General features: G+C 40.4%; 1 protein-coding gene across 5 annotated transcripts; it reads left to right on the top strand.

The window, feature by feature from the left end:
- The first annotated feature begins 8,573 nt into the window (after positions 1 to 8,573).
- Positions 8,574 to 216,841, top strand: LOC119702185 (amyloid beta precursor protein). 5 transcript variants are annotated; one of them, XM_038139775.1, is made up of 17 exons: positions 8,574 to 8,826; positions 61,866 to 62,033; positions 92,524 to 92,653; positions 123,899 to 124,011; positions 125,465 to 125,658; positions 133,855 to 134,054; positions 144,784 to 144,951; positions 150,493 to 150,626; positions 157,759 to 157,833; positions 158,007 to 158,165; positions 169,034 to 169,162; positions 171,231 to 171,330; positions 189,193 to 189,414; positions 197,247 to 197,300; positions 208,536 to 208,636; positions 211,731 to 211,877; positions 215,603 to 216,841. In XM_038139775.1, exons 1-17 carry the CDS (start codon positions 8,770 to 8,772, stop codon positions 215,702 to 215,704), a joined length of 2,253 nt encoding a protein of 750 aa, XP_037995703.1. In that variant the 5' UTR covers positions 8,574 to 8,769; the 3' UTR covers positions 215,705 to 216,841. The 5 variants fall into 5 exon arrangements, with proteins under 5 accessions (XP_037995703.1, XP_037995733.1, XP_037995725.1 ...); XM_038139805.1 differs by lacking the exon at positions 144,784 to 144,951; XM_038139797.1 differs by lacking the exon at positions 157,759 to 157,833.
- Positions 216,842 to 236,691: the final 19,850 nt, after the last annotated feature.

The raw sequence follows: 236,691 nt of genomic DNA, 5'->3' as shown, positions 1-236,691 counted from the left end.
GACATACCATTGCTGTGGAAGGTGATGGCAATTTTCAGAGTGAAAGCCTCAGTTGTGTACAGAGCATATGGGGCTGTGGCAGCATCACCATTTATAGCTGCCACCATATACTCCACTGGAACCAGAGACTTTTGGGCAATGCCTGTAGTCTTTCAAGCAGCTGTATTGGGAGTGAAGAGGCAGAAAGTTGTGGCACCTACATACCTCACTGCTGCTGAAATAATTGAACCCATGCAACAATTTATTGAGTTGGTGGCTTTTGTCGACATTTGAAGTGCAAGCTTATGGCTGAGGAGACCTTCTTGTCACCTGATGAATTTTGATGGAGTTGTGTTCCAGATGAATTTGTCATTTCATAATGTAAAGATCTCAGACTTCACCTCCTCTGAAGAGTCTCTGTTGACCACTTCAGATTTTCAAAAAAACTACTGTTTTTTCTTCACAGACTTTTGAGGAAAGGCTAAATCATGTGATGACTTAAGTCTGCTGTAGGGGGGTTGAAGAATGGGAATGCCTTTCTTTAAGTTTCTTGACAAACAGATTCTCTGTATTATGTAGGGTCTGCTACTGTTTTTGAATTGATGGGATTTGATGACACTGTTGCAATCTAGCTGGGTCTTTCAAAATTGAGTCAAGCATTGTATTCCTAGGAACAGGTGGGAGGATTTGTCTTTGAGCATCCCAAGCTACTGTGTTAGCAATTAAGCAGGTGTTTTATGGTCTGAGACACGATGCTGAAAGAATCAAAATAGCAGTGTATTTTCTCCTTCTCTAAAAATGTCTTCAGTAAACTGAACTCAGAATCTAACATAACCATCTGATAAATTTCCTTATTTTTATTTCTGTTCCAAGATAGTATGGAAATCAAGTACGATGTCTGACTTTGTACAGACAGCTTCCTTTGGCCAGACAGAGACCTCTTTTTTATCTTGAGGTCCATTCAGGCATCCATGGAAGGCTTGTGTGGCCTGGAAGAGGTGGAAGCTGATTCAAAAGTAACAAGATTTTCCTTTAATAACTTTACAGCTTCCAAATAGAGCTGGTTAATTTATTGGCAGCACTCTTGTACAAAGTCTATAAGAAAAATTAGGTGTGTATTAACAGGTTCTATCTCAGACTATGAAAGTGTCTAAAGACAAGAGTCTAAAAGCTGAGAGGAATGTTTGTGGATTCCTGGTTTGGGGGGCTGGGCAAGACAGATGGCAGCAGAAGAGCTCTGAGCAAAGCTACATGAGAGCTAGATCTCCTGGAGGGAACCTGGACAAATCTTGAGAGCTGTGTCTGTAGAGAGTTGGGTAAAGTATTGCGGTGTGAGAAACAACACTCACTTTAAAAAATTTAAAAGGTTTATTAAGACCTTATCAAAATACAACAGAAGACTGAACAAGGAAAAACACAGTGCCAGCAGCAAAGGATTCAACCACTTTATGCTCATCTACAAAATGGATGCTCCACCTTTTATACCTCTAGCCCCTCCCAAAGTCTTGTAATTGACTCCTTCTTCACTGTATAGTGGTGGAGATCACTTTCTTACATTTTGATTGGAGGTCAGGTGTTGCCATAGTAACAAGCCAACCCTCCCAAATGCCCTGAGTACTAAAGCCATCCTGTGATATCAATGCAAGGGGAGGGGAAACATAACTGTACATCTACAAAACTTCTCTTTATAAATATGTAATAGTCACCCTTAATTGTGAGAGTCAACCGTGGCATTATTCATCTATAACACCGGGAATCACAGGAAGGGATAAAACAACAAAGTAACTCTCTGATAGTAAAAAAAAAAAAAAAATTACTTAATGACTTCTAAATAGTATTAAAAAGCTTACTAGTGCACTCAAATATTGAGAGAAATCAAAGACATGGTAGGTTGCCCTTATTTTTGTTAAGCGTTACCAATTTGGGATAATTAGACCACAAACTGCAATATTATTTTATCTGGGAAGACAAATCACAGTAGAACAGGCTGCTGAGAAGATGCCGAGAGAACTATAACCATCTCATCTGGTGGCTTCCATAATTGCAAATGCAAAAAGCGCATCATAACTTTCAGTTAGAGGGTGGCATGGTGGGCAGTAGTCTTTGGGGGTGCTGCAACCTTCCTCAAGAGAAGTGTCCTGAAAAGAACATGCTCTCGGGTGCAGATGAGTGCAGATCCACTCTCGGGCGATGCGTAGGCAAGAGACGAGAGCCTTGTATGGTGATCCACAGAGAACAAGCCTTTATTGTGACCAGGGGTACTCTGTGAAGGGTGCCAGGGACAAGAGCTCCAGAGAGTCAGAGGGAAAGCGGGGGTTTATATAGGAATAGCGAGGGGCAGGGCAAAACGCTGGAAGGAATAGGGTGAGGGCACCGGGGCAGAGCAAAGGGGAAGGACCAATGCAGTACAAAGAATCAACATAGGGAAGCAAAGCATTCTGGGGAAAATATTTTAGCTCACCACAACCACAGAGGTTATCGTTTAGTATTGGTTCTCCAAGGGAGTGCAGCAAGCCTTTCCTTGGCTGGTTTTCCAGCTTCCACAAGAGGGGAACAAATGGCTAAGTGTCATTTGCTCTGGAATTCCCTTGGAGTTAAATGCTCTCAAGGATTTGCTTTAATCATTCAGAAATGCTCATTATTCTGTAAGCAATGCCAAACATGACTTGCTTGAAAAGAAATTGGCTTGGTTTACTGTAGGGTGGCTTTTTTATTTTTTGGGAGAAGCATGTTAGTATTGAGTGGCTTGTATATAGGATGATGAGTTAAAACAGCTGCAGAAAGACTGCACCTGCAGTACTTTACTAGTAAATAAACTACACAAGCATGAGGCCAAAAATATATAAGAAGATTCAGTGCATGCAGTGTGGAAAAAAAATAGCAATAGATATTAAACTTGGATTCTGCTAGGAATATTTGCATTATGTAGTAATAATAAACAAAATCAGAATCAAATGAAGAAGCAGATACCCTAAAGATTTCCCCTTTATTGACATGATCAGCAAACACAATATCTTATGTCAAAAGGAGAAGCCAGAATAACACCATATTTGTTTGATATGGGGTGATGTCCATGTATATTCACATCCTAATCACTGGAGCAATTACTGTTGTTCTCATGTCCATTTCATTTCCTTGGCTGAACAAGCCTGGGATTTTGGACTGTGATTTCATAATTCACTTTGCTCTACTATTTGTATTGTGTACCTGCTCCAGCAGATATCATCAATGCCTAATATTACTGTGCTATACAGAACAAATCATATGCATTTGAGAAGGTCTCTCTGGCTACTGGCTACTTAAATGTGTACTGCATCTGTAAAAGCCAAAGTTAAGGATGCTTTGCAGAATTCAGACAATGACCAACTATTTTAAATCACATCTGCACCTATTGCTGTGGCTATCAGCACAGGTACTTGTGTAGGGCTGATTATGTACAATATCTCTTTTCCTATTTTGGATAAATATTTAGACAGTCTTTGTCTAAGGGATGTGGGCTTACTCCAAAGAAAAAAAAAGTGTCTCTAGAGGACACTTCCATGATAGTGAACAGATTAGTTTTACCTGCAGTGGTTCAAGTTGTAACATAAATCCAAAAGATTTTCCATTAAAATTTATGTTGTGCATTTGAAAACACAAATTCCTCCTGGAGTGGAGCTGTCTGAAATTAATTTGGTCATTGTCCTGCATTACAGAAGAAGACTGTCAATGTGGGGTGTAATCAAACTCTGTATTACTACACCATTTCTGACAAACTGTTAATAATGGCTGGTTTGTAGTACCTGCCCAGTGCATATCCAACCCCTCAAACTACAAGCTGGGTGTTAAATAAGAGGCAAACCCTTTTAGGCAGGGATGTGTTTCTTTGTCTTGACAAGTGACTCAACCATGATAACTCCCTCCAGGGAAGCACTAGCACGGGTTACATCCATCCTGAGGGGGTCATCTCTGCTAATGAGCCATAATGGTTCAACGGCACCATCATAATGGGCAGCACTCTAAAGACTTAGACCATCAAGAACTCACAAAAATATCCTATGACTCACATGATTATATCATTCCATTGTAAAGTTTCTCACCCTGGGGGAGGTACTGAACATTCCCACCTGAGCCTGATCATATATAACTGGGGACTTGGGATACTATCAGCACCACCACTGGGTCCAGAGAAAGACCAGGACTTCCATGGGACTGCTGCTTTCAACTGCAACAATCACTTCAACAGGACTGCATCCACTACTTCATAGACTGTGACCACCACCCTGACCAACAGGGTGCCAGATTTACTCTGACTTTGTGGGTTTAAGCCAGTTTCTGTGTATCATTACATTTATTATAATCTATTAAATTGTAACTTGAACCTGAAATCTCTCTCAAGGTAATTGTGTGGGTATTGCCGGCCAGGGGCTATGTACAAATCACGAACAGGACAGGACTGCTAGGAATGCGTCTTGAGCGCTTTTATTTTCCAACATCAGTCTCATTACATGGTTATGACAATGGGAAGATGCCATCAGCTCACATCCCAGGCAGCAGACCAAGAACTTAATGTTACAACTTACTTTAAAAGTTTTTTGACCAATCATACAAAGCAAAAACATATTGACAGTAGTTCTATCCAATCACTATAAGCACACGTATCTTTGGTTAAAACAATGCTTGCTTTTTCCAATACAATACCTGCTTGTAAGCCTTAAAACACAATGCACACAGCTCCGTTATTAAGCTTAGAAGTTCCTGATATCTCGCTAGATTTACTTTTTACTTTTCTGCAGCTTAGGGAGTTATTCTAAACAAGCGTTAATACACAGACCATTGTTCTATTTCTCCTTACTTTTCTACTTACATAATTTTTCTGCTGACCAACCTTATGGCTACTGCTTAGGTCTAATCACAGTTCTGCTGTTTCTGAGGCCTGCCTTTTGCAGCTTTCCCAAAACCCTCTGATTTTATGGATACTCACATGTGGGACTCATTTCTCCTTCTGGTTTACTTTCAAACCAGCACAGTAATTTATGCTGTACTAGTTTTCAGAGTACAGAAAAACTCCTTAACTGGGACTAATACAGAAGGTGTCAGCTCAGTAGGATCTGAGTCCTTAGCTTCCATAGGTTCATTCAGAAATACTAACCCTAGTGCTTTCATCTGTTCCATGTGTGAATTAAAAAAACAGGCAAACAGTATTATCCCCTGCAAATAAAATGGAGAGTGCTGAGTGAAGCAACTTCAGGAGACAGCTTTGAAGTCTGGACCAAAAAATCAAGTTTGCCAACTCGGAGCCCTCTTCTCAGAGATGAGAACAAACGGAGAAATTCTCTCCATGAAAGCACTAGCTGCAGCATTGTTCTGAAAGAATCTGAGGAAGTATCTCTTATACAAATAAAATATAGCTGACAAATGTAGTAATAACTTCTATTTTGTTGGTGTGAATAAAACAAGTCTCCAGCATGAGAAATTCAATGAACATGGGTAAATGGCAGGCATTATGTAGAACTATTTGTTCATATTCAGAGATATCTGGCAATGTTGTAATTGTGTCCCAGCCACAGAGTGCCTGTCCCTCTTCAGAAATCACAGACAAGTTCTGTTCTCTAATTCATTAGGTTATGAAGCAGGCTGAGGTGGGTTATTACTTATTGTAGAGTATAATCAGCATCTGTGGTTAAGGTCCACTTGCTTCATGAGTATTTAATGAGAAAATAAATGGCTGCACAATGTTTGCATATACATAATATATTAAAATGAGAAAGCTGCAAAATAATATTGGACATGATTTGTGAAAAAAAATACACAGGCGGAGCAAAGAAGTGGCAAAAAAAAAAAAACCCAAAACACCAAAACCATGACATGCATGTTTACTCATCACTGGAAATTTAGCACATTAAGACTGAATGAAAATCTCAGGAGTTAAAGGCAAAATCACATCTGGGTATAGTTTGGAATTGTTTGCATTGTATTAAATTTAAATATAAGCCCTACCATTTTGTGATCCAACCAGTGCTGCCTTCTTCTCCAGGAAGATGATTTCCATTGTTGGCTCTGCTGTGAGGCAGTAGTGGGCTTTGCTGTACTCCAGCTATGACAGCTTCTGAAGTCTGGTAAGAATATATTTCTATACTAAAATGATAAGTAGAGAAAGAATGGAAAAAATGTATTAGACCTTCTGTACAGATCCTGAAAATGATAAAGAGTGGAAAATAGGACACAGTCTTTGTTCTTTTTTCTATCAGCAGGTCATCTCCACATTTTGTAGACCTTATGAACAGATTTCAAAAGTGTCTTTACCTCTGACCTTTCAGTGGGTAGCTTCATGAAATATTAAGCAAATATTGCCAGTGTATTCTGGATATTTCCACTGGTGTTTAGTTGCTGTAAATGGAAATACCTATTTCATAGAGTTCTCCTGGTCCCTTTGACTTTTCCCCATCTTTTCAGTGGAGTCTTTCCCGCTTTCCTTGAAGGTGTGCAATCCCATGGGTCTGCCCCACTCCTAGCCATAGGCAAAAGGAACCTCCAGCCTTCCAGCACTTCCATTGTGACAAAAAAAAAAAAGCAGGCTTGGCTGATCCAGAGAAGCAGCAGTCGAATTGTCTTTGATTTTAGAACTAGGAAGAAGTGATTAAGTGATTACAGAGAGGTACCAAGGCAAACTATAATAGAGCTACATGAATCTATTTTAGTTTTCTTTTTTTTTTTTTTCTTCAGAAACTTGCAAAAGATCTTCCTTCTGGCTGCCTCCATTGTTTCAGGGAAGAATTGTTTTTGAATAATCTCTATAAGCTTTAACAGGATGTTGCTTATTTGCAGCCAAGGAGTTGCTTTTCCAGTGTCTGAGTTTAGAAGCCAACTGGTTAGAAAATTTGCGCAGCAAATCCTTTGTAACCCCTCAAAGCCATGTGATCATTATCCTAAAAAGCAGAAAATGGTGTTAAATTATTACAGCTAAGCCTGCCATTGATACTGTTTAACTGATTTCAATGTGCAGATGTGTCACTGGTGTGTTTCAGAAGCTCAGCTGTTATCTGCCTGTCAGAGATCTGTAAAATTCATCAAATGTGACTCAAGAAATTCCCCCAAAGCCTCCATACATTGCCAGTTCATAAGCTTTTATGAGAAGATCCATGTTTGTATGAGAACAGTCTTCTAACTCTAAAGCCTGGCTGTAGGGGTGAAATGTGCTACGGTCCCTCACTGCATGTTGCAGCCCACCTGGCAGGCAACCTGGGTTCCTCTCACCTGCAAAGCATCCTTCCACATCTGGACATAACTTTGTCTGAGAGTCTCAATGGATTGCAATTCTGACTTCAAGGGAAGATGAGTGTGCGTGGCAGTGAGCACAACACTGGGCTTCTGTAGTGAGCCATACACCAAGAGCGTGTAATAGAATTAGATCACAGAATCAGTTAGGTTGGAAAAGAACCCTAAGAACATCAAATCCAACCAGTAATCCAGCACTACCAAGTCCATCACTGAACCATGTCCCTAAAGTGCCACAAAGTGCCATACACTTTTTAAAAACCTCCAGGGTTCATGAGTCAATCAGCTCCCTGGGCAGCTTGATCCAGCCTAAATCTCCCCTGTTGCAATTTGAGGCCATTTCCACTTATCCTATCCCTTATGATGGGGGGAAGGGAGTGACCCCTACCTCTCTGCAATCTCCTGTTAGGTAGTTATAGAAAGTGAGAAAATCTCTTCTGAGACTCCTTTTTTTTCCAGGCTGAACACCTCAGGTTCCTTAGCTACTCCTCATCAGACTCATGCTCCATATTTCCATCACCTGCCCCTCACATGGCCTGGCTGCAGGTCCCCATTACAGGGTAGTTCTATCAGCTGCTGTCTTGGGAGCCTTAGCAGGAGCAGAAATCCTGCCATGGAGTTTGTACAGCAGTGGCAGAATGGGTCAGGCTCTGTCACACTGAATTTCGGCTACAATAGCAGCTGTTTCAACACTAAGCTCCTAATATTCACTTTCAAGTTCTTCTTACAGGTTTACTATACCAATTATAACACTGCTGTTCAGAGGGTGAGACGGTGAGATTTTGTTGGCCTCCTGATTTGATGGTATTTGACGAAATCCTAAATTTTAATTTGATTTTTTCCTTGTTCATCTGCCATAAGTCTCAGCTCTTCTGATGTTCCTTCATATCTTTGTTATCAATGGTGCGTGTGGTGTATCATGTGTGAAACGGCTGTGCTGACTCATCACCTCCACCTGTACAGGAATGGGAGATCCCGGGTTGGTGTGCAACCTTGCTAGGAAAGGCAGAATGTGCTAAATAGCCTTTAAACCACACAACACGTTTAGATTTGTGTGGTTTTGTGAGCACCTTGCAAAGATGGGGCTTGCGTTTCTGAACGCAGTGCCTCAGCGAGGGGGGACCGCGCATGGAGGCGTCCCGGTCCCTTGCAGACGCGGGCGGCGGACAGGCAGTACGGTGCCTTCGAGGGAGGTGATAGGTGGTACCCGAGCGGCTGGGAGGAGGCAGGGAACGGGAGCTGCTTCCGAGAACCACCGAGGGCAGGTAGAGTCGGTCCGCCCACCCCGAGCCGCGGCCGCACCGCCCAGGCGCCGCCGCCAGGGGTCCCCGCAGGCCGGGCGGCCGCACCGCCCGCTCGGGGGCGGGCCGGGCCATCAGCTGACCGGCCCCGCCGCGCCGCTGCCGGAGCCGCCGCACATCAGTCGTTTTCCTCGGCAGCGGCACGGCCTCGAGGATTTATAGTTGGACCCCGTCGCGTCCCGCCGGACGGCATCCCTCTTCCCCTCCTTCTTCCCCGCTCCTAGCCGCCGCGATGCTGCCCCATTTAGCCGTCCTGCTGTTGGCCGCCGGCGCCGCCCGGGCTCTAGAGGTAAGTGGGGCAGGAAGCAGCGGGCGGGGGCTTCCCCGCCACCCTCCACCGCTTCTCCGAAGCTTTGTCTGTCCGCAGCCGCCCCCGCGGCGTGGGCTTGGCCGCGGCGGGGCCGGCGTGGGTTGCTTTCCTGGGGGGTTCCATCCCTAGCTGCCGCCGAACAATAGGAGCGGCGAGCCGGGGGATGGCGGAGGCGTCGGGGAGGGAACGGGGCTCGGAGCTCCCGGGGCTGGCGCCCCCAGCCCCGCTGCGTGTGTCCGGCTGCCCGGGCGCTGCCCCGTACAGCAGGGGCGCCGGTTCTGCCTTGGGCTTGGCTCCGCCGGGGGCTCGGGAAGGGAAACTTTCCCCACGAGCAGGCACGACGCAGGTGGATGGCCCCGTGGCGTACCCCGATGGGGCGGCGGCTAGGGGCGAGCAGCCAGGCTGCGAGCGGGGAACGCGAGGGCGTCTCCCCGAGAGGGAAGCGAAGCCGGGCTGCAGAGCCGGTGGTACTCCCCCATGGGGGGGACCGGGCCGTGGGCGGCGCCGGTGTGCGGGACGGCGGCCAGAGCTCCCCGCCGGCTGGTGCAGTAGCCCCGCGGGAAGGCGGTGCCCGGGGGGGGCGGTGGTCGGGGCCGGCCCGAGCCCCCCCGCGGGCCGGAGGCGCGGGAAGATGGCGCCTCTGCAGTGCAGCAGAGAGGAGGCGCCGACAGCCCGCGCCCCTCCGCCCCTGCCCGCCCTCTTTCCTTCCTTCCCCGGGGTGGCTCCGCCCGCCCCGGCCGGGCGGCACCTCCGTGGGTCACTCCCTCTGTGTCGGGCGGGGGCTGGGGGTCCCCCGTGCCCGTCCGTCCGGGGGTGTGCGCGCACCGCAGTCGCTGCGGGGTGGGCTGGCAGAAAGCTTGGATCCCAGAGGAGGAGTTAGCACGGCTGGGTGTCGGTTCTTCCCCGCCCCCCCCTCCCCACCCCCTCCCCACCAGATCTCAAAAAAGAAGGTGTGGGAGGGGTGAGTCACCTCGAGGTCTCCTTCGCTCCCTGCTTGCCATACTTCGGCCTGAAGACTTCGGCTTCTGTCCTCCTCCTGTGTCAATTCTCCTGGGGGGTGGGTGATCAAGGACTGGGTGGGAGTGAGGTGGTTGACAGTATTTAGCCTGATAGCAGAGACGGATGCTCGCGGTCCCTGCCCCCCTTCCCCAGGGCATGAGGATGGAGGTCTGTGGCTCAGGTGCTCTTCCTGGGAGGGACCCCACTACGCCATGAATAAGAGGAGACAAAAAACTGCTTCATACCAGCTCTCTGTCCCTGCATCCAAGGCTGCCAGCCACAGGCTCTTGCTTTGAAGCATGATCTTGCCAACACTGAGCAGAATGTATCAATTTGAGCAGTTCTACAGATGCTGCGATGTTTAAAGCTTCCAGTTATAGCACTCGTTGGAGTTTAGTAGCTTCTTTCAGCCGTTTCTTGTCTGAGTGTGACAGAAGGAAATGTCTGCCTTGGGTGTGTAGCTTAAGTAAAAAATGAGATTTTATGATTGACACCCTGTGTCAAGATAGACCATTGAAGGATGGACTTTTCTGTTGGCTCTTTGTAGCCCTGGCCTTAATGATAGCTGTGTAGGTGTTGCCAGTGCGAAGGTGCTGGGAGAAAGGATACTTGAATTCTGTACCAGAACTGTTCAAGAGGACTGAACATGTATGCTCAGAGACTTCTGCAATGGTGTCTGCCTTAGTGATGGCCAGAATTTTGAGAGACATCCTCTGTCTGAAAACATTTACTGAAATGGTCACTGACGTTTCTGCAGAAGCTTTCAGTCTTCTGTCGTTCCATGTGAATGTTTGAGGCTTGATATTTATTCCTTTTCTTTATGTTTGATGGTGAAGTAGGTTTTAACATCTGGTGATCTTATGATAAGGTGTTTGTCAGTCTTGATTCTATAAGATTGATGTTTTGAGCAAGCCACTTGTTTTTATAACACAAAATATTTCATAATAGAAATGATGTGTGTGCATGTTCTGCTCTTGAACTATCTTTTTATGCTAAAGGGTGAAGTTTTTATGTTTGAATTAGATTTTCTGTAGATCTCTTTTTTGAAATGAAATGTTTTTCCTGCTATTTTAACAAATACTTTCTGGAAAGCAGTAAAGAATCTGTACTTAGCTTTGTAGTGGACTTTTGCTTTGGGAAATGGTATGAGGAAGAGAAAAAGCAGGACCAAAACAAATTCTCTCTATTTTTGCACATGAAGAATTCCTTTCTAAAATTACAGGTAGATTAATAATGATTTAGTATCTTAAAAGGAAATATTCTGTAGTGATGTCCTGGTGATGCCGTGGTTGCTTAGCATGTTACTTTCTAACCCTCATGTGAATCATACTCATTGGCTGAGAGTTGTCATGGTTTGTGAAACTGCCATATTCTGCAGTAGTTGTTTTTGCATTTAATCTTTTTCAGTAATTGTCTGGTTTTAGTAGATAAATGCAAGACAGTAACTATCCTCATGAATTTGTGTGAATGATCCCAGTTTATAAATAATTTCCTCTCGTTAGCGCACTGAGGTTTCTGCTATGCCTATTTTACTCCCTGCTCTAGCTGCCTGTTTCTAAGCAAGACTCCTTTACCAGCTGACTGAAGTGAAATTGTTAAGATATCAGTATCTCATTAGCTGGCCCTCAGCAAAAAAGACGAAAAGGATGTTTCTTGACAGTGTTTTTCTTTAAAGTGGGTAATGTATATAGGTTCCTATTTTTGTTATTTTTGCATTTTTTGTTTGTTTTTTAGGAGAAGACCCCAAATATTTGTTTCTTCATTGTTTAGTTTCCTAGTAGATCTTTCAATAAATGACATTTAAATGTGGGAGGAGGAGCAATGCCTTTACTTTGCTTCTACTACAGACTTTCAGTTCCTCTTTCTGTTGATTCTGTTCCCAAATTTCCCTGGCAAAGGTTTGCATTTTTTGCAGGAACCCTTTTGCACTTTTATTTAAGATGCTGACATGGGGTGGATGGCTGAGTGGGTACATAAGGTAGGCTCTCTGGGATCATCAGGATCCTTGGCAGTCAGGTGAACAAATGAGTGAGTAAAGAAAGGAAGCTTCTCCCTTTCTTTCTCATTTGTCTTCTGTTTGATTAATGATTAACAGACAATTTTGTGACTTGCATGATCTTCAGATGCCCTTTCTGTGGAAAAGACATGATAAGCTGCTGTGCTTCTTCACGAAACATTTATGAAAACCTGAGGAAGCTGACAAGATCTTCATGCTTTTAAATTTTAATTTTTCTCCCCATGAGCTGTTTGTGTGACAGATGTAAGCCATCTCCCTTATTCATTTTTAATTGATCAGTGCTGAATTATAGGGCAAACCCACAAGAAGCATAGATCTCCTTTGGTTCTTCATGACTGGCGCTTTGCATGTGTTTAGTAAACTGTGAAGGATAATAAGCAGTTTGATTTATAAGTTTTGTGAAGAAAAAGTATGACAATTTCTTTTAATTAGTAGTTCTTTTCCAAAAACAAAGCTTAGCAAAATAGCTGAAGAGTATAGTAACTTCTCTAATTGCTTGACAAATTGACAGCTGTTTCTCTGAGTAGAATAATTATATTTAGTGACTCAGTAAAATAATTAACACAAGCAGTTGGGTGTGGAGGCTTGGCCAAGAAATTGGTAGATAGCATCACCTGAAAGAGGTCTCTGGTCTGACCTTGTGCCCAAAGCAGACCAGGCTGCATGGGGCTTTCTGCAGCTGAGTCTTGAAAATGGAGCTCTAAGGACAGAGCCTGTGCCACGTCTCTGGGTAGCCTGCCCCATCCACTGTTTGGTTGGTTCACCTGTGTTGGAATTCTCTAGGCTTAATTGACATCCTTAGTTCTGAATACTCTGAATGATGTAATTTTGACATCTTCCAAAAAAGGTATGCAATAACCAGAAGTTGAAAAATTTGTGGTTTGGTTTAATAAATAAAAATTATATTTGACAAATGTCCATGTGTATGTATATACATGTACCCATATGTTGGGATATTAGGGGACACTAGACAGACGATGGACTTTAGACCTGGTTAACCTAAGAGATTTGGTAACAGGATGCCTTGGCAAAAGCAAATGGAACTTTAAAAATTGGACCTAGATTGCAAGAAGATTCAGACAGGTTTACCAGAAAAAGAAAATCCCATTAAACTCTGCAAGCAAGAGATGTTATTATATGCATAAGTTTGTGTATGTGATTTTAACCTTTTACACATTACTGGTCTCCCTGAAATAGTGTATGTGTTTGTATCCCACAATAAAATTGGATTCTGATCACCGAGTCAGTCTTCCCTGTCTCTCCATTGCCAACAATTGGTACCTCCGTGTGAGGAAGTGAGCTGGCCTGACTAGTGGCAGTCGGCGAGCCCCTAGAACTGATAGTGACTGTGAGAGAACTGGATCTGGGCCCACAATCGCCTGTCTGCTGTGACTGACAGGTGAGCCAGGGGAATTAAAAAAGGAACTGAAAATGGGAAAGGAAATGTCCAAAGAGAGAGATGTCTATGAAATTGTTGTTGATGAGTAAGAAACGGCACAGACTCATTGGAAGGCTGGTTTGCACAGCAGAAGCTTTACTACAAAAATTCTCTCTTTTTATAGACTCTTCCGATACAGACAGACCAGCTTGGTCAATCAATCAATACATTTCACCTGACTGGCTAGTTAACAAAAACACCTTTCTTATTAAGAAATCTTTGAGAAAAAACAGGAAAACAGAGATTAGGAAAACACCACCTGCGGGTTGTTTATAATAACAAGCTATCATTGTTTCTCTGCAACTCCCTGAAGTCTCACAAGTTGGCCATGAGAAAACTTACCTGGTTTTCTTGCTCTCTGACCAGGCTGTCACATCAAACCATGCTCGCCTTTCTGGGCAAGCATGACTCCACCATCCTAAAGCAGGACCTCCCATCCTGGAGAATACGTTTTAAGATGTTGAAAAAGTGAGAGTGGCCAGATGCTGCTGGCCCCCTACCCCGCTCTGTCTCTCCTCACTCTTGACTCTCCCTGTCGCTTGAAGCTGTCACCTCTTGTACTGATGAGCGGCCACAGTCATCAACCTCGCCCCTGCCCAGACAGAGGAGGGGAAGGCATCCTTTCTCATGGTCCTTAGCAGTTTATATCTTACATCCCTGACTGTGGCTCTAGCAGTGAGGAGGGGGAGGCTTTCGATCCAGGACCGATAGATTCAGATTATGAGACTGATCCATTCCCTCCTGACCCTCATGAAAAATGGATGCAACTAAAGCAAAGGACTCTTAAGGAGGCAGACCCCCAAACTTGGCATTTGAAAAAGGACTGTTTAAAAAAGGGGGAGGCCAAATCCAAAACTCCTGGTATTTGCTCTCTGTACCGTTATCAGTGTCGGTCCAGGTATGATTTTGAAGCATGGAGCAGCACCACGCAAAGACACAGGTGCCCCAGCCGATACTTCAGAGGGACCACCGCAAGCCTCAGCCCAGTCTCCCCAAGCAGCCTTCACCGGATCACAGGCAGCCCTGGCCAGACCGTCACCGACCAGCCACCCCAGCGCAGGAATGGACCTGGCAACCTCCAACACTGTAACATTGCTTGATTCATCTGTTCATTTGATTCCCACAGGAGTTTTCGGACCACCTGGACAGCATATGCATACTTTGTTTGTTTGTTCTCCCTGGAGCTATTGACTCTGGCTCATGGCATGGACTCCCCAGCCGCCCTGTATAGTCCCGGCCAGGAGCAATATAGCTCAACTTATACCCTTTCCTGCTGCAGCCCTGTCTGCACCCCTGATAGCTGAACAGAGGGATGGGGGTTTTGTTTTCTCAGGAGTCCTGCAGATTTTATGGACATAACTGTATTACATCTGAGCTTCAAACATGCCAATGCAAAGTGACTCTGAAGCTCCTAACAGGACTCTTGATACAAGCGCGGATGTGACTGTTACTTCAAGAAGCCAATAGCCCAGTGATTGGCCATTGATGACTAGGGACTCTCCGCGGCGTGGGTGGAAGGAGCGAAAGCCTGCAAAGCCAACATTTGGTGCAAATAACAGGGCCTGATGGGCGTATTGCCACAGCTAAACTTTTTGTGCTCTCTGTCCCCCTGGTTTTGTGGGGGAGGGATGTGTTAACACAGTGGGGAATTTTTATGCATTCAGATTTTGTACAGGAATCATTTGGGACACTCCCACAATGGTCTCCGGCTGAAGTGCCCCAGGTGCTTTCAAGCATTGGAGGAGCAGCAGCTACCAAAGGGTCACTTGATACAGATCTAAAGCCCTGAGGGACACCTAGCTCTGGTCAAATGGGTTATACTTTCCAGTTAGTCGCCTTTTATTAACAATGTATTTTGTTGTGAATTTTTCTATACAGCTATTTAGTACTAAAAAACTAAATCTTTTTCTTGTTTTAGCCTTCAATGTTTGTATCCCATTACTCTTACTAAGCCAAACTTAAATCTGTCCTACAAGCAATATTTAAAGCTGCCACAGGGGGTGTAGCCCACCTGCCTGGCATCAGCCAGTGTTAAAATTTACCTCCTGATTTTAGTAACTTGTGATTTGTGATTTTTAACAGGATTGTTACTAGAAAAATTCAAAGGTGTTGGTATAGAGGTGGTGTCTTTTTACATATTTGTAGCATAGCAAAACTACATAGTTCACTAAGAGGAATTAGATAAGTTCTAAATTCAAGATTCTTTAGCTCACAGTCAAGACAAACCTTGAACTTTATCTGTAGTGTTTTTTTGAGACTTAAATCCACTGTCAGCTTTATTAAGTGCTTGCTTTTTACTCCATAGTTCTAACAAGGTAATTTTATTGTAAAGATTTCAGTACAGTTGTTTATTTGCATGTTGTTTATGTTTAACTGTTATATGACAAATTTTCAGTAAGCTTTTTGCAATAATAGAGTTTAAATAAGTTAATTCTTGTTAAAATTGATTTTTTGCTTAGTTTCAGTGATGTTAACTTTAAGTTCTTCAAGAGATACTTTATTAAGGTTAAGTTTTAGTGAAGTTGATTTTAAGTTTTGTTGAAGTATACCTGTTTGAATTATAAGGTATAATTCCTTTGCTATACAAGTGAGTGACATAAAATCTGAATGAATTTTTGTCAAAATTTGCTCATTTAAATTACAAGATACAGCTTTTTTGCTATAGAAGTAAGAACAATATTTGCTATTTTATTTTTGATAAGTAATACTGAAGAATGAGAAACAATTTCATATTATGACCATTATTAGTTATGAGTTATTTAATGCTTTCTTTTTTTACTTTTTTACTTTAATGTCATATATGCATAAATGTCTAGGAAAATATAACCTCAATTTCATAAGACAGTTTCTACTGATATATTAGTAACCCTGATTATGTTGTTAATCTTATGATGTGGATTCACTGGATTTTTTTAACAAGCATTACTTTATTCACTTGCTATTTGTCTGTGGTACCATTGACTAACTAACAATAAATGAGAAAGCCAGCTATTTTACAAACCTTCGCTTATTGTTGTATAGCTATTTATAAGACATATATTAGTTTTCTAACTACTGTTACTAAGAGGTTTCTAAAATATATTAATAAGACTTTTCCAGTTAAAAGCCTGGACCCTGGCCAAGTCATGGCCTTAACTAGTAGAGAAAATTTTCTGCACCAAAATTATATTCAAGTCATTTTGACTTACCAAATTTGGACCTGTAATATCTAAACCTCCTTTTAAGGTGAACTTGGAAATATTACCTGGGAATGATTTTCCATGCCCTCACTTTAAAAAATAAAGCTTGCCAATAACTACAAACTTTAAGTAATAGTACAATATTTAAGAAATTAATTTAAGTTGTTTTAAATCACCATTTTATTTTTCACATGCTACTAATTGTATCTATTATCTGATTATTTTTTTTACTTAGTATAAGTTTATTGTTTTATTACATATTGTTATGCTTTTATGTTACCTTCATGTTCATAATTAGAAACACACATTATTAAAAAAAAATAGGGGGGGAATGTAGCTCCTCCAGGACTTTACACTAATATTTACACAAAAAAATTGGGGGGCAATATAGCTCCTCCAGAATTTTACACTAATATTTACACTAAAATTTTTTGAAAGCAAACCAAATCATATCAAACTGGATCTCTTACTCTCCTGAAACACCCTTGATGGAACCCCAAGAATTAGAATTCCTGGGTTCTATGAAATTGGATTTTTGTGTTAATTTTAAATACATGGGAAGGAATCAGTCTGAAAATGTTTCTCCCTATCAACCTGTGTATGAGAATCAAACATTTTGGTACAATTACACTTCTGGCAGCCTTTCTAAGTCCAGTAATGAGGCTGCCATCAGGAATGTTTTTAGTTTATAAAGATCAAGCCTTAGCCTTTTAGTGGCTGGAGTTTTTAACTAAAAGATTCTTTTTAGGATAGGTATGTATGTGGTAATTTTTGATAATAATTGTATTAATCATGATACCTTTCAATGTGTGCAGAGATTAATTAATAAGGGCATTAAAAGAGTATTTTTTGTTGAAAGGAAAGGGGGAGATGTTGGGATACTAGGGGACCCAAGACAGACGATGGACTTTGGACCTGGTTAATGTAAGAGATTTGATAACAGGATGCCTTGGCAAAAGCAAATGGAACTTTAAAAATTAGACCTAGCTTGCAAGAAGATTCAGACGGGTTTACTGGAAAAAGAAAATCCCATTAAACTCTGCAAGCAAGAGATTGTTGTTATATGCATAAGTTTGTGTATGTGATTTTAATTGTAGTATACATTACTAGTTTCCCTGAAATAGTATATGTGTTTGTATCCCACAATAAAATCAGATTCTGATCACCGAATCAGTCTTCCATTGTCATCTCTCCGTCGTCTCTCTCCATCGCCAGCACATCGACATAATGCATTAAAGCACCTTATGTATCAAGATAATGTATGCAAATATATTTAACCCCTGAACATATATATATAAAATATGTTCAGGGGTTAAATAATAAGCATATATATAAGCATATATAATGTGTTACATTTAACATTACTATATGTATACATCTGTGTCTTATTAGTGCATAGAGTGTATTAAACCAGCAGGCGTTTATATACCTCTTTACATCATGGCAATGAAGAGATTAATACTGCTGCTGATAAAAATGTAATTGGGTTTATATATCATAATAGGTTCATTGAAGTTGTTAGGTGAGATGTCTGGTGTGGTTTTAACAAGTGAGTCTAGAGCTATGTTTTATTGGATTTAAATTATTGGATTTAAATTCTGGACTTTAAAAAGAAAAAAATTCCTGTGGTATAAGAAGATTAAAAGTGAAGCAAATTGAAAAAATACCGAACAAGGACTTTATGTAAGCTTGGCTAGCTCTTAGAATGTGCTCTTGTGATGAGAGTTTACAGCAGTTGCTGCCAGGCTGAGGAATGCCAGGAGCAATGTTGATAGCAGGCTTGAACCTGGAATAATCTTGAGTCAAAGGACTCTTAAGAGAAGTTAAACTTTCACTCAGACCTGTTTTTTGTTTAAAGCTGAATGCATTCTGATGAGTCCTCATTCTCACAACCTGATCTGGCGTCTGCCTGCCTTTCTTTAACTGTCTTTCAACCTGTAGCAGAGGTTTTGAAAACACATTTTCTGCCCTCTTAGGAGGTATGAGCTAGCTGAGAATATCAGCTAGAAATGGCTTTGTGTCTTTGAGTCTTAAGCCCTAAATAAGTCACTTTTCTGCCCTTAATTTTAATGTGGTATTGTTTCTGAAATCTAGGGTTTTTTCTTCATTTGGACCAAAAAACTGTTAGAGAGCTACCTGATTATTAAATCTTGATGTAGATTCCAAAGCTCTCCAGTTGCCTCCAGTCACCAAAAATATTTATCTTTCCATGTGAGAATTTACTCATAGAACAAAAGAGAAACAAAAATAGATGTGGATAACGGCCTCTCTTAAATGAGATAAATTTGAATTATAGCAAATTAGTATGTTTGCATATATCTGTATCTATATATATATATATGAATGCCACACCTGAAGCTCCTTGCTGTTTGGAGGATACAGGATTGTTTTGATTCTGCCCTTTCTAGCAAAACAATGATTCAAGTAATTACAAACCAAAAACTTCATGTAATGGAAATTAGGGTAAGGGCCAGTACACTCTAAGGTTGTAATCAGTGCAGTAGCTTGCAGAACATGCTTTCCAGGTGACAAGCACTTGTGTGAAGTTCAAGAGTGTGAATGTAAAGATGTTCAAATAAGCCATGTTTTTTAGAAGGGTGGAAAACCTTACACCAGCTACTGACAGTAAGGACACCACTGTTATGTGGTTGTGTGCTGCAGGTTTCTTGCCCTGCATTGATTAACAGAAACAGGGAGCAGTAGGTGTGGATGTTGCTGGTTTCTTTCCTGGACCTCCCACTGTAACAACTTTCCGAGTGCTCTGATTTGTACATCTGGGGAGCTGGACTTTGGCTTTGTTTTCTTGATGGTCCTCCCAGCAAGTTCAGGAGAACTTCTTCTTCTCTTGGGGATTGAATATTAAATGCTAAGTAAGTATAGATTGAGGCTTTCCAAAAGAAGTAAAGCTTCTGGCCAAGTGATGGCACTCCATGCATTAAAACACCTTATGTATCAAGATAATGTATGCAAATATATTTAACCCCTGAACATATTTGTGTATATAATATGTTACATTTAACATTACTATATGTATACATCTGTATATCCTTCAAATATAACTACCATGGGACAGCCAAGCTTTAAACAGAGGAGCACATGAGCCAGGGTGCTTTGTGGTTTTGCAGTCCAGGTGTTCTTTCCAGATAGTACTTTACCACTGGTTGGCAATTGAGCTCACTCAGGACCTGGCTGCAAAGAGCTGCTTCTCCAGTGGCCACCACTCTGTAAGTGCTCTGTGACCCCTCTCTAGGCTGGTTTTACGATTTGTGCTGTGCTGAAAGGAATGAGCTGGACATTTTTTGGTAGGTGGTAATCTTCTGGCAAACATTTCAGAGACCTGAGTTGGAAACTGGCCACAAGCAGTTGGGCTGGTTCATCTAAAAGAGCAGGCAGCTTCTTTGGGAAAGAGAGCAACCTCCAAAACCACATTTATGGAAGTGCAATAACATTTAATTAAGGTGTTGGTTCCTTTGCCTCCCTCTGGTGACTTGCAGCAGGGCATGAAAGTTTTTTCATATATCACCCCTCTTGAGTGTCTGGTTGTTAAAGCTTAGTGTCAAGTCACTGCAAAAAGGCAAAAAGGCAAAAAGGCAGAAATCTCCAAGGAAGTTCATTCAGGGGTGGATGACTCCACTCAGTTCCCACTGACCCATTTGGAGCTAATCTAGATAGGAGTTCTTTGTTCTTCATCTGGTCTGGTAATTCCCCAGAGCAGAGTTTACCTATTCAAGCACAGCAAGTAACATATGACAGGAATGGGGCAAAACTGGTTTTGCCTGTTAGTAAAAACATTTAAAAGTGGTTCCTTTGCATAGTGATCCAGTATGACAATTTGTGTGATTTACAAAATCTGTTTGGATTACAATTAATCAAAGAAAGCACATGTTTAATAGTGTTCAAGATGGGGGGAGGTTGGGAAATTTCCTATATTTTTGTGGAACTGTATTAATACTGGACTTGAAGGTTTCTGAAACTATGAAACAGGAATACAGCTTAAATTTAGGTAATACAGTTAATTGATTCCAGTAGAGTTGAAGTATACTGTTAACTTGTGGTGAAAGTGAAAATGGTCACCTCATCCACCTCCAGTAGTTAGAATTAGTGTCCAATGGACACACACATTGAAAATCATAGAGATGGGGCAGGATTCTGGAGTTGTTACTAATCTCCATGTCGGTACTATTGCATTGTCTTTGTGCCTGCAGCAAGCCTTCTCTTACCTTATCAGGACAACTTTAAAGTACAGATTGCTCTAGAGATTGCTTGTTCTGAAGCTTTAACCCTGTAAAATTGACTTTTCTCTAAGTTACAGTCTCTGTAAAGGGGAAAATTTTTCCCCTGGCCAGATGCCATAATACAGTTTTGTGACAAATGACTAATGGCTAAGTCGTTCTCTTGTCTATGCTTAGTTATGTAGATTTATTTGTTATGTAAATTTTATTTGTAATTTTTCTGCAGTTTTAGATCTGAAATACTGAATCCTGAACTGATAGAATTAGTGCATTCTACTTTCTCATCATTCAAATGTGACTACAAGCTATTTGATCCCTATGCCTTATCCGAAAAAGGAGAGGTAGATTTTTTTGAAGTATTGTTGTTAAAGGTTTGCTTTCATAGTAGTTATTTTTTAAAGCTCCTCGTGAACTCAGTCTTGGCTTCTAGTTGTTTTGTTTTTTTCCCTTGGAAAAACCTCTCTTTAGTATACATCCCATATAATGTGTACATATTTGTTTATATAAACAATGGAAAATACAACATTATTAGGGGAGCATAAACTGAGGAAGGAAAGAAAATGCAATAAAAAGGTTGTGGCTTTAAAAAAGCATTCATTATTTTGGGTGTTTTCTTCTGTTTTCCTTTAAAGGTGTTGTAAACTTATATGTACTAAAAGTTGATTGGTTGTTTAATTGTTGAATGCTTCCAGTATGGAAATGTGTGGGGTTTGTGCGTGTATAGTATTAGTGAGCATATAGACCTGTCACATGCATTAAGCTGTTGGGTTGTTTTGAAGTTTGTTTGATACTTTTTTGCAGCTCTGCTATGTGTGCCTTGTCTGTCCTCTGCCCAGTTCTCTTAATTATGAAGTGGAATAAAATTGCTTTGGATGACTCATCTTGCAGCATCATGATTTTATTGTTTTCTTTTGCCCATTCTGCCCTGAGTTCCATTACGTCTTAAAAGGATGATGATGCTGAAGTTGTTTAAAAACAAGCTTTTTAAACTGAGAATTTTGGAACTCCAAATTATTTTTCTTTCAGTGTTACTTTTCTCCTAGTGCTTGATTGCCAGCAATTTGCAGAGGACAATTTGTCTGTAATCCCAGCATGCAGATTTATCATGATGATGTCAGCTTTACTTCATTTTAAAAAAAGACAAAACAAAATGAAACAACAAAAAAAACCCCAAATTAAAATTTAATATTTAAATTTTATGCAGAAGGATTAGAAGGAGAATTACAAAGCCTAAAAGACCAAATAAGAGGCCCACAAACACAAACATGAGTGAGAGCATTGAGAAGTCTTCTGAGGGGACCTAAACACTGGCAGTTCCTTTCACTTTTGTTCAGATTAGTTTCTACTTTGGCATAGTCATCTTTTATTCTCATAGTGGTGATATAAGTTGTCAGGATTTTTTTCCTTTTTCCTGGCAGCCATAGCATCAGAAAAGCCAGTTTCTCCTTTTCCATATGCAGTGTGTTCTTCTTAGTCGTGGTCACATCTCTGAGCAGAGGAGGTGGAGTGACTCACCTTTCCCTGCCAGCCTCCTTGGAATCCAGGCTGAAGCAATATTTCTGACAAAAGTCAGCGCTTGCCTGCATAGGTTTTATTTGGTGGGTCGCCAGGATTAGATGGGTGAGTGGGAGAGGGGCAGATGCCGTTCCTGTTGTGCCATGAGGGAAGGAGGATTGCTGGCTTGCCCTGGCTGTCTTCATAACATCCCTGATCCAGTTCAGGAGGTGTTCATTTGGTCAGAGGAACTGATGCTTTTCTGAAAGTGTTTGCAAGAAAATCCAGTGGACAGCTGAGCCTGAAGAGAAAAGTGTAATTGCTGATGATTGGCAGAGTAAAATTAAATCAGAGCATTTTACTTTGAAATCAGTTTAAACTATTTCTAAAAACATAGTTAAATGAGACTTGGGCTTTGTCAATGTGGTGATTTTGCATGGGAGGCCCTCACAGAAGTGATGCAAAGAGAAGCTGCTAGCAGTTTTCTCCATATCTGACAAAAATCCAATCAGTAATTAGCTTTGAGAATTGACAATCTGTTAAACCACTGAGAAAGCTGATACACCTCTGTGAACTCCCATGTTAAAAATGAAAAATCCCGGGAATTCAGCCTTGCCTTTTCCAGCCTGAGAGCAGCTAACTCAGCCGGCCTGGCCCCCGTGTCTCGGCTGGGCCCGGGCGGGCTCTGCCGCGGGGCCGGGCCCCATCGGCTGGAGGGCAGGGGAGGAGAGGCCACGGGGCCGAGGCCGGGCTGTGCCACGGCTGCTGACACCGGACTGCTGGCACCTGGCTGCTGGCACCTGGCTCCTAACACCTGGCTGCTGACACCTGGCTGCTGACACTGGGCTGCTACGAAGCAAGATACTGACTCTTTCAGTGCTTCAATCCTCCCTCGAGCGAGAGGAAAGGACAAAGTGCAGACATGTAGAGAAGCAACTTAAAGACACCAAAGTTAGTGAAGAAGAAGTCAAGTCCCAGATGGGAGGGATTAGGACTCCTCTCCCATAAGTGAACTGCAGAAAGACTATTCTAGGAGTGATAAATTGACTGAATTGTTTCTGTGCGTTGTAAGTGGGAAAGAAAAGGTTTTGGGGGGAGGAGAAGTGTTCTTAAAATTCTATTCTGATTCTTATTATTGTTTTTTAGTAACTGTTAATAAAGCTTTCTTTATAGCCTTTTAAGTTTTGACCCTGCTTTTCCTTCCTCCTGCTTTTCCTTTCTCCTTCCTATCTCACCCCAGGCAATGAGTAAGTATATGATAGTGGGTGCACTGGCATTTGGCCAGCACCACATTAATTGGTGCATTGGCCAGGAAACCTCAAATTGGCAAACCAAAACCACTACACAAAATTACCCGGTTTCTGCCCGGTTTCAAACTGACACCGCCACAGTCAAACACCTTTAGATTAATTCAGAACTTTCTTGGGGTGATTTTATGATGGTGCTTCATTACCTAATCATCTGCTTTGTGCCCAGAAATGGCTGCTATATCTAAGATGAACTGGGGACGGGGCTAGAGCCTGGGAATGCAGGGCGCAGGTTCTGTTCAATCTCTCTGGTGTTCTCCAGACAGCCTGGAGGCTGTACCAGGAAGTTCCTTCAGTGTGGTTTTGGTTTGGTTTGGTTTTTGTTTTTGTTTTTTTGTTAGTTTGTTTTGTTTGTTTAGATTTTTGTTTTGGTTTTTTTTCTCCATGGAATTGGTTTTGGCTTGGCTTTTTTTCCTGCCCCTCTGGGGAGCCAGTGGGGGGGACTGCACTAAACTCAAGATCTCTGAGGAGCTGAACCAACACAATAAAGTACATTAAACTCCACCAACTTCATCTGCTGTGAGGAGAAGACCCACACCAGAAATCTGACAGGTTCCCAGCTGCTATGTGAACTCTTTTTTCTCCTCCCTTCCCAGAGATGAAGAAGGGCAGCTGTCGTCTTTGCCTTCTGGACATGCAGTGAGGTGTGGGTGGAGTGTAAGGTTCAATTTTTTTTCTCCCTGTGCTTGGCAGGTATCTTGTTTTGTTAAAAAACAGTTCTACTTTTTTTTCCACTTTTTTTTTTTCCCCCTCTGATATCCATTTCTCTCATTGTCAGAATAAAAGGAAGTTATTGATGCCCTTTCTCCTTAGAGGAAGTGCTCATTCCAGGGTGTGTTCTCCTGAAATTTGTCCCCAGAACTGAGGCAGTAGCTACAATACAAATGCTCAACTGTGTACAGAACAGCTGTGGGCAGTGGCAAAAATGCTGCAGGTCAAGGCTCAGGTTGTAAGAATTGGGACTGATGTAAGTTGCTTGTCTCATCTGAAGCATCCACTTTTATTTGAGTGAGGCTGGACATGCTTGAATATCAGTGTATGCATAAATGTTTGTAATGTGTATTAAGGAAATTGTATCTCTTAACTGATAAGACAAAGAAAGTTTTAGTTAATCTGTCACTTGAAAGAAAACTTTGAAGTAACAAAAACCTGTTACATACTCTTTTTATGAGCAGAGCGAGCAAATGTGACTTATAAAGTGCTGTTGACTTGTGTGGCTCAACAGTAGTGGATGGAAGCCTTGAGTTTTCTGTTGTTGCTGTAAAACTGGTGTTTGAGTCTGATAATCAGTCAAGTGACTGTCTCCTTTTTAAGAAGGGATGTTGGGGCCTGGAGCCTATGTTGAGAGTAAGCCATCCTCTCTGAGAAGGGCATAGGGAAGCGAGAGCTGGGGCAGCAATTGGTGTCTCTGATGGGTAGAAGTCATTTAAAACCAGAAAAATTAATTCCAGCTCTCTAGGTTAAACCAGGTGAGGACAACAATCTAATTTATCAAAATGAAGACTCTGAAAAGTGCCTTATTTGCCTCCTCAATGTGAGGGGATAGAATGTAAGAAAATAAAGATAGTGCAGAAGGTAATCTCACCCCTGAGGAGTTGCAGCTGTACCAATTACCAAAGATTAGGAACAGGCCTGCCCTTAATAGGCCACAGCTGTGTCCAATGAGGATGAGTGCTAAAAAAGAGTGGGTTAGCTGGTTGAGAGGGGAGTTGGAGTCTGTGGGCTGTGCCGTGAAGAAGAAGGAGTCAGTGCTGTGAGGAGCTGCCCATGAGAAATCACCAAGAGGGTATGGAACTTTTGCAATAAAATGACAACACCTCAAAGAAGAAATACCAGGCAAGGAGAGACATGCTAAGTATCCTATCAGAAAGGCTTTGGAGATGGAAACTGGGGATATTTTTTTGGCAGTAGAGGCTTGGGACTAGCTTTAAAGATAAATAGATTGTTTTGCCTTCAGATGTGAAGACTGCAGAACTAGTTTTCCAAGGAGGTAAACACAAGATGGCTTCATCATTGTCAACAGGAGGAATGTAATAATAACCTGTAATGTGGAAGAGGTTAGATCAGATTTATCTGTTCTAATTATGGAATTTGAATTCTCTTTGCACTGGCTATTCCAAATACTCCCAATACTGCCTTAGCTACACACCCTGAGGGGAATACACTAGTATTTGGTCATACCATATTTTATAGACAATAAGACTGGTTGCAAATATAATATAAATTATTTTGTAACTGATTTCAGGATGTGAGATTTGCTGCTATCAAAGCATAATTAAGACTTAAACTTGATGTTTTTATTTTTTAAGCCTGTTGTGAGCAAGTGTTTTCTTTGAAAATCTGGTTGTTGTAGTTTGGGATTTCACAGATAAAAATGCATTAACATTTGCAGAACTAATAAAGGAGATAGTTCTTCTTGGTCTTGAATTGTGATAAAAAGTGAGTGGTAACTTTTTTGAACCCTTTGAAGGATTTTGTTTCAGTAGGACTGGTAAAAAAACTAAAGATCCTGGCTGCTGTTGGGTAGTGCTGAGCAAGTTTGCACTGTAGCTGCTTATGGTTGTCTTTGCTCCATGCATTCAGCCCTGCTCCTTGGCTCTTCAAAACAGAAATTTTCAAGAAGGAAAGAAACAGTTTTAAGAAATTGGTTCACATTGACAGATGAGGAGCATTTAATGCATTTTCACATCTTCTCATTTTTAGACGACTGAGTCTGCAGAGGAAAAAAACCCTTGTGAGGAAGATCACTAAATAATGTGGTTAGGAGCAATAGCTCCTGTGTTTCTGTGACAGCTGAGGCTGGTGTACAAGGCCACAGGAGCCTTTGGGGAATACTGTATTTAAGCTAGAACACAGGTTTTGTTTATCCATTACTTACTGCTTTTAATTCCAGAGACTAGTTCCAGAGAAATCTGCAAGCTAAATTTCGGTGTGATACCATTGCCTTGGCTGCTATCAGAAGCCCCTACTCTTGCCCTGGAATTAGGCTTCTGGCAAGGTAGAGGCTTGTCCAGGGGGCTGAAAGAAAACTGAAGTAATTGGGTGTCAGCACCACCCCATCAGAGTATCATGTGTTTTGTTTGTATTGTGCTTGTCCAGAGTCTTAAGATTTGCTTTGAATTCTTGCCTTTATTTTGCCCTTTGCAGAAGTGTGGGTGGGGAGACCTCCCAGGATCTCTGTCCCCTTGCCAAGCTCTGTGGTTATGGTGCTGCTCTGAGATTCTCCTCCCTGTCTGGGCTGATGGGTTGCCAGGATCCATCACACCAGGTCCAGAGGGGCTTGTGTCTTCTACACTAATGAAAAATCCTGTTCTCACCTACTGTGCAGTCAGTAAACTCATAAGTCTTGTGATATTTGTTTTCATTTCAGTGTTGTCTTTTTTGGTGTTGCGCTTCTTTTATCTTGCTCTAACAGTGTTAATTCTTATTTCAGGAGCAACACTGCAATAAAAGTCTCATTTAGAAAAAAAAAAACCAACAGAAAACCACAACACCCATCAACGCTCCAAAGAAGCACCACTCCCACTCCCACTTCTCATTCTAGCCATCTTTGAGAAATATAGTGTCACTGGTTTTTGTGACTTTTGACTCTTGACTCTGTTTTCCGTCACTCAAAGACTGCTTTTGGTCATGTCAGGAGTCAAGTTGCTGGTCTGTCTGAAGGTGGTCTTCAAGGGTAGGAAAATGGAAGATTTTACTTGCTGCTGTGTGGCAGGTGTTTTAAGTTTTCCCAAGTTGATGGGAAGAGGCAATAAGCAGCTTACTGAGTGTCTTTGGAAAGCTAATGATTCTTTTGTAAGAATCAAGGGGAAGAATAGAGAGAAAGCCTTATAATTACAAATAAATCTTTGTGGTTTAGCATTTCCTAATTAAAAACCTATAGATTTTAGGCATGTGTACCTTGCAGATTCATCCTTTGGCTTTATTTTGATGAACAGTATGTGTCATAGGATACCAAGTTTTCTTCCTAAGTCTGGCGGTACAGAAATCTAGAACTGATGTGTTTTGTTTTGTTTTTTGAGTCAAAGTACTCAGAAAAGAAAGGGGAAGTATGTTGAGTCAGCTGTTCCCATGACTTCAATTACTTATTGTTAGTGGATATCAAATACCGAGGCCTGAGGATTGACTGGCAGGGCTTCTCCCAATCAGATCTCTAAGTTGCAAGCATTTCACTGGCCAGATCCTGAGGGGGTGTGGAGATCAGACCAATGAGAATATCCAGACTGGGTCTTTCAAAATGCCCTTTATGGGGGGGGGGGGGGGGCATGGAAAAGAAGTCTCTCTGTTGCCCCATGAACATCTGGGGGTGAGTTGTGTCTTTGTCTCCTTCTCCCTCACCCCGCCACCTACAACCTAGCAACATATCATAAAAAGCATGTAAAAATTCCAATGGAAAGTGTCTCAATATTTTCAGACCTATGCAGCCAAATCACCTAACGACATCTAAATTGGTATGGTGTCAAAGACATAGAAGGCTTTGAATTTAGTGGGCCACATCCCCCTTGTTGTTCTGCTTGTGCTTTGAAAGGAGAAGGTGCACCTAGGGTCAGAAGAGCATGCAGGTAGTAATGCCCTCTCTGCCTTTTTGGGATGTGGCTCTTGAAGTCTATAGGAGATGCTATGCTGTGTATGAGTTTTATCTTTTTTTTATCTTTTTCTTTATGGAAGTGAGGAGGTCACAGCTTTCTGGAGATAGTCCTTTAAAATAATGTTTATTGTTTCTGTGTTACTTTGGAGACTTTATTTAAATTGTAGGTAGGGACGAGGTGAGTGTCACTAACTGCATATGGGGAGTTCTGACTACACAGGTATGTCTTTCAGAGAAGATTTCATTTTACTCATTAAGGGAGTATCAAGGCCAGAAGATTAAAAGAATGTAGAAGTAAAATAGGAGTTAAACTAAAATTATACTACATGTCTTTTTAAATATTATTGTTCAGATTTGTGCTGGTGGTTTGCTTTAGTCTGCTTAGAAGCTTTCTCTTTCCTCTGTTATTTATTGTCTCAGACTTCAAATGATACTTAGTTTCTTGATTAAAAAAAACACCAACTGTGAAATTTTTTTTTTGGGTGGGTGTGGATTTTTGAGTGGTTTTATGTGTGTTTATGTTTCTGTCTTTACTTTTACAGAACCCTTGGTAGCTTCCTCTTCAATATACTTTAAAAGTATTCTTGAAACTTTGCATGCTGTGTCTCCCATTTTTTGGTGCCCAGAATAGTAACTGTTGGTCTTTTTGCTTTTGGTATTAGCAGGTTTATGTACAATATGGTTATGAATTTGTACTTGAAGTCAATAATGCAGATCTGCAGCTTGTGTTGTTTTGATTAGCTACTCAGAAATGCTTATCGTAATTGCTGGATCACTGGCACTCACAACACACAGCTGCGATTTTTAGGAAAGTGCTCACTTAAAATGTAATACAGGAGTGTTTGAAATGTTTTTGGTTTTTTTTGACATAGCTAAAAATGCAGCGTTAACAAAAGAGATTGTCATTTAGAATAAGAATGCTTCATCTCAGTGCCCCCTCAATTTTCAGTAAACCTTTTAGTTTTGTGTTTAGTTTCCTTGATAATGCAAGGCATTTTATGACTTGTGTGAAGAAACATTTGGTATACATACAGGTTTATTTCTTTCTAATAATAATATATGCTTTTGTGTAATGGTGGTAGTTACTGTTTTTTTTTTTTTTATTTCTTTGTTTTTCTGCATGTATGTTGTTAGATCCATATACTACATAAATCCCTAATACCTTCCTCCCACTGACACATTTAGTAGTTGGAGTTATCTGCAGAACTAATTGTGAGTTAGGAAATGGGTTTGGTTGCCTGAAACTGTTTGAAATATGTAGCCCAGTTGTACTTGAAGGTACACATACAGCAAATACTTTATTAATGCTGGATTAGCAGACACACCCGTGTCTCTGTGTGGATTTCTCTCTCTTCCCAGTTAATGATGGGAGGTGATAAGAAAGGTGACTTAATTACATGCTTTGCTTGCAATGATTATCCCTAGGTAAGGTGATGTTTCTTAAGTGCCCCTGTTAGTTTTGATGGTAGAAAGTCTAACAGACTCATATTTGGTCTTGTTCTTAGTGTGTCCCCTACACTATCACTGCTGTGCCCCCCCCCCCTCTTGTTGGTCACTGCTACCCTCCTTCACTCATCCTTGAAGCTGCAGTGCCAGACATGGGGTTCGGCCGCATATGATGGTTCTCTTCCAGAAGCACCTCTTCTGAGTCCTCTGCTTGGGTGGTGTTTGCCATCCTGCTTTAAGTTTTGGTTTACGATAGCATGTGGGTGTGTTTGACACAGGTTGTTTTCCCGTCTCTGTGTGCAAGCACATACAGTTCCTACACAGGTGATTTTTCTGAGATATCAGAAGGTAACAATTTTCTCTAAATGAAATTTAGCTCTTGAGAGGATCTTTTGGAATGGTGGGAGCAAGTGTGTGCTGATGCCCTTGTTTCCTGGGGAATGGCAGGAGACATGGCAGACCACAGAGCATAGGCTCTGGTAAGTTGTGGCAGCGGCTCTGGCCAGAGAGAGAAACGGATGACTTTCCCAGACATTTTCCTGGGGAAGGCTGTGAGAAGATCAGAGAAAAGAATGAGAAACAATTCTTATCTCCACTTGCTGCACTTGTTATTGTGCACATGTGGAATGTGTTATGGAGATTTGTTTACCAAAGGGTGATTTCTTAATTGGACACTGGATGGTGTTTGGATGGACTGACCAATTAGGTCAAAGCTGTATCGGACTGTCTGTGAGGGTTACAAGTCTCTTAATAAGTATAGTATAATATAATAGAATAAAGCAATTGATCAGCCTTCTGCAATAATGGAGTCAATGCTATTTATTACCTGGCTGGGGGCCTGTGCTGACAGAAAGTCACTGCTACAGTTCTCCTATTAGCCACATCTTTTTGTCAGCTTTGCCCGTACCTTTATGAAATAAGGCACTTGTTTTGAACAGTTATGGCTTTGAGAGACATACTCCCCCCCTCTGTCCTGGAACTGATACCTGTTCTGAATGAGTTTATGCTTCATGTCAGTGATGGCCGGTCTGCCAGTAGGTTCAATAGGTCAGTGGACTCTTTTCTAGTAACTGCCAAAGTCAGTGAGGAAAAAAGACTAGCTTAAAAATGCCTAGCCTTTCTGGGCTATGATGTACATTTTGTACACCTGCTTTTAGAACCTCTTGGAATGTGAACTGGAAGCAGTCATGTTGAGCCTTTTTTGGCTGTGTGGCATGTGCTCAGTTGATAAATCTCAGTGAAAAAGCCTGTTAAGCTTTGAAGGGGAAAATACCACAATGAAACTTTGAAGGGGAAGACAGCACAATGAGCATAGAGGATAGAATAGGTTGATGTTGTGGTATGGGGAGGATTGGTACAGCGCATTGGTTTCAAGAAACTGTTGCAGCCTTACCTTGAGTCCTGTGTTCAGCTTTGGGCATCCCAATATAAGAAAGATCTAAAGCTGTTTGAGGGAATCCAAAGGAGGGCTGTGAAGATGGTAAAGGGCCTGGAGAGGAAATCATACAAGAAACAGCTGAGGGCACTTACCTGTTCAGCCTGGAGAAGAAGAGACTGATCAAAGGCCTCACTGCAGTCAACAGAAAGTGGTCATTGCCCCAAGGCTGCCAGAGTTCAAGAAGCATTTGCACAATGCTCTTGGGCACATGGTGGGCTTATTTGGGCTGTTCTGTGCAGGGACAGTAGTTGGACTTTGATTCTATGATTTGGTGTTTCCTTTTGATTAAAGTTGGTTGCTTTGTGCTGTGCCTATACTGGCATTTATATTCAATGTGTGAGGAGAAGGTGCTGTTGTGCTGGTGCACTGGGCTTTAGCTGTACTGCAGAGTGCTTGGAATGGCTTTTTTCACAGCAGAACTGAACTAGATGATGTTCTCTAGGAACGCATCTGAGACATGCTGGCCTCTCACAGGTGCTGATGGCACATAACTGGACTAATCCTGATTGGAAATGAAGCTCACTGAGGACTGGTGGAAATAGTTCTGCTTTGCATGTCCTCTCCATTTTTAATGCAGTTGTAGCTGCAGAGGTGGTGGGAGGGCCAATGCCTAACAGCTCTGACAGCTTGTGGGGATACTGTTTGTCTAAGGTAGTGTACCTGCAACACTGTAGTCAGAAATGTAACAATGAATGCTAAAAGAAAAATGTGAGTATCAAACTCCTCTGGAAGTTTCTTTGTTGTGGGTTGGTTATTGTAAGGAGGTGCTGGCTCTCCTGTTTGTCAGTGTTACCTGTCCAATAAAGGCACTGGGTATGCTGTCACCATGGTCAGAACCTGTGGTTAGACACCCCTGGCCTTGTGCTAAGGCCCCAGATAAAGGGATGAGGATATAAATAGTGTTTGCAAAGAGAGAAGTCCAGCTTGAAGAGAGTGTTGGTTTTTGTTTTTGTTTTTCATCGCTCCCCTTTTTATAGGGGGGAATGATATGCAGCCATTTGGGGAAGACTGACTAAAGCAATCCATATCCCTTACAAAGCACTTAGTGACTCCTTTGTGTAATTTGGGCATGGTCACATCTGCTGTTATGAACGAAAATGTGCTAAGCTGGGCAGTGTGTCTGTCCGGGACCCAGGCTCCCCAGGCATCCCTTCTGAGCCTCAGGGCCTTTGGGACTGTTTGTTTTTTAAAGGAGCAGTGCAAGAGCAAAGAAAGTTCCCTGTTTTGGGGTAGTTATTGCATTCTCATCTGGCTGAGAAGTGGGTGTTTTAAGGATATGGTTTGTGTATAATGGTTGAGTGTAGACTATAGCTGGCAAAGATTGACACCTAACCTGAGCCTGTGTGTGTGATTTTGGCTGGGTTTTTGTTTCTGGGTTTGTTTTTGTTTTTGTTTTTTTTTTTTTTTTTTTTATTCCTAGGTGCTGAGTACTTAGAATCTAATGAAATTCAGAGAAATTATTACTTCAGACATGGACAGTAGGTCAATTTTTCTTGTGTGATTTGTTTTTGGTGAAGATACTGAACAGCTTTATAAATGTCAAAATAAAATGACCCTTGCTATAAAGGATAGTAATGATAGAGTGTAAATATTAAATAAGTGAAATACAAGTCAGAAATGGCACTGCAGGCTGTTGAGGTAGCAGACTGTGTGCTTGTGAGTTATATATGCATGTTAAAGATAACTAATGCTACTTAAAATTAGCTGTATAGTGCCTGTCTGAGGAGAGAGTCAGATGGACAGGCTTCATTAGTACCTCTGAATTTGTATTTCCTTGAGTAGAAAATGGAAGCTTGGGATTGTCTTAGACTGCCTTCCCTTTTGATAAATAGTATATTAAATTTATCTCAGTAATATTAATGCTAAAGTTTACCTTTGGAGTAACAGAATGAAAGATGGAGTGTAGCAGGTTGGGTGATACTGAAATCTGACTTTATTTCCTTTGTTTGTGTCTGCACAAGCAAATGTGATGTCAGCTCCCTGGCATCAGGCAAAATCACAAGAGTGACTGTGCATGGGTAGGGTTGAACACTCCAGCTCCTGGTGATAAACCAAACAAACAGAACCATCTCTAGAAAATGACAATGTTACCCAAATAGAAAAATAAATAGAGCCCACTCTGACACTTTTATATAGGTCAGTAAAGATTTCGAAGAACGTATGTGTATTTTCATGCTCTTTTGCTGAAAGTTGTGGTCCTGATAAATTACTTCATTATCCAGTACTATGCTGTTCATTCTTCCTATCAGAGCACCTGAATTATTTTTCAGCTTTCATCTTTTATTTCTTCCTAAGAATAATACAGTTAGGTTTAGCAGCAGAGTTCAGCCCTTATGCTTGAGTTGAAGTAGTTCTTAAATTTTTTTTATAAGAAACACCTATTTGTAATTAGTTTGTGGTCAAACACTCAGGTGACTTGCAGAAAGGCTAATGATCTAGCATCATGTGTTTTTCAGAATTTTTATCAGACTAATTTAAATGCTACTTATCTGTTCTTATGTTTTTCTTAAGCTAACAATCTGTTAAAAGTTCCTAGCTTTTATTTTTTTCTTAGATTTGTTTATTTAAAATAAGAATTAAGAAGAAATATAAGTGTCATAGTTTCAGTAATTGCAAAAACTTTCAGTGAGCAGCTCACTTATGGCCCTGTATAAGAAGTGTTCTTTAGCATTACATAAAAAATTTTGCAATCTTGGAAAGAGAGGTTTGGACAGAACTGCAATGTCTTCTTTCAGCTACTGCTGTAGGTATTTCCCAATGTGATTCTTGGAAGTGCAAAAATAATCAAGGTATGCAGTGCATAAAGAGAAAACCGTGGTCACTTATTGTCATATAGGTGACAGTCCTGGTTTGATGTTTCATTTTTTTCTTCGTGACCTGGAGAGCTTCACTTTTTAGTCTGCTGGGAATAAGGAATAAATGTGCATCATGTGGGATACTGCTCTCTCAGTGCAGAGTGTTTCTCTGCTGATTATTTATTGAGTAACCAATGGTGTATCTTTTAAAACAGTGAAATTAAATGAGTGCCAATTACAAATCTAGTCCTGCAGATGAAATCAATAACAATGTATAATAGAAGCAAATATTATGTGGACTGTGCATTTTGCATATCTTGAAGCTGAATATACTTAGAGAAGCAGTGACTGTGTACAGTACATGTACTTCTCTAGCCACTGCCAGCATGTCTTCCTCAGTCATTTTTATAGCTGGAAGAGATACTCTGTCTTACCTGTAATTGCAAATAAGTCAGGCTGACAGAGATGTCACAAGACAGGGCTCTGCTGTGTTTCATGGCCTTAGAAGCAAGAAAAGGTTTCAGCAGTAAGGATATGAAGAGGAACAGCTGGATATGGCAGCTCACATGTGAACAGCAGGTTTTACTTTTGCAGAGAGCAAGCTATGTTTTCAGAAGTATAATAAACCTTAATGGATAATGGACCTTCAGCAGAGAGAATGTATGAAGATGGCTGAAAAATCCCCAAATTTTGAGTTGCTGCTCTCAAATGAGGATGAGAGGATAAGTAAAATGTTCAACCTGTCTTGGAGGGAGATGTCTTAACTCTTTGACACTGAAAACTAGACTACTGGCCTTGGTTTGAGGTTGATTCTCTAGAGGGTTCTTTGATCTCCACAATTTCATACAAGCAGAAAATGTGTAAACCCAAGTTAATGTAGTTGCTGCTGTATGAATAGTGTGAAGTTATTAAGGTTTGATGTAGACAGGCAGTGATGCATTATTGCAGAGATGAAGAGGCTGAGGCATGGACTTTATGCAGTAGTTGTAACAGGTTTATGTTGGAATCCTGGTTACTGAGAACTTTGGACTTTCTGTGCTGACGGGCACTGATCCCCAAGAGAACACTGCATTTGACCTGAGGCTGTGGAGAAGGCTTCCAAAATTGAATGATAGAACTGGGATTATGGGTGTGTAGTTTGAATAGAAGTGTGTAATATCACATGGTGGGAAGCTTAGAGTTTAAGGTTTTAGAATATAGTAATATATATATAAAGCAAGATGGAGGTTCTGGGGCAGAGACTAGTCCTTCTTCACCTTCATGGATTTGAGTGGTATTGTGTAATTGGATAAAAAAAGTCTGCATTATGGGGCATGGGTGGTTGGTTCTTGGGTTAAAAGTAAAAATAATTTAGGTGTCATTTCTTAATTGGACAGTTTATCCTTAAAAGGCCTTGCAGAGAGAGAGCTAAGGCTCCATTTTTAGTTTGTTAGAGTGAAGTGCTGTAGAACTCACAATTTGTGAGACTGTACTATAGATAGGAACTAAAACATCTGAGTCTGAACAAGAAATAATAAATATTAAATGTGTCTCACCCATTTAATCCCGACCTTGGCAAAAAAGAAGCAAAGAATCCACAGGTTTATACATGTGTCCCTCTGCCATCTGGCACAATTAGGTATCAATAGCCTTGTGAAACCTGGGCTGAGGTTGTGTGTGATTCAGGATACAGAAAAACCAGATATGAAATTTTGTATGAATTTTGAAGAATATGAAGATATGAAAGTTGATGACAGAGGAAATGTTTGACTGTGATAGCAGGACTGCTAAACCTACATATATTGTAATCTCAGCATTCTGACCTAGAAACACTTCCTATTTGTATTACATTTTAGGCTTTGCTGTGTCACTTGAGGCTATGTGTTTGCAGCTTCAGGACTTGTGATTTATTGAGGATATCATTCCATATTTTAAAGTGATGTCAAGTGGCATTACTCAATCACATGCTCTGATGGTCACAGGCCTGGAGGCAGGGCAGGGTTTGTGGTCCCAGCCTAGCCTGTGTAGTGCAACTTCAGAGCTCTGCTGTTTGAGGAATGAAGACTATCATGCGCAGGCCATCTGAGGTCCTAGAGACTACAGGTGGCTAGTTTTGGGGTATGGGATAAATAAGCATGGCAGCTTTACAATCAAGGGAGAATCCTGCCAGACTGGAAGTCATTCTTTTTTCCTGCACTTCTACTGCACTGAGTTAACCCTGAAATGGAAGAAAACTGTCCTGAAAATAGATACAGCATTGTTATGTGTAAAATAATATGCTGTGCTTAAGCTTGGGAATTTTAGGGTCTCTGAGATGCAGTAGTTGTGCAAGAAGAATTCAAGCTGGTTTAAGTTTTGAGGTTTTAACTAGCTAACACTTGCACAGTGGTCACTACTAATAATTTTATTCTTCTGCCCTAACTGAAGTTAAAATGAGTGTAAATGAGAAGCTGTAGGAGCCATTTGAAATTTTTTACCTAGCACACACTCAATTTTTTGAGGTGGATGGTGCTTTATGTGGCTGCTGGGACTTTATAGATTATCCTTGTCAGAAAGAACATCTATTATTGTTACTGTATCCTTACAATTTCTGTTGAGTTAGGATAAAGTGCTGGAGTAATGTTTATAGTCAGGAGTAGTAATAAAGGGACCAGCCAAAATCAGGCTTTTTTTGTCATTGACTTCACTTCCAGTGCTGTAGCCATTAAAAACCCACAATGTTCTTGTTTTCAGTTATTTTTAGTCAGCATTGCATCTGGACAAGAAGGGAAAGAGGTTTCTTGTTTATTATGCCATGCATTTCCATGTATGCTTGCTAACGGTTCCCACAGAAATGCCTCACTTCCAAGGTGCCCTCGCATGTCAGGGATGAGGCTCTGTGAGGGCAGTGAAATAATGAGGATGATAGCTCATCTAGTGTCGAGGTGCTGCTGAGGTGGGGTTGGCCTATGCTCTGTGTTAAAGTTGGTTTCATAGAGGAAAAGAGATGGGACAATTCTTGAAGTGGAGGAACAGGCTGTCCTAATGTGCTGAAAGAGTAGCAGGTGGGGAAGATCAGGTTGAACAGAAAAGCTCTAACTTGAGGAAGAGAATTTATGACCTTTGGAAGAAGGAAAAGGCGACTCAGGAGGACTGCAAGGATGTCATGATGTTATGTAGGGAGAAAATTAGAAGGGTCTCAGCCTGACTAGCATCCAATCTGGTTACTACCATAAAGACAATAAAAAAATGTTTTTATAAATACACTTGCAAGAAAAGGAGGGCTACTGAGAATCTCCATCCTTAATGGATGCACAGGGAAACATGGTGTCAAAGGATGAGAAAAGACTGAGGTACTTAATGCTTTCTTTACCCCAGCCTTTAATAGCAAGAGTCATTGTTCCTTAAGTACTCCAGGAGCTCTAAGACCAGGATGGGGAGCAGAATGAAACCCTCTAATCCAAGGGGAAATGATCAGTGCTTTGCTACACTCCTTAGACATATAGAACTGTGGCACCAGATGGGGGATCCAAGAGAGGCTTAAGGGAGACTCTGCCTGACAGGAGGTTGTAGCCAGGTGGGGGTTGAGCTCATCTCCCAGGTAACAAGCACAAGACAAGAGGAAATGGCCTCAAGTTGCACCAGGGGATGTTTAGATTGGTTATAGTGAAGAAATTTTTCTTCACTGAAGGGACTGCCAAGCACTGGAACAGACTGTCCAGGGCAGTGGTGGAGATGCCATCCCTGGAGGGATTTAAAAGATCTTTTGTTGTGCTTTAGGAATGATATTCCCCAATTTAGAGCTCCCATCAAGACTCTCCCAAACCAGACACAACTCACTGGCAGCCTGCCTCCACCTTCCCCCACCCCTTCCTCCCTCCCTCCCCCTCCCCCGCCTTCATGTTCTGAGGTGGAGTTGAGAGTTGGAGGCACAAAAAAGTGAAAATCACTGCTTGAGTTAAGAACAACTTAGTGGAAAGAACAATAAGATAAGAAAAATAAACAGTAACAGCAACAATATTAATAACAAAAGGTATAAGGTAAATGGTTTATATGGAAAGTAAAACAGTACCTGAGTATTCCAGGATGTCAGATGATAGCAAATAATGGTAGTCTGGCCATCCCCTCTTCCTGGCTACTGTAAAAAATAAACCCTGTCCTGACTGAAACAAGAACATATGTAAGTAGATGCAGCACTTAGGGGCATCATTCAGTGGTAAACTTGGCAGTCCTGGGGGCATGGTCGGTCTTCATGCTTTTGAGGGGCTTTTGCAACCTACATGATTTTGAGATTCTATAAGCACTTCCATCTTACGCCAGCATGTTGAGAGATGATGCCACAGCCAGTTATTTCTGTTACTGTCTGGAAGCCTGTCCTTTGATTAATTGGGTGGATTTAATTGATTTTCCACACATCCCCTCTTCTGTAGCAAAATAAGCTTAGAGTGTGCATATTAATCAGGGCATTTTTTTTCCTGTGTATTGTCCTCATTGCCAGTTGGTGATAATTAGACCATGGCTGTATGTCATTGTTGCTGACAAACAGGTTTTGCACAGACTCCTGCAGCGTGTTGCTGTGCTGGGGCTGTTCAACATCATGTGCTGCCAGCTTGGGTGCTTATGAATTCGTCTTAATCCATTTGGCCTCGATGTGGCCCAGATCAAATGCTACACTCTGAGATCTTGTTACATTCACGCCCTGTAGCTTACACTAAGTGTTTTGATGTTTGCCTGACCATACACAAGTTTATTATCCGATTTTTGTAATTTGTTTGTGACAAACTGAATGGCAAACTAGAAACAGGGTTGACATTTCTGTTAAAAAATTAAACCCTATGTGATCCATATGCATGTGCACCTCAGTTATGTTTCATTTAGGTTTATGTGGTAGTTCAGAATTAGTTATCTTGGCCCTTCACTGTGCTGGTGGAAGGAAGGCCAGGCTCTGAGCCTGGGTTGGTGGCCCAGTTCTTCACTGTATTGACTTTTAGAAGCTGGCAGTCCCTGGGATTCTCTAGTAATCTACGTTGTTTTTCAAAACAAGAAATCAACAAAACATCCTCTTGGCGTTGGTCTGTCTTATGAGTATTTTGGTTTATAAATAGTATCTGTAGCTTCAGTGGTAAAGGGTTTTGCAGGGAAGCATCATTCTACTTGGGGGAAGTGAGGGATGTTCCTCACCAGTGCATTGATCTAACTGGGTGTGGAGCATTTTACATTTCACCTGTGGGCCTTTGTAGGACACTATCCTGAATTTACTGTTTGTTTTGTTTGTGAGAAAATAAATCTCTATTTTACTATTTAAATTGTGTCCACGGCAAACTGGCTTAGAGGTTTGTATTCCCCAGAGGATTTAATTGGTATATAAGATGGAGTTGTCATTGCTGTACCAGTGTATACCAAATGTACAGTATTGCAATTTTCTTTTTGCAGGAAAAATAAAAGGTTCCATTTGTTTACTTCTCATTTGCTCAGAATTCAGAGATTTTGTAGACAGCTTATCTACTGATTTTCATTGGAGTAGTACTGCTTTGCATTATTTCATTTGTTATTGTGTTCCTTGAAACTTGGTAGGCATTTACATTGAAGCTATCTTTGCAAATGGTTTCCAAAACTGAATGTAGTATTTTGCACTGACAAGAAGTAAATGTTTTCTGTGATGCTTTAATCTTATATTTCTACCTGTTAAGTGTCAGCAGAACTGTCTGGGTAAGGTTTGCAGGTGGTGTAAGCTAATATAGGTGAAAGAAGTGGGAGTCCTTCCCCTCCTTTGGCATCCCCTTATTCTTGTTGCCTTTTTCCTTACTGCATTTGTTCCCCAAGAAGAGCTACAATTAGTTTCTTCTGAAGGGACTTATTGTTGTAGGGTGTATTTCAGTTACAGCTTGTCTCATTTTACTAATGTCAAGGAAAGAGATGTCCTGTTGTGTTAGAAGGTTGGCATGGTTTCCATCCCTCGTGAGCTGTCCTGGGCAAAGGAAGAGGAAGAATTTGTTACCTTGCCTTTGCACATGTCCATTTTTTAACATTATAATGTAGTAAACAAATTGCCTGTGCAGGCTCAGAATGAAAACATCATGCATGTAACACTGATCCCTTCCAAGAATAAATGCTTGAGTGTTTTTGTATTGTGCTGGAGATCTGCGATTCATAGAAGACTGAATGGCAGCTGGGAGGGACAGTGTGGGTTTTGTAGCCATGTGCTGTTTTCAGTAGAATAAAGAATGAGAGAAGGAGCGGTCAAAGGGTGGTCTGAAGAAGGTATATGGTAAACAGAGTTGATTTATAGTGTTAGCTTTTCTAATAATTTGCTGTTAACTCTCAAGTGAGTTTCTCATCAAATTTTAGCTATAGTAAATTGCACCATAACTTTGTTTTTTTGTTTTTTGTTTTTTTTTTTTTTCCTGACAGACTTTGTAAGCAGCTTAACATACAGATAGCACAATAGTAATACCTCCATATCCCCAAATACAGATTTACAGAAGTTTGGGGTTTTTCAGATTTTTCTGTCCTTAAAGTTCGTGGCTTCCTCAGTGGTGTGTTTGGAGTGAAGTGAAGCAAATGTTGGGTAAAGGCTCTGATTATTTTTAACAAGCTTGCTACCTGACTGTAGAAAGCAAAATAATGTACTTTCTCACACATTATTTCACAGTACGGTGTTAATGCAGGGTGACTGCAGTGCTGCATCTCCCAGGGATGCTCCTCCTGGGAGAGAGGGTGGAGAGAGCCCTTCTTTGCAATGTTCCCAGCCTCTGCAGTGACCCTGACACTTCATGCTATTAGGACTTCTATAAATGGCCACTTATTTTTTCTAGTAAAAGATAATATTGTTTTAAGGGAGCGGGAAAAACATCCCTGTGGGAAATCTCACTGTAGGAGCATTTTTAGGTCTGTTCACCTTACATCTCTGACCCAGATTTTCTGAATACTTTGGTAATACTCAAACTCAGAAAGTATGATTTAAACTCTTGCATGTCTTTAATTCAATCTCTTTTTTTAGTGGGAGTGATGGCTTTTCAGTGGTGTTATTTGGACATCTCTTAAAGTCTCTTATGTTTCCTCCAATGCAAAAGTACTTGCCAGTGACCTGAATGGTCTTGAACTTAGAAAAGAAACTTCATGGTGGTTTTGACCTTCCCTTGTAGCTGTGTGTGAAGCCATCGTTGTATTGTTGTCTGGTAGCTTGTTATTTCATGCAAGCCCTAGTGCAGGAGATAAATCAGTTTTTAGTGCTTTAGGTGTTGCTGGTTGTATAATCATATGTCTGTTGTGTGTCACTGCAATGGATTTATTGGCTTGTTTATTTATTGGATTTAACGGCTTGTTTATTCAGGTGTCTTGGTTTGAAAGACAGGTAGGTGTGTCTGCTAGGGAAGGCAGGAGCCTCCCTTGGAATGGAGAATGTAAACCCCCTCCCTCCAAATTACTAGAATTTTGAAATTAAGGGGCTCTCAGGCAAAGATAGGAGGATAGGAATAACAGTTATTTCCTAGTATGTATAACAAGGCAAACAAACGACAATAACTGTGGCATTAACAACAAACAGCACCAGGGATCCAGTAACAGCCTTCTTGGCCGCCGGCACTTTCCCCTTTGGTGCAGTTACCATCACAGCTGGCAGGAATGAGCAAAAATCCTGTGGTAGTGGGCGAGATGTATCAGAAGTTCCGCGGCGGTAGCTGGAATTGCGGGATGGTGCTGGCCACAGTGCGGAGAACCCCAGAGCGGTCCCGAAGAAACAGTGGGGGCAGGGCAGTGGCAGCCCGACTCTGGGCAGGGCAGCGAGAGGCGAAGTTCAGGATTCCCGGGACACACGAGCAGATGGTGATGGGTCCCTCAGGGCTGAGCTCCAGCGGTGCCGGTGAATTCTCCCCGCAGTGAACGACAGCCTGGCCATCCTCCTCCGATGTCAGAGCGAGCCAGAGCCGCTGCCCCCCAACCCGCCCCCCAACCCGCCCCCAACCTGTCCCCAAAAAACTCACACTATCTTCCCCCTTGGCCCCGAGAAAAAATAAAGTGAAGCCCGATGCTACTTTCCTCTCCCGAGGAAAGTGACCTTCAGTCACTTTCTTTTCTCTTTCTTAAGTATCCATAAGTACCCAGTAGTTAGTTTCCTAGCAACTTATGAGAAAAATTTCTATAAGTCTGAAGAAAGAAAAAAAACAAACAAACAACCCCTAACATCAGGCTAATTGCATTTGACGGATTCTAATAAAATGTTTTGAATCACAGTGGGTAGATAGCTAATATCTCAGAAGGTTCTCTGAGACAGAATGTAGTATCTCTGTGAGGAAGAGAGCTTTGCAAGTCCTGTGAGAACAGGCTGAAATGTCTGGTAACAGGTCTGATGACATAACAATCTTGAAAACTTGCAAGCTCTAGAAAAAACACTTTCACTTCCTCACTTGTTTGAAAAGGCTATAAACTGATGGCTTGATATTTAAAACAAATCTGCATTTAATTTATTCTTCACTATAATGTTGTTAGAGATGTATGTTGTAGACTCTAAACTTGTCAGGCAAGCATATCCTGAAGATTTACCGGCATGGTGAAAAGCATGGATATGGATCTAATTCACTGTGAATGTGGAAGAAAAACAGTAACTGTGTTTACCCTGTTAAAAGCTGAGGAATTCTTGCAGAAGTACTAAAATTGTCTCAGTAGTTTGCATTTGTAAATCAATAAGGTGAACGGATGTTTGCCAAAGTAAGGGATGGTTAGAGGAAGAAAAATGCATTTTTGATAATTTACTCTTTGGGAGCCTGAGATGTGCTCATTGTTAGTATAGATTTGATACTTATTTTCTACTTTAATGTAGCAACAGAAAATTGAGGAAACTAAGTATGTGTGCTTCTGATGATACTCTTTGTTACCTTGAAACAACTTCAGCCGTCCTCATGGCTCTAGGATGCTAGTAAAAACAGTGCTGGTGTTAATGGATGATATTCGCTATTATGTTAACAAAAGAAAGAGAAGAACCACGTAATATATGTACACTGGCCGACTGCAGAGGGTGAGGGTGAAAGACCATGTGGCCCTGTCATCAAAACGAAGAACTCTGTTACCAGTTGGAAAGAGTTGAGAAACTCTTAATAATACTTAGTTTTCAAAATATTGCAGTTGTGGGTGATTTCCTGGTATAGAAATATACCATTAATAAAGTCCCCATGGTATGTGCATACATACTGTGCATGTAATACTAAGAATTGCTTTATTTTGAATAAATCTCAGTTTGGGGTTCTGCATTGTGTGGAAGTGCCTCACCACTGCAGACTGAGTGTGATGAAGAACACTTATCTGGGCTAAGCCTAGGCTGGGCACTAGTAAGGGAATTGCTCTGTCTTCTCTTGAGGGTTTCCAGAGCTTCTGGAGCCCAACACTGTGTTGCTGCTGCTGTGCTGTTTTAAGCTGAACCCTCTTGACATCTTGGCAAATGCTGGGAACTGTGACCACATTCATGAGCTTGTGGACAGGAAGGGAGGAGCTGGGGGGAAGGCTGCCTGCTTATAGCTCACTGAGAAGTCTGTCTCTTGCTGGAAGATAGGTTGTTGCCAGCTCGAAGGAGAAGGACTATAAGCTCCAGTGTAGATCTCTGGCATTTTCACCTGTCTTGGGTTGAAAGCACTAAGTAATTTCTGGCGTCTTTCTCTTTTGAAGGTAGTGCTTGAGATGGTCTTGAGGCTCCTATGGAGTCATCCCTACTTGGACTTTTCAGTTCTGTGGTATATTTTCAGGCCATCTTTTTTACTATTTTCTTACTTTTGCTGTGCCTCAAGGAATCCTGTCAAAGTTATTATGGCTGCTGAACAGGGTTGTAAATGGAAGTAGAACATGAAGGGAGTCTTGTGAAGGTGGGAATAGAAGGCAGGTGTTGGTTGCCTTGAATTCCGTTAAGCTAGTATTTGGAATAAGAGCAGATATTAAGGTAATTACTGATGTCACCTGTATTTGGTACTATGTTTTCAGTGGTACCGTTTCTTTCAATCTCTCAGCGCAACAGGTGAAATGAAGCCTAGCTGTGTAAGACATCTTGGGTTTAAAGGTTTCTTGCCCGAGTGTGAAAATGAAAGTGTGCAACTTTCAGAGAGCGTATTCTTTCAGAAGAGGAAGAAACATCCATAGAAGAGGCTTTGTTGCAGCTTGCGACAACTTTTGCCAATGTGGTTTGTAAGTACTTCTTAATATGTATAGATTTATCTGTGTGGAGAATGGGAGGAGAAATAAATTGTTGTCTTGCTGCTCTGTGGTGTTTGGATTGTGGGCAGCCTGTGTAGAGTTTGTGCTCTACATTTAGTACTCTGATCAAATTCCCTGTCAGGGATCAGCATCTCTGCTTATAGTCCTTGGATGTTGCATCAAGTGAAATAAAATACATGTTATTTCTGCTTTCACTGCATGCTGTTACCTAGTTAACCTTAAATAAAAGTTGACCGCCGTTGTTCCTCTATTAGTGTATGGAAATAGGGCTTCCTTGTACTTCCTGCACAAGGCATTGCTAGTGTTCAGTTGGATTTTCTGTAGTAGAGCACCAGGCTCAGTAGCCAAATATTTTTCCTTCTGTTGTTGCGGCGTGTGTGAAATCTTTCATGGTATAGTTCATTCTTATTACAGCTCAATAAAGCCCAAAGTGGGAGATGGCAAAGCATAGTACTGTTTTCTCTTTTGTGATGATGGTTTATCAGGATACTCTAGCTGACAACTGTCAAAAGCAAGATGATTTAATCTTCCAGATTATTCATTTAAAAGACAAATGAAAAAAAATCCCCAAAAGTAACTCACTGTTTGAAGGATTTATGTGTTCTAAATAGCACAAATACAATGGAGCTATTTAGGACAAAAAGTGCTCACTTTTCAAGTATGTGGTTCCAATATGATTAAAAAACCTGGAGGGTTTCTTACTCTCCTTAGCAGAGAGCTAATGCATCGGGGTTTTTTAATGCTTAGTGATCTATGTGTACTTACTGGTAAGGAAACAGCACTTTATTATGTCATCTTCTTTGGATCTGGCTGTAATAGTTAACAATGGGTAATCTAATTTATCTTCATTTGAAGATCTGAAAGTTGCCTCCAAGCTTATCTTAGCCTCTTTCATGGAAATCTGTTAAATTCAATTAATATGAACTTGAAATGTAGTCTTTAAGGATGCTGCATTTAAATGCAGTAGTTCTCGTGAGCCTTTAAATCAAATGTATGTGAACATGTCTGTTCTGCTATCACTGTTGTGAAGACAGAGAGCAGCTGCTCTTAGTGGGTAGACCTGGAAGAGAAATCTGAGGCCTTAGTATAGTTGAAAAAGCCAGAAACTCATACTCTGAATTTTTGGCTTCTGGTTCGTCTCTTCACTCAATTGCTTTCTCTGTCCTTGTCTGAATGAGAGATGCTTGTGTAAGGTTCTGGTGACCATAATAACAGCATGTCTTTCCATACGCGAGCAAGAGTTTTCAAGCACAGTTTTTCTTGTGTTTCAATGTTTTGTGTAACTAAACTTGTATGTGGTATCTATTTCTGTATTATTAGAAAATTACAGTAAGACTACCACAGTGGAAGAAAGTTCTTGGATTGACAGATTCTCGTTTCCTTGGTTCCCAGACCTAACCAACAGTTGGAGTATTCCATAGCATTCAATAAGATCAGAAATCCAGAACTCATGGTGAGAGTATACCTTCTAAATAGGAAAGAGTGAGAACATATACAGGGTACTCTACTGTCTATTTGGTTAACATTCCAAATACTGAAATCAGTAAAGCTTTTGCTAAAGATTGTCTGCAGAAGAAATCCAATGAGGGCTCTGTCTTTAAAGAGAGCAGTTGCTGAAGATACCAGAGGTAGGGTTTGAAAATACAAATACATGTATTGGAAAAACTAGTGTACTTCTGTAGAGTGGCCTTCATGTATTGGCAAGAGTGGTTTGAACACTTTTTTGTCTCGTCCCATACTGCTTCCTGCATATTAGTTGCTTTTTTTCCCTGTTGTTTTCTTGAATCTCTTGAATAATGGATTTTGAAAAGTCATAGGCTTAACATAACTGTCTTTCTGATTGTTGTGTCATTAGAGGTTTATTTTATTTGAGGCTGACTGAATTTCTTCATGTCCAATTTTGAGTGGTTTTGCTTTGCTTTTTAAGCTGAAGAGTTGCATTCTAAAGAATAACTGGTTTGTGTGGTCAAGCCTGTACCTCTTTGGTTTGTTATTTCCAGTAAAGTTGAAACTCCTAGCTTATATAATGTTTTTGTTTGTTGATCATGATTGTGCAGAGGGCTGTGTATGTAATCTACTTGGTGTGTGATCCCTACCAAAGGGAGAATTGGTGCTGGGGCTCATCATGTGTTACTGTCGCCCAGTCTGCTGAAGGAAGCTGCTGGGTTGTTTCTGAGGGCTTCACTGTGTCTCATTTGCTTGGTTTTTTTCCTTATTCTTGTTTCTTGTTTATAGGTATTGAAAAGGAAAAGGTTCTTGGTTTTGAGCATTAGCACAATTGTGTGAAGGTTGTGTACAGTAGCATTTAATCAGTAAAAGAACACGCAGAATTCAAACTGTAGAGTTGAAACCTGAAATATGCCCGATTGAAAGACTGAAGGAATATTTTTATTCTTCCCCAAACTGAGGAATCTTTGGCCTTTCTCTGCTAAGCACTTCTGAAGGTATTTTTCTTTATTAATTAAATTTTTAATAATATTTTATGTATGCAAAAATGATGGTCTTGTCTTTGGTTTGGTGGATGAAATAAATGAGCTGCCTAAGAAAGCAGAGAGATGGAGAAATAGCTCTATGTTGGAGACCATGGGAGTGGGGTCCATGATGGAGTGTATAGCATCAGAGGTTGAAGGCCAGGCTTTCTTTTGAATGTGCTACATGATTATTATTAAAAACCTCATGGACATGGAGTAGCTGCTGAAAAACTGGCAACTGGGTGTACAGTGATATGAAAATAGCTTGCATCTAGTGGGACAGTGAAGTTTGGGTGGGGTATTTTTTGGGTTTTTTTTTTAGTAACAGGTAATTTAAGTACCCTAGAAACAGATACATCGCAGGATCTGTTTCAGCATGGGGTGTCTGGTAATGCTGTAATAATTCCCTCATCACAGTTCTGTTGTGGAGAGATAAAATTCATAGATTTTTATAGAGGAAGGATTGAAGAACTGTACCTTCAACTCAAAATGAATGAAGTCTGTCAACCATCTATTAGACTCTCTCCAGCTTTTGTATATGCCTTGAAAGTAATCCAGGTACTGTGTTATGTTATTTAATCCTGCTGTTGACAGATTAGTTCCTTCTGGCTTATTTATAGTGGTGTTTTTGTATGCCAAAAAAAGGTTTGTCTAATTAGAGACATCTTGGCATCTTGAGTAGTGTAAATATTTCAGGAAGGATCTTCTGGGCATGTTCTTCCTTCTAGCAGTCAGGAAGTCCTCATCATGCCAAACACTTGGTGGTTAAAGTCAGCAAATGCCAGAAATGTTTTGTTAATTCATCTTCACATTGTTTGTGGAATGAAATTGGGAAATTATTAATTTTTAAAATATAATAATTCTAGTAATCCAACTAGTCAGACAACTTGCAGAGCAGACTGAGTCACAGACTTGCCACTTAAGCAAAGAATAGTTCTACATCAAAAGGAAGATGAGAGGGACCTTTGGCATACACGTGGAGTGCAGTCATAGTGCAAAACAGCTGAAACACCTCATGTTAAAACTGGTGAATTACGTCAGACTTCTCACATGGCTTTGTTCAGATGTTTGTGGCTCAGACCAATGGCAGCAGAGAATGATTCTATTCTGCGTCATTTGGAGAATAACATAAGTGATGCAGTCTGTGGAAGAGTTGCTTTAGCAGGGTAGATGGTGCCTCTGTATCGAGGGCAGATGAAGAACTGCATGCAAGTTATACTGAGAATAAAATAACCATCTAAGAGGTTCCTTTCAAATCCAGTTGATGCAGGGTAGAGGTTCTGTTTCACAAGGAAAATTACAGCTCTTTTGGCTGTGGTGAATTTTGCTCAGGTAGAGAGAGTTTTTTTCAGATTGGAACACAGGGAAAAAATCCTCCAAGCAGGTTGGTTTCAGCTTCCATTCTTTCTTGGAGAAGCTTACAAATGCACTGTATAGTTGCTGCACTGCAGTAATAATCCTGTAGATTTAATTAATTCAGTCATCTAGTGTTGTCTTTCTACGGTAGGAAAATGATGTAAGCCCACAGAATTTTCCAAATCTGAGAAATCTGGTATCTCTTTTTAAAGGAAGCTTGTTTCAGGAAAACTCATGTGCCTTGTATAATTTAACTCACTTTGTCTAGTTACTGTCTTGTCAAAAATATAGGATGTTAGTGCTGTGTAACAAATCAGTCACACAAGAGTCATCCTTATAAGTGTAACTCCTGTGTTGTGATTTTTGCACTGTTTTTTTAAGTTGTTATTATTAGTACTTACTTATTTAGAAAGTTTCAAGTCCACAATTACTTGAACAGAGGCCTTTGAAATCGTGTTGTCATCTGTACTGTAAGCAAATTTTGCTGATTTGTCCATAGGAATCTAAAAAGATAGAGTGCCAAAGAGGTAATTTAAATATTTTATTTACTTTCTTCCTTTTTTTCTTTCTTCAAAATGCTTCTAAACATCCTTCTAGAACCTGTGCTAAGGCACATGAAAGACAGGGAGATGATTCAAGATAGCAGCATGGCTTCAGCAAGTGGAAATCCTGCCTGACCAACCCAGTGGCCTTCTGTGATGTAATGACTACATCAGTGGACAAGGGAAGGGTCACAGATGTCATTTATCTGGACTTCTGTAAAGCCTTTGACTCAGTCCCCCACAACATCCTTCTCTCTAAATAGGAGACCTATTTAATCAGTGGACTGGTAGATGGATAAGGAGATAGGATAGTCACATACAGAGGGTGGTGGTCAATGGCTGAGAGTCCTGATGGACGTCAGTGGCCAGTGGTGTCCCTCAGGGGTCAGTACTGGGATGGGTGATATTTAATATCTTCATTAATGACATAGAGTGATTGATTGCACCCTCAGCACATTTACTGATAATACTAAGTTGAGTGGTGCTGTTGCCTCACCTGAAGGGTGGAATGTCATCTACAGGGTCCTGGATGAGCTTGAGAAGTGACCCATGGGAATCTCATGAGGTTTAACCAGCTAGAAAGTGCTGCCTCTGAGTCAGGGAAACCCCTCATATCAATTTGGGCTGGGGGATGAACAGATCCAGAGAAGCCCTACAAGAAGAATTTTGAGAGGCTGGTCATGCCCCGGCTGTGTGCTCTGGGAGCCCAGAAACATCCTGTGTGCTGGGCTGCATCCAAAGCCCTCTGGGCAGCAGGGGAGGGAGGGGATTCTGCCCCTCTGCTCTGCTGTGGTGAGACCCCACCTGCAGTGTGGCATCCAGCTCTGGGGTGCCAGCACAGGAAGGACATGGACCTGCTAGAGCCAGTCCAGAAGAGGGGCACAAAAATGATCACAGGCGTGGGACACTTCTCCTATGAAAATAGTCTGAGATAATTGTCCAGCCTGGAGAAGAGAAGGCTTCAGGCAGAAACTGCTGTGCCCTTTCTATACCTGAAGGGTGCCAACAAAAAAAAGGTGGAGGGAAGGTTTTTACAAGGACCTGGAGTCACAGGGCAAAGGGGAATTGCTTGGCACTGACAGAGAATGGGTTTAGATTAGATATTAGGAAGAAATCCTTCCCTGTGAAAGTGGAGAAGCAGTGGCACAGGTGGAGAAGCAGTGGCACAGGTTGCCCAGAGAAGCCGTGGCTGCCTCATCCTTAGAAGTGTTCAAGGCCAAGTTGCATGGGGCTCTAAGCAACCTGGTCTAGTGGAAGGTGTCGCTCTTCATGGCAGGTGGTTGGAATTGAGATGATCTTAAAGGTCTATTTCAACACAAGCCTTTCTAAGATAAATTTGATATGACTTTGTGAGAGGCTGAGTAACAACAATTCTTTGGGATGGAGGCAAAATATAAGCATCCCTGAAATGGACTGCTCTCCTCTTACAAACTATCCTTTTGCATCCAGTTTTAGCAGGAAAAGTTGAAAAGCAAATAGCATAAAGAAGGAATGAGGATACTATGCAGAAGAATTCTTCTTGAGTGGGATGCTTAAGCATGGTAGTTGTAGTGGTTTTGGTTTGCCAGTTTTAGATTTCCCAGCAAATGCATCAATGAGTGTGATGGGTTTGGTGTTGGCTAAATGTCCACTCATTTTCTTCCTGTGAGATAGAGTTAGGAGGAAGGCAAAGCAGGCTCAAAACTTAAGGGTATAAAGAAAAGTTTATTAAGAGTAACTGAAAGAAAGAATAATAAAAATCAGAATAAAACTTTTAGAACTCTTCTCCTCCCCTACAACTTTTTTTTCCACAGTAACAACGTACAGAAACCTTTCAGCTTATCACCTCTAGAATAGTATTTCTTCAGTTCACTTAGGGAGAGGAGTCTCTCTTGTCAATTTATGGAGACTTCTCGACAAGAAAACAATTCTCTCATGGCTTTTAATTTCCATGAACAGCAGCTGCCCTGGAACTTGCAATCATGAAGTCCCTCCCATCTTTCACAGCTTTCCCACAGCTGCTTTTATGGACCATGTCAACTTATGGGGTACTATTTTAAGGATGAGCTGTTCAAGAGCAAAGGTTCTCTTTATTGATCTCTGAGATCATCTTGATCTCTAGGATCAGAGGTCTTCTTTCTCTGGGGGCAAAGGGTCTTCATCGCTCTCCTCTCTCTTTTCAAACTTCTCATGAGATCACAGCTACTTCAACATCTGCTTGCTTTAACACAGATGCCTTTGATCATATCTGCAATTTGAACATTCCATCCCCCATACTTTTCAATGAGTTACAGGGGAAAAGAGTCTGATGTATCAATTATATTATTCTCCATAGCTTTACAAGAGGATTTCAGCCCAAAACAAAAGGCATCTCCTCATTCCTCCCATCTGGGACTTGCCTCTTTCTTCTCTGACTCTGGTGTCTTTGTATTGTTTCTCTACATGTCTTCACTCTGTCCTTTTCTCTCACCTGAGGGAGGATTGAAGGTCTACAAGTCTCATCTGTGGACTGAAAGAATTAGTATCTCACCCAGGCCCTGCAGATGGCCATATGACCCTGGCCGGGCTCAGTAGCTTGAGGCTGGAACTGTTTTACAATGGAGGTTTCTTCAGCAGCTGTGCTGGGGGGGCGGCTGGGATCTCAGCAGCCAGGCTAGGGCTCAGCTGCAGCACGCTGGGGGCCCATGACCTCCCCTGCCCCTGCCTGGCAGCTGATGGGGTCCGGCCCCATGGCAGAGCCCGCCCAGCCCGGGCTGGCCATGTTACCTGCTTCCAGGCCAGAAGGAAAAGATACCCTCCTGGGTTTTTTTTGTCTTTAACGTGTATATGCATGGAGCTGTGTTCAGCTTTCTCAGTGATTTAACAGATTGTCAATTCTCAAAGCTAATTATGGATAGGTCTTTTTGTCATACACAGGAAACTGCTGCAACTTCTCTTAGAACATCACTTCTGTGAATGGCTTCAATGCAAAACCAGTACAGTAGTGGAAATGTGATGAATGAGATGTGAAGCTATCTTACAGTTAGTTATGAGCTACTTCAAAAGAAAAACAAGTCAATAAATTACTGAGCATTGACATTTGAGGAATAAAGTTCATTTGAGAAGCTGATATTGCTCAAATGTTAAACTCTTTATCAAGTTAATTGAACTAGGATTGTTCTTCAATTTTTTACTGAACAGACAGAATTTCAATTTGTTCTAAATTATCAAGTTTGGTTCTGCATTGTGGGAGATAAGAAAAGCCCAACAGAATATGAGTGATGCTGTTGAGTCAGGGACGGAGGAAATGACTCCATGGTTCAGAAGGCGAAGAAGAGAGATCCTTTATTAAGAGGTAGCGTCCTTTTATAACCAGGATTGCTAAGGTGAAATCTGATTGGTCTCAAAGTAAAAACCTTTCCACACTATTGGTGAACTGTGAATAGCACACTCTGAAGGTACATATCTGTAAACAACATGAACAGAAAGAGAGATAATAATTATTTTCATTCTTCCTCTCTAAGTTTCCCAGGCCTGAAGCCTGGGAGAATTCTCTTTGAGTGAGCTGAGAATCTCCACATACATGCCCTTTTCACCATTTTTAAATCCTGTTCACTTCTGTTCACTCTTGCTTGGCAGAAAGCACTTCTGGGAAAGGTTCAACTAACAGCAGGGTAAAAAACAGGTTATATAACTAGAGAACAAATTGTATGACTAGTGTGTAGTCACCTCATGCATGGGGCATGGATTTGTTGGGGAAATGCATGGACACTGGGTGGTGAAAAAGGTGGTTGGGTAAAAGGTCATGTGAACAGCGACACCTATAGTGGCAGACAGCCAATGCATGCTTGTTTTGCTGAAGTTTAGAGCATTAAAAGGCCTGTTTTTTTGCAATAAACAATTTCTCTTTATGACTGCTAAAAGGGACTCTGTGTGTCTTTATTCCTCATTGCTACATTGCTTATAGCAATTTTCACATCCTTCCCAGGTATGCATGCAATGAAATAGGCTTAAAATATAATTTACACCACCAAAAAAAAAGTGCTTTAATGTAAATGCAAACTAGAAGTTAGGTCTTCTTTTAGTATTTATTCTCACCTTGTAGTTTTAGTTTGGTTTTAGCAGTGAGTTTCATGGATATTATAGGACCCCAGAAGTTATTGAGCTTGGAGTACTTCTGTGGTCTATTGCATTGCTGTGAAATGCACTCCTATTTTTCTTCTATTTCCTCTATTTATTTAAGATAAGTGATAGTGGCTTTGAGTGTTGAAATAGAAAATACAATGCTGGAATTAGATGGTTTACAGGGATTTATTTAATTGCAAAACTTTTGATTTGCTCTGTAAAACAGACTCTTATGTTTGTTTTGGAGTAGTGATAGCCCTGCAGCTGATGAAATTAAAATGCAGTATCATTAGCATTCCTGTACGTATAGACATACCAAAAGAAACCATAACCCTTGTCATATTTATTGGCATCATTAAACACTTCTTTTGTCAAAGTTGCACACTTGCTGAATTTATTCTTTATCTCCTATTTTTCTAGATGAATACAAGATCATTCATTCTGATGGGATTTGTCTTTTTCTTATTTACCCTACTGCTATTAGTCAGCACATACAGCCATGTAAATGACCAAAGACTTTCAAAATATAATTGAATAGCTTGGGAGCAAGATTAGGTTGTTTGGTTGTTGGTTTTGTTTTTGTTTTTTTTTGACTTTCTTCTTAATGCACTTTTTATTCAGCTTGTAAAATCTTGATGTTATTCCACTCCCTCTACCTCCTCATCCCCTATGTTAATATTTAGTTGGTGTGGCACTAGATTAATGCTTCGTGAAATTCATTCCAGTCTTGGGTAATTTTGTTCATTTTGCTTGTTAATGAAGGTGGAGGTACGACTGACACCAAAAAAGGCTTCAAGCGTCAGCACTTTTTCTTCAGTATAACCTTTTATACCCTTCATCTTAGATGCCTTACACCTGTGTGCCCTCTGTACCCTTTGGTGATTGGTCAGTGCACCTCGGCACTCCATGTCTCATGACCTTCAATACTGTTCAGCTGTCCTACACAGTTGTAGCCCATTAGGGATGAGGCTTGGCTGCAGCCCCGCTCCCAATTTCCACAAACTGTGTGCCTACATGTTATAATTTTTCTTCCTGCCAAAATAGCATTTTTTATGAAAGATTGTGACTAAACTGTGTGGAGGTACCTGCAGGCTGAGGATACCTGTTAGCTGTGAGGATTTTCAGTTACTGTTATATCAATGGCTGACTTCAAGGTCTGTAAATTTTGGTATGGGCTCCTAAGGTAACTCCAGAGAAGACCTGCTTGGGTGAAGGTTGTCCCTGTTTCTCCCATTATCCTTCTGCCCATGGTGGTGCACATCATCACCCATAGCAAACTGCTGGCACTCCTGGTCTGGTTGTGACCATGGTGATATAGAGGCTAGAATGGAATACTGTATTCCAGTTGGAAGGGAGCTACAGTGGTCAGCTAGTCCAGCTGCCTGATCAAGTTACAGCCTGTTACTAAGGGCATTGCCCAGTTGCTACTGACAGTCTTGTGACAAGTCCGGTGTTTGACTGTCTTGGTTAAAAAGTGCTTCCTAATGTCCAGTCTCAGCCTGGCACAGGGTTGAACCATTCTCATGCGTGCCATCACTGGATCCCACAGAGAAAAGCTCAACACTTCCCTCCTTAGGAAGCTGTGGAGAGCAAGGAGGTTACCCCCCAGCCTCCTTCTATCTGGCTAGATAAGCCCAGAGTCCTCAGGTTTTCCTTGTGGGATGTCATTCCTTTAAAACCTTTTCATCAGCTTTGTTGCTCTCCTCTGGATGCATTCAAGCACCTTTGCATCTTCTTAAATTAAGATACTCAAATTGGAGGTTGTGTGAGTGTGGCTTTTAGAGGGTTTTTTTTGGAAGCAGACATGTTGCTGGGAGTGGTTGTGGTAGGTAAGAAGCTGTTGACACTGCACTTACAGAGCAATGTGTTTTTGTTATGTTCATGTAGCTGATGCAAAGATCTGCCTTCTCTGACTTGATGGGATGCTCCCCTGTGATAATGCCTCACATTTACGATTACATTCAGAGATGTTGATTTTTGTAGCTAAATTTTAATTTTTATTCACTCTCACAGGAGCATGGAAATGTGTGCAGGATGATGCTAGACAGATTTCACACAGGTGCTAGACTTCTGCTGCTCTTTGGATTTACCTCTTTGCTTCCTCGTGGGGAAGAGACTCCCAGGGACTCCAGGGAGGGAAATCCCTTTGCTCTTGTGTGTGTTCACACATGCACATACAGGTCAGCTGTTTATAAAGACACTTCTGCTCAAGTCTTATGAATATCTCTTGTATGCACTTGGGAATATCTCTTGTATGCACTTGGTTGCTGGTTCATTCAGGTCTTTGGGGAGGGGAGCACTCACTTCCGTATTGCTCCACACGATAGCCTTGTGAACTCAGTGCTTAGTCCTGGCATATTTTTTGGTTTGATTTTAATACTTGATTTCAGGGTAAACAAATACTTGGGACTGGGTTGGGATGTTGTTCTGCAAGTACTTGGAACGTGACCTGAGGGAAGCACTAAAACTGAGATGAATGGAATGCATGGAACAAATACAACCTATTTCTCAGGACCTTGTGAAGGGTGTGGGTGAGGAGAGTGGTTGGCTGCCAGAAGATAGTTTTAAGAATATTATATTTTCCTCTGCAGTCTCGAGGGCAAACTTGCTTTTAATTTACTTGTGGAGCAGTTAGTTGATCCTTGAGCTACTGTGGTGATGTGGGTATTGCACTGTTGTGATGCATTTTGGCGTCATTTTTTTATGAAGCAGGCCAGGAAGACAGTGCACAGATATTTGCAGTTGGGTTACATAGGTTATAGTCAGGCCAAATAGACTTCTCTAGTTTTCCAGCTGCTTTTTGATGGAGTCTTTCTCAACCAAATTTTGGATGATGGCTTTTTGTACATTAGATATGGATATTCACGGGGTTTTTGCAGGTTAGGAAGGTGGTTCCTTCTGTGACTGTTTGTGCTAAATGTTTGTCTTCCAGGAGGAGCAACTACACTGAGCAATTTAACTGTGTAATCAGTAGAATGTTTTTCTGACCTATTTCTGTACGCTGTTGACAACAGTAATTGCTGCTGCTGTTTCTATGTGAACATTATACAATAAAACATTGTTTCTAAGTCATTCATGTTGATTTTGACAACCTCTTAGTCTTCTTTAAAGAAAAGTAGGGAGATGGAAAATTTTCCTTGGTTTTGACAAACAGACATCCTAAAATTGTGGCAAGACAATAATTTGATATTTTCTCCTTTTCTAATTTAGGTGGCTTGTTTTTAAAATTTTTTTTTGTCCTGGTTGCATTTTTAAGAAAGGAGATTTTTTCATTGTGAATCTACATGTGCAGGTTTTTAAATACAAATACTGTTCAAATTATTTGTGTTCTGAGAAGATCCTTAACAAAGCTAGGAGGAGAAATACTTTATGGCTTAAATAAGATGTCTAGAGCAGAGTGTAACAAATTACAGTCTGCCAAAGTTGATGGCTAACTGATGGGCAAGAAACAATGGATTTGTGTCTGGTGATATAAGCCTGTATTTGCATGGCATTTGCCTGGTTTGAACCACAGACTTCCAGAACTGAGTAGCAATCTTCACTTGTAGGGTACAGCAGACCAGACAGTTCAGTGAAAAAAAAAAACCAAACTGGTCTTTCCACTGGGAATAACAAGTCTCTGTATTATGTTTTGCTCACTGGAAGTGTAAGGCAAGCAGAGAATCCTTTAATATATTTTTATAATTTCATTATATTTTACCTCTATTTTTAATAGGAAAAAGAGTTATGAGTGGCCCCACTTCAAATACAAAGTTTATTTTCTTTTGTTAATTGTCATAGAGGAAGTAAACTGCAATGTATGCAAATTGATGATGCTTTAGTTAATGAGAAACCTCAGGTTTCAACCTGAATATGGTATAAAAGTTTGGAGGAAGCACAGCCATGGGTTGGAAATCTGATGTTTTTGACTGGATATGCTTAATTGTTCACATTATTTGAACCAGTTTTACTGTTGTTAAAGTTTAAAACTCTAGTTGCTGACTTCTTGGTTGGAGGTTTGAACTAGTGTTAGCATTACAAATTAAAATCAGGGAGGGATTATATTAGTCATCTCCTAAACTAAGGAGGACAGTTATTGTTCTTGAGCCGGTTGTAGTTATGGAGGTTGCTACTGAACATCCTTTCCTTGAAAATAATTGCAAATTAAGTAATTATTGCAAATTAAGTACACTTTGAATGTTTATAAAAGTGGCTTCAGGTTAGTATTTGCAGAATAAAGCAGTATAAATCACAGAAGCTGTCTGAGGGACTTCGGGGAATGGCTTTAGATGTTTCAATGGGTAATAGCAGCGCATAGAAGGTCTGATGCTTATTTCCATGTTATGTTGTTGTTCTTAATTATAAGTTAATAGCAGAGCTATCTGAAGTGGTGTTACTTTGGTTCCTTTGGAAAACCTCTTGAGGGTAAAACCTTGCAGCCTGTGTTTTCTGAATATTACCTGAATTGTGAAAAAAAGCCGACTCTTGTTGGTTAAATAGGGATTATGAAGCACAATTAGCAAATACAATAATTGTCTTTGTAACTGCAGAAAGCAATGACAGAGAGTGGAGGCAGGGAGCGGGCTATGCTTTCTGTCTTAAATAATGGTCGTGTTTGACAGGAAGAGGCTTTTTGATATTATGATGGAATGGCAGTGAGCTAAAAAACTCCACACACTTGTATTAATGTAAGGTATTCCTTATAGTTTTGCAGTTGGATAAATTTAATTCAGTCCTCTGTATTCTGCTATCAAAATCCTTTTTGAGTGTCTCAGAAATAGTATAAATGGCATCCAGTATGCCGTGTGGATGTGCATCTCTCCTCAAATAAATGTGTTAAATTGCCAGACCTGAAAGACAGGAAAGCAAAGGCATCTCTACTACCTCTTAGCATGAAAAGGAAACAGATTCCCTACATCTTAGTCTCCTAATCCTTATGTGATTTCTTATTTTTTTCTGTATTGTATGTAATTCAACATATTGACATGAAATAAATACTTGTAATTGCTATTTTCTCTAAAAACAAACAGAAAAATACTATGAGACACCTACTTTATAAAGACAGGCTCCAGTAATTAAATGATGTAATTCAGGTGGCCTTGCTAAGACTGACCTTGTTTTGTCCTAAGTTGACCAATCTGAGGAGAAAACAGTTGAATTATGTCCCTCTTCTTTCCATATCCAAAGCAGTTACATACCCAGTGGGCTTCATTTTACAGAGTTGTCTTCTGACTTCAGTCTTTAGTGTTGGTTAGATTTTCTTTTCTCTAATATCCACACCTGTGAGAATATGCAAAATACTGAAAGTCCTTGAAAAGTATTTTGAATTTTTTTCTTTAAAGCAATGTTTTAAGCACTTCATCATTTATCTGCTTGTAAGAAGGAAATGTATCAGAGGATGGTGCAGGAAGATGCATTGTCCTAGGGTGATGTTATGATGTTTGTATCCCCAGTCGGGTGTTCTGTTTATGCTGGATATTACATTCTGTGCCTTCAAGACTGGCTCTGAGAGTGAAGGTGGGGAGAAGAAGAAGCACAGAGCTTGTTATCAGCCTGCTCTCACTCCTCCACTGTGGTGTCTGGGCACAGATGGGGCAGAACATGGTGCTCGGTTGTTTTTTAGTTAGTTTAGCTAGCTGAGGCAGAGAAGCTCCCTGAACTGTTTTTCTTTCCCTTTTCTTGGAACCATTCAAACCTGCGCCGGCCTGGGGCCTGGGGAGCACCGAGAGCTCGCACTCTGTGGCCACCGGTGTCTACTCTGGGCAGCGCCTTTCCCAGTGCCGGAGGGATTGATAACGGTGACCACCCGCAGAAGAGACTTTCTGAATGTGTCATCTCTTCAGAGCTGGGAATGAGTTTTGTCATCTGGTATTGTTCATTTTATTGTGCTGGGGAGTGCTTTGCCTGTTAAATAAACAGGTTCTTTCCACTTCTCTCTGAGGAAGTTTTTCCCAGACCAGATGGGGGGAGGGACCATGTGGGATTGCTTTCTATGGGGAGGTTTGCTTTCTCTGGGAGGTTTTCTCCCAGATTTGCCCTAAACCAGGATATGGACTCAGTTGTAGGTAAAATGAGTCTTGAAACTCTAATATGCTGGAAATCTTTAAGGGAGAACCTGTTGTGAGCATTGAGCTTTACCACCGCCATGGAACCTTTCTTTCAGAACTTGTACTCTTACACTTCTAAAAACCAGTAATTTTATTTTTTATATGAAAAGATATCAGGCTGGTGCTTGAATGTCTTGTGACATAGTAGACTAATGTAGAGATCTAAATAGTGTACTATCAATTGAGATAATTTTTTCAGAGTCCTGTACATGCCATTTTTCAAATTTATGTGGTTCACATTACAGAAATCATATTACAGAAGTCTTGTGGAAGTGATGAGTAGTGTTCTTTCTTGGTCTTTGAAAACTGGATATACTGACAAAACCTGAGCGTAACATTTGAAGTTACCTTGAAACACTGTGCTAATTGGTCTATTATTTAATGATTTGCCAAGAAGCAGGAAAAAAAGCCATGCTTCTAGCTCACAGTCATATGCAAACAAGAAAAAAATATGGTGTGATTACAGTTCCATTAATATGCTTTGAGTTTTTGCAGAATATTAATAAAGTAAATGGTTGCTGTTAATGTAATTTGTGTCCCATGGGTTATTCTTTGGGAGACTAGTCTGCCTAAGAGCTTTAGGATTAGCCAAGGAGCGATTTGCCGCTACAGGCATTGTAACAAACTGGACTGTGGCTTTATGTTAGTGAGCATTCCTTCTATAGAAGCTGCTTATCAATGTAGATTGCTGCTCTAGATTATTTAATTGCATTGTAATGATGATATTTTTTTCTTGTGATGGTATGAATGTAAATGAATTAAACCATTGGTTATAAAGAAAACTTCAGTGATGCATAAAATTCATCACCAGCTCACATATTTTAACTGGATATACCCTTGATGTGACTAGCTATTAATTCATTCACATGTTTAAAATGTTATGATAGTATGTGTGAGACAAATCACTTATAACTGTGTAAGTTTTACTGATGTTTTAGTCTCCTGCTTCTTTTGAGTTTTTAATCTTTATAAGTGTATATGTTTTTCAGAGTGTGCTACATTTCCCCACCTTTCCCCACAAATACTGCTGTTGAGTTCCCTTTGTGATCAAACCACTGTTAGATGTTTCTTAAAATGAGTAATATTTCATGAGATTTTATATTATCAGAAACTTGCATCATATAGAGATCCCTTGAAATTAGTTAGCTAAATTTTATCTTTTATTTTTGGCTTTTAGTTTGGTTAAACTTGGCAGTGTAGGTTTACAGTTGGACTCAATCCTAAAGTCTCATTCAACCTAAATGAGTCTTTGATTCTATGATCTAAATAATTTTGTTTTGATTTATGATTGTGAGTAAAAAAAAAAAAATCTAAAATCTACCACAGTGGGACTACTGTATGCTTTATTATTTTACCAAAGATCTCAATTGAAGGAGCGGACTGGGAATATGGAGTTCTCATCCATACATCACCTGTGGAATGACTCACTTCTATTTTTATTGAAATTTTGATATAGTTATATTGCATATATAAAGAAAAATGAAATAATTAACTTGGAGGATATTTTGCAGATTGTTATAGATGTGCTACATTTGAGTTGCTCCCCAGAGTTTCTGAGGGTATTAGAAGGAGTAAGCATGTGATAGTTTTCCCAGTCAAGGCAAGCCAAGAAAAGATGTCATCCAAGTTATTGGAAAATTCTCTAATTACCCAGTGGAACAACGGTGATAGTTGGGTCTTAAATTGTACAGAATGTACTTGTTGCACAGGACAAGAGAAATTGAGATAGTAAAGGGAAAATCTTGGCCGGTTAAGGTGTTCCTGTTTTGTTTTTGGTTTTTTTTTGGTGTTTTTTTTTTTTTTTTTTTTTTTTTTTTTTTTTTTTTTTTTTTTGCTTTGAGCTGAATTACAGTAACAAATTAACATCTTATGAAAACAGGACAAGAAATGTTCTCTCTTTTTTCTTAAGAAAGACCCCAAACAAAACCTTGATTTAATTTTGGCATTTTCACTTTCCATGTGAATCCAATTGATTGTTAGATGCTCATTCTCACGATGTTTCTTAGTGTGGACTTTGGGGTTTTTTTTAGTACTGTAGGCATATAAAATTAATTAAATCTTTTTTGTTTTTAAACAAAAAGTCGGACTAATATCCTGGGTTTACATATCTCCTATGATGCCATAATTCTGTTTCTTCTCTTTTTTGTGAATTTTTAAAATGTTTTTAATTTTCCTCTTGAGATGACTTCTAGCTAAGAGATGAGAAGTTAAAAATAGATATTTAAAGTGAAATGAATACTCTGCTGTACCTTGAATGTGACCGACTGGCCTTTGGAATGTGAGGGGCAGTGGAGAGCTGTAGACTTGTCTCTTGAGGTACCTAACCCAGGGAGGAGGTTTCTCTTTGTGTCATGTTCCTCAGATGTGAAACAAAAAGCTAGTCCTTTCACCTTATACCTTCGGGGGTTGGCTCTTCATTTGTCTTCAGTGCTGTGGTATCATGGGAGAGTTCTTACATTTACTATGCCACCTCCCCAGTCCCTCTGCATTTTGAGCTTCAATCCAAGAAGAGCTTTGGTGGAAGCTGCTTTTACCCCACCATCTTCATAACACATGATAAAATAGAGCCAGTGTGCTCAACAAGGTGAACTACTGAGGGGCCTGGAAAAGGATACACTGTGAGGTTTTTTAGGAAACTCTTGCTAAAATCTTGTTACTCTTTCATTTAATTGTTACTAACCCCCCCCCCCCCCCCCACACACACACACATTTTGACAGCTATATTTGGAGAATTAAATATCTGTAACTGTGCTCCAACTCTGCTCATTGTTCTGTGTTTAGCCCAAGTTGGTAAGAAGACAGTTTTGGGCCACAAAACAGTTTGGTTAGTGTGGCAGCAGCTCTCTGGTCACAGAGAGCAACACATAACTTTCCCAGGCCTTTTCTGGGAAAGGCTGTGGGAAGATCAGAGAAAAGAATGAGAAACAATTCTTATCTTCACTTGCTGCACCTGTTATTGTGGACATGTGGAATGTGCTATGGAGATTTGTTCACCAAAGGGTGGTTTCTTAATTAGCCAATGGTGATGGTGTTTGGATTGGTGGACCAGTTAGGTCCAGGTGTATCGTAACTGTCTATAAAAGCAATGGGTTTCTTAATAATAATAATATAATAAAGCGATTGATCAGTCTTCTGTGAATAATGGAGTCAATGCTAATTATTATCAGGCCGGAGGCTCACTGCGACAGTTAAGCTTTAAAATTATAGTGTTGTAATCTGGATTTCTGTGAACACCCCATTTATATTTCTCACATCTCCCTGAAGAAAAAATTTTGGTCTTTGCTGCAATAAGTGGATGAGTCTGGAGTTTGTCTCAGACTTGCTTGACCTGTTGCTGCTTTAGCTGGACTGAAATGTTAAATGTGAGATTAAAACTTTTCTTCTCTTTCCAGGTGCCTGCTGATGGAAATGCAGGGCTGCTGGCAGAACCTCAGATTGCCATGTTCTGTGGCAAACTCAACATGCATATGAACGTGCAGAATGGAAAGTGGGAATCAGACCCCTCTGGCACAAAGACCTGCATTGGGACAAAAGAAGGAATTCTTCAGTACTGCCAGGAGGTAAGTGCTGTCTCAGGAATAACTGTAGTGGTTGCGCTTTCAAAAGCATAAGTGCTGGCATGTGCTGGAGAGCTCAGTCTGTAGGGAATCTTCCCTCTTTTGCTCCATTGCCTTCTTGTCCTTTCTGAAGAGGTTCTCTCCAGCATCTGTTAAAACAGTTTACGGAATTGGTTGCTGAGGGAGTCACTGGGACTATTGGAAAATTTTGTCTCTCTTCTACCCTTGGGGGATGTTTTTTGTGTAGTATATGTGCAATGGACTTCTTTCTTATGAAGTGTTTTGAATAAAGCTGAGGCGGCAATTTATTATTTAAAATGCCCTTGGGCTTTTTGGGCTGATTTGCAAAGGTCAGCTCTAACATGACTTCTGTTGTTCTGCCATGACAATGAATTGCACTTTTGCAGTCCAGAGTTAATGGCCTCTGCTGCACACAGAACCATTCAGAGTTTCCTAATAGAAAGGCTTCCCCTACAGATGAAGTCGCAATCACTGATTTCATATTTGAGAGCAGAAACTTCTTATCCACTTGCTTATATCCTAAGAACATGTGGATCTAATTTTGTTTTGTCTCCGTGATGTGATAGTACAATAACCTTGTAGCAGGGTGTGACAGTTTGAAAAGAAAATGTGTTATTTCATGCAGCAGAACAAAAGGGCATGCTTTAAGGTGCCTTAGTTCTTACATTTACTATGCCACCTCTTTTCTTTTTTTTTTTCTCTTTTTAAGCGAGGGCTATTGTGTATTTCTATAGCAGTAACTGCTTTGTTTCCTAAATGTCAAACCAGTTCCTGTGAAACTATTTCTTTAGAAAGCAAGAGAATTTATTTTTCAGATATATGTTCTCTTGGCATATATCATCTCTTCATTCCTGTCCTTTCACCCATTGATTGTTCTTTCTAGGTTTTGCAGTGTTTTATTCAGTTTTTATTGAATTTGGGCAAAATATTCACTTTAAGAGTGATATTGTAATGGCAATTGAAATTTGATTCTTCTTCAGTAGCTTTAAATCTTTATTAAGAAAATTGCTTTGTGAAATTCGTGTTTTTGTTTATTACTCTCAAAAATACTTAACCTACCCTAACCTATCCTACTATTACTGTTTCAAAGATTTCCTCTAGTTTTCTGTTGTCTTCCTTGATTTATCTAAAGAAAGTTGATTTATGCACAATGAAATTATTGAGGGTGAGGAAAGATATTAGAAAAGAAGAGCATCAGTAACTAAAAAAGCATCAGTGCCTAAAGGTAGTAAGTCTATCTGAAGTTACAGAGATGAATATGTGAATTATGGAAGTAAGACTAGAAAGTTTGGGAGCTTTTAAGGCATGAGTATTTCAGTAGATTGGGGGTACTTCTCAGGCAGGGAAGGATTCTGGAACGAGGTCTCAGAGTGGGGGTACTTCTCAGGCAGGGAAGGATTCTGGAACGAGGTCTCAGAGTGTCAACTGACTGTTGGGTGATTTTGAAATTTGGGGTGGTATTTTAAAAAAAAGCCCTCTCAAAAGTAAAGGGAAGAGGTAAGCAAAAGCAGTCAGAAGGTAACAGATATAGACTGTTAAATGACAAAGAGACTAATAAGAAATTTTGACTCCCTAAGGAAAAAAATCATTTGCCAAATATCGGCAATGAAGAGAGAGAGATGAGGATTCAGTGTGATGGTCAAAGAATCTGAATTTATTGTGAAGTACAACTGCTTATATAGTATTTTAGGAAGGCTAGTAATGTTTTACTACAATAATTGGGTTAAAAAATCACATAAACAATCTTAGGCATTTTAAACATCTCCTGCTTGCAGAAATCTGATGTAATTTTCTTTTTTTTTTCCGGTAAATCCATCTGATTTGATCTTCTTGCAATCTTGATTTAATTCTCAAAGTTCTCTTTGCTCTTGCCAAGGCATCTGGTTATCAAATCTCTTATGCTAACCAGGTCCAAAGTCCATCATCTATCTTGTGCTTCCCAATAGCCATGCATGGAGACTGAGGGAGCTTAACTGGGCGAGAGCCCAAGTAACTCAGTCTGGCATAGATATGAGTCTTGGATGGAGCTGAGGAAGGTCTAAGTGACCATGATAGATCTCTTTTAACCTTATTTTTTTTGCAAATCTGAAATTTTCTCATAATTGAAACAGAGGAGAAACCTTGTGTTACTTGGGTTTTTAATGGTAAATACTTAAATGACAGTGTATTAAGCCCTATTTTGTGTACTTGACAGTTTAGTAACTTAGTATTAGATGATTTCCATGATTTTAGAGTGTCTCCAGTTCCAGTTAAAAGTATGGCTTACGGGGTTCTGCCCTATTGTGGTGCAAAGTGTGGGGAGGTCTACTCCCTAAAAATGGGGTGGGCTTTTTTCAGATTTTAGTTAATCTCTGTTAGTTACTTGAAGCAGTATGCTTTCACCAGCTTGAAGTGAGCAGTTCTGCTGTGGTGTGTTGAACATGGGAATCTGGCAAACCTCCCCCATCTTTTCTTGCTGTGCTCACCAGTAGGCTTTTGGTTTGTTTTCTGGAAACTGGTGGTGTCCTGCTGTCCTGCCGTGTCCTTCCCACACACCCCCTTGAGATGCACAGTGCAGCTCCTATAGGTTGCTGATGGAGAAGGGACGAGGTGGTCTGGGGTGCAAAAGTGTGTGGCAACAATGGGGTCACTGCCAGCAGGCGTTTTGGGGTGGGGTGGAATCATGTGAGCCCCAGGTTTTTGAATGCTGGTAATAAATTCAGAAATGGATAGCAAATATTAGGAAATGCAGATCTGCTGACAGCAATTTAAAACAAAAATACTCTGCCTCCTTGTTAACTCTTCTTTTAAAAGAGCTTCTCTTGACAATGCAAGGCTAGATAAAGTGAGTAGTGAGCAGAGCACAGAGCTAGGAGATGCATGGACTATAGAAGGACTTGTATTTCTCCTGCAGAGATGTACTGTGAACCTTGAGAATCTCATTGTTTCCACTTCTGGTCCACTGTTAGCTTAGGTGGATTTTGAAGTCGCGTTGCAGGAACTAGCAGTAGAGGAGCATTGCAGAGAAGAAAGGGAGGAACAGGGAATAAACAGAACCACCTACATGTTTTAAAGAATAATGTTGGTTGGTTTTGCTTTACTTTTTTTGAGTGGGAGCTCAGTGCATCTATCAGAGTTGATATTTGGACAACACATCACACAGTTTAAATATGGCAAAGCTCAGACAGTAGATTGCTTTTTTTGAAAGGACATGGAAGATACTTGAACGCTGCCTTCCAGCTTCCTTGATTTCAGTTTAAAAATTTAAAAAATTTAAATTTTTTTTTTTACTGAACTCATAGGAAGTGGTACTAGAAGCATATCTCCACATTTTCTTGTCTTCAGTGTAAGCTGGTGACCTTTTGTTTCTTTGTTTTTTAAATATCACAAAATTAAACTTTCTTGGGTGGAATGAAATGCTGTATAGATAAGTACAGTTTATTAGTGGTTTCTTTTAATGTCAAACTAGCTAGCATGCTGCTGTATGGATTGTACCTGTTACTGGAAGCAAAACTGCATGGGCCTGATCTGCAAACAGCTGTCAAGTGCAAGTGCTGCAGATGCTAGAACAATGGGGCACTGATGTAAATTTGGGCAGTTTACAGCTCTGTGTGCCAGAATCCTTAAGATGTTGAGTGGTCTAGATGACACTTCAGATCAAGCCACTGGTCAGTGAGTCCTGCTGCTGACACTGCAGCACCAGCTGTTTCAAAGGAATTTTGGGAAAACCCTGTCATACTACACAATTACTGGATAACAACCCCTGGCAAAAGTTGCTTCCTAGTCACCCCTTATGGGTGGTTAGTTGGTGTTCCAAAGCGGGTGGATACCGCTGTTCCTGGATTTTCCTTTTGTTGTTTTATGGGAGCAGTTGGGTTGTCCCCACCTAGACATTATTGTCAGAGGAAGGTGCTTTTGCAGGTCAATCAGCTCACCGAACAGTGTTCGTAAAACCCAGCTGGAGCCTGCCCTTTGTCAAAGCCGCTTTCGAAGTTACTGAATATGCAGAGTAGGAAGTTAATTTAGGTGTGCTTCATTCCCTGTTTGAAGGGAAAGCTGTGTTCAGATGGAAGATATTGGTGTATATATTGTACTTGTGGGATGCCCTGATGAAGGAAGGATGATGAATCTGACTCCATGTTCTCAGAAGGCTAATTTATTATTTTATGATACTATATTATATAAAAGAATACTATACTATACTAAAGAATACAGAAAGGGTACTTACATAATGCTAAAAAGCTAATAATGACAACTCGTGACTCTTTCCCGAGTCTTGACACAGCTTGGCACTGATTGGCCAATGAGTCAAAAGAACTCACACCAGAAACCAATGAAACAGTCTCCAAACACACTCCAAGGGAGCAAAACACAGGAGAAGCAAACGAGATTATAGTTGTTTTCCTTTTTCTCTGAGGCTTCTCAGCTTCCCCGGAGAAAAATCCTGGGCAAAGGGATTTTTCAGAAAATGGGGATGTAACAGTGTATGTTTATTATATTAGCAATCTTGAGCAGCTACTATGTGCAGAATTTTATGTCTAGTAGTTAGTGTACATGAGTTCCTTGAAGGACTGAAATTCTTTTACCATCTGTGTTGAACTCCCTGCCCAAAATGAATTGTAAAACAGTCACAGCAGGCAAAAAATTATTTTGCCTAATGCATGTTTTTTTCCCTCAGTTTCATTTGGAGATGACTAATTCCATTTTAAGTATGCATGTAACTGTTGGCTTTTCCTTTCCTGCAAGACCAAATACCACAACTATAATAATGTAAGTTTGGGTCTGGATATTGTGAGAATGAATTAAACCTGGGAGCTGGGAGATCTAGTGTACTTTGTAGTCAGCAGCTGGCTTGCTTTGCAGTCTTTAGCTAGATGCTCAGAGTAGCTTTCAGGTGTAAAATGAATATTGGCTTTGGGAGGTTTTACACTTGGCATCTCATGACTGCTTGGTTTGTTTTGTAAAGTCATTACATGTGTCCACTTTCTTTTTAAACATCACTGGGATGCATGACCATTTTGTGGCCAGCATGTATTTCTTACAAAAATCCTCCCCAGAAATAACAAAATTATGAATGCATGTTACTCCATTCTTAACTGTTATCTTTGTGTTACATGGAACAGAAAATAGTAGGGTAAATTCCTGTAATAGGTAATTCATTGTAACTGTTGACAGAATACTATTGACATTTGTGATCTCTAACCATAATGCTTCCAGAAATTGTTATCTTGTCATTTTCTCAAATTCCCTGGTTTTGTGCTGTGTATTTAGGTATGTTGCTTGTGAAACCCAAAAACCACTTTAGGCAGGCCCAGTACAAGCTGGGGTATGACCATACTAAAGCTTTGACATGATTTCACCCCATAATCCCCAGATGTCCCGTTTTGTACATGGGCCAAAAGGGCCACCATATGACTGGCCCATCTCTTTTTTATTTACTTGCTTAGCTTCCTCTTGTCACCATATCTGATAGTCCTGCTGTGTTGTCCTGGGGCCTGCTTCAGGCAGCACTGATGGCAGCAGTTCCTTCCCTCTAGTCTTTGTCTTCCTGCTAAAGAATTTGTTAAACTGCCAGGGATGACAGGGTTTTTGAAAAGAGAAAAATTGCTCAGCCTGTTTTTTTTCTGAAAATTTGAGACACAATGACAATGATCTTACTGCTTTGATAATGGTTTCTCTCCACCTTATCATTTTCACTGTAATAGAAATTGTTGTTTTTATCTAGGCTGCATAATGCGCCCTTTCTAGTTTCTCAAAGCGAATAGCCACAGTATTGAAGGTGAAAATTAATTTTAAACCTGCACTACTTGAAATTCAGCAGTCTAAAAAGGCATAAATTTTGCTCTGAAGAAAATGATCCATTCAATGAAAGGGGAAACATACAGATTTTTGGCAGCACAGAATGTCCTTAAAAACAAATGACATTTTCAACAGAAATGGGTGTTGGTATATTCAGAGATGTGTACAGTCATACTTAAAAGTTTGACTAAATGGTATCTTAGTACTCTTTGCATTGATAATTGAGGTCTTAAGTTTTATTTAGCTTTTCATCTGCAGTGAAGGTTGAACTAGTTTACTCTTTCTGCCAGTGCTTAAAGTTGATTTGCTTGGAAATAGAGGATGACTACTGATGGTATATTTATCCTACAGTTAAACCTTAGTATACTCATCTAGAAAGAAGGCTGGGATTTTTAGCCCCGACTGTATTCTGCCATGGAAATATATTTCAAATCAAGTTACTAATAAAACTTGGAGCATATGTTGCAAGATGATTCCTGTCTTTCTTTTGCTGATAATAAAAAATCATCCCTCTTGTTTTTCCCTGCACTGTTTTTTTTTTTTTTGCATGTGTCAAAAACAAATGAAATGAAAAAAATTAGGACTTTTTCAAAGAATGCTTCTGTTTTGTTTGAGGCTGAGGGAGGAAAAAGGATGAAAAGGGATGAGGATTGTCTGCATAAATAAATATTTAGGTAAACATGTACTAAACATGTAGCATTGAATGAAACTGCAATGCTGCATTTTCCTGTAGATTAATTTTTAGTTTCACAGATATGATGGACAAGATTAATCAATGGGTTCCATCAGCATAATGTTTGTGCCAAGAGTACAGTAGTTTGTTCTGTCTTCTAAAAGATAGGAATGCAATGGCTGTATTCAGGGAAGCCTTCTTACTTTGTTTGGTTCATAGCTGAGCTGGCAGACGAACATTAAGTACATGCTTGAGAAAAAGCTCTTAATTATTGTCAGCAATCTGCATTCTTTGCTTGTGGTTTGCTCCTTCAGGTTACAAAAAGACCAGCCATACTTGCACTAGATGCTCAGCATGCCCAGCCAAGGGAGCGAAGCTCAACTGACCCAACTTGTGGCCCCAGATCCTTCTGAGAGAGCTGGGTAGAGTTGCATGTGATCTGTAGAGACATTGCCTTTCCCATATCGGTGGTATCCTGGTGGGGATAACACAGCTGAGATTTACTGCTGCATTTCACATTCTCTTTTCTGTTTTGCCTACAGAGTTCTCATTATATCTGGTCTGCAATTTTCTTTGCATGCACATCTCCCTGTGTAACTCTGGGATGGACTGGTAGCAGCTGTTCCTTTAATAAATAATAAACCTAGGATGTAATAGGCATAAAGTGTGATGGTTACCTTAAGTAAAGAAAAATCTATTATAAATATACAGCTGTTATGTTTCAGCCATTTTGAAGAGGACAGAGAAACTATTTGCAAGAGTGTGTAGTAACAGGATAAGATGGAGTGGCTCCAAACTAGCAGAGTAAATTTATATTAGACATGTGAGGGTGGTGAGGCACTGGCAGATTGCCCAGAGAAACTGTGACTGCCCCATTCCTGGATGTGTCCAAGGCCAGTGAGATTGGAACAAGATGGTCTTTAAGGTACCTTCCAACCCAGGCAATTCTCTGATTTTTTTTCATCCACCTTTTGAGACCATGTTTACATGGACACTTCATTCTGGCGCAGATCTATCCCATTTTTGTTCAAGATCAATCTGGGTCCTCTTGAACTCCTGGCACTTTCCACTGTGATGCAGTTTTTATTCTTAGGGGAATGTTTTCAGGGATAGGTCAAGTATCTTGATCTAGCTTCTGTGCTAGAAGTGGCTCTTGGAGAGATTTTAGCAGTAAATGGGCAAGAGATGAAATAATGCAGGAATTGTGCCCTGGCAATGTCAGACTTGTGTCCAGTTCAAGGCACCGAAACCACATCTCTAGCATCTGCAAGTGTACCTCTGCAGTTGGATGAGTGATGCCTCCTGGGAATGGTGCTCCTGAGACCTGGAAGGCTGCCTGCAGGATTTGGGTGATTGAGTGGTTTTGAGTGTTTGGGGCTTCATCTCCTTCTGGTCTTCCACAAGTCTCTGTCCATGATTGCATGTGTATGAATAGGTAGCAAGCTTTGTGTCATGTTCCATATTTCTTTTTGATTGTCCCCATCCCTTTTGGATGGCTTTATAGCTTTCCTGTGATATAATAGCTTGTTATTGTTTTAATCTTACCTTGTTATTATCTTCTTACCTTGCTTTTTCTTGTGGTGGAAGTGTTACTGGCTTCTGATTTGGTTTTGGGGTTTTTTGTGGAGCCAAGTTTCTTTTTTTTTTTTTTTTCCCCTTTCCCTTTTCACTATTGTCCATCTACTTTGGAAGATATGGAAATCAAAAAAATACTGGCTACAGCGGTGATTGCTTCCTGATACTAGTGTATGAAGCTTGTAGTAGGAGCAGTGATTGGATTGTGAAATGGGCTTGTGTTCAGAGGTCTCTTGGCAAGGAAAAGGTCATTACTCTCAGAGTTTGTTGTTGATTCTACAGGCAAACTTAAAAAAAAAAAAGGAAAGACAGTTTCTCTCTTTCCACAGCTTTGAAGCTGTCAGGAAATATGTTTGCTTGAATTCATAGCAGGGCAATGGCCCCAGGTTGGATGGGGGAAGTATTTCTTGATTTCTGGGACATTCCTTTTTTCCCAAGCTGTTTAAAACTACTACTTTCTAATTTCTAATTCATACATCAGCATTATCATCTAGTTAACCTTTATCCAATTAAAATGATTATGTAGCACTGTACTGAATGCCTGCTTTAATCTTCCAAATACTGTATGCCTCTGGATAATAAAAAATCCCACTGATAATCTTTTTATGGATGTGTGTTCCTTACAAAAAATTGTTCTAGATAGTTGTGGATTAATTATAATCATGGAAAGGTTTCAGAATATCTGTCCAATTATTAATGGTTTTATCCACCTTCCCTTATAAGTATACAGGATGTTTTTAATGGTTTAAACAGAATTTTAGCTCTTTTTTTTTTTTTTTTACTTGAGTGGGACAAGATTTTCACTGGAGGGATGTTACTTCACGTTACTAACAGAAAAGTTTGAAAGGTGAGGATTTTTGATTTTTAGATTATTTTTTCAGAGTTCTTAAGGCATTGTATTGGTTTTGTATGGCCTGGTTTTTGGTAGTGGGTAGGAGAAGCTGTGAGAAGCTTCTACTGTGTCTGGCAGAGCCAAATCCTGATAACTCCCAAGATGGACATGCTGCTGGGCCAATTAGCAATGGTGATAATGCTTCTGTTATGACTTATTTAAGAAGAAAGAAAAACAAAGATTGTGGCACAATTTAATTTCAGTCAGAGACTAGCAGAGTGAGAATATGTGAGACAAACAACTCTGCAGACATCAAGGTCTGTGGAGAAGGATGGGGAGGAGATGCTCCAGGTGCTGGAGCTGAGATTCCATCGCAGGCTGGGGTGAAGATCATGGTGAAACGGCTGTCTCCCCTTGGAGATCCAGGGGGATGTAGAGATCCAATGCAGCCTGTGGAGAAACTCCCACTGGAGTGGGTGGATGCCTGGGAGGAGGCTGTGAACCTGTGGGAGACCCTTGGAGAGAGGGGTCCTGTTCCCATGCTGGAGCAGCCTGTTCTTGAAGGACTGTACCCCATGGGAGAGTGACCCACAACACAGCAGTTTTGGGAGGACTGTTTCCGTGGGACGGACTCACGTTGCAACAGTTCACAGAGAGCTGTTGTTTATGAGGTGGACTCACATCGGAGAAGTTAGTGGAGAATTCTCCCATGGGAGGGACCCCGTAGTGAGGCATGGGAACAACTCCTATCCCAGAGCAGTGTGAAAAGCCATGGGTGATGAATTGACCACAACCCCCATTCCCTGCCTTCTGTGTGGAAGGAGAGAGGCATAGGGGGGAAGGTGTTTTTAAGGGCTTATTTTACTTCTCATTGTCCTGCTCTGATTTCATTAGTAATAAATTCTCCTTTTATCTCAAAGCTGAGCCTGTTGTGCCTGTGATGGTATTTAATGAGTGATCTCTCTCCCAGACCTTATCTCAACCCATGAACCCTTTGTTAAATTTCTCCCCTCTGTCCAGCAGCCAAGGGGAGTGAGTGAGCGGCTTTTGTGCATGCCTGGCATCTGGCTAGCATCGACCCACAGCAGGCATCTGGCTTAGTGTTGAAACCAAAACCAACATTGGATTTAAGTCCCTAAGACTGTTCCAAATTGGTATGAATCCTTGTGTGGAAAGGATCCTTGTGTTCCTTCTCTTGAGCTGAGACAGGAGCTTCTACTAGAAAGACACTGTAGTGTTTAGAAGATGCATCACAGTATCTCTTAAACATCAGCTTTGTACTTTGTGAGTGCCAATAGCTGTTGCCTATATGAACAGAAAATAACACTTATTTGTACAGTAATTACAGTACTGTGTTTGGTTTTTTTCTTCTGCCCAGACATTAATATTGAAACATGAATGCTGTTCATCTGGATTTGAGGAAATATTATCCAATGTAATGTTTGCTTTACCAGCATAGTTTCTTTCTTTAAGTATCATTGTAGGTTAGAAAAGTACTAATCCCATGGGAACGTAATGATATTCAAGATGTACCATTCCAGCTGTGTGAAGAAACCACACAATGTTTCCAAGCCAATGCAATTTATTTTTTCAGTTCTTATCCCGAGTAACAGATTTTCATGAAGAACAGTAATAATAAGCATTTGTAAAACATCTGACTTGTCCCTTCATTACTCGTTTCCACTTAGCCTGGGGAGACATCTCTGCCAGAGTTGTGGTCAATAAATTGCTTCCTTGTAAATTCAGGTTCTGAGGTTTTAAGGCACTCTAAAGGTCCTTTAGTATTTTTTTTCTTTCCTTGTTTGTACCAATTACAAACTTAAAAAAATTGATTTTGATGAATGTTTCCTCAAACAACTGTAAAGTTTTGCAGATAATGTTGCTTTTCCAAGTTTCCACACAGTTTGATCAGTCTGTACACTCCATTGGACAGCAAAAAAAAAAAGAGAAAAGGTTTCATTTAAGAAGCAGGAATTGCATTTATGATTCTAAATAAGGAACCCAAGAGGATTTGATTAGACTACTCTTATTAAAGCTAAACTTGTAATACCATGTAATGGTATTAATATGTGTATACTTCTTAGTATTTTAGAGGTGATTGTCATAGGTACTAATTTTAAGCTATTGCTGACAGCACATCTGGATATGTGGATATGCTAACAGACAATTACTTGCTTAAGTCTGGAAGATGACTTCTAATACTTTGGAGCCACTTGGATTGGAGCCACTCTTGAATATATGTCCCTAGCAATTTTGTTCCTTTAACTGAGACATTACTCTGGTTTGGAGTTCGGAGCAACATAGAGGACTGAGGAGTCTCCCATATTCAGCCAGGCTTGAAATTCCTGAATGATCCTGCTTTTGCAGACTTTCAGCTTATACATTTTGAGCTGTTGTAGCTTAGGATTTATAGCCAGATCTGAGACGGTCAGATTTCGCAAGGTGATTTTTTTAAGAGCTTCTTAGCAGGAGAGATGCTACACAGTGGTTTGGCACAAGTACTGAGCTTAAGCAGTACATGCTGTTGAAGAAACAGTCAATTTTCTTCTCTCCTTCCTCCTCATTTCGTCTCTGCTAAATTTTAGCAGATCTCTGATCTTGAAGCAAGGAAGTTTAGGGAGCTGAAATGGCTCAAAGCAAACCCCAGCAAACAGAAAAAGGGTGAGTTTCCTCTTTGACCCTCTCCTCAGATGAGCTGGATTGGTAATGTTGGAGGAGTTGTGAGGGCAGGATTTCTTCTCATGACAGCTAACCAGAGGGTGGCTTTGCTATGGTCTTTGAACAGCCTGTGAAGAGAAGCTTTTTAGATGTTAATAAAAGCACTACATCTTCCTGCCACTTGGTTCTATGTGTTTTCTGATGAACACATGCTGTTAATCTCTGGATTTTGCCAGCAAGCTTTCTCGGGCAATAGAAAAAGACAACATGAGGAATTTGAAAAAGTCCCAATATTATTAGATTAAAAAGACAGATGTCAAATCAAATCTGTAATGAAGAGTAGGCCACATGTTAATCAGAGATGAAAATGTGGATCCACAATTTCATTTTAGCAGCAGAAAACATAAGCAGAGAGTAAATGTATTCAAAAATACCAGAATCTGTGCAGGAAATGAGAGAGAAAGGGCAAGTGAAAATAAAGAAATGTGGAAAAGGTTGGTATTTTTAGGCAGAGTGATGACAGCAGGAAGGACAGAGGAGAATTGAAAGGTGGATGAAAGACTGGAATTTTTTGTGATTTGGTATCCTTGCAGTGATTATCTGATCCGAAATTTAGTTTTTTTGGATCAGCTGCTGAACAGTTCCACGAATTCCACAGACCTGCCATAAAGATTTGGAGAAAAAGCATATGGACCCTCCATCTCAAATGCAGAATCCCAATTGCTGCTGATTTTGCTGTAGCTTTGGTTTCTGCCAGGGTTTTGCAGCTGGAGTTACATTACATGCTGGTTTCTAAGTTAAGGATTCTTTGTTGCTGCTTGGCAAACTAAAATATTGCCTTTTTCATAGCACAAATGAATTTGATATTTGCAAAATAATTTATCATAATGTGTAGCTGTATCATAGAATTTCTGGTTTATGGGGTGTCAGACTGTCAGAAGGTCAGCCTGGTGCTTTTCACTAGGTTTCCGCAACAGAGTGGTGCCCAAGTGCTTGCACTGTGCTGGAAATTAAAAACAGAAATCTGTGCAATCCTTACATTGACTTTGCTGCTTAGGTTAATCTTTGGAGAAGGAATTTCATTCTACTTTCATGTTTAATTTTCATGAGTGCTGAAGTAAAGCTTATCTCAGTTACCCCACTAAACAACAGGAACTGCTAAGCCACTGAGCACAGTAAAAGATTGCATCAAAACATAATCCTGAAGATAAGAGCATTTAAAATTTTGATCTGCCTTTTTTTTTTGTTTGTTTGTGAAGTTTCAAGGGAAGTGTAGGTACAGTTCTGAGAAGCAATAAGTTATTTCTCTCCCAGGATGAGCAAAAGCAGTATGTAATGTTAAGGATTTCTTGTTTGGTTTTTTTCAGCAATTTCTAAATCCTTTCAGTCCACAAGTCCTTGATTTGAATGGCCATATTTGATTTATTTATGTTTACTTCAGTCCAATTCAGTGAATTTAATTCTTGTTGGAGAAAGGGAGCCAAAGATCATATTAATGCAAATGTATTGTTTGCCAGCCTTACTGTGAAACAAAAGTAAAAAAAATACACAGTCAATAAATTATCATATGTATTTTTAATATTAAAGGTCTCTCTGGATTTTGAGGAACTGGCTATCTTGATGATTCTGTGAGTAGGCTGGGATATCTGCGGGCAAGATGCAGAGTGCAGAGGGACATGTTCATGGGCATGTTGCAGTTTTGCAGTGGTTTGTATTGGAAAGCAGGTGCAGGGTTACAGTCCTTACTCTGTCCTTTGAAATTCAGGATCAACGCATCTCAGAATATTCATAATTTACTTGGATTTCAGTTTATTCTGATGTTCCCTTTGCTCAGTGTGCCTTCAAGCAGTTGGAAATGAATATCCCATTTCTGAGAATAAGATCTTAAATATATTGGTGTTGTAGTTTTGTGGGATATGATTGAACTTCGTTGCACCCCAAGAGTGTTGTTCTCTAGAGATTGACATCACTGTGGTCAGTTGAGTCACTGGGAGCCATTTGAAGTGGTTTCTCCATTTGGCAGCCATCCTAATCCTTTTAGGACTGGCCTTTTGTGGAAGGAGGAAATAAATTAAATTTTTCATATTTCAGGTTTTCTTGGAGTTGGATTCAATCTTTCTGTTAGAGAAATTGGTGCCAGGTGATGCCTTAGAGTGGCTACCTAGAACAGAGGCTAGAGAAGATAAAGAGAATAAAAGTGGGTATTTATTAAAGGCCTTCAGTAGGTACATCTTGAGCAGTCAGAAGCCTCCGAGAAGCTGCACTCAAGATGGAAGATGGTCATGAATTTTTCATGCAGATAAAAGTCTGATCCATTTGTATATCAGGGGTTAATCCTCCAATTACAGCTTTGGGTAATGAAGTAATTTACTCCAAATTTGTGCCACTTCCCCCCCCAAATTCACTGTTCCCCCCCCCCCCCCCCCAAATTTCTCGGTGCCTGAGACAGTAAGGTGTCCTTGAGTTTCAGGCCTAGAGAGAGAAATTGTTTTGTCTGAATATAATGGGAGAACAGTAGCTGAATAGGCTATGGAGTCTTAAGAGTTATACACTAAAGCAGTACAGGATCTGAAAAATATAAAATCTAAATCCTAAGGCATCACAGGTTTCTACTGACTCCAGTGGAGTGTGCAGTACCAAGTCTCAAAAAATGTTTTGCCATCTGTGTGGGAACATACTGCTGGAGGAAGAAAGCTGGCAACAAAATGTTCAGCTTCTTTTTTGGTAGGGGATGGAGCACTAAGAGAGGATGTTCTTAGATTTGCAGGCTTCTGAGCTGCTTCTGATAAGTGCAAGTATGCCTATAGGCATCTGGTGACTTCATACACATGGAGACTTGATGCTTATGTGAGTTTGTTATTGAGAACTTCTGTCAGAACCTTTCTCCTTCCTTATGTGTACAAAGTTCAGTAGCCAGCTCTACAGCAGTGTTTCTTACCTGTAAGTGGAAAAAATGACCCATAAACTTTGGCCCCTAATTACTTCTGTGCTCTGTGCACAGCTTGGAGCCTGTGAGTAGTGGGGTTTGCTGAAGAAGTGCAAAGATGGACTGGGGACCTGTTCTCACTGCTTGAAAATAAACCAAGGTGAGTGGGTCTGATGTGGTAGTGCAGCAACAGAGAGGAACTTCTTGCTGCATGTTTTCCATTCTAAAAAAAATAAAAGAAGTGCATTTTACAAAAAAGGTGAGTGTTAAACAGCATAATTGCCCTGAGAGATGCTTCATGTATGCTTCCATTTCAGCCTTAGGGCCTACTCAATCTGCCATTACAGACCTTGTGCTTGTTTGTGTGCCGTCCATCAGTCGTGGGAGTCTGGTGCAGGAAAAGGATGGTAGGACTTTGCTGTGTAATGCACATTTGATGATGCCCACGTAATTCCTTGCTTTGCTTTCAAACTGGCATTTGCTGGTGGACTCCAGGGTGCAGCTTCACTGGAAGGATCATAGGCAGAAGCCCTTCTTTTCAGAAGTGAGGAATAACTAGGAGGTCCTCTTGCCCACATGGACATCATTGAGGGACTCAGGATGATGGCCTACTTCTTTAGCAGCCACAGTGTTTAGCAGAAAATTTGGATTAGTTTAGTTTTCAGTCCAATTTCCTAAATTTCAGTCTAGTTTACTAAAATAGAACAGAAGTTTTACATCTTTCTTGTACAAAGTTCCAAACTTAGTTGCAAAGATCTTTGCAGGTGGTAGTCTTGATGATCTCTCCATATCTTCCTTCTCTTCTACCATGAAATAAAATTGGAGAAACAGTAAGTGCAATTTATAAGTAAAAGTAAATGGGAAGTTATCTGCAGAGCTTTGATGTTTTTATAGGTTAATGAAGATTTCTTAGTAACCTGTTGGAACATGAGCTTTCAATAATGCTTGTGACTGTTATCAAAGACATGAGCAGTAGATACTGCTCCCTGTAAAGCTGAATTTGCACCACATATGTGCAAACTGCTCCTTGGCAGATTTTTCATCTTTTTGTGACTTGCTGAGGCCTGCTTTGACTTGATGCCGAGTTCTGCCCTTTTTTTCCCCCACAACATAGAAATGTGAAACAAATTGCTGCAAAAGTGTGTCCTGATTTAAAAGACAGGTGTCTGCCAGGGAAAGCAGGAACCTTTCTGGAATGGAAAAGATGACCTCCCCCTCCCTCCCTCCCTCCAAATTATTATAACTTTGAAATGATGGGTCTTTCAGACAAAGATATGGGAAAAGGAATAACAGTTCTTTACTAGAATACATATATATATATATATATATGTAAGAAGATAGACAAACACCAACAACAGGGGCAGCAACACAACAAAAAGGAAACACTCACTGACAGCCTTTTCCTGCCCGTCCAGCACTCGCCCTTGGGTGTAGTTGCGATTGCAGCCAGCAGGGGTGCTGGTGGCTGCTGTGGAGGCAGAGAGGCTGCAGTGACTCCGCCACGGCTGCAGGGGGCGCTGCTGGCTCAGTGTGAGGCAGGGGCAGCGCTGAGCTGCCCCAGGGGTGATGGTGGCCCTGGGAGGAACGAGGCGGGGGAGGGTGGGGGGGTGTTTCTGTTTCCTTTTTTCTCTCATGTGTCCTGAGGGTGTCCTGGCCATGGTGGCAGCAGCTGATGCTTCAGTAAGCAGCCAGGAGGTGCTCCCTCTGTAGAGAGAGAAGAAATGGGAGCCTAGTTTTTCCCCTGAGGCACCCAGGCAGATGGTGAGGAGCTTTCTCCCAGCAACAGTGGGTGCTAAAAAGTGGCCAGTGATCACTTGTGCGAGCAGCGGTCTCCAACGGCAAGGAGAAATGGCAAGGAAGGCTTAGCTGTAGCAGCGAGTCCCTCTGGGCAGGAGAAATCCAGCATCCAAATCCACAAGTCTGCCCTACAAGCCAGGCAAAGATTGACCCACCCCCAGGCAAGGAACCACACTGCTTCTCCCCCTCCCCCAGAACCATTCCAGTGATATGCCAAGACCCTGGCTACATCTTTTGTCTTTTAAGTCAACTTCTATTCACCATCTCTATGACAACAAATGGGAGGAAAATTCTCTACAGAAAAAGAGAAAACTTTAACCCCAACAAAGTCTCAGCAATGTTTATGATTCATTGTATTATTCTTCTTCTATGAAGTTCTCAGTTTCTTTGTGTGAGTCTATAACATATGGAAAAGAATTGTGAGAACCTGTTAAAGTAAAAAACCCTGAGAAACAATGGTTCTTTGAAAATATTCCTACCTTGAAGCTGAATTCATGAAGCAAATTAAAGTGTAGAAGTTTTTTTGTCTCCTAAAGTGTAGTATCAAAATTTCTGAAATGTATCCAAGATTTTTTCAGGGAATTCTTTTAAGGGTAGAAGGGGACATATTTTCAAACACATTTGTATCATAAGTGGTTTTCTGCATTTGAAAGTTGCTTCAGGCTTGCAAGTTTAAAATGAAATCCTGAGTAAGTTCATGTGGGTCTGATCAGAAAAAAGTACATTTTTTAAAGCTTATTCAGGTTTTGGACTGGAATTTATTGCCTTCATTTTAGAGCATTGTCATTTTGTAGAGTCTCCAGTCGGAAACACTGACACACATGAAAGACTAACAAACTTCTGTCTTGGTAGTGGCTCCAAATTGCAGTTCACTTAAGTAGATAGGGCTTCATAAAATGGCTAGTGACAGTTTTTATTGATAAGCTTTCATGATGAACTTCATTTAATCTGAGATTTAGTTAATATTGGTAATGGTCATAAGAAGTGCCTGATTTGTCTTCATTCATTATTGTATGTGCAGGGAGTGCCCCGATGAAGGCAGGAATGAGGCGTCTGACTCCATGGTCTCAGATGGCTAATTTATTACTTTATAATGCTATATTATATTAAAGAATTCTATACTATGCTATACTAAACAATACAGAAAAGATACTTACTGAATGCTAAAAAGATAATACTAAAACTCGTGACTCTTTCCAGAGTCCCGACACAGCTTGGCTGTAATTGGCCAATGACTCAAAAAAACTCACACCGGAGACCAGTGAAACAATCTCTAAACACATTCCAGACAAGCACAACACAGGAGAAGCAAATGAGATAAGAATTGTTTTCCTTTTCTCTGAGGCTTCTCAGCTTCTGAGGAGAAAAATTCTGGGCAAAGGGATTTTTTCAGAGAATGTGAATGCCACAAGTCATGTATTCTGCAGGTTGCTGTCCTAAGAGGGCAGTTTTCAGGCTGAATTGTTATATCTGTGCAAGTCAGTGGTGAGGCAATTGTGATTATTCTGGACAAAAATAATTATGAGAAAGAATTGGAGAAAAATATTTGTCAAGGAAGGATTGATTTTATTTCTTTAGAAAGGAAATTTTTCATCATATCTTTTTCCTGTCGGTAAATATTCTCAGTATGTATTTAAAAACTATAGTCTGTGTAATGTGTATCTCATTCACAAGAACAATAATCATGAAAAAACATTGCTATGGTAATTATTTGTAGGTGTCTTGATTGATGGATGTGGAAATACAAGATAGTGAATGTAGTTCATAAACAGGAAATGTTACTGCTCTGAATGTTTTCTGCAGATGCCCTCCCTATAGCTGCATTCTTCATTCTTGCATTCCATTTCTAGTTTTCCTCTTTTTTTTTTTTTTTCCTTTTGAGGTCAACTTTTATTTTAGAATATCAGGTAGTCCATTTTAACTGGCAGACTTCCCCAGCTTTTTCTGTATAGCTTTCACTACTGGACTAAACCATGCATGGTTTTCTTGTGACCTAGATGATGGGGTACAACCACTGTTTTAGAAAATGACTTTGTAATACCACTTCACATTCTTGATACTAGAGCCTGAAGTTGGTTTCATGAATAAGGAAATCACAGCCTTGTTTGTCTCTTGGGGCATGCATACAAATGAAGCTAGGCTCTTAGATTAATAAATTACCCTTTGGCTATATCTGCAGTTAACTGAAGAATGCATAAATTAATTAGAATATGAAAAATCATAATGGGCCTCTTACTTAGTGACAGTTTTTGCATGGCCTCAAAGACAACTTTGACATAAAGTAGGTAATTTTGTAAGCAGTGGAACTTAGAAATACTTCAATAGACAGCAATTAGGTTTTTTCTGGTATGTTTTCACAGATTTTCTGCTACAGCTTAGATTCATTTTGTACTGTGATTTCCTCAGCAAACATTACCAACAACTCAGCCACATATGTTCCTGTTTTATAGAAAGGTCGAAAGTTTCTTTCGGTAAGGTTTGTGAAAGTAATTCAGGTAGGTAATTTGATGATTTAAAATATGCATATTGTTGCCCACTTACATTAATATTTTCTGTGAAATTATGGGGAGAAGGAAATAATAACCTTGTGCATGTAGTGATTTTCACAAAGCAGTTACATTCTTCATTTTGTGCCTTCAGAATGGTACCCCATCCTTGGGCAGAAACTGCTAGCATAAGATCTCCATCTTTCCCTGCCAGCCCTTTTTGAAACGTATCATGCTTAAGGTGAAATGCAGCATTTCATCTTCATTATGATCATACGATAAAGGGAGAATAAGGGAGAGGGGGTGAATGGGAGAGAGGAGCCCCCAGAGTTAAACATCAATCTTCATGAATGATCAATGCTCGTTTATTGCAAATCTGAGGGTACATTTATATGGTAATGCAGGGTTCAGCGACGTGGGAATTTATTTGATTGGATACAAAGCAAAGAGCTAACATATCTTTGGTAACGTAGCATATTTTGGCAAAAGTGTTAAGTAGAACATCTTGCCCCATATCTTCTTTTACATCCCTAGAACATGCTGCTTCCCTTTTCCTTGGGCACATGCTGCATCCCTTTTCCTTGGGCACATCTTGGCAAGTGTCTTTATATTGTGTGTCCAAGGGCAGCGCATCTCTGCTAGCAGGCATGCATGCAGGGCTGTGCAAGCAGGCCTCTCAGACCAGTGTCTGCTTAAAATGCTCTCTAAAATACCACAAAAAGAAAGGTCAGACTTTGTTTAGCTCTGTGGGGGGCTTGTTGTGGGGTTTTTTATATTTATTTCTCCCTTCTTTTAATTTTTTTCTTCTCATATTTGCTTTTTTAATAGAATAGTAAGGATTGCTTCTGAAGATCCACATTAGGTAGTTGAGCCATTATTGCAGTCCCCACGATGCTGATGCAGTAGCCAACAGAATTTTGCTTAAGCACCTTCTTTGTGTATTAGTTGTCTTACATGGATCACTGGCATTTCCCATACTAATGTGAGGAGCTTCTGCCAGGCGAGCACTATGCCTCACCTTTCTTCCACAGACTGTGCTGTTGGAGGGATGGCAGCCTGCAGGAGAACCAGGAAAACCAGACCCAGGCTCTCTGGCTGCTTACACTGTCCCACCTTCCTTGATTTGGTGCCACAGTGCCTGTGGCAGCCCTTTGTCATGGGTTTGATGCTGGCCAAACACCTGTGGACTCATGAAAAAATAATTTATTCATTCTCCTGTGCTGTAGTTGAGCAGAGGGGAAAAGAAAATATCAAAGGGGCTCATGAGTTGATTTAAGGATTGGGAAGAAACACTTTAGGGCAAAACAGCCTCAAAACTTCAAAAGGTATAAAGAAAAAAAAAATGGAATTAAAAGCGAATAATGAGAACTAAAGTACACTTTTAGAGCACCTTTTCCCTCCCCCAGCCCTTCTTTCCTTCTCACTTTCAGTGCAGGGAGGCAAAACATGGGGTTTTTAGTCAGTTTGTAACTTCTAAAAAAAAAAAAAATCTTTCTTCACTTTGCTTAGGGAGAGGAGTCTCTTTTGCTATGCCATGGGGTCCTTCCCACAGGACGCAGTTCTCTGTGAACTTTTCCAACGTGGTTTTCCAACTCTAATTTTCATGAATAACAGTCCTGCCCAAACCAGCTGCAATGTGGGTCCTTCCCATGGGCAAAGCAGTCTTCCTGCAACTGTTTTCTCGTGTGCCATTTTGTTCATGCGGTACAGTCTTTTAAGGATGAGCTGTTCTAGTATAAAAGCAAAGGTCCTCTTCCTCTATCTTTGGAAGCAAGGGTTCTTTCTCTCTCTTTGTTCAAGCCTCTCACCAGATCACAGCTTCTCAACATGCACCCACTTCAGTGTGAGCGCCTTTTTCTCACGGGCTGTAAGTGAATTCTGCATCCCCCCCATGCACTTCATGAATTACAGGGAAACAGTTTGTTGTATTATAGTCCTCACCATGGCTTGCAGAAGGATTTCAGCTCCAATGCTCAGAGCACCTCTTCTTCCCCTTCTGTCTTTTGCACTGACCTTAGTGTTGCCATGTTCTCCTCACGTGTCTTCACCTTTTCCTTTTCTCTGATTCAGAAGAGAACTGGTGTCTGTAGGTTTGTTTGTTCTCAAGTTCTATCAATTGAAAAGTTTTTATAGAGTTCTGCAGAACTGAAAAGTTGATCCTGTTTGGGCACCGCACTGGGGAATTGTTCACCATGCCCCTCGCTGGTCACATGGTCCCTCCAGCACCGTGCAAGCTGTGCTGGCTGCCGTGCTGCTGGTGCTTTATTCAGCACCTCTCTTCATGCAGGGTGCCGAAAGAAGAAAAGCTGCTGCCAACGCTTTTAGCCTTCTATCTGCAGCATGGCTAGTTAAAAGTGGCTAAGCAAACACAAAATTAATTGTGAGCCACGTCATAATAGTAGCAGCTGCGTAGCGCTGCCCTGGCTGTACAGCCCTGGCTGCGCCAATCCCAGCTCCACGGCCACTTCCAGCCATGTGGTCTCAGCCATGTGGTTGCTCATGCTGATGGTCCCCCCCGGTGGCATGATCCCAGTGGCCATGCTGGAAAGGACCCCAGCCCCACCAGGAAGGGCCCTGGCTGCCCTGCCAGGAAGGAGCCTGACGGCCCCCTCACCACCTCTCAGAGGGCAGGAAGAAAAAGCTGTTGCATGACTTCTTTCCTTCTTAAATATGTCATCACAGAGGTGTTGCTAACTTCTCTAATTGGGCCAGCCAATATGTGAATTATCAGAACCTTTAGGGATTGGCTCTGCTGGACAGAGTAGAACTTTTGAGGAGCTTCTCTTCCAGAAGCAGCCTCTGCGGTTTTTTCTTCACCCCGACTGAAAGCCAGATTAACTTATCACACCCTTAAAGAGGGAAGTGGGTGGATAAAATATTGTATCATGCCTAAACAAGGAGATTTTTATTATTGTTTTTAAATTACTTCCGGCTGTTTTTCCCCCTTCCACTCCACCCTCTTTCTGGGAGGACAATAGTCCTTGTCCTTTGCACATAATATATTACTTAGGGATAAAAATACCCTATTAGCTTGATTAGGTATTACTCTTTCTCACTGCTCGAATATTTAATCTTATTAATGCAGAAATTTAATTAAAAAGTGGAAGCACAGAAACAAAAAAATGCAAAAATCCACCAAAACCCCACACTGTTAATTGCTTCAGGTGATGCTGTAGAGTAAGAGGCAGATGAGGTTTCAACTCAAGGAGAGTAAATTTGTGAACAGGCTAGTGGTGATATGACAAAGTGGACTTTGTTGACTATGAATAAAATACTCTGCCTATGGAGAAGTAGAAGTGCTTGTTGTGCTTAAAGTGGACAGGGAAGCAGCTTAGAAGAGACTATAAGTCCAGCTCTCTTTACTCTGAGGTTTAACAGTATGAAAAGCTGTATATCCTCGCTTTAGAAAACCTGATGTGGTAAACAGAAAATTCTTGGCAAGGCTTAAATTTTGGTTTGGTTTTCTTACTGCATACAGACATTTGTGCTGTAAAATCAAGTACTTGAAAGGCAGTGAGGAGGATGTGTTTGACCTCACAGCCTTATTTCTGCTTTAATAGGCTTCTGCCTTCCCCATGTGCAGAAAAAAATGTTGAGAGAAAGCCAGTACGAGTGTTCAGTTTAGGTCTGTGTAAAATGTGGAGTCCGGTGCATGGATTAGGGTTGAGCCAGCTGCCTCATGGCTTGCAGCCTTTCTGAACACTTTAATTACAGAGGAAGTGGCAGTCTTGCATGAAATTCCAGATAAAAGCACATTAGGAAATTTTAAGAGAAGAGATCGTGTCCATATGAAGCTTCATTGGGTGAATCAACCCAATTGATCAGTGCACTAAAACCAGCTCATGTTTCTAGCACTCTCAATACCCAAGGCAGTTGGAATGATATATCAGGATGTTGTATGTATCCTGCTCACAGAGAAAAGCACTAATGCTTGTTGTCATGACCGGGAGTAAAAATTGCAGCAACATTTTGATTTCTGACCGCATCTCTCCCTGATCTGTGGCTAATGCCTAGAAGGTTCATCATCTGCCATCTTTCTCTCACACATACACTCACACCTGCATGTTTAGTTTTTTTTTATCCTTCCATAGGATAAGATCAGTAAAGAAGGAAACTAGTTGGAGTGTTGAAATGTTTGCCAACTTTGCATGCCTATAGAAAAAAGGAAGAGGACTAAAGAAAAGAGAACAGCATTTGTATCTTAGCATGGAACTTAAGAGTCTCTGAGTGGGCAGAGAGATTGAAAATGAGAACTAAAAAAGTGCCAGGGTGAGTGGACTGGAGAGGCAAGAGTTGGGGTGAAAGGAATTGAAATAGTGGGTGAGTTTTGTGGCAGGAAACTATTGAAGAGCAACTCTATGTGTAACAGTGAAGCAGCTAAGATGTTGGAAAGAAGGGTGGTTTATTAGATGGGCCTAAAGTAGTTATAAGAGCAGTATGTGAAACTCCTAGGTGAGGCTGAGGATTGACTCCGATAGCTAGTGAGGCTGGAGCTATTAAACTTGAAATGATGTTATGGATGGATACAATAGGATGTGGCTGAAGATAAGGTGTGTCTCTGGAAATTCGTCCTCAGGATTTAATTAATAGAAAAAATTCCCTGTCTGGTTCAGAAGACATTCAACCTGAGATTATTTATCCTAAGTAATTGGGTGTGGGTTTTAGTTTAGGAACTGATTACTGTTGAACTTTTTCTATAAAACTGTGGGTTTAAAAGGGTGTATGTATACATTCTTCCCAAGTGGCTGCTGGAAATTAGTGCAAATACCTGAGATGTTATACTGATTAACTTGCAGCAGTAGATGCCTGGAACTTGTGGTGCAGGGGCAGAGCTGTTCCTTCTTAGTTTCCTTGCTATTTCTCATGTTGGCTCATGGAAGAGAATTTTGAAGCGGCTCCAGTGCTGCTAATGCTGGATTTGACTCTCATAATTCTCTTTGAGCAAGTGAAGGCTTTGCTTGGGTTACAGAGAGTGACAGGAGAAATTTGGGTGCCAGCTTCAGCTAGCCCTGTAGCCTTCCTTTTGTATGTAGAAGGGCCTGATGGCTGAGAAAGCCAGAAACGAGTGGCTGAGTCTGGTCAGACATGACACTACACAGCTGAAGCTGAGAGACATGGAAGAGAAGGAAAGCTGTTCTGCTGGTGATGGGAGCGCTCTGGATCAGAGGGATGATGGTTCCTGGGCAGGGGGCTGCCACAGGGAAAAGCCATGGAGCTACTGTAAAGTAATGTAGAATAGTTTTAAAAACCAGGAATAAATGAGGATATTTTACATGAGACATATAGTAACTTTATTTTGCATAAAGCTGTCTATTTTCTGGACACAGACTGAGAACAGGACTTTTCTTTTAGGGCTGATGATGCTTGTGTCATGGCTACTCATGTTACACCACTCCTGCTGCTAATTTGGGACTATGCATTGTTGCTGCTTCCCAAACTGTAGGTCAGAAAGCTTGCAGAGACACTGTGCTTGGACATGCAGAAATAATTATCCTATTTTTCCTCTTCATGGATATGCAAACAGTTGGAAATTAATGTAGCATGTCTGCTGCTCTTCAATTCAAAATTCTGGGAAGCAGAAGCTTTATCGATTCTATATATATTTTAGAAAGGAATAGAAATAGTTTTTGATCCAACTATAGTTTGTTAATCTGGAATTGAAAGCTTGTTCTCATACTTTGAAACATTGTTTATTCTTCAGATGCCGTTGCTGTCAAAGGATCTTTTCCACAAACAATTTTAAGACACTAGTCTTCCTAAATGCTGGTTATTAAATGTGTGTATTCTTTTGTGCTCGTAGTAACTGTTTGCAGATTTTATCACTTCAGTGAAGTAATCTTTCTTTGTCCATTCAAAGCATTGAAATAGTTATCTGTGTTGCATCCATGATTTTTGTTTATAGTTTTAAAAAGTAGATTGTCTGATAATTTCTGTGAATGGTTCTTTTTATTAAAGTAACATTGATATTGTAAGTTTAGAACATTCAACACATGAGGCTGCCGTGTTCAGGTAAGGGTAAACTTGTCCACACACCAACTTGCTTGGTTGTTTCCTTTTTTGGGGAAAGCTGTGGGAGGATAGCAGGCAAGGAAAGTCTGGATGTAATCAATCTCTAGCCTACTTTGAGTTATCTTCCGTGTAAGTAAATCAAAGTATTCAAATTATTCAAGTTGCTAAAGATGCAACTGCTAAAAGCACCCTTATTTTTATTCTAACTATTTACATCTATAATTTCTTCTTCTTTTATCTGTATGAATATTCCTTTCTTCTAAAGTAAGCATTTCTGTAGTCACTCTTGGATTTAGTTTTAATGTAGATACTGTCACTGACTACCTGAGATGGACTTCAAGCAGAATTCCAACTCATGAATTCCTGTCAGATACAGGGTGTGTCAGCACGAGTTGTTTGGTGGTATGCTGCAGAGAGTCTGGACACTGTGCTTTCTGAGGGACTGAGTAGCCTTTTCTCCTTGTGCCAGCAGAGAATTGAATATTACATTTGTATTCATTCTGACTTAAAAGGCTTGCTGTGCCAGATGCTGAAGCCTAGGGTAAATGGAAGATTTAAAACCTACAAATGTGTGATCTAATTTAAGCCAGGATATCATGAGCAGGTACAGCAAACAACTGAAAGATTTAGGAAACAATAGAAGGAAACAATAAGAAGAAAATATGTCCACTTCCGACTGGCAATTAAATGAATACATATCACTGATTTACAGCAGTCAGAATTCAAACTGATGTGGAATGCAATTTAGAGCAAAATACTAAGGTGTTTAAATTTTAAAATGGCAATTAATTACATGTTAATTTTGCACCTTAATTTTAAAGACTTTTTTCTTGCCTCTTGACAGGTTGTATAGCATTTCTAACTGTTGGTGAAGATGTATACCAATTTCTGATTATGCTTTACATTATCTAAGATACTGTTTTTCTTTTTTATTTTTCCCCATTTAATTCATGTTAAGGTGTAACACCACCCTGTAATTCATAATACATACGTGTACTTATGTGCAAGTCTGTGCACATGTGTTCTATTTTACAGTTTCCATGGATGGAGCATACTCAGTTAGGAATTCATGCCATTTGTTTCTCTGGTTCTTGTTTTTTTTCTATAGTGATTTAGAATATACAGGAAAGGATCCTTATGTTCAAGAAGCAACAATAAATCTGTACCGCTAATTCCAGTCATATACACTTACAGTACTTATAAGATTTACTTATAAGTAAATTATAAGATTTACTTATAAGATAGAGCTATTTCTATTGCTATTGTTTTGATTGTGTAATAAAAACTGAAGATATATATTGAAATAGCTTCACTAATCTCCTAATAATCAGCTAACCTTGAAAACCTTTTGACATTTTATTTGAAAATATGATAAAAGCAATATTCTGAATAGTCAAAGTTACTCTGGAAGATGAGGGACATAATGCATAATATCAGTAGGTGAAATACTAAGCATTTGAATTTAAATTTCTTTTGGTATCAGAGATGACTGCCTCATGTAGTCATTGAGCAGATTATGCTCAAGTACTAGTTCAAGATTGAACCAAGATGTGCTGAGCATGTGTGACTGGATGGAGAAACATATTTATATAATCATGTATCAGAGATTGATTTAAAAAACAAAAAAGTATCTCTCATAGAGATTTCAGTCGCATATAATGTTTTTATTTGAGTGCTGGCAGAGGTTGTCCAGAAAGACTCTGGACTCTCTACCCCTGGAGATACTCAAAAGCCCTCTGGACATAGTCCTGGGCAGTAAGCTCAAGGGGGTGGCCCTCCTTGAGCAGGGAGGCTGGACCTGATGATCCCCAGAGCTCCCTTCCAGTCTTAACAGGTCTGTGATTCTATAGGGATCAGGGCAATCCTGAAAGATGGCTAGAGGAAATATTTGGGGATAAACTTGCCTGCACCAACCATGCTGAGAGGCCTCAGCTGCTCTTCCTTATGCCGGTAGAAGAGGCAGCTGTGGTGGAGGTGGCCCAGCTGCCTTTATGCTTTAGTGTTGTCCTCTGCTGTAGCCTCTTTGGTTTTCTCAGATTTGTTTCAAAATAGTTTCTGATCTCCACTTGGGTAACACATATCCAGCCTGTGGTATCATCAACACCTTTGTATGTAGACAGATATAAATGCCATTTCATAGAATCGTAGATTTTCCTGAGTTGGAAGGAACCCACAGGGATCAACTCACGTCCAACTCTTGTCCCTGCACAAAACAGCCTCAACAATGCCACCACATGCTGAGAGCTTTGTCCAAACACTTCTTGAACTCTTGTGAGATTTGGTGCTGTGACCACTCCCCAGGGGAACCTGTTTCAGTGCCCAGCTGTGGGTGAAGAATCTTTTCCCAATACCTAACCTAAACTTCCTTGACTCAGCTTCATGCTGTTCCTACTGGTCAGAGAGAGGAGATCAGTGCTTGTCTGACTATGTCCCCTTTTTAATTCTTTTAGTTGGGAATTAAAAATATTTTTCCCAAGTTGAGTCTCTCTTGCCTATGACAGTAATTGGTAAATATTTTCTCTCTATCTCAACCCAAAAGCTTTCTTATCCCATTTGCTCTCCTTTTATTAAGGACGTCTACATTTTAGTCCTAAATCTATGCAGCAAAGCTGGTAGTAGTAAACATGAGTTATAGCAAGATTATATTAAATTCTGAATAGTCTGAGTGGCTTTTTAGATTTTTTTTGTCTCCAGTCAGTGTATAAGGAGACTTGGTAAATGAAAATGGAAGTAAATGAAGATGAAGCTGTAACTCTTGATTGCCAGTTAAATTTTCTAGATTACATTGATCTCTGTTTTCTCCACTGTTTCTTTTAAGATGAATTAACAGAACTTCTCTACATCAAGTTACAATAATGTTGAAAGTTTGGTTATCTTGCAACTTTCTAGCTCTGCTTTACACTGACACTGTAGAAGGAGCTCATTAGGGACACTATAAATAAATATGAGGCTCATTTTTCTGTGCCACTAAGTAGGTCCCACTTCAATTCAGAGCAAATACATTATATAAGTCTAGTGAGGGGAGCTCTCCTGGCACATACTCTGGCATTAACCTATTGTTAATGAAATTCAAAGCCTGTTTTCTCTCCTAAAGGGTGGACTGAGCTTTGTCTGAGATGTCAGTGGAAATTAGGAGTTTAGTAATTGATGTAGTAACAAAAGAAGGGGTTTCTTTGTATTTCTTTGTCCTTGTGTACTTTTGACAAATACTGCTAACTACTTAGCATTTGGTCCCCTTTACTAACCAGCAGTTAAAAGGGTGGGTTTTGGTAATAATAAAAATAAAAATAATATATTAACTTATTTTTCCAACTAATATTATTCTTTCATTGAGGCCCTACAGTAATAATGTGCTCTTACTCTTTAGAAATTCATCTCAGGAAAGCAACTAAGTGGATCTTCGTTCTTGTGGCTCAGAAACCTATTTTCTGTCACTTTAAAGCTATGTACACATGTGGGTAAATGTCTTTTTGGTCTTAATTTCATTTTTTAAACATTCCTGTCTATCCATTTTGAAATTTCCTTAGTTGTCTTCATTTAAGGCATTTATTTCTGCTGCCGATGACAAGTGACACTTAACCCTGACTCCTTGATAAGAACTTGTCAGTGGACACTGATGTATAAAGCACATGGCTTGTGTGACAGCACCCAGTATTATCTAACCATGGGTTCTAATTACATGAGTGTGACATTTGTAGAGGCATGAACTGGAAGAGTTCAGCGTGGCAATGCTAAAGGAAGTACCCAAAGAAGAGCAAATCTTCCTCTTGCATCATGCATGTTAGCTCTTGAGGCAGCTATGGAGCCTTGCAGGGTAATATTCACACAGCAGTTAAAGTGTGAAGTTTCCTGCTAATCCATTTTGGCAGTGCTGTTAGAGGGATCATGAGTATGTGCAAAGGCTTTCCCTGAACCTGCTGTTTCAGTGCAGAGTTCAGTATTTGGAGCACTGATGGAGCAGGGGGAGCAGCAAGTTCCTCTGGAGCCACTTTCTGCAAGCAGTGTGAAAATGGGCACTGTAGGTAATGTGGATGATGACCATCAGCCTTGGCCACCTGCTGACAAAAGAAAGAAAGTAAAGCTTCAGTCTTCTGAGTGTAGGAAATACTTCGCTGTTCTGCCTGAGGGCTATCTTGAGGTCTCTGTATCTTGTATGCTGGGTTAGCATCCCAGGCTGCACCTTCTGCCTCTGCATTTCTTCAGCCATCAGTTTTAGTGAGCTGAGGGTGCTGTTGAAACTGGCAAAGATTTGACAGATGTATTCTATGAAGGATTTGCACAAGGAAAGAAGTATCTGATTAATAAATTTTATTTTTGAATAGAAGGCAGGATTGATATTCAAGTTCTTTAGCATAAAGTGTGTTGTTTAGTAGGCAGTGTTTCTTCCTGTAGTCATTTCCGTGGCATTGTTATTGTATCTGCCCTTGTTTTGTGCATTAAGCTGTTAATATAGTTCAACTTTAAAATTGTAATAGCCCCTTCATGTCTCTTAATTAAAGTAAGAAATAATTTCCAGTTATTACCAGTTATGCTTTGATTGCTTTCTGGTTGTTTCCATGTGTATGGACCAGGCCACATTCATTTAAAGACCACTTTAACTCAAGCTGCTTTCTTAATTTTTGCCATGGTTATATTTTAAACGTTCAATCAGGGGAGTGCCAGGAGGCACTGCCTCTCAGATGCCATGGACTCAGTGGAGATCCATGATTGAGACAAATCTTTTTTACTTGAGGTGGGGCTGTCAAGATTCTTAGAGTACTTTTCCAAGCACCAGTTTTGGACTTCCAGAATTCACCCCATCTTAACCCAGTTTTCTTTTTTTGGGATTATGTTACTTCTCTACAGGATGTTTTTGGACCATCTCCAGTTACTTCAGACTTGTTCCTATTTCTGTTTTTCTTTTCCATTGATAGATGCAATTAGATAGTAGTTTTCAGAGCACTTAAATCCTCAGATCTCACACAGCTGGAAATTGGTAAGGATTGCTTGAGGAAAAGCAAAGGAAAATTAGTACCTTCTGAGTTTCATATTAGGGCTTGTAGACTGCCAATTTGAAAAAATGTAAAACGAGGGCTATAGGCTGTGTTAGCGTAGAAAAGGGGGATGGGATAACGGGACTGAATGGGATAAAAAGCCAAAGTTGTGGTTTGCCAATAAATTCATCAATAAGTTTGCTGGTGTGATGGTTGTGGGTGTAGAAATGTTGTGTGGTATTGAAGCAGACAGAATTTTGATCTCAGCAATTTAGAAATTGGTAATGTAGACCAAAATATTAATAACTTTTTCAACAGACTTTAAGTACTATGCAGACTGCAGTGGGCAAGTATTACGATGTTTGTTAAAATGGTTGAGATGAACATAAAGGCATGGTAATAAGTTTAGTTGTATGGAGAATATGCCGTGTATATGGAGTTTTGCCTAGACATGGAGGAGAAAGTATTTAACCTATGATTAGCTGATCTTTAACTTAGTCAAATATAACTGGGTAAGTTATAGGTTTGACAATCAGCTGTTACCACCATAATTTTTCTGAACTGGCAGCCGCATGTCTTTACTGATGAACAGGCGCACCAACTTTCCAGATACATGCACACAGTCATACCGTGACATAAGTATTTTACACAGCGGAGGAGGGAGAAGAGAGGGAAGATGAATATTGTGTTGTTACAAATGTGTTACAGTGACCCAGAGTACATACTTGTGATAACATTTGTCTTTTTCTCTACTTTTAATGCTAGGTATACCCTGAATTGCAAATCACCAATGTTGTTGAAGCCAACCAGCCAGTTACAATACAGAACTGGTGCAAGAGGGGATGGAAGCAGTGCAATGGTCACCCGCATATTGTGGTTCCCTACAGATGTCTGGGTGAGTGACTCAGTCTGTTTTTTCCTGCTCTATTTTTTTTAGTCTCTTCATGAGAAAGATAGAGAATCTACATAAATGTCTTCTATACCTCAGTATTGTCTTTTCTGAAGGGAGTTTTGTCCAGTTGTTCAGTCCTTTGGAACTGCATTATCTAGAAAGAAGGTACTCCTGTTCTTCCCTAATTAAACCCTTCTTTTTTCACATTAATTTTTGAATATCTAGTACTTGGACTCTTACCAAGAAACACTGTGGGAATCTGTATTTGTTGAAACAAAAGGTACTTTATAAATTCCTCCATTTTATCGTTCAACTTTATTTTTGTAGCAGTTGCTTGCTGTTCTCCTGTGTCCTTGGTGCTTTAAATCAATTAAAAGGAATGTTTTGGCCCTTGGTTTTTTGCTAACCTTTACTTTTGTCTGCATTAGAAAAGAGAATTGTTGATTTGCCATTTTCATTAACATTCTAGGCACGCCATTTCCTTGATATTATTCCATATTTAAGTATGTTGCTTTACCACTGCCATTTGAACTGTGATAAATGCTGGGGTTCAGAGTTGGATTTTACTTTTCTAGTAAGCTAGGACAGCTAAAAGGCATGGAAACAAACTCAGACCAGTTAGTCCATGAAACAAATGATGAAAGAAATTTTTTTAAAATATACAATGTTTCTAGAAATTTTGTCCATTTGTGTAGAGTAGGTAAAACACAGGGCACAATCTGCCCTTAGCAAAGCTGGGACTGAAGAGGAACTAGCAGAAATGCTACCAGTGTGGTCAAAAGTGCCAAAACAGCAGATGTATAAAATGTGTGCTAAGTATCAGGGAATTTTTTTTGCCTGGCAGAGTTTCTAGATCTGATATTTGTTTGTATAGATATAAAAGCAGTGTTTCTAAACCTGCAGTATATCATTGTTGATGCTACTGAGGCTCTTCAGGACTAGTTTATTCTGAGCAAAAATCCTCCAGGTCTACTGGGGGATAGGTGGCCACATAATTACTTTCTTTGGAGGAAAAATGGTGGCAGTAGCCAAAATCTGCAATTTCTCCATCAACCAGCCCTCTGTTTGTTGTGTACTATGTCTGTCTTGGAATACTTTCTCTTAATTCATATTTTTGTACAGAACTAAGGAGTCCAGAAATATTTTAAGATTTTTTTTTCTCTCCTCCTAGTATTTCTTCAGTACTAAAAGATAGTTTTCTAAAAAGTTGCATCTTGCCTGTCAGCTCTGTGTGTGCCTCAGCTATTCTTACTGTGGTAGCTGTTAGTGGAAATTGTCAGAAGTTGGGCATTGCCTGTGTCCATTCCTCTGTAATTTTAGTGCAAATAGACCCTTGCCCTAGACCGCTGTTAAATCCATCTGGTAAGAATTAAGATACCAACAGAAAGTTTGTCAGTGGGCAGCTGATTGCAGGGTTGAGTCTTAATTTTGCATTGCTCTGAGGATACTTAGTAGCCCAGTAATTTCTTCCCTCTTGAGAGTATTTTTCACAGTTGAGAAACAGCAAGTGACAGAAATCTGGCTGCTTTCAGGCCAGAGCATCTTTGATATAGTCTGCTTGCATCCTAATCTTCAGCCAAGGCTTTCAAATGTATAGAGCCCATTTCACTACAGCCCTTGCCTACTCCAGGAGTTTTTTCTCTTTGAGACTTGTGCAGGCCAGCATTTACAGCAGTTCTTTGTAGCTGTATATTTCAGTAACATCCATCAGATTTACTAGATTACACAGCTTCATATTTTCTTAAGAGAATGCAAAAAAGCATAAAAACAGTGGTTTAAACAAGACAAAATGAAAGCCCCTTATTTGAGTCAGCCATGTGTCTTTGCATTGACCACAGAAATATTCCCTAAAAATGTTCCAATGGGATCTAATCTTAAAGAGTTAAATTATGTTGCTTGTGTGAGGACTGTGGTGCTTGACATAGAGCCACAAATACATTTGGATACATAGCAAAGATGAGGAGCTGTGAGATGTGCTGGTGGAAGAGTGAAGATCTGCAGAACTCCATTTTCCTGGTATCAGGTGTGTGTGCCACCCTAGTGCCTGCACCACTTGCTGTATGGCTCAGCTTGCAGGGTTACTGCAGTATCAAGAAACCAATGATTTCTTCTTTGCTTTACAGAAACTGTTTTTGGGTATTTTGAGAAAATACCATGGCCACCAACCTGGCCATGTAAGTGTTGGTGGGAGCTCTGCTGGTGGTCACAGCAGGAGGGCAGGATTTCTGCCACTGTTGGGCCAGTGTGGGCAATAAGCATTTCTAGTTTGCACTTTCTCCTCTCTTTACTGCTTGCCGAGAAAAAGCAGCTGGTGAATTTGTGCAGTGTGGCCTGTGAAATGAAGTAGTTCACTCCATGTTCCTTGCTGGTTGTGGGAGCAGGCATCCTTGTCCCAGAGATGTGATTCTTTTATAACTTGGATAAATGTGTGGCTATGCATTTCTGAATAGATGACATTTCGTTTTCTGTTGGTGGAATACATCCTGAACCCTGGATAGAGATGAGCTCAGTTATGTGGGTGTTTGTGGATCATTATGTGGGCATGGCATACAGGACATAGCAAGGTGTGGCAAGGGGGGAATTACAGATTAACTGTGCTGTGTGAAGTGCATGGTTGAAGGTGGCTCTGCCTCATTATCCTATTAATGTATGCTGCTAAACACTGCATTCACAGTGTTGGAAAGATCCAGATGTGTTGGAATCTCATAATGTATACAGCCTCTGTCAATCAGAATGTGATTACCTGCAGTCATTTGTACATAAACAAGTAGATTAGGTGTCCTGGTTTGGTGAAAATTTGGGAGAAAACTTCCAAAGGGGGTCCTCTGGAAAGCAGATTCAAGTGGCCCCTCCCCCAGCCAGTTCGGGAAAATATTTCCTTGGAGAAAGGTGGAATAAAACTGTTTATTTAACAGGCAAAGCATCCACCAGCACAAAAAAAAAAAAAAAGAAAAAAAAAGAAAAAAAAAATAACAATATTAAACAAGAAAACCTCTTGCCGCTCCAGAAGAGATGACAAACTCAGAAAGTTCCTTCAGGGGCTGTAGCTCAGCTAACTCAGTCTCTTACCAGTCCCTCTGGCACTGGAAGTTCTGCAGCCCATGCCTGGCCCAGTAGGCCACAGGTGTGAGCTGCCGGTGCTCTGCTGGGCCTTCAGTCCAGAGCAGGTTTAAACAGTTCCAAGAAGAAGAAAAACTACAGTCCAGGGAACTTCTCTGCCTTAGCTAGCTAAAAACTAACTGAAATGCAAAGAAGAGCTCTGTCCTGCTGTCTGTCCATCTGCAGACAACACAGTCCAGGAGCAGGAATGTGGAGGAGTGAATGCAATTTCTGAAAACAAGCTGTACACTTCTTCTTCCCCTTCCCTCTTCACTCTCAGAACCAATCTTAAAGGTGCAAAACTTACTTCTGGGCTAAACAAGTGAATGGGGATATGAGCGTCATAAAGTCACCCCAGCACATTAGGTTATATGAAAAGTACATTTTGCTGCTCAGTTATGTAGTAAAAAACTGGCTTCTGCACCTGGTTTTAAAAAAAAAAAGTCTTTGAAAATATTTTTTAACTTTTCATGCTTTATTGCTCTAGCAGTTTGTGAAGTCTTGTTGAAGTGTCTTGGTTTGAAAGATAGATGTCTGCCAAGGAAGGGAGGAAGCTCCCTTGGAATATGAACCCCTTCCCTCCAAATTATTATAACTTTGAAGTTACAGGGCCTTCAGGCAAAAATATTGGAAAAGGAACAGCAATTCTTTACTTATATATAGATCTAAATGTATAAAAAGGCAAACAAACAAACAACAGCAGCAACAGCAAACAAAACCCAGAAATTCAGTGGCAGCCTTCTCTTGGCTGTTGAGCGCTTTCCCCTTCGGTGCAGTTCCGGTCACAGCCAGCAGGGGCGCTGGTGGCTCCCGGCCGGGCGGGGCAGGTGCGATGATTCCCCTGCGGCGGCAGGGGACGCTGTGGCGCGAGCTCAGCCATTCCTCCCTATGGTAATGGTGGGTGGGCCGGCAGGTGAGAGAGAAAAGGGGATTCCTTTACAAACTCACGTCAGGAAGCCGATCCCTGTGGCCTTCTGGATGGCTAAATGGGCTGTAGCAGGAACCTTGGAGCGGTGGCTGGAATGGCAGAGGTGGGCACACACTGGGTGGCAAACAAAATGTAGCAGAAACTCAGGAGCCCTGGGGTGTCCTGTTGGGCACCGATGTTGAGTTGAAGTGTTGCAAAAAAGCCTGAGGCACTGGCAGAAAACAGTGGGGCTGGGCAGCTGCAGCTGGGTTTCTGCAAGCAGCTGGCACAAGCGACCGGAAGACTCACGTTTTGGGAAGGGGAAGGGTTTGAGGTCCTGGTTTTTCCCCTGAGGTACCTGAGTAGATGATGAGGGACCTTTCCCCATGAGATTGGGTGTTGATAAGGTCCCAATTCAACAGTCACTCTTACAAGTTAAGGCTCACCCACGGTAAGGAAGAAGCAGTAAAGGGTTGGACTCGTCGGTGGCAGCAAATTCTCCCTACGGTAGCAGCAACTCGACTGTTCCCTTCTGATCCTGAGAACGAGAGAGAGCGAGGAGCTTGAGCCCAGTACCTCACCCCCCAGCCAAAATCTTGTGTTCTCTCTACCTTTCCAAAGAGAAAACCACCGCCAGCTAAGACAGTGGCCAGTGGCCGGCTGCACTCTTCCCCCTCCTCCCCTTCTCAACCACATCTTTTGTCTCTTAATTACCGAACTTTATAGTCTCTCAGGCAACAAATGGGACAAAATTCCCTGGGAGAAAGGGAAAAAAAAAAAGAAAACTCCTAACCTTCAACCTGATGTCAGAAGAAAAGGTACACTCAAGTTTTGATATGCATGCCTAGCCAGTTATATCAAAGAAAACACCAAGATTATGCCTGGAATGAATAATTTAAATTGAGATTTATGTAATTGGCAGTTCTTCTTGTAGTAGTTCTTCTAAAATTACTTGCTGTTTTAATGGTGGAATTTTTTCACACAAGAATGTGAAGTGCCTGTATATTTCTGTACATGGCAAAACTTGCTGTTTTTACTCCCTCTGAACTCACATTGCACCTATTTCTATTGCATTAGCGGAGCTTCTCCTCTGGGTAATTGGAAACGCTTTCCACTGCCTTTTCCATACAGTGCCTAATTAACAGAATGACATCAAATAATTGTCCCGGAGTTTTTCTGTCCCTGTTAGTTTAGCTTTTCACCTCCAGTTTGCCTCAGTCTTCAGTCAGCCATGTGAGTGATGCAGACAAGCCTCACACCACACTGTTCCTAAAATAATAAAAAAACTCCCTTAGTTTCAGCCTACACAACTACAACATGTCTAGTTTTTCTGACAACACTAGCTGACAGGAAGCAGAGGAGTTACTGATCATTCAGATAAACTGTTATAGATGAGTAATGTAATGGTTGGCTCTCACAATTAAGAGATAGATATTATGTATATGGTAAGATGTATAGTGATGTTATTTTAATATGTCCCCCATAGTCCTCTTTCCCCTCCCCCTTGTAATAGCCTCAGTAGTCGGGGCATTTAGAGAAAATCCCCACCAATAGACAGCAGAGAAGGAGTTGACTGATAAAACTTTGGGAAGGGCTAAGGAGTTAAAAGGCAGAGCATCCATTTTGTAGGGGAGCAGGAGGCTCATAGTCATGGGATAGGGAGAGGGGTGTCCCAGAGCCACAATTTTTTAAAATATTTTTTATTAAGGTTTAATAAACCTTTAACATTTTAAAAAGTGAGTAGTCATTTCTCACATAAACAAAAACTAATTTATTGGTTTATTATAATTCTGAGAAGGTCTATTACCTCATGGTTTATAACTATGTCATTTCAAGTATTTTCTTCTCAAAGCAGGACTGTATAAAGCATTTGAAGTGGCCTTTGGCATGTTTCAGGGGACAAAATCCCATCAGCTCGATAAAGAGGAAGGGAGCTGGCAGCAAAATCCTGAATAAGATCACCTACCAGCAGCACAAAAATTTCCTCAGGCAGTCACAACTCTGTTTCTGCAGGCTTCCACCTCTTCACTTGAGCCAAACACCAGTTCAGCTGTTTGGTTAGCCAGATTGTAGCTGAAGGAATAGAAACCCTGAAGTGCAGAGATAAAACAAAATTAACATTCTGCTGAATATCAGAATATACTTTTACATATGACTAATGTAAAACATCTAATTTTTGTATAGTAAGACCCAGAAGAAGAAAGAATTCTGAACTTGTGTATTTCAGTGCATTCTTGGGATGTACATATGTTTTACTTGTTTGGTGGTTGCAGTAAGGTTTAATAAGAACAGGTCACAACACAAAAACTTCTTGAGATCTTGAACATCACAGCTCTGCAGATCTACTCCTAAAGTAGTAAAATAATTTCTTACAGGTAAGGATTGAAATCTATATGCTTATTTGTCTCTTTACAATGGACTAGGGAAACCAAAACAAGTAGTGTACACATTTTAGCAACAGCTCACAGGCCACAAGTGGTCACAAGTATGTGAGTCTTCTTCATGAAATTGATCTGCATATGTAGCATCTTTCAAAAAATTCTCACCTAACTGTAAGTAGCTGTAAATTCTCATGCTAAATCCATTCTGGGCTTGGAGTCTTGGAACACAAGTGAATGCTGCCAGCAGATTTGATGCAGTTAACTGCAGAGGGATAGTCAGTGATGGGATTCACTGGGTATTTGTAGATATGCTAGGGAATATTCTGGAAATACAGTTCAGTAAGCCTGTTTGGGAGAGGGGATACTTTTTTGAAGTGCTGAACATCCAGGAATATTGGACTTGTCAGTGAGTATGATAACTGAGCAAGAGTTGTTGTTTGTTTTGGGTTTTTTTTTTTTTTTTTTTGGTTAAAGAGTAGCTGAACAAATGGATAGTGTACCTCCTTTGATTTTTCAGAAGATATTTAACAAGGTCCGCTACCAAAAGCTATTAAAGAATTTAATCTACCATGGAATAAAAGAGAAAACTCTTATATAGCTAAATAAAGATAAGAAAAGACAGGAGTTAAAGGTCCACCCTCAAACTAGAGAAAGGTCACTAATAGAATCTCAAGGGATCAGTTAATTCTAGCACGTTCATTCATCAGACTTCATCACTGACATAGTCAGGGTGAAGAAGAGGAATGGCCTCACTTTGGCCAGATGCAGACTCAGCAGTGTAATCATGAAATGACAAGCTGGGATTCAAGGGCTGCAGGGCTGTGATGGGACAACATCAGCCACCTTCCCGCTGGATAGATTGTGGTGCTCAGTGTGTGCCTGGGGAAAGAATTCCTCATGCTTCTGTAAACATCCAAAATCTTTGCAAGTTGAACTGGCATTTGAAGGTCAAACATCTTTCAACACTTACAGTCTCCCTTGCTCACAAGCACAGACATCTTTGTTGTGCAATCAGAAATTCCTTTTAAGTTCCTCTGTCTTTTACATGAAAGCTTACACTTGTGATTGATGCTAAGAATGGCTGTGTAGTAAGGAGGCATTTTGTGTTGAAATGTGGGTACTTATATTTTCCATTGCAGAAGGTTTTTGGAAGAAACTAAGTTGAGAATGGTTATGCACATTCTTTATTTTTAATAAAGATGAGTAGCAACAGTAACTTAAGAACTTTCTCATGCAGGTGTATTTGGTGTTTTGGGGTTTTTTTTAACAGAATTTCATCCATTCCAAATTCCTTCAATTCATACATTCAATAACCTTTTTTTTGGCTGTGATTTCTTCAGGGTTGGTTTTATTGGTTTGTTTGGGTTTTTTTGGGATTTTTTTTTTATTTTTAAAGTTTACTTCTCTTGAAGGTCTTTAAAGTTGGCCACGTGGTTTGCCAACAGCACTGAAAACTGAGAGCTGAGTAGACCACAGCTATCATCCTCTGTCCAGGTCTTCTGCCAAAACAAGTGGAACAGTAGTGTGTGTTTTTTAAGGAACCATTTTGACTGTGTGTGACAGTGGTTTTTGTTCTCTGAAGCCTGTGTGAATGTCAGGCAGGGGATCAGTGGTTGGGATGGAAGTGGATGTTCTAAGGAGCTACCAGCTTGGCCCCAGGAAGCTAGGGAACTGCTGATGGGTAGGTGTTCTATCTGCTCCAGAGCCAGCTCTCGTTTTCCTCCTACCACCATCATCTGCCTGCCAGTCTTTGCCTGTTAGCACAGGCGATGTCTCAAGATTCTGTAGGTTACTCATCCCTGCTGTTACAGGAAGCTATAGAAAGAAGAGTGGTGGTACCCAGGCGTGGGAATGCATTCACTTACTAAAGCAAGCATTTGATGGGAATGTTTGGGTGTTTTTGTTTAATCCTATGCTTGCATTTATTTATTTATTCTCTGTGAGAAGACTTGCATTGGCTTATTCGAAAGGGACTGTACTCTGCTCTTCTCTACTTCTGCCTTTGTTGGGTTAAAAGTGAGGAAAAATGCCTGTGTAGGGGGGTCACAAAATGAAGGAAAGGAAAAATCTGGTTCTGCAGAGCAGTTGTCCATAGCCAGCTTGGCTTTTAACTTCCTAGATTTGATCTGTTTATGCATGGATCATGCCGGCCCTGGAAACCCAGCTTGTAATTTCATAGTGTTATAGGTAAAATGCCAATTAAGCCAAATCAATAATTTGCGAGAGCCAAATTATTATAATTTTAAAAAAGATAGAATTTATTTAGTGTTCAGATTACAATTTGTGCCAGCCACGAATCAAAACGACAGAGCCAAGCCTGGGACTTTGGCTCTGGGTGAACACAGCCGTGACCCTCTGGTGCATCAGAACTGGTGAGGTGACGAATCCTGCGTGGATCAGTCCAGGTTTTATACTGCTTTTCTTGCCCAGAGCTACTTTTTTCTTTGTCCTTTTCTCAGTCTGATGAGCTTTCGATGTTTCTCTGTGCAGGATAAGTCATTCAGATGAGCAAACAGTCCAGGCTCCATAGCTTTGGGAATATTCATATGGCCCTCATCCGGTGAGGCGCAGAAACCTGTCTCCCCCTCAGACAAAAGCCGCTTCACAATACACAAACCGTGTCGGGTAATACATACGTGTTGAATAGCATTTACAGGAATCAGGTTTTTACATGCTAGTGAGGTTCCCAGAACTGTCTTTTCATGCTAAGTTGATTATCATAAAATATGCTATCTCTATTTATCAGTAGCCACGATGGGCTGCTGATGTCCTGTTGCATGATTTAGTCAAGAGCTCTGGTTCTTTCAGAGTCTTCCCCCTTCAATTGCAAATTTAGTGTGTGTCTGTAGATACTGTGTTTAAAATGAAGTATGAGGTAACCCGTTTCCGCGCTTCTGCAGATGTTACTTTGTAGGCTCAGTAGTTTTGGTGACGTGCCTGGACATGTTTCCCTAGTGTTTTATACCCTTTATAAGTGTGATTATATTTTATTTGAACATGAATTTTAATATATTTATAACAATAGGAGTACTGCTGGTTCTGGGAATGGGCAATGTGAGGTCATACCTTAATGTTACCCAGAGCCTCCTTGTTAACAAAATAAACCCAATAGCTTTAATACTCTGTTAGCTTGAAGGATTGCTGGTTTACTGTTTGCAGTATAGTCTTTCCTGATAAGCGATTGCATCTTTATTAATGCATGTATAAGCAGTTCTGCATTTTTTTTGATTTGAGCTTTATTCTGACATTTTGAAGCTTCTTACTGACCTTCAAGTTGAGAAGTAATATTAGGGTGTTTCAGTATGTTCCGAATCACATGGAAACTTTCTTAATTATCACTTAGGGAACTTAAAGGGGAATTTGTTCCAGTTAAATATGTGAAACTTAAGCTAATACAAAGTCCTTCACTTTTAGCAGAACATATGAGTGTGCTTCAAAAAAGAAAAACAGCTTTAGTAGTAATCTTCTTAACCTCCTGACTTTCTGTTGTTGTTTTCTAGTGAGTTTGAATGTAACTAAAAACCACAGAATTGACAGGTAAGAGTTGTATTTTAAGAGTTTTTAGTTCTGTAGCCGAGCTGATGTACTTAACCCAGCCATTAAAAATGCTTCCTAATTGTTCAGTTTAAAATACTGAAAGACAGCAAAAAACTGTATTAGGGATAATGAATGAAGCTCATGATTATTGTAAGTTATTTACTTTATGCATTATGGTATTTGATCTTTAACTCCCAGTGGCTTTGTTAGTGAGTTCTTGATGTATAAAATATTTAAATTACCCTGTTTTTCTATTAGGTCATTGCAACTAGGTCAACAGAAAATTGAATCTTAACTACTTGATATCAAAGTTAATTTTGGTAACATAAAATAATATTGGCTGTGTAGTAATATTAGTTTTTTCTTATTTTTCTAAAAGGTACTCAGGTGAATACATAAACAGTGTCTTCTTAGGCAGTTTGATCCTCCATGCTTTGAAGGAGGCTGGTTTTTATTTAGTTTTAGCTGCTCCTAATTGAGTTGGTCTTACATGTGATATGTTTTTATTCCTTTTTATTATAGTTTAACCTAGGGCACGATTTCTGAGTATGTTGTTTTGTCAAATCATTATCTTTGGCCTGTGAATGCTCTTAATCCGTTAGAAGATTACTAAGTATTTATGATCATCTCCTGTAATTACAGTTGTCTGGATCCACCCAACAGAGATTTTGTGTTTATGTGTTGCCCTATAATCATAAATATCCTGAGTTGGAAAGGGCTTGTCAGGATCATTGAGTCCAATTCCTGGCCCTGCACAAAACAGCCCAAACAATCCCTCCATGTGCCCAAGACTATTGTCTAAATACTTGAGCTCTGTCAGCCTTGGTGCTGTGACAACTGCCCTGGGGAGCCCATTTGAGTGCCCGGCCCTCCTCTGGGTGAAAAAACATTTCCCAGTATCTAACCTAAACCTCCCCTGACACAGCTTCCTATGGCTGAAAAGGAAGCTTTTGAAATGTATTTCACAGTTAATTGAAAATGCAAGCTCCCAGGCTCATCAGTGATCCATGAAATATTTGGCTACCCAGTGTGATTTTTTTTCTAAATCTCTTGGATTTTATCTCCGAAATCCAGGGTTGATTTTGAATATAGAAAACATAGCACATGTAAATCACGATGAATGTTGTGCTGTTAGTGTACAAAACTGAAGTAATAAATATTTCACATTTCTTTTCCTTCTAAATCTTCATGTTTCAGATTTTGGCAAAAAAAAAAAGTCAAACTTCATTCTAGGTACAGTGTGACCTTCCCCTCCACATGTCCTTGTGCTGTAAATAAGAAACATTTTGTATGTTACTTCGTTCTCAGTTAGTCTGGGAAACAAGGATTTTAGAATGAATATCTAATTGAATCTTAATCTAACATGTTTTCTGTAGCCTATCCAGAACCTTTTTGCTACCTCATTTGTTCTCTTTTATTAAGTAACAATGATACCCCAAGGTAATTTGACATGTCATAAAGGAGTAATACTGAATTCCCATGCACCTTTCTCTTTTGTGAAATTCTCTGAAATGATAGGCAGCTATAGTATTTTATGTCAATTTTTCACAAATGTAACTGCCCTCAAAATGTCTCTTATGTCAAGCTGTTTCAAGATTAACTTTTATATTCTAATAAGAATGGAAGGCATAATTTCAAGTTAGGCTTTTACGCCATTTTATTATATATGAGCAATTGCTTGTGTACAGTTATTGTTATCTGGTCTGTTAAAACAGAACCAGTTTACAGCAGGATTTTGCATGTTATCAGAGCTACAGCTCTGAAGTGAAATGTTCACTAACATAGCCTGCACTGTATTGTGTCCACGTTGGAGAACTGGGAGGATGCCTTTCAGGTCATCCCAAGTGCTTTGAGGTGCCACCTCTTCCTGTTTGTCCCTCTCCCTTCATCTGCTTTTTTGAAAGGTTTTGCTCCTGATTTGCTAACCTGTTATTTAAAGCTCTTTGCTTCCCTCTGTTGTGGGTAAATCTGTCCAAATGGAATTCGGATTCTCCTGAGCAGTGCCCACTTCAGCTAACTTTTGTTAGCCTAATGTTTTCTCTCTGTGGAAACTCATAAGATACATTTCAGCTCATATACACATTGTCAAACATGTATATAAAAATATATAATGCACTGCCCTTCCTTAATATCATTCTCATGTTGTATTATGCATTTGGGGTAGATGCTTTGGCATCTACATTTTTTTTCAGTGATCGTTCAACTAGACCCTTTTGACTAGGGGCAGAAATCTGCAATGGATTTAATTACAAAAACAAGAATTTTATAGACCTTTTAGATACATTACAAAATGTTCCACTCCAATGGTTTTTCTTGGTTTATTCCATCTGATTTGGTCATCCTTTATGTAGGCCTACAATATGATGAAGTCAGTGTTCTTGTAGAGTTTGATGTATTCCTTACTGTTGCTCACCTTACTCTAAAATCCTCTAAAATACTCTAAAATTTGCTCTCGCAATTATTTTTATCTGTTGATGTTGTTATAGCTATGTCAAAATTCATAGGCAGATAAAACAGTATCATAAATATATTAAATGTAGTGTCATTATAAATTTAGTATTATGAATGTACTAAAAATAGCTCTGTTATTAAACATAGCTCTGTTATAAGAATATTAAAAGTTTACAGCTACACTAACTGAATGAAAACTACTAAAAGAAACATGCCCAGACTAGTTACCAAAGCCAAGAGATGGGGTTTACAAAGAAACTTTCAGGAATGGGAAACCAGTTGTCCTACACATACCACCTATAGTCTTGCTAAATTTACATGTGAAGAAGAGGAGACAGCACAGGAACTGGAAATCTTAACTAAATCAGGGAGTAAGACATCAGTGCCACACCTGGCCACAGATAGCTGGAGAGATAGCATATTTTATGATAATTTGCCTAACCTATAGTCTGTTTCTGGGAAATCCACTAACACGTAAAGGACTACTGGTAAAAGACTGTTTAACATGTATATCTTCCTGGACTTGGTTTTGTGTATTGCAATGCGATCTTTGAGAACTCGTCTAGCATAAGACAAGAGACCAATGAATTATTCCCAAGACGTCGGAGACTGGACTGTTTACCCATCTGATAGTATTATCCTTGGACCGGAGAAGCTTTGGAAACTCGCTTGATTATGAAAAGGACAAAGGACATCCTTGTCTCTGGCAAGAAAAAGAGTATAAAGACTGGACTTGGACATGGCAATATCGTGCCACTACCTCTCTGACACGACAGAGGCTCAGAGCTGCATACATGTGTCACCCAGAGCCAATGTCCCAGGCTTGACTCTGTTTTAATTAGTGGCTGGCTTAAATTGTGAGTTCGAACGTGAAATAAATTTTAAACTTTGTTATTTTATAATAATATATAATTTGACTCTCGGAAATTATTGATCCAGCCTAATTGGCAATTACATTTATAACAATGTGATACAAGATACTTGAATTAAAAAAAAAAATCTTTGTTCTGATACTGGGAATTAGACTAAGACACTATGCAGTGTTTCTGAGAATAAAGTCCATGCAAGTAGCAAATATTATTATATATCACTCAGTATTTGCATGGAACATATATTTTATATTATTCCTTAAGGTCAAGATTCAGTTCTCAACAGAACATGATCTTACCTGTTAATTCTGACTTGGCTTCTGTCCATAATGACTCATTTACAACAAAGAGAAAAAAAAAAACAGGTTGGAATTAATAACTTGATAAAATATGAACATCTTCTACCAGGTAACATCTTCTCTTGGTAATTATTATTGTTTTCACTGAGATAATTCTTACCATGAGAACTGAAGAGAAGCAGTTTTATTATAAAAAGGGTGAGATTTTTGTAGGCGGTAATATTTTTATAAAGTATTTATGTGGCATTGCACATTCACAGAAATTGCTGACTTTCAGTGAATGCGAAAAGTATGTTACAGGGACACAGGGACTTCTGTATAATTGGGTGCGCTACTAATAGTGACAATAGAGCTTTTGTTTCTTAGTTATTCAGAGCAATTCAACCCCATCATTAGTAACAGTTATAACTTTGACATCCTACCCTTGAAGATAGGAGAGTTGGAGTCCTGGTGAACAGAATCCAGTCCCCTTTCCTCTCTTGGTGTGTTTAATGATAGAAGCCAAAAATTGTATTTGCATTGTGCTTATTTTAGAAACTATTTTTTAATATCTGGAGTGGGTCCAAAAAATTTGCTTACCCAGTGAGGTACATCATTTCTCTAATCAAATATACTGTCCTCATTAGGCAGCCCGTCTTCTCATTGATGGAATACGCTTAACAAAACCAGTGCCAAAAGGAAGCCCTGAGGTGTGGTATTTTTACTTCCTTCCAGGCAGAGTATGGGTGTGAGTACAGTACAGCCAGGAGCCATTACACATAGAGCTCCACAGCACAGTTTTTCACTGTCTTGGTTCACAAGACAGGTAAGCATCTGCTGGGGAAAGCAGAAAAGTCTCCCTTGGAATGGAGAATGTAAACCCCCTCCCTCTGAATTATTATAATTTTGAAATTAAGGGGCTCTCAGGCAAAGATATGGAATAGGAATAACAGTTCTTTACTAGTATGTGTAACAAGGCAAGCCAACAGCCGCAGCTGCGGCGCTGACAGCAAACAGAGCCCGGAGCCCGGTCCCGCCTGCGGCGCGTTCCCCTTCGGTGCAGTTCCGCTCACAGGGGCGCTGTTGGCTCCCGGTGGGTGGGGCGGGTGCGGGGATCCCCCCGCGGCTGCAGGGGGCGCTGTGGGGCAGGCTCGGGATCGCGGGGCAATGGCGGCTCGGCCCAGACGGGAAGGGGCGGAAGAGAGGCTTTGATCCACAAACCCTGGGGCGGCCAATCCCGATGCCCCGAGCAGGACTCTCGGAAGCAGCAGGCTGGAACGGCAGGGATGAGCAGAAAATCCCGGGGCAGTGGACGTATCAGATGTTTCAGAAATTCCACGGCAAAGAGCTGGAACCTGCAGGATGTCCTGGCAGAGCAGGGGGATGCAGGGCCCAGCAGCAGAAGAAAAGCTCCCCACTGGGTCATGGTGGTGGCAGCGAACTTCTTTCCCTAAGCCACAGGTCAGACTGTCCTCCTATGAAGCCCAGCAGGGAGAGAGAGAGAGGGGCTGCCCCCAACCCTGTCTCTTTTAACCTGCCCCCATTCTCAAGGTATGCCTGCCCCCCTGAGAGAAACTCCCTAAACCAAAAGAGTTTCCCCTCCTCACCCATCTCAAGTACCCAGCCATCAGTGCTTCTTAGCAATACAGTGGTAATAAAGAAAGAAAGGAAAGAACAGAAAAAACCCAAACCATAACATTCCAACTTGGATACAAAGATGTTGCAAGAGGGAGATGGTATTGCATATCTTGCTAAAGATAAGTTGGATGGTATCTACTTCTCTGTTCTTAAATCCTCATTTTTCTGTTTCATCCTAGAAGATGAGTTAGGTTGATCAAGCACAATTTACCATTGTTAGATCTGTTTTGGCTATTGCTAATCATCATTGTCTCCATGTGCCCAGAAATGCCTTTCAGTAGGACTTGGTTAATGATTTTCCCAGAAACTGAAGTGAGGCAGCCTGTAGTTCCCCAAAGTATCTTTCTTGCAATATGGTTGCAGCTTCTGCATTTTCCAGACATCAGGAAAACTCCCTCAGATTCTCTATCTTAGATATTTAAATCAGTCAGGTTTTGCTTTAAACCTTGTGTTTTAATCTGGTTTATAAATCAGAGAACTTAAAACTGCTAACCATGAAGGTGTTTTTTGGGGAACTGGTAGCCATGTGGTAGCCATAAACAAGTTTCAAGTTCTCTATTGCTCTAATACTTAAAACCTGACTTTACTAACTGTTCAGAACTGTCCTTAACATGAAGAAATGGCAGTGTTTATTAGTTGTCTGTTGCTAGTAATTAGTATTTTTTTTCTAAAAAGTGTTGCTGGCTGAAAGCTGACTGTGGTAGTGTGTTTAGTCTTCGTGGCTACTGCTTTAATCTTCCTTGATTTACATGTGCAAATAGGCTCTTCTCTTTCTCCCAAGCTGTCCCATCCCGGCTGCCTCCTGGCTGAGCTGCCAGACCACACTGCCATCCTTCCTAAGAGATGGGTAAAGGCTTTGCTTTGTATCGAATGAAGTATGGTTTTGTCAGGTATTATAGATAAAAAGCCAAATTATGCCAAATTAAATAATTTGCGAGAGCCAAATTACGGGGCAACAAAATATAATTTATTTCGCGTATTGGATCCTTGAATTTGCCAGCCAATCAAAGAAACAGGGCCGAGCCTGGGTCTCGACTCTGCGTGAACGCAGATCTGACCCCCTGTCGCATGAGAACTGGTGAGTTCACAAAGTCCGTTTGAGTGAGTCCAGGTTTTATACTCTTTTTCTTGCCTGAAGCCACTTTTCTTTTGTCCTTTTCTTTGCTGATGAATATTCATATGGTCCTCCGGTGTTGGAAGAATCCTACCTAGCGAGTAGACAGTGCAGAATCCAGAGAGTCACTCGAATATTGATGTGGTTCCCTTGTCCTCCTTCCAGTGGTCGGTGGTTGTAGACTTCTGTCTCTTGCTTGGACAATGCTGCCTTGGAATACACGTTATGCGTCCAGGAACACATACATGTACAGTGAAGTTTACGGGAACGCTCTTTCACATGTTAGTGAATTTACCGGAACCTGGCATTCACACAAGGCAGATAATGGGAACTACACCATCTTTGGTTATCTAGGATCGCTATGATGGCTCAAACGTTTGGAGTTTCACTTAGAATTTCTATAGAAGAAGTTCCCCTTTACTTGAAAATTAAAGTTTCTATTCAGTGGACACCTGTGGAAGTTACCCTCTGATGAAGAAGCCGATGTCCCAATTCCTGTGTAGGATTTTTAGGATTCCAGGTGCCTCTTGTGTGAAACCCTGAAGCATGATTTTAGCCCATATATGTGTTTTATATATATATTTCCCTAGTGTTACATTTTATTTGAGCACGAATTTTAATATATCTATAACATCAGGTAATTGTTAATTTGATAGCTTGTAAACTTTGCAAAGCCTCAAAGCAGTTTTTTGTTTTCCCTTGTCACTGGTAATATGGCATTGTCCTTCTCTCATGAGTAGTGACAATTTCAGTGAAAGTTTGGTCAGGAATCAGCAGTGTTACAGGAAGTGATTGCTTAGGGTGTTAATAATCAACAAAGTATTTCTACAAAGTTGATCTTCAGCTGCTGCTTATGGAGTTATTTATTTCAAATGCTCTTTCTAAGGTTACTTGTTCACTCATGATAGCCTTTGACCAAGATAGTATTGCAGAAGCATTTACTGCCTGAACTGGATTTTGTAGTAATTTCTGTTCTTTGTTAGAAGAGAAATAAGGAGGGGAACAACTGGATTAAACTACTACTGAAGTAGAAGGAACCCAAATTTTTATTTAAAAATGAGCCATATGAAAGTGTTTGGAAAGGGGGAGCAGGGGAACAGAATTGAAATCCTGCTGAAGTAAACACGTCCTTGTTTAAGATGTGTTATATTCCTCATTGAAATGTTAGCATTTGAAATGGCTTTTGATGATCAAACCTTAAATGTCTGAATTTTCATTCTTTCCACCTATCTATGGTCATTACTCCCACTAGACATCAATGACTAGCAGGCCCTTCTCTTGCCCTGCTCCTAATACCAGATGCTCTACTCCAATTACCAAGAATTGTCCATGAGAAACATCTCATCATATAATAATGAAAAGTACAGCAGGATTACTGGTCCCAGTTGTACTGAATTGTTCCCAATCATTTTATCTTTATGCCATCTTTCCATTTGATTGGTGTCTTTAGTAAGTCACCGGTATGAATACATAAGGTATTAAAGAATTCGTTAATCCAAATTGCTTCTCACTGGATGTTGTTGCCATTTCAGAGCCCATTTTCCAAGTACATCTTACATAGTGAAGTGCATTAAGTATCCCTTCAGCCAGAGGGACGGCACAAAATTTTAAAAGGATTGGAGATTTGCATTTGCAGGTCTTGCTGCAAAACGTGTGCTGCCTGCTGTGAGAGGGGGAGCAGGAACACGGACAGCTGGTGTGCGACTTATTGTGCAGCTTAGCAGTAACAGAAAGTGATGTCAATAGCTGGAGTGCTAAAATTAGTGCATTTGGTAGCATTTGTGAGGCCTAATATGTTCTGAAATTCGGACACAATTTCAGCTTGTGAAAACCTGAAGACATCTGGGGGGAAAACATTCACAAATACAAGATTCCTGATGGTTTGGAATGTATCTGCTCTTCAGAAATACCATTAAGTTTTATTTAGTGTTCATACTTAAATACAAGAAAGGGCACTAAAATGGGTCATGCAGTATCAGTCATCTTTATTAAATCATGGTATACAGTTTTGGTAATAATTTCTGTAAAGGTCCTTGGAAATGTTTTTGTTTTTTAAAAGCTGCTGTCTTTGTTCAGTCTTGACACTTGGGGAAACCAACTTCATAAAAAACTCGCTGAGTACAGAGAAGTGTGCCTTGAATAATCCGATTCCTTTCCTGCTATAGAGTTAGCATGTGCAACTAGGCGCTTCTGTTTTAACTTGAGTCATGCCATGCTCTGATGTTTATTGTCCTGCCTGACAGAGCTGTACAGGAGCTCATCAGTCATGAAAAATTGTGTAATTGGAAGAAAACTGAAGTACACAAGTGCAGGGAGTAAAGGGAATCTCAGTAAAGGTGAAAGACTACAACATAATATTTTGAGATGCAAAATAGATCAGAAAAAAAACAAAGTGTGCTTTATATAAAAAAGAACCTGAAAAATGTGAAGAAAATGTATTTCTACAAATTTTTATTTTATACACCACCTGAGGCTTTTTCTTAATATCTCTGGATTTTTTTTAATTAACAGTGTCTCAACACTAGACTGATGATGCTGGCATAAAGACTTTCAGTAGTGTACAGATGTAATTTTTTTGTCCTGAGGATGAAGTAGGTCCTTTCTTGAGGTAATCGCTGGTCCTTTATTAGGACTACATGCAGCACTCATATGTATGACATTGCTGTTTTCTCCTCTTGAGCCTTCCTGGGTTAGTGAGTCCAGATAGTGCTTTTGACCTCTGGTGCGGGGTACTTGGGAAATGTGCTTCTTTAGAAGAAAACCTGTGTTGGGGGTTTGGTTTCTTTCTTTTTTATTTACGGAATTTTTTTCCTTTAAGTTGCTAGGAGACTACTGGGTGCTTATGGATACTTAGAAGAGGTGACCAAGGTGGGGATAGGAGTGTTGCGTCTGGCTACACTTCTTTTTCCTCTGGGAGTTTCTCTCCGAGGAGGAAGATACCGCGAATTTTGGGGGCAGTTAAAGGACGAGGTCCTGGGGACAGCTGCTCTCTTGCTCTCGGTATTGAAAGGAGGATGGTCAAGCTGTTGCTTACTGCAGGGATAATTCACTGTCACTGCCAGAGTCCAGTCCTGTACTGCTTCTTCCTTTCTGTGGGTGAACCTTTGCTCATAAGTGCAGCCATTGGGCTGGGACCTTATGAGCACCCTACCTCACTAAAAGAGGGATCCATCGCCATCTGCTCGTGTGCCCGGGAGTCCTGAGCTTCCCTCTTCCAGTCCTGCTGGGAGCCAGGCTGCCGCTTCTTTGGTGCTGCTCTGGGTTTCTCTGCGCTGTAACCCCGCATCGCCCTGCCCTGCCCTGCCGGGAGGGCCCACAGTTCCACCTACTGCCACAGAACTTCTGATATACCTTGTCCACCAGTCTGCGATTTTTGCTCATTCCTGCCATTCTAGCTTGGTGCTCCTTAGAGTCCTGCAGGGGCACTGGGTTTGACTGCCTCAGGGTTTTGTGAAGCAAAGCCTCTCCTCCGTCCCTTCCCGTCTCGGCCGGGAAGGCTGTCATGGGGTTCTTGGTTCTGTTTGTTGTTAATGCTGTAATTGTTGTTTGTTTGCCTTGTTATACATACTAGTAAAGAACTGTTATTCCTATCCTCATATCTTTGCCTGAGAGCCTCTTAATTTCAAACTTAAAATAATTCAGAGGGAGAGTGTTTACATTCTCCATTCCAAGGGAGGCTTCTGCCTTCCCTAGCAGATACCTGTCTTTCAAACTTAGACAACCTGTATTGCAGCCAGTGCCCCAAATACCTTTTGTGTCCATGTTCTTATACTTAGTTCTGTCCAGCTGACTCAGCAGGTACTGACTTTGAGGTCCTGGGACATGCTCGTTGATGGCTTTTGTTATCTAAGCACTATGAAAAGAAGATGTTGAGAACAAAAGGCGTTGGGTAGATTTATACACTGGATGATGGAGAATTGCTCTGTATTAAAGCACTGTCAGAAAAAAGGAGGATAAGACTAGAAAAATCTTATCTTGCTGAAAGGAGCGTAACCAAATACCTGGAGTCTTCTGCACCATTTTGGATATAGGAAGTCCTCAAGATATGATGTGTGGTTCAGAAATTGTTTGGTTCTTTTCCCTTTTGTTTCCTGTTTCTTGCAGTCCTGCACTCTGCATGTCACCCTAAGTACTTGACAGGGACATGTGCACTTCATTGTGGAAGAAAAAGAATTCTACCTGTTTTGGAGGAGGAGAAATGTTTATGAACATTTCAGGTTTTGTTTTTCATGACAGTTTTCAGGGACATGGAGGTCAAGTTACTCTTCTCTCTTTTGCCTTGCACTTTTTTTCCAGGCTGAGGTTGTCAGTGTTTTAAGGAACATTTCTGTGTTTCTTTTACTGCACCTTGCTGTACAAAGCAATACTGAGACAGGATGTTTTGCAAACAGAATGGCAGTGGCATGTAATGGCAGGGATATAACTGCATCTCCTAGGCAGTACTGTGTAAGCAGCCTCTGAGGGCACATGGTTTGTTTCGAGTAAAAGTGCTGTTATCTTTCAAGGTACTGCTGTCCTATATTCCTTGTGGATTTTTTTTTTTCCTGCTGGGCTGTGGCCAGAATTATGCTCAGGGTTCTTGACAAAATAGTAGTAAATCTTCACAAAATAGTCTTATTAAGCCTTTAATAATGCAGATCTGTTCCTTAGAGTTTTCCAGTACTCTTGCTTTTTCAGGCTTATTCCTTTATGTGAATTTTATTGACTTTTCTGTAGATCAAATAATTTCCAGTAGTTTTTTGGTTATTCTGCCCTCCCATTTTAGTCGCCCAGTAATTCCCTTTTATTCTGAATCAAGCAGTCTTTTCTAATTTACCTTGGCTTTCAGCACCTTCCAGCTTCTTATGGCTGGCTTTTTTTATAGCACTGCAGTATACCTGTTTTAGCCAGACATACTGCTGTCAGTTTAGGGTGGGACTTGGAATCTCAAAAAACCAGCCTCCCTACTTGAAAAAACACCAAAACATGCCACCAATTACTTGGCAGCAAGCATCCACTCATGGCATCCTTCACTTTATAATCTTTTTTACCACTGTAAGCAGCTATGCTTCAGTCACCAATGTGTTTTGCAGCCTTCCAGAGCAGCTGAGCATGTTCTCGTACAGATTTGTCAGGCAGAATTACTGCCGTATTGGAGTGGAAAGGAAAAAGTGGATCTAAAGAGTCTGCTGAGGCTGTAGAAAGAGATGGGAAGAAGTATTAAGCAATTGAGTGCAGTGTGGGAGGAGAATAAAAGGGTTTTACTTGGGCAGAATCACGTAAAAGGTCTGTGACAGAGGCAGGATGGAGTCAGGCTATGCAGGCTTCAGTATTCCTGCTGTTTCCTAACTCAAGAATTCCAATAAATTAGGCAGGATTATGTAATTGTGAGGGAAGGGGGTTGTGCCTGCAACAAATTCTCTCTCATTTGTGGGAGAAGCACTGCAGATACAGCGTGTGCCAAGGAATTAAAAGGGAGAGCAACTCAGTCCAGAAATTTGTCATCTTCCCAAGGTGAATTTTGCAGCCTGCTTTTGGGCTGTTTCTTGGTACATGGTGTTTGAGAGGAAAACTCTTGATTTGTGGTGCAGGGCAAGCAAGTTTGCTAGCATGAGTGATGAGTACCTACAGGAAGAAAACTTAAGGGAAAACTCCTCAGGGAGCTTTTTTTGAGGTGACCTTTGCTGCTGGTCACACTGATAACTTCTGGGATGGTGTTTTTTTTACTTTGTAGGCCTTAAGGAAGGTGGGACAGGAGCACGAATCCATGTGGCATGATGCTATGGTAATGGGCTTTAGCACATCTCTTTCATGTTGCATTACTGAGCAAGAAAGGGACAGAAAAGGCGTCCTACTGAGCTCACGGCAAAATTTTTCTTCAAAGATTTGGAAAACAAGTAAAAAACATGAGAGAAGTAAATGAACTTAAAGTTGTAATAAACTGATGAGGTGCTGTGGACTTTTGAAGAATGTTTATTTGCTTTGTTTATAAGGATGCCAGTGTGTGGTGATGTGCAATTGAATCTTCTTGCATGTAAACACATATATCTGCTAGTAGCATAATGCATCAAATCTGATCTTGTGTTCTATCTGGGAAGTAAGACAATTATATCAGAAAATTCAGTCAGGCAAGAAAATAGCAAAGTGAGCTGAAATTCCATTTATGTCTCTGATGGAAGAACTACAGAAGAAGGAGAAAGAAGGTTTGAGAAATAACCTTTTTTAATGTATGGTACCCTATGAAAATGAAGACAAAGTATGTACCACAAATTAATTAGATGTATATTTCTTCATATATAGTTAATTGTTTTAGTCCAGTCAAATGTACTTTAATGGATTGTACCTAAAGAATTTTAGCCTTTTGACTCTAGAGTTCTGTGTGAGGTATTTGGACCCACCAAAAATCACAGTAAATCATGTGAGATATCAACACTGAAGCTCCTTGCGGTGCACATGTAGGTATTTAGATGTCAATGAGTCTTACACCATTCCTGAAGGGTTCCCTTTACCTTGATCTTGTGTCCCAAGCATGTTGTGTGCCATTGCAGTGTTTGTGGAAAGTACCTTAATTGCCATGATTTCATAGCACCATTCTAAGAGTATCAAGATTATCAGTCTATTCTTAATCTAATAGGAGGGTTTTGCTCATCCCAGTAATGTAGCCTGGAACAGATAATTTGTAGCCTAGAACAGTGAAGGTGTTTTGCTTGAGAGTAATTGCATCAGAGTGTATTTTTTGCTACTTATGATGGGTTGATACTATGCCTGCTAAGGAACAGAACAATGGCACTCACTCCCACCCCTCCTCCACCCTCCAGATATAGTTATGGAAAAAAATTTCTTGGTGCTTTAAGGATGAACGGTAAATATTGTGATCAGTGTTGGTTTTGTGTCACTGTGGCATTCAACAATGAAAGATGCAGGACATGCTTTTATGCTGAAAAGAAGAAAAAGATTGATCCTGGTTTATTTCGCATGTCTCTATTTATAAGCTTTTTAAAGAACATCCCCTATCCATCCCCAATTAGTCAGTAACAAGTTGTTACCCTGTATTTATCGATCAGTCAAACCGCTGGTGTGTATGTGCAGAAAAAATTGTTTGTGAGAGATAGTTTTCATTTTTCTGTCTAACAGTGCAGAAACAGTTTATACAGGTGGCTAGTGTTTATCACAGTCCTGGAGTTTTTTCTCAGAGAAAGCAGGTTGTTTTCCACAGTCTTAAAGTTTTTCCTCAAGGAAAACCAGTTATTTTTCTCTGCTGCAGAACTCTCTTCTCACAAAGAGCTGTCAGCTTTCTCATGGCTTCTGTTGGCTCAAGTCAGGATTCAGTATCTAGGCCTTTGGCCTGCTGTTTCACCACCATAGTTTTGGCCAAGCCTCTGGAAGACAGAAGAGTTGCAGCTATTCCCACTTCATGCACCAGAGGTGGATGCGCAGGTCATGCTGTCACTTCTGCTCCTGCCCTTCAAATTCAGGCCTGCATTGCTGTCTGCAATACTGTGGGTCTCCAACTGAAATTCATGTTACGGGCTACAGATAAAATGAGGGAGTGGGAACAATTTTGCTACAGAACTGTTTTTGGAGGCAGTGTTTTGGGCAGGACTTAAGGCTCTTCTCATCAGAAAAATATGGATGTTTCAGGCTGCTGGGGCACAGACACACTTTATCAGCACTACCTTGCATTCATGTTGGCTGATGGATGGGTTTTAGGAAGAGGCCTGTAACTTCCATTTAAAATTGAATTTGAAATTGAAGACCTCTACAAATCCCTGGTTTACTGTGGGCTGTTTAAGTCCTTCAAACTAGAATGAAGATCTTTAACTTTATGGCTTAACATGTGTCATGCCCAAGTTCAGAGGATAGCCATGCTGGGGGCTGGGCACAGCAGCAAACTCTCCTTCAAATCACATTTTGACTGGCACAGCCTCTTCTCTTCATCTGTATGTAGCGAGTCTAATACAGTGAAGAACGCTATGGCTGGTTCACTTTATTGCTAGATAATTGTGCTTACTAAACCATTTTACTGAAAAATTTTTAAGTATCTAGGTGTGCTTTGCATCTTCTCTGCTTTTCTGGACTTTTGAAGAAAAGAAGAAACATTTTCAAGAAAGCATTGTTTCCTTGAACTTCAGGCCAGTGCATTTGGCTTGCTCTCTCATGCAGATTGCAGCTTACCTTTAATTACTGATGTTATAAATGAGAAAACATAAAGATTTAGGTAAACATGACACTTAATAAAAATTCCTAAATATCATATATACCTACATATATTCCTACATATCTGCTTAAATAGATGTAATACTGTATGCATAAGATAATACCTACTAAAGAAATGAGGCTGTGTGAACACAAGAGGTGGCAGAGGTGTTGGAGCTGGGGAGCAGGGCAGAGCGAAGCCCCAGGACAGCAACACACGAAAGGGGTTGATCTGTTCCTTGGTTGGCATCATGCCAAGTGTAGATGGCTCTGAATAATCTATACAAAGTGACAGGGAAGTAATGCATTTCTCTGAATGTTCTCAAATATGGGCAGGTGCTTGAGCTTGTAAATTTGTTTTAGCAAGGCCCTTGTTCTCGTTGGTGACATGAAAATGAAGGCTTGAGCTCCAGACCCTCAGCACGTGCACTGCCTCTTCATGCAAAATTTAACACAGGCTTTGTTTGAAAGTACTTCTCTGAACATGCTTACTTTTTGGTTTGGAGCCCAGCGATCTGCTAGAAGGTATTTGGTTTTGTAATGAATTTTCTTTTATTACCTTTATCATCTTGTCTTTGCTGTTTTTTCTCGTCAGTGTTGGTGGGATTTTCACATTTCATCTAGTTTATGGAGTGGGTGGAAAATCTGCTGATCAGGACCATGTCTCACAAGCACTTTTATTTTGCACTACTTTGCTTTGATACCTTCCGTTACACAGATAGGGCAATCATCTTGATACGAGCATGTGGACTTGCTGAGCCTTTTTCTTCCTAGAGAAGATGCTGGAGGTTAGGATTTTTTCCTTTTCTTTTTTTTTCTCTCAGAATTTTTCCCCCATTTATTGCCTAAGAGATGGCAACAATGAGTACTTGAGAGAAAAAAGATGTGGCCACAGGGTAGAAGGTGCAGTTGGTGCAGTCTCTTAGCTGAGGAGTGAGCTTGGTAGAGATGGGGGGTTTTCTCTTGGAAAGAGAAAATATACCAGGAGACTTGGCTGCGGTCAGGGGTTGGGCTCAGTCCCCTCTCCCTGTTTGGCTCTCTGGATTGTAGTGGAGACAGTTGTGGCTTTGGTGACAGACTGCTGCTGTCCAGGACATTCACTGCCACTGCGGAGTTTTTGTCCTCCACAGCTTCTTCTGGGTGAGCCTTTGCTTGCAAGAGCATCTGCTGAACTGGGACCTTTTCAACACCCGGCCTCACAGGGAAGAGACTCTAACTCCCTGCCCCTCTCTGGAGAGGCGTCTCCCAGCTGCATGCGGAAGCCTGTCTGCCATTGCCCAGCTCTGCTGTTTCCTGCTGCTGCTCTGGGCTTTTTGCTACGCTTTAACTTGACACGCCATGTCCTTCCAGACCCCTGCGGCTCCTGTCCCAGCTTTAGAGTCTTTGCTACACTTAGTTTTGCCACCCTGCATGCGCTTGCCTCTGCTGTTCCATCCTGCTGCTCCAAGGTTCCTGCTATAGTCTATTTTGCCACCCGGAGTGGCCCTGAGACTGGCTGCTGCCTGTGAGTTTGCGAAGGAAGCCTCTTTCCTTGGAAAGGAAAGCCCTTTCCTTGCTCTCCCTCTGCTGGAGCTGCCATTGCCATGTGCAGAGGCTGCTGAGCTCACGCCACAGCGCCCCCTGCAGCCGTGGGGGAATCATTGCACCTGCCCTGCCCGGCCGGGAGCCACCAGCGCCCCTGCTGGCTGTGACCAGAAGAAGCGCTTGACAGCTGAGAGAAAGGGGTTTTATTGCTTATTGTTTTATTGCTTATTGGGGTTCTGGGTTTGTTTCTTGTTCCTGCCATTGCTGCTGTTTGTTTGTCTTGTTATACATATATAAAATAGTAACAAACTGTTATTCCTTTTGCCATATCTTTGCCTGATAGCCCTGGAATTTCAAAGTTATAATAATTTGGAGGGAAGGGGTTAATATTTTCCATCCCAGGAAGCATCCTGCCTTCCTTGGCAGACACCAGTCTTTTAAACCAAGACAGAAGATTTTAAAGATTGTGTGAATAGTAGCCTTCACTATAATTCCAATTCTTTTGTTAGAGGTTGATTCTTGATGATATTCTTAGTATTTGCTGTGTTGAAAAATGAAAATTCTGGACCAGAACTTCTGGTCTTACAGCAAAAAATTTGTTGTTGTTCCAGAAGTATTTTTCAGGTGGAAGAATGTCCTTGACTGAAGTAAAGTTACTAAATATTAAAATGTGGCATTATAACGTCCAGCAAAACTGTTTTTGAACAGTGTGAGCTGGTACCCTTTTGTAATACACCAGGATGGGGCAATAAAACAAGTCTTCTACACACACAATGGACAACTGGACGTCAGGAAGGGGGTTACTGGCATTATGAGGGCAAAGATGATAATTCTAAAATTAAATTAAAATGTGACTTACTATGTTGATACAATACATGTTGTGGTGATGTGCACTTAAAAGTGGAAATTCAAGCAAGAAGCAATTTGCAGGATCTTGAGCAGGATGTTTGCAGCCTTCAGCTAAATGAATGATGGGCACATGATGGTGGGTTTTAATGTGGTAACACAACCTCTACTCAGAATTCCCCTTTAGGGCTATTTTCTCCATATGGCTAGAAACCCATAAGCCAGCAGGGTCTGGTTTTAACCAACCCTTCCCTGCAAAAGTGGGTGAGCAGCTACTGGAACACAAGTAGCTGTTACACTGGCGTGTTGGATAACCTGAGAGAATGTATGGATTTATAAACTCATTAACAGAAAAATAGTGCCATCATGGTTTATTATTAGAGTACCTCTGCACAGGACAGATTTCCAGCTATAATCAAAACACAAGAGGTGCTGAAGAAGGCAGAAAAGTACTGTAAAATAGTGATAAATATAAGGCAGACAGAGATAGTGTTGTTGGTGGTAATGATACCAATGCATTGTGGTTCGAACAAATTTTGCAAGCCCCCCATCCATGGTCTGGTCTGGGTTTACCCTGACTTGCTGGGGGATCAGGGGCAAGGTGCTGGTAAGGACAAGGGGACAGCTTGGGGTCAGGGAGGCTTTTAAGGCAGTGCTGCCACCTAGGGAAGTGCTTATCCTGCTTAAGCAAAACAGGCAGGGTGTTGAGGACCAGCCTAATATGATGCAAAGTCAGAATATTGCTGTGTTGGAATTAAAAATAATATTGGAGTTGAATTTGGCAATCCCATCACCTGTTAGTAGAAATTGCAACCAGCACTGGTCTGGGTTGCTCCACCAAAGAAATGTAGTAATGCATAGCTCTCTCTGTCATGGTATGTACTGGCAAAGAAAAGTGGTATTACAGTTTTTCCTTATTTTTAGAGCCTCTCTTTGGATGTGCAGGATTGCTCTCCCTTCATGTGTGCTTGTTTTCCCAGTGTAATCTGTGGGTTACTCACTCAAAAAAGCAAAGAATCCTTGAAATCTTATGACTCAGCATAATTGAAAGTTAAGAACAGGAACAATACAGGTGGAAGCTTGCCTGCAAGCCTAAAGTGCTAGAAGTGCTTCTTTCTGATGGATTTGTGTTTCTATTAGACTACTCCAAGCAAATTAAACATTGCAGTTGTCAAATGACTTCAGTTGAGTTTGTCAAACTGCTACTTGAACATTAATTTATTTTAAAAAGAAACCAAAAATAGAACGTAAGTTTAAAGCTTTGCATTTAAACTTCAGTAGTAATTATTGTGAAAGGAATGAAAAAGGTTTCTAGAACATTAGCTCTGTGTATGTCTAAATAATGGATAAATTTGAATTTTATTTGTAATAAAAATAGAATTGAAGGCACTAGAAATCACATGTGAAGTTGCAAGTGATTGCTATTGCCTAGATTTTCACACACCTAATTTACTATAATTCTATATATTGAAGGAGTATTACCGTGAGCAGCCATCCTTCTCCCTAGGTCCTCTGTTCCTTCCAAAAGATAGAGAGCTTGTTCCAAGGGATTGTTTATTTCTGTGAAATTCAGCAGTTGTTTGCAACATGGAGCTTCATCTGAAATGAGAATTTGGGTTACTGTGAGGATGCTGTTGCCTTATTTTCAAGCAATATGATTCTATAAAGCAATGCACATTTTCTGTGTGCTAGTCAAATCTAACACTGTATCTTCACTGACACCTGAACATCTACTGTTTCTGTAGTGTATTGTTGTGAGTTGGTTGATATAATTAGATGCTCAAAAATTAATGTGCTTTATTTTAAATTATTGCATACTCATGCATCCTTTTAATGACACTGCAGCCCAAGCTGCCTTGCCCAGAACTTTGGACATACAGCTTTCCGTCTTCCATTTGGTGGATGTAACTCAGTGGTACCTCCCATTGTGTTACTTTTCACAGAATCATAGAGTGGGTCAGTTTAGACTGGACAACAGTGGGCCATCTGGTTCAACCTCCCTGCTCAAGCAGGATCATCCCAGAGCACATGGCACAGGAGCAGGATTAGAGCACAGAGCATCCAGGATCATCCCAGAGAACATTCATGTGGTTCTGGAATACCTCTAGTGAGGGAGATTCCACACCCTCTCTGTGTGATCTGGTCACTGCTCAGGAAAGAAGCTCTTCCTCATGTTCAGGTGGAACTTCTGTGCATCCATTTCTTCCTGTGGCCTCTTCCTGCTGGGCACCATTGAGCAGAGCCTGGTCCCTGGTCTGACGTCTCCCTGCAGGCACTGACAGACACTGATGAAGTTCCCTCTCAGTAGTCTTTTCTCAAGGCTGAACAGCCCCAGCTCCCTCAGCCTTTCCTCATAAGAGAGGTGCTCCATTCCTTCATCATCTCTGCAACCTCCACTGGATCCACTCCAGGAGCCCCATGTTTCTCTTGCCTTGAGGAACCCCAAACTGGACACAGCACTCCAGATGTGCTTCACCAGGGCTGAGTAGAGGAGGAGGATCACCTCCTTTCACCTGCTGGCCAAGCTCTTCCCAATGCATCCCAGGATCACATTGGCCTCCTTGGTCCCCAGGGCACTGTTTGCTCAAGGACAGCTTGTTGTCCACCGGGACCCCCAGATCCTTCTCTGCAGAGCTGCTCTTCAGAAGGTTGGCCCCCAGCCTGTGATGGTGCCCGGGGTTGTTCCTCCCCAGCTGCAGACACTGCAGTTCTGCATGAAATCATCATACTCTTGAGTCCTCAGCAAAGCCTCTGTGTGCTTGTCCACTGCTCAGGCACTTGACTAAATTAAAGCATTAATAATTGCCAATTACTTGTGTCCTGAGAAAGTTCAGGTATGTGCCAGGCTGGTCTCCAAAAAGCTGCAAATTTATCAGACTTTCACTGCAGGATTTCTGTGTGACACCACTGGGAACTGAGACTTCATTAAATGAAAATGCACATTTTGTATTTAGGGTTACCAGAAAGTGTACTTACTCATTATTGCAAGGTAATTTTGTGCGCCTCTAGAAAATGCTTCTGTTAATTTGCAGGAATTAAGGTGTGCTAGGGAAGCATAAAAATAACAATTTTTCCCCCCTAGTTAACTAACTAAGTTACAGGAACTAGTTACTATTTCCTAGTTGACTAATTGACTTTAAGGGCTTCAAATCAAAGGCATTGAAACACAGCAAGGAATTTACTGTGAAATACACATCTTAGTGTGGTATATAGCAAAGGTGTGTTTGTTGAATTCTGCTTTTTTCCTATGCATTGGGTGTTGGTTATTTTTAAAACTGACTTTTTAATTGTAAGCCTTAAGGGCCATTTCATCAGCTTCCTGAGATGACTTTACTCAACAGTAAACTTGTAGTCATCTCATTTTGATCAATCAACCTATTATTGCATCCTAAAAGCCGTTGGACCGTCTTGATTCTTTCAGGTAACACAGACTAGTTTTTTGTAGGCTACAGAGAAGTGGAGTTTAGGGAGCTGATTTATGCCAGCTGAGTCATTTGCTTTTACAATCCAGTATATGTTCAGTATATACACTTCTCTAAAGTACTGTGTAATTTTCCCTTTAAAAAATATCTTTGAGAGGCTTTGGGGTTATTTAATTGCAACATCAGAATTGTACAGAATTACAATGATTACAGTGATTTTAGTCTAATAAGTCATGTTACTTAGCACCTGAGTTTCTGGGTACTGATGCTGTAAGCAGTGTTCATTTCGTAAGCATGTACATTTTTGTTCTGCTGTTGAAGATGGAATAATCTCTTTGGTCAGTTATGTCCTTGGGAAAAAAGGCTCTTCACCCAATTTGATCTGACCAGATATTCTGGTGACCATGAAGCATCTTGTTTCCTGGCTGATAAGCTCTGTTTGCTTATCAGCCTTCTGGGCTAACATGAATTCATCTGGCTGATGAAATGAGGATGCAATGAAGAAAGAGGCTGCAGCAGCAAAAATAACTGAGTTGACTGTGTTGCTGTTAGCACTGTATCAATGGAAATATTCTCAAATTCTTTGAAACAAGGTGATGGTGTCATTTGTTTTATGTAGAACACCAGAATATTTCAGAACACTTCCTACCTTTTCTCTACTGCTATTAAGATGCAAAACGTATGTCCCTTCCTGGAATTAGACCTGCCAACTCCTGACTTCATGTTGCACCACACATTTCTGCAATGGGTCCTGCAAGTTTTGTTATGCTGAGGTTTTCATAAACAAATATATATGAGATCAAAGGCCGGAGCTCCTTTCCAATGACAAGTTGAAAGATGGTCAAAATTTGAAGCATCATGTAGAAACTATTCCATTCTCTGCAAACCTGCTACTCATTCACAAAAGCTGCTAGGAGTAGATAGAGGATGAGATTTTTAACAGGATGAGATATTGGAAGTAAAAGTAATATTTCTTGGGTGTTAATTTCTTTTCTTTTCCCTTCCAGTGGGCGAGTTTGTGAGTGATGCCCTTCTGGTGCCGGACAAGTGCAAGTTCCTTCACCAGGAAAGAATGGACGTGTGTGAAACTCACCTGCATTGGCATACTGTTGCTAAAGAGGTACATTCATCTGTCTTAAAATTTCCTGCCTTCCTTCTTTAAAGCTCTGTCATTCTTCTGAGGATGATTTAAAATATAGCAGCTACATGGAAAACAAAAAGCAATACTTTCAAATGTTTGAGTGAGAAGCATTTTGGGATTTTTTGTAAGGTAGGAAATGGGAGTCAGAGGGCAATAAAGACCATGGCTGAATACTTACCATTGACCTTTGAACACTGACTCTCTTTCATAGCACTATTTTTTCTTCACAATCACTCACAAACTCACTGTGTTTTCTGCTTCCTCCATTTTCCTGTGTTAGCACTGGAATTGAATACCTAGGATTTACCTTGAGTCATTATCCCAGGTGGATATTATCCAGTATTTATCATGGATACCAATCTGGATATTGGTATGCCGGATGCCCACAGAGATCAAACAGGCCTCAGAGAGTGCACTATGTGAAATTCAGCTGAAAAGGGTAGGAGAGCTGATCAAACAAGGACTAGCCAAAGGCATTTTGCAGGCACAGAGTTTTCACAATTTAACAGTGCTTTACTGAAAATGGAAATAAACTTAGTGTTACAATTGCTAATGTGTTTTGGAGCTTTTTTCCTTACATAGAGAGATTTAGGAATAAAAACCGAGATGAGTTTCCAGGATTTCTGATTGCTGGTTTTGTTGGCACCTCTTAGCTTATACATTATTCCACGGTCTGGAGATGAAATTTGAAATATGATCGGCAGCTTTTCAAATTTTCAGTTCTTGTTTGCATTATACTTAACTAAAACATGTAAGGTACCAACCTCCACACAAAGGAATTCTAGTTCATTTTGACTACTTGCAAGCTTGAAATGGCAATGGCCTGGAAGGACATCATCATCACTGTGCAACACTGAACCATTTTCCTTTTTTCATCTGTCACGCATCACTATATCTTTAAGGTATAATTATGCCCAGCTGACTGTTTTCCAAACAAGGCTAGGAGTTACTGAATTGGCAGAGGTGTCAGACTGGACATGGTATGTTTCCAGTGTAAGAGGTATTTCAAATGTTGATTTACCTTGAGAAGTTTTCAATAGCATAACGCATCAGGATTTGGATTAACACATAAAATAATCATTCTGTCATCACATTTTCTGTTTATGAGGCAGAGCTTGTGAGGATTTTAGACAGGGAGATAAGGAATTATCATGTATATAGGAGAAGACAAGCCTTTTATTCTGGGAAAGGCTGATAGGAGAGCTTGTTGCTTGCAGTGGACATGGGTAGGGAGCTGTTTACAGTAAAGCAGTGAATGCAAGTGGGATCTTTCTAAATTGTGTTTCAAATTTCAGAGATGATGCAGTTCACCAGCTTTAACTTCCTAAGGCAGTATCTAACCCCTTCATATTTTCTCAAGGTCTGTGAGATTTTAAGTCTTCCTCCCTGCCAATATTGTTTCTGCTTTTTTTTTTTCCGCTCTTTTCTGCAGTCCTGTAGTGAGAAGAGCATGAATCTGCACGACTATGGTATGCTGCTGCCCTGTGGAATTGACAAGTTTCGTGGTGTGGAGTTTGTCTGCTGCCCTTTAGCAGAGGAAAGTGACAATCTTGATTCAGCTGATGCTGAAGATGATGATTCAGATGTCTGGTGGGGAGGTGCAGATGCAGACTATGCAGATGGAAGGTACAGTGACTTTGTACCCTTCAACTTGTTATTAAGATGCCAAAAATCTGTCTAAAAGACCTTGGCATAGAAGAGTCTTTGCACCTTATACATGAACTTGAATTTACAGTGGTTGAAAGCATCAGTGTTCTACTCCTTTTATTTTTAGCTTTCTACAGTAAAGTTTATTGTTAAAAGATACATCTTTAAGGCACACTTTTTAGTGCCTTTATAATTTCTTCAGCAAGAATTATTGCCATATTTATAACAAAAATGCCTAAATTCATATTTTTTGACAAATAAATGACAAATGGTGTACTCCTAAGATGTCTCATGTGCAGTATTGAGGTACTGCAGCAGGTATCAGCCAACATAACCAGTGGAGTTCTTGAAATGCCTTCATTCATAATAGGCATTAGCTGTGTGCTAATTATTATTATATTGTTAAATTATATTGTATATATAATAACAATATATTATATTATATTGTTATTGCCGTGAGAATATTTTTCTGCTGACAATTAGTTTCTAAACATGATATAAAAGAAAATATGCTTTATTATCTAGCCTTTGACAGATTTATTAATTTGCTGCTGTTGAGAAGGAACGTGGAGGTTTCCTTTTCAAGGCAGAGATGGGTAAGGAGATACCATCCCTGTCCTTACCCTTCCCATCCCCTGTGCACATAGGTTAATTTTGAGCCAGGTATGGGTTATAACTGTGTTGTAACACAGTTGTAACATGAAAAGGCTTTAACAGCATCAGACCACTCAGTGGTAACTGAGTGGTCTGATGCTGTTAAAGCCTTTTCATGTCACTCTCCTGAGCATGTCAGACAGCAATTGGAAGAGCAGAGTACTACGTCATGTCCTTGCAACTGGATGTCAGCAACTTGCAAATATGGCTTTCTTCATAAACTAAGATCAGTGTTCAAATGCTGTTTGTGCTCCCCAGGCTTTCATCACTTTATACTGTGCTAGTGCAGTGTTTCTGGTTCTTTTTTTGTACAAATAATGCACAAAATCTTAAACTTGGGGCTGATTGCAAGTGGTTTCAAGGAGTACCCAGAAAATAAATGGGGACCCGATTGTGTGAATAATGCAGAAAGTTAATAGGTCTGAATTGTGTTATGTTTGGACTTGCTAATAATCTAGATGGAAACAATTCAAAGAACAGTGCAGAGATGAAGGACAGAGACTGAATTGCTGTAATTTGATGCAATGAGGTGGCATTAAGACTTAGAATAATGTGAACATATATAATGGTGAGCAACTAAATCTTTCCTGACAAAGCATTGGTAAGTGTTGCAAGGTAGAGTCCTTTGTGAATAATGGAATAAGTTTAAAGTAAATACTTCCCAATGGTAATTTCCAGTTTTCTGTCATAAACAGGAGTGAGTGGTCAGACTGTTTGATGCAAAAGCCTACATCAAAGAACCTTGCATATTCCGTATTGATATCTTTGGACTTTCTTCTGATTTGTACTTCTAACATCTGTCAGTGTCATTATTTATAACCCTTTCAGTAGGATTTGTAAAGGTGCTTTTGGGCTTTTGCTGTGTCCTTTCTATATATTTAATTTAGATTTTGATTGTGTGTTTAAATGTTATCTTGTTCTAAGAAATGAGTGCAGACCTTGTTCTAATGGAAGTGTTTGGTTTTTTAATTATATAAATATGTGTTCACGCAAGATAGATCTATCCATCTATCTTAAATATCTATTAAATATGTAAGTAACATATTTATGTATATACCTATATATAAAGTACTTGTCTTATACATACAAGATCAAAGATGCCAAAATTATTGTAAATAAAAGAGCTTACAGGGGTATAGAGTACTTGTTTGTTAGACAGATATCCGCTGTATTTCTGTCTTTTTTGTGTTTTCCACTAAACATTTCATTTGCTATTGTAGTCCATTTTCTTCCTCATGAGGAAGTTTAATATCTGAAGAGATGAGTTCAAGAATAACTTCATAAATTTTGTCTTCTCTAGGAATGGGAGCTGTAATTGCATTTCAATCCATTTCTGAAATTTCAAGCAAATACTGATTTTTTTTTTACCCTCCCCTCCCACAGAAGTGCTTGCAAAAGGAAAATGAAAGATCCTTCTATGGGGCACTTGTCCTTCATCTTTGGATGAAGAGCCAAGTAATTGGTAGTTCTTTTAGAATGACTCACTCATTTCTTGCTGCCTCTTAAGCCAAGTACATATAAGCTGTGTATATCACAACTAGAAATATTCTTGAATTTTAGTAATATGTATATGTTAAAAAAAATCTTACATGGCAGTATGTGGTAATACAAATATTTTGCGTGTGTATATTTATTCATATCTGAGCATATGTTTGTGTGGCTATCAATACATGTATGCCTTAGTCCTAAACTGATTGTGAAGGAGAAAGGAAATGTAAGGTTGGAGAACACTTTGCTAATGCTAAATTGCCAATATTCTCTGCTATTAAAGCACGTCTGTTTACAGAGCTTACTCAAGTCTACATTTGTCACCTTACATGGGTACCCAAGTCAAAGTGAAGGTGACATGTTTGAGGTGGAGGTGATAAGCTGAAAAGCAGATCATTATGTTCTTGTTTCTCAAAACTATGATAGAGCAGAATCCAACAAATGTGGGTAACCTGTTTTGAGATAACTTTATATCTCAAGCTATCAGATTTAAATTTTAAAATATTTGCATTTGTGGTTCTCAATGTGTCGGGGAAAGCATATTGCAGCCATTCAGTTAATAACTGCCCTTTTTCAGACTGTTCCGTTTCACCTCCAACAGTTGTCTCTGAGGCACTGAATTTTATTTTTTTGCTTTGTCAAGGGTGTTTTCTTCTCCACAAAGGGAAGAAAAGCTCAGCTGCATGTGTAGCCACACTATTGAGGGGATGTGGAGGTAGCTTGGACTGCAGTGCCTCATAGTTGGGTGTCCTTCCTACTCAATATCTGACCACCACCTGGGTCTGGATGTAAAAGGATGTGACTTGCTTGTTGTGGCTTGTTGGCAGTACTTGGAGGAAGGTGGGACGTGTATTTTGGTGATATGTGTACCTTTTTATTCGTGAGGCCAAGAGGCAGGATCCACATGTGCTTTGGAAATTGTCGTGTCATGCTCATCCTGAAATAGTTTTTAACTCTGACAAAGAGGTCACAAGCATTTTTAAGCAGTGAAGTTCTGTGTTGCTATCATCACCTTTAATTAAAATTTACCTTGAAGTCTGCCTGAGGGACAGTCAGACATAGGTGCTGCTTTCAGTATAACTGCAGACCTCTCCCTGAATAGCTACAGCTCAGTTAAGTGACCTGCAAGCTCTGGCTGCTCTTGCAACTCAGCACAGCCTGGTGGACCTCCTGCCTGTCTGTGGGAAGTAGCTGGAAGCTTTGGTGTCCTTGATATCCAAAGCTGAACATCTTTAGGAGTGATGGCCAAGCTGGAAACTTCCAGGTTTTCTCTGTTGTCTTGGTTTGAAAGTCAGGTATCTGCTAAGGAAGGCAGGAGCGTCCCTTGACATGGAAAATGTAAACCCCTTCTCTCTGAATTATTATAATTTTTGAAATTAAGGAGGCTCTCAAGCAAAGATATGAGAGTAGGAATGACAGTTTTTTATTAGTATGTATAATAAAGCAATTAAACAACAATAACAACTAAGGCATTAACAACAAACAGAACCAGAAACCCAGTAGCAGCCTTCTCAGCTGCAGTCACTTTCCTCTTTGGTGTAGTGATGGTCAGAGCTGGCAGGGGCGCTGCTGGCTCCCGGTGGGCAGGGTGGGTGCCATGATTGCCCCACGGCTGTGGGTGGGAGCTGTGGCACAAACTCAGGGAGCACACGGTAATGATGGCTTGGCTGAGACAGATGGAAGAGAAGCTTTTGCTTTATAAACTCCCTGGGGCAGTTGATCCCAGTGCCTCAGCAGGACACTTGGAAGCAGCAAGCTGGGCCAGCAGGATGTCTCGTCAGGCAGGGGGTGGGGGGCTACAGATCAGCATAAAATTCGGAGCAGTGCTGAAGAAGCAGCAAGGCAGTGGCAGCCAGGTTCCCAGCAGGGGAGGTAGAGGGCGAGCTCAGGATCTCAGGCACCTGAGCAGATGGTGATAGGTCCCTCTTTTAGTGAGATAGGTGATAATAAGCTCTCAGTTCAGGGGCTGCTCTCACGAGCAGAAGCTCACCCCACAGCAGAAGAAGCAGCTCCAGGCTAGGCTCTGGCAGCAGCAGAGAATTGCTTTTTGAAGCAGCAGCTCTGACCGTCCTCCTCTGAAGACAAGAGAGAGAGCTAGCAGTTGTCCTAGCCCCATCTTTTACTTGCTCAATTCTCACGGCATCTCTGTCTCTCAGAGAGAAACTCTCAGATAAGAGAAGGACAATCGGATGTGTTCTTCTCCTGGGTTGGACCACTTCTTTTGTTTTTTTTAAGTATTCTGTTGTTAGTGTTTCTTAGCAATTTATGGAAAAAATTCTATACTTTAAAAAGGAACAAAAGGAAAGAAACCTAACCCCCAACATTATCCACCCCACATTTTTTCCCATACCAACATGTTACATTAAATTTAAACTTTTAAATTATATACATACATGCACTACCTTAGTTGTATACATATCTGTAAGCAGATATGGATACAGGCGCAGTGTCATGGGTAGTTCATCCTAAAATATGGGTCCCCTTAAGATATGCATCATGTCTCTCCATTCTTTTGCATCACCCTCCAGGTGCAACCTGGTCCATGAGCGAAAACAACTCCACGGATGGGATTGTCCTTGCTGGAGGCAGAATTAAACCAAACAGTTATTTTCAGTGTACTTCTCATGTACTATTGGAACTTTATCTTCATCTGTTGTTTGCAAGGGCTCTGATTGGGCAGGGCCTGCTTGGTTGTGTGAACTTCGGGTGTTCACTAACCATGTGGCCTTTGCTAAATTAATCTCCCAGTCCTTGAAACTCCTCTTACTCAGTGCCTTCAAGGTGGTTTAAATAAGTTAATTTCATTGTTCAATTTTCCCAGCTGCTGGTGCATGATATGGAACATGATACACCCACTTAATGCCATGTTCTCTAGCGTAGGTGTTTATAAGGCTATTCTTGATATGAGTCCCATTGTTGGACTCAATTCTCTTGGGGCTACCATGCTTCCAAAGGACTTGTTTTTTAAGGCCCAGGATGGTGGTCCAGGCAGTGGCATGAGGCACAGGGTAGGTTTCCAGCCTTCCAGTGGTGGCTTCTACTATTGTGGGCGCACAGCGCTTGCTTTGGCAAGTTTGAGGCAGTGTGATATAGTCAATCTGCAAGGCCTTCCTATACTTTCATTTGGACCACTGCCCACCATACCATAGGGGTTTTACCTGCTTGGCCTGCTTGATTGCAGCACGTGTCTTACAGTCATGGATAACCTAAGAAATACTGTCTATGGCTAGATCTTCTCTTCAGTCTCATGCCTACTTATTTCATTACATTTCTGCCCTGATGACCTGAGGCATCATGGGCCCATCGAGCTAGGAATAATTCTTCTTTGTGTTGCGAATCTAAATCTATCTTTGGCACCTTTATTTTCGCAGCTTGATCTATCTGCTTGTCGTTTCAGTATTCTTTATTAGCCAAGCTCCTGGGGACATGGGCATCTACATGACAGACTTTCACTGGTGGCAAGTCTCTATCCAAGTGGCAATGTCTTCTTACTCTTCAGCAGCCCAGATTGGTTTCCTTCTATGCTGCCAGTAGTGGCTTTTTTCCACCTTTCCAGCTAGCTCCTCAGAGCATTGGCTACCATCCATGAATCGGTATAAAGGTAGAGCTTTGGCCACTTTCTTTCAGCAGTGTCCAGGGCCGACTGAACGGCTTTAAGTTCAGCAAGTAAACTTGATCCACCCTCTCCTTCAGTAGTTTCTGCAGCCTGTTGTGTGGGGCTCCATATGGCTGCTCTTCACTTCTGGTTCATCCTTATGATGTGACAGGAACCATCAGTGAAAAGAGCATAGCATGTTTCCTCTGCTGGTAGCTGATTGTACGGTAGAGCTTTTTCAGCACATGTCACTTGTTTCTGCTCTTCTTTATCAGTGAGACCAAAGTTTTCACCTTCCGGCCAGTTTGTAATTATTTCCAAAACCCCAGGGTGATTTGGGGATTTGGGTTTCTAATACAGGCATGCTGCATGATGAGAGCAACCCACTTGCTCCATGTGGCATTGGTAGCATGGTGGGTAGTGGGAACCTTTCCTTTAAACATCCACCCCAGTACCAGCAGGGTACCAGTCGAGGTGCCAGAAGGAGTTGTGCTTCTGTGCCAGTCAGCTCCGAGGGAGCTTGAACTCCTTCATAGGCAGCTAAGATTTCCTTCTCTGTGGGAGTGTAGTTGGCTTCAGACCCTCTGTAACTTCGGCTCCAGAATCCAAGTGGTCAGCCTTGAGTCTCTCCAGGCACCTTCTGCCAAAGGCTCCAGGACAAACCATTCTTCCCAGCTGCAGAGTAAAGCACATTCTTCACCTCTGGTGTTGTTCTGACTGGGCCAAGGGCTACCACATGAACGATCTCTTGCTTGATCTTGGTGAAGGCTTGTTGCTATTCAGGGCCTCAGTGGAAATCACTCCTCTTGTGGGTAACCAGGTTGAGAGGGCTCACAATTTGGCCATACTCGGGAATGTGCATTCCTGGAAAACCTATGGCGCCTAGGAAAGCTTGTGTTTCCTTCTTGCTTGTCGGTGGAGACATTGTGGTTATCTTATTGACAACTTCAGTGGGAATCTGACACCATCCACCTAGCCACTTTGCTTCCAGGAACTGGATCTTTCAGGCAGATCCCTTGACTTTGCTCTTCTCGATGGCAAAGCTGGCTTCCAGCAGAATCTGGATGATCCTCTCTCCTTTCTCAAATCTTCCATTGCCGTGTTCCTCCACACAGGGATGTCATTGCAGATGAATGGTACAGTGGAGATGGTGAATTTTCCAAGCTAGTTTTTAGAAATAAAAATTTAAAGAGGAACCAAGTGGGTTTGTGCCCCCTTTTAACTTTTTTTCCTGTGTAAATGGAAACAAATCATCTTTCAAGCAGACTCTCTGCAAGGTGGCTTTACCCACATTTGTTCATAAAATATACCTGGGTTTCCCCCAGTGGAAAGCTGCTGTATTATTTGAAGTCTCTCTTGAGTTTCTGGAGGCAAGGTATTTTGGGGAGAAGGGAACAGGGAAATCATAGAGGCTTAACTCCTAGTAGAGTTTGGTTTGAGACATATGTTTTAACTTCTTAATGCCCTGTTAAAAAGGAACCATACTGTCTTCCATTTTGCGAAGTTCGCTTTCAAAGTTGTAGTAGGCAACATAATATAAAATTAAATGTTAAAGGCTTGATCTCTGAAATGAGTTGGAGAAGTTGTTAACTTCACCTAGAAGGCTGTTCAACCATATGTGATGCCGTGAGAAAGATTCACACCCACTTGTGCTCGAAGTTGACAGAAAGTCACTGCATGTTTACATATTTAAAGATTATTTATTCATTAGTAGTAAATTTCAAGATCAGAAACAAACCTGAAACCTTGCCACAACAGAGCACTAAGCTCAAGAAATATTTCAAAGGCAACAGTAGCAGTAGCTGAACATATATTTTTTGACTTGTTGTCTGTATCACTCAGAACAGAACTAAGAATTATCCCAGAAGATTCTTGACATATTCATCCACCAAATGCTAGTCAGCTTCAGTATTTCCTCCTGTTGTCCCATGGAAGTGTCCTTTCCATTCACATAGCACTTGTAACAGCAGAAGGAGAAACTCTGCAGTCGGTAATTCAAGGTCAATTCAACACTTGGTAGACCTCTATGAAAGGCATGCAGGGAACCTCTAGATAAGCTGTCTCTTGAGAGGCAGAAAAGTTCTTGAGGAACTTTCTTGCTTCTTTTGCATCAACTGAGTGCATTTTGTGCAAAGTTGATCTTCTTTCAAAATAGAATTTGGTTGATGGTGTCATGGAACGAGCATGTTTACAGTATTAATCAGCTGTCAGAATATGTGATGCTAATGTTGACCTTTTTTTTTTCCTTTACTTTTTGGGACATTCTTACTTTCTGGGACATTCCAGAGTCCCGGATTCTTTCTTTTCTATTTAAAGGGAAGGGAGGGAGACTTAAGAAACAGGTAACTGTTATCATTATAGAGATTTCAAATAAAACGTTCTCTCATATTTCCTTGAAGTAATTTTGCTGACACGTCATGATAATTTTCTTCATTTAGCGATGATAAGGCGGTAGAAGAACAGGCAGAGGAAGATGAGGAGCTAACTGTTGTGGAAGATGAAGATGCTGATGACGGTGATGATGATGGTGATGAAATTGAAGAGACAGGAGAAGAGTATGAGGAGGCAACTGAAAGAACTACCAGTATTGCAACCACTACCACCACAACTACAGAATCTGTGGAAGAGGTTGTCAGAGGTAAATTCATCAGGCTTGGGGCTGAAACACTAATCCTGCTGCTTTGTATATGTGCACTTTCCAGCAAAAAAATGTTCCAAACAGCAAAATACCCAAAGCTGCAGTATTGTTGTGCTTTTTGGCTCCTGTAATGTGTGTGTTTAATCCCCTCACCTTTCCCTTTCCCATTACAAATATTTTAGTTCTGCCACAACCCTTTGGATTTTCTGACCTCCAGTCCTCTGGGTGCACAGATGCTGGAGGGGCTGTCTGTCTTTGATTTGTGTTTGCTGTGTGTGTTGTTCACAACATTTCTTGTTCAGAAATAGAAGGGCTGATTTTATTTTAAAGTAGCATTAAATAAAATTCAATGGTCATGAATAGCAAATAGGACAGGAAAGTGTGTATGGTTTATCATGCACATGAGTTACAGAAGGATATGAAGTATCAGTTCCAAGCAGGAGGTAGCATGAGCTGGTTTGGTCCTTCATATTAACAGCAGTGATGGGTCATTTTGTGTGATTCTGTTAGATACTTGTTTGTTATGTTTCTTCATAAATTAGTAATTCAGTAAAGTTAGACAAATTTAAAATAACTATGCAGAAAAATGAACCTAAACTAACGAGTTTTAATGTGTGGGGAAGAAAGAAATAGGAAAAATAGAATACATGGAGTGAGAAAGAACTCTTCTAAAATTTAATTTTCATTATATTTTTAAATTCTTAACAGAATTGCATTTTAAAATTTGAATTTTACACAGTTCATGGTCAGCATAGCAACATAGTTTTTAAAATGCCTCATTTCTTCTACAATGCATATTGGAATTATTTATCCTTATTTTTCTATTTTAATAATACAGTTCAGTGTAGTATAAATCCAAGTAAAATAGATCCCACTTCTACAGTGTTTACATCTTAGCCGATAATGCTGGAGATGGTGGCCAGAAATGAGATTAAAGACTACATTTGAAGAGAAAAGAGTTGTGACATGCAGGAGGCAGAGGGAAAATGATAGAAATTGGGGCCATTGTGAAATGAGGGAGAAAACATCTGGCCTGTCTCCCCATGCTTCCCTGTCCCCTGCCACTGGGTATTCTTGGGACTCCAGTGGTAGTGGAGTCCCACATTTTGCATGTGGCAGTGGCCCTTCCTCTTGAGCCTTGGTTCCAGTGTTTGTCAGAGGAGAGGGTGCTGGCTGCAATTTATCACACCAGGATACAGAAGCATGCCCAGGGGATGCTTTGGGAAAAACAGAGTTGCTTGCTTATATTTTTCTGCTCAGTCTACATGGAGCACTAAAGCTTTGCTAAAATCACTTGCAAATGTTTCTTTCTGAGGCTGGCAACTCAGTCTTGTGTGTTTCTGTCTTATATAACTGTAGAGTGTTTTGCTCAATTGTTGGAGAGCCCTTTAAGTGATGAGGGGGTAAGAGGAGTTTATATCTTTAAACCAATTAAATGTATTTCCATATGTGAGCTTTTATCCCCTGGGGATAAAATGCCCTGTTCTCAGTGGTAAATTAATATTGAAAGGAGGAAAAAAAGAAAAACTACACTTGAATTTAATGGGATTTTGGATGAGTGGAAATGAGGGCAAATTTGGTAGAAATATTTCTTTACTGAGGGTGATGTTTCAAAGAGGTTAAGATTTATAGCTTTCAGGAGAGTAGCATACAGTCACCTGAATATAAAACATAACATATAAAAGATGAGGTAAACTATTGAAATGATCTTTTAGAAGCCCTTTAGAAATGTATATATTTGCTGATCATGAAATGATCGCATATTGTTTTTCCCAATATTTCCCACCTTGGGAGGAAATATGCATTGGAACTGTGGGGAAAACATGCATTGGTTTAAGTGAGGTGAGGACAATCTGGTACCAATACAAGTTTTCAGCACAGTTAAGCCTTTGGGCTTCCTGACCTTCAGCCTTCCTGGGCCATGCATGGAGTAGGGACTGTCCTGGAGAGTAAGTGTTATCTGACAGAGCTGCACTATGCAAAGTGCTTGCTTTTTTATTAAAGTAGAAGTGTCCAAATGGCATAGCCTTGATTCTTGCTTTTGCTTCCCTTCCTGCCCACAAGAAAAAGATTCCTACAGGATCCCAGTCCTCCTGGTGCAGGCAGCAGATCCAGCATAGGAACTTGTGTGGTGAGCATCTTGCTGATGCAAGTGTCATTGTAAATGAAAGAGGCAGAGGAACCTTGTTGAGAACATGTGTATTAAGTGGTCTTTACTATGGAGACACCCTGAAAGCCTCTCTAAAAGGATTGAAGTGTCAGAGCTACATTCGTGTGGACTGAGCTCTGTTCCAGGCTGCCTTGCCCAAGCACTAGTTATAAAACATCCTAGGATGCTCTTCACAACCCTTTACACCCAGTTTTATGAAGCTGTAACTAATATTATGTCTTTAGCATTAAAAAACACAGAGACTGGGTTTATCCAGTTTAAGAGGAGCTGCTTTTCAAATGGACAGCTGTTGTAAAGCCATAGGTTAGGATCTAATTGTGGGCTGGTACTGAGCCCTTTCTCTGCCAAATCAGTGGAATGGCTGCCATCAGCCATAAATAATTAAAAAGCATAAATGTAGTGTTATACTTTAAAGATACTTGAGCTATTGTAGAATCAATTTTTCTGGCAGTTTTATTTCTGTGCGTATTTTAATGAACCATGACCAAAATAGTAATAATAGAACCACTTACCAACTTATTTTCAGTGAAAAGGAAATTAATCTTTCCTAGAGGATAAAAAAGGTCCATTGGCAGGAGGATAGTATTTTCATTGTGCAGCAACCACATTTCTATGTGTTTATTTAATGTGAATAAACTTTCCATAGTGCAGTATTTGCCAGTATTCAATTTCCTACCTTTTGTGAGAGATGATCTTTACTCTGAATTCATATGGTGTATAGCAGCAGACCCAGTTTATACTTTTGGATATGCTCTTGCTGGGCTTTAGATGTTAAATCTGGATGATTGTGGGTCTGAGATTGCAGGGATTCAGATGGTGAAATTAGTGTGAAATACACATTTTTCACCTCTGGGCATGGGGCGATGTTAGCATTGAATTTGTGCTGAAGAAAATATGGCTCATTTATGAAGCTCTGCTCTTGAATTTTGTCTCTATGTGGAGCAAGGGAAGTTGATGGCCAGGATTTAGGTAAGGGAGTGGTTTAATTTCTACAATCATTGCCATGGTGTTATGGGTGTTGCAGAGCTGCTCCCGAGGATCCAGGCTCCCTGTGATTTTTCCAGTGTGTGATGGAGGCAAGCAGGAGCACTGCTTCGCTCATCATGTGCAGTTGTTTGGGATTTTGTTTCTGCTGTCCTTCTGCACAGGACAGCAGAAGGACACAGGAGGTGACAAGAAAAATCAGTCTTGGCATACAACACTCTCTCTTGGCATACAACGAAGAATAAGCAGTTTTGGCTTAGTCCTTCCCATCAACATCACAGTCAATCAGATCCCATTAGAGGACAGCAGTGGGGTCAGCCCAGCAGCCTAGAACAAAAGACGTGGCAGCTTCTCTGCACACCTGCCAGCAGATGTAGGGGAATCAGCAGCATAAGCCTCACCTGCCTCCTCCAGCAGTGTAATATTGCCCTTGATCAGTTGGTTTTGCTTTCTCTAATTCAGCTGGATTTCTTTAGGCAGTTAGGAAACAATCTAAGCAGTGCTTCTTCATGTGACATTTTTTGACTGTATCTACTGTCTGGAGATACAAGTGAGAGACCATGTGCCGGTTTCCTAGCTAGAGAAAAGTAGCCTGATGTTGGTATGGTAGGTCTTAGTGTCATTGATCTGTCATGAGCAGTTTTCTCCTGAAGATTTTTAACTGAAATACTTAAAATCCATTCAGTGACTCCTACTATATATTGTAAAGCAAGAGAGATTAACCCTGATTGCCAGACCTGTCAGTTGGGAATTTTGTGACAGTTTTAGTAGTGTAGTGCTACATTAATTGGTTTGGTTTTTTTTCCACACTCCGTAGCTTTGCCCCACTTTCATAGAATCATAGAATGGCCTGGTTTAGAAGGAACCTTAAATATCACCCAGTTCCAACCCCCTGCCATGGGCAGAGATGCCTTACTCTAGAGCAGGTTGCTCCAAGGCCTGCCCATCCTGCCCTTGGACACTTCGAGGGATGGGGCATCCACCACTTACCAGGGCAACTTTTCATCTTGGAAAAGTTATCATCTTTGTACTGTAGTAGTAGTTGCTCTTCTTCCTTACCTTCAAGGCTATGCAGTATGCTTTATTTGGAAAGGGATGATGAGTGATTGCATTTCATATCAAGAAAACATGATTGGTTGCTATATAAATAGTGCACATTCATATAAATCCCCTGGGGTTTTTTGATATGAGATCTTCATTAAGAATGATCATCTACTATAATTTATGAATGAGAGCTAATAAAATTAACCTAATGAATTTGCATTTATAGCTTTTTATTAGACATTTTAATTTAAAGTGCAGCTATTGCCCCATAATATAATACTTTATTATATGTTGTAATTGGAGGAAATCTTTTTTGTAATCTGGTGATCTTATTGATGGAGGCACAATGTAGTACTACCTTTTTTGGGTCGAGGGCAAAAGTACTGAAATACTAAACACACTAATAGTGCTATTTTATGTAAAGTTGGAGGGTGGAGAGTAGTTTCATTTGAAATATATCCTGCTAGAAAAAAATACCAAGAATCTGTTTCCCTAGAGAAGATGTCATATTATTATATTGAAGCAGTACTTAATTGCAAATGTTTTTTCTGAAGATTTTTCTGTGTAAAAAGACTGGAATGCACTTCTGGGCTAATCCTCATACTCACTGTCATGCCATGTTATCAGAATTGTGATGTTATGTGGAAATATTACCTTTTCTAAAACACATAAATTCATGAAACTATATTAGCGTAGATTTAAAATCAAGCTGGGTTTTTTGATTGCTTTCTGGCCATCAGTGGTAACTTTATGGCACTTTAGTTCCAAATATAGTTCTGTTGTGCACAAGAAATAAAAAAATATATTTTCACGTATTTGTTCCGCTTTAGAACTATAAGGCTTTGTATTCTAGCCAAGTATATAATTAATTTTTTTAAATATTCTAAATATGCCCTTGCAGTAGCTTAACAATAAACATTATAGAGAGAATTTCATCTTGATTACACAGGATGGAAATTACAATTTAATGGTATTTAACAGCTTTAGAAGAGCTGTCCTCAGTATTGCATTGAGAAGTCATAATTTTGCTTTTTTAACTTCTCTCTGTTAAAAAGCATTTTAGCAATTGTGTAGCTTGTGCATGAACTTTAGTCCCAGAGCATGTGCCAGCTTCACAGCTGTCTTCTCCTAATTCCAAAAGCCTCTTCTGAAATTAGCTCTTGTCTTTGAATACTCAAATTAAAATTTGGTTGCCTCTTCTAACCATATATTCAGAATGAGGAAGTTTTGTTTCAGTGAAATTATCTTCAAATATTCCCTTTTGATTGATTCATTGAGCAAAAAGTGATGTCTTTTTAGAACACAAAGAGTATAACTGAAAGAAAAACAGTGTATTTGCTCTTGCCTAATTTTTCTCAGCTAGTTTAAAAAATAAAGACCTAATATAGGGAGATATATATTAATATCCTCATACTATAGCTCAATTCCTGAAGATATAGAAGCCAAAATTACTCCAGTTGTGATATTTTATATAGTAGTGCCTGAAGAAGGGGTTCATATACCTCATGATACACATTTTGAGAGGTTTATTCCTTTGGCTTCTCTTGCATTTATCAGTTACTTACTCTGTTCTTTAGCAAGATATGGATGTTAAATTAAAGATCTGATCCCATATACTTAAGCAACTGCTTGAGGTCCTCATTTAAGAGGTGTTCAGGTCCTGTGTGATTGTGACACAGTTTGAATGGACAGCAAACACACACCAGTGCTAATGGGCTCGTTCAGATCCTCAGTATGATTTAGTAGTGTGTACTTGATTATATCAGCTTCAGATTTGCAGGGCAGGTAGTACAGAAAGGCTCATCCATGCAATATATTTTCCATTACCACGGCTATATTTATCAAGACCTCGCAGTATTTATAAGTCAGCATGACAGTACCTTTCTTCTGTAGCATTAAGGTAAACATGTTTCTCACAGGTGTAAATTTGACATGGGAAACCAACTTCCAGGACAGGTCCGAGTTAGTAACCTAACTCTTCCTGTTGGTTCCTTTTTTCTTAGCTCTCTTCAAATTTAATTTCTGAGTTAAGGTTTGAGGCTGACTGCCAGTATTAAATGAGCTTAGTTCTCATGATCATGTAAATAAATTCAAATCCTGAAAAAATATTGAATAAACTTGATACTTATAGTAATAGAAATATGTAAATGTAGCTTTAATTATTCTCCCTGTTAGAAGTTGATGTTTTATTTCCAGTTTCTCAGTTGAAAATGTTGTTAAGAATTAAAGTCCCATTAGGGGAAAAAAAGCATGCAGTTGAGATTTTGAAATAAAGAAATTATAATTTCACTTTGATTTGAAATTGGTTTTCTTCAAGTAGCGGTAAAAATAAATGGTAATGAAAAATTTAAACTGACATTCAGAACCATATTTTATATTTCCCTCTGTAAAAAGTGATGATCAAAAATATCTAAAATGTTTGCACATAAATTCTAATGAGCTCTACTTACCGCATTTTGGTAAATGAGTGCTTATGGAAGTACTTTGTATAAAATCAGTATAAATCAATGTCCACATACTTAAAGACTGTGTTTCCCAGGGTGCTGAAGTCTCTGCTTTTCAAAGAAAAAATAACACGTTCTGTGCCAATGTTTAATGTAATTGGTTAGTTTTCAGTATTCAACTATTTAATTTAAAAGCAAATCAACAAGCTTTGCTGTAGCCCTGTCCTTCAGGGAGTGGTGCTTGCTTGGTTAGAAACAATTAGGTTTGCCCTGATATGCTGGAATAAGTACAAGAAGCTTGGAATAGGGAAAGTGGACTTACATTTTCCTGATTATCTCAAAAGTAATTTGTGATGTCTAAGGTTTTGGAGAACAGAGATATTGGCACCTGTAGTTTAGGACACAGGATGAGAGAAATTTGACTATTGGAGTAGAATGGTTTGAAAACTCTGAAGTGTCTAAAAGCAACTGTTCATGAACCTGGGTTGTTGCAATGGCTTGTCCTCTTTAATTGTATCCAATTTATTGAAGCTAAAGGCACAACTTTATCTTTGGAAGGGGAAGTGTTGCATTAGTAAGCAGATGGGACTCCGTTTCTTTATGCAGAAAAGCCTGTTCTTTATTCACATAACTCATTTTTAAACAGTTTTCACAGACCTTGTGTTTTACTCCGATTGTAGTAGTTTTCTTGCTACTCAGTTCATTGGTTAGTAAGTGGCATTCTGCCTATCAAATCCCCCTAATTTTGGATTGTTTACGTATCTTCTTATCTGATTATCATGGGACAGATTTCTTGTTTATTGCAGATACAATTTTTTTTTTCTATAAGTATAGGTTTTTATGCAAACAGATTCTTATTTTTGAGATTTCTTCACATGGGAACTTAGCTAGCTGAGCTTAGAAAAAGTAACAGGCCAGCTGGTAATTCAGCAGAGCAAGGCCTGATTTCATAAGGCTTTTCTTTTATAATACCTCTACCTGTATGTAATAGGAAGAGTGACTAAGTTCCTTAAACAAAGCAAAGCTCATTGTTGATGCTGTACTGCATACAAATTATTGGTGGTATTAAGTAAAACTGAATTGCATGTTTGCAAAAAGTAGCTCATCTTAGCACCAGTTTTCAGCAACAGAATTAAAATATGATGCAAAGACAGCATTTAATTTTTTGATGAATCATTTAGCTTAACCCACCCACTACCGCAATGCATGCTGCCTACCTGCTCCTAATATCTGCTAAAATACCATGTAGACATTAGTCACCCCCTGTAGACATTAATTGCTATACTTGGCAGCAGCAGAAGGAAGGGGAAGTGGTGTTTGGATTAATAGTCCAAGAAAACTGGTTAAATTTCTCATCTCAGCAGTTCATTTCCATATCTTCTCAGCTGAGGTGTTGCAGCTGAGAACCAAATGCAGTGGCTTTTTCTTGTAAGGACAAGTGGTGGATGGGGATATAGAGAGGCGCAGGAGGAGTATCTGGCCCACAAACAGGAGTGATGGGACCATTGCCCAGTCATAGAAGCTGGTTTAAAATGTACCTTTGCCCCAAAGCAGGGGTGAAGGAATGCTACTCTGAGCTCTCTACAGAAAATGGCAGACAGGCATGGTAACATTGTGAAAGGGATGAATGACAGCAGTGACACATTTCCTAGATTGAACTGGCACCACACTTCCCTCAAAAAGAGCTGTCTTGAAACAGTAAACCAGAACACTTCCCCCTCTCTTGTTTATTCTCCATTTAGGTCATAAACATTAGAAGACAATAGAACATTTCTCTCTGTGGTGACCTAAGTACCATGCAGGTCTCACCAAGCGTATTAAGGTTGGCAGTGCAGACTGAAGGGAAGGGTGTCCCTCCCCTGATAAGAGGTGACAGGTCAGGCAGGGGGCCTATCAATGGCTACCACAGTGGGCTTCAAAGCTTCTGGCTTGCTCTTTTTAATATGTTACTCTGTGATTTACTGAACACATGTTCAAGTGCATGTATATATGTGTATAAATGACTTAGTTTGTCAGTGAGATAATTCCAGTGTCCAATCTGATGGACAATTACCTTTGCTTTTGCACATTCAAATCTCTGTTGCTATTTCTGTGGGAGAGGTACCTATAGAAAATTTCAGATTAAATCTGTAAACAGTTTCCAACCTGAAAACAGCACAAAATAAATCAGTCTGTATAGCAAAACAAATATTTTGAGGGAAACCTAGAAGGGCTTACTGTGTGGCTACAGGCTAGTCCACAACCAGCATTAAATAAGAAAGACTGAATTGTTGAGACCTTTGTATTTTCAGAAATTACATTTCCTGTCAGTAAAAATTCTTTTGATTACACATGTCTGTTTTATATCAGAAGTCAGTATTAATTTTTAGTTTACATGTGACAGCTTTTCCAAGACTGTGCAAAGCTAGCTTTTTGTCAAGATTTGACTGTATAATTGGGTGGTGTGGCTGGATTTTGTTTTAAAATAAATCAGGAGAACTACTTCTATACTAAAAATTATCTATAATTAATCATATGGTAATGTGCAATTAATTGTAGTTCATGTGGTGTGCAATTAACAATACTTATTTTGTTTTTTCTTCAACTTAGTATTCTTTTCCCCCTAATTTCTTCATGCAGAAGTGCAGCATTTTTAGCACATCCTTGATGGTTGCATATTCTTGGATCTGTTTCTCTCACACTAAATGTATGCTTCCTGAAATTGATTCTTGACATTATTTATAGTTAGAATACATTAATAAGTTAAATGTATGTAAAATTGTACCTGTATTGTATATTTAAGGAAATGTAGGTTGTATTGCCAGTGACAATTGGACAATAAAAAACCTGTTTATAAGCAGTGGTGCTTCTTAGCATGTATAGTGCTACAGCATAGTGGATTGTGGATCAGGACACCGAAAAGCAGGATTCTTTGCAGCCAACATTTTGAGAGGTGATGAACATGCAGGGGATTTTCAGTGCTAGTGCAGTGATATTTTTTCTTACCTTTCAACCCTTAGGAATGTGATTTCCACAAAATTCAAATTTATGCAGAGAATTTAAAAGCCTCTAGTTTAATCTAGCCATTTGTTTGCCAGGTAGTGTGTTGGATGCAAGTAAATGAGGGGTTTATTGGTTTAATATTATGTATATTTGAAATGATATATGCAGCACATTGAAAGATAAAACTGTTTTTGTCTGTTTGGAACATTATTGCTAAAAGGCTATATGTTTACATGTGTAATTGGCTGAACTCCAAATTGCAGGCAGAATTTGTTTTGTCTTCCTTTAATTTGTGTGGTTTGGTTCTTCCCTCAGATTTCTCTGTGTTGCAGAATGTAGGCAGAGACTGTAGCAGCTCACAGTGAACACAAGCACAAATTATTTTCATTTTTTCTGTAGGTATATTCACTGGGGGTGGGATTTCCTCCCATGGATGGTTCAGGCTACAGCAGTAATTTTATATATGTGAGCTCTCAAACTGTGAATTAAAAACCCTGTGCTGGGTGCCTTGCAAAAGGGAGTTTCTTCATCACTGGCTGCATTTAAATAGGTGTTTGAAGTGAATTTGTTTTCCACTATAATGTATTAACAATTGTTTGTTTTTTTGTTTTCTTTTGTATAATTTGGTCAGGGAGGGTATATAGCTAAAAAAGAACAAGACAAAATGTGTCTCCTACTTTCAGGTGTTTCTTTTCAGGTACCAAGTAAGCTGCTTGGGCAGGAATCCACTCAGGGCTATCTGCAAAACCCCCAGTCAGTTTGTGGTTGTACCCCTGTGGCCTGGAAGCAGATAAAATTTCACATTTGTTTCAGGGTAGCACCTCTTAATGTGTGCAGATAAAGTTGCTAGAAACATAAGGTACAGTCAGGCTAAGGAGACTTTGCAGCAGGAATCTGTGTCAGTTCAAAACATGCCTTCATTATCTCTGGGGAAAGGTTTCCCATTCCTCAAAACACCACCTTGGTGCATCTCCTTCCAAAGCATCACATTGGTGCATGTCCTTTCCCCACTTGAGTGTGTGGACACAGAGAGACACCTAATTAAGAAGCCAAGACGATGCTGTTTCCATGCTAAATTTGGTTCCTCCGGGTCTCCTGTGAATAGAGGTGTGCTCTGAGCAAGCCGAGACCGGGCCGTGCCGCGCGATGATCTCCCGCTGGTACTTTGACATGGCTGAAGGAAAGTGTGCGCCCTTCTTTTACGGCGGCTGTGGCGGGAACCGGAACAACTTTGACTCGGAGGAATACTGCATGGCGGTCTGTGGCAGCATCAGTAAGTGCCCTCCGCGGCGCCCGCCTTGTGGGGAGCAGGCCTGGGCTCACACTAACCCCAGACGCGGTCTGTCCACACCTCTGCTCACCACTCGCTCCTCCTTGGCCTCTTGCTAACCTGGCGTGGTAGTGGGTGACTTCTTGGCGCTGTAGGTGCACTCTGAGTTGGGGGCTGAGAGCTTAACCTCCTTAGGTGAGGCCTTCGCACCCATCTTCTCTCTATTCTCTGTCAAAATGCACTGATGTTTCATGTGTCTGTGTGCGCGTGAATGCATGTGCAGGAAAAAACACTAACTTTAGGGAAGCATCAGGTAAGTTTAAAAGTAGCTTGTATTTTTAACAGTGTGTTCTCATATGTTTCTGACCATTTTTTTTTCCAAAGTTAAAAAGTATTAGAATGCATATTTCCAGATTTGTTTGGTTTTAGTCTGGTTGAATTCTTTGTGTGTGTTTGCAGTGAAAAGGGGAGAAACGGTATTTGATCTTTTTATGTTTCCTTAGGGGCTGTAGGATGTGAATAACCTCCCACTTACTTTACCTCAGCCATATGTTGCAATGGCTGTTTTTGTTGAAAAAATGGTGTTTACACTGCTTAAGAGTGGTGGCTTTCTCCACCATACACCATTGAAGCTGATACATTAGGTGCTAATTTTATCAGATGGATTCAGTTTTGAGAGCCTCTTGTACACTCTCCTCCCAATCTGCTTTGCAAGCACGTACTCCTGGGAGAGCGTCACCTGACATTTTCATCTGAGACTTTAAAGAGTGAGTACATGTCTCACTGCCCTCTCTGCTCGGAGGACTTAGAGGAGCAGGACACAAACAGCATCTCAGGGCTACTTTTAGTAAAAGGTTTTTCAAACCTGGCCTTTTCAGGAGCATTTTCAGTAAGTAGGAGGGTTAAAAATGCACACAAACAAATGAAAAGCCCTAGCAAGGGGTACTGTGTGTGTCATGGAGCAGAGGAGCTGACCTGTATTTTATTGGAGCAGAAGCAAGAGCAGTCCTGGAGCCAGGATTGCTGAACTGGTGATCCAGCAGCATTTTATCTTAGCATCTTCTAGAGCTGTTCATGGGAAAGCTCCAGCGAAGGGATGTGGAGAAATCTGCCATGATGGGAGTGAGGAGGATACTTCATGAACTGTAATCAGCTCCTGCAATAAGGCAGATGATGGAGTGAAGGGAGAGACCTGTGCAGGAGATTGGAGGGAGGTCTAATGTATTTACTGACAGAGGAATATTCTCAACCATTAAGTTCCTGTGTTAGGTAAGGTGTTTCCAGAGATGCAAAACATGATTTATCTCTGATTTCAGCCTCTCTTTGGGAAGATAAATGATCTTCTCTTCTGCTCAGGAGATTCTGCTTTGTCTCATGGAAGTTGTTGTCTGGCTAGGTGTTTTTTTTCCTCAGATTCTTTTCAATAAAACAATGACAAGACTATTACCATTTCCATTATTCTCTTGGTTTATTCTGGAAGTCAAAATTTTTGGTCTAATTAATTTTCTCTTTAAGGATAATGGCGTTAGGTTGAGTACTTGAGCTTCTTTGGCTTTATTTGCACAACTCAAACTGATTGTTTATCTCCCATAGGGGCTTTTTTCTGCCTTTTTTTCTTCAGTAGTTTCTCAAACAACAGTTGAGTCTATGAGGATACACTTTCTAAGCTATTTCAGGTTATATTTTTATTTGTGTTTTTTAATGTTATGTCAGTGTGTTCTATACCCTTTTCTATACACCTGTATTTTGTGTTCCTGAAGTAGCTTTTTCTTGTAGTTTCATGCACTGTTTCAGTCTCACCATGCTGTTTCTCCTTAGTCTTTATGTTATTGCTGAATAGAAATTGTAATGAAAATAATTGGAAGTGCTGAATGTAATAAGTTTCATCACTGAAATGATGTCTTGTGTTTAGTACTAATCTAATGTTGCTGAAGGAGGTAGAACAGACACCATTTTTCACCCAAATCTCACAGAAGAAAACCAGTGGAAAATAGTTTCCATCAAGGCCACTCCTGTTCTCTCCTGTCATTTTTTCCTCCCTTAATTTAGTCTTTGTATTTGGTTTTTATGCCTTCTCCTCCCCACTTTATTATTATTCATGTATTTATTCCATTCTTTCTTTTCTCTCCAAAGTTCAGATTTTCTTGCTCCTTTGTGTCCTATTAAAACAAAAGAAAAATCAAGCCTCTCTTAGGCAGGAGGAAAGATGAATGCTAAAGCACATCTTTCCTTTCTCTAGCTATAGTTTGCTTTTCAGGATAAACTAGTTAGATTTTACAGAGTAATATGAAATAGTGAATAACATTGGCTTCTCTTGTATAGTGGGCAAAGGGTGGAAGTCTGGGATATGAGTCAGATTTTATGGTAATGAATTAGAATTGGACTGAACCAAAATGTGAGGATGTTCTCTTGTCCCAAATACCCATACACTGTGAAATCTCAATACTAATATCCTGAACACTTTCTCTTTAAAAAAAAATTGCTTTAAAAGAGTGTGTTTTATTCTGCCTTCTTGCTAAGTCTCTTTACCTTGATCTGGAAAGGTCCTGTCGTGCAAAGCCCTAAACTCCCTCCATGTTGAGTGGATTTGACTGGTGCTCTGAGGTCTGATGGAAATGATTTATGTGTAGGGTAGGAGCTACTGTTGTCATATTTTTTTTCATTTATCATTCAACTCCATGGAAATTGATACATAATTGCCTTAAAAGTAGAAGACTTTGAGGCTGATGTTACCAATGTCTTCAGATTACCTACTCATTCTCTGCTGATTCTTAATGAGAATGTTCAGTACTGTCTGTGGTTTCCATTCAATATAATGATTCAGACTTCTACTATGTGGCTGTCCATAATGGCTTTTTTGAAGTCATAATATCTATCAGGTGTTTAATTTGGATTTAATGGCCTTAGAATGAGTATATATTGACAAGAATAAGCGAACATATTACTGTTACCAAAGGAAAGATTTCTGTCTTCTACTAAAAAGTAATCTATTGTACTAATTTTTTACTTGTCTGTTAATTGTTGCATTTTAAACATTCTTAAAGTAAAAGGAAGTATCTTTTTTTAAATGAGTGCTATCTTGATATTACATTAATGTTTAATTCTTAACTTGGGAACTTAAAAGCTGGGAAAATACTTTTCTTAAATGTACTTCATTTTCTCAGACAGCTCTCCCAGCAGATCCAGCTGCTGTTAGAGCCTGACATCAGTGGAATTCACTGATGTGTTTTTATTTGTTCCTCATTCAAAGTGGGAGTGAGTTGAACTCTTGTGGCAGAGTCAGTTTTTGAAATTTTTAACATATCATTAAAATTACCTTTTATAAATTTATTTTTTTTTAATTTTATGACAGTACTGAATTTCTGCGGCTGACAACAGAGGGAACCAACAGGGTTCAGTGTTGTCAGTTCCCTCCTTCCTTGCATAAACCCTGAAACTTAGGAGGAAGTTTAAATGTTGACACATATGGTTTTATTTTTGATCATTTTAAAGCAGTATCACAGGTTTTTGGGCAAATTTAAGTAAAAATAGTATTTATTCTCTAGACTAAATACTGTGAACTTCCAAACTTGCTGAATCTCTCAGTGATTTTTAAGGGCAGATACTGTCCACTTAAATTTTTCTTCAGAGGTGTATTGCAAATAAAGATCTGTACCTACTACAGCTGCAGCTTACAAGATGATACTCCTGTTGTCAGTCATTTCCTTTATCCATTGTTTGTTTGTTTGGGATGCTGACATCTCCCTAGTTAGCAGAAAGTGAAATGTTTTGGCAGCTAAAGTTGCATGCCAACTTCTAGTGTCTAAGGCATTAAAGAACTGTGACTTCTAATATTGTAAATTGTTAATTTTGACTATGACCTTTAGTGGATGCAAGTGACTAATTTCTGTTTCCACAGTTTCTTCATTTATATAAATTTTCACTTTTATTTCACCTTTGACCCACACATGTTTTACTAATTTTAATAAGTAAGTGGGTGAAGTTTAGGATTCAAAAAGGAAATAATTCAAATGTTTTCATATCCAAAAGTTAGACTACTACTAATTTCAAACACAAGTAATTTAATTAATATAAGGTATTGCTGTGGGCAGTGTTTACTGTAACTTGTTTTGCTGGGTCTAATCACAGCATTTTTTGGTTTGGTTCTTTTTACTCTGTGGAACTTGATGACTCTTGTCTACAACCTTTGCAGAAGTCGTGTTCAGGAAAATACTTTTGTCTTGTATTTGTTCTCATTTGAACCACATGTGAAGAATGTAATGGTTTTTTTCCTCTCATAAATATTTAGACTTATGATAAGTTGAAAGAGAGTGACCTTGCAGTAGAGTATCTCAAAGATGCTTGAGGAAGTTTTGCTTTGGAGACCTCCACCCAATCAAGAAGTGCATAAAGAACTTGAAAAGGCATGATCTGAGCCATTAATGGATGAATGTTGAATGGATATCAGCAAGGCAAAATTGTATTTGTCAGGGTTGGTGAAAAGGAAGGGCATTCATGGAAAGTTTGATTGCCAAGTTCTAGCTGTGCATGGATAGGAAATGTATCTTGAAGTTCTTACTTAGGAGGTTTTTTTTATATGAGAAAATTCAACTTAAACCTAGTTTAGATGGCAAGTAGCACCTTTATTAAAGTAATGGAATGGGAATAATAAGAGTATGATATGTTTCATTGGGTGCATTTTTTTCCTCTCCAAGGAGTCTCTGAGGAATTTCACTAAACTCTTTCAAACTGCCTGTTGTTTGATGCCCTACCTATTACTTAAATTCTAACATATTAAAGGAAAGCAGAATCAGTCTTTGCAAATTGTGGGTTGGTTATCACTGCATAGTAAGGGGACTATTGCTCACTTTGCTTGAATTACCCTAAATGCAAACCTTTCCACTACCAGTGTCACAGCTACCTCCTAGTTATCCAACAGGAAGGCTGGCTATTAGTGCAAGCTTGTTGATTATTTCCAGCTTTTGTGAGGGATTTTTTAAATCAAAGTTATTACAAATGAAGTAACTATCTGTGAAACCAAACTGTTGCTAAGGGAAAGATTTGAGGTATTTTATTAGGTATTGTAAAGTCCATAAGTGCTTTAAAAGGGATTTGCATTCACATTTATATGTTACAATTTCTCTTTTAAAAATAAACTTAAGTACAAAGCGTGTAACTTTGCAAAGGGTGTTTTTGCTGGCTAATGGACTTTATTCATTGCAGGGCTTTTTTTTTTTTCATACTTGGAATTTTTCTTTTGGCAGCAGTTTCTAACCTGTTTCAAGAACATTGTTTTGTTCACTGAGCAGAGCTTCTCCTGGTTTATAAAATGGGGTAAGAGAGGGGGAAGAAATCCTGATGTATTTTTATGTATTTGCTGTGTGTAACATGTTCACCTAAACCCTGTTTCGGTGTCTTCCTCTGAGGCTAAATAGATGGCTGTATTCCAGTGGAAATTAGAACAGACGCTTCTTTAATCCACCTAAATTTTTCCCATACTAACATAGAAATTCTTCTTTTCTTCTCCCTCCTGTACCTCTCTCCACCCTTCAAATTTTACGTCAGTCCCTACCACAGCTGCTAGCACTCCTGATGCTGTTGACAAATACTTGGAGACACCTGGAGATGAGAATGAACATGCCCATTTCCAGAAGGCCAAGGAGAGGCTCGAAGCTAAGCATCGTGAAAGAATGTCTCAGGTAAGGGGAGATTTCTTTATTCGTAACTGTGTGAGTTTGTCTGTCAATAAGTGATCCTTCATCTTATTTCCCAAGGCTTCATCCAGGTGCCCTGCCAGTTTGCAATGCTGTAAGCAAATAATTTACTGCCTTTCTGACTCTTGCCTAAGAATTCAGCCATCTGACACACTTATGGTTGTCACCACTGCGATCATAAGTCACTAGAAGGGTTAAAAGAAAAAAAAACTGTAAAACATGTATCTCATCTTTGTGGGAAAATGTTTGTCTTGTGACATTATTCATGTTTCAAAGTAAGGAGCTTGGCCTCTGTATTAATTGTCCTTCCCTTGGAGCAGCTGAGGGAAGATTGTTTGTGTTGAGCGTTTTCTGTGTGTGCCCTGAGGGTAGTGTAAGATCACATATGTTCATCTAATGGTTTTGAGCCTCAAGGTAACATGATATGCATCTAAAGTGAAAGAAAAGAGGAAAATCTGGTGCTTCTGAACTAAAAATCCAAACTGAATCAACCCTTTTCTTTCCCTTCAACCAAAGAGATTTGTGTAGCCTGAAACTGTACCCAGGTTTTAATCCAGTGAGAGATGAGTTACCCACTCTCTCAGAACCAGGGCTTACAATAGCAATGCCAGTAAAAATGGTCACAGCTCTGCTTTAATAACAACAAAGAAAAATTCCCATGCAAACAGGGATAGCCAATCATTGATGCATGTATAACCTTTAAATGTTTGCTGTTCTCCAAAAGATAACAGGGAGAGGATATGTTAACTGATTGCAATATGTCATAGTTCTTGTTTCTTGTTTTGGTACAATTCCCCTTTTTTCTCTTTCTCTTTTCAGTTTGTTAATGGCTGTACAGCTCCCTTACTTAAATAGTTGCTGCTAAATAGCCTTATGAACCAGATACCAAGCCTTACTCAAGGGAGCAGTATATTTATACATTTCTCTCCTAAGACATCCTGTGACGTCCTCATGTCTTAAATTTGCTCTTCCTTTGGCTGTCTACGGTATTTTTGGAACTGTAGCATGTAGAATACTTATGGAAGGAACTTAATGACACCTTTTGTCCTAGAATAGTTTTGCTTCTTGGAAGTTTATTTCCAAAGCAAAACATCTAAAAATGCTGCAGTTCTCAACCAGCCTGAACAGGTCTGGTGTTCGTTCGAGATTTTTTTTTTTTTTAGGCCCCATGACACTTAGAATCACAGAATGGTTTGAGTTGGAGGGACCTTAAAGATCATTTAGTTCCATCCCCCTGCCATGGGCAGGGGCACCTTCCAATACATCAGATTGCTTAAAATCCCATCCAGCCTGGCATTGAACATTTCCAGGGATGGGACATCCGCAAGTTCTCTGGGCAACCTGTGCCAGCACCTCACCACCCTCAGAGTAAAGAATTTCTTTTTAATATTGAATCTAAACCTACTTTCTTTCAGTTTAAAACCATTCCTCATCACTACAGACTTCGAAAAGTCCCTTCTCCTGCCTTCATGAAGCCCCCTTTAGACAATGGAGGGCTGTCCTTGAAGTCTTCTCCAGACTCAAGAACTTCATATCTCTCACCCTGGCATCACAGAGGAGGTGCTTCAATCCTTTATTATCTTTATGGTCCTCTCCTAGACCCACTCAAGCAGGTTGATGTGCATCTTGTGTTGGGCCCCAGAGCTGGATGCAGCACTGCAGGTGGGGTCTCACCAGAGTAGAGCAGAGGGACAGAATGCCTTCCTCAGCCTGCTGTCCATGGTGTTTTGGATACAGGATGCACTGGGCTTCCTGGGCTCTGAGCACACATGGCTAGTTCATATTTGGTTTTTCATCCACCGGGGCACTCAAGTTCTTTTCCCAGGGCTTCTCTTAGTCCATTCATTGCCCAGCCTATACTGATTTTGGGATTGCCCCAGCCCTGGTGCAGGAGCCCACACATGGCCCTGTGGAACTTGAACCTGTGGTTTTCCCAGGCCTGCCTCTCAAGCCTGTCCAGGTCCTTCTGAATTGTCTACTCCCTGTCCTGGAGAGTATAAATCACACCACTGACTTTGGTGTCACCTAACTGAGATTGCTCCCATTCCTGCTGTCCATGTCCTCAGCAAAGATGTTAAATAATACTAGTTCATGTATTCCCTAGATTCCACCATTGCTACTACAGTGTGTGGGAAGCCTGTTTCCTTCCTTAAAACTGTCCAGTTAATAGAATTACCCCCCTCATTTTTAGTCAGGACTCTTTGGAGAAGTTTTATGATATTACCAGAAAAAAAGGTCAAGACTTAAGTGTGGAAAAAAAGCCCTTGACAAAGATAGACACCCTTTTGGCATGACAGTGACCATTCTCACTAAGCCAACCTTCAAGCAAGTACCTCTGCTGGCCTGATTGTGCTAACCCAAATGTCTGCCATACAAATCTTCTCTTGCAGATATGCTTTTGTCCCCTAGTGTAAAAAATGGGAGTGAATTCTGCTGCTTATATACATAATGAAAGTTTTCTACTTAGCATCTCTTAATAATGAATGACATTTTCCATACTACCTCTTTCCCTCTTACTGTCCCTTAAAGCCCAATTTCAAAAAGCATCTGCCAGGCTCTAAGGCCTGAGTTTTGAAGAAGTTTGACTTTGAAATGGCTTGCTGCTTATATCTCAATCAGAAGCTGTTATTTTCTCTGTACAAAGACTCCAACCCTTGAAGAGCCCTAAATCTGTATGTTTTTCATAGGTCTGTGCTGTCAACAGAGGAGAATAGGTTTTTAAGTGCAAAGGCCAAATTCAGCCTTCTTCTGCACGCACATGTGTAACTGGGGAATTTTTTCTCATCCTTGCTCTTTGGGGCCCTCTGTAGCGCTATGGCTTATTTCTCACTCACTAATTCCTGAAGCAATGACTTTTGGTGGGAGCAGAGGTTCCCTGTGGGTGGTAGCATGGCCCATGGCTAGCTGTATCTTCAGTTGGTGAGCACACGCACACAGATACTCTCAAGCATTGAAGTCTTCTCAGTTAACAAAAATCCATCACTCAGGTCACAGCAGTCCTTACAGGAATATTGTTTCTGCAAACAGCTGTGTAATTCTGTTTTTTTTCAAAACCTTTCAGTTTTGTGGCAGCAGAGCTGAACTCTGAGGCCACTAATTTACATCCCTCCCAACTAGCTGTATAAGCTGTCAGTTTATCATCCTGCCTTCCATGCCTTAAAAGGTTTAATGAAATAAAATGGACACAGACGGACCTGGTGTGGCCAAAGGTCCTCTTAATTACATTACCCACAGCGCTTATTTTTGTCATGTGGATTAGCAGAGGGTTAGTTTGGGGGATAAAGATGGTGAGGCAACTCTTGTTCTGAAAATCCATAACTGCTCTTTCAGAGTAAAAAAATTAGGCAAATGTCAGAGATATGATTTTAAGACAGAAAGGGAGAAGAGGAAGAAGAAAAACATAAAGTTGCTAATCTAGGACAATGTTCAAGCTTGAGCACATCATTGTAGTTTATGACTTGGCTTAGTGCCATAATTTCTGGGCCTTCTGTAAGTTCACACCCTGTTACTGTCCTCTCTAATCACAGAGGAGCAAAGAGAACTAACTCTGTGAGTAAAGCAGAAAGAACCCTGAATATTCATTCAAATATTGGTTCAAATATTTCTCAGAACGGGATAAAACCCAGAATTGGTTAGATGTTGATACCAAAAAATTGATATATTTTATATGAAAGAGGCAGAGAGGAAGGGAAAGAAAAGGAAAGAGGGGGGCTGGACGAACAGGGAGAGTGACAGAAATGAAGTAGAAGCATATCACCCTCCGTGGGTCCCAGTGATGTCTCATTGTTCCCCTCCATCTGACTTTCTTGGAGGTGAGGGCCCCCTGCTGAAAAGCATAGAATCCCATGGATTAATACACATTTGGGCAGATGGGAACACACAGGTACCTCCCTGAGGGGGGCCAGTTAGACACTGTCCCTTGCAAGACTGTGGATCTGTTGCATCATGTAGGATCACGTGCAGTGCTCTGGTGCAGGGTCTTGGGACTCCTTTGGGGGTTGTCATGATCCAGCATAATACAGAAGACCAAAGCAAACTAAGCCTCTGTGAATAAAATGGATTGGACCCAGGACAGTTTTAAATATACCCAAAAAATGTGATTAAAACCAAAGGAGGTTAGATGTTGCCAAAAAAACTTGATATATTTTATTTAATAGTAAAAGAGGCAAAGAGAAAGAAAGACGAAGGAAAGAAATAGAAAAAGAGTTGTGCGTGGGGGGTGGAGGGACCAGGAGAGAGTGACAGGACTTAGGTAGGAACATATCACCCTTCTGGAGGTCCCAATGACATCTTGTTCTTCTCCTCCATCCCATCTTTTTGGTGGTGAGGGTCCCCCGCCACGGTGGCACCAAAAAGTATAGAATCCCATGGATTAATACACATTTGGGCCAGGTGGGAATGCCCAGGTGCCTCCCCTAAGGGGGCTAGCTTTGACACTGTCCCTTGCAACACTGTGGATCTGTTGCATCATGTTGCAGTGCTCTGGTGCAGGGTCTGGGAACCCCTTTTGGGGGGGCCTTTGATGGGCCATGATACCCCTCCACCTGTCCTTCATGTGGGTGTGGATTTTCCTAGAGTAAAGGGGCCCCTGGGCTCCTCTGCACAGTGGTGGATGGGCATGCACTGCCTCTCACCAGAGACTTTTTCTACATACAGCCAAACCCCTCCTCCTCCCCCACTTTGGGTGTCTGTGCAAGCCTGGCAGCAGATAAGCCTGGGACCATAGACTCCACCCCTGAAGGTGGGCCCTGCAGTGGATGCTCTTCCAGATGCTTTGAACAATAGTGTCACTTTTCTTATCTCTGTTCCTTAGGAGGTTTAACTCACAGTTCAGGGTTTTGCTAAGGAGGCCCATGCAGGATGGGCTTGGATGGTCTTCTGTGCAGCTTTTGTTACGTACTTTTGCTATAATAAACAAAGCCATAAAATTTCAGTCTCTGACACATCCTGCCATCAGTGGCATCTCAAGTCTCTGGAAAGATGCTGCCTATGTACACAAATTATTTTCTCAGCTCCCACAGTCATATGGCCTAAGCACAATTAAGAGCTGAATGCTTAATGCACACTGAATACACAGCAGCACTCTGAGAATTAATATGTTTTTTCCAGAACACATCACTGTGCTCTGAATTGTGGTGTCAATTATTATCATCTAGTTCTGTTTTGTCAGAGAATCAGTGAAATCTCCTGTGCCAAAGTATTGCAATAGTAGCAGGTGGGGGGTGACCTATAACTTCAGTGCGCTGCCCATCATGTTCTCTGTCATTAGTTCCTTGCTACAACTCCTTGCAAATTTTGTTTTCCTGCTGCCTTAAAGCTTGGCTTCAATTTAAACATCAGTGGGTATTGTCTGATGAGAAGATAATGTAAACTGAAGAGGCAGTTTTAGGCTGACAGTTACATTGGTTGGAGTACAGTTAGTTCTTGGGACTTAAATTTCAGCTTAGGTTTCAGTAAAAGAGTGGGGTGAGATAAAAACTGTGATTATATTTAGTTTCAGGTCTCTGCTTTTAACTGCTGCCTAACCATGAACCTGGTGAAGCCAAAAAGCAGGCAAAACAATTTCTCAAATTTTTTCACCAAAAAATTTAAAGTTTACAGCATCCCACTAGCTTCCCAGGAGATAAGTCTCCATTCTTTTGGGCTGTTATTGAGGCCAGAATGTCTTACAGATAAATAATTTTGCTGACAATTGTTGATCTGTTGAGTTGATCTGTTTTTACCATAACTGATGTATTGCTGTCTTGAGATACACTCTAGGGTTTGGGGTGAAAAGGAAGATTTAAACTTGGCAACAAAACCCCATACATTGAGTTGTGTTGGAGTGCAGATTTCAGCCTGCTGGGTAATCCTACAACCCTGTATAGAACTGAGAGGTATTACATTTTAAGGCCTGGGAATTGTAAAAGTCTCCTTTGAGCCCAGGTTTGTGTGGGTTTTGTTTTTTTTTAAAGGCACAGGCTCAGCCGGGTACCCTTAGGCACCACCAGCATTTTCCAGTCTGCTCATCAAAGAGCCTGATTAGCAATGTCTGGTGTGGTGTGTGGAAAAATTGGGAAAAACAGGAGGTGAGTGCTGGAGGCTCAACTTGCAAACATGAGACACAGCAGTTCTTATTTCTCATGCCTTTGGTATTGGTCTTGGTAAAATTTCAGTTGTCCATGTGGACTCTCAGCTTTTTTAAAAATTATCTTGACAATTTTTATTAAATGAGGTGAAAGTGTGTGTTTTATTGGGAAAGGAAGGAAAGGAAATGCACATTGTGAGTAATTGCTTATAGGTTTCTTATCATGCTAATCCTGCACATAAATAGTCACCTATTTGTGTGCACTTCATTCAGTGGGAACAATTGTTCTTATATAAAATATATTATCTGAGGAGATTGTTGTTGAGGTGTGAAATGAATGATGCCTACAGACAACAGAAAGGTTTCAGATCTCATGGACAACAGGTTAACCCACTCCCTGACTATTGAAACACTACTGCTCTGAGTTACAGGAAGAGGAGGCTTCTCACATTGCTGAAAGAAATGACACTGAAAGATCTCCTACATTATTTTTCAAGTGTTGTACTTGAGATACATATTCAGTTCTTGGAAGTGTTTCTACAACCCCTGTTTCTGGACAAATAGCTGGACTAGCACAAATTATGTGTAATTTTTGATCTGCCCTACTCAGGCCAGTGATGCAGTCTGAATAAATTAAAAGCTGGTGCCAAAAAAGGTGGCATGATTCAATTGGAATGAGTTCAAGGTGTGAAATTTACACCCTTGGACAAAAAGAGTGGAATCTGTTTTCTTTCTGTCTGAGATGAAAAGGATTGGTGTGTTTTCCCGTGGAGATCTCCACTTCCCTTGCTTGAAGCCTGGTTAATGTGTTCCTTCACAGCGGAGTTGTGAGAGCTTGGCACAGTGTACTTGACACACAACTACTGTCTTTTTTTAATTTAATAACAGGATTCTACCTTCATAAAATGTTGTAACTGCCTTTATTTTTAAAGTTAAAAAGAGGAGAGGAATGTAAAAATATGACTCTTCGAGCTGCAGTGCTTGGCTACTGCTAAGCCATGGGACAAGGGAGGAAAATAGCAAAGTCACACTCCTTATTTTATTCATTAGGTCATGAGAGAGTGGGAAGAGGCAGAACGCCAGGCAAAGAGCTTGCCAAAGGCCGACAAGAAAGCTGTTATCCAGGTAAAGGAAAATGCAACCACAACCATCTGGAGCCCCAGTTAAGATACAAGGGGTGCTGGGTGTGATGTAATTTAATAATCTACTTTATGGAGATTTCCTGTTATTCTCTACTCTTTTTTTCCTGTCTATGCTGATGTCTTCTCTGTTTCTGTTGTGATTGATGGTTTTTTCAGCATTTCCAGGAGAAAGTGGAATCACTGGAACAAGAAGCAGCAAATGAAAGACAGCAGCTTGTGGAGACTCACATGGCACGAGTGGAAGCCATGCTGAATGACCGTCGACGCATTGCTCTGGAGAACTACATCACAGCCCTGCAGACTGTCCCGCCCAGGGTGAGTATGATAGCAGAGGCTCTGCCAGCTGTGTCAAAATCATTGTAGTTGTCCTGGGGGAAATGCAGATGTGCCCAGGTGCAGTCTAGCTCTGGAGCCAGGAGCTCATTGTGCAAGAGCTGTGACAGCAGTCAGCAGACAGTTTGTCTAAATGCATACACAAGCTCCCCATGTGAATACCTGTTGATGGATAGATGCATAATAAAGATACTTAAGCAAATAACGTGGAAGTGATTTGGTTGTCAGAAATTGTAGCGGTTCACAGATCCTGCAGGAGGATGGTATCCCTCCAAGTAATGCACATTAAGATACTTCATCATGACAACACGGAGCTTAAAGATAGGATGGTTGTGATTTTTTCTTTTGTTTGTTGAACTGTTGTGAAGGATTTTTTGAGGATTGTTAGATGGCATGAAGTTAGCACACTAGCAATTCGAAGTTGTGTGCTTTTGATGGGTGTAAACATGTACCTTCAGAATGCAGATTGAGTGGAATTTAATGACTTTATATCTCTGATACTTGTTTCAATACCACAATAGCTGGTCAGTGACCTCCAGAGGAAGAGACTGCAAAGATACCGGGGGAAAGCAGTTTTATGTATCTCTGGCCTCTTGAATACTTCCTTGATGGAAGAAACATTGTTACACTGTGAGTCTTTTAGTGAATTTGACCTTACAAGGAGTTACACCAATATGGCTAACATGATTACATTACATATTATTAGTAAATTTCCTTCTGAGGAGAAACCTGCATATTTGATGACCATGGAGAAGAGAGCATTTTCTTAGTTCTTTATCATTGTCATCATAACTGAACCTTTTTCTCTGTCCCATGGTACAAAACTCTCTTGCTTTTACCATGTCTGCCAAGTAAAAATTAAAATCTTTCACTTAGGTAAAAGTGTTGAGGGGTTACTTCAGGATAGTTGTGTGAAGAGTTTCCATTTTGCAGTAGTAATTTGTGGAAAATTAAGCTAGTTAATGTTAGATTCGTTGAGGATGTTACTTGGCCTGAGTGTGAGTTGCATGTTATAACCTCTTACCGCAGTGAGGGTTGTGAAAGGCTTGAACTCATTAGGAAATAGTCATAAGCTGGTATGCAGCTTCTTTTAAGTAGCTGGAGTGTGGCTCAGAACTGAGGTAAGTATATGGACTGGCTGTGGGTCATGTTTGCCTTCTTGCACTGTGGGTTTGGGTAGTTCACCTAAGGTAGGGTTCCACATTTGGCTTTGGAGCCAAGCTTTCCTGCTTTGAAGTTCGGCCTTGTACAAATGTAATCCTGTCTGAAAAGTACCCCAGTAAAATTACTTGATTTCAAGCTGTATATGTGTCAGGCTGGAGGCTTGGTTGTTCAGATATCTGTGGTTGTTGAAGGGTATGATGGGGACCACACGTAACATCAGGAGGGTCTCTACAGCTGACAAAATGTGGAATGCAGAGGACACAAAGTGAACTTCAGCTGCAGAGTCCTCTTAACGGAAAAAATGTTAAGTGACTCTGGGACCAGAAAAACTTGCATTTTGTGCTTATGTAGCTTGTAGTCACCTTCCAGGACATTTAAATTACTGATACGTTTCCTATGTCAAGGGGAGAGAACCAGGCCTGAAAGGTGACATTAGTCTAGTAAAAATAAGTTTTGAAGGAACTGTTTGAAAGACTGAAGTAAATCCTATATTGAGTATATGTCCTACAAAAGCTAATAATTCTGAAAGGAGCAGACAGCAAGCATGGAGGTAACATTAGCTGAAAGTGCTACCAGACAGGGACTCATCTCAAAATAACAGGGGTGAACAGTTTAAAAAATAATGTCTTTAAACAAGTCCTTGTTCAGTCTTGTAGATGGTCTTGCCTTAGCATTTTTTGGTGTGCTCTGTAGCTGATGACAGCTGAGGTGTTGAACTGCTGGTCAGGTGCATGCCAATGCACTTGAAAACTGACCTTGAATTCAGCAGGATGTTTGTCTAGTTGTATTGAAAGAGAGGAGGAGGTTTTGAAGGAACTTAGGAATAAAAAGAGGATGTATCATCTTTGGAAGGAGGGTCATGTGTCCCAGGAAATATTTAAGGGGGTTCCTAGGGCATTTTCTTAGGCCACAAAGGGCCTTTAGGGAAAAGGACTCAATAGTGCTGTCTGATTTTGTGTCAGTAATTGGTGTTGAGAGTCCTTCTCTTGGATCATCATCATCCACTGGCCGATTGGTTTTGGTTGTGTGTTTCTTGCTTCCTGTGGTAGGAGCAACAGCCATTGGTTGAGACTCACTGTTTGGTTTAGCTATGGGCTTAGGTTTACTGTCTGGTTTAGCTACAGCCTGAGTAGCTGGGGTGTTAGGTGCAGTCTTAGTGACTGGGGTAGCTGCTGATTTATCCCTCTGCCCCCCTGCCTATATCTGCTACCCTACAGTATCTAGCAGCATGTGATAAGCATATGCCAGGGCCCAGCCTATTGCAATGATCCTTTTCTCCTTAGATTCATCATGGCACTTCTTTTTCAAGTATTTCCATTTCCATTTCCTCAGCTAGGTTCTGTATTTTTTCACATGGCAAGCGCCAGGCTGTAGGGTCAGAAAATTCCTTGAGGGTTTGGCCCATATCCTCCCATTTCCCACACCACTTAGGATTTTCCATACCTGGGTCTATTTCTGGGCCAGGGGTCTCATCAGCTCCTTTGGATATCTCAGCCCTCATTGTAGACAAACTGCAGGCCATACAAAGAAAGCTTACCAGATTAAGTACCAGGACAGTGGCATCTTTAACATTCAGGGGAAACTGAACATTCTCAAAAAGTGACTTAACAGATTCAAAGGAGAAGAAGGAAAGGAAAGGCTGAAAAGGCCCCCAGCTTGCAAGGCTTGCAAAATCCCCTGCTCCTCCTCTAACAAGCTGGGTGCAATTACTAATAAATCCCCAAAACTACTAGGAACTGGAACTAGGACGCAGGGTAGGATGAAGAAACCGTAAACGATACATATCTTGAACAGACTCCAGTACCTTTATAAACTCCCTATAAATCATTATCACCAAGCCCAGCACATAGCTATTGTAATCCATGCCCCTCTATTGTAAAAACTATATGAACAATTATGTTTATTATGTGTTATGAACAATTTTTGGGTAAGAAAATAAGCCTAGGGACCAGAAATGTATGAAAACCTCAAAAATGCCTAGAGACCAGAAACACATGAAGGCCTCCACCCAGAGAGACATCATGAATCAAGCAACATGGTTACTGACTGCTTTACCCCAATACAGAGTAAGTACAACCAAAATGCAATTAGTACAGGTTTGTCCCACTTTCTCAAGCCACGTGTTGGCTGCCAAAAATTGTATTTGTCCTGGTTTAGGACAAATTTGGGAGAAGACCTCCAAAGGGGTTCCTCTAGAGAGCAGATTCAAGTGGCCCCTCCCCCAGCTGGTTCAGGAAAAGATTTCCTTGGAGAAAAGTTGAAAAAGATTATTTATTTAACAGGCAAAGCATTCACCCACACAAAAATTGAACAATATTAAACGATAAAACCTCTTGCCACTCCAAAAGAGATGACAGACTCAGAAAGTCCCTTTGTGGGCTGTAGCTCAGCTCACTCAATCTCTTTTCAGTCCCTCCAGTGCTAGAAATGCTGCAGCCCAGGCCCGGCCTGGTGGGCCACAGGTGTGAGCTGCTGGTGCTCTTCTGGGTGTTCAGTCCAGAGCAGGTTTAAACAGTTCCAAGAAGAAGAAAAACTACAGTCCAGGGAACTTCTCTGCCTTAGCTAGCTAAAAACTAACTGAAATGCAAAGAAGAGCTCTGTCCTGCTGTCTGTCCATCTGCAGACAACACAGTCCAGGAGCAGGAATGTGTAGAAGTTGAGTGCAGTTGCTGAAAACGAACTGTGCATTTCTTCTCTCCCCTTCCCTCTTCATTCTCAGAACCAGTCTTAAAGATACAAAACTTATTTCTGGGCTAAACAGATGAATGGGGATGAATTGTAATTCAGCATCATAAAGTCACCCCAGGACAGGCATGTAGAAAAAAAAAATTAGAGAGACCAAAGCTCAGTTAGAATTTAATTTGGCAACTTTTGTGAAAGATAAAAAAAAAAAAGTTTTACAAATATATTAATGGCAAAAGGAAGGGTAAGAGCAACCATGATTCTCCTCTGGATGTGGGAGGGAATTTAGTGACTGCAGATGGAAAAAAGGCAGAAGTGTTTAACACTTTCTTTGCCTCTGTCTTCAGTGAAAAGACAGCTTGTCCTCAAGATATCTGTCCTCATGGGCTGGTAGGTGGTGTCAGGGAGCAGAACGATCCCCCTGTTATCCAGGAAGAAGCAGGCAAGGAACTGCTGAGCTGCTTAGATGTTCATAAATCTAGAGGATCAGATGGGATTCATCCCAGAGTGATGAGGGAGCTAGCAGATGAGCTTGCAAAGCCACTCTCCATCATTTACCAACAGTCCTGGCTCACTGGTGAGGTTCCAGATAGCTGGAAGCTGGCCAATGTGATGCCCATTCACAAGAAGGGTACAAAGGAGGATCCTGGAAATTACTGGCCAGTCAGTCTGGCCTCAGTGCCTGGTAAGGTTATGGAACAGCTTATATTGAGTGTCATCACGCAGCACATACAGGATGGCCAGGGTATCAGACCCAGCCAGCATGGATTTTGGAGAGGTAGGTCGTATTTGACCAATCTGATCTCCTTTTATAACCTGGTGACCCACCTGGTGGATGCAGGAAAGGCTGTGGGTGTTGTCTATTTAGACTTCAGCAAGGCCTTTGACACTGTCTCCCACAGCACACTCCTGGAAAAGCTGGCAGACCACAGGTTGGACAGGAGCACTCTTTGCTGGGTTAGGAACTGGCTGGATGGCCGGGCCGAGAGTGGTGGTGAGCGGTGCTGCATCCAGCTGGGGGCCAGTCACCAGTGGTGTCCCTCAGGGGTCTGTGCTGGGCCTGTTCTGTTCAATATCTTTATTGATGACATGGATGAAGATATTGAGTCTATGGTTAGTAAATTTGCAGATGGGAGCATATGTTGATCTTTTGGATGGCAGAAGGGCTCTGCGAAGAAATCTGGATCAGTTGGCTGGATGGGCAGAGTCCAATAAGATGAAGTTTATTAAGTCCAAGTGCCAAGTCCTGCATTTTGGTCGCAATAACCACTTGCAATGTTATAGGCTGGGGACAGTGTGTCTGGACAGTGGCCAGGCAGAAGGGGACCTGAGAGTACTAGTTGACATGAACATGAGCTGGCAGACAGCAGTGTGCTCTGGTGGCCAAGAAGGCCAATGGCATCCTCGCCTGTGTCAGGAACAGTGTGGCCAGCAGGAGCAGGGAGGTCATTCTTCCCCTGTACTCAGCACTGGTGAGGCCTTGAGTGCTGTGTACAGTTTTGGGCCCCTCAGTTTGGGAAGGATGTTGAGACGCTTGAGCGCGTCCAGAGGAGGCAACAAGGCTGGTGAGGGGCTTGGGACACAAGCCTTGTGAGGAATGACTGAGGGAGCTGGGGTTGTTTAGCCTAGAGAAAAGGAGACTTAGAGGTGACCTTATCACCCTCTACAACTACATGAAGGGTGATTGTAGCCAGGTGGGGGTTGGTCTCTTTTTCCAGGCAACAACTGACAGAATGAGAGGACACGGTCTTTAGCTGAGCTAAGGGAAATTTAGGCTGGATGTTAGGAAAAAGTTTTTAATGGGAAGAGTGATAAAATACTAGAATGGTCTGCTTGGGGAGGTGGTGGAGTCACCATCCCTGGATGTGTTTTTAAGAAAAGACTGTATGTGGCACTCGGTGCCATGGTTTAGTTGAGGTGGTATTAGGGCATGGGTTGGACTCGATGATCTTAAAGATCTCTTCCAACCTCGTGATTCTGGGTGAAACCTGAGGGAGCAGTGCATAGTAGCTGGATGACCTAATGAGTTAATCCAGTCCACTAACTGCTTTGCAGGATATGGAGCCAGAAGTTTGAATACACTGTGAATCCAAACTTCAGCTGCCTAGCCAAAGAGAAAATGAGCTTAATGGAAAATGCAACTTTGATACCCTAGCTGTATTTCACTCTGGCAGTTTCCTAGTAAACTAAAAGTGCTTTTGATGCAGTTGTGTTTTCTTTGGGAGAGTAATTCATAACCCTACTGATAACTTGTTAAGTATTATTAGAAAAATTGTGGGAGTGGAGGATTCTGGAGTTATCAAATTATTTTTAAGAATCCCCTTCACTGCCTGCTTCAAGTTACATGGTTTGCTATTAGTATGTTTGCTACAAAAATAGATTCTAAATATTTTAAGTGATGGAGTGTCTTTCTCTAAAGTTGTGAGGAAGAATGAAAAAAATAAATTAGACTTTTTTTATGGAAATGCTGCATGCAGTTAGGAGAGTTAAAAAGTCCGTGAATCCTTGGTGAATAGCTCCTGTATTGGATCCAAAACTAACTGCAGGTTTTTTCGTGTGTTACATGGATGATTACCCAGAGCACTGTCAGAGGTGTGCCTCTGAGTACCACTCAGGGCAGCAAAGGAGAGAGGGAGCACACAGAGATGAAATTGGATAGTTTCAAGGTGTACAAGAAAATAAAATTAAGCAAAACCAAATATTGGTACTCTTGTTCTGTTCTCCGAAGCACTGTCATGCAGGCTCCCCAGAAACTCAAAATTTGATCCTCATTCTTGATTCCTGATGCAGCTTAGCTGTGCTGCTGTACTTTGCTGCCTTTGAAAATGGGGTGCAGCTGTTTGGTATCCAGTGTCGAAATAGTATATTGTTTCATCATCCTTGGTGGGCTTACTACAGGAAAGGAGGATTAGGGGCAGCTGGAAGCAATATGCATCTAGTTTTTAAAACATTTGGATATTTTCCCCTCAATTTTGTACATTAAATAGAAGAATTCAAATCCATCATTCTCTGTGAGTGGATTGATTCTGTAATTTGCTTATATTCCCTCTTTCATGTGCATGTCAAATTTTTGTGGATTTATGTATTCCTTTCTAATCTTTGATGGTAAGAGAGGCACATTATCTGTGGGAAGGTGGTGGTGGGTGACAAAGACAAGCAGAAAAAAAAATGATGAAGGGTTTCAGACAAGGGAAACATACAGGAAAACTTTGAAAGGTAATTAATTAACCTCTTTACTTTGGACATAAAGTGAGCATATAATCCTTAAAATCAGTTTTAAATTCTTCTCCTCTAATTCAGCACTATTTTACTGAAATAGAAATTCTTGCTTAGAAGAGCAGGATTGCGAAGATCAACCCTGTAATGTACGTTATGTATCTGCTTTTTTTTTTCCCCATGTTTTCTTTTTTTTCAGAATTTACTCTGGTACCTTTTATGCTTAGGAGCAGTGCCTATTCACAGAGAGAGTGCAGGGCAGGTTGAAACTAGTCCGGTTTGGCTGTTTGGACAGGGGAGAGGAATCTGGAGAGGGGCCCATGCTCAGTGTCGCAGAGTTGGGGAAGCTCAGAGCATTTCCTGAGTCCAAGGAGGTTGCTGTGGAAATATGCAGCCGGAGGCAGGCCAAAGTGTTACTGCTGAATTCATGATAAAAATCCTCCTGTGCAGCAGGAAACAGCAGTCCAGCTCTAATACTCCACTCTTTAGCTCTGCTTCTCCTAAACTCATTAATTTCCAGCTGTGGACTTCTTCACATATACTTTTTGTGAAATAGCATGGATTTCAGCTCTGTTTTTATACCAAATCAGATTTCAAGTAATGTAGTCAGGTAATTCCATTTTCCAGAGTGTAGTTTTAAACCCTGGCCAGTTTGTTATATCTAGAATTAAGAGTTTTAAAATAGTGAGCAGAAACAAAATTTGTCTTAATTTGTCAGAGTTCAGTAAGTTGAAATACTAAAAAACAAATAATGAGATTGAATCAAATTGTTTTCATTTTATTTGGTCTCCAGAGGAGTCCTTGATAGGGAGGCAAATGTAAGTCTTGGGCATCATTATAGCAATGTGATTTTGATGTGTGAGATAACATCTTTTGTTACAAATTAGTAGAAATTATGAGAAGGCATCTTTAACTCCACAGAATAGGTATCTGGATGGGGATTTATTTGTCTTGCCCATGAGTAAGTGTTTGCATTCATCCTGTTCAACTTTTCTTGAATGTTTCTAAAATGAGCCACTTCTCCATGATGAAACATGACCTGCAAGTTAATAATTTAGCAAGTGAAATATGTACTGAATATGATACACAAGGTATTCAGAATAGTGGAATGAAAAGAAGCAATTGTTGCACATTGCAAGAGCAGTAATTGGAAGGGACAGATGACTGATTTTCCTCTAAAGACAGGGTTAAATAGCATTGTAAAAGTTTCCTCTATGATTTAGAGTGAATTTTGATTGAAATGACAAGCCAGCTTATAATTTCCCATGGAAGTTCCATAGCACAAAGCCAGGAAGTTTTATTTTCAATACACAGATCTGCTTTATTATGGTTTTAGTGTGGTTTCTTTGTAGTAAGTATTTTGGATTTCCACGAGATTTTTTTTTCCATGAGGAGAGATTTTAGCCATGCAAACTACATGTGATGTTTCTATTTTCCAAGCTCAATGAAATAGCGCTGTTTCATCACTCCCTTAAAATCTGAAAGAGCAGATTAGAATCAGTATAGAGATCATGGTGGAGGGACATCTGCATCTTTATATATTTGTATCTATGTGTGTGTGTTTATATATAACTTGCTAGAAACTGGATTATGGGCATTTTAGATCTCATATACAAGACCACTGAATACGACTTGTCTCCTTTTTGAAAGATGAGTCATTCTCTACAGTTCTAGGTAGAACATTAGTTCTTAATGGTGCATTGTCACCCTAGGTGGTCTGTGTAGCCCAGATACATTGTCTGTGAACCTGTCCACAGGTATCAAATGCATGCAAGTCCCTGGGTACTCAGGGAAGCTATATAAAATAGTACTTTGACAACATTGTCCAGCATAAATGGGATTTTAAACTAGCAACTATAGTTGCTAGCAACTAGCAACCCAAAGACATGAGTACATCTTCTGGATGGTTACAATAGCTTCTAAGAAGGACTACAATCAATCTCAGTTGTGCTCAGTTGTAGATAAAAACAGGTGTTTGAATCTGCTGAGAAGGGGGAGTTTTGGAGTGAGTTTGATGGGAGCAAACGGTGTTACAATATGTGCTTAAAATATTTGGTAGGTTCACATCTTATTAGGTGTGTCTTTTTTGCTGCATTTGCCTGAATAGTGTGTGCCATGAGATTGTGGATTTAAGCTTCTTGCCAGCCAGTCCAGAGTTTTGGAGTACATGTATTATTCCTAACTATTATTCCTAACTAATCAGCATAGCCCTAGCCTTTTACCTAACTAATTATTCCAAATTAATCAGCATAGCCCTAGCCTTTTACCTGGACGTGTCTTGGGGGCAAGAACAGCTGAATTATCAGGAAAGGTAGCTACATTTTCTGTCTTCAAAATTTTCTTCTTGTTATTAAACTTTCTGGTATTCTAGCCTTCATTTCAATAGAGCTTTACAGTTGACATTTAAGTTATTTGGCCATTCCCACAAGGTTGTGAGGATTACTCACTTTCCAGCATTTGTCCACAGTTTCTTGCAACTTCGTCTGAGAGTGCTTGGCTTTGGGGACTTTGAGTTATTTCTCTCATGAATGAATTTTCAGCAACACTAAGTTTAATTCTCTGGCAGGATATGGCTTCACATCTCTCTTTCTGTCTGACATTTCTTCTTCAAATAACCTTTGGTTTTGCTTTCCTCAGACATTTTTGAATCTATTGCTTCTCTTAAACCAAAGAGATTCTGAAATCTTTGGATTCCATATCTTAGTATTCATCTCTTGTGTAAATATTAAATCAGTTTAGGCTCTATATTTATCCATGAATCTAGGTCTTCTTAAAACTTCACCTTCACCCACAGTTCTTCCTGCTTTGGAAAGCTGTGCACAGAGCTTCTGACACTTTTTTTATCACTTCCATACCTTCTTCCCTGTGTCATTCTCAGTTCCTAGACAGGCTCTTTACCACTTCTGTTCATTCTTTAATCTGACGCACAGTAAGGTCTTCTTTCTATTCCTTCTCACTGCTCGGCAGCTTCAGGTAGGATGCACAAGCACAGCACCACAAATGGGAATGGAGAGAAGGGGGACTGCATTTCCAGAATCCATGTAATCTCAGAGTTAAACATGGATGTCTTAGCTGGATGCTGGAGATCACTTCCTGTTTTGGCACTGTATTATTGTGCAGAGCAGGAAAATACATAGGAATACATGTCTTAGCCTACAGTGCTCTGCCATCACTGTGTATACTGCCAAGTTCCCTTCAGCTGCTGATCTTTTCTTTCTTTTTTTTTCTTTGTATTCAGTTACATGCCTGAAGGCATATATCCATTAGGTTTTACTAATTAATATTACTTGCAATAGATTTCATATTTTTGCGAAATCTGGCATGTAAGCTGAGAAACTTCAGAAAACTGGGCAGATGTCTCTTTTTTTCTTACGGGTTTTCAGTCAGTTGTGTGTTCTGGATGTGTGTGTTCTGGATGCATATGTTTTGTACCTCAGCTCAGTGGTTCTTTTCCTCTGTTTTCTCCTCTGGTGGAGTAGCAATAGTGACAGGGCAGGAACATTGTGAATTTTTTGTCCTCAAGTTTTGCAGTCAAGTCTGGGGATTGGTTATTCATAGAAACATAGAAATCTGAACATCCTTCTCAGGAACATTATCTACTGCCTACAACTGCTATTTAGTGGTGCATCCTGATGGTATTCAGTTGAGAGGATCTTCCTTATGGTAATCAGAGTTGCCTTCAGAAGATAGCACCAAGGGCTTTTGGTTTGGAATAAATCTCCAACGCAAGAAATGAAAACGTGTCATTCTAAACGGATGGTTTTTTTGTTCTTTTTCTTTCCCTGTAGCCTCGTCATGTATTCAACATGCTGAAGAAGTATGTGCGTGCTGAGCAGAAAGACAGACAGCACACTCTCAAACACTTTGAACACGTCCGCATGGTGGACCCAAAGAAAGCTGCCCAAATCAGATCTCAGGTAATCCCCACTGACGGTTAGTGAGGTCATGTTAGTTCATAACTATTGTGAAATTTCTGTCATCCTATTTTTTAGAAAGTACCCAACACCTTTCCATGGACAGCTTTAAACACAATCAAAACCAATCTGTTTTCCATCAGAAGATTAAGGCAAAGTGATAGAGTAATGTAGGTATGATTTTTCTTCTGAGAAGAACTGAATACAGGTTTTTTTGTCTACCTGGACCATGAGTCAGTCATGGGCATGTTCTGAGGAGCCTTCCAGAGCATTAATGCTGAGAGCCTTTGTTAGTACTTTGGTAAATAATGCCTCTGAGAAAACATCAGTATTAGATTTAGCAACAACACATGGTTGTGCTATTCTCAGCTGAAGTGACAGAACCAGAAGGGGTGTAGCCATCTGACTGTGACCAACCTTTCTACAGTCATTGCAGAGGCACTTGTAATGTCTATAAATGTGATTACTGCGATGCTCTCAAGTTTAATGTGTTCTTTTAAAACAGACACTGTTGTTCATGGCATTTAACTGCTGAATGTTACTATAGTCCTCAATGCATATGTTTTGGAACATCTTTTATCTTGTCTTCATAAATCATAGAGGGCAAGAAAGCAGAAAGAAAGCACCCAAGATTGAAGATGTAGTTGGCTTTCAAAACAGCAATTAAAATTGGAGTCATAATGGATAAGCTGTAAAAACAGTGTGCTGGAATCTGTGGAATCTGCTACTGTTCCCTCTATAGAATTCAGTGGCAGGCACTGTTCCAGCCACAGTTTTTGAATTGACTGACATCACTAAAAGAAAAATCAAAACCATGTACCTCCCTGGATAGCAGATTAGATTTTCAAACATCTGTTTCAGCCAAATGTGTACATTGAGATCATGCTGTCTTGAAATTGCTGGAGTGAGAAATGCACACTTCTAAAAGTCTTCTGCAGTGACTATTGTCTTTGCCTTTACTTAAGCAACTATCATAACTTTTTTTTTCCAAGTCTCATTGCATTATTTAATAACAAAAATCAGTGAAATTTTGCAGAGTGCAGGTTATGTGGCAGCACTAGTGAAGAACAGAAACTGACATATAAGTACAAGAAGTGCAGTGTATTGTCTAACATGTCATTGTAGGAATGAGTATTGATATAGCTGGACACATCTCTGTGTCTAGAATTGGTCAGATGGTTGGGGAAATGTGGCCTGGGAGTTAGGTTTGTGAAATGTTTCTCAGTGGAAAATGGAAAACAAAATATTTAGTTCAATAGCATAAATATTTAGATTTGAAGAAATCATGCTGCTGTTTCATTAAAATTGCTGTCTGCAACTCATTTTACTTGTTAGGCCTAATTATCTTGTCAGTCTTCTAAGATGCACCTCCATTTCTCCTTCTACTGAAGAAAGGTGATACTTGTGAAGAGTAGCCTGGGGGAGCACGTATCATATGATGTATCATATGATATGTATCATACTCGTAACAATGAGAGGGCACTTGAGGCAATAGAGCTGTAATCGTATGAGAGGATGCAGTAATGCTTCTGGGTGGAAATATTTTTGTTTGCAGCTGAAATGTTTGCAATTTGTAAATGTTACCTTTTTCTTTTTCTTTGGAGAGGTGTTTCTTTTCTCAGTATTTGGATTAAGGAAAAAAAAATCCAAACACCTGAAACATTTTGATGCAGCAATCGCTGTGCCTCACTTGGTTTACATGTTATGTGAAAACTTATGAGTATGGGCAAATGTAAACTTTGCTGAAAGAAGAATGAAGCTGTGGATTTTTGCCACAATAGCTGCTTGTGTGCATGTTCTGCCCCACAGCAAATGTAAACCCCCTACTTCAAATTACTGCATTTCCATGGGATTTCAGGTAGCTATGGAAGAGCATCTAGAATGGTATTTTTGAGCAGCTGTAGGAGAGAGGTGAGTTTTGTGATAGGTTTGACAGTTTTGAGATATAGATCATATTTAAATCTTATACCTGCACAAGTGAAAATGGTCTTGCTTCCTATATCTATGAAATTTGTGATAATGTCAAATTATCCATAGTATTCCCCTCCTTCGAATACTTTTGTTTCCGTAGGTTATGACACATCTACGTGTGATATATGAACGCATGAACCAGTCTCTCTCCTTCCTCTACAATGTGCCTGCTGTGGCAGAGGAGATCCAGGATGAAGTTGGTATGCAAACTACTAATGTAGAAAAAGACATATATTTCTGTGATAAGAAATTACCACCAAAAGCATTGATGGTATCAATGGTATGCCTATTGATATACTACCTCAGTTGAAAAATAGAAGAGTAAGCCTGACAACATTCCTAAATTTTGAATTAAATTATAATGAACCCTTGGAAGACAAATCCTGTATAACCCATGCAGTGGCATCATCATACTACTGTAAATGTCTTCCCTGAAATATGTTAACTGACATTTGGAGCCTTCCATGCTATAGGGGTGCAGCAATTGACAATGAGATTTAGGCAAACCGTATCCTTTGGATATTTAGTTTACCTGGTAAGTATTTACATTATATTGACCATTTGGAAATCCCACAGCTAAAAAATTGGTTGCAGAACCAAGCAGCTGAGAAAAGTGTAGGTATCAACTTGGCAGTATCCTAGTGGTCATGCATTTTAGTTCTTGGTTAGTTATCAAATTGATATCTCTGCATCTCCCTTTTTTTCCAGCATACAAGCTGGACTGTGGATGAATCCAATAGAAACAGATCTCTTTTTTGCCTCTTGTTTGCCTCTTCCCTGAGAGCTGTAATGCCAGATAGCTGTGAGGGAGAATGGCTTTTCCTTCCATCCAGATTCCTGCCCTTGGCTGTGGCATTGCTGCAGCACAGAGATCTCCAGTACAGTGCTCACACTTTGCCATTCGCTTCTATTGCAGCAAGGCGACTGCACTCAGTTTTGGACATCACGCTGCTAATGTTTGTCTTTTAACAAAAATAACACATGGTTAAATGTAAAGGTCAGAGATGGGACAGTCACTTTTGGAGCAGCTTTTTGCACAAGTTGTGGCAGTAAGTGGCAGTTAATGTAATAATTTCTCTAGTAACCAGGGTCAGCTGAATAAATAAGTCATCGATTTCTTCAAAACATGAGGGAGGGAGGTGTGCCACTGCAGTAAGGATTAGGATGCATTTAAGACACAGGGAGGGATGGACAGGGAGTAGTGGTGGATTCATTTGCCCAAAGTATGAATTATGATGGAGATATGCTTCTGCTTGAGAGGGCTGGAGATGAGATCAAGAAATAGTGGAAGGGACTGGGAGGCAGCCAAAAGATAAACTGGTTAGTAATTGTCCTTAGCTGTGTGTTTCTATGCTCCACAATTATGAGGCACAATCAACAGTCTCAATCTGTGTATGTAGTCACTCAGGGAGGAACAACATCTTATTGATAATTTGAAAGCATATAATTTCTGTAGAAAGAAGGTGTTAGTACTGTGAGGTCTTTGAGATGCTCAGTTAGTTTTCTTTTTGCACTGCTATCCTTCCCTTGGGGGTTTTGCTTCAAATTTCAATTTCTTCTTGGTAATGTTAGTGCTTGTCGCTGAAGACATTCTTGTAAATTTTGTTCTCCTTTCTATGTACTGAAGTGGAACAAGAATTCCAGAATCTTGGAAGTGGCATGAGACCAAAAGTCTAGTAACTGCTGAGTGGTTTGCAAGAATCTGACTCTTATTCTCAAATGTAATACTAATTTTAGGGGCAAAAAAAGAGCCTAAAATTACTAAGGTATTATTTCCTATTAAGTTGATAGCAGCTAAGAAATGACAAAGAAAGTGTTTGTTACAGTCTCCTGAGCAGTTTTTCCTTACCTTGATTAATTTTTTTTTCTTTTGTGGTTTAGGCTATGCTAAAAACTGTTCAATGCATTGCAAAGTTTAAAACAATTAAAACGAAGTTCTCGTAATTGGGAGTTACTAAGCAGCACAAATTAAAGTACTGTCTTTTCTGGGTAAAATATCAGATCTAGATAAAATAGTTTTCCATAATGCAATGTCTTTCAGTACCAATGGTCTTTTTGTTGATAATACTGTCTGTATACTTTGTTTTATATGTTGATTTAAATGAAAGTTTGTGGAGCTCATTCCCATGTGTTCAAGAAGACAGTATCCTTCTAGTTTTGAGCCTTCTAGCTCTGATCAGCCTGTTTCAAATTGTCTTCTGAAATTACTGAATTTCTTAGTCTCTGTACTTTCCTAAACCCATGGAAAAGGACATCTATTACAGCTACAAAATTTGTGGAGAAGTAAACTTTTAATAAAACTTCACTTTGTAGCATTCCCAAGAAGTATTACAACTCTCATTAAAAAGACTGGTGTTTGATTAATACCTTTTGTTGGAACCATTGACTTAGACAGTCAGTAGGAAATTTGAAAAATGAACGAGGTAAGAACGTCTCACACAGAGTGTCTGACTAATGAATTACATGTAAAGGAGACATGATTGAAAATAGTTTTAGTTCATTTTCTTTCTTGATTATAGTTTTACTTTCTAGTTCCACTCTGCCGTAGAGTTCTTCATGAAAAGTTTTTACCTTGAGGAATGGAGAATCTTTGCTTTAGACAACAGAGCTCTGACAAAGGTAGTATTTCCCTGAATCGAGCAAGTAGCTCTGTAAGCAGCAATACAAATGAGATCTAGTTTGCTGTGAATGTGTCCCATGGGTTTAATTCTTCTTACATATAATGTGGTGCTGTTTTTCACTCTATTTTTCCTATTGCTAAAAATATTATGACCTATTTTTGCACAGTTAATCAGATAAATCACAGTCTAGCTGTTGGACATTTGGAGTTTCCTTAAAATACAGACTATGTTTGCAGTTTCTACCTTAAAAGGCAGGCTTACAGCCATTGTTTTAATGTGCAAAATCCAAAATAAAAAATCCAGCTTCTGTGCTTAAAGCAGGCTTTTATGCCTTTTAAGAGCAGCCTTCTCTTGTTATTTTCGTAAGTCCAGCAAAGATGGTGGTAGGAATTTAGGGTAAAATTTAACAGAGTTTTAGTCCTTACCTGCAGGTGTCCATCACCAGCTGATGTGGCTTTAACAGTGGGTGTCATAGGAGCATATAGATAGTTGGAAGACTCACAGCACTCCAGAGGGTAGAAAACAGCACTTAAATTAAGTGAGGGCTTTCATCCTAAGCATTTGAGCAATGCGTAATGTGCAAACCCTTATGTGCCCCATAAGGATTTCAGGCACAGTAATGTAGTAGCAAATTTCAGATGTGTGAGAAAGGATATTGCTGACTGTCTCTTTTTCATGTTGGGGCAGAGGAAAAGTAGCCAGTCTTAGAGTTGCAGAAAGAGTCACCTGATCATGGTTGTTCTGAAAAAGCTTGGAAAGAATAAGCAGGTCATTTGGGTAGAGACTGGCATTCTGGCTGCAAATGATTTCTCAAGGGACAGTGATGCAAATGTGTTAAAAAAGAGGTTGCTCTTGGCGATTGATGTAGTTCTTGGTGATAAATGGAGTTTCTTATGAGTAGGAGTATGCCCCATGAATAGGAGAGTAGCACAAAAAGAAATCTGAGCAGATTATTTGCCTGCCTAGCTATTTGTACTCACCTTTTCTCTCTTATAAATCTCATATACTATTTAACACGTATGGAAACCCAGAAAAAGCAATAGTAGGCTTTAAATGAAATCAGCAGTCCCATCCAGGAGCACATCCCGCTTTAAATCCTTATTTGATTAGATTGCTTATCTATCTATGTAAAAGGCAATTTATTGCAGAGAGTGGCACAGCAGGCATAGCTTCTGAATCAGAAACTACGTCAGAGCTTAGTGCATCAGTCATGTGGGTAGGCAGTGATCTGAATTTTTAATTCTGTGTTTGCTACTTGTTTCCAAATTGATGTCCTCAGCTTCCACTTTTCTAGCCTGCCACTGAGGAAATATTAAGCACTGTAGTAATACCTCAGCAGTATTGTACCTAAGCTCAGAAGCATTCAGTTATGAGCAATAAGTAAAAGAATATTATTTCAACTGTCCCTTGACAAATAAAATCAAACTATTATTATTTTATTATTCTGTTCCACTCTGCCTGTCCTGTTGTTCTGCAGCATTTTCTGGATGCCACACGCACATTACTTGTCTAGGAGAGAAGGCAAACCCAGGCTGACCCCTAATCAGGGCCTGCTTTCACGTATATATAGTGTACTGTGGGTCAGGTGCTATTTAGACATTTGTGTGCTCCAACTTAGCATGACAGAATTTGAAACAAGAGACATTTGCCTCTTGACATTTGCCTTGCAAGTTCCTTTGAAGATTTTTCTAAGTGTTTTTAGAAGCAGCTGCAGAGTCAAGATGTCTGAAGACTTCCTTTAATCATCAGGCCCAATACCTATTTGAGTGGAGGTCAAAGTTAGTGCTACCTCAGCTGGTTCTGGTCTTTCAGCATTTATTAGACTAATTTTTGATTCTTTGTTTCTAGCTTGTAATTTTGACCTGTAGTCAATCCACAGCCTTTCTGCATTTCTTGCCATGAGTTGAATTAGGATGCCGTTTCCAGTCATTCTGTGGTATCTTCTTAAGAGGTTTAATGGTTAGTTACTAGTTTCTTGCCACAGGCTGACAGTTCAAAACCACAACTGGTGTGGTCTGGGGACTGATACAGCAAAACAAAAACATGCTCTTGGAGACTTTGCAAAAGCGAAGTTTGTGTCTTGTCTTGTTTGGTGCTATTCCTTTTGTGATTGTTTTCTTCATCCTCTCCCTTAAAATGCTCTTTTAATATGTAATTAGTAGTGTCTGTCAGACTGCAATGGGACTTCTCAGTGTCTTTTTTTCTGTAACTCTTCCTTGTCGTTCTGTCTTAAAATTTATCTGATGGGAAGAATTCCACTTTCAAAAATGTTAAAGATGTTGAAGCAATACTTAGGATTTCTGAACCTTTATTTGAAGTTGGGTTGCGCTGTCAAGGTATCAGAATAATAAAGGCTAGTTGACTTACATTGTGTCAAAAGCTTATTTAAAGGTTTACAAGAGTATTGTAATGGGATCATACAGAATGGTATGGTGTAGTTCATATCAAGTAAGAACAGTAATTACCTTGTAACTCCATTTGACTGTGTTAGACTAGAAAATTCTTGAAATTGCTTTTTGTTTGTTTGTGGCAGCTCTAGGGCACTTAATAGGAACCAGTTCTAATCTTCCTCTAAAACTAGAGGCAAAAATACTGGTAGCATCTGATTGATGCTATAATGTCATGCATCGGAGTACTTATAATGTCTTAATTTTTTTTTTCCTGGTAAAGTCAAACAGTGTTGTTGAAGAATGGGTAAATGAATTAGCACTCCACGATTTATCTGCACTGAGACAGACCATGTTCAGTGAACTGGCATAGAGAAAAATAAAGAATAATCACTAGTGGTGCTCATCATCAGGGCAGTTAGGTTTTGCATTAGCTGACGAATGTGCTTCATCCAGACAATGTAAATAGAGTGAGCATTTGCAGTAGTTGCAAAAACCCATAGCTGGGGAAAGTTGGACAATTTCTGTTCAGTTTTATACTTTCTGCTATTCTAGAGATCAGTGGAATTGTCATTTTTAAATTGCCCCAGGCACTTGGCTAGTACTTTGTAGGGGAGTGTTCAATATTGGATGAAACATCGTCTTTGCCAAAGCAGAAGTATTGAATTTCCACCCTCATCTCTTTAAAACCAGCACATTTTTCTGTGACAGCAAGTATTCCATTGAGATTTGTTGATATCTACACCACAGAGAAACTTCTCAGCAAACTTTAAACAGTTTGTGGAAGCAGGACAACAGTATGTAGGTATTACCAAAGATTCTGTAAAACCTGCCTTCTAGTTTTAAGTAGCCTGTTTGGTGTGTCTGGAGTGTATCATACAAGCCCATGTTCCTGCCCTTCTGCTCTGCCCTTTGTGCCCATAAGTGTAATGCAACTGGGACAAGCAGTCAAAAGCAGCCTTCGGAGAATGTGTATTTGCACAGGTATGCTGAAGTGACTTCCAGCACTAACTACACCTGTGTTTTCTCCCCGTAATTGATTTGACATATTTATGTGTATCCAGTCACCTCAGCTTTTCAAAGAAAAATTTGAATTTTCTATTAAGTGTTTATTTACCTTTAATATTCTCCCTTGAAGGCCTATAGCATTCAGTCAAAAAGATGGTTTGTTAGGATTCTAGCAAAATATATATTGTTGCATCAGTGATTAAAAATAGCAGAGTCCTTCCACAAAAGCAAATGAATTCTGTATTAAACTTTCCACAGCAACTTTGAGATAGATTTTGTATGCTTAAATATTGACATATGGCCCAGGTGGAGTGCCTGATGAGCAATTAAGACCTTTTCCACCCAAGGACTTTGGTTTTTAAAGCATTTGACTAATTAATATACATATATATATACACACACACTCTGAAGCTTTTTTTTTCCCCAAGTGTTGTTTTTTTACTTTAATTATCACAAGCCTATAGCCCTTTAAGCGATCCCATTTTGCCACTTTGTTATCTCTATAAAATATTTTTACAATTATTTAAATACCATAAATAATAAGATGCCATTTGTTTGAGAAGGCAATGTATGACGTTTATGTAGGAAATTAGCCAATGTCACAAAAGCACAGAATGCCTGAGTTTGGATGGAACCTCTGGAGGACGGAAGGACATCTGCTCCATTCCCTCTACTAAAGCAAGACCACTCATAGCCAACTGCCAGTGCTTGGTCATCCTCACAGTGAAAAAGCATTTTTAAGAGACTCAGCTCTGTCTGCCAGTAAGATATGACCTTTGCTTCAATATAGGAGAGAAGAAAAAAAATCCTGGAAATAAATCCAATGTTTTCTCCCTCTAAGCATCTCTTATTTTTTGTCAAGATTATTTAACTGTCAAAGAAGATTAGGTGGAGAATTGTAGATGGTTCAAATAGATATAAATTGCACATCACTGACGCTGATGTTCTGAAGTGCTTTCATTAGCAATGTACTATATCCTCCCCATCCATTTATAGCTAAATGGGCTATTGTGTGCTATCATGGGCACTAATGTTCTCCAGAAAAGACAAGAATCCTGATTTTTGTGGGCACAAGCCCTCTTTCCATCTCATAAATATTGTGAACATGACTTCAGTCAGTGAAAGAGCCAGTTTCCTCCAGGGCGCACAGATACTGGGAAAAGGATAAATGACTTCAGGTGGCTTTGGATTGAGGCGGCATTTTCTTAAAGGAAAGATATGGGACATCTTGTCTTCCAGTTCAGAAATATAATCAGAATAAAAAGTTAATAGTAGTGACTAAGTTTATTAAAAGAATCTTTTCCTTTGCTTTGAGTAATGCTGTTCTGTTTCACCTGTACCTTTAAAAAATCTGGCCTCATGATCCACGTCTTAGAACTGAAAACTGATAATAATCATGGACTTGTAAATTATAAACAAAGTAGTTTTTAAATTTTCTGAGCATCTGCTATTTCAGTGAGTATTTAAATCTTTCACTCTGAATAATTTATTTGCAGGAGGGTTTAAAGGTGTTGCTTTGGATTTTTCAGGAGCTGATGGTGAGAGCACTCTGCCCTGCATTGATAGATCCTTCTTGATGACCTTATTTTGTGACCTTTCCATTACTTTAGCCTGAAGTATTTTTTCATAGACACTTCTCTTTTAATAGAAGGTTGCCATCCCCAGTACAGATCTCACAGGGAGCTCATGATCATGAGACCACTCTGGGCTCACAGTGGCAACAGGTTGAGACTGAGACAGTGTCCACTTAACAACTTCTTTTGATACCCCTCTGGAAGAATCGACAGTCACCTTGTGCACAATGGAAAAAAATACATTAGACTTTGAGTAATTGTCCAGTTATTGGTTGTATTCTTTCCTATTTTTCTTATTTTATTGGATACATGTGGATTTGATCAGGATTTTCTTCTTAATCACCGGTCATTTTGTGGAGTCATGAATACAATAGACTGGGAAATTCTGTCTTGGAGAGCTTTGTTTCCGTGAGGAGTAGGATTACAATTATATGAAAATGTTGTATTTAAAGGAGTGTGTATATTATTTTAAATTGGTATACTGGATATATTTGATTTTAAAATGCATTATAGGTCAGCATTACCCTATAGCTACAGATTTGCTCATAAACATCTAGTTTAATTCTTTCCTGTTCTTTTGTGTCTTCCGTGAAAAGTCTAAAGCCAAGCACTCAGTTTTGAGATGATACAGATAAAGCATGTAAGCATGTGGTGATACTAACATGTTCTCTTTAAAGCATGAACCAACATGTTCTTTTTAAAGACTTTTTAAAGTCTGCTTTTAGTCTTATGAAGCAGCCTTTCTCATTAGTATTTCCTGATAATTGCTTCTCATGTTATGCTTTAAGGAGTTCATATGTTCGTTTATCACATTTAAGATGTCTTTTTTTTTTTTTTTTGATAGATAACTTCAGAAAGTCTGAAATTGTCTTCCAGTTGTCCAGCTTTCAGATATGATCTGAGAGCAGGTGACTTCCCAAGTGCATAGCTCCAGTCAGAGGGGAGTCACTGGCTTTGTAAAATGTTGCCTGATTACAGAAATCTCATTATACTGAGCAATTGGAGATTTTTTTTAATACACTGAATATATGTGTAATTTTTTTCATAAATCTGTCATCCTAAATCAAGTTCATTATGCCAATGTCCACGAATACTGAAGCAGCCCAAAACTGTGGTATCACAAACACTCTAACATCTTCTGCTTCATTTATGCTGTTGAATGATGGATTTTCTTTTCCCCGTTAACATGTTTTGGAAACACAGTTGTGTCATTCTATGTGATTCACTCTAAGATCAGATTCCTAGTAGGAGGTCTTGGACTGTGAAAGAAACAAAGGAGTCATCCTAATTCTTACCTGCTGGCAAATTGCAAGTCTCCATTGACAACCAGTTACATACTTGTAATATTAGCACAAGGTAATATAGTTTCATATATAATATATTACAGAGCTAGTGTGTCAGTCTCTGGAATTGTTATCCAAAGGGATTTAAACGCTGAAGTCTGAACTGCATCACTATGGGCAGGTATCCTGAGGGGGATGGCAAAATAAGCCTCTAATGCCAATGGTGTACCAAATTTTGTTTTGAAGCATAGCTTGCTTTCCAGAAGTGCAGAGAGAAAATTCACATCTGTTTATTATGATCAAGAGTATCTGTGGTGTTTTTCGTTGGCAAGTTGTTACTGTTGGGATAAAAAAGGAAAAAATTACAGAGGATATGTGATTTTACTGAATGGCTGGGTTGATGGAGATGTTGCAGTAATGTTCTGCCAGTTCCCATGAACATAGGATTACAAATGATCTTTCCTCAATGCAGCTTTCTCCTGCCTGTGATTCTCATATACCCAACTTCACTGAAAAAATGCATTTTTCTGAGTAGTGGTGCCTGGGCAGGGTTCCAGTTCTTGCTCTGTTCTGCTTACTCCTTTTAGATCATGTGTATGAAAAACAGCATTAACGGCATCAGAACTGGCCACATCCCACTTCATAGATATATTTGGTAAATTTAATAAATGTATCTCTTTAGATTACTCTGGCAACCTTGGATATATCTGGCCTATCAAACACTAAAACTGCAGTTAATAAATAGGCAAAATACTTATTATCTGGAGCAAGCACTGCACAATTCCGTTCTATAAATTTGGATTTAAATTTAAAATATTCTCAAGGGTATCAACTGCTGATGCCTATTTTGGCCTTACCTAGAAACAGAGGCCAGAAAAAGTTAAAAGGATAAAAGCAGATATATTTAATGAAGGGCCTTCAGGTACATTAATGGCAGACGAAGCCTCCCCATGGGGCTACACCCAAAATGGATGATGGTCCACGAGTTTTTCAGACAGATATAAGTTTGGTCTATTAGCACATCAGGTGTTAATTCTCCAATTACAGCTTCCCCCCGTTTGCTCCCTTCTCCCCCGATTCACTTTTATAATTTTCGGGGCCTGAGGCAGATGGTGTTCTTGGATCTCAGGCCTAGAAGGATTGCTTTGTCTGACCAAAATATGAAGATAATTAGCTAACACACTATATGGAGTTCAGAGTTATACACTAATGCAGTACAGGATATGAAAAATATAAAAGCTAAAATCATAAAGCATTAGTGCAATAAGTCAGTGTTCAGCTTTTTATATTTTTTATGGATTATTGAGTGCTTCCAAGATGACACATCAGAAATTGTTGTAGTAGTCACAATCTGACCTTGAGAAGTGTTTGTAGAAAATTATAGGTAACTGACTTTTTTCAGGTGTCAGAAAGTGGTAGTTTTAGGTCCTACTGCAGTTTTAAATTGTATTGTGTATAGTAAGTTTGGCAAGTAAATATAATTTTTTTATCAGTAAATAAGACTGAAAAATAATTTATAAATAAAGTAAATAATTATTTTCAGAAAATTAGACTATATAATTCTGTAAAATATTTAAAAATATTTTTTTGCAGAGTAATTTCACTTATAAGCCTTATCAGGTACTTAAGAGGGAAAGTTACTTGGCTTTTTCTACTTTACACAAGCCTGAGCAGGAATAATGATTGCTGATTCATCTGACTGTAATATCAGTGACAATTGGTCAGGCTGTTTATTTGTTTTAATTTAGACGCTTCAGCCTATTTTAAAGACTTAATGATACGTTAATTCAGAATTAAACATGGACTTAAATTTAAACTTTGAGAGTTTGTCACAGTGACTCCTGTGGATCAGGATGATGATATACAATATATGTTCTGGATTATGGTATAATTTCAATTCAATTTTTTCCCCAAGTATTTCCTAATCTTATCTTGTCTACCTTCATATTAGGTTGTTTCCATGCCTTACTTGGAGAGGACCTGTCTAATTTAACCAAATTCAATGAGGAGGGCCTGAGAGGAAGGGAAAGACACAACAGAAATTGAAAAAAAGGCATGTTGTGGAAGAAAAGAGCAGGGTCTTTCATTTCTGTTAAGTAACTCTCAGAGATGATATAAGCTTCAATACTCTCTGCTTTGAAGTGAGGAGGAAATGCAGGTATTAATCAGATGACTGGCTGTTAAATACCAAAAAAATTATTAACGTGCACTTAGCTATAGCCATATGTTGAGATTTAATTTTAGTTAATAGATAGTTTGTGTAGTTGTCAGATAACTATGGGTCTGCAGTAATAAAGTTTCTGTCACTGAAGGGAAAGTCTGTCATACCAGGCTTCTAGGAAAATTAGACAAAAATTCAGACCATGTGTTTCATAGCAGGCTGATTTGCTCAGAGTGCTCAGTAATTGCATTGCGACATACAAAACTAAATTTGCATTGAAGTCCATCCCTAAGGAAATGACACAGGTCATTTTGAAATCAATCAATTACTTGGTGATAAGTTTGTATCCTGAATTGGATTACCCAAGCTTTAAAGACTGTTCTGTACCAGAAAACCTGTGATTTACCTGCGCAAGGACAGTATCTCTGTATATTAAACATCTTTGGGGGTTTTAATGATATAAGACAAAATGTCTGCAAGATAGATTTAACTGAAACATTATTCCATGTACCTGCTGACAGGAGGAAACTCACTTGGGTTGTTTTTATGATGTGATTGGGGAAACAGCAGGAAACAGCAAAATCTACAAATGCTGAAATAGAAGGAACAAGAAATGGGAAAGAAATGGAAGTGCTAAAGTGGTTTTTTTGAAAATGTAGTAGAAGCATGTTCTTTTTAGCATGGTTCTAATTATTGTAGCTATTCTCAAGTTCAAATGTGTATTTTTTCTAAAGTTAGGTTTTCTTAGCCATCAAGGTGTTGTCTAAGGCTATGGGATGCTTATTCTCTTACTAACTTTTTAGGTTAACTTTTTCATGATATCTTAAATGTTCATTTTCTGAGAATTTGAAAAGAGCAAACTCTTTTCAATTTATTGAACTAGGTTTTCATACAAATAGGAAATTTCTGAAATGTGGATGGTTTTTGGCTGCTGTTTGCTCTTACCTAGTGGTGGTATCTCTGAGGGACAGAAAATAAGAACTATGACATGCTTTTTTCCATGGTTCTTGCTCTTTCTGTCTCACTTTAGCCATGAGGGAGAGACATATTGCTCTGAAAGAGTTTCCAGACAAAAAGACCTGTGGCATAATTCACAGGCTGTCGAGGAGGTGAGAAGAAAACTTAGATCTGATGGTGTGGTCACATTTCTCTGTCAGTAAGGATCTGAGCACTGAAGGTTGGGCTCATTTCCAGTATTTCATAGGAATCATCTACCATGTCACTCCTCTTTCATCATCCTCAAAGCATGCAGGCAACAAAGGCACTTCTCCACCCTCCAGCAGGCAGTTCACTTTCAGTAACATCATCATCAGTCTCTCTACATTATATTTTATTTGTACTATACAAGTGAATTAGTTCAGCACTGAATACCACAGAATTGTGTTTTGTGGCTTGATAATGTTATAATTATGACTCATGGCAGTATGCAACATCATGATCATACACTGTTTGATTCAGCAAAACATCTAAAAATAACAAAATACTTCAAATTCAGTGGATCTTTGCTCTTTGTGGTAAGGCACAGGAGGTCTTGTTTTCATATTTACCAGTTTTGGAGAGTTTTGACTCATAGCTGACAAGATACAGACACTCAAAATTAGTTTCAAACCTGACTGCAAATGCAACTGCTTTAGAAAATAACATTGAATTAGCCCATAAAGTAAGAATGCAATTGAAAGCTGCAGGTAAATATGTTACCTCTTGCCACATGTGCTGTAATAAATTATTGTGTTGGTGTTCTTAGTGAATCCTAATTGTGACATACAACATGTGCATGATTTAAGCTGCCTTCAGACTGGATTAAGGCAGTATGTGTGCCAGTGCAAATGAAGCTGCTACTGTGACTCAATTGCTCTGTAATTTCTGCTATTAAGAAGAACAGGGAGGTTGCTGACACTTTAGTTTTGTCACTTTGAAAGCACATGCTCAAAAGCTAGTACCTTTGGGAAAAACACGTGTTCAGTTCAGACTGAGTGGTCACTGATGATAAGTGAGGCAATAAGATTCTGCATTTGTATGAGTTTATTTGAGCTGATTTCAAGCCCATCTCTGTTGGATCAAATATGTGTTCTACCATATAAATGGCATTTTACAAAGGAAATTTGATGTTGGGTCAAAACTATAGCATATAATTTGGTGATATTTTAACTAGTCCTAATTAGAGGTGTTTTGGGTACGCTTCATTTCTAATCTGGTTTAAGTTGTTTCCTAGAACTCCACAATTACAATTGCCAATTTTAAGGCTGCTTTTCAATTAAATTCAATAGTTTTCGCACATAATAGTGATTGCAGACCTTTTCATGTAGTAGGTGGGCTCCTTGAAAACACAACCAACATTATAATTATTTTTGGAAATTTTAAACAAACTATGAATGAAATAAAAATTATGGTTTGAAAGATAGCTAATGGGTTGTTGGCATTCCAGGACAGCAAGAGAAGCTGTTCCATATGAAATTCTTGTCATTATAGCTGTGCCAATTAAGGGCTGGGAAGTATGTCCAAGAGTTCAGCATTAGAAATAATGTTGTGTGACAGCAACATTAGATAAGATTTTAACATAACATGGGTTTGCCACTCAGAGACACCATCAACTTTGTTGGGATTTGTCATATCTTTTCTAGCACAATGCTATCTGCAAAGATTTGCAAGCAGAATTGTGGTCTTGGGGCATTGTAGAGAAATAGCTTCTAACAATACAGTATCTACGAGAGGATTTTGTAGTAAATTTTATTTCTCTTCTTCAGCTCTTTCTTTGCTTTTGGCTCCATTTGCCTCTTTGTGGGATAAGAGAATAGTCTTGAAAGTAATTTGGAGTGGTATTACCCTTTTATCCAGTTCCCCAAACATATTTCAATTTAGTTTTTCTAGATGCTGTTGTTGAGGAGTATTGACCCATGAGGAGGCCTGCAGTGAGTCCAAGAATTAGTGAAACTTGCTTAGGTGCTATGAGAAGCCCAAGAAGCATCTTCATAAAATACTAGAAGTGAGCCTATCTCTCATCCTGAGAAAGAAAAAGTTTAGGTGCCTGAAGGAGAATTTTGAGTGGCTGGAGAATCAGCAAATGTGTGCCCTCACACCAAATTCAGAGCTAGTGGGAGGTCTGAGGTCCCAGCTGAGACCACTCTCTTCCTAAGTTTATGGTTGCTTTTGAGCATATGCTCTCAGAGGGCCAGAAAGATTTGCCATCCTCTTTATTTTTCTCAATGGCAAGGCTTAGCAGAATGCTACAAGGAGATAATAAGCCAAGCAAAAAACATTTATTATAGAAAGATTCTCAGAGTGTTTTTGATCTGTTGGTTTGATGTGAGATGAAATTTTGCTGAGCAACCTAGGATCTCTCTATTTTCAGCACCTAATGATAAGATATTCGTAGTACAAATACATCCCCTGAAACAGTCTTGAATGCACATCCTAGCCTCTAGCTGTGTCTGTACTCCCTGCTTATTTAGGGATTTGTCTTTTGCACAGTGAGGGAGTTGAGTTGGCAGCTGCAGATGGAGGAAGTACTGTGTCAATGAATAGATGTATGGCTTTCCATTAGCGTAACTGATGGTTCAAGTAGCCGTCAATACTTGGAACAAAATCAGCCCTGAAAAATTCATCTTGGACTTTGCCAGTCTTATCAATAACTGGAAATCCTAAGGCAAGCTCTTTTTAGCAGTTTAACGATTGAAGCAATTGTTTGTTAATCATTTGCTCAATGCAGACACAGTGTCAGTGTGATGGATTCCAGCAGCTTCTATGCCAGGCACAATTTCTCACTGTCATTCAGTGTCTGATTCATCCTGTCAGATGGGCTTGACTCATGTAGCCATTGTTTTCCTGTTTGTAAAATGGATGTGATCATAATCTGCTGGTTGTAATATCTGTCTGCCTCACTTGAGCTATTGTGCAGGTCAGTTCCTTTCCATGCTGTCCGCCACAGCTGGGTGGAGGACAATGGAGCTGGCAACGATGTGCTCCCAATTGGGTAGCCTTGAGAGAGACCTTGTGTGTGATCACTCCCAGCCCTCAGAAATTTGGGGATAATAATGATATCATGATGGGAGTTTGGAACTCCTCTCTGTCAGCCTGGCAGGCACAACCATGCCTGCACTGTGGCCTCTCCTGAGTTCTGTACCAGTCCTGGTGCTGCTTCTCCACTGCCAGAGCTCAGGTCCTTCCTTCCCCTCTGTGCACCATTTGTCCTTTTCCAAGGGCGGGAGCTGTCTGCGGGTGACAAATGTTGGCAGCAGAGTATGGACAGGAGTTGTACAGGATAGGCACTGCCCAGGGCAAAGGAGTGGCTGGGGCACAGCTCCTCCAGGCACAACTCCACCATCCTCTGCCACTGCTGCCTGAGCTCCAGGTCTCTACAGTTGCCCCACATCATCCTCTGGGGATGGAGAGAACAGCGGGAACAAGAGGAGCTGTGCCCCAAAACCATTGCAATGCCCAGGTTTTGAAAGGTCTGTGGTCACAAAGATGCTCAGTACTGTAGCACTCTCTCATGTGGTCCATGATGATATGGTAGTAGTGTTCTCAGCTGCTATCATCTGTGGCACCCTGCAAGGTACATGGACACCAGACTCCTCCCTCAGGCCACTAAAATCCAGCTCTTTTTTGTAAAGTCTTTTCATCCATATCTAATGAAAATTAACATGTCATGTGATAATGTCTGCTCAGAATATCAAGGTACTTCACCTGTCTCTTCTGATGAAAGGATGTGGTTTAAATTGAAAAAGGAGTAGTGTAAGTGCAGTTGGAGATAAAATCAGATTTAACTTCAATGCTGAAGATTTAGTAGGTGTCATAAAATAGTACTGGTTTCAGTAAAATGAACATGAAAAGAAAAACAATTCAGTGTAATTGACATAGGCTTTCTATACTGTGCTAGTAAGTCATTTTAATGGGCAAATTAAATCACAGAATTAAATTTTGTATTCATATTAGTCTTACCATCTGCTCAAGTAATTACTGTTTAAACTGGAAAATTTATTTTAAAATGTTATTTTGTAAGATTCAGAACCCGTGTTTGCCCCAGAGCTGAGGCTGCAACATTCTTTTTATTTTTGATGTTCTGAATTCAGTGTTACGGGAATAGGGTGGCAGAGAATTTCATCAGTTATCTCAAGGTGGCCTTTGAGAGATGAATTACAGAGCAGAGCCCTACTGCATCATAATTGACAGAGGCGCTGAGGCAGTGGCACCTCTAATGCTCGTGAGGTGGTATGGGTCCTTTCTTGAGGGTGCTGCATGGTTACATTGTACTTCTGTGGTATGAAGCTTCATGGAGTAAAGCTGGGAGAAACATAACATTCAAAAGATTTTGCTGAGGTTTTCTAAAGCTGTGATGTGTATAGAAACTTAGATGCCCTTCATCACTCATATTACTAGGAAATGAGTGAGCCCCTATGGAGTGGCATAAAGGGTTTAGCAGCAGAGTGGTGATTCATGTCCCTGACTTGCTACGTGGTAGAGATTTGGGTGTGAAGTAGTGACAGTCAGGAGGTCCTTAAGGAAGTGCAGAGAAGACAGTCCTAATAAAAGCTGTTGTATCATCAGCTGCCATGTGTGTTCTCATGTGGTCACTTGCATTCTACCACAGTCTCCTATTATGAACTATTTAACTCTGTGGCACGTGCTCACTATTGGTGCCTTATCAGCAATTATTGGTCTGCATTGCAATTTCTTGCTTGAATGTCCTCTTGTGCAGCAGGTTCTCTCAAAATACTTGCAAATAGTATGTTTTTTCTACAAAAACAGATGTCGGTGAATCAGGGCAGATCAAGAATGGAATTGTAGAATAGTTTTGGTTGGAAGGGACCTTTAAAGATCATCTAGTCCAACCCTCTCTGCAATAAGCAAGCTCATCTTCAACTAGATCAGCTTGGTCAGAGCTCTGTCCAGGCTGGCCTTGAAGGATGCCAGGTACAAGGCATCTACCACCACCCTCCTTGTAAAAAATTTCTTTCTTATGTCTTACGTACATTCACTCTCCTTCAGTTAAAAACCATCATCCCATGTCCTTTTGCTAAAGGCCCTGATAACAAGTTTGGCCCTTTTGTCTTATAGGCCCCCTCTAAGTATTGAAAGACCACAGTAGGATCTTCTAGGACCTTTCTCTTCTTCAGGCTGAACAGCCACAGGTGTCTCAGCCTGTCTTCATAGCAGAGATACTTCACCCTTCTGATCAGCTCTGTGGCCCTCTGGACTCACTCCAACAAGCCCATGTCTTTTCTGCACTGAGAGTAGAGGAACTTTGATGTGAGAAGGGAGTAGGAATAATGAAGCACACGCAACCTCTGAGCTTATTTTTAACGCAGAGTTGAACAGTCTGTCCTATACACCTGATGGAACTGAAAAGTGCTTTGATTGTTCTCACCTTGCTTCAAGAAAAAAAACTCCACAGCATAGATAATACTGCGTAGCATTAGGTGCTGGTAGCTTGTAAAATAATTTGCCTGCTACTATTACTACTAGTACCAGATGTCTACTACTGCTTTTTAACAAAGAACTACTTCAGTGTTATGATGAAGTTATATATGTTAAAAAATCAAATGTTTCTTCAGATTTTTTGTGTTATAGTAAACCAAATTAAATACAGTGACTGTTGTGGAGATTTAGGAATTAAGAGTTGTGATGAGCTTTGGCAGTGAGCATTTAGGAGGAAGGAGAAATTACAAATACATTCCTTCCTGTGGATCTCTCGCCAATTGACTTACAAAAGCATGTTGAGATGAGGGGAATTGTTTTGTGCTTCCTTTCAAAGTGATTGGGAAGAGCCAAGGAATGTATATAGCACAGACCTATGATCTATTATATGGCGGAAATGTGGGTAGGAAACAGTATTGAGCAACTGTGGTTGATGTTTCAAAAAAATGCCTTAGCTGCAGTGCTTATCATGGGGTTTTGACTATTCTAAGCCTTACTATTTATGGTAGGAAAACAATGTCACAACAGTGAATTCTTACTTGAGTAGCATTGAAAATAGGTCCTTGGATATGCTGGCCCTTTTAGATAGTTTCTGCATTGAAATTTCCTTGCAGATGAATTACTTCAGAAAGAACAAAACTACTCTGATGATGTTTTGGCCAATATGATCAGTGAACCCAGAATCAGCTATGGAAATGATGCTCTTATGCCTTCATTGACGGAAACAAAGACTACAGTTGAACTTCTTCCAGTGGATGGAGACTTCAGCCTAGACGACCTTCAACCATGGCATCCCTTTGGAGTTGATTCTGTTCCAGCCAATACTGAAAATGAAGGTAAGTGCAATGGGGGGAGAAACCACAGAACTTTCTGAGCTGAGCTTTGTGGTTTCTGTTCACATTATTCCCTGAAAATTAAGTGTAAGTAGGATAGAGGTTCTGAAATACACATTTGGAACTGGTCTGCTGTGTCAGTTGTGTCTCTTTGATGGAATAGAAAATCCTGACTAAAATCCGTAATTTAGACACACAATAAATTTCAGAGTTGAGCTTACTTGCCTTCAGAAACAAACCATAATAAAGTCTAGGAGATTATGAGTAACAGTCGTATAAGACACACAACAATGACTGAAGGGGGATAGATACGATTTTAGATTTGTGCCTTGATGAAACGAGTGTTTAAGGTAGAGCTTTTTATTTGCTGGCATGAAAATTATTACAGTTCCAGCATAATCCTAGCAGACAGGTAATATTATTTCATTCCCTACACTGGTTGTCTGGAATGTACTGCAGAAATGTTCCTACATGCACGTCAGTACAACTTGGCTAGTGAAAATATTTTTCCTGACAAGTATTATATGTTGTTCATGGACTACTTCAATGAAGTGACTGCATGCTACTTGAATAATCCATGTAGAATCTGGAATTGGTAGTTCACTTAGGTGTTGGAGCCAATAAATCAGAAACCTGAGGGACTTCGGTCATGTCATTTAAGTTCCTCCTCTTGCCTTTGTTATCCTTTCTTCAACTGCACTGTTAGTAGTGCTAAGTTAATCATATCAGTAAAAGTTTGATACTGCCAAGCCACAGTACATACAGAGCCTGGAACTGCAGAAGTCTTCTCAGGCAAATCTGTGATTTGTAGCTGAACTGCACAGACATTAACATCCTCCTGAAGTCTTTTGAAACCACTGGCTTAGGCTGTACCTGCTCTCAGAATGAGTTCTGAGATCATTCTTACACAGTTAGTCTCATTCCAGCGTGGTATGTGAGTGACTGTGAGCAACTGGGTGTGTGGGACATGGATTTGCCAGGTCTGGTGTTGGTGCCAGGTGAAATCAGTGGGATCAGAAATAGATTTGCAATCAAAGTTTGTCCCAAGGAGACAAGCCTTGATGGGAGAAGGCTTGAGAAGCCTAGCATCAGGCAAAAGAAAAGACCTGCACAAAGGTCAATGAGGCAGATACTCAACAGATCTGAGAGGAAGAGGAGAGGCTGGTCAGGAATAGGGCTAAAATCAGAGTACCAATGAGTCAGCACTGCGAGTTAGGAACCAAGTAAAAGAGCAGAGCCAGAGCAAACTCAACAGACCAAGAACCAGAAGGCAGGAGATTGTGACAAGGACTCCAGCTGTATCTGAAGGGCACTTGCAGCCAAGTGGCATGCCAGGCAATGAGAGCAGCTGGCTGGAGCACGTCGGGCACTGGCAAGGGGTACAGATGGCTCACAGACTGGCAGGCTGAACCTCATTTTTCCTGGGGAAGGAGCTGCAGTTTGCTCTAACCCTAGTGCACATATCAAGGCTGTCTGCCAGGAGCAGGTCACAGTCTAGCTCATGTCTGTCCTGCAGGAATTTTCAATTGCAGCTCTTGCTCCAGTTTTCTTCTGTAGCTGAGGCATCCAGGGCATCAGTTTCTATACCTGTTGCCTGCTTTCATAAAACATGGTGGGGATTAATTATTTTTGATGTCTCTCCTCCTAGCTTCCAAAATATATTGATTTCAGTCACCAGGTTTAGAAGTTATTAGGTAGACAGGTACCCGCAGACATACCCATAGTTTAATCACAAAAGTGTATTTTTTCCTTCAGAAACCTGTCTAAGCTCAGGATCTAATAATGAAAGGTACTTCAAAGTGACTGAATTCCCACAGGCAACTATACTGAGCATGGTTCTCCTTTTAAAATGTATTGAGGCAAATAAGAAATAAAACTCTCCTGTCTGGAATACCCTTCTTAATTATTAGGTCTGTGTGTTTTAATGCAGTATGTGGTTTGTTGCAGCACTTATTCTTTCATGCCTCCAAGTTGTTGGGGTTTAGTTGTGGTTTTTTATACCAGGGTTGTATTGTATTTGTCATGAACTTAGTGTGACAGTCAGTTCAGTTAGGCTAACCATTATAATTGTTCAAGTACGCACAGTTAGAAGTGGAAATCACTTGGTGACTTAAACGTCTTCAAGTCCTTCCTGTTTCCCCTTATAATTCTCTGTCCTCTACCCAAACCACAATGTTCTTAATGTGATCATTGCCAAGATATGCCAAGAATACCTTCTTTCTTTAGAGACCATTTCTATACCTTTGTCCATAGCATCAAAGAGGAATTTCACAGCTTTGTTTTTTTTCCTTTGTGTTTGTCTCCCACCTTGTTGTTCCAGAACCCCAGGACTGACCATGCCGTTTGTCTTCACTTCCCATGCCTGTTTTCTTCTTTGATAGTGGTGTTACTTCAGGCTTTGTCTACCTTGCTTCCAAAATTATGTTTCTGTCTTCTTATAAAATGGTTTGGAAGTAGCAAAAAGTTAATAACAATTGACATATTTTTCTCCTCCTTTTTTTCTCCCTCTGATAAACTGATGAAGTTAAAATACCACAACCCTTCCCCCTAACATTTCTTGTTATTATTAGTTCCCATGCCTGTTTCCTTCCATGGCCATGATCTAATCTCAGGTTTCACCCTGAGATAATTATAGAGATATTAATAATGTATTGTATTGGTATGTTGCCATGTAATCTTAAGGTTTCATAACTCCATTTGAAATTTTCCCAATGAAAACTGCATGTTTTTAAGAACAGGTTTTATGCAAATAGTTTATTTTCCTAGAATTGCTTCTACTGACTGGTAAGTGAAAAATAGTCTAAAAATAAATAGACTTTGAAAGTCTAACAATACTCAGTATTTTCTGGAAGTATATTCTCACTTGTTTTCCCCTGAAGTAGTTTCCCTAGAAATGTTGACAGGAGTTAATCTGAAGCAGCATGTAATATACTGTATTATTATTATTATTAGCATGCTGTGACACAAATTAGTTAACAAAGAAAACACTTTCTGAGAACTCTACAAAGGGACCATGAAAAATGTCAGGAAACTGTACTTCAGTGATGCAAAATGCATCTTCAGAGGCGACCCCCAACCAAACCCCAAACAGCTGTGAAACTCTGACACTGCCAAACCCTCTGGGCATTTTGCCAGTGACTAACTGGGTTTTGTGGTTTACCCTTTGTGTTTTAGCTTGCAGGTTACAGGGAGCCTTAATTTCTATATCTTGAATTTTCTAAACTGAGATTCCTGAAAATGTACTATGTTATCCTTATGATTTGTTCAGTTACTCCCTTCAACAATGTTCTTAATAGGTGAGCATCACGTAGCACTCCTCTCCTGCTGGTTAGTACCAGCTTTTGATGTACTTTTTTTTTACTTTTGAAAAGAGAAGTAAACACATTCTCTCTTGCTGATCTATTAGTCTTAGGTAAAGGTGGAAATATGTGGCCTCCATGAAGCCTGAGTAGTCAGTGTAAATAAACATGTACCAGTTTAGTTTCATGAATCTATTTGGACAATGCATTTTCAGTCTTATTTCTGTGCACATGGAAGTGCATTCAAGAGAAATGCTATTCTGGGCCTTCAAAACGAATGCACTTTTTATAATAACATACAGTACATACTTGAGTTTTGATTATTGATAAATGCTATAGTAGGTTTAAATTTTTTCCCCTCTTCATTACCTGTTGTGATGATGTGGTCCGGTGAGGTGTAGCAGTTTGACCGTGGGCCAAACACCAGTGCACTCACAAAAATCATCTACTCATCTTCTGCTGTAACTGAGCAGAGAAGTAGAAAAAAATCAGTTAAAATAAAGCTCATGGTGTTGAGATAAGAGAAGAGAATTTAGGGCAAGACAGGCTTAAAACTTCAAAAGGTATAAAGAAAACTTTATTGAAAGTAGGAAAAGAAGAATGGTAAGAACTAAAATAAACCTTTAGAACACCTTTCCTCCCCCCAGCCCCTCTTTCCTTCCCACTGACAATGCAAAGAGGCAAAACCTGGGATTCTCAGTCAGTTTATCACTTCCAAAAAGAATCTTTCTTCAGTTCACTCTGGCAGAGGAGTCTCTCCTACTATGCCATGGAGTCCTTCCCACAGGAAACAGCTCCCTATGAACTCTTCCAACACAGTTCTGATTTTCACAGTTGACAGTCCTCCCAGAAAAACCCTGTTTGCATCATGAAATCCCTCCCGTGTCTTGCAGTCTTCCCACAAACTGCTTTTGTGGGCCATTTCAGCTTATAGGGTACAGTTTTTAAGGATGAGCTGTCCTAGTATAAGACCAAAGGGTCCTCTTTTTCTATCTCTGAAAGCAAAAGTTCTCTCTGTGTCTCTATTCAAGTCAGATCACAGCTTTTCAACATTTACATTCTCCAGCTCTCATGGGCTGTGGGTGAGCACTTCATCGCCCCACACGCTTCATGAACTACAGGGAAACAGTTGTATTCTAGTCTTCATCATGGCTTACAGAAGATTTTCAGCTCCTACACTCGGAACATTTCCTCCTCCCCTTCCCCCTTCTGAAGTGACCGGGTATCGCCATGTTGTTCTCACATGTCCCTGTCATATTCACATTTTCTGAAAAATCCCTTCGCTCAGGATTTTTCTCCTGGGAAGCTGAGAAGCCTCAGAGAAAAATGGAAACAATAATTATTTCATTTGCTTCTCCTCTGTTTTGCTCATGTGGAATGTATTTGTAGATGTTTATCCAACAGGTGATTGTTTCATTGGTTTCTAGTGTGAGTGTTTTCACTCATTAGCCAATCAGTGCCAAGCTGTGTCAGGACTCTGGAAAAAAGTCACGAGTTTTCATAATTATCTTTTGAGCATTCTGTAAGTATCCTTTCTGTGTTCTTTAGTATAGTTTAGTATAGCATTCTTTAATATACTATAGTATCTTGAAATTATAAATTAACCTTCTAAGAACATAAAGTCAGATTCATCAGTCCTTCCTGCCACAGGAGTCCCAGCAAATACAATATGTCCCCACTTTCCCTTTTCTCTGACTCAGGAGAAGACTGGCATCCGTAAGTTCATCTGTTCTCAAGTGGAGTTCTGCAAAGCTGAAAAGTGGATCTTAACCAGCCTCCACAAATCGAGGGAAACGCTCATTGTGCTTTTCTCCGTGTTTGTCATGTGATCTCCCTGGCAGTGCACAAGCCACACTGGCTGTCAGCTCCACTCTGTGGGATGCTGAAAAGAGAAAAGCTGCTGTCATTTTTATCTCTTTGTTTGCAGCACGGCAGGTTAGAGGCAGACAGGCACGAAAAGTCTATCACTGGCCAGGCCAAGATGGCAGCAGCCACATGGCTCAACAGTGCTGGGATGGCCCTCCCCACTGGGGTCTTGGTGGCCGGACTGTGACGGGGCCCGATGGGGTCTTAGCAGCCGTGCCAGGGGCCCAGCAGCCCCCCATCGGCCACCTGTCCAAAAGCAGGAAAAAGAAGAGAACATCCCCCGGCTTTTCATTCTTAAATATGTTATCCTAGAGGCGTTTCCAGTTTCTCTAATTAGCTTAGCAGTGTGTCAGTTCTCAGAGCCAGCCAGCTATTGGTTTTGCCAGGCACAGGCAAAGATCTTAACAGCTTCCATTCAGTGGCTGATGTTTTCCCTCCTCACCAAAATTAATTTAATGCAAAACCAGCATATGAGAGCAGGCAGTGAGAAAACCCACAAACAAGATTTTCAGAGTTAACTGCTGTTTGTGCATTTATCAGTACTAGGGCAGAGCAAGAAGGTTTTAAAATCCAGCTGAAATTCAAAAGGTGGTAGCTCAGGGCTCTCCAGAAACTAGCCTTTCTTTGTATCACATTGCCTGGCATCACAATCTGCTTTGGAAGACTCTTGGCCCTTATCATTTGCCTTATCAGTTTCTGCCGTAAAGCTGGTTTGTTTCCTTGACCAGGTCTTTTCACTTCTGTGTCAGTTACGAAATGTGCCAGTGGCCCAGCCTTTCTCCCCTGTAAAGAGCTTCTAAAATTTTAGATTACAAGAATTATTCATTACTAATACTTTCACCTAACCACAAATACTGCATTAATCTGAGGTCAGGTCCATGCTACTGTACAACAGGAGCTTCTTTAATTCTTTTCCCCTTCCCCTACTCCCATTTCTATTGCTATGCACAGGCTTCTCTCTCAGTTCTCCATACCTGTTGCCATTTGGGGCTACAGAGAGGAGGGAAAAAAAAACCCTCAGCCTTCTAGGGAGGATGCGGGGGCCAGGGTAACAGAGGAGGGGTCTGCAAGAGCAGTTTGAGTAATGTTTACTCATGGTTGTTTCTTCCCTTGGGTCCTTGCCACTGAAAATTACTGCTGACCCACCTGAGGGTTGGTGCTGATAGTATTGAAAAACCTAGCAGAAGACATAAATAGGAAAATACTCAAAACTGTGGGTTTTAGTTAAGGATGGAAATTGCATTTTGTATAGACCTATGTAAGGAAAACAATTACATGCTATGCCAGTGCCACTCTGAACTGCTGTGAAGGAAAGTGCCTCTGCGGTACCAGACTTGCAAGCTCTGTGAAAGTCTGCCTTTCTGGAGACATAAGTGAGTCAGATGTACTGATGTGCTTTTAGTTTGCAGCTGGTCTAAAGCTGAGTTACTGGGTTTTATTCAGAGGCAGGAGCTCATGCAGTCATCTCATGTGCAAAGGACATGGGAGCCACTTAGGCTCTCACCTACAAATGTAGGTAGGTAGGTTTTTTGTCCAACCCACAGGAACATTAAGCCAGTGACACAGGCTTCCTGAGAAGATGGGCAGTTCCATTGCTCATATCAACAGTATCATCAGGCTTGTGTGATTTTCTGATGAGCAGTTCCTCCTGATTGAAAACTGTGGGTCTGTCAGATTTCCTGTGTTACTGCATCTCACTTATTGCTGATAAAGGCTCATAGCTGAATCCAGAAATTCAAATGAATAAGAATATATGTTAAAAATTCTGAATTCTAAGGAACAGTGTAACACTTCATTTCTGAACTTAAGTTCTTTGACACTGTCAAAGACTGAGTAGATAAGGAGGGCAACACAATTGGAACAAAAGAGAGAAACAACAACAACAAAAATCTGAATATTTTAATAAACATTTCCAGTATGTTTGAACTTACTGAGGCAGTTGGCAGTGACTCAAATAGCTCTAAGTTTTGCAAATGCTATTTTTCTGTTAGTGCCAGTGAGCTACTTCAACTTAGGTTTCAGCTGATAAAACCTTAGTAGGGTTTAAATAAAAGAGTTTTATAGAACTGTATATGACATACATTTGGATAGAAATTTGTTTCTTCTTTCTTTCCCTTCCAAAAACTGGAAGATAAGTATGCTGTTCACAAAACAGAACATATAGGAATATTGATTGTATTTTCAAAATGCACTTTACTTTAAAATATTATAGATGTTGCTGTAAAGAATCCCTGTTGAAAGGAGAAAGGAGGGATTCAGGAGGCTTTTAAGTCAGTATTGATAAAGAGCAGCTGCAGGAACTCATCATGTCCATTCTGGCTGCCAGTTCTGATCAGACAATGTGGAAAAGTTTGCATATATGAATATGGGTTTGTTCTAGTGACAGAAATTATTTAGTCTTACTGGTTTCTGACTTGAAGCAGTAACCAGAATATGATGTAAAAATGATGCTGCCTCAACACTGAAGCTTTCCTTGTGAAGTCTTACCCATCCCTTCCTTTTACTTTCAGGATTAACTGAAGGCAGATATTTTCTAGTTGTTGCTTTGGTAACTGTTAATGCAGTATGTCTCTCCTGCACTGTCCCAACAGAAGAGCCCTTGACTTTGTGATTTATGGGGATTTTGTTTATTTTTGTTTGCTTTTTTGTTTCTTTTCTGCACATGCCTAGTTGAGCCCGTTGATGCCCGCCCAGCTGCAGACAGAGGACTCACCACACGACCAGGTATATGACTTGCATGGCTTTTACCTAACCTGTATTTTTTTCTGGCGTGCATATGGTCTGCTGGTGCTGAAATGATTTACCTTTGCTTTGTTGTACCCTGCTCACAAAATTTAATGCTATTCCATGAATGATGGAAGCATAATTCCCTCACAAATCATCCGTATATGAGTGCTGTCTGTATTGAGGATGTTTGGGATGTGTGCTTGCAGCAGAAATGGGTCCCAGACCCAGAACTGGTTTGTATCAAAGGTCTCATCCTTTCCAGAAGTAACACTTTGGCAGGTACAGGAGGTGAACTTGGTACCCTCTACAACAGACACTACTTCTAATTTGGGAGTGTATAATAGAAATGTTGAATCCTTTACGTAGAGTGAGCAGGGCTAATGAAGAATTAATACGTACAGTTTCAGAACTGCAGGGGGCATTGATATTTTTTGCTGTGGTACTTGCCTTACTTACCTCCAGATACCTAAAAATTTGTATTATCCTTCTGGATTCCCTGAGGATGCCTGAGGACACAAGTATTCATTCCATTCTAGGACAGATCAGGGTGATTGTTTTTACTCTTTAGGTACCTCTGTTTTTGTATTGATTTCAGAACAATAGCAGATCACTAGGTTGAGTCAGGCTGCAAATATTTGGAAAAGTTAAAATGGGACAATTCCAGTTTGCAAAGGAAAATTATTTTAGCTTTTCATACACTTTTTTTTTTTTTTTTTTTTTTTTTTTTTTTTTTTTTTTTTTTTTTTTTTTTTTTTTTTTTGCTTTTGGGGTTATTTTTCCTCTTTTTTTTTTGTTCAGAATTATCTGAAACTGTTAAAGCCATTGAGAGGAAACAGCCTTTTATTTCAGAAGGGGCTACTCTCTGACTCTGTGATGTAGTGAGAATGTATTTTAGGGTCAGGATTATTTCAGTGTCACGTCATAATTGTGTTTTCTTCCTTCAGATCAAATTAATCTGATTGATCTGTATCCTTTTCCCCTTTATCTTGTCTTCCAAACATCCCTTAAAATAGCATTGTGTACAACATCTTCCTAAGTGTTTTTAAATCTTAATTCACCCATGTTTAGCAACTACAGAAATTGCTACATTGGGAGGTAAAATAAGCTCATATATTGCAGCAACTGGGATATTTGTCAGAACTGGCGAGGTAGTGTGCTTCTAGCACTGTTTTAGGAGTCTGACATATTTACTTATGTTTAGAGTCTTAATTCAGTCCATGAAGAGAGCCTGGAAACTGGTACAGAGCTACAATGCCAAAAATCTTGGGATCAGGAAAAAAATCTCTTTCAGTACTCTGCATTATCTACCTTCTTCCCCAGGAGCAGTAGAAATATCACAGATGAATCATGTATATGGTTTAATCCAAATTTTGTAATGCTAGTTCAGTCTAGCAGTTTTCTTATAATATTAAAATCTATTATTATTTGCATTTTTTAATTTCAGTCCTCTTGAAAAATTTCCTGTTTTGAGGCCCATATTTATTACTGCAGGTTATTCTTTCCTCCCTTCTGTTCCCTCACACATAGACACACATCTCAGAAATCCTTAGTGTCCCTTTTCTAGAGAAAGGATTTTCTCTCACTGCCACTCTCATTTCAGAATGAAACTGTATGTTTTAGTCAACGGCATTAGAGCGCTTTGTTGGTTGTGTTGATACAAGTAGTACTGAAGTCTATAGGCCTCATGACAATAAGTCATGAGTCATCTTGGTGAATGTCTGTGATATACTACTAAGGATAGGTAAAAAATATTTCAGCATCTGATCATTATGGCTTGAAATTTGGCAGATGGCAGATGCTGTAACTTTTCTACTGTGAACATCGCATGGGATATTTCCTCAATGTTCTGCTAAAGTGCAAAAGTAGTGCTTAACTTTCCTATGTCTTTAATCACCATTTACATTTTCCTACTCATACAGATTCTGTCTATAAATGTCCATGTGGTTTTTCATCGTAATTCAAAAGCAAATTATGTGTGACAAAATTTCACTTATTCAGATTAGAATAATTCTCTGTTAATCTTAATGAACTAGGAATAAAGGAAAGCAAATAGATGCTTTTTTCAGCTGTGAAGTACAGAAGGGATCCTGATAGTTTAAAAGTGTGTGTTTTAAAACAGTTTTACTTTACTTGCTAATTATAAACAAAATTTCTATATTGAGGGTTGAAAAAGGAAAATAAATACATTTTGTGCAGTAACTGTCCCTTTGGGATAGTCTGTTTTTACAGTTTGGGGCTATTATTGAAGAAAAAAATATAAAAATACAGTAGATTACTGTAGAGTGAAAAAGTATTAATGAAAGACCTGAAGATTAATGCATCCAGCTGCTTGTGACTTTTTGTTTTAATTGCCCAGCTTCTTGTTGGTTTCTTGAAAGGTTTGCCCTTTCTGTGGGCCTGACTTTCCAGTTGATGCTTCTACTTGCTTGGCTCAAGTGACCTGCTTCTTCTGGATGGAAATACTGGTATCATGTCAGTCTGTAACACTCCAAGCCTGAAGAAGCACAAATGAATGTTTGGTAGCTGTTTGAATTTCTTGAAGAAAATGAGCTCTGAAAGGACTAAGACAAACATGCAAACGTGTGCCCTTTTTATTCTTTTCCATTTTATTTACTTCTTTCTCACACAACTTTCTTATAATGATCAGTATGTTTTTCTTACAGGCAGATTAAATTAAGCAGATTGTCTTTGTCACTTTCTTAAAAGAGAGATAGTTTGGTCACAGTACAGAACAGAGTCACAGATTCACAAAATACTGGGTTGAAAGGCGACCTCAACAATCATCTGGTCCAACAAGTATTTAGATGGTAGTAGTATTTGGGATACCTAGGATCTTTTTCCTTCACCACATCATTCTGTTTCAAAAAATGAAGTTTGTGAGTCAAGCCAGAAAAAGTAAGCGAGTTGTCCAATTCAGAGAGTAGAAAAGTTTGAGTAAGGACCAAGTTTAAAGCATTTGTTGAAATTTATGCCAGTTTCTAAACCCCCACCTCTGTTGTGCTCCACCTTGACTATCCACAGTTAAAGCTTGAATTGGAATCTGATCTACATCAGTCCTAGGAAAATAATATTATGTGGATGAATCCCATTTTCTAGTATGGATAAAACATCTGTATAATTCACATGGGCATTAGAAAAGGATTCTAGTGCCTTAACTTATTGTCCTTCCCTTTCCTAATTCAGAAATGGGCAAACAAACATAAAAATCATGCCTGAAACCATTTCTTATTGTCTTCCTAAAAAGGAAGTAAATGAGATGGTAAAAGGTCAGAGGGAAGAAAAATATCTAGATGTACTAAGTAGTCATCAGTGCGCTATTTTTTCATACAGCACAAAATTATAACATATTTATGACATATTTCTTGCTGTTTATAAATTGCTTTATACAAGGAGATATTGGGTGTTAGAAGGCTTCAGTCCAGTCTGAGAACTTCCCTATGAAGAACTTCAGATAGAACAAGTACCTCTTTTCTTGATAACCTCACTGTAACAACTTACTCAGTAGTGTTTCCTTCTCTCCTGTGCTCCACCAGTCACTTTTTCGTGATGAGCACTTAATTTCTTACAACTGAATTTTGGGTATCTGTATATTAGTAATTTTTTCTTTGTGTGTGTGTGTACATATAAAAACATCTCTAGATGCTCATGAGCAAGCTTGTTTTACTTACATTAATTCAGCAGCTCTGATTTGTGGAAATTGAGTGAAGATTAGAAAATGTGCCATCAGAAGGGACATTGCTTAGTATTAGCATATCTTCTGTAATTCTAGGTGTTGAACAACAAATGTTCTGTTCAGAGCAGATCATATTTTCATCTGTTACACAGTTACAGTTGTAATTATACACTCACAGTGGTAAATACATCACTTAAAGGATGCCCATAATTCACAATGCAAGGATTTTATGCTATTAAGTATGTTACTTTCTTCCATGTAGTATAGTTTGGACTTGATGGTTTTTTGGGTTATTCCAGCTCTTTGTCAGTTGGTCATTTTTGCAAACATTTAACTGTTTTGGGGAAACATTGCACATAAAGCTGCTTCTGTGTCTTTGGCCCTTCTGCTAATAAATCCTGACATGTCTATCTTTGTTACATCACATAATAACTGAGGGTTTTTTCCCTCATGCAGAGGCTCTGTAAGCCTAATGGCTGTTCTACAGAATAATTGGCACATATGCTGCGGTCTGTATGAGGTGAGGGCATAGAGCAGCTTAGTTATTTATGGTTTTCTTGTCAGAAACTGCCAACATATTTTTTTCCTGTCTCTGTGATGTTAGTTCAGTGCAGTTGCTTTACACAAACTGTCTGCAGCTACCAAATAAAAATCATTAATAATTGTTTTTCCATTAGATTGTTTTGGTTTGTTTTATGAGATCATTGCTAACTGTGAATGCAATTATAGGTACATAGGCACAGCATCAGGATTGACCTGCCAGAAAGATTATCAAACCAGATTTTACTTGTTTTGATTATTCATTTCTACACACACATATTCTGAGAAATAATTGTTGTATACTTCATTCTAATGAGGTTATTTTTTTAAAAAGATAACACTTTCATTGCACTTATTTTCTGATTTTTTCAATTTGAGAGCCCCATAATCATCCATGAAGTAAAAGTGAACCAGCAGTTCACTGATGTCTTAGGAGAGACTGGAAAGTTTTAGTTCCATGCAGTCTTGAAAGTGCATATCCCTCAAAGATGTTTGAGTTAAGCTTACAAAAAAAGAGTATATAGTCTTCATTCTCATCTTTATGAGTTTACAACATACATTCTTCTTTCATTTCAAAATTAAATGACCTGCACAAAGTCACAGAGTCATATGGAAGTAATAGTTGTACTTCTAATTAGAACAGGCAGCTCTCTACTCCAGGGGTTTGTTCGAAGACTGCATTCCTTCCCTTCCACCTTTTTTATCTTTGATGAAGATTAACCCAGATAAAGCTGTTTGCCACATGTGTAACAGGCTTTGATTCAACAACTCTTTTCTGGTTCTTGCCATGAATGAAGCACAGTTCATGGACATGGAGCTAAATGTTTTCCTAAATGCAGTCAGTACTGCTAGTCACTGATTTTCTCTGTGTAGAGACCACCCAGGTCTAGTTGTTTCAACAGTGCTTCACTTGGAGATTTAATTTTTAACTCTCGATGTAACCTCAGGCACAGCTAACAAACACTCTTCAATCTGTGCAAAACAATATCACAAAACCTTTCTAGCTGGCTATATAACCAGTAGACGAAGTAATTGCAAGCAGTATGGTAGATAAAGTGCATCTAATTATATTCTTGGTGGGATTCACTGTAACCTCTTTTTTTTTAGTCTTCTGAAAGCATAAATATATTTACACAAACACAGAAGCTCATTAGTGTTAGTATAGAGTGTTCTCCAAAGTAGCTACTTGTTTTTTATTTCATATGAGTAGTTTTTCACTCCATATGATTTTTTTTCTCATTAGGACAAGGAAAAATTGGGGTTTCATACTCTCCATTTTTTGATGTTTGGAAATGTATGTGTGCACACATGCATGTGTACACTGTATATACAAAAGCAGTTAATATTACTAATTAAAAGCAATATCAATAAAAAGCCCATCATAGTTAGCTCATTTTGTTGCATTTCACTAGAAGCTTTTAAAAGTGCCCATGGTTTTTATAACAAAATAGTTTTGTCAGTTTTTCTAAGGAGCTGTGAGTTAATGTATTTTTCAGCTGAATTGAAGCAATTTTAAATTGAAGTGATTAGGATTGCTGCTCCCTAAATGTGGTATGTAATTCAAAAAAAACTGGTGGCAATTATCATTATTTGTGAATTTGCAATGAGGCTGTTGCTCTCACTTTTCATCTTGTATATTGGCTTTTGTGTTTGGCTTGTGTATTTTAGAACTGGTAATGGAAAAAAACCCATCATTTTGTCCAAGGTCAGGACTAAAGTTCTTGTCAGAGAGAGAACTGTTCCTTGTTTGCTTGTCTTCAGTACAACAGTAAAGAGGTATTAGAAATCCCTTGACTGTTTGCATCTCACCTGTGATCAAAGTTTTAGAAAGACCCTGAACTTTTTCCTACTTCAGTTACTACCCTTGAAAAGTATATCTTTGATTTTAGCATGCAAGTCTAAATGTGTGGTCACTAGGACAGTAAAGTGAATGGACTGGTAATAAAAAGAATCTTATCAACAAAAAGTCTCAATTCTATAACATTGTGGAAGGGTGTGTGTAACCCCATGTATATTTTTATCTCACACCAGTATTTAATTGATTCCAGTGCAATGTCATACTTCTCCTTACTGTATAATCAATTATTTGCAGAAGACAAGCAGTTTACCCTAGTTGAAGTCTTTTTCCTCACTTGTAAGGTAGGTAGAAGGAAGGAGGTAGAAGGAAGAAAAAAGTTACTGTTGGGTTTGTTAGTGCAACAGCTAAAAAAAAAAGATTTCTCTGCTTCTGACCTTTTTCTGGTGCAAGTTGCCAAAAACAAGTTTTACTAAGTCTTAACATCATTAACTTCCTAATATCAGATCCACCTTGTGTTCAGATTCTGTGCCATTTGTGTGGGGCCTTAGTCACTTGGCCAAACAAAAAAAATTCTGCCTGATCCCAAGGCAAAAACCCCATTGTTTAACCTGCTATATGCTGAAAGCATGGCTCCCATGCTACTGTTTGATTGCAATGGGAGAAGGGAAGGGAACCAAATTAAAGAAGTGTTGCTCTGGGGAAGCTGGAGCATTTTTCCAGCAGCCGAGACTACTGGTGAACTTATCACCCTCTGGTGCCCATTAAGGTGACCTGTCATGCCCCTGTAATGCTTGCTGTAAGTCCTGCCTGTGGCCTTAGACTGTTGAACAGAAGCTGACAAAGACCCTGTCTCAGCTGTTGCAGCTTTGCTTTCACTAAAAGTGGTCAAAAGCAGAAGTGCTCATGTGCATTTTTCTACCTCTAGCGGTGGTACAAACAGAATATGTACAGATTTCACCTCTGCCTTATACCCCAGCACATCCATTGAGCATTTGGCAGCTAGCATTTGATAGGTTCCAGGACTGAAAATTGTATTTTCACCATTGTGTTTAGTGACCCTGAAGGAACCTTTCTTCTTTGCATTTGTTCATTTGTATTTTGAACATCCTCATGATTTGTGCCAGTGAGTTCCACAGTCCAGTTTTGCATTGTACTGAATTATATATATGTAGACACACTTTCTTCTGTTCCTTTTCAATCTGCTGTATCATAGCCATATTAGTGTCCTGTATTTCTTAGAAGAAATAATGAATTTCCAATTTCCTGTAGACTTTCTCCTTGTCATTCACAGTCACACACTCTGATGTGTTTCACCTCATTTGCCTCTTCTAGTCTGAAGACTCACGATTTCAGTCCTTCGTGTACAAAAGCCATTCCATACCTGTGATCATCTGTGTCTCCTGCATTATATCTTTTGTAGTTCTTCTGCCTTTGTGTGATGTGAGGTGACCAGAGCAAATAGCCAGATTTAAAATGAGGATGTATCATATATTCAGTGGTGTACCAATGTTTTCTATTTTCTCTATTTTCTCATAATTGCTCCTACCTTTCTCTTTGTCTTTTTGACTGCTACTGAGCCAAGTGCCCAAGAGTTACCCACTGTGACTGCAAGGTCTCTGTCGTGGGTGGAACAGAGCTAAATTAGAGTCTTTATAACTATATATTTAGTTAGGGCTGTGTATCCCCACAAGAACCACTTTGCATTATACCAACACTAAATATAATTTCCCTTTTACTGTGCTCATGGAATTTGTAAGATCCTTCTGCAGTTCTTTGCAACTGGTTTTACTATGACCATCCTCTTTTTTTCTTGAATTTTTTTGTCAGTAAATTTGTCATGTCACTATTCACTCTCCTATCCAGATCACTTTGCAAACAGCACAGCACAGATCCTTATGGGACCCACTGGTAATATTCCTCCATTGTGAAAAACAGATGTGTATTTGCACTTCATTTCCTTTCTCTTAGTCAGTTATGGAAAGTAACGTAGGACTTTCCCTTCTAATCCTTGTTTCTTAGCTTCTGCCAGAGCTTTGATCAGGGACCTTCTCAAAAGCTTTTTGGAAATCCAGATTCACTCCAAGCAGAATCCCTGTTTCCCATGTGATTCCTAACTCTTCCAGTGACCTCTAAGAGTTTAGGAGGTAGGACTTCCCTCAACAAAAGACAAGCAGATTCTTCACTGATTTATCTTTTATGTGTGTGGATATCTTCTAATCAATATTTATAGCTTCAGTGGATTTGCCAGCTGTGGCAGTGAAATTGTACAGTTCCTCAGGCCTTTGCCTTGGTGGAATATCCATGTGGTGCTTTTGCCAGGGTATCTGCGAGGGCAGCGGGTGTGGCCATGGACAGTGGTGAGCAGCTGGGAGCAGCCACTTCTCCAGCTGCTGCAGCCAAGAACAGTAAAAAGTCCTGGGAAAGCCCTTTCCCCCCAGCTACTGCACTGGTACTCCACTACTGTAATTTTCCCCCTTCCCTTTTAATCCTAAAACAAAAAAGGCAAGATGGGTTGACAGGTCGAGTTTCCTTGCTTGCTTCCTTGTTCTCCTTTGTTGCGATCCGCTCTGATCATAGAGGAGCAAAGAGAACTAACTGAAAAAAATTGAACAAACCTGGAAGTTGGAATAATCCCCAAAATGCAATTAAGACCAAAAGAGGTTAGATGTTGATACAAAAAAAAAAAATCTTTTATTTAATAGTAAAAGAGGCAAAGAGAAAGAAAGGGAAAAGAGAGAAAGAAGTAGAAATGGTGGGGGGTGCGGGGAGGGAGGACAGGGAGAATGACAGAGAGAGATTAAGTAGAAGCATATCACCCCTCCATGGGTCCCAATGACATCTCCTTGTTTCCCTTCATCTGGTCTTCTTGCTGGTGAGGGTCCCCTGCCAAAAAGTGTAGAATCCAATGGATTAGTATACTTTTGGGCAGGTGAGAACACACAGGTACCTCCCTGAGGGGGGCCAGTTTGACACTTGTAAGACTGTGGATCTGTTGCATCATGCAATATCATGTGCAGTGCTCTGGTGCAGGGTCTGGGTACCCCTTTGGGGAAGGCGTTTGATGGACCGTGACACCCCCTCGTCTGTGCCCCATGTGAATGTCCCGTAGATGTGGCTTTCCAGGGATGAGAGGCCCTGCAGCTGGGCCAGTCTGCCCAGTGGAGGATGACTGTTCACTGCCTCTGACCAGAGGCTTTTTTGCCATACACAGGAAACCTCTCCTCATCCTCCCTTTGATGTAGGGGTCTGCACATGGCTGGCAGCAGATAAGCCTGGGGCTATAGCCTCCACCCCTGAAGGTGCTGGGCTTAATCCTCCTGTGAAAGTATTCTTCCCAAACCAGACCTGAGAATAGTGTCACTTACCTCAAAGCAATTTACAGCCCAGGGCCTCAGTCAGGAGTCTTCAGTGCAGTTTTTGTTACATGGTTTTGCTAAAATATGCAGTAGTCCTTTGTAAAAATATTTAAGCCATAAACCATAGCATTTCAGTCTCCAACATACTTTTCCTCATTTCCCATTGATGCAGGTGTAGGGGGTACTTTGAGATGATGCACAAAAGAGAGTAAATTGTGCTCTTAATTTGGAAAACTAGCCACAGCTGCTTCAAGGATAGAACGTTAAACCTGTTTTTAGGTACCACGTGGGCTTTATTTTCTGCAACTCCACTTCCTCCTGCATTTCTTTGACAGATATCATTGTTTGTTTTCAGACTGCAATTCCTTAGGTACTTTACAGTTCTTGCATTAAAAAATGGTCTCCCATAAATATCATCATATACTTGTGTTAGTACTGTTATATAGCATCTAAAATCAGGAACTTAATAGATTTAAGGGGTTGAAGTGCTTGATTCCTTAAAAAAAAAAAGGTAAAATTTATGGGGCAGTCAGACTCTTCAAAAAAATAACTGTAAAATCTTTATAGCATGAGGATGATTCTTGCTCTCTCCTTTGCATGTTTTCCTATGAAAATAAAGATCAGAACCTTAGAGTGGGTTATCTGTACATGTGCTCATTGGCACATGAATTTTTAAGGAATTATTATTGAGAGTCCAGCAAGACAGTGGAGCACAGGAGCAGTCAGTACTGTTGAGAATTTTAAAAGAGGTTCTTTCTCTTAATCAAAACTTAAGTTCAGTGCAAGAGTCTACGAATTAAGCCTTGGAGAGAGGAATTGGGAGTGAGAAAGTGCTGAAATAAATACAGACAAGGAATATGAACTGGTTTGTTTGTACTGTGTTCATTAGAGGGAGAAAATTACATCTCACAAACACCATTCTTCTGCAGTGTTTTACCTCCAAGAAATACAAATGTCAGGTACATGGTACTGAGAAAGAAAACAGCCAGCTCCATGAATATCCATACAATCTCTATAAGCCAGAGCCAGCTCTTCAGGATTGATGGACATATACAGGATTCACCTCTCATTCTCTAAGGCTATTTTCCTGGAGGAAATTTTGGCCTTCTTTCCAGCTAGACCAGTGCAACATCTCCCCTTCACACCTGTTAAGAGAACAGGACTGTAATGATTATGATGTATGATTATAAATGTTGTGAGGTGCAGTCACTTGCTTTTCTGTATGTTTCTAACAGAGAGACAGTTATCATCTTTCAGAGAGAAGATGAGAAGAATCATTAATTCTGAGCAGTATGAAATCTGAAAACTCCGTAAACTCCACAAACATTGTAGTAACTTGTGCATGTTTGTGGAAAAGGTACAGACTCGCAGGTAGCAAGAAAATAAGATATCTGGAGTTCTCTTACTTGCATCATGAGTATTTTGTTTTTTCCTCACAGCAGCCTGAGCTGATGGAGGAGGAAGATTTTGGCCTAAACAACAAATTTTCTTGACATTGCTAAAGAGGCTGTCAGAGCAGATCTGTATGCAGCCTGTGAGCCAATTCAGGAGGCCTCTGTTGGTCCCTCACAGCTTTGTTCATGCAGTGTTTCATGCTGGAAGCCTTTAATGCCTGTACTAATATAGCTGCTGAGGACTAAGGATCGTTTAACAGAGGAGAAACTTTACTAGCTCATTCTATGTCACCTCAGTGGGACTGAAACACCAGATGTACCTCACTTTCCTCCCAGTTCCTTTTCACATTGCATCACACCTCCTCTGTGTGAATGATGCTGTTGCCTCCAGCTCTCCAGCAATGGGGTTAAGCAGAATCTTCCTGAATCTGAATCCTGAATTTAATGAATTGTCTTTGTGGTGTAATGCAGGTTCTGGGTTGACCAATGTTAAGACAGAAGAGATATCTGAGGTGAAGATGGATGCGGAGTTCCGACATGACTCAGGATACGAAGTTCATCATCAAAAGCTGGTGAGTAATCAAACGGTGCTTTCCATGCACGCATTTTGAGATGCTGATTCTATCTTGAACTAGTGAGTCACTTATGGCCATGTTTTGCTCGAGTGATGTGGAACTGAAAGTACCAACAGAAAGTTAGTATATGAAAAGATTATGATTTTTCTGGTTCTTTCTTCGATGAGAGTAAACCTGGAACAATGTCAGCAGAGAGGGTGGAAATCATTGAGCCTCACATGAGAGGAAATTCCAACAGTTCCTCTCCTTGCACTACCATGTCACTGGATATGCTTATATGGATAATACTTGTCCCACAGTCCATCTGTCTCATAGTCTCTCTGTATCTTACAAGGGATACAGAGGAAGGAAAATGCTGAGTTTAAAAAAAAGAAAAAGAGTTTGATCGGCATAGCATGGTGCAGCAAGAAAATAGAATGACACCGTTTCAGAAATATAGTCCTTTCCCATCAAAACAGATGGTAGTGGTGTATGCATGGAGCATAACCTTTCACAAGAATGGCTGCTTGGGATAAAAGGAGATTCCCCACTGGCCTTAATTTTAGTTTCTGTTTGGCTGTATCTGTGTGTTTTGTTTCTTAAGGTATATGAAATTTTTATTAACAGGGGAAAGGCAGGTAGGAGCAAAATATTGTTCCCCATTTGAACTGTGCTTCTTGTGAGCATAAAAATGACAGCCAAAAGCACTATAGGTAAGAAAAGCATCTTTTTTTTTTTGGTCGCTTAATAAGGAATGAAGAACCCAGACAGCAATGTTGACTATAAGCCTGTTCTGTTTCTTCTTTGTACGGGTATATTATGTGATGAGGTTTCAGTTCCGTAGCTTTCAATAACCTGATATTAAACTTGAAAGCTTTTTTTCCTTTATATATTTTTAAAGCTAAGTAGTGCTAAAAATCAAAATTAACATGGGACTCAAATTTGCATTTGAACTAGACAATCACTCTGTGAAAGAATATTCTGCCATCTCTTTGATGCCAAGAACTGAGAATTACCAATTTGATGAGTTAATCCAAAATGCATTAGCCCTAATTTGGGAAAGTCTAACAGGCTTAGCTCAGATGGGTTAAACATGCCAATGGAGCAAACCTGTGCAGGGTGTAGAAGGGAAGGAATTTGCAGGAACTTGTGCTAGACACAGTAGTTACTGGTTGTCATAGTTTTCAGCAGCACCCTTTAGTGTGTAAGTGGTTTGATATCATCTCAAGGAATTAGGTACTGGGAACTCCCCATACCATGGTGGCTGATGGGGAGGGCATTGCAGTCCCTGCACATGCTAACCTGTGTCATGCTTAAAATGGGACCTTTCTAGCTTTTTACAGTGTTTTTTGCCATACTTTTTACCGATAGGTACAACCACTATTTAAAAATTAATGAGCTGTCTTCTAGGTTATCTTTTCAATTGAGACTGAGCAGGGATTCTGGTATTGCTGGGCAAGTACTGGACTGATGCTTACAAGGCCTTGCTTCCCTGCCACACACCATGTTCTGTCCAATGCCCCTCTACATTTAGCATTAATTCAAAAGCAGGGAGCAGAAAACACTTTGATCTGTGCATCCATTCTATGCCATGGTAGAGTTTCCTGAAACAGTCTTCTAAGGATATTGCTTGGAATTCAGCTGCACATTGTATTTTACATGCAGACCTCTGAATTGGGTTGAAATTGCATTTATTTTCTCCTTTATGGAGGTTCATGTTTGAACTGTACATTAAGTTGATTTTTATGGCTCGGAGTGCTTAAGGCCTTCCCCTCTTGCGCATGTATATTAGCTGGGGCATTTCACAGTGCTCCTGAAATAGCATAGTAACAGAATTTCAGTCCTAGGCAGGTAAAGTTCATGGAAGAAATCACTACTTTGTACTGGTTTATGCCAACACTATCAATTGTTTGTACTTTTAAGTAAATTTTTAAATTTGTTGTAACACATTTCTTGCTTGTGACTAGGAACAATATAAATATTTATACTGCATTCTTTAATACCTTTCTCTTGAAGGTTGTGTTTATTAAAGAGTGCAAATGTTACACAGCTCAGTATAATTCTCAGCTGGTTTCTTGCTTCCCTCTACATTTTTGTTAAATACTTGTCAAAGTATTTAGTCTTCCAGCATGAGATAGTCATACAATTCTGTGAATGTAATTTATTCTCCAATTATTTTTGATCATTTTGGTTTAAAATAATAATAATAATAATTTTAATAATAATAATAATAATAATGGCAGCCTGCTATTGGCATGCAGACAAAAGAATTGTAATATATGCTCAGGTGTGAAATAATCCTATGTATTCTTTGAATATGAAACAAGGCAATGAAAGCAATCACCCATTTTTCATACCTGCTCCTGCTTATAAAAGCTAGATTTATTATATGCGCAGTAAAGCATCTTGCTGTCCTCTGTTTTGCATTATCAGTGTATAAAATTCAAGTGGATTTTCTCTGGTTTTCACACAGCTATTACCTCCTAGGTCTCACAGAAGTACATCATGCAGATACAGCTTATTCTCTTTACCTTGCAAAATCTTGAAGCACTCCTTTGTGGTCACTTAAATCAGTGATAGCTTTTGTCGGCTCATTTCCTTTGGTGTGAGAATTTTCTCCCAGCTGGTTGTATGCAGGTTTCACTGTAGTTCACAGGTCCTTCGCTACTCTTTTATAGAAAAAAATGCATCATAGTCCAAACAGGCCACACAGATGTAAATTTTTGATGACACTCATGACTAGCATTCTGAAAATAAAGAAATGTGTCTGCTCCTGGGTTACTCCACTCAAACTTATCGCTTGTACAATTAGCTTGACTTGCTTACTCAAGGAAAAAAGGGAACTACTATTTAAGACCTGTGTGAAGCTGACCATGGAGCTGAGTCCCCCTTTAGCACAGCAGTGCTACACCACAGGCCATACATACGTCCCAGATTGCTCCTCTCCAGCTTTCAGAGTACAGCAATCCAGGTTTGAGTAATTACCAAGACATGCAGTGCCATTTAATTACTGATGCTTCAATAGCCTTTATATTGCTGTGGCAGCTTGGCAGGTTAGTCAAATGTTCAGTGAGCATTTTATTAGCCATCTTCCTTTATATTTCTTTTGTAGGTGTTCTTTGCTGAAGATGTGGGCTCAAATAAAGGTGCCGTCATTGGACTAATGGTGGGAGGTGTTGTCATAGCAACAGTGATTGTCATTACTTTGGTGATGCTGAAGAAGAAGCAGTACACATCTATTCATCATGGGGTCGTGGAGGTAAGAAAAGACTACCAAGCACAACTGGTGTCACCTACACAACACAGTCAACATACTGCTATATAAATATTAATTTATGAAGGAAGAAACTGTTGTTTAGATATGTTGGCATTGTTATATCCAGCAGTGTGGAATCAATTTGCTTTCTTTAGTAAGTGCAAACATAATGTAAACCATGTTAAAGTGGGTGTAAAACCACAAAACATTATTCTGCAACTATTCCAGACCAATCACTTAATAATGTGAAAGTTCATTTTATAAGAAATTTGACAGTAGCCAATGAGAAGATACTGCGCAAGAGGAAGAATCTGGTTTTACTGTTGGGAAATCATATACCAATTTTTTTATTTAGCTTTAATGTTTGAGACTGGGCCTCCCATAACTTGTGCTGTGCACTGCAAGGATTTTCCTTAGACAGGTATTTTATTGTTCTCTGTTCTCTAAATAAGATTTTTTTGTTGCCACAAATAGCTTTGGATTTATGGCTAGTCTGAAACTCATCGTTTTGAGAAGCAAGTAGTACATAAGACTCTTATATAGGATTTTCAAGATGAAAATCTTTATCTCTTCTCAGTCTACCAAGGAGATTTGTGGTCAATTTACAGTAATTTAAAATATTTTTTCTATTTCATGGCTTTAAGATAAGATCTCTGTAAGTAGAAAGACTTTATTATGAAAACTGGAAGAGGTTCACGTTGAGGTTTAATTTTATGCTAGAAAAGAATCTGTTAGTAGGATTAATTGTGAATTGTGACACTCTCCCATCATGATTTGAAGAAGCACTGGATGCTCTGAGATAGTGGTGATAACAGTGTAGAAGAACCAGGACTGACTTGGTGCTATAGCCACCCCTTCAAGAGTGAATGGAAGGGTGACTTTTCCTCTGCACCTGCTTTTATTCTTATTTTCTCTAAGTGCTGAAAAGGCTGCAGGAACATTTGCCATGTTCCTGCTTTGTTCTTGCCTTCACCGCCAGGTTCACAACAACTTCAGCAGCAGCTAACAAAATGCTGTTAATGCTGTTAAATTCATGAGTCCTTAGGGTGGGGATTAGGCCTTTGGTACATTTGTACAAAATCTATATGGAATGGGTTTGTTAGTCCCTACTGCTGTTAAACTGCTGGGCAAAACAAATGCTCTACTGAACAGCAATAGCATGAAGGGATTGCCAGCCAAGGATTCACTGCATATGGATCTAGATGGTGTATTTTTGTAGAGAGAGAAGTTGGCAGCCCCAGAAAGGATAGGTAAATCAGCAGAAAGCAGCCCAGCCCCTGGGGTAGTGGCAAAGTTGAGTGCTGTGAGATGTGGGCCTCTCCCCATCCCTCTCCAGCCCTGCTCCCAGTGTAGGGGACACAGAGCAGCTGGCACAGACTCTTCCTTAAAATGCAAGCACACAGCTATACCCTGACTGCTGAGGACATGGCTGTACAGGATGTCTTGGGATTTGGGAGTGGGAGGTAGAAGAGGAGACAGGCTGTGAAATTCCATGGGGTCCTTCTGTCCTTGATGGATCAAAATGATGGTTGACAGCTAAGCTGAGCACATGGGCTGCCCAGGGGAAGCTTGCATCCTTCAGAAGAAAAATGGTTGTCATTTTTGGAGAGGGAGGGGCCAGGGAAAGGAAGAATATATTCTGTCTTCCCTCCAGTTTCTCAAACAAGGGAGATAAAGCAAGAGGGATCTCTAAGCATGATCTTGCTACCTAAAAACATGTCACATGAGTTGAAGAAATAGGTGGATTTGGGGATTGTTGCATAAGAGAAATACTGTATGCAGATGCAATTTAAAGAGAAAGAAAGAGAAAGAAAACCTGTGAATGGCAGTATTAAAAGTCCAAGTTATATTGCAGAATTTGAAACACAAGGAGCACAGTGTCAACACAGCCCAGTGATCCTTTCTGTCTGGCATCCTGTTCCTTGTCCACAGGAGTCAGGGGGTGCTGAAAGTCTCAGGGCTCCCAGCTGTGAAGAGTTTCATAATAGCTTGTGAGATATATACACACACACATAGAGTGATATATAACCTTTAAGATGGATATTTCATGAAAATTTCTAATTATTGTGAAAGAAAAATACATCTGATGGGAGATACAGTGTTGACTTAAAATGCAGTTTTGAGAGTCAGGACATAAAAAGGGGCACAGATACGAAAATGGATCAAATTTGGGGTTAGCAGTTCATAGAGTAAGCAGTTCATTATGAGTAATTCTCATACAGAGAACCATTTCTTAAATAGCAAATAAAATAGCATATAAAGTGGAGAAGGCTCTGAGAGGAGCCATTTTTGGTGGGACTGTGGGAAAGGTGGTCAGTACTGTGTTGTAACCTGCCACAAGGAAAAAACAGCTGCCAAAATAAGCTGAACAGCCTGTGTTAGTCCCAAGCATGGGAAGAACATACCTTTAGTCTTTCTCCAGGGTATCAGGGAACAACTTACCATCTTCTCTCCTCACTAGGCTGAGACATTTCCAGTATTGCAGAGTAGATTTAAAATTGGTATCAGACATCAATGGTTCTCCTTTGCATTTTTATTAAAAGGTTAGATAATGTTAGAGTTTCTTGAGAGAATACTAGCCTTTCTTAAAGGCTAGTTGGTTGCTGAAGGTGACTTGCTGTATTTCCAAGAGGTCACTACTTACAGGAATCCACAGGAAAATATTCATACCTAATATTTAACAGTAGAGTTTAGGCACCTTCCTGATTTTAGACACTGTAAAATTCACTTTTTACCTTTGCTTTTAGGAGCTGTCAAGCACTGGATACATCAGGTAGCAGATGAAATAACTGACAAGCAGACTGTTTTCATAGGTGCTTAGCAAGATAGCCAGGATTTGGTAGGTTTTGAATACACAGCTACTGAGCTTACACAGCATAGGTAAAATACCTAAATTAGATTTAGAGACTGTTCTCATCCACACTAATTTGATGGAGTTTTATATTATTGTAATGTTCAGTGAAGGAAGAAAATCATCTGGGAAGATGCAGGTATTGAATGGAGAAGTCAAAACTGAGCTTTGTGCCTGTCTTCCAAGTGATCAAGAAGGGTCAATTTTTGTTAAGTATAAATGCTTAAACCCGTGCAGACATGTCAAGGTTTTTATCAGTAAGCTGAGCCAAAGTCAGCCTTGGAGGTAGAGGAGTTCTGTGTCCCTAAGTGAAATGGAATCTTTTGCTTACCTTGTGCCTGGCTGCTTTGGCATTTCCTTTCTACCTTCATTTTATCTTTTCCAATTAATTTTTTGTTGTGAGACCTCCACACCTGCGACAGATTTGGGAGCACAATGCAGGCAGAAGGCAGACTCAAGCCACTGCTTTTTAGTGAGCTTTTTCTTTTCTTTAGAGCTCAAATTGACCCCAAGTATAGATATTGATATATATGCTGGGGCAGGGGGGGTGGAAATCTCTTAGTGAGGGACTAGCAGAGAGAGGCAAACTCCATCCCATTTTTTTTTTTTGGAGAGTTGCTTCCTGATCCAGACAACAAATTCCAAAGCTGTTACTGCTGGCTTTGGTCAGCTGGTTTTGAAGTTCTGCAGCAATAAAATGAGTTTGCAGAGTTGTTCTTGGTGCATTATCATCTTCTGTTCAAAAAGTGAGCTAGAGGATGCTTTCTGCCCAAACACAGAGGATATAAAGTGTGTTGGATGGCCATGAAGTGGGGAAACACGGGGTATGCTGTGAATTAAGCAGGAATGTGACCCCATTTGTCCCCTCTCCTGACAGGTGGATGCTGCAGTGACACCAGAGGAGCGCCACCTTTCCAAGATGCAGCAAAATGGCTACGAAAATCCCACATACAAGTTCTTTGAACAGATGCAGAACTAGGACATCATAGCAGCCTCATGAGTTGAATGGAAGAGTAATTGCTTCACTGCCCATTGGTGTTCAGTTATAATGTGGAAAGAAAGGAAAACACTCTGCTTTATTATTTACTCATTCTCGCCTTTTGACAGCTGTGCTGTAACACAAGTAGATGCCTGAACTTGAATTAATAAAATCGGTAATGTATTTTCTCTCTCTTTCTCTTTACATTTCAGTATTTACACTACATTATTAATGAATGTTTTTTGTGTACTGTAAAGAGGTTAGCTGTATTTAACTAGTGCATGGATAGATTCTCTTTCCCAATTATTTATCATGTAGCTCCTTAGCCAGTTGTATATTATTCTTGTGATTTGTGACAAAAATTAGGTCCTAGTTGAAACATGCTTTAAGACTTGATGGGGGATGCTTTCTGTGTCTGTGGGGTTTAGCTGCTTCTCTTTGCTGAGCATTTTTTTCTGATCACTATGCATTTTAAAGTAAACCAACATTTTTTAAAAGTATTTCAGACGAGTTATTGAAATTATTTTTCTTTGCAACTGCATTTTATTGTACGGATTGTTGCTCCTGCTGTATTAGTGATGTAGAAATCATGAAAATACACATTTGTTTTGTTGTGCCTGTTTTATGTGCACACTTTAGGCATTGAAAGGTAAACTTTATTTTCTTTTCCATGTACCTTTTTGATCTTAAAAAAAATTATTAAAAAGAGTCCCTGTTAATTGTGAGCACTTCTGGGGGACGAAGTGCCTGCTGGCCAAAAGTTAACAGGGGTCCTCTGCAGGATGATTGTACAGAGCCATTGCTTATTAATTGATAGCTTTCTACACTGTGTTACATAAATAAATTAAGAAAAGAATGTGTGGGCAAGAGTTTTCTTTGGAGGCAGAAAGCAAAGAGTTCTGAAAGCCATTTAGACAGAATACAAGGGTGTTCACACTGAGAGAGAGTTGGGATCCTACAGAGACTGCGGCACTGACAGTTGGACTAGAGCAGAAGAAAGCAGTGAGACAAGGCAGGAAGTGGGAAGTGCCATTTTTGGCACAGCTGCCCTCTGAGATGTCTTTTCCTTTTTTCCTTTTCTTTTACTTTCAGTTTGTATAACAGTGTTTTAATGTAAATAAATACATTCCTGGAGGAGCCCTGTTGTAGTAGTGCATTTCTGTGCCAACCAGCCAGCCTTGCTCATGCAGAGGAGCATGACGTGGATGGCTAACCAACCTCCCACTTTCCTGGCCATCCCCTGGTGTGATTTACCAGTAAGTTCTTCCCTCTCCTCCCCCCATCTCTGCTGGCTTTCTGGCAAGATCTGTGCCTTGCAATGTGCTATATTGGTGAAGGCGAGGAGGAGCCTCCCAGACTGCATCCAGCTTGGTTCTGCTGCCTCGTGGCAAGTGCCCAGGAGGGTAGAACAGCAGCACCAGGAATTTTTTTTCTGCAGGAAGAGGGCAAAGCCATTGGTGAGCTGGGATACTTAACCCCCAGCCCAGCATGTTCTCTCCATTGCCTGAGAGCTTCCTTCAGCTCCTGGCCCTCCAGGAGCACTCCTGTGGCACAAGGAGAGCACAATAACTCACACCACAGGGCTCTCCTGCCAAGAGAGATGAGACCACAGTGGGTGAGTGGACCTGGGGTTCTTCAAGATAGATTTTATACCCAGCCCAAAATAAGGACTCCTCGGTTCAAACTTGGAAATGGGTTCTGGAATAAAACTGGAGGGGTGTGTTTCTGAAAAAGAAAGTGAATTACTGTTTCTCTACAGTGAATGGGTTAGACAAAACAGGACTGAAGGAAGAACTAGGAGCAGAATAAAGACAGCATGATCTCTTCAGGGAAAGCCTCTTGTAACTCAGTTTGTGTGCAAGCCATGGCAGCCTCTTCTTCAGCATCACTGGCAGCTTTTGTCTCAGCAAGCAAGATGAGGCATGGCTGCAGTGGGGCTGCACAAGCTCAGGAAAATGGCTGAGTCACTCCCAACTTCAACTAGGAGAAAATAATAGTTTCCAGTCCTATTCCTTCAGGTCCTTCCCCATCCATGATCTTACACAAAACCTCACCAGTTCATTTAATTCACCTGCTGGCCTGGAGGACAGCCAAGCTGTCAGACTGGCCAGGAAGGATGTTTAGTCAGTGAGGGAACAACCAGGTCAGGGAGTTTCAGAAGCCATCTGTGGAGATTCAAGATGATGAGGTGGCACCTACTACTCTGAACCAGTAGTGGGAAAAACTGCAGAGCTTCCCATTGCCTGTTACCAACCAAGTGTTTATTCCCTTTGCTCTTTCATCTCTACTGAGTCAAGGGAATTCATCTCAAGGGATCAGAAGTGGTTGGTGTTATTTGCAGGCCTTGGAGTACCAGTGTGTTACAAAAAAGTTACAAAATAACCCCAGAGGATTTACCTTCTCCAGTTTTAAAACTGAACTGGTTGGGCCAGAATAATGTGTGATGATAAGCAGAGGCTTTCAGGCCCCAAGCTGCTAAAAAAATATTTTACAAATATTTAGGTTTAAGCTTGTGTCTGTTTGTGTAGGTGTTGTTATATAGGTCACACATACCACCTAGAAAGGAATACATAAGACTGTCTTCTGTGCACGTGTCCAGTATCATAGAAGAAGATCCCACTTCAGGGGGAAGGCAGGATGTAATTCAATTTAGCCCAGTCTCATTAAAGAGGGATTATCAAAATTCCTTTGAGAAGAAGCTGGAGTAATCCATAAGATACAGAGAACCACTGGCCTTTAGAGCAAATTTCATTTATAATACCATAATTCCATGCAATCCCAGTTATAGAAAAATGCAATTGCTTTGAACACCAATTCCCAGACAATCAAGCCTCCTGGTGTGGGGTTATGTGTCCAGTGAGATGCTGGTGCTGCTCTTGCTACTTGTGCGTGAGCTGTTAATAAATTGCTGGTTTATGCACTGATTAAGTGACCAGGTTTTATGATTCCCTCCACACACACTCTCCTGAAAGAAAGGCAATAAATGCACACCGTGACATACATGGAAAGCACAAGGTGTGAACAAAGTTCCCAAAACTTCAAGAGAAACACTCCCACAACTGCCCCAACTCTGGAAGCTGATGTTCCCAGGTAAAAGTGCAGCATCCTGCCTAGCTCTAGCCATGCAAGCTCCTTATTGTGGAAAGATTACATTAGGTATGAACGAATACAAAGTAGAAAAGCTCACTGAGGACAGTAGCTGAATGCCTTGCTTCTAAGTGTGGGATTGATTTGGTATCACCCTCTTCAGCAATAAACCAGGCAGAGCCACTGCATGCAGCTGTGGGCTGGAAACAAAATGCTATTCTCCAGCCCTGAGGAAGTTACTCTTGGAGAGGTGGGGGAATAAATAAAATAAAAATATCCCTGTCTGTTGAGTTGATCTATCAAATGGGAGAAGTTTTCTAGCCTGTCCATTTCAATACAACACGGTTAGAGAGTGTTTTCATGGCAGGTTCATCAGCAGAGCTGGTGAGGGTGGTCCCTGGCAAGTGAGAGTGGTGCCAGGCAGGGATGAGAGCCAGCCTAAGCCTTCTCAGCCCTTGGAGTATGCTGGTGGTCTTGCTTTGGCTGGCTTGTGTTGGCTTGCTCAGGTTAATGGGTCCCAGGTGCAAGGTGAAGCTTCAGATATTTTCAGGTGCATAGTGGTGGAGCCACCATAAAATGTGCCATGCTCTGCATTCAGTATCTGCCTCCAAATCAGACTGGAGAACCAAAATTTAGGGATAGGGTTTAGGGGTGATTATGGTGGTGCTGGGTTGACAGTTGTACTCGATGATCCTGAGGGTGTCTTTCCAACCTTGATGATGCTGTGTTTCTCTGACTACATGGTTATCTAGGAAAAACAAACCAAAGCTTTTTGTTGCCTTTCAGACAACACCTCACAGCAGCTGTATTTTCCTCTAGGTCTCTTGTGATCTTTGCACAGCTCCAAAGTCTCCATCCTCATTGTGTCTGCACTTAACAAAGCAATAATTGAGGGCCTTTACTGTGTGGCCAAATGACTCATTTTTATTGTTTAAACTAATGGATTTTGTGGGCAGTAGGCAAGCTGCTGTTAAAGTGCCTCCAGGCAGTGTGCATGAAAACACCCTAATGATACATAAGAACAGGTTACAAATAACACTGTCTGCTTGTATTTCTCTGCACTTTTTCCATCACTTGAAAATGCGTGGCTCAATTAAGTCAGGCTACAATGGCTCTTCTCTCTCATTGCTTTCCAGCAATTATCTATTCCTCCTCCTTCCAGAAGCAAGCACTGAATATTCCCCACAGCTTTCTACAGTCTTGGGAAATTTATTTGGCTGACTATATAGCAAAATCTTTCAAGGTTCCAAATAGAAGTGTTGAGATTTATATTGAAGTAATGAAATATTCTGGCTTCAATAGGATTCTTAGTTAAAACTGAATTTGGACACTGAATTAGAAAGCAAGTCTCCCTAACTAGTGCCTCCCATGTATGGTCTTCAGCATCTGTTGTGAGGAGACCCCATAGGAGATGGGCTTGTTTAGTCTGGAGAAGAGAAGGCTGAGAGGGGATCTCATCAGTACATAAAAATACCTCAAAGTAGGTTTTTAGGAAGGCCGTGGCAGACTTTTCAGTGGTGCTCCATGACAGGATGAGGAGTAATGGCTATAAACTAAAACACAAGAAGATCCACCTCAATACGAAGAGGAACTTCTTTCCATGGAAAGTGGCAGAGCACTAGAACAGGCTGCGCAGAGAGATCCTGGGTTCTCCCGGGAGACATTCCCAATGGAGACATTCCAAACCAACCTGGACACATTTCTGTGTCACCTGCTCCATGTGACCCTGCCTGGGCAGAGAGGTTGGACTGGATGATCTCCAGAGGTCCCTTCCAACCCTGACAATTCCATGGTTCTGTGTTTGTAACCTAGTTTCTCTAAGGAAGATCATTCAAGAAAAGCATCCACAGCAGTTTCAGATAGGATACCACCTAGGTCCAAGGGTGATTGGTGTCTTGGGGTGATTTTGTGATGATACTTTATTCCCTAATCATCTGCTTTATGCCCAGAAATGGCTGAGGTATCTTTAAGATGAATCAGGGAGCGGGGCTGGAGCCTGGGTGGGCTGGGCATGGGCTCTGTTCAATCTCTCTTTCTCCAGTGTGCTCCAGACAGAGTGGACCAGGGATGCTGCATTGTTACTTTTGTTGGATTGGGCTTTTTGCTTGCTTAAAGCACAAAGTTTTTTCCCTACCCTTCCCCTAGCCTGGAAGCTGTACTGGGAATCGTCCCAGCAGCTTTTTGGGGTTTTTGTTCCCTTGAACTCTTTTCGGCTTGGCTCGTTTTCCTTTTTGGCCTGCCTGGGGACCCAGTGGGACCACCCCGAACCCAAGACCTAGGAGGACCTGAAGCAACACGAGAAAGAACATTAAAATCCACCAACTTTGACTGCTGTGAGGAGGGGACCCACACCAGAAATTCAACAGATTTCCCATCTGCTTTGCTCTGGGCTGCTACGTGGACTCCTCTTTTCCTTCCCGAAGACAAAAGGGACCCCTCGCCATTTTGGTAATTTTCTTCCCTGGGCATTTTTTTGTGTTTTTGGGGGTTTTTTTTTGTTCTGATGTGGGGATGTATGGGTGGGTGGGTGAAGAATAAGTTCTGGGAGTTCATATTTAGCATTTATTTAATCCTTTTCTGTGCATTGTGGGCACATGTCGTCTCCCGTTTCCCCCCCCCCCCCTTTTTTTTTTGTTTTCTTTTTAATAAACTTGGGGGGGGGGGTTTCACTTTCACTCAGTGATATCAATTTCTCTCATAGGAAGAAGAAAAGGGAAGGAGTTATTGAAGCTCTTTTCACTTTAGAGGAAATGCTCATTCCAGGGACTTTCCTCCAGAAATTTACCTCCAAAACTGAAACAATTGGTCTTTTAAAATGCTGCTAATTAATAAACAAACGAAAGAGGGAGAGACAGAGGAAGAAAAGTAGCTGGAACAGGGCAGACACACCTCAGCAAGGGCTGACCAGCTCCTGCAGGAAGCAGATACTAGAAATAGCTGTGATATTGCTGCTGGTCCAAAACAGATTGTGGTAATTATGGATATTTTGAGTCCCACACCAAGTCCATCTAACTGTGTCTAAACACTACTTTAGGCTATAGCTCTGGGGTGTGTTTCAAACACAGGATCTTTTTTCCATTTAATTAGGATGAGAGGGCTTGGAAGAAACAGGCAAAATCCTATTTACCCCATATGCTGTTCCTCTAAGAAGGGTTTATGAAGAAAGGTCTGTATCCCTCCCGCTGCTGCACAGACATGAGAGCAAACTCAGCCTATGGCCAGCAGCCATCCCTGCCTGGAAGGCAATTGAGCTCTGGAGTCCTAATTTGACTTTTAGAGTCCCTTGAGAAGAAAAAAAACCCCAAACCTGTGATATATTACAGTGTTGGTTTTCACAATTGTTAGAGTGAATACTATGTGTTTTATAATGCTGACTTTTGTAAGAGAAGTTTTGCTAAAGTTTAGAGTTCTTTTAATGCAAATGTTGTATTGTAATACGAACGGTGGTGAAGACTTGTTGTAATGTTAACATTTAACCAGTGAAGGAATCGAAAGCTGTTGAATGTATTGAAAAGTAACACATGACCATGACTGAGGCCACTGCACATGCTCCAAAAAGAAGGACAGAGGAGGAGCGATGTTAAAATGTTTGAATATATATGATCATTTATGAATATGTAGTTGGCTGATGCAATATCCAGGGTATATAAGGGGTGTTGCTGTGTTCACTGGTGTGCCTCTGGCTGTGGCTAACCACCCAGCACTGTTCTTTTTTCCTTTATTGACTTTGTCCCCTGTTGTCCCTTATTAATTTTTCTTTAAATTTTAACAGAGTAAAATTTGTCATTTCTCACAAACTGTTATGAATAAGTGTCAAAATTCATATTTATTAGAATAGAAGAATAGATTCAAAATAATATAAAATAAAGTAGAAGAAGAGTTACGTTTGAACATGTTCTCAGGGAAATACACTAAAAAAGTCAGTCTGCAGCAAAGCACCAACGCCTACCACACCGATAGACTCTATTTACATGTAAAAACCCAACAGAGACAGTCAGTTTCACAATTGCAGCCCCACAGGGAATGATGTCATCAGCAGCACACCTGGATCCCCTGACTGAAAGGAGGGGAACACACTGCTTAGAATTTTAAAACAGTTCTGGGAAACCTCTCGGTTTGCAAAAGAGATTTCCAGTAAGAACTGAATATCGGATGATAAAGATATCTCTCTCGAGATGTGACTGTATACTGTTAAGATTAATCCTATCTAGCACAAGACCAAAAGTCGATGAATTATTCCCAAAGACATCGAGGACAGGACCACCTTCCATCAGATACCATTCTACTAGACCGGAGAAACCTTTAGAACTTGTTTGGTTATGAAAAGGACAATGGACTTCCTAGCCCGCAGCAAGAAAAATGGAATAAAAAGACCTACATGGAGAAAGCTCGTGTGCTCGCCACACTCTGAAGTTGCCAGTGCTTGGAGTTGCTCAGGGCGTCACCCAGGGTCTATTCCCGGGCTAGACTGTGTCCGATCCGTGGCTTACCGAAATTTTGTCAATTTGCGCGAAATAAATTTTGTACTTTGTTTTTATATCATAATTTAGCTCTGGCAAATTATTGATAAAATCAAATTAGCAATCACACCCATAACAAAATGGTGACCCCGACGTGATCTAATACGGATCTTTGGAGACACCTTGTCCTAGCGGGGGGCGCCCTGCCAAGCCTGAGCGCTTGGCGGTCCTGCCGGCTCGAGGTAAATCCAAAAGACCAATTAGATCAAAAAGAACACTGCAAAAATTTAAGCCACAATTCAGGGATAGGACGGGCCCGTCACCAAGAGCTCTCAATACTTTTGGAGAAGAAGATCTCCAAAGGAACCGCGGATAATTTTTTTCACTCATAAAAATTCTACGTGCATGAAGAAATCCACGTGAGAAAAGGAATCGTAAGTATCGCATGGTTGAGTGGGGTGGTCGAGCGTGTGTGTGAGTGAGACGTAATCTAATCATGGAGTGAGAGCGGACCCTTAGCTTGCATTTCCCCTCTCCCGCGAGGGAAGGGGTCAGGCGACGGGGAAGCGAGTGATACACACACACGTCAAATCTGGGACACACGGGCGGTTTCAGACGTCGATCACAGGAGGTTTTGGGAAAGCTAGCCCAAGAAGGGGGTATCAAGGGCGAACCCAGACCTCGGGAGGGGGGTGCTTCACAGTAAGACCCCCCAGAAAAAACCTGAGAGCATTAGCACTAGTGAGGAAAATCTTGCGGAACGATTCACCGTAAGACTAGTAACACCGGTGAAATAGGGAAATTACCATTTCCAAAGGCACAGGCGGAACGACCTAACAAATAGCGTAAGTATGAGACAAAAGAAAAGCAAAGGGACTAAGAAAACCCTGGGGGAGGGGGAGAAAAATCAACCAGAATTAGATATCCCCATTAACAGCCCTTTGAGGTGGATGCTGGAGAGGTAGAACGAGAACTATAACAAAAGGTGAAAATCTAAAAAGAAAATGATACACTATTGCATTAAAGTGTGGGGAGGGAAGGAAATAAAGAGAAATGTCATCTAGCCAATATTTGGGACCTTTGAAAAAAGGGTGTGTCGGGCTCTGTGTGAGTATGTACGTGATATAGGAGCCCCAAACTATAAGGAAGAGGAATATGCTAGACTCTGAGTAAATGCTACGGTAGGATTATATCCTATCAAAATATGCAAAAAGAAAGAAGAGGATTGAGAACCACTTGAAAATCTCCCGCCTCCATATCCTCCGGCTCAGGCATCAGCGCCGCTGGAGGAGCCACCACAGCAGGGGGCCGTCCCTGCTGGCAATTTACCAACAGCCAAAAGGGAGGTCATAAACCTCCCCTCAGACGGTTCGGCACAAAGTAATTTAGAAGAAGCACAAGTGGCCCCTACTGAAGAAGCAGATTCACCACCAGCTAGCCGAACAAGAGGAAAAATAAAGAAATCAAAACCTGAGGAGGAGGGGGAGGAAAAAGAATTGCCTAAACTACTTCCACTACGAGAAGTTCCGACGGCCCCGGGTGTTCTGGGATACGTAAATGTTCCTATCAACACGGGGGATGTGAGAGCATTTAAAAAAGAAATGGGTAAACTCATGGATGATCCTTTGGGGGTGGCTAAGAGATTAGACGAATTCCTGGGAAATAGCATATACACATATGATAATATACAGGCAATTCTAAGAACTTTGTTTAATGCGGAGGAACGAGATCTAATCAAGCAGGCAGCAATTAAAGACTGGGAGAAAAGAAACCCACAAGGGGGAAGGGGGGAGGAGAAGTGGCCGGACCAGCGACCTTCCTGGAGCGCCCAGACAGAGGAGGGGAGGGGCCAAATGATCGATCTGAGAAACCTTGTAATTCAAGGGATAAGGGAAGCAGTCCCCAAAGGGCAGAATATTAGTAAAGTTTTGGCAGAATGCCAAAAGAAAGATAAAACTCCCTCCGATTAGTTAAACCAACTAAGAAAAGGTCTACAAATGTATTCGGGTACAGATCCGGATACCCCAGTTAGGATAGTTTTATTAAAAACACAATTTATGGCAAAATCTTGAGAAGATATACGAAAGAAATTTAAAAAAATAGACAATTAGCAAGAAAAGCCTCTGCAGGACTTACTCCGAGAGGCACAGAAAGTATATATGAGAAAAGAAAACGAACAGCAAAAAGCACAAGCCCAAATTCTAGTAGCTGCTATTCGGGAGGCTCAAAAACCCTCTAAGGGGAACAAGGAGAGTAACCCGGCTTCTAGAAATACAAAGAAGCCAAATCCTACCCCTAGAGAAAAATCCGCCAGCCCGAGAGAACCTCCTAAGTGTTTTTACTGTCATCTGAAGGGACACATTCGACGGGATTGTAGAAAAAAGATAAGAGATGAGAAAATGTTTCAGGAGGATTAGGGGTGTCAGGGGCTTTTCAGTTTGGGGTCAGTAACACCTAAAGAGCCCTTGATAAAACTTAGAGTGGGGCCCCAAAGGCAAGAATTAACCTTTTTAATTAATACGAGAGCAGACTGGACAACAGTACGGCAACTCCCACCGGGGTGCATTCCTAGTAGAGACTCTATGACTGTCATCGGGGCAAAAGGAGAGCCTTTCAGTGTATCTATAATTAAAAATATAGAGGTAGAATCAGACACAAAATTCAGTGTAGGAGACATACTGTTAGTAAGAGAAGCAGAACAAAATTTGCTGAGGAGAGATTTTATGGTAAAATTAGGAATTAATTTAATAGTACAGAATTCTCAAATAGTAGCTAGTATATATAAATTGACAGCTCGTGACGAAGAAGCTCTAGACCCAAAGGTTTAGTATGACAAAGAAGAAGCAGGGAAACTAAATATGAAGCCCATTAACATTACAATAGAACGACCTGAAGACCCCATAAGGGTCAAACAATACCCCATTCCCCTTGAAGGAAAACAAGGACTAAAGCCAGTCATAGATGACTTAATAGAGAAAGAGACATTAGAACCGTGTATGTCCCGACATAACACCCCTATATTAGCAATCCGAAAAGCGGATGGGAGTTACCAACTAGTTCAGGACTTACGAGCCGTGAACAGCCGAACTAAAAGCCTGTTTCCCACAGTACCTAATCCATATACTTTACTTAATAATATTTCCCCCAAAGATATCTAGTATAGTATCATAGATTTAAAGGATGCTTTCTAGTCTTATCCACTAGCTAAAGAAAGCCAAGATTACTTAGCGTTTCAATGGGAAGACCCTGTAACAAATAGGAGGCAGCAGCTTAGGTGGACTCGATTGCCTCAGGGATTTGTTGACTCGCCAAACTTGTTTGGTCAGTCTCTGGAGCAGCTATTAACAGAATTTTCTCCTGCCGAGGGGACTAAATTGCTTCAATATGTGGATGATCTACTAATAGCGGAGGAAAAAGAAAAAACAGTAAGGGAATGCACTATATCCCTCCTAAATTTCCTAGGGAAAAAGAGATTAAAGGTTTCCAAATCTAAACTACAGTTCACAGAACCCGAAGTGAAATATCTGGGGCACTGGCTAACGGAAGAGAAAAAGAAACTAGATGCAAATCGGGTTGCTAGAATAATTGCTTTACCTCCTCCAGTCACCAAAAAGGAGGTAAGGCAGATTCTGGGGCTTTTGGGATATTGCAGGCAATAGATTAAGGAGTACAATGAGAAAGTAAAATTTTTATACGAAAAACTTACGGAAGAAAGGATTACATGGACTTTGGAGGATGAGAGAAAATTCACAGTAATTAAAGACACCTTAATTTCAGCTCCTGTGTTAAGTCTACCTGACGTAAAAAGACCTTTCCATTTATTTGTAAATGTTAATGAACACACTGCTCATAGAGTATTGACACAAGAATGAGCAGGAGACAGAAAACCAGTTGGGTGCTTATCTAAGCTATTAGACCCTGTGAGCAGAGGCTGGCCTACATGCTTACAAGCGATTGTGGCAGCAGCTTTATTAGTGGAGGAGGCGAAAAAGGTAACCTTTGGAGCTCCACTGACAGTATTCACACCTCATAACGTCCGTAGCATTTTGCAGCAGACGGCAGACAAATAGTTAACTGACGCGAGACTTCTCAAATATGAAGCCATTTTAATACATTCACCAGACTTAGAGTTAAGAATCACCACAGCAGTTAATCCTGCTCAATTCTTATTTAGGGAGTCACCTGGGATTCTCACTCATGACTGTATAGAAGTAGTTGAAGTACAAACAAAAATTCAGCCTGACTTAGAACAAGATGAACTAGAAGAAGGTGAGAAGTGGTTTGTTGATGGGTCAGCTAGAGTGATTGAGGAAAAGAAAAAATCAGGTTATGCCATAGTGAACAGTAAAAATGGAGATATAATTGAGTCAAGACCTCTAAATGGAAGCTGGTCTGCCCAAGCCTGTGAATTATATGCGGTTTTACAGGCTCTAAAAAGATTAAAGGGAAAAGCAGGCACCATATACACAGACTCCAAGTATGCATTTGGAGTAGTACATACATTTGGAAGAATTTGAGAGGAACGGGAACTTATTAGCACCCGAGGACAGGAACTAGTACATGGTGAGATTATCAGAGAAATCTTGGAGGCAGTAAGAGGTCCCACAGAAATAGCTATTGTCCACGTTAAAGGACATCAAAAGGGAGAGCATTTTCACAATAAAGGAAACAATCTAGCTAACCAAGAAGCAAAAAGGGCCGCACTACTAAGGATACAAGTACCTGCAACAGAGGGGGAGGGGGTACCTGACCCTGTTCCCCACCCTACTCCTGAAGAAACTGAGGAATATGTGAAAATGGGGGGGGCGATTAGACAATAGCAAATGGAAATTGCCCGATAGGAGGGAACTCCTCCCTAGAGAATATACAAGGCAGATCCTGAAGAGGTTACACCAACAAACGCATTGGGCTCTCGCGGAACCTCAAATTTTACGGCTGCAAAGGGATATACGAGTTGGCAAAGCAGGAGACTCAGGGCTGCGTTACATGCCAGAAATTTAATAGAGCGGGGGGACGTCGACTAGCGCAGGGAAGTCGACCAATTACATACCGGCCTTTCGAAAGGATCCAAGTGGACTTCACCGAGCTTCCAAAGGTAGGAAGATACAAATATTTATTAGTAATAGTCGATAAACTAACCCGTTGGGTAGAGGCATTTCCCAGTTCACGGGCAACAGCCCAAGTGGTTTCTAAAAACCTATTAGAAGAAATAATACCTCAATTTAGGATTGTAAATTACATTGATTCAGATCAAGAAACACACTTTACTTCCAAAATTATAAAACAGCTTACGGAGGCTCTAGAAATAAGATGAGAATACCATACACCGTGGCATCCCCAAAGCTCTAGGCAAGTAGAGAGAATGAATCAGACTCTAAAAACCCAATTGGCCAAATTAATGTTAAAAACAAAAATGTCATGGTTAAAATGCCTCCCGATAGCTCTATTAAATGTTCGAACGAAACCACATTCCGAAACCGGGCTGTCTCCCTTCGAGCTAATGTATGGAATGCCTTATGAATGTGAGATACCGGTAGGGCATCCACTAATTGAGGATAGGCAGGTTCAGCCATACCTTATAGCCATAAGTAAAAACTTACTAGATTTAAGAAAACAAGGGATTATAACACAGAGTGCTCCCTTAGGATTTACAATTTATAAAATACAACCGGGAGATAAAGTCTTCGTGAAATCTTGGAGAGAGGCCACCCTCTCCCCTCACTGGGAAGGTCCATTTCTTGTCCTCCTAACAACAGATACTGCAGTGCGGACAGCGGAAAAGGGGTGGACACACGCTTCGCGAGTAAAGAAAGCCGAGGCAGGAGAACAAAACCCCGAGTGGAGAATCACCTCCTCCCCTGGGGACCTCAAGCTTAAGCTACACCGAGCAAGTAAATAACCGACGGAAACAGAATCCGATGCGGGATCGCGGGATGTTCTTGTTATCCTTTTATACATTTTAAGTGTGAATATTGTAATGAAATTTGAGTTACTCATTGCCTAAACGGGGACAGACCGAAGGAATTGTGTAAGAGGTGTCTTAGAACAGAGCAAAGATTAACTAGTTGCCTCCTAGTAGTCGCCACGTGGGCGGGAGCGATTGAATTGGATTCGCGAGAGTGGTATAATTAGTACATTAACGAAATAAAGGGAAAACTGAATTCGCCTGCTCAAATAACTGCCACAGAGTGTTGCCAAGGAATTAAAGTACCTTGTTAGTCAGTGACAATTAGAGAAAGAGATTGGGAGGCCTGCAAACGGAAATTTGAAGCTAAATATCGGCGAGAGGACCCGAGAGACTATACCTGCTGCCGAGAAGATGGTTTGCCACGCCGTTGGTGGCAACCCAACGGGCGATGGTCAAGGCAGAGAAATACGAATCTGAGTGGTCCTCCTCAGCCTAATCATAATCACCGAAGCGGCAGGAGGAATCACAACAGGCCTCCCCGGTTCCCTAGCAGAAGATCCTAAAGGCCAGACCGGTCTACAGAATGGTCAAATAAAACCAGACCAACTTTACCCTAAAAGCGGCACTCATGAGGGGCTGTGTGAAAAACAATCAAAAAGTAAAACAGACCAGGTGACTAATCCAGCAAGGCAACCAGAAGATCTTAGCCATCACAGAAATAAGAGGGAAACAGAAATACTCTCTTTGCCTGTCTGCACGATGTGCAATCGAACAGTTTGAGTTAGAGATAAAAAGGAATCCGTTTTTGTGGCTTACCTACAAGTCAATCGCTTATGCTATGATAACGAAAGACTCAAAATGTGTATAATGGGAGACAAAACTTACTGAGTGGGACAAAACCTAAAAGATGAGGGTACAATTTCACATAATAAGCCAGTCATTTTAGACCTTTTAAGCGAAACCGATAACAGACGGTGTTTTCAATATGACAATGTTTTGTTTTTCAAGAAATAGAGAGGGGTTAGATCCAGAGAGCAAACTAAAACAAGTCACCTTAGAACGAAAGAGGCAGGAGGCTGAATTCAGGAGAAAAAGAATCGAACAAGAAAAGTTAAAAACTTTGAGTGAACAGTACGATCAGCTGGAAAAGCAATATAATAACATGGGACTACCGGCTTCTAATAAAAACTTATTTATAAATCTCATACAAGAAATCGCCACAGAGCTGAGGTTGACTAATTGCTAGATTTGCGGGGGACTGAAATCAGCCGAAACCTAGCCTTGGAAAGGGGAAAGTTTAATCCCAGAACAAATACTAAAATGGAAAATTGCCAGGGTCTCAAAAACAATCCAAAGACCCGAAGAGTGGGTGCTAAAACAAAGAGTCATTAGAACTCATTGTATTAGCCGAGACCGCCCGGAATACACCGAGGTTGTGGAGTACGCCCCATGCGTCTCCACCCTGGCAACAAATTCAAAGGACAAAGTTACAATGTGGCAACCAGAGCCACCAGCAGAGTATTAGAGTCAGATAAAAGGGAACAATTGTGATTAGAACGAACAGCTTAAACTATGTTGGAACAAATGTTCTGGGATTAACCCTTACCAAGCGGTACCTGATCTAAAAGTATATTAGGAAGACCCAGAGAATGCCAAAATGAGGTAAAAAGCCTCCGATGGGCTCTATTGAATATGTGGAAAGAAAACATATAGTGAATTACATCCTCGATGGAAGGAATCATGCACTCTGGAGATCATAAAGCCTGTTTTCTTTACCATACCACGCACGGAAAGCAGTTCTTTAAGAGTCCCACTGTTTGAAACCCTAAACAGAAACAAGCGGGACCTTAGAAACAAATTCCCTGAGATTGGGGGGAAACAAACTTAAGGTGGAGATGACTGGCCAGCCGAAAGAATAATTAAATACTACAGTCCAGCCACCTGAGCACAGGATGGCAGTTAGGGATACCGAACTCCCATATACTTACTAAATAGACTGATACGACTCCAGGCCGTAGTAGAAATTGTATCCAATCACACGGCTGACGCATTAGCACTGCTTTCCAAACAACATACTCAGATGAGAGCTTTTGTTTATCAAAACAGGATTGCACTGGATTATCTGCTCGCAGAAGAAGGAGGGGTTTGTGAAAAATTTAATGAATCTGAGTGTTGCATTGAGATTGACGATTATGGGGAAACTATCCAAGGATTAGTCGCAGAAATTAAACGGTTAGCACATGTACCTGTACAAACTTAAAATTCGATTCTGCAATCGAGATGGTGGGACAACCTCTTCAATAGTGCATGGTGGAAAAAACTGATTTTTTTCATCTTATATTCCATCACAGGAATCCTGTTTCTACCCTGTTTAATTCCCTGTTTTATCAGGCTAATCCATTCAGTCGTACAAGGTATGCAACTCAACACTATGCCCATAGATCCAGAGGCTGCAACAGGAAAACCCGGACAAATATCCAAAATTATGAGATTAGAGGAAGCAGAAGTAGACGATTTTGCTACCGAAGCTCTCACAAGATTTGAAGAACAGACAAAGGATATCAGAGGTACCCTTCAGATTTACAAAGGGGTACCCTTTGAAGATTAGGAAATTAATTGATCTATTACAAGATTTAACAGACTTTTTGTTTATTTTTTATTTTTTTTATTTTTTTAACCAATATAGATTGAGTAGAAAATAAAATTTAAGATATAAATTTTGAATAGCAACTTGAGAGGTGGGGGTATGTTATGAATAAGTGTCAAAATTCATATTTATTAGAATAGAAGAATAGATTCAAAATAATATAAAATAAAGTAGAAGAAGAGTTACGTTTGAACATGTTCTCAGGGAAATACACTAAAAAAGTCAGTCTGCAGCAAAGCACCAACGCCTACCACACCGATAGACTCTATTTACATGTAAAAACCCAACAGAGACAGTCAGTTTCACAATTGCAGCCCCACAGGGAATGATGTCATCAGCAGCACACCTGGATCCCCTGACTGAAAGGAGGGGAACACACTGCTTAGAATTTTAAAACAGTTCTGGGAAACCTCTCGGTTTGCAAAAGAGATTTCCAGTAAGAACTGAATATCGGATGATAAAGATATCTCTCTCGAGATGTGACTGTATACTGTTAAGATTAATCCTATCTAGCACAAGACCAAAAGTCGATGAATTATTCCCAAAGACATCGAGGACAGGACCACCTTCCATCAGATACCATTCTACTAGACCGGAGAAACCTTTAGAACTTGTTTGGTTATGAAAAGGACAATGGACTTCCTAGCCCGCAGCAAGAAAAATGGAATAAAAAGACCTACATGGAGAAAGCTCGTGTGCTCGCCACACTCTGAAGTTGCCAGTGCTTGGAGTTGCTCAGGGCGTCACCCAGGGTCTATTCCCGGGCTAGACTGTGTCCGATCCGTGGCTTACCGAAATTTTGTCAATTTGCGCGAAATAAATTTTGTACTTTGTTTTTATATCATAATTTAGCTCTGGCAAATTATTGATAAAATCAAATTAGCAATCGCACCCATAACACAAACCTAAACAAAATAAATTCTGGGGAAGGGGGTTTTATTTTCTTTTCAACAGCCTTGTCCCTCAACCTGCTTTATGGAAAAAAAGAGAGCAGTTTATTTTAATTTTTTTTTTTTTTGTGTATATGTGAACTGGCTGATTCTTGGGGAAGAGCTGGAGGCTGTGCTTCCCTTCCTAGCTAGGATGAAAATGCAGGCCCAGGGCACTCATTTGGGATTGTCTGGAGGGAGAATTCCAAGCCCTGCGTCTGGCCTGCTGTGTGGCTGTGCCAGCCCATGCCAACCACATTGAACTCTGCTCTTTCACCAAGTGCTCCTGGCCCACGGCACAGCCAAGGATGTGTCTGTAATGTTCAGGCTACTCAGGGGTGCACCCATGTTTTATGTTAGCCGGTATCCAGCCCACTCCTGACTAGTTTGGTGTTACAGAATCACACCAGCAGCAGTGGGGGCTGGATTCCTACTCCATGCCTGACACTCAGGCTGTCCACTTACATACTGGGGAGACTGTGCTTATTGGCACTGTAAGGGATGGATCTGGGAAGTTGATTTAGCATGTGGGTTTAGCACCTGGAGAGTCAGGATGAAGTTCCTGGTCGCTTGCCACGGCAGTTTTGACACAGTGCTACAAAAAATGATCTTCACCTGCCTTGCAGATGATACCTCCATTAGAAACCCCTTGCTTGCAACAACATAAAGTCTTCCCAGAAATTACACTAAAAATGAGCAATAAAAGACTGAGCTACAATTAGCCAAGTCTTTTTTAAAAATATAACTTGTACCCTATAACCTATAGAAAGTGTTGTAGTACAGTTTTCTTTTGTTTCCCTGGCATAGAAAAAGAAAACAAATGCACTTGGCTGTTTCTGACAATAGAGTTGCTAGAAAACCTGCTGTGAGTGTCTGTTGGCTGCCAAAATTCAGTAGCCAAAAGAGTATTGCAGTCAACAGCTTGCATTTTGCAAAGCTTAAATTGTACATGATTGATATAAAAGAAGATAAATAAACCTAGATATGGAGAATGACATTCTCTATTTAATGCCCCATTAGAAAAAACTATAAGGGGAAGTCAGGAGGAGCAAGCTGGTGACAGACCCCAAAGAAGAGCTGCTCTCCCCCAAGGAGGACTGGCCAAGCTTCTCTCTGCTGCTTGCCCAGAACAGGCGTAATGCTGTAGATCTGGCCAGGTCCAGAGAAGGTGTCAGGACATCCTCTATCAGAAGTTGACACCAGGGCACACTAAATTTTCATGTGCTCACATAGAGTGGAGCAACTCACATCCTCTTCTGAGGGGAGGAAGCACCTGGAGCCACAAAAAGATTTCATCCATGATGTAAATTCTATTTACAATCTGCAGTTTATCCAGAAGCAACCACATCCCCACTGTGACCCTTTCCAATGCATATTCAGTTCCCTAAGCAGAGAACACCTTCCAAAGGGTTGTACAACGCACTAATAGAGTCACAAAGTAGAGGGAGAAAACTCTGATTGGCATGATCAACCTAAAGAAAGATGGAATAGCAGGTGGATATAGAGTGTCAGAGCCAAGGTCCATCTAGGCCCAGCATTCTGCTTCCCATGATGACTGAAAATAGAAAGCTGGGGAAGGGTGTAAGAGGTTCCTAAATATCCACCGTGTCCCACTCCAGATGTCTCACTTTAAGAAAGATGCTGTGGTGCTGGAGCAAGTCCAGAGGAGGGCAACATCACTGGGGAAGGGGGAAGAGCGCAAGTCTTGTGAAGATCAGCTTAGGGAGCTGGGGGTGTTCAGCCTGGAGAAAAAGGAAGCCTGAGGTACACTATTGCTCTCTACAGCTGCTTGAGAGTACAGTGAGGAGATGGTCTCTCTTCCCAAGCAATAAGAGGAAATTGCCTCAAGTTGTACCTTGGGACATTTAGATTGAATTTAGGAAAAATTTCTTTACTGGAAGAGTTGCCGAGCCCTAGCATAAGGCTGCTCAGGGCAGTGGTGGAGTCCCCATCCCTGGAGGGATTTAACAGATGTGTAGATGTGGCAGCTGGGGACAGGGGTTAGTAGTGGGCTTGGTAGTGCTGGGGGGGCACAGTTGGACTGAGGGATCTCAGAAGTGTTTTCCAACCTCAACAATTCTGTGTTTCTGTGACTGAGTGTATGTTAGCTGGTACTACTCTTGAAGAAGATTTAACACCCACAATGCCTGGTTGAGATAGGCCTATCTAGAACATGGCAGTGCAAGGTGGGACCTTGATGGAGTTCAGGAATGTATGTGCTCCATATAATAGAAATACCAATGCAGAGTGTGTCTAGCCAAGAAAACTGCTACTGGTCTTTACTGACATTTTAATGCAGAATCACTTCTGTGGCACAGAATCATTAGAGTGAAACCCAGCATTTTTAGGAGAGTGACATGCCTGATAATAAACTATTTAACCAGTTAAACTTTAAACTTTTAGACCAGTCCTGCCAAAGGACTGAATCATTCATTTTGAGCATGATTTTGATAAAATAATACAATATTTAAACAGTGATTCAACAACATAATGCAAATCAGAACAACTATTTTGTGGATTCCTCAAAACTGCCACATTCTCTGGCCTTATGGCCATATAAAAGAATCAGGATTCTGTGTGTTTCTAGTTAAATTGCTACTGGCCTTGTGGTTAAGCTAAACAGTGCAAATGCAGACTGAAGGTAGCTTCAGCTTTTGAATCTGAACTCCAGACAGAAAAGTAATCTTAGCACCGTGGCAGTAAGTGGCATTTTGGACTTCTCCCTGTAAAACCACATTTAAAAAGTAGCAATTAGAAATCTATGGGTTGGCTGATTGTCACAGTTATAAAAGACCAGCCTGTGTACACCTAGCCTCAGATCCTGGTGGAGGGAATGGTAGTTCAGTGAGCTCTCCTGCCCCACTCACCTGTCTTGCTACCCCAAGCTAAACTCTGTAGATCACTTCTGGCTTTGCAGTAAAACCTCAAGACCCATTCTAGGAAGATGCCTGTGATTTCACAACTGCTCCTGGGACAGAAGAAATACACAGAGTCTATGAGCCCAGGCAATGCCCACCCTTCCCACCACGCTTCAGAAGTCAAGGAAGCCAGTTTGCTTGCCTGTCTCTCCTGAAGTGTGGGCTCAGGCCCATGCCCACCTACCAAGTAAGGTCCTATTGGCAATGGAGAGACGGGGACAACTGAGCTGGATCACAAGCCAATATTCATTGAGAACACAAACCATTTATATATGGGTATTTTACTTATACAGGATTCTATTTTTGGTAACAATTTCCCATTGGTTACACATTCTTCATTGTTGTCATGTGTCATTTTTATTGCAGATTATGTAAAGTTGGTATGTTCTGTTCACCCCTGTTCACTCCTGTTACATGGTTCTGCCCTGGTTATCTCCTCCCCATTAGTTCATGCCAATCCCCTTATCTCCACCCCAATTGTCCTTATTTGTGCTAATTCATTACTGTAACCCCTCCCCAGACTCCTATCCATCACTCAGCAGCCCCTCCCATTGTTCCAGAATCTTCTACTCTTCCCATCGAGTGATTGGATTAGGAGCCGAGGTCCCGCCTCCAGTTCAAATGCATTTGTTACCCCAACAGTCACTCCTTTGTAGCCCCCCACCCCCCTGTTTCCCGATTGGAGCTGGGTCCAGTTCCACCCCTGTTCTCCTCCCCCTTTATAACCCCGTGTAACCAGCCCCCTGGGGTCCCTGGTCGGCTGGTCCCCCTGGTGTTCAATAAAACCGGATTTTCGCCCCCGGACGGAGACCCTCTTTTCTTCACTTTGCCACAGCTGCCTCTAAATATTCCAGCTAGGCACCCTCTGGACACCGCAGTGCATCCAGAGAGTGCCCCCCGGTGCTGGCTGTGTTGGAGCTAGCCGCCGTCAATCCTGCTCCCCCAGCCGGGAGCAGAGGGACACAGTGCAGCACTTCATGACATCAGTTACCTGGTAATTACTACAAAGTTTTACAACATGTCTCTTGGTCACTTCCA

Source organism: Motacilla alba, chromosome 1, assembly GCF_015832195.1.
Source record: "Motacilla alba alba isolate MOTALB_02 chromosome 1, Motacilla_alba_V1.0_pri, whole genome shotgun sequence".
Taxonomy (NCBI): Eukaryota; Metazoa; Chordata; class Aves; order Passeriformes; family Motacillidae; genus Motacilla; species Motacilla alba.
This window is presented reverse-complemented; position numbering and strand designations above follow the sequence as displayed.

Coding starts and splice junctions, on each gene's coding strand:
- LOC119702185 (XM_038139775.1), top strand. CDS start 8,770: ATGCTGCCCCATTTAGCCGTCCTGCTGTTGGCCGCCGGCGCCGCCCGG. Junction 125,659..133,854: donor GCAGACTATGCAGATGGAAG/GTACAGTGACTT, acceptor TTCTTCATTTAG/CGATGATAAGGCGGTAGAAG. Junction 211,878..215,602: donor TTCATCATGGGGTCGTGGAG/GTAAGAAAAGAC, acceptor CTCTCCTGACAG/GTGGATGCTGCAGTGACACC.